At 39.2% G+C, this 277923-nt stretch overlaps 37 protein-coding genes, 3 long non-coding RNA genes, 2 other non-coding genes and 1 pseudogene across 62 annotated transcripts; 23 read left to right on the forward strand and 20 right to left on the reverse strand.

Annotated features, from left to right (window-relative positions):
- The first annotated feature begins 2028 nt into the window (after positions 1-2028).
- On the forward strand, positions 2029-5580 carry LOC103998855 (probable lysophospholipase BODYGUARD 3). The gene is made up of 4 exons (XM_009420460.3): positions 2029-2898; positions 2983-3320; positions 3397-3596; positions 5023-5580. The coding sequence occupies exons 1-4, from the start codon at positions 2340-2342 to the stop codon at positions 5345-5347; spliced, it is 1422 nt and encodes a 473-aa protein (XP_009418735.2). The 5' UTR covers positions 2029-2339; the 3' UTR covers positions 5348-5580.
- Positions 5581-8506: 2926 nt separating this feature from the next.
- Positions 8507-12220, forward strand: LOC103998856 (magnesium protoporphyrin IX methyltransferase, chloroplastic). 4 transcript variants are annotated; one of them, XM_065126731.1, is made up of 2 exons: positions 8507-9644; positions 12082-12220. In XM_065126731.1, the coding sequence occupies exon 1, from the start codon at positions 8645-8647 to the stop codon at positions 9602-9604; it is 960 nt and encodes a 319-aa protein (XP_064982803.1). In that variant the 5' UTR covers positions 8507-8644; the 3' UTR covers positions 9605-9644; positions 12082-12220. The 4 variants fall into 4 exon arrangements, with proteins under 4 accessions (XP_064982803.1, XP_009418736.2, XP_009418737.2 ...); XM_009420461.3 differs by lacking the exon at positions 12082-12220 and adding an exon at positions 11276-11661; XM_009420462.3 differs by lacking the exon at positions 12082-12220 and adding an exon at positions 9834-10068.
- On the forward strand, positions 12169-13004 carry LOC135623587 (germin-like protein 11-1). Its single transcript, XM_065126732.1, has one exon. The coding sequence runs from the start codon at positions 12169-12171 to the stop codon at positions 12886-12888; it is 720 nt and encodes a 239-aa protein (XP_064982804.1). The 3' UTR covers positions 12889-13004.
- Positions 13005-13173: 169 nt separating this feature from the next.
- On the forward strand, positions 13174-19315 carry LOC135623588 (probable calcium-binding protein CML7). The gene is made up of 2 exons (XM_065126733.1): positions 13174-13735; positions 19126-19315. The coding sequence occupies exon 1, from the start codon at positions 13250-13252 to the stop codon at positions 13694-13696; it is 447 nt and encodes a 148-aa protein (XP_064982805.1). The 5' UTR covers positions 13174-13249; the 3' UTR covers positions 13697-13735; positions 19126-19315.
- A 593-nt stretch (positions 19316-19908) lies between these two features.
- On the forward strand, positions 19909-22138 carry LOC103998859 (NAC domain-containing protein 43). The gene is made up of 3 exons (XM_009420466.3): positions 19909-20729; positions 20862-21139; positions 21213-22138. Exons 1-3 carry the CDS (start codon positions 20558-20560, stop codon positions 21828-21830), a joined length of 1068 nt encoding a protein of 355 aa, XP_009418741.2. The 5' UTR covers positions 19909-20557; the 3' UTR covers positions 21831-22138.
- Positions 22139-22946: 808 nt separating this feature from the next.
- On the forward strand, positions 22947-44714 carry LOC135623589 (probable protein transport Sec1b). Its single transcript, XM_065126734.1, has 21 exons — positions 22947-23284; positions 25824-25882; positions 26964-27045; positions 28839-28917; positions 31173-31223; positions 31330-31426; positions 31566-31598; positions 31788-31913; positions 34038-34229; positions 34329-34412; positions 34511-34606; positions 34676-34752; positions 35213-35309; positions 36897-37022; positions 37114-37209; positions 41032-41148; positions 41308-41385; positions 43068-43264; positions 43418-43508; positions 43575-43664; positions 44417-44714. The coding sequence occupies exons 1-21, from the start codon at positions 23215-23217 to the stop codon at positions 44468-44470; spliced, it is 1992 nt and encodes a 663-aa protein (XP_064982806.1). The 5' UTR covers positions 22947-23214; the 3' UTR covers positions 44471-44714.
- A 6635-nt stretch (positions 44715-51349) lies between these two features.
- Positions 51350-57050, reverse strand: LOC135623590 (ATP-dependent Clp protease proteolytic subunit-related protein 4, chloroplastic-like). Its single transcript, XM_065126735.1, has 7 exons — positions 56738-57050; positions 55563-55766; positions 54833-54888; positions 53983-54109; positions 53723-53800; positions 51584-51697; positions 51350-51505 (listed from the first exon to the last, which is right to left on the reverse strand). The coding sequence occupies exons 1-7, from the start codon at positions 57029-57031 to the stop codon at positions 51434-51436; spliced, it is 945 nt and encodes a 314-aa protein (XP_064982807.1). The 5' UTR covers positions 57032-57050; the 3' UTR covers positions 51350-51433.
- A 192-nt stretch (positions 57051-57242) lies between these two features.
- LOC135621868 (exocyst complex component EXO84B-like) lies at positions 57243-60198 on the forward strand. Its single transcript, XM_065123474.1, has 3 exons — positions 57243-57497; positions 58127-58224; positions 59571-60198. The coding sequence occupies exons 1-3, from the start codon at positions 57390-57392 to the stop codon at positions 59815-59817; spliced, it is 453 nt and encodes a 150-aa protein (XP_064979546.1). The 5' UTR covers positions 57243-57389; the 3' UTR covers positions 59818-60198.
- Positions 60199-62198: 2000 nt separating this feature from the next.
- On the reverse strand, positions 62199-62885 carry LOC135622076 (probable 2' cyclic ADP-D-ribose synthase BdTIR). The gene is made up of 2 exons (XM_065123713.1): positions 62356-62885; positions 62199-62271 (listed from the first exon to the last, which is right to left on the reverse strand). The coding sequence occupies exons 1-2, from the start codon at positions 62883-62885 to the stop codon at positions 62199-62201; spliced, it is 603 nt and encodes a 200-aa protein (XP_064979785.1).
- Positions 62886-68591: 5706 nt separating this feature from the next.
- On the forward strand, positions 68592-74042 carry LOC103998863 (probable protein phosphatase 2C 64). The gene is made up of 5 exons (XM_009420470.3): positions 68592-68971; positions 69096-69440; positions 69557-69677; positions 69756-69979; positions 73064-74042. Exons 1-5 carry the CDS (start codon positions 68699-68701, stop codon positions 73526-73528), a joined length of 1428 nt encoding a protein of 475 aa, XP_009418745.2. The 5' UTR covers positions 68592-68698; the 3' UTR covers positions 73529-74042.
- A 5016-nt stretch (positions 74043-79058) lies between these two features.
- LOC135623592 (caffeoylshikimate esterase-like) lies at positions 79059-80210 on the forward strand. Its single transcript, XM_065126738.1, has one exon. It carries the CDS (start codon positions 79139-79141, stop codon positions 80147-80149), a length of 1011 nt encoding a protein of 336 aa, XP_064982810.1. The 5' UTR covers positions 79059-79138; the 3' UTR covers positions 80150-80210.
- A 376-nt stretch (positions 80211-80586) lies between these two features.
- LOC135623591 (peptidyl-prolyl cis-trans isomerase CYP37, chloroplastic-like) lies at positions 80587-86538 on the reverse strand. 2 transcript variants are annotated; one of them, XM_065126736.1, is made up of 12 exons: positions 86250-86538; positions 85589-85849; positions 85423-85512; positions 84744-84839; positions 84375-84482; positions 84209-84258; positions 83262-83364; positions 82308-82361; positions 81607-81762; positions 81391-81513; positions 80979-81028; positions 80587-80885 (listed from the first exon to the last, which is right to left on the reverse strand). In XM_065126736.1, the coding sequence occupies exons 1-12, from the start codon at positions 86427-86429 to the stop codon at positions 80774-80776; spliced, it is 1383 nt and encodes a 460-aa protein (XP_064982808.1). In that variant the 5' UTR covers positions 86430-86538; the 3' UTR covers positions 80587-80773. The 2 variants fall into 2 exon arrangements, with proteins under 2 accessions (XP_064982808.1, XP_064982809.1); XM_065126737.1 differs by lacking the exon at positions 84744-84839.
- Positions 86539-89035: 2497 nt separating this feature from the next.
- LOC135623593 (sugar transport protein MST3-like) lies at positions 89036-91846 on the forward strand. The gene is made up of 4 exons (XM_065126739.1): positions 89036-89264; positions 89343-89665; positions 90323-90952; positions 91144-91846. The coding sequence occupies exons 1-4, from the start codon at positions 89132-89134 to the stop codon at positions 91618-91620; spliced, it is 1563 nt and encodes a 520-aa protein (XP_064982811.1). The 5' UTR covers positions 89036-89131; the 3' UTR covers positions 91621-91846.
- Positions 91847-99336: 7490 nt separating this feature from the next.
- Positions 99337-100841, reverse strand: LOC135623594 (uncharacterized). Its single transcript, XR_010491442.1, has 2 exons — positions 100326-100841; positions 99337-100156 (listed from the first exon to the last, which is right to left on the reverse strand). It is a non-coding gene; the product is annotated as an uncharacterized LOC135623594 (long non-coding RNA).
- A 388-nt stretch (positions 100842-101229) lies between these two features.
- TRNAF-GAA (transfer RNA phenylalanine (anticodon GAA)) lies at positions 101230-101302 on the reverse strand. The gene has a single exon. It is a non-coding gene; the product is annotated as a tRNA-Phe (tRNA).
- Positions 101303-101818: 516 nt separating this feature from the next.
- Positions 101819-103009, forward strand: LOC103975165 (chlorophyll a-b binding protein CP29.2, chloroplastic-like). Its single transcript, XM_009390074.3, has 2 exons — positions 101819-102365; positions 102445-103009. The coding sequence occupies exons 1-2, from the start codon at positions 101865-101867 to the stop codon at positions 102814-102816; spliced, it is 873 nt and encodes a 290-aa protein (XP_009388349.2). The 5' UTR covers positions 101819-101864; the 3' UTR covers positions 102817-103009.
- Positions 103010-111490: 8481 nt separating this feature from the next.
- On the forward strand, positions 111491-112971 carry LOC135623597 (transcription factor MYB41-like). Its single transcript, XM_065126743.1, has 3 exons — positions 111491-111726; positions 111809-111938; positions 112029-112971. The coding sequence occupies exons 1-3, from the start codon at positions 111594-111596 to the stop codon at positions 112708-112710; spliced, it is 945 nt and encodes a 314-aa protein (XP_064982815.1). The 5' UTR covers positions 111491-111593; the 3' UTR covers positions 112711-112971.
- A 6190-nt stretch (positions 112972-119161) lies between these two features.
- Positions 119162-121078, forward strand: LOC103998869 (uncharacterized GPI-anchored protein At4g28100). Its single transcript, XM_009420476.3, has 2 exons — positions 119162-120385; positions 120536-121078. Exons 1-2 carry the CDS (start codon positions 119732-119734, stop codon positions 120929-120931), a joined length of 1050 nt encoding a protein of 349 aa, XP_009418751.2. The 5' UTR covers positions 119162-119731; the 3' UTR covers positions 120932-121078.
- A 68-nt stretch (positions 121079-121146) lies between these two features.
- LOC135623595 (E3 ubiquitin-protein ligase JMJ24-like) lies at positions 121147-128914 on the reverse strand. 3 transcript variants are annotated; one of them, XM_065126742.1, is made up of 7 exons: positions 128281-128914; positions 128045-128181; positions 124227-124335; positions 124017-124065; positions 123883-123943; positions 123070-123567; positions 121147-122536 (listed from the first exon to the last, which is right to left on the reverse strand). In XM_065126742.1, exons 1-7 carry the CDS (start codon positions 128800-128802, stop codon positions 122449-122451), a joined length of 1464 nt encoding a protein of 487 aa, XP_064982814.1. In that variant the 5' UTR covers positions 128803-128914; the 3' UTR covers positions 121147-122448. The 3 variants fall into 3 exon arrangements, with proteins under 3 accessions (XP_064982814.1, XP_064982812.1, XP_064982813.1); XM_065126740.1 differs by having other exon boundaries at positions 121152-122536; positions 124017-124149; positions 128281-128912; XM_065126741.1 differs by lacking the exon at positions 121147-122536 and having other exon boundaries at positions 122720-123567; positions 124017-124149; positions 128281-128911.
- A 590-nt stretch (positions 128915-129504) lies between these two features.
- Positions 129505-133612, reverse strand: LOC135623598 (cytochrome b6-f complex iron-sulfur subunit, chloroplastic-like). The gene is made up of 5 exons (XM_065126744.1): positions 133454-133612; positions 133140-133381; positions 132242-132359; positions 130359-130541; positions 129505-129780 (listed from the first exon to the last, which is right to left on the reverse strand). Exons 1-5 carry the CDS (start codon positions 133493-133495, stop codon positions 129679-129681), a joined length of 687 nt encoding a protein of 228 aa, XP_064982816.1. The 5' UTR covers positions 133496-133612; the 3' UTR covers positions 129505-129678.
- A 4184-nt stretch (positions 133613-137796) lies between these two features.
- On the forward strand, positions 137797-139503 carry LOC135585171 (cyclin-D6-1-like). Of its 2 annotated transcripts, none has more exons than XM_065123549.1 (6): positions 137797-138211; positions 138286-138372; positions 138476-138571; positions 138652-138853; positions 138938-139068; positions 139155-139503. In XM_065123549.1, the coding sequence occupies exons 1-6, from the start codon at positions 138047-138049 to the stop codon at positions 139374-139376; spliced, it is 903 nt and encodes a 300-aa protein (XP_064979621.1). In that variant the 5' UTR covers positions 137797-138046; the 3' UTR covers positions 139377-139503. The 2 variants fall into 2 exon arrangements, with proteins under 2 accessions (XP_064979621.1, XP_064979622.1); XM_065123550.1 differs by having other exon boundaries at positions 138292-138372.
- On the reverse strand, positions 138410-139101 carry LOC135623944 (uncharacterized). The gene is made up of 2 exons (XR_010491569.1): positions 138962-139101; positions 138410-138834 (listed from the first exon to the last, which is right to left on the reverse strand). It is a non-coding gene; the product is annotated as an uncharacterized LOC135623944 (long non-coding RNA).
- Positions 139504-139962: 459 nt separating the features above from the next.
- Positions 139963-141168, forward strand: LOC103998995 (F-box protein At3g56470-like). The gene has a single exon (XM_009420622.2). It carries the CDS (start codon positions 139963-139965, stop codon positions 141166-141168), a length of 1206 nt encoding a protein of 401 aa, XP_009418897.2.
- A 1755-nt stretch (positions 141169-142923) lies between these two features.
- Positions 142924-143954, forward strand: LOC135622077 (uncharacterized). Its single transcript, XM_065123714.1, has 3 exons — positions 142924-143496; positions 143585-143677; positions 143718-143954. The coding sequence occupies exons 1-3, from the start codon at positions 142924-142926 to the stop codon at positions 143952-143954; spliced, it is 903 nt and encodes a 300-aa protein (XP_064979786.1).
- Positions 143955-144949: 995 nt separating this feature from the next.
- TRNAS-AGA (transfer RNA serine (anticodon AGA)) lies at positions 144950-145031 on the reverse strand. The gene has a single exon. It is a non-coding gene; the product is annotated as a tRNA-Ser (tRNA).
- Positions 145032-147391: 2360 nt separating this feature from the next.
- Positions 147392-150411, forward strand: LOC135623599 (universal stress protein PHOS32-like). 2 transcript variants are annotated; one of them, XM_065126745.1, is made up of 3 exons: positions 147392-148288; positions 149845-149885; positions 150143-150411. In XM_065126745.1, exons 1-2 carry the CDS (start codon positions 147502-147504, stop codon positions 149850-149852), a joined length of 795 nt encoding a protein of 264 aa, XP_064982817.1. In that variant the 5' UTR covers positions 147392-147501; the 3' UTR covers positions 149853-149885; positions 150143-150411. The 2 variants fall into 2 exon arrangements, with proteins under 2 accessions (XP_064982817.1, XP_064982819.1); XM_065126747.1 differs by lacking the exon at positions 150143-150411 and adding an exon at positions 150012-150117.
- Positions 150412-151204: 793 nt separating this feature from the next.
- On the reverse strand, positions 151205-166667 carry LOC135623601 (uncharacterized). Of its 3 annotated transcripts, none has more exons than XM_065126750.1 (19): positions 166318-166666; positions 163895-164010; positions 163595-163753; positions 162262-162324; positions 162099-162188; positions 161646-161939; positions 161367-161464; positions 160395-160430; positions 159949-160069; positions 159617-159853; positions 157066-157161; positions 156908-156973; positions 156635-156673; positions 156398-156532; positions 155747-156108; positions 153372-153465; positions 152375-152566; positions 151782-151906; positions 151205-151654 (listed from the first exon to the last, which is right to left on the reverse strand). In XM_065126750.1, the coding sequence occupies exons 2-18, from the start codon at positions 163991-163993 to the stop codon at positions 151811-151813; spliced, it is 2277 nt and encodes a 758-aa protein (XP_064982822.1). In that variant the 5' UTR covers positions 163994-164010; positions 166318-166666; the 3' UTR covers positions 151205-151654; positions 151782-151810. The 3 variants fall into 3 exon arrangements, with proteins under 3 accessions (XP_064982822.1, XP_064982821.1, XP_064982823.1); XM_065126749.1 differs by having other exon boundaries at positions 151205-151685; positions 166318-166665; XM_065126751.1 differs by lacking the exons at positions 151205-151654; positions 151782-151906; positions 153372-153465 and having other exon boundaries at positions 152429-152566; positions 166318-166667.
- Positions 166668-166842: 175 nt separating this feature from the next.
- LOC135623600 (receptor-like serine/threonine-protein kinase SD1-8) lies at positions 166843-173075 on the forward strand. Its single transcript, XM_065126748.1, has 10 exons — positions 166843-167970; positions 168201-169355; positions 169648-169764; positions 169969-170046; positions 170828-170968; positions 171267-171385; positions 171463-171673; positions 172097-172337; positions 172420-172570; positions 172662-173075. The coding sequence occupies exons 1-10, from the start codon at positions 167895-167897 to the stop codon at positions 172935-172937; spliced, it is 2565 nt and encodes an 854-aa protein (XP_064982820.1). The 5' UTR covers positions 166843-167894; the 3' UTR covers positions 172938-173075.
- Positions 173076-173390: 315 nt separating this feature from the next.
- LOC103998874 (transcription factor bHLH112) lies at positions 173391-176052 on the reverse strand. Of its 2 annotated transcripts, none has more exons than XM_009420481.3 (7): positions 175637-176052; positions 175083-175551; positions 174884-175003; positions 174715-174780; positions 174511-174576; positions 174382-174432; positions 173391-174313 (listed from the first exon to the last, which is right to left on the reverse strand). In XM_009420481.3, exons 1-7 carry the CDS (start codon positions 175837-175839, stop codon positions 174164-174166), a joined length of 1125 nt encoding a protein of 374 aa, XP_009418756.2. In that variant the 5' UTR covers positions 175840-176052; the 3' UTR covers positions 173391-174163. The 2 variants fall into 2 exon arrangements, with proteins under 2 accessions (XP_009418756.2, XP_009418757.2); XM_009420482.3 differs by having other exon boundaries at positions 174884-175000; positions 175637-176050.
- An 11008-nt stretch (positions 176053-187060) lies between these two features.
- Positions 187061-188599, forward strand: LOC103998875 (uncharacterized). The gene is made up of 2 exons (XM_009420483.3): positions 187061-187623; positions 188199-188599. Exons 1-2 carry the CDS (start codon positions 187119-187121, stop codon positions 188234-188236), a joined length of 543 nt encoding a protein of 180 aa, XP_009418758.2. The 5' UTR covers positions 187061-187118; the 3' UTR covers positions 188237-188599.
- Positions 188600-194760: 6161 nt separating this feature from the next.
- On the forward strand, positions 194761-196930 carry LOC135623602 (uncharacterized). Its single transcript, XM_065126752.1, has 2 exons — positions 194761-195200; positions 196678-196930. The coding sequence occupies exons 1-2, from the start codon at positions 194854-194856 to the stop codon at positions 196724-196726; spliced, it is 396 nt and encodes a 131-aa protein (XP_064982824.1). The 5' UTR covers positions 194761-194853; the 3' UTR covers positions 196727-196930.
- Positions 196931-198392: 1462 nt separating this feature from the next.
- Positions 198393-199146, forward strand: LOC135621869 (dolichol-phosphate mannose synthase subunit 2-like). 2 transcript variants are annotated; one of them, XM_065123476.1, is made up of 3 exons: positions 198406-198430; positions 198514-198674; positions 198767-199146. In XM_065123476.1, the coding sequence occupies exons 2-3, from the start codon at positions 198585-198587 to the stop codon at positions 198923-198925; spliced, it is 249 nt and encodes an 82-aa protein (XP_064979548.1). In that variant the 5' UTR covers positions 198406-198430; positions 198514-198584; the 3' UTR covers positions 198926-199146. The 2 variants fall into 2 exon arrangements, with proteins under 2 accessions (XP_064979547.1, XP_064979548.1); XM_065123475.1 differs by having other exon boundaries at positions 198393-198674.
- Positions 199147-201773: 2627 nt separating this feature from the next.
- On the reverse strand, positions 201774-206863 carry LOC135623603 (chitin-inducible gibberellin-responsive protein 1-like). 2 transcript variants are annotated; one of them, XM_065126754.1, is made up of 2 exons: positions 206734-206863; positions 201774-203572 (listed from the first exon to the last, which is right to left on the reverse strand). In XM_065126754.1, the coding sequence occupies exon 2, from the start codon at positions 203298-203300 to the stop codon at positions 201906-201908; it is 1395 nt and encodes a 464-aa protein (XP_064982826.1). In that variant the 5' UTR covers positions 203301-203572; positions 206734-206863; the 3' UTR covers positions 201774-201905. The 2 variants fall into 2 exon arrangements, with proteins under 2 accessions (XP_064982826.1, XP_064982825.1); XM_065126753.1 differs by lacking the exon at positions 206734-206863 and adding an exon at positions 206442-206717.
- A 2475-nt stretch (positions 206864-209338) lies between these two features.
- On the reverse strand, positions 209339-211349 carry LOC135623605 (uncharacterized). The gene is made up of 2 exons (XM_065126755.1): positions 210217-211349; positions 209339-210080 (listed from the first exon to the last, which is right to left on the reverse strand). The coding sequence occupies exons 1-2, from the start codon at positions 210887-210889 to the stop codon at positions 209449-209451; spliced, it is 1305 nt and encodes a 434-aa protein (XP_064982827.1). The 5' UTR covers positions 210890-211349; the 3' UTR covers positions 209339-209448.
- Positions 209725-210418, forward strand: LOC135623606 (uncharacterized). 2 transcript variants are annotated; one of them, XR_010491446.1, is made up of 3 exons: positions 209725-209849; positions 210032-210166; positions 210288-210418. It is a non-coding gene; the product is annotated as an uncharacterized LOC135623606 (long non-coding RNA). The 2 variants fall into 2 exon arrangements; XR_010491445.1 differs by having other exon boundaries at positions 209827-209928.
- Positions 211350-211695: 346 nt separating the features above from the next.
- On the reverse strand, positions 211696-212740 carry LOC103998882 (protein VASCULATURE COMPLEXITY AND CONNECTIVITY). Of its 2 annotated transcripts, XM_009420489.3 has the most exons (3): positions 212465-212735; positions 212196-212401; positions 211764-212116 (listed from the first exon to the last, which is right to left on the reverse strand). In XM_009420489.3, the coding sequence occupies exons 1-3, from the start codon at positions 212561-212563 to the stop codon at positions 211894-211896; spliced, it is 528 nt and encodes a 175-aa protein (XP_009418764.2). In that variant the 5' UTR covers positions 212564-212735; the 3' UTR covers positions 211764-211893. The 2 variants fall into 2 exon arrangements, with proteins under 2 accessions (XP_064982828.1, XP_009418764.2); XM_065126756.1 differs by having other exon boundaries at positions 211696-212116; positions 212196-212740.
- A 14224-nt stretch (positions 212741-226964) lies between these two features.
- On the forward strand, positions 226965-227711 carry LOC135622078 (22.3 kDa class VI heat shock protein-like). Its single transcript, XM_065123715.1, has 2 exons — positions 226965-227271; positions 227446-227711. Exons 1-2 carry the CDS (start codon positions 226965-226967, stop codon positions 227709-227711), a joined length of 573 nt encoding a protein of 190 aa, XP_064979787.1.
- On the reverse strand, positions 227305-229534 carry LOC103998883 (oxygen-evolving enhancer protein 3-1, chloroplastic). 5 transcript variants are annotated; one of them, XM_065126759.1, is made up of 5 exons: positions 229189-229534; positions 228668-228963; positions 228484-228585; positions 227688-227703; positions 227305-227608 (listed from the first exon to the last, which is right to left on the reverse strand). In XM_065126759.1, exons 1-3 carry the CDS (start codon positions 229493-229495, stop codon positions 228487-228489), a joined length of 702 nt encoding a protein of 233 aa, XP_064982831.1. In that variant the 5' UTR covers positions 229496-229534; the 3' UTR covers positions 227305-227608; positions 227688-227703; positions 228484-228486. The 5 variants fall into 5 exon arrangements, with proteins under 5 accessions (XP_064982831.1, XP_064982830.1, XP_018673871.2 ...); XM_065126758.1 differs by having other exon boundaries at positions 227688-227727; XM_018818326.2 differs by having other exon boundaries at positions 227305-227703.
- A 1676-nt stretch (positions 229535-231210) lies between these two features.
- On the reverse strand, positions 231211-234676 carry LOC103998998 (cysteine-rich receptor-like protein kinase 10). Of its 2 annotated transcripts, none has more exons than XM_065126760.1 (7): positions 233718-234676; positions 232993-233139; positions 232791-232921; positions 232513-232723; positions 232048-232285; positions 231802-231952; positions 231211-231707 (listed from the first exon to the last, which is right to left on the reverse strand). In XM_065126760.1, exons 1-7 carry the CDS (start codon positions 234517-234519, stop codon positions 231345-231347), a joined length of 2043 nt encoding a protein of 680 aa, XP_064982832.1. In that variant the 5' UTR covers positions 234520-234676; the 3' UTR covers positions 231211-231344. The 2 variants fall into 2 exon arrangements, with proteins under 2 accessions (XP_064982832.1, XP_064982833.1); XM_065126761.1 differs by lacking the exon at positions 233718-234676 and adding an exon at positions 233310-233508.
- Positions 234677-242202: 7526 nt separating this feature from the next.
- On the reverse strand, positions 242203-245401 carry LOC135586133 (cysteine-rich receptor-like protein kinase 44). Its single transcript, XM_065123539.1, has 7 exons — positions 244592-245401; positions 243867-244013; positions 243665-243795; positions 243386-243596; positions 242916-243153; positions 242669-242819; positions 242203-242577 (listed from the first exon to the last, which is right to left on the reverse strand). The coding sequence occupies exons 1-7, from the start codon at positions 245391-245393 to the stop codon at positions 242293-242295; spliced, it is 1965 nt and encodes a 654-aa protein (XP_064979611.1). The 5' UTR covers positions 245394-245401; the 3' UTR covers positions 242203-242292.
- A 10960-nt stretch (positions 245402-256361) lies between these two features.
- LOC135623610 (cysteine-rich receptor-like protein kinase 10) lies at positions 256362-258294 on the reverse strand. The gene is made up of 6 exons (XM_065126764.1): positions 257977-258294; positions 257775-257905; positions 257497-257707; positions 257032-257269; positions 256786-256936; positions 256362-256691 (listed from the first exon to the last, which is right to left on the reverse strand). Exons 1-6 carry the CDS (start codon positions 258011-258013, stop codon positions 256362-256364), a joined length of 1098 nt encoding a protein of 365 aa, XP_064982836.1. The 5' UTR covers positions 258014-258294.
- Positions 258295-262332: 4038 nt separating this feature from the next.
- On the reverse strand, positions 262333-265538 carry LOC135623609 (cysteine-rich receptor-like protein kinase 44). Its single transcript, XM_065126763.1, has 7 exons — positions 264711-265538; positions 264001-264147; positions 263799-263929; positions 263521-263731; positions 263058-263295; positions 262812-262962; positions 262333-262717 (listed from the first exon to the last, which is right to left on the reverse strand). Exons 1-7 carry the CDS (start codon positions 265522-265524, stop codon positions 262433-262435), a joined length of 1977 nt encoding a protein of 658 aa, XP_064982835.1. The 5' UTR covers positions 265525-265538; the 3' UTR covers positions 262333-262432.
- A 4860-nt stretch (positions 265539-270398) lies between these two features.
- Positions 270399-276683, reverse strand: LOC135623608 (autophagy-related protein 18f-like; annotated as a pseudogene).
- Between the last annotated feature and the right edge of the window lie 1240 nt (positions 276684-277923).

Genomic DNA, 277923 nt, shown 5'->3' on the forward strand with positions numbered 1-277923 from the left:
TCTTTTTCGGACATGCATAAAGAGCAATAATCATTATTTGTAGTTATCGACGTGAGCGCGAGGGCTCGTTAGGAATAATTCATTTTGGGTGAGCTCATACGATTTTACGCGACTAGATTGTGACTTGTTAGCTTATAAGATTTTGATTTTTTTTATTTTCTAAATCGACATGAAAAAACTAAATGTACTTATCAATTTGTCTTGACTCATGAGATCTCGATAAAATAGTGAATCAAGTTCGGGAATCTATAGAATGAATATAAGTATCAGTTTATTATGATGCATTAAGTCTAATAATGAAGTTTACACCATTCATTAACAATGCGGCAACGAAGACCATTGGATTGAGGTAGGAGAGACAAAAGAGGAGGAGTGATTTTATTTGGTTGTCGTTCATGTCTCTCGAGTTAGCTTTTCATGTTAGGTGTTATCTTGGCATTTCTTATGTGCATTTGGTATGAGGTGTCACCCTCCTTGCAAGTTATTTCATGGAGGTGATTTCATCGTAGGTAAACCACACACGATCGAATATTGCTTTTTTTATGTGGTGCTCACTTTTCGGTGTGTATTTTGTTATTTTATGCTTTTAATTGCTATACTTTAGTGGTAGGTTGTTCAAAAGAAGATTAAAAAGATCATATATATGGTAAGTATTTTAATATAAAAAATTGATATATTTAATATCGATAATACGAATCTATAACATCTTTCACATAAAAAATAGTAAGATTAAGATTAACTCATAATGCTCTCTTTTTTTCGTTACTTAGACGTAAAAGCTTATCCGATAATTAAAATCTTAAACTCTAATATCCTTTTTTTTATACAAAATATAAATGATGAAGACATAATTCAAGCCTATTACTTTGCGATATATTGTTATTTACCAGCTAAGGATACCTTCTAAAAAATATATCAAATAAGGCAATATATCCAATATTTAAGATATAAAAATATATCGAATGAGTCTTCCAACCCTCAATCTTTGATAAATTAATCTAATACATCACCACTAAATTAATATTTAAAATATTATTTTTTGATAATTTATTCTATTATATATATATATATATATATGCAACTAAATGGAACTATAAAAAAAAGGCTATAATCTCATATTGGAAACACCTTAATTAGTATGTACGTGATCTAATTCCTACATTGATAATTTGCCTGCAAAAGTCGGTGTCAGACTTTTAATGACCCTCCAAAACCCGTTGGAATTGGCTCGACACTCGATAAACTCCACCTCACATATCATATAATTTGTACACGAAGATCAAATTATTGGGCATATATATATATATATATAGTGTTTAGTATATAGGAAAAAATGATACCTAATCAAACCATTAATTAAATGCCGAAGGAACAAAAATCGAAGACAAAATGGACGCTAACGTATCTTATTATTTTGGGGTGTCTAAAAAAAATAACTTCTAAATGCTTAATTATCGAAGAATACACATTCTTAATCAATAACAACAGTTCGACAGATTGATCGACACATTAAAAAGGGAGGACGTGTTTCTTTCCCTTCAATTAGCATGGCAAGGAGTGTGGGAGGTGGACACGTTGACTGTTGTTTCTTGTGGTTGGTTCATTAGTTGCGTTGGCGAGAGGTGCATCGACTTGTGTTTCGTGTGGCACATTATTAGCACGGCGGGGCAGAGCGTGGGAATCAATTACTACCCTTCTAACACGCACGATTAATCCCTACGCTATTAATATTACTTACTGTACAATGTAATGTATCTTAATTGTGATGGATCTCAGATTTGAATTCACGTGTGATCGTAATGTACTACTATACGTCTTCCGATTGTAGTATTGGCTATGTATTGATATGGGTAAGTAATAGTTGGGAAGGAAGAGAGAGGAGAGAGCCAAAGCACGCGGTACTCAACCACCACCCACCTTCTTTTCCTTGCTCAACAAACCCTTTAAATGATACCATCAATTCCACCTCGTCGTCGAGTTCTTCACCAAAACCTCTCCATGTTTTTGGAAGCATCCCAATTCACACACCCATTTGCTTCTGTTTCTTTCTTTTTTGTTTGTTTATTCTTTCTGGTTTTGCCTTTTTAATCCTGCGGTAGTTGATCGTGTTAGCTATAAAATCCCGGTGGCATTGGGATTGGGACTGCGGATAGCGAGCAGTAAGCTTCCACCTGCTGCTTGTGGGCTCGCTGGTGGTGGTTGCGAGCTCCCCGCGGTACAAGCCAACCGTCGCAGGGTAAGAAGACACCCGACCGACACCGACATTGTTGCATATAGAGGAGGGAGGGTGAGGCCGGGGAGGCCTGAGAGAGAGAGAGAGAGAGAGAGAGAGAGAGGAGATGGGTGGCAGGGGGGGGAATGATCAGTCTTTGCTGACGCTGGCTGGGGAGCTGCTAAATTCGACTGTTAGCTTCCTTGTCTTCTCCTTCCTTGACGTCCTCGACGTGGTCCTCTGCGTGGTGTATAAGCTGATTGATTACGCCATGGAGGCGGAGTGGAAGCCCTGCTACTGCTCATCCTCCAACAACATGATCACCAGCAGCGACAGCTTCATGGTGTCCGTGAACAGAGGGCCCAAGATCGTCCGCCTTTGCTCCACCAAGCTTCAGCTGGAGGACGTCTCCGACACGCTCTACTCCCGCCACTCCCGCGTGTCGGAGTTCTCCCGGAAGGCCGCCGTGGCCGTGGCGGCCAGCACCAGCATGTCGGTTCGGTCGCCGGCCACCACCTCCTTCGCCGTCGGCTCCAACATCATGGAGATGCTGAAGGGGAAGATCGAACGGCGGCTGCCGCAGCCGATCCCCCTCTGGTCCGACTGCGACTGCAAGATCTGCAACTCGTGGAGCCGATCCACCTCCAGCACCTCCCAGCTTTATGTCCATGCCGAGGGGCCTGCAGGCACGTTCTGGGTCGCCATGCATGCAGAATTCCCCGCTCCTGAATCGCCGAACGGGGTTTGACATGATGTGATTTGGTTGACAGATGGAAGAACGACGACGAATGAGGACGTCCTGTTCATCCACGGCTTCATATCATCCTCCACGTTCTGGACGGAGACCGTGTTCCAGGAATTCACCGCCGAGACGAGGTCGAGGCACCGGCTGTTCGCGGTGGACCTGCTGGGGTTCGGCCGGAGCCCCAAGCCGGCCGACTCGCTGTACACGCTGCGGGAGCACATCGACATGATCGAGAAGTCAGTGCTGGAGCGATACGACGTCCGCTCCTTCCACATCGTCGCCCACTCTCTCGGCTGCATCATTGCGCTGGCCATGGCCGTCAGGCACCCAAACGCGGTCAAGTCCCTCACCCTGCTGGCTCCGGTAAGGATCGCACGCGCCTCCCTCTCGCTAGATCTCGAAAGACGATGCAATCGTTGATGGTAGAGCGGCTGCGCAGCCATATTTTCCAGTGCCGAGGGGCGAGGAGCCGTCGCAGTTCATAATGCGGCAGGTGGCGCCGAGGAAGGTGTGGCCGGCCATCGCGTTCGGGGCCTCCATGGCTTGCTGGTACGAGCACGTCAGCCGGACCATTTGCCTCCTCATCTGCAAGAACCACCGCCTGTGGGACTGCCTCTTCAAATTCTTCTCCGGTAACAGGTACACTCCCCAAGTTCTCACTTTTACGTATGCACCACCACCACATACGCTCGCATCATCATCGTCCCAAATGGCAATTTACTGCAGCATTACACACTGTTCATGGCAGTAAGAGGAGGAAAGGAGGGGAGATTGAATTCCCCCCTCCAAAATCCAAACCCCAGCTGATTAAAGCGTGGGCTCCTCTCCTGTTCCACCATCGTGACGGGAGATAGCACTGTGTAAATGCTGGAAATGTTCGATCAAGATGATGAATTCCGCACCTGATCATTTAGTAGTCGGGGATAAGTGTGTCTGCTCATTTATGAGGTGCACAGTGTAAGGTCGTCCTGAATCCACCAACTTCTGCAGCTGCTAATTCACTAACAGTTGGGGCCACGCAGCTGTCTTCGCAACGAAGGGGTGAGGTGATTAATGCTGCAACATAGTGGCCCGCAGCAGTAGGTTTGGGGGAAGCCTCTCTGAGTCTTTCCTTAGCGTTCTTCTGAGTACAGTGCTGCCCGCCTTGTTTAGCCCGCATCAACATAACCTCCTCGATTTGAATGGAGTGCATGTTCTGTCCATCTCCATCTCATCAGCTCATATAGGATTCTATCCCTTTTCATTGATCGATCCTTATCTGAGATCATCTCATTGATTCCACAGACGAGTGGGTAGAATGATGGATTTAGTCTTCGTAATCGATTCTTGGTAATCCTTTAGCAGATTAGCAATGAACACAGATTTATGGGTGATATCATGCTCTTTGTGTTTCTGGAAGCACATGGGATCACATGATCCTTCCAACCCCTGCTATTTCTATCTCTGCTGTTCATGAGAGGTGTCAGAACATGAGGTGTCATTCAGATGACAGCTTTTAAGCCAATAAATATGCAATACATTGCATCTCTCAATTTGTGATGGAAAGACATGCCACCAAAGATGCTATGAAAACTTTGAACTGCTACTATCTCTCTCTCTCGAAAGGTCCTTTTCCTGAACACATTGATCTTAGCTTTTACAACTGTCCTCTTCCTTTGCATCTCACTAGCTGTCGATGTTTCTTTTCGAAAGAATCAGACAATCCATCAATGAATGGTCATAGAATTTACTTCCGAGCTTTTGCTCATGCATTTTTTCTGGAGCACATCCATTGGAGTCAAGAAAGGAATTAGGACTTCTCTCTTATGTGTGCTTGTTTGAGATCAAATAGTAGGTGGAAACAGAGTCGACTGAAAGAACAAGTTTGGTAGGTGAAGTGTGAGATGTTTCCATCCAATTTCATGCCATATTTCTCAAGATAGATCACCAAAGAGAACATGAATAATCTGACAAAGGGTCACTTCGTCTCTGCATTGCTGTTTGATAACACACGACTCAGTGCATGAGATCTCCAGCGGCTGCGATGCAGAGATGATGATGATGGTTAGAACATGTAACTGGGCAGGATGCGGACGTTCATGATCGAGGTGTTCATGTGCCACACGCACAACGCGGCATGGCACACCCTGCACAACGTCATCTGCGCCAGCGCGGAGAAGATGGAGAGCTACCTGGAGACGGTGCGGGAGAAGCTGAGGTGCGAGGTGCGGGTGTTCCACGGGGGCAACGACGAGCTCCTCCCCGTCGACTGCAGCTACGACCTGGCGGCCAGGATCCCCAGGGCTCGCGTCAAGGTGTTCGAGAAGAAGGACCACGTCACCATCATCGTCGGCCAGCAGCGCGCCTTCGCCCGGGAGCTGGAGGAGATATGGAGGGAAGCAGGGAAGTAGGGAGGAAGACATGCCGATGAGGAGGAGCGACCAAAGACGCTCTGCCTCTCATAGAAAGAGAAACAGTAAGAGATGTGTATTATTGTCCGCTTTCTTTTCTCTTCTCTCTTCAGAAGCCGTCGTCTGTTGATCGCTGTGATTTGGACCGAATCATGCATTGACGTTTAGGGGTTGGCCTACGTATGAAAATATAATCTGAGTCAATAAGCAAATCAATGTTATGTGTTTCCTGCGATGCCTGCCGTATCAGAACATTCCATTGGCAGAGTATTACGAGAGAACTCACCATTCCAAATATTATGCCCATATTAGTCATCACCTCTTGCAGTTTTTCTCTACCATCAATTGTCTGCTGCTCCACATTGAATTTTGTACTGTCTTTTACTGTTAACGTGACCCCCAAATTGATTCATTATTTTTCTTGATTAATAAGAGTAATAATAGGTACTAAATGTACCTATTAGTACATCGGATATAATATTGCTTTAGCTTTATTTGTATTCATAACAAAGATCGCGTTGCTATGAGTACTTACGTCGGCTCGTGAGAAATTATTTGATATGAATGACCCTCGTAACTTTGTCCCCTCGTAGCGGACTAGAAAATATATTTCCAAAGGAGTAGAGATGATTCTAACACTAATAAGATTTTGATTCTTTTGATTAATTTTTTATGTTTATATCGATCGTAATTAATCTTTATCTATAATAATGGATGAATGATTTTCAATTGAGTTAAATCAATTGATTTTTTTTCTTCCCATCTTGCTTTGTAAAAATGAAACTTAAATAATTAACATATGTAGCAAAATAACTAATAAAAAGCTTTTGATTGAATTTGGTAGGGGATGTAACATTAAGGAACCTCAGATAAATAAAATCAAAATAAATTAGGTTAAGGGTCCACTGATACTTCTTTGACGTAGGAAGATTGGTTCTTTTCTATTATTCACTTAATTTCTTCGTACACATGGTTTGAAATACTAAGAGTTATCACTTTTAAAGAAATTAATATATTTTTTATTACACATTAGAATAAAAGTAAAATATAATATATAAGCTTTAATTTAATCCTAATGGATAAAGACTTAGATTCGCTTATAAATGAATGAGTGTGTTATTATTAATTTAATTTAAATATTTTAAATTATTGATTCAGACTCAATAAAATTAATAAGTTAATTATTTATATGATCATGATTATAATATTGAAGCCACGTATGGATAAAACATAATAATGAGACTCAATAAAAGGGATACTATCGATTAATATTTTGAAAACATAATATATTATATTAAAATTGTTGCATGATTCTTAACACTATTGGTAAGACACCAAGATTGTTGATTGGTGAGTCGATTCGATTAGTATTCTGTCGAAAGTGCAAGTTCCTTCTAGTAACTACTCGTGACTGATGTAGAGAGCAAACATTGCGGGCATGATAAAGGAAGTCGTAAGAAGTGTCGATTCACTAAGAGCGGCTCAGTTTTTTAGCGATAAAGCTTGGTTAGGGGAATTGGGCGATCTCCTCTATTGGGTAGCCTTTTGACTGTGTCTCCGAGCTTCGTCAATGACCCTACACGACAAGCCTACACCGAGGGTGTTTCTACTCGACCTATTCGATGCTTAAGTCAGGAAAGCAAAAGGGGAGGAAAACAAAAGTATCATAATAAATTAAGAGAGTAAAGAGACTTTTTTTTCCTCTTGCCCTAGCTTGGCTCGGGGAATGGTTTTTATACCTAGGCGTTAGGTAGAGCAAACAGGCTTCCATCAAGGCCCCCCTTACCTAGCATGGTAGAAATATTTAAAGTGGGTAGCTTGTCGATGCATGCTCCTAAGGATAGCCTCTGGGAAACTATCGGGATGTCATCTTCGATCGGGCTTCCTTACTTCTTCTTCAAGTCAGGTAGGGCATGATCCCCTCGTCGTTTGTCTAGAAGGGAAGGCCAGTGAAGCCAGGCCATGCTATTAACCATTAATGTAGAGCAAGTTTATTTTCCTTATTATGGGATCGAATATAAACTAAATTCCAAAAAATGGTTTAGACATATTTAAAAAAGAGTCCATAGGGTGGTCCATGAAGCCCACTAAAATTTCCAATCAGCTCTCAAGTAGCTTGCGGTTTAGTGTGGTGGGGAACTGATTTTTTTTGTCATGTTCTCTTTGATCATAGAGTGGTGTTCTTCTTAATAAGATTTATCGTTACAACTTACGATTGGTTATTGTTGACGATGAATCAGGTGATGATTATGACAACATCATAGTTGGTAATATATTATCACGTACGTAGTTTGTTTTGTCTAAATTGTATGATATCCTTACATGTTTGTTTGCAAATGGTCAACATCCCCAAAATCTCTTATGGTTTTGTAAGCACATGTAAAAGAGAATATGAGTTAGAGGAAATGTTTAACTCAAGATCTATAAGTAGTTATTTCAGTAAATACTAGATAAGCAATGTAAGTTATATAGACTTACAAGCTTTAAACGATTGCACAATAAAAAAGTTCAAAGTGATATATCGTGACCAATAGTCCCCATAAGTGCCCACATAATACTATTGTAAAACGAAACAACGAACTAACCCTAAACACTATGCAAAGGCTCATCTAGTTATATGTCACTCGAGTAGCTCCTAGGTGCTATATTAACCAATATTTTACACGAGTTAGAAAACTCTTAAAATGATTGCTTGGATAGGTTATTTTTAAGTAATTTTACCTCTATGTGACGATCGTACATAACTTACATTTACAAACCTGAAATAACTATAAAAACTAATCAAAATGAGGCTGCTAAGCCTACTACAAACCTCTATAGGTTATGTAAAGTATAAAAAAAATTGAAAGATATGAACATACATAACTGTTACATCGAACATCATGTTTACAATTTTATCAATGACAATATGACGAAAGTAAACATGTTACAATATGAGACGACGGTTAATAGGTTAGAGAGGCACATGACGGTGATATCATGTGCAATGTTGTTCAAAATAAAATAAAATAAAATAATTTTTAATATATAAAAATTTTAATAATTTTTTAAAATATAAAAAGTAGGATGTAAAAGGTCAGGAGATAAAATATATAATTAGCTCATGCAGCCGACTTAAAAGTGGCGTTCTTCGTGTTACGACTTACACCCAAGAGATTGGTTACGAGCTCGCGGTATTATTTCCCTCATCCACGAAGCTCTGAATTGAAAGCACACCCCACCAACCTTATCGGAAATCTCGAGGAGGCTGTGAAGAAGAAGGGGAAGAGGAAAGACAGCTCAAGTTGGAACGCGCCGATGGCTTTTACGGGAGTCCTCTTCCCTGCCACCGCCACTGGCGCCCCGCACCGCCACCGCCACCTCCACCCGCTCTGTCCGAAGCTGCGCCGCCTCTCCTCTACCACCCGCACGCTCGCCCTGCCCTCGTCCGCCGACCTCCCCGTTCTCGATGCCCCGGTCGCCCTTGCCGCTGCCTCCTCCGTCGCCGCCCTCGCCGCCGCTCTCTCGCTCTCCGACCCCGAGCGCCGCCGACGGCAGCAGGCGGAGGACGTTGGCGGCGGCGACAAGGAGGTTGTCCGCGACTACTTCAACAACACCGGCTTCGAGCGCTGGAAGAAGATCTACGGCGAGGCTACCGAAGGCGTGAACCGCGTGCAGCTCGACATCCGCCTCGGCCACGCCCAGACCGTCGAGAACGCCCTCAGCATGCTCCGCGACGGCGGTCCGCTCGCCGGACTATCCGTTTGCGACGCCGGCTGCGGCACCGGCAGCCTCTCTATCCCCCTCGCTTCCGAGGGCGCCCTCGTCTCCGCCAGCGACATCTCCGCCGCCATGGTGACCGAGGCTGAGCGCCAGGCCCGCGAAGCCCTTGCCGACCGACCCGACCTCCAAATGCCCAAATTCGAGGTAAAGGATCTCGAGAGCCTAGACGGAAAATTCGACATCGTGGTGTGCTTGGACGTGCTGATTCACTACCCTCAAGGGAAGGCCGAGGCCATGATCGCGCACTTGGCATCGCTGGCTGAGTCAAGGCTGGTTCTCAGTTTCGCGCCCAAGACGTTGTACTATGACCTGCTGAAGAGGGTGGGCGAACTGTTCCCTGGGCCGAGCAAGGCGACGAGGGCGTATCTGCACGCAGAGAGGGATGTGGAGCGGGCTCTGGAGAAGGTCGGGTGGAGGGTGAGGAAGAGGGGCTTCATCCGTACGCAGTTCTACTTTGCCAAGCTGGTCGAGGCGGTGCCAGTGGGCTTGGCATGAGATGATGATAACCAAAGGCACAAGGCTTTCGCCGGGAGAGGTATGTGTTCTTGTGTCTTCTTGTTCAGCTGGAATTCCTCATTTTGTATATTTCATCTAATTGTTGAAGGGTATTTAGATGAGTAGAATTCTCGGTATCTCCATGGAACTTCTATGTGTAGAGAAGCTATGTTTTGCAATTCCATTTGAAACCTTAGGAGTCTACAAGACATTACCTTCAGAATTGCAGGACTCGAGCAATACAGAGTTATACTTGATGTGGATTGATCAGGCAACACTACATATAAATCTCCGATTGCCGCTAAGCCTAGTGTGATTATTTATGCTATCTTAATTCGTGGGCAATGTTACTCGAGCTATATGAGCTAATTCAAATATGCTTTTTGGTTGATTCATTGCCAATTAATTAAAGAGAGATACTGATGGAATATTAGTTCTTGATGCGCTATGAATTCTCTTAGCAATGACTGGTGCCTCCTTTCAGGAGTATGTTGTCTTGAGAAATTCATGAAATGCAACTTTAAAAAAATTATAACAAATGTGTGATTTGCTATAGATGGCCGGTCACCAATTTTGAATTCTTTTGGAGGTAATTTAGTAATTAGTTTAGATCTTTTATAGATGAAAAACTATTGGTCATGACCCTGCAAATGTATTTTGGTGATTAGCCTTTATTACAGGGTAGGTTGGAAAACCTGGAGCTCTATGTCATTCGTCGCTTGATTATTGGCCAAAATTGTTTCTCCAAAGTCGAGTCATCGATAGTGAATTATCAAACTATTTAATAACAAAAGAAAAGAGGTTATCATGCTAAGAGATCATGGGGTGCATATTACTACATTGACAATTTATTTGTTACATTCCATTTTTGACTTAATATATATGTCCAGCATGAAAAGAAGTGTTAAATAGAAAATCTAGTCGATAATCAAATGCTACATGAAAGAAACAAAAATTTCTCCATCATGTATCCCTGACCGTATGGGGAGACAGATGAATTCAAGAGTTAGATCAGGTCTAATAGGTCTATAGTGGTTCATACTTTTTTAGATGAAAACCAGGAGCAACATGTTTACCATTTAGATATTTGAAATCTGACAATACAATTTTATTTTCACCTTTATATGTTGTGGTTTTGTTTCACCAGGATTAAAAGTTTGAATTAGTTTCTTGATTATCTTGATTAATACCATAGTAGCATGCTATAGTTTGTCCTTTGCATTGTTAAACAGATTAATCCTCAATTTTTCCCAAGTATAATTCACTGCATTCTTTTATTTATATTCATCTTATATCTGGTGCCTTCATTCTGAAAAATTGAACTGATACTAAGATTGCCAGTATCCATCCGACAAATCAAACATTGCGAAGAATCTTCATCTTTGTTTAAGTTGATAATCGTCCTATATGAATTTAGTTCCAGATCACATGTTTGCTACTGTATGTGAATCTTAAAATGTTAAGCTATAATATGACACAATGCCAAGTAGGACATCCTTCTATCTTTGTCAACCACTTGAAAAATAACCCCAAAACCTATTTTCCTCTAGAATTCTAGCTTGCTACTCATGCCCTTCAGAAGTACTTGTTGTCGATATCGTAGTCAAATTTCAGCATGTTGCATTTTGCAGGTAGAATGACTAATATTTTGTTGTTGCCCATAAATTATAGGTACCTGCTGATCTTGAAATCTAGTCTTTGTTAGCTTGGTATTCAGGATGAAATGTCTCGGTATGTCATTGCCCTGTTTTCCTCACAGGCTAACTTGCTCTTTCATTTTGGTAAACTTTTTCATCCTAATATAATGGAGAAGATGGTCAACAATTTTTCTTTTTTCTCTTAATCCTTGGCAGAATATCCCAGAGGGATTCTCTTCTTCTTCTTCTTCTTCTTCTTTAATTTTTGTTCCCGGTTCTGGTCTTGGTTCTAAAGCTAATATGTATTCCTTAATGGTACACTGTCTAGAGCAGGAAGTTTGATATTACAGATACATGTAGTGAGCTGTTGATCATTGATTTTATAAGCAGTGAAGTTAGATAATATTTTCTTCTTCCCAACTTCCAGTATCTCAAAATTCCCCTTTTATATAGACTAATCACTCTAGTGTTGCAATATTAGCTTGTTTTTAGTGTGAGCATGAGGTGAGGTTTCTTCGCCTCATGTATCTTCTACCAGACATAGATGGATTTCAGTGTATAGATTGATCTTATTCTGTTCTGCTGGTAAGAAAGGTTTTCTGCTAATACGTTTATAACCTTTGGAAATTCTGCACTCTTGGAGAATTCAGAGACAATGGTCAAAGGTGGACCAATTGTCATTGCCAAGGATAATAGCTCAGTGTCTTTCAAGAACTGTGCCATGATAGTTCACTCTTTCATAATTATATTTTTATTTTATCTTTGTTTTACCGTAAAAATAATATTTCATATCGAAAGTAATTGATCGTTGCTGACCCTTAAAACATGTTTCCTTGGAAGCATTATCTACTTGAGAAACAATCCGAAACGGTACTGCAGTGAACTCCAAGTCACGTCCGTCCTCATGCTTCGCCTTGCTATATATGTATGTTGCCTAAGCTCAAATCCCTACCCCATCGATCGGGTGGAAGAGGCCAGATGGAGAAGCTCTCTGATTCCGGACTCGCCGCCTCCCTCCTCCTCCTCTTCGCCCTTCTCTGTTCCTCGACGCCTTCCGCTGCAGACGATGGCCCGCTTCAAGATCTGTGCCCCGCGGCCCCGCAAGGAGAAGCAAAGCTCTTCATGAATGGCTTCCTCTGCAAGAGCCCCAGCAGCGTCATGGCCTCCGACTTCAAGACCTCGCGGCTCAACCACGCGGGCGACACCGACAACTTCCTCCGGTCGTCCATGAACGTGGTGACGGCCGCCGACTTCCCCGGCCTCAACACACAGGGCCTCTCCATGGCCCGCACCGACCTGGCCATGGACGGTATGGTCCTGCCCCACTCCCACCCCCGGGCGTCCGAGATGATGTTCGTCTCCCACGGCACGGTGGTGGCGGGGTTCGTGGACAGCGGGAACCGTCTGTTCCAGCGGACGCTACGGGACGGCGACGTGTTCGTGTTCCCCCGCGGCCTGCTCCACTTCTGCGTGAACGCCGGGTATGGGCTGGCGACCACCTTCTCGGTGCTCAACAGCCAGAACCCGGGCGTGATGAGCATCGCGGGCGCCATGTTCGCGCCCGGATCCGACGTGATGGAGAAGCTCGTGTCGAGGATCTTAAGCTTCAAAGCTGGGAACGCCACAGCCACCGTGAGCTCTGTTTGATGGTGATGATCACGTTGTATTTATTATCGTCTCATGTTGAGGATGATAAATGGATGATCTTTTTCTTACCAACACACAATCAATATGCAAATTGAATTGGGCTGATTGCAGATTTACGTTCTGACTCGGATTTAGGTTGTTCTTTTGAACCCAACCACAATTTTGTTGCCGTGGACCTGACTGAATCAATTTTGACTGGTTGGCCCGAAGACGTGTGGGGTCAATTTGGCCCTCCGCTACCATTCACTCTCCTTAATCTCCGGTCCATTTGCGTAAGAAACTCCTTTCTCGCCTCGTGCTCGCTAGAAAGCGATCGAGATTGGAGGAGAAGAGAGGAGAAAGGGGAGAGGAGGGGAGAGCGATGGGGAAGGAGGAGCTGACAGAGGAGCAGGTGGCGTCGATGCGGGAGGCGTTCACCCTGTTTGACACGGACGGGGACGGGCGGATCGCGTCGTCGGAACTGGGGATCCTGATGCGATCTCTGGGCGGCAACCCCACGCAGGCCCAGTTGAAGGAGATCGCCGCCTCGGAGGGCCTCACCGCCCCCTTCGACTTCCCCCGCTTCCTCGACCTCATGCGCAAGCACCTCCGCCCCGAGCCCTTCGATCGCCAGCTTCGCGACGCCTTCCGCGTCCTCGACAAGGACGGCACCGGCACCGTCGCCGTCGCCGACCTCCGCCACGTCCTCACCAGCATCGGCGAGAAGCTCGAGCCCAACGAGTTTGACGAGTGGATCCGCGAGGTCGAGGTCGCCCCTGACGGCACCATCCGCTACGAGGACTTCATCCTTCGCATGGTCGCCAAGTGATCCGTCCGATCTCATCCCCTCTTACGATTCTTGGCCTAGGTATGGTGGTGGATCTACGCTTGTGTTCCTTTCCTTCAATTTCCTCCCATATTTAATTCTTTTTAAGATCTGTTGGTCTTGGTTGGGATCTTGTTAGCTTGTGGACATTCCTTTCAAAGTTCTTATGTTTGTAGGATGCATACACTTTAATTATGTCTGTGGTTGGAATTTTGCTCATAATAAAAATTGAATATGAGATGTACGGTGATCTTATAATTTCTCTAATTAAATTCTGATTTCGATCTAAGCTTTTAAGGTATCGACTGATGCAAAATACTTATGATTAAGCCACAGAGATCTATTAAAAGTCTGTTACAAAAACTCCCTTCAGTATCAGAGGATACAACTATATAGAAACTTAACAACTCTTCTTGCCAAGCTAATTTCAGATTATCTTATGTAGTTAGACCTTTTTAATATTTCGATCCCTAGACTTAAAAAATTTATATTAAAATTTCTATAGTTATGAACGTAAAACATCTAACTTCATTTACCCTAACACCGTTGGTTCTACCGATGGTAACATTAAATTATGGGCAAAAAAGTAATTTCAATATTCTAATTACATTTTCAGTGATGGCATATGACGGCGCCGCTGGGTGCCGCGGGTAACTATTGTGGATGAGGAGGGGGATCAACGACGATAGGTGAGACAAAGAGAGAGGAGGAAGAGGACGACGCAGATGCTGACGCTTTCCATCTGTGTCGGGATCGATGCAGATGCATATGCAGAGCAACAAAAGTGCTACTCGGCATTTGAATCGACGTCGACATAGATGTAAATATAGATGCAGAGTATCACTTGGCATCTGCATTGGTGCCGACGCACATGCAGATGCAAAGCGCGTCGCTAGGCATTTGCGTTGGTGCTAACAATGATGCGGGGAAGGGCGGTGCTGCTCTACATCTACGTCGACGCCAATGCAAATGCAGAGTGTCAGTTTTTGCGTTGTCCTCTTCCTCTTCTCCCTTTCCCTCACCTCTCTTCGTTGCTGTTTGTCATAACCGAAAATGTAACTGGGACGTTAAAATTACTTTTTTGCCCATCATTTTCGTGCTTCCGTCAATAAAATTGACGACGTTAGGGTTAATAGAGCTAGATGTTTCACTCTCATAATCATAGGGATTCCAATGTAAATTTTGAAATCTAGGGACCAGAATGCTAAAAAGGTCTAATTACAGGGGATAATATGTAATTAGCCTCTTCTTGCTACTAAAATGGTGGACCTAGAAGTCCTAGCAAAACTAACTACCCAGTTGGCAACCTTGTTTGCCTCTCTAGAAGCACGGTTAATAGTAATGCCATCAAACATTCTCATCGAGACAAAGATGTCACCGTACGTGCTGAGTTGCTGCCAAGGAGGTGGTTTCTTCTTGTTAAAAATTTCTGCCAGGTTTCACAGCATCACTCTTCACCGGCAGCCATGAAATTCTCTCGTTGATTGCTATCTGCATGCCTTCCCTTGCAACAATAACTTCACCCCTTCCCTCCGGGGCTTTCTTGTACATACCTACCACCTGAAACCAAGCAATTGCCATTAGAATCTCTGAGGATAAAGCCTATTCCCCCTATATATTTTTTGGAGATCACACTCCACCAGTGTTCAATTTTAACCATCTATAGTGAGGTTTCCCCATCCCACAGTGACCTTATGTATCCTGCCAGACCCTTCAGATATTTTGGCCTCAGCATAGCGCAATGAAGCCTTGATTACTATCATTCCCCTTGTAATTCGTCTTCTCCTTTGGTTTTTTGTAAATCATGGAGAGCTAAGTGAAATGGAGTTCACAGGTTGAAGGCTTCAAGTTATTTCAATATAAAATTATCAGCTACTAAGTTTTTATGACTTCTAGGTTTGCTTTTGGTAAGTGTAAGGTGAATGATTAGTGTATGTTTATTGCCAATTGTCATGTTTATCTGTTTTGGTTTAGCTTCTGGTCTGTTTGGTCTGGGAAAATGAATGGGTAGCTTTTATTCGGTGGTTTTATATCTCTGTTCGTATTGCCAAAAGGAAATTCAATACTTTCTTTAGAAATGGACTTTAGCTGCAATTTTGTTACAAAGTTATGTATTGCCCGATTCCCAATCCACCTGGGTATTCCTTAAGAATTGCAGTGTGCTATTTGATGAACAGTTCAACTTACTGATGAGAGTAGAAGAAAGATAGTGAGTTAAATTATGAAATATATCAAGGAAATAAAAAATAAGGAGGATTTCTTTATCTTCTTTGGTGTCCACCTGAGAAAAGGAGATCTAACAAGTTTAAATACATTATTATAAGAACAAAATAACCACTCTCATTACCATGTCTCAAGGTTTATATTCATGTCTAGCATCTACAACATATAAAAAAGCATCATGGAAGAAACCTTCCTTCATTAATAATTTCATCAGCTTCCAGAATTTCATTAAATAAGACCTTTAGAAGTTTTCAAATATTCTTGAGACAGCTAAACAATTTGCCTAAGTTGTTCAATGTAACCATACAAAGATTCTTAGACATCTTAATCCAAAAAAAATGTTGGAAAGTTTACTTCAGAAGTTGACATCATTGGACTTGAGATATTGGTGAATTTCTTTCTCATCCTTGTGACAAATTCTGCAGTGACATCTTTATCTGGATGTTTCTCTTGCTCTTGGTCTTTATTGGTGTTCTAATTTGTACTTGCATTATTTTTCTAGTAGACATAGATTGTTCTACTGATCAATCATGACCTATATCACCTGATCTAGATTGTTATCAACCAAGCCCGATCCAAGATTTTCTGATTTCTTGGCCTTTTTTCAGAATTGGTCACAAATGATTATTTATTAGGCTCTAAGTGGGTAAAATTTGGCCAATTTCAGATGGCTTGTCAAACTCATTAGTATAGAAAAAAGAATGATATTGGTGGTTGCTTTATGAGGGAGAAGAGGAAGAGAATCAAGTGAGGGAAGGAAGGTAAAGTAAAAGTTTCAAATATGGGTCAGTTGGTGCATACTAACTAATGTTTACCGGTTTGACAAAGGACCGATATCAGACCATATGGTCTGTTAGTAGTCGGCATTACTTTTTTTATTATTTATTTAGACTGACACCAGACAATATCAGTAGTATATAGCTTGGTATATTGGTAACACTTGGGTCCAATTGCTGAAATCGGTACAAGATTGAGATTCAGAGCCTTGATTATGACTAAGGACTTGCACAGACGGATATTGCAGTAATCATGTTCACAAATCACAAACCTTTTTGTTGACAAACTCATTGCTTGCCACTGTTGTTGTAATGTTTTGCATTTGCGATCATTTGTGACCACAAGGAGCATGTAGAGAGACAGAGTTTAAGTAGAGACTAGATCTTAGCTCTTTAAGAAAACATTTTTACCAGGTAGAGAATAAAGATGTCATGAGCTTTGGGTTAATCTTAAATTGGTGGGTGTCATTTTCAAAGGTCTTTCATTTGCCTCTTTTTTTTTGTATTATACAGAGCTTCACCCGTAACAAATGTTCGGGCCACAAGAGGCACACAACGCCATCCTTAAAGCTACAGTTGTATCATATACACCTCTTTGTATTACTTAGAAGCATGGTTTTGCATTTTTGGCACCGAACCCCTGTCGGTCCTGATTGGTCCAGTGCATGCCAAGCATACTGACAAAATATGCTGGCATGGGCCAGGTACCCTTTTCTAAATGGTTTGACTATCAGAAACCCTAACAAAATTCTATTTTCTGGATGTTTCCTACTTGATAGAATCAATATTATATAATTTACGTGGTTCAAGTCTACATAACAACATATATTGCACTGAAATATGTAATGGAAAAGAAATACTGATGGGATCGAAAAAATATATTGTAACGCACAAATAAGGGTTGATGAGGGAACAGAGATAGAGCAAGGTAGGAAGAACTTAAGGGGTCATGGCTAGTTTCAAAGAGAGAAAGAAAGTGAAAAAGGGACTTGTCTGCTCTCTTTTAAACCGACCCCAGTGGGTCTCTTTGAAGTCCAAACACCAACCGATAGGCTTACTGCTTGACCCGCCAGCATACTGCTTGGTTTGTAGAAGCATCATTTTTGTATGTCCATCATTGGAGAATAGTGTGGATCTATTGACTTACCTTCAAAATGTACTTTTTTTTATTGATTAGTATCATTTTGTATGTCAATTGTTCGAACATAGTGCGCTCTGATTTATCTTTCAGATATACATACTTTTTTGTACTTTATTTTATCCATTAAAAAGATTAATATGGTACCTTGATTACTTGCTATCTATGTCTTTGTAAAAAGATTCATTAGCTTTTTAAAACATAGTGTGCTTTGTATGTTCTATAGTTGCAAAAGGATCTTATATATCAAGAGGTCATACCATCTCTGACTATTTGCCTCGTCTTATGAGTGTATTACTGCACTGCAAGGTGATATGATACATTATCATTTTTATTAAATTTATATCTTGGTATTATATTATTATTTGTTTTCTAAATAAACATATAATAATTAACTTTAATGCAGCATTTTATAATTTATTATTTGTATGACATTTAATCTTTTATATTCTGATTTCTTTTTTTTAGAGATATATCAGAAATATTAAGATAAAAACATCTTCTTGCCTGATCTTTTTTCAAATTTCATACAATGTTTTTGGTAATTTTCTATTTTCTATGATTTTTCTTCTTTGCAAGACTTTTAAATTGTTTTGCAGCCAACAATGGTCCTGCCAACCCGATTTGGTGAATCCCAATCTTTTCATTCCTATCTGATCTACATTCTGATATGAATATTTCAGACTATGGTTAAGATATTTTTTGGTAACAACAAGGCTCATAAATAATGGCAATACTTTTAACAATTATTCCATGATCTCCTAGTCTAGTTAGGCAGCTCGTGATGTTAATCTCGTTTGTTCTTCTACTTGATTTCTCACATAATGTTCTTGCCATTTGTTTTATTCTCTACTTTGATTGTCTCATTAGCCGGAGCCATAGAAATTTTCATTTTCTCTGATACAATTCATATGTTTTTTACTTTTTCCAAGACAAAATGTTGGACATAAGAAATATAGTTTTTTGGTCTTTATAGACCTGAAGCTGTGTAATTTTGTTTGATTTTTTTAGGTGTTAAACAAAAATTATAGTTGTTTGTATATTGTAAATATCTGCTTAACAAAAATGATTTAATTTGTCTGCTAAGTGTACTTGGTTGGAGTAAGTATATAGACTAAAAAATATTTGATTTCAGAATGTTTAGCAAAGGTTTCACCTTTGTGGGTTCAGTCTTATAGATGTAAGTTTCACATCTTTATCAGAAATTGTTCTTGGATTTGCCTTTATCTTTTATAATTCATGTACTGTGAAATTGACTAGCATTCTTACATTGTATCTCTTTTTGATTGCTGCAGAGTTTCTTTTCCAAGCACAAAACTGTTTGACGAATTGTGGTATGGATGATGAGTCGGATGTAGTAAGTGGTTGATATTTTCTCTAGCAGTATGTCAAACTTGGTTGTTTTGATGATTGTTTGATTAACATTTTGGTTTCTTAGCTGGCTGACTCTTTTGATGATATAATGTCTATAACAATTATGTTTAATCTTCTTTGTGTTGCTTTACTGATTTCTTTTTTTAATTTTATTTTGTTTCCGATGAATCTGAGTTTGCACGTAGTGACAAATAATTATGGTAATTTATTTGCATAATCGTCCTCATGCAAACTCGTTGGCGCCTTATGTCTCATGTGCTTTTGGGCATTTTTATCATTTATATACTCCCCGAATCATATGGCAATTTTATCACAAGTGAATCCTCTGATTCATACAATCAGATCAAACGTCCTGGATATGTTGGTGGACTAGAACTTGTAGGTACAAGTGCATAGGCTTTATCCAGTCACTTTGAGATATCACAGAACACTCTTTTCACTGGTGAAGTTTTGAGTGTTTTTTTTCCTTTTGTTTCGAGAAATGAAAGATATTGCTCAAATAGAGAGATCACAGAGCACTCCTTTCAAAGCTTTGATGAATATGTCGGCTGGTCTGGCTGGTGAGGTATCCTGGATCAAATCGTCTTCACCAGTTATCCTTAGAAGGAAGAGAAAAAAATATTACTAACAGTCGGTAAATCCTTAAGAATTGACGTCATTAACCATCATCCCTTGCGCCTCGCGTACGTCAAAAAAAAAACCCGTACAAGCCATATTATGGTCAACAAGCCATCCTTCGCATACTTATAGCAATCACCAGGATAAAGAGAAGGCAATGTTTGTTATAACTTGATGTTGCCCCACCACCACATAGTGGCTGTGGTTTCCAAGCGTGGCGGGCTCCACGAAAACGCTACGCCTCCGACCCATCCATCATCATCCACCCCCCCTTCCCTACGACCCCTTCCTCACCGCCCCTCCCTCTCTCTGTGCCTGTTCTTTTCGGTGTTGTTGCCGTTGTAGTTGGTCGCCTTTGCTGTTATTGTTGTAGTTGTTGCGGTGGTTACACAGTAAGAGGAAGATGAGAAGGAGAGGTGCAGTCTGATGGGATAAAAGTGAGATTCTCTACAAGTGATGGCGGTAGTTTCGCTTGAGCTTTTCTTGGAGATCTTTAAGGTCGGGTGTCGTGGTTTCAGACGCTGCCCTCCTCCTCTCTCGTCTTCTCTCCTCTAATCCCCTCGCACGCACACGCGTATCGGGTGGGTGGCCCCTCTCTGTTCCTGCAAAACTAACCCCACCAACGACAAGTACGCAGAAACGCATGGAATGCTCCCTCTTCCTCTGATCACTATATAACCTTGCTTGCCTACTGCTACTCTTATCAAACTTGCTCTTGAATCTTACCGGATAAAGATGAGCATCCCAGTGAATGGCCACTCGGGCGTGCCGCCGGGCTTCCGCTTCCACCCAACCGAGGAGGAGCTCCTAAACTTCTACCTGAGAAAGAAGGTGGCGTGTGAGAAGATCGACCTCGACGTCATCCGCGACGTCGACCTCAACAAGCTCGAGCCATGGGACATCCAAGGTGTCGCCGACGCCCAGCTCTCTCTGATACTTTAGCTTGCTCTCTCTTGTGAACCAGAGAAGTGCACTTTCTGATACTTTCGCTTGCTCTCCTACACGCTTATTGAAGTTGCTATCGAATCTTGTGAAGCAGAGAAGTGCAGGATTGGGTCGACGCCGCAGAACGACTGGTACTTCTTCAGCCACAAGGACAAGAAGTACCCCACGGGCACTCGCACCAACCGTGCGACGGCGGTCGGGTTCTGGAAGGCCACTGGCCGGGACAAGGTCATCTGTTCCAGCATCAAGCGGATTGGGATGAGGAAGACGCTGGTGTTCTACAAAGGCCGCGCCCCTCACGGCCAGAAGTCAGATTGGATCATGCATGAGTACAGGCTCGACGATCGCTCCGACATGAGCTACCCACCCAACGTATGCAGTAGGGTTTTAGAGCTTGTCGATATAGTCTGCTTGCTTGTGTTCTGATTTCTTCTTGATGATCCAGCCTGCTTGCTTGATGGAAGAAGCTACAAACCAAGAAGATGGTTGGGTGATCTGCCGAGTGTTCAAGAAGAAGAACCATCATCATCAAAAGAGCGTGGAAAGCGCCACCAACTGCTCTTCTTCTTCTCTCTCCGCCGATGCCAAGACAGAGTGGCTGCACCCAAACAGCGACGGCATGTTGGGCCAAATCCTCCAATACATGGGAAGATCTTGCAAGGAAGAGAGACAAGATCTCAACAGTGAGAAGTTGATGAGGCTTCCACCACTCCATAGCCCGACCCTTCCATGGTTTCCGGAGAACTACACCAACCAACAACTCGATCATCCATCCGGGTATCAGACGAGCTACGTACCGGACGCGATCCATGCCCTCGCGGGCACCGAGTCAAGCATCAACAGCTGGGCCGCGCTCGATGGGCTTCTCGCGTCGGAGCTGGACGGCCAGGCGGAGGCGCTGAAGCCACTCCCCTGCTTCGATGACCCAAGCTTGGGTGTCTGCTCGCCTGCAACACTGTTCACCCCGGACATCCATCGCAATCGCGACAGGGACGACGGCGACGACGATCTGTGGAGCTTGGCGAGGCCAGCAACGAAGCACATCAGCCACGTTCCATACTAACGCGAAACCTTCGTTTTCTTCACGGTCTGAGGAAAACGAGTTTTGTCGCCCCAAATAGTATGCATAAATAAGGTGACTGAGTGGTGGTAGACGGCTCCTCCTGTAATATTTTACGGAGAGGTGGATGTTAGGAGAAGATGGAACTTTAGTTAGTGTAGTTTGGTGTGGCTTCGTTTCATCTCTGGCCGAGGAATTCCACGGCGATGGCGATCCATCGTTCTGTCTTGTCAAAGTTGGCGTCAGTCTGCTTTAAGAGAGGAGAAGTGACATGAGAAGGGATCGCATGTGAAACACACACAGAGAAAGCGTGCTTAGTGCTGCGTTAATTTAATTAGCTTTTACATGTTTCAGAATTTAACATGGTCTTAGAGTAACATGTGGAGCATCGAAGTCATTCCAACGTCACATCATCGTGATAGTGTGTTGTTGTCCCGTAAAAGAATCCCCAAACCAAACCAAAGTCAAATACCTTTTAGTATTAATTTGATATTCCTATAAACATCTATCTTAATATCTTCGGTCTTATCCACGTAAATATGAAATAAAAGATAAAAATATAATTTTACTATTCTAGTTAATGATGACGAACGATAATATTGTTGGGAGCCGTAGGTGACTATTATGGATGAAGAAAGTGATAGCAAGATGTAAGGATCGCTGTGTATTTACGTCGACATTGATGTAATTACTAATGACAAAAGGATTATCGATACAAATGCCGAGTAGCGACGTGGATGTAATTGCTAAGCGACGAAAGGGCCATCGATACAAATGTTAAGCAGCGTTGCTCGACAATTGCATCGATGCCGACGCAAATGTAAAATGACTCTTACCTCTCGTCGCTATTCTTCTCATCCATAATAGTCATCCATGGGCCCCCAGCGATGTTGTCGTCAGCCACCACTAATGTCGTACGTTATTACCAATTAAAATATTAAAATTATTATTTTATTATTTATTTTCGTATTTTCGTTGATAGAATCGATAACATTAGGATAAATGAATTTAGATGTTTTATTTTTATAACTACGTAAATATTAATATAATTTTTTAAAATATAAAAAAAATAAAAATAAAAAGAATAATATACAATTAGCCCCAATTGTCGACATGCATGAGTCTACTAAGAAATGAACGGTATTCTATTTTATCTCTCTTCCGAGGGGGGCAAATAAACTCTGCAAGTGGATCCAAACATATAGGAGGTAGCAGTCGTTCCAATGCTCGACAATCCCGCTGCGCCAATTCCGTCTCCCATAAACATCGTTCGCCCCATCTTCCCCTTCTCCTTTCCCATCCCGCATGAACGGTCTCCTCGTCCCCGTCCCCGTCCCCGTCCTTCCACATCAGAGGCCATCAAGAGGAGTAAGCGAAGACACCAGCCATGTCGATGTCGGAATGGGACTTCGCACGCGCTTCCGATTACAAGACCTTTCGCCAGACTAGCCGTGACCGTGAGTGCATCCTGCTTCCCGTTTTCCTTCCTGTAGACCTTTTTAGTTCTGGAAACTTGTCTATATATTGCTTGCTTCTTTCAATCATGTGGTCACGAGAGGAGAATTGATGTTCATGGCGTATGGGATGAAGCTTGATGGCAATGAAATGGTTATTGATTCGAGCTAATGATATCACTTGTTTGCTAGTGTACGAATACATTTTAATTGTTACCTTTATTCTTTCCATCCTATGTTGCCTGTTGGTCATTAGCATTTCGGAAACATGTTATTTATAACATTTTTTCAATTATGAGCTAACGATTGAATTGATGTTCATGATATGCGGGCTGAAGTTTGAAGGAAATGAGATGATTTGTGATACATGCGAATGGGATCAATAATTAAGTCTTGTGATGGTAGATTTATTTGCTGATATAGGAAGACATGACATGCTAACGTAATATAGATTCAAGACTAGATGCAAACCTATGGAGGTGTAAGATCATTAGGAAGATGTTAGTAGCTGAAAGAAAGTGTCACAAAGAAAAGAAATAAAATCAAGAATTGCCATGTCAATCAGTATGTGCCGTTTAGTGTTAAATTGGTATGCTAGGACAATTTTTGGTCCATTTCAGACTTGCAGTTGCTAAAGGGGTGTGTTAATTGGATTAATATGGCTGGTCCATGCTGGTAAGCTATTAACACACTTGCCATGAAATGACAAACACTTGTGTAAAATAAGGCCTGTTGGCAAGCAAAAGTAGACTTTTCATTAGAAGTGTATCATTGGGAACATGTCTTGATATGAAACTAGACCAATAAAAAGCACATACTTCATGTCTGATATATGATCATGCATATCATGTGAGCCGTAATAATGTAATATATACATTGTATCTTATTAAAAGGCAATATATGATAATAAGTCAAGTACTTTGTCAAGTCTAGCTTATTTCCTACATCTTAACTCAATTGAAAAATACATATTAGCTTCAGTAATTTCAAAAAGAATATATCGAGTTTCAAAAGCAATGTGGACCCACTAAATAAATGTAAAAGCATATCAAGGATGCTCTACTTGTTGTGACCATGTATGATGAGATAACTGATTCATTTACTTGATAAGCCTACACCATTGATTCAAAAGGTTTAAGTCTTCAATGGTAGTAGGCTTATCTAGCCTTATAAATCAATTCAAATTTTCTCTTATATTCATTATGGAACTAAACCTGGATGTTAGAGTCTTCCCCACTTATGCTTAATGTCTTTGTCAAGGTTTAAACACATCTCAGAATCAAATCATAGTATGACGCAATCATAGTACGACGCACGTGAGGCCCAGTTCAGTGATGGTTTTAAGCCATAATATGCCTCTAGTCCTATCTATGGATAATCTTTTGCCACTTGGATCCATCATCATATCTTTTGTCATGATCTGACCTGATGGAACAACTAAATTCTTAACTTGATACATCTGAACCACTGGTCCAATGTGCTTAACCTCAAGTTAAAAGTTTCCCTATAAATAAACTCAAATCTCCTCGTATATCCGTTGTGGCACTAAATAGGGGGTGATTCCAGATATTGCTGGCACTAAATTTAGGTAATTGCATAATCAATTTCATATATTACTAACATGTCATTATATGCTACAGACCTTGTATAGTTTTAGTTAAGCATGTTGGGTTAGATTCATCAGCTGGTGTATATTATATTATGTGGATAAACCTAGGTGCCACACCTAACCAATGAGCTAGCTCTGAGACTGGTTGGCCAAAACAAGAGTGAACTTGCACTGGCTTGTAACTGACCTCTATCGAGCTATACCATATCTTGGATAAATAACAGCCAGTACCCCCCTTCACTGGTTAATATACTGTGGTCCACCATTGGCTTGGCATTGGCTTGGGAATACCATCTATAGGTTGTGATCTGTGTCTCAATACTTTATTGAACAAGTACTCATTTCCCATGCTGAGCAGTACATACAGATACGACTATTTTTTGCTTCAACAAGCAAATTACATATCTGCAAGAACTTTTCAGGATAGATCTTCACGAAGTTATTTGCTAATAGAACAACATTGTTGTTTCCTTTATTTGAAGAAATAGTTCTCGCAAGTCTCAGTTATGTTGATTAAGAATTTCGAAGAAGGAAATGAGCTCAAACTTTAATGTGAAAAATCACTAGTTATTTGACACCTTAGTTTAATGATGAGTTGTTTTGAGAGGATATGCATATATGGAAAGAAAATGTAACTAGTAGAGACATAAGTTTTAAACTTTTAATGAATATGATAGTTGCTATGAATGTGTTGTTGTCTCTCCATGTTCTTCCACAGATAATCAATCTCTATGTTTCTTTTCTTTGTGTACAATAACAATCCTTTGACATCATTGTTTCTTCACTAACTTGTTTCTACTTAATATTTTTGGTGCAAGATTTGCATTCTTGGTACTACTTATTTTCTGCTATTGAGATTGTTCACTTTAATGTGTGAGCGCCATTTTACTTTATTCTATTCAAACATCTTACGTCTTGTTCTACTGCTCTCAGGGTTGTTATATGAAATGCTTCGATCAACAGACACAAGCAACTCAAAATCATCATGGAAGGTTTTATTAATTTCATCTTTTGTCATCAGTGGTTGTTCCTTCTATGTGCTCATGTTCTTGTGGTTCTTATACTGCTTAGTACTTGTATTAATTAAATTTGAATTATTATTCTCTAAATCACAATATTATCATAATGCATTGAAATTATCAACTAAAGGACTCAACCTATATACACTAGGGTTACTTATGTTTTTCACTAAGATCCAAGAACTTTCTATTGCTTGCTTAAACTAAAATTCAAATTAATTTGGAGTCTCGTTCATGCTTTAACATTTAGGGGGAGAGAGGTGAACTCTTGTAAAGTTGTGTTTTATTTGAAAATTTCCAAGTGCTCTCATTTCATGATCTGAGAAGTGAGAAATTAGTAGAATATTCAATTAAATTATCTTGTTTATTTAAATTTATTGTATTTTAATTCCTGCAAATTGAGAAATTAGTAAAACATTTTTATCCAACTAGTTCACCTTGATTTAGTTTATGTTGCACTATATAGTATTTTCTCATGTTGTATTTCCATCATGATGATTAAGCTATTTTTGATGCTTGGGTGCATAGCATCAACTATGCACATTGTTTTGGTGAAATAGCTTGCTGATAATGTCATTGCACCGAAAGATCAAAGCCAAATCATTGCATATATGCATTTTTCTGCCTTCAGCTCTCAGTTAGCTTACCTAAACCAAAATCTCTAGGTATAATTTCTACTAACTAGAAATCCAGTGTTGACAGTATGCAAGATTTTCTAATTAGAAGATGTATATTACTAGGTATGCATGTCTTTGAACATAACATCATAATATGTAGCATCTCTATTGACCTCCAATGCCTTCTACTGAAACAGTAAATTAAAAATTCCATATTTGATGCTTGGAGCACCTTTTCTGGTTTTAAGCTTTGAAGAATATTCTTGAAGATCATTATCTTCATCAACACTTGTGCTATTCCTTCTAGTCATTCTTACTTGTTGCTTGTGTGCTTCACTCTTCTATGACTACATGATATCTTCATCTTGAAGCACTTAACATGATTTCACCCCTTTTATGTCATTGTTTATAACCCGAAGAAGTTGGTTGTTTTGCAGATACTCATCATGGACAAATTCACCCTGAAAGTCATGTCTTTTTCTTGTAAGATGGCCGACATCACAGATGAAGGAATTTCATGTGGGTTATTAGTTGCTTATGAAAATATTGGGAACTTATCTTACACTTCTTTTGTTGTTTCAGCTCGAACATACTCTTTTTTTATAATACGTTGGTGCTTTTCTTGCAATTATTGGTAGAATTATGTATCATGAATTTCACAAGCTGTGATAGATGGGCTAAATACAGATTACCTCCTGTAGTTAGCTACATTTATCGTCCCGATCCCTAAACTTTAAAAAGTTGCATTAATATCCCTATAGTTACGAAAGTGAAATATCTAGGTCTATTTACCCTAACGACGCTAGTTTTACTAACGAAAACATGAAAATAGAGGGCAAAAAGATAGTTTTAACGTTCGATGGCAGATGACGTCGGTGGTGGTAGATGACGAAGCCGCTGGCGTCGACATTGACGCAATTGCCTAGCCGCCTCCAATGATTATAAGGTCCGCTCTTACTGCGACGCCACCCGCCTCCACGAGGAGCGCACCATTGACCGTATCGCTGCCCGTCCTACGCCACTTTGCACCTGCATCTGCATCAACGTCGACGTAGATGGTGGTGGTCGCCATGACATCTATGGCGAAGATGGTGGTTGCCTCGCCGCTGACCCGTTGGGCAGATCCTAGCCTCGACTTGAAGTTAGGGTTGTCGGAGCTCCTACCACTCTCCTCGTTGTTGCGTCAGTTCCAGCACCACCTCTTGGCGAACGACTCTTTCGTTGCTTTGCATCTGCATCAGCGTCAATGCAGTTGCCGAGCAGTAAAAGGGCCACTCGACATTTGCATTAGCATTGACGCAGATGTAGAGCGGCGTTGCTCGGCAACTGCGTTAGCGCGAACGCATATGCAATGCCGACGCAGATGTAGAGCGATGAAAGGGCTGTCGACGAGAGGTGGTGTCGGAACTAACACAACAACGGGGAGAGTGGTAGGAGCTCCGACGACCCCAGCTTCGGATCGAGGTTGGGATCTGCCCAACGAGTCAGTGGCGAGGCAGCCACCACCATCTATGCCGACGCAAATGCAAAGTGGCGCGGGGCGGGCAGTGATGAGGTCAGCGGTGCACTCCTCGTCGAGGCGGGTGGTGTCGCGGTGAGAGCTGACCTTATCATCGCTGGAGGCGACCAAGCAATTGCGTCGGTGTCAACGCCAATGACGTCGCCATCTGCCACCATCGACATCATCTACCATCGAATGTCAAAACTATCTTTTTGCTCTTTATTTTCGTGTTTTCGTCAGTAAAACTGACGTTATTAGGGTAAATGGACCTACATGTTTCACTTTCGTGAATGCCAATACAACTTTTTAAAGTGTAGGGACCAGGATGCCAAAGGTAGCTACAGAGGGTAATATGTATTTAGCCCATCTAGATGGCTCATACCATGATGTCTTGGTATCTGCAGAGACCTTTGTGTTGTACCTAGGTTGTGTTGTATATCTCGTTTTCTATTCTGTGATTGGTTTGTGCTGACTGGCATGGACTGTTGTATACTATGCTAGTGTCTTAACTCTTATCAATAGAGGTTGTGGAAGCCAAAAATAAACTCCTATTCAGTTATTATCTAGCTAATTATTGCTACAAAGTCTGCAAACTAAGTGTTTCCTAATTTAGAACTATTTGTGCTTTGTTATATCTAAATGCTATTTAAAACTCATCATTTGGTATTTTTACAAGTGAATCTTGGTGGCCTTTGACATGCTATTGCACTTTTGTGGCTAACACATACCAGAGTTCAATTATATTTGAGTTTCTAACAATAAAAAATATGCATTGTTTAAATAATTGGATGATCTACACTTTTATTTGCAGTGGTGGAGGATATTTACAAGAGAAGGGAGCCTTTACCTTCAATGGATGCTATATATTTCATTCAACCATTAAAAGAAAAGTAAAGGCTCTTTATGGCTATTTGTTTTTATTAATGTCAGTTAATTCTACAAGTACACCTTACCACATTTGTAGTTATTTATGCATACCTTAATTTACACACCATTTTTCCATTTTATTCATAACTCTTGCACTCATTATATATATATCATCCAATTAGAAGGAACTGAATTATTATTTCTTTAGCTAGGTTCCCTTTTTCCTTTTGGGTCGTTATTGTTTCCTTTTTAAATGTTGTACACTCCCTTGATCAACAACTATTAAGGTACTCATTTTTGTCTTCAGATGTGAAATGCTATTTATTCTGTTTGATCATCTTAGCGTATTTTTCATTTATTAATAACCATTTTGGCCAAAAATCATTCTTTATATCAACTGCAACATGATTTTTAAATACCTGTGCATGGTGTTGGCAACCATTCGGATTGGTATGGTACCAGTTAACTAGATGGTACACCAACCTTAATGTGCCACATTATCAGAATAAAGAGTAAAAAATAATTACCCACTGGTATCATCCTATACGGGCTGTTACGGGACTGATCGACAAATACTAGTTGGTATTTACTGTTCTGACCAGTGTTTAAAACCAGTTGCCAAGTTTATTATGCTCTTCATATGAAGCTTAGGAGATAGGCCCACCTTTTTCACTTTCCTTAAGTCAGTGTTATTACAAACTAACCAGATTTTGGCCAAAGAATGTCCTTTAATCTGTGCCTGTATGTGTAGATCAACAGCAAGTTTTATCAATTCTTTTAAAGGCAAAACCAGTACAGCTGCAAAGTTATTTCATCTAAATTATGTAATAAGTTCATGATAAAGACAATAAGTGAGAAAAAGAATGGAGAAAAGGAAAAAAGCAGGGAGAAAAAAATAAAAGACACAGAATATGAGAGAGAATGAATTCTCTTAAACTCTTAATCTAGATACATTTTTTTTTTGTCATAGCTCTGATAAATCTTGTTCCTAGAAGTTTGAACCAGGGATTCAAATCTCAAATCATACCGCTTGGTACGGGCGGTATGTACTAGTCCGCCAATTGACCAGTACACGGACCGCCCGCTACCGGGTGGTATCAACTAGCGGACAGGACAAGGAGCACGATGACGAGGAAGACGAGGCTGCGTCGCTCGTTGGACGTGGCAGGACATGAAGAAGCGCTCCGTCAGGCGGAATGTGGTAGGGGGCGTAGGGATCGTGGCCACCGTGGTTGGGGAGGTTGCGATTGATGGCGAAGGAAGGGATCTTGGCCTAGGTTGGACTACTGCTTCCCTTTCTCGCTCTCGCCGTCATCTTGGTCTTCTTCCTCGCAGGAGCGGGAGATGAGCCCACCCTGGGTTGGATGCCTGCCGGATCCGGCTGTCACAAGAGCACTGCAGAGTGCCTCGCGAGGGATGAGTTCGAGCTAGGGATGGAGGCGACCCGTCGCATCCTCGCATGCTTCGCCATCACCCCCTTTCTATCTCTCGAGATGGAAAGTGGGTGATAATTTTTTATATATGTTACTCATATATGTTTAAACATATACTTGGGGGATATTTTTATAAATAATTTTTATAGTAATTATTAATCATAAACATATGTATATAAAATACATATGTTTATGAGTAAACATATGTATATAAACATATTTTTGTATACATATGTATATAAACATATGTATATACAAATACATATATCGAGCGGTATGCTAGGGCGTACCGCTCGATATGCCATACCATACCAAGTAAAGCTCGGTACATCGGTACGGTATAAAATTAAAAGCCTTGGTTTGAACTATAAGCCAGCTGGGATTTTGTAGGTGTCGTATTTGGTGAACAACAAAGTAAGAAAGAGCTAGTTCAGCCAAAGTGTTACAGTGAAAGGTTCGTGCTTGAGTAAACCATATCCCTGTCATACTTATGGGTACTGGCCCAGGTCCCAGCCTCAATTGAAGATTTTGAACTGTAAGACAGTGCTAATGGGAATGATGCATGGAAGATGATTAGCATCATATCCTCAATTGGAGGCTAAAATAACCATTCTACCTTTTTCTTTGCTTCTGTTGTGCTCTTTACAAATGGTTAATCATGTCTGTTTCTAATATTCTTTCTATGGGGATTGATACTGTAACTGAAATATGCTACCATTATACTTTGCCCTTGTAATTTTAATTTGCATGGATGCTATTAATTTTATAATCCTGTTATGGTCAGCCATCTGTTTCCATATTATAATAAAAATATGCTTCTAAATATTTATAATTGAATCTTGCAGTGTTATCATGTTCCTGTCCGACATGTCTGGAAGATGTCCATTGTATAAAAAGTATGTTTTTTGTTACCTAACACTTTTATAGTTTTTGACTGCTACTATTACCTTCATTTATTTTAAGATTTCTGTTACTTTAAACTTATCTGATTCACTGTTTCAGGGCATATGTTTTCTTCAGTTCACCTATACCTAAGGAATTAATAGCTTACGTCAAAAATGATACAAGTGTCTTACCCCGCATAGGTGCTCTTAGAGAGGTTATCATTCTCAATTGTCAATCTGCACTGCTAATATATCATGCTTGACTGGTTTTTGGTTTTTAATTGAAGTTAAAATATGTTTTTTTGCTCTTACTGATTTTTTTATGCTTCATTGTGGTCACTTCAACATTTGCAGATGAACTTAGAATATTTTGCGATTGATAGTCAGGTAATTGTTTGTTGTTACCATTTTCTAGTAGTTCCCATTTCTATCATAAAACCTAGTATGAATGTCATAATGGTCCTTATCTTGTGAGAAAATTTTCTAGGAAGCTTTGGTTACTTTCTTGTATTAAGTTGTGTGTGAAATGCACCTTCACATTTTTATTTATTAATCTTCTTATGCTACATTGTGTAGGCCTTTTTGACTGACCAAGATATGGCTTTAGAAGAGTTATTTGGAGAGAAAGCTGAAAATTCTCGTTATAATGATAGTTTGAATACAATGGCTGTACGGGTTGCTACCGCATTTGCTTCTTCAAAGGTATGACAGTTGAACTGCTCATTGCTGCTTTTCTTTTATATGTTCTCATTCGTTGTAACCATGGTCAGTTGTTAACTTATGACAATAGATACATATGGGGTCCTTTGCCTATTTGACAAGCACTCAAACAGCCATGACAACTGTGATTTGAGGGTGGTTTAGTCCTTGGAACTTTTTTTATCCTAGTAAGGTTTGGGAATACTTGCCTACAGAAATATTGCTTTAAAAGCATTCAGGCATGCTTCCAATGCTATTATTATTTTCAACAATAAAATAGTTTCTATTCACCAAATTCTCTCGATAGAGCTCTCCTTCCCCTCAAAGACAAGTGGTTCCTTCTAGAAGTATTTCCTTTCATTGAGATACACTTCACTAGTGTTCAAAAAAACCTGATAGATTGGTATATACCAACTGGTATTATTTGACCAGGTTGTGGCACTTGGATTGGCAAAATCTCCAAACTGAACTTCACTCAAATTGGAGGCCAATCTCAAGCAATTAAAGGCTTATTTTTGGGAAACTTTTTTTTTTCAGGAAACATTAAGTTTGAAGCTCAAAGTTGAAACTATTTACCTATAGTTTATAACAAGTTCAATTCTTATGTCTTCTTGTCTTATATGCTCAATATTTCATAAATGTAGGGTTATATTTTAGACATTTTGGTTAATGGATCCAACCAAGTTCCATATATTACGGTTTGGACTTTGGATAAGTAAGAATCTAGAGGTCTAGGCTAAATCTTTGCAGATGTAATCTAGATTGCTACCACATAGACTATATCATACCCAAGTGGATTGCTACCACATAGGCCAATTCTTTGACTGGATCTCAGCCAGATTTATATAAATCTTGGCAGGATCTGAGTGGATTCAATCATTCAATCATACTTGAGTAGATCTATTCTAGATTTTTATAGACTGTATCATACGAGTATAATCTTTGGTTCTTTTGCATGATCCTATCAAACATATATTAGTTAGTCATAACAATTTTCTCTATGTTTGATATATTCTCTTTGTTGTTTTTCTTATATATATATATATATATATCAGTTTCTTTTTTTTTTAAATATGTATTATTAAAATGAAGGTAAAACAATTTTCTAGCATAGAATATCTTTTGTTTCATTAAATTTTATCTGTTCTTCAAATTTTATATTTTCTTTATAGTATACAAAATCTTGAATTATGTTCTTAGCCAATTGCCTCATCTTGAGCCTGACACCAATATCAATTTTGTGAACTATGACAACTACTCATCAGAAAACCAAACATAAACCAAAGACTAAAGTGACATCTAGAGATTTTGGGGCTACTGACTTTAAGGTCAATGTTGTGTCTCATACATATTGGTGATATTGGTTTCTCTTCATATACTTCCAATTGTTCACCTAATATGGATAAAAAAGCTCAGCAAATTAGATGATGTCTCATGGTTATTTTTGGTGGATTGTTTCCCTATTATATGTCTCTACATTGTGCCAGCAAGGCAGTTAAGTAACCTTTACCTTTTTTAATACCGAGACAAGTTCTTAACCTTGGCTATTTGTCAATTCTAGTGACCTTTGATTTTCTATGAATATTATCTCATTAGCCTCATAGATTATTGCATATGATAGAATTTGCTTTTTGCTATTTCAACATTTCATTGCTACAAGCTTTCCTTAGTTGTTAGGTGGTACTTGATTCTTTGGGGATGATTTTCAACATGTCAATTGAGTCAGTGTGATCGACCTAAATAAATCCAATCTTTTTACTTTTCAGATGCTATTTGTCAGATGTTTTTCTCCTCGATCATGTGCCATATCATTTGCTATCCTCTCACATGTGATGCTACATTGAATCCATACCATTTTCTATGTTGAAACATGCATTCTGTAGTATTCTTATGAAAATTTTTGAAGTTATGCAAGCCACAATACCACATCCTTTTTCATCAGAAATTCTGCTAATATTGCTTCTGTTAATGCTTTGTTTTCTTCCAGAAGCTAACATAAAATCTTTTAGCACAAGCTGTTCCAATATGGATAGCCTGGAAACACATGATAATAGTTAATTTATATTTGCTTTTGATAATAATAATGTTCATTTTGCTATCATCTTATCATATTTACATGTTTCTCAGGAGTTTCCTCATGTGCGCTACCGAGCTGCCAAGTGCACTGATGAGTCTGACATGACAAAGATGCGTGATTTAGTACCCACAAAGCTTGCTACTGCCATCTGGAACTGTTTGTCCAAGTACAAATCTACAGTCCCTGAATTTCCCCAAAAGGAGACATGCGAGTTACTTATCGTGGATCGAACAATAGACCAGGTACAAGCAAGATGAAATTAGATTACCTAGATGTTTGGTTGCTTAAAAGACTTCTGGTCTTGATATGAGATGTTTTGCTATTTTGCCTAATGGTGAAAGATTGCACCTGTTATACATGAATGGACTTATGATGCCATATGCCACGATTTGCTTGAAATGGATGGAAACAAATACGTATATGAGGTAAATAAATTGTAGGGAGTATATACTTTTGAACGATCTTGTTCTTCTTTGTTTAGAAATTTATCTTAATTACTCATGTATTATATATTTATTAACAGGCACAAACAAAGGCAGGAACAGTAGAAAAGAAGGAAGTTGTCTTAGAAGATCATGATCCCGTATGGCTTGAGCTTCGTCATGCTCATATAGCTGATGTAAGTGGCAACATTTCTTTTAGCAGATATTGCTAATTTATGCTGCTTGCTAACAAATAAGAATACTAGGCAAGTGAAAGGTTACATGAGAAGATGTCCAACTTCACATCAAAGAACAAAGCTGCACAACTTCACCAAAGTTCAAGGTGAATGGGAAGACTTTATCCTGAGGTTTTCTTTTATATCTATTGTTATGTAAGATTATATTCACATCAATCACTTACTAGTACAGCATTTTGAATAAGTATTGTACCATAGTGCAAGTGATTAGGAAAAAACATGTTTATTGTGTTCTATGGCGAATTCCATGGGTCACATTAAGCATTGAGAATAAGTAGTTCTCATGGTAAGAAATGAAGTGAGATTCCATATTAATGATATTTTTGCTAGTTGAAAATGGATCTTTAAGGAAGTTCTATTATGATATTCTCGGAGCCACAAATGAAGACATGGTAACCTTTAGTTTGGTTGTCCTTGAGATATTAAAGCTCTTTGGTTATGGCTGCACCTTAAATTTTTAGTTATCATATGGTGGTCTAGGAAGCTTAACTTTATGCATCTTTTGTTTTACATTATACATTAATAACCATTTTGTTTGTTACACAGAGATGGTGGTGAGATTTCAACTAGGGATCTACAGAAAATGGTTCAAGCTTTGCCACAATACAATGAGCAAATGGAAAAGCTTTCTATTCATGTCGAGGTAAATATACTGTGTTATTTTTGCTTACTAACATCTAAATTGAAATATTTATTACACCCATTTAGGTTTTATGGGACTTAATAATCCTTCCCTGTTGGCAATTCAGTTAATCATCATGGTATTGAGTGTTTGATGGTTATAAAACAGTGGGATAAAAAATCTAGCTTTATCAATATAAAGATCTTTGGGATTAATGAGTAGTGTTACAAGATTTATTCACAAAGAATGAGTGCCTACATGGGAAGATTGAGCAGAAACATTTAAAGGATAAGGCCAGAATCAAATAAGATAGTTTTGAGTTTTGACAAATTTAAAGAAGACCTAGCATGCACCAATATAGAAAGGCTAACTAAGTGCGTGGCTAGGAACAATGAAAAAGTATGTAGTAGCTACAAAACCAAAGTGATTCTTATCCACAATGTAGCTAAATGGTGATAATATCACCTTTGAGCTGGACCCAAGTAATGACATTATGGTCTTCTTGTTATTCCATTTAGTTGTATAGATCTTGTAAAATAGTCCCACAAGTGACATCTTAGGTTGAACCTTACTGTTTCCATACAGAATATGCAGAAATTGATGAGTACTTTTGGCCAGTCTTTTTGGTAACATGATCTTATATAGGTGATGAATGATACTTAAAAACGTAATTATCCTTGAATGCAAGATACAATTTAGAAGCTTCAACAGCAAATGGATCACTATTCCATCAGTCTGGGTTTTTCTTTTTTGTACTAAGTCGGAATAGGTTTTTTTATAACTTTAAGATTCAGATAATCTCTTCATTAATTGATAGGGCTCTGTTATCTTCAATAATAATCTAGTTGAACACCAATCTTCACATACAATAATGGAGCAGTTGCATATAATTGTGCCATAAAAAACTGCAAAATTAGTGGAGATAGAATAGAAGGTAGTAAGTAGATAAAACACCTTAAATCTCAATAACTATCTATTTCTGTGACCTGAGCAATTATGCATGGAACTTTGCAATTCGAAAGGAAGTTAGTAAGGTGAGCATCAAATGTTGATGAAAAAAAACCAGGATACAACTGAAATATGCTAAAAATTAAGGGTTTAAAAATTGCTTACTTTTGTTTGCAAAAATTCAAAGCTATGATTTTTGTTTCTGTATCATTTATTTGCATGTGACTGAAGTTATAATTTTGCTTCTGCATTTTTCAATTTAGCAATAAAGGTTTAGTTGTTCTGGAGTGCTTTTTAGAAAGGATGTGGGGTTTCTGCACAAAATTGATTAACTTTCTCCTTTGCAGAAGAGATCGGTGTATTTGTGCATATCTATTTAAATAAACAATTAGATATCTCTTAAGACAAATGGGTTAGGATGCACAAAAAAGTAAGTCTGTTCTCTGTGTGTCTCTTCCTAGTCATGACCATAGTATTTGTTCTTTCTATTTCGTGCGCAATTACTTTCCATTTCCAAAGAGAGAAATTACCATGAAGTAATTAATTCCCTTTGAATGGGAAGTCACATGTCAAGTGTTATGCTGAAAGAATCTGACTGAGTGAAACATGCATGTATGTGATGACCAATCTGTCTCTATCTAATTAGCTAAATTTGTCCAGATTGCGGGAAAAATTAATACGATGATTAGAGAAGCAGGTCTTCGAGAAATTGGACAGTTAGAACAAGATCTTGTCTTTGGAGATGCAGGGGCAAAGGAAGTAATTAGTTTCCTGAGGACAAAGCAGGTTGTGTGGAGGATTAGGATGACAAAACATATCTGTTACTGATATGATCAAACAGTATAGTATAATTCAATGCTTTACTCACTTTTTGCAGGATGCCAGTCCTGAAAATAAGCTAAGGTTATTGATGATTTATGCAGCCACTTACCCGGAGAAGTTTGAAGGTGACAAGGGGATGAAGCTGATGCAGGTTAGTAATATTTCATGCTATTTTTGCTCAAAATATATTTATTAATCGAAAGATATTTCACTCAACACTTATATCAGTTAGTATGCTGCGATTCCGACTAATTTGATTAAACATGACCCTAGGCCCATCATAATCTTTTATGTGACTTTGTAATTTTTGTTTACTCAAAACATACTTCAGCCACGACTTTAATCAGTTGAAAGTGTGCTATGTTTCTTACTGATCATATTGTTTTATTAAACGTGACCACAGGCCTAAATACTTGCTAGTTATTGGTCCTGGGTATTATCATTTTCCTGAAATTGAATAAGTTCTTAACATGTTTTATATGTTCTTACCTAATTCTTTTTAGATCTGATTATATGTTCTTGCTGTAAGAATTGATGTATATGTTTTCTGGTTTATGTATGTATTGAACAATTTTTATATGAACATGATATATAGATGTGTACCTTGAGTTTTGTACCATCCACATTGTGTCAGTCTGTCAGACATCAAACTCTAAAACATCATTCTGTATACAAATATTTTTGTCTTAGAAAAATATTCTACTCTGATGCTTGGTCAGAAGTTTTCAAGAACTAAATTATCTTTTATTAATTGTGCTAATCGGTCAGTTGGTAACTCGACACGTATTAGTATGGAAGCTTAATTATCTCTTTCAGGAAATTTGCTACTGAGAGTTGGCACATTGAAATATGTTACAATCTTTAAAGTTTTCTTGAAACCATATTTATATTTCTTATCCTAGTTTTCAAAAATGTTGCAAATGGATAGGCATCATTTTTCTGATAAATAGTGGTAATATATATTATTCATACATATCCTTGAGTAGGGTTGAACTAAATCCATCCATGCATAGCTGTAATTCATTTGCCATAGAGACACATGCTATATGCCTATCCTTGCAAATGGCGACACAGTTATAGTCAACAGAATATGAATAGTTGCAAAGTCACATTGAAGTATGAGCCTTAGCACTAAGATAAGATTTCTTCTTTGCAACTTGGGTCACTATGCCTCGAGTCATGGAAACAGCCTCTAACTTGCTACGATAAGGGTCTGTATGTTGACCCCTCCACAGATCCCTCCTGGTGGGAGCCTCATCCATTGGGCTTCCATCTCTATGTTTATCCTTTTAAACTCAGAATACAACTATGATCAACATGAAGAACAGTAACCTCTCATGATGTAGGACAACCCTAAAGGGGATGCTTAATGTAAGGAAAGAGATGGTTGGGCGGGCAATAAATAGAAAAAAGAGCTAGCTAGAGAGAGAGAGAGAGAGAGAGAGAGAGGCAAGAAACATCCAATTTGCAGAAATATTAATGTAAGCAATAAAGAACAAAGCTAGAGTTCAATCACATACCAAGATCATCAAGGAGGAGTGCTTTAACACCCTTCTAGTTGACTTTGGATTTTGAGAGATTGGTTTATGGGTCTCTGTTGCAAAATTACTGAGGATAGGAAAGGAGATGAATGTAGGAGATAATCTTAGACTCGCTCCAAGTCCTTCGACTCACATTGGGTGGGGGGATTGTGGCCTTGCACTGCTCACACAACTTATGGGATCTAAGCTATTATTTATTCAAAGACTGATGATCCTATTTCAATGCTTTGCCTCTTTATATAGGCCACAAATACTAGAGGAAAATGAAGTAACAAATAAGGAAAAAAATAAAGATCACATTAAAATGATTCAGTACATTGTATTTGGTCATGTTTTGAGAAGATAGGATTCCAAAATATTCTTGTAAAATAATCTTCCTTCTTTGTGCATGATGTTCTTCCTTTCTTGTAAGATGATGATTCTGTAGAATTATCTTCCTTCTTTGTGCATAATGTTCTTCCTTTCTTGCAAGATGATGATTCTTACAATATTCTCTTTTTTATTTTTTTGTTCTACTTTATTGTCAATCTAGAAAATAAGATACTAATTGTGTAGGATGTTGTCACATGATAACCCTCAAATGTCAATTGAACCCGAACAAGAGTTCACCATCTATCCAAAGTGATTTGATTCGACCCTGTTTCTTTCCATGACTTTGAAATATAGCTTGATTTCCATCGTCTCAGGGTACACAAGTATCAAAGAAAATGCAGCATTTGCAGCTTGGACAGTTTTGATGCAATCTCACTTGTGCATCTAGGCTAGATCCACAAGGATCGAAATTAGATCATAGCATGGTTTCGAGTATTTTGGTTGGATCCAAATGGATCGACAAAAATTTTGGTTGTAATTATTTATAAAATCATGTAGCATTCATCTATAAACTTCAGAAACCAACATATAATTTCCATGAAATCATGACCTTGAGGAGAAAGAATCAAAAGAATATAACATCATTCAAAAGAAATTAAATGATTAATTTTAAATCTGATGTTTGTTTTTATCTTTTTGGTTGATCAATGATGTAATTTTCTTGAAGTGAACCTTCAACTCCTTGAGATTAGCCCTGGATCTGAGACAAATGAAGTTTGGATAGTGAAATTGAGAATATTTGGTGAAGAAGTGGGGAAAGATTGAGTTGAAATTGAAGGGTGAGGAAAGAGCCTAACAGATTCTTTTTTAGATATGTTACTTCCAGTTTTGAACTTTTGTCCCGTCTGCATATCTGTCCCTTGTTGGATCACTAATAACTGAACCGTATCTCAAGGACCACTAGTAATTGAAGTGCTTAAGTTCCTTTTTAGCTTTTAGGATCTCAAGAAAGCTTGTGACTATATGACATATGCATGATACTGCTTTATAGCAAATCAATTACATTCACAAATCTCAACATTATCAAAGCATGATGCCATATTTTCATTTTTGAGTTGAATATGGGTTGTGTAAGCAAACATGTTGAACATATGTTGCTCTAATTAGCACTTCAATTGTTGATGGGTACTAACTACGTGTTAATCACTACAGTTAATATGTTGATCACTCTACTAAGCATGATAATCATGAAAACTTTACTGGATGTTGCTGAATGTTACAGTGAGCATATTGATCATGATTATTCTTAATTTTGTGGTTTCCTTAGTGGAAGAGGTTGGCATCGTTACTTTATGCCTTATGAGGGCAAACAATGGCCTGCTGGAGGAATGTAATGGTCATGTGAGTAACTTGGTTTCCTTACCATAACCCTATCAAGCAAATGGCCTTGGTTACATTTAACAAATATATAACAGGCATCTGTGGCAGAGACATATAAGTTAGATTTCTAAGAATTTTAGGGATGCATAGGATATTTGCATTTTTGAATTGTATATAGGATAGAGCAGTTCTTAGGGGTGCAGCAGACATTTCCTCATATGAGAACTCATTATAATGAAGTAGTCTTGGAGACGTGCCTAATTTCATCATTTTATGTGCAGCAAATAATCATCCTCAACACAATATTGAAAATTTTCCATTGGTGGACTTCCTAATTTAGAATGGTTACAACAATGTGTACTATAAAATTATTTACTTGATCCTCAAATATATTAACAAAGGAACAGTTTCACTATATTTTATTTGAAATTTATATATTTAGGTTGGCTTCTGAGTTTTCTTGAATACTGTAAATGAAACTTCTTGATATATATCCTGGAAGATCCATAGATTTGGATAAGTAACATCATACTCGAGGGACACCTAGCCGTCTTATTTTACTTGTATCTCTTTTTCTTTTGACTTGGCTACCAACCTTTTTCCCTATTCTTTAGTATGTGACATGTTTGGTGAGTATTCTGTTTGTGCAATATATTATAAGAACTTCAGCTAAAATAGTTGTGAAGGTTGATGAGTTTCCAAGGTAAAATTTTTTCGCTCTTCTTGTCTTCTTATTTCAGCTGGCAAAATTATCACATGACGATATGAAAGCTGTAAATAACTTGATGTACTTGGGACAAATAGATTCCAAAAAGGCATCAGGGGCAGGTTTCTCTCTTAAATTCGATGTTCAGAAGGTAAAGTTCTTGGAGACTAGAAAAAACATGCTACAATTTTTTTTCTGGGTTATTTCTTACAGGAAAACGAGTAAGATTGCTCCAAAGTGTTATTAGTAGTATGTAGTTTCTTTTTTAATTTGTAACTGATTGCTTAAATCTGTACTTTACATCAATCAGAAGAAACAAGCAGCAAGAAAGGAAAAGAATGATGAAGAGGAAACATGGGCACTGTCACGATTTTATCCCGTGATAGAGGTACACTTAGAATCTATAGAGGAAACCAATTTATTCTATTCTGATGTCATATATGGTCAGCATTCATTTGAATTTATTAGATGATTAGCTGTATGCTGTTGTAGTGACAATATCAGCTAGAGAGTTAAAACGTTGAGGTGAAAAGTCCAATAGTGTGATGATATATAACATAGTTAAATTAAAGAAAGTAGAATGAGGTGTCTTTTATTTTTATTTTTATTTTTGTACAATGCTTAACCCTTTTGTGGATGCTTCATTTATGACAAGCTAGTGGACAACTATCTAATCTCTGAGAAAAAATGTTAATTTGCTAACTCTCCATCGAAGGAATTGTTCTTCTATACTTACAAGTTACAACTAAGCTTCATTTCTTCTATAACTTCTTTCAACTTGGAAAGTGGAAACTGGAAACCACATTCTTTTTTGTATTACCATTCAAACTTCCATTTGGCATGGTAGTGTTCAGCATAACACACAACATAGTTTCCCATATCCTTTGGAATCAAGTCAGCTACGAATGATATAGTTGGAAACAAGATCGATTGGACCGGACTAAAAGGCTTGGGACTAGTCATGTAAATAATTTTAAAATTTAAAATATAGAATATGACAGAAACACCAAAACATTAAAAAAAATTAATAATGAAAAATTAAAGTTGCTATATGATGAAAAATACTTCTACTTTCATTATTTATATAAAATAACTTTTAATAAAATGAAAATGACCTGTACAAAATATAACAAAAATTATTGAAATAAATTCATTAAAAGTAAACAAACAGCTATTTCTTAAAAGTTAAATATCAATTATGATGGACAAAAATATTACTGTAGCAACAAGTACTATATTGGATAACATACGTAATACCAGAAGATCCACCACCTAGAAATTTGAATAAAAGTAATGGACTCCACTATATACTTGATATATCTGTAATGATTATTAAGGTTAGGGATTAGCTGATACAAAGACAAACAAAGAATAAAAATAATGATGAAAGTATTCACGGCATTTTAATTATTCATGAATCCCAGGTGATTATTATTATTATTTTTTATGACACATCTCTAATTATATAAGATGTTCAGGGCTACTCTCTAACCTCTTTTTTTTCTCTAAATATGTATTCTTTATTTTATGAGACATGGACTATAACTATTATGACAATTGTGACAAATGGCAACTGTGATGGTTGCAACAAATAGCAAACATTATAGTGGTAGCATCTACTTCATTTTATAATCTCAATCATAGGTTTCTTTTTCTTTTTCCTTTTTCCTTTTTTATTATCTCATATTTTCTCTTCTCCTTCCCCTCCTTCCACTTCTCCCTTCTTTCCTTCTTTTGAGATTGTTGAATCAACTAACATGTGTGAAAACTGGCCAATTCCAATTAAATTTGATCAATTCTAGTCAACTTCAACCTTTATATGCCCAAAATATCTCCCAAAATTAAATTGGTCTTGGAAATCATGTTACGGATTGAGCATGTCATGTTGCAATCAGAAAATACTGCAAGCTAAGACAATCCACCTTACAAGTATAGCAGCAACTACTGCCCTGATAAAAAACTAGTAAAATGGACCGACAAATTGGCCTAAAACAAATCAATTTTTTTTAAGTTGTACACTGGAGCTTTTCCTATTGTACTGTAAGAATTTCCTTTTCCTTTTTCTTTCAGGAGCTAATTGAGAAACTAAGCAAAGGTGAACTATCTAAGGATGAGTATCCATACATAAATAATCCAAGTGCTACTGCTCCTGCTGCATCAAATAATGCATTAGCCCGGGCATCTACAGCTCAGCCTGCCCACTCCATGAGATCCAGAAGGACTGCCACATGGGCTAAGACTCGGAACTCTGATGATGGGTATTCAAGGTATGGATGGAAATGTTTTAGCCTCCAAAATGGCATCTTTGTTTACAAGGAACAAAACAAGTTTATGATTTGAAATATTTCTGAAGTGATTTTATGCTTTATTCTTAAATTTACTTTTTCTTCTTTTAGTTTCTGATCATTCAGCTTCTGCAGTGATTCTATACTGCGCAATGCATCTAGTGATTTCAAAAAAATGGGGCAACGAATTTTTATATTCATTATTGGTGGAGCAACACGATCTGAGGTAAAATTCCACCTACGTATGCATTCTTTGTCATAACTATCTAAACTTTTTGTCTGCTTTGATCAGTTACGTGTGGCTCACAAGCTTACATTAAAACTGAAAAGGGAAGTTATCCTTGGATCTTCTAGTGTGGATGATCCTCCCATGTTTATTACGGTGAGCTTTTGGTGCTTATGTCTTGTTTAAATAGTAAGCTTCAAAAGACATTTTAGCTGTAACTGTTGTTCAAGAAAACACAGTATTTCACTTTTTCGTACTACAGGTAATATCCTTCCCTTTTCTATCTTAACCATACTCCTATATCTTTTCGCCTAGTGGTCAGCTTTCAGATTTTGTCAAAATATACCTATAGTTGGTTTCTGCAATTCAATAGTTGAGAGTTCCTCATTGACTAGGAATTAATCAGCAATTTTTTTGTCTTTATCGGTAAGGAGCTTTTAGAAAATTAAGGTGTGATTAAATCTACAAAATAGGATTCATACGCTATGATGATCTCTAAAATTCCATGTACCGCCATACTGTGAATTGCTATATACTATGATGATCTCTAAAATTCAAAGATTGGTAAGCCAGGTACATGAGCAGCAAGCAATACACATACAACAATCTTGGATAGGGTGGATGATCCTGATAACACTTCAAATTCTACGAATGCATAGAGCCAACACTTAATAATGTTGCTTCTGCTTATGTACTTCAGCCTACCAAGTACATTAGTCATGTTATGTAGTTTAAGTTGGACTTCAGAAGACGTATGAAAGTAATCACGAGCCCTTTTAACCGATACATATTTTTCTATGTTTGTGAACTGATTTTGCTATAATAGGCGTGCATATTTATCATGGACTATATCTGAATTCACTGTGAAGAACAAGTCTAATATTTTTCATCTACGGCATCAAATGCAGAAACTGAAGATGCTTACCAGACAACAACCTTCACTGGAGAAGCTTCATATCTAGATTTTTCAACTACTGCAGCTTCTTGGTTCCAAATGCATATGGTCTTTTTTCACATTGTGATCATAACTCCAACTTCCATGGCTTATCGTCTTGTCAAAAGCACACTCTCTTCGCTGCCATATCCCATCCAGTGTTTCTGTTGATGTTAGACAGGATGAATATTTCTCTTACCTGCTGCTCAATATAATTTTTGTAATACATTTGACACCACAACTGAAAAAAAATAAGTACCTTTTTGTCTGAATTTTTCGATATTCCGTGAGTATTAATTGTTCTAATGTGGCTCCATCACAATGTAGTCTAGTCTCAGTTTGTTCAATATATTCTTGTTTTGGTCACGAATGAGAGTATGTATACTGTATCACCATTGCAACACCCCGATTAGTCAGACATTAGAAGTGGATAAGACTAAGATTGATTTATATAGATCTAATGAGTGAACTAATATTAATTTTAATTTAAATATTTTGATCAATAATTTGGGTGAAATAAAGTTGATAGATCAGTTAACCTAGTCATTACATTTTGATCAATAATTTGGGTATACTCTTCGACACGTAAACTTATGATCACTTAACCACTAAAAATAAGTGTTTATTGGTAAAGAGATTATGTCATGACCCGGGCCTGATGAGCTAATTGGCCTATCAACTTCATTTGGTCTAAACCACTGACCAAAATGCTTAAGTTGAAGTTGATAATAATATACTCACTCAGGCCCTAGTTCTCACCATGCCCAAATGTTAGATCGGTTCTGATACCAAATATTAGGACCTGAGCCCATCACAAAAATGTTAAGCTAAAATTTATAGTAGTACACTCATCAGATTCTTATAAGTCAATCTTAATTTTGCTCACTTTCGATGTGGGACTAATTAGGGGTGTTACAATCAGACCCTAACATAGTATATATGAGGTATAGCCTCTTATAAGTCAATCTTAATCTTGCTCACTTTCGATGTGGGACTAATCAGGGGGTGTTACAATCAGACCCTAGCATAGTGCATATGAGGTATAGCCCAGTGGTGGCTCCAAGTCGTGACGAGTCCTCTGACTCCGTCTATAGGTAGTCATTTCCTACTCGAGCCCCCTCACCATGCCCAAATGTTAGGTCAACTCTGATACCAAATATTAGGACCCGAGCCTAATAGGCTAACTAGCCTATTAACACTGACCAAAATGCTTAAGCTAAAGTTTATAGTAGTACACTCATCAAACCCTTATAAGTCAATCTTAATCTTGATCACTTTCGATGTGGGACTAATCATGGGTGTTACAGATTAGGTATTCCCCTCGAAGAGATACTTGAGCAAGTTAGTTCTCTTGAGGGGGTGCACCGTGTCCTTATATTATCTGATGCAATCTTATAATGTAACATCGGTATTTTATAGAAGATACTGAAATTAAGAAGAGCCAAATTTATTTATATAAGATAGGAGTTCCTCAAAATTTAGAAGAATTCAACAACCTACTTTAACCTTTGTAAAGGCTACTACTCAACAACAAGCCTTTTGGTGATAGTAACCTCTAATAAGGTATAACACTAACATTAAACTTCCAATGCTTTTAACCATCTGGTTTTTCTCACTTTGTATACAACAAACTTTGTTTTCCTCTTGAATTACTAAATATGGATACCTAAAACTAGGATTTACTATACCGACACGTATTGCCCTATACCGGATGGTATAGTTATATGACCTAGTATCGCTCGATACAAGATTTGTACCGATCGATAACGATCAAAATATGATTGTTACTAACCGATACAGGTCAGTAATGATCAAATTTTGATTGTTACTAACTAAGGATTAAGATTGTCTTATTTCAAATGATTAATTTGACTATTTGAACCATTGGAAAGAATTTTTAAATCCTTTCCTTTCCTTTTTTTTTATAGCTTATTTCATTTTCTCAATCTCTTCAATTATCTCAAACTCTTTCTCACTCACATATCTTTCTCATTTTTCATATTTTCATTCTCCTAAACTCAACAAAATTATATTTTATAGATTTGATCAAATTTGAGAGATTAATTTGAGAGGATTAAGAGGAAGAACACTCTAATCAAGATGTATGTGTTCTTTTTCTATATCTTTACTGATTTATAAGATGATTAAGCCTATTCTATATAGTTAATGATTTAATATTTAATATATTATTTGATATATTTTTTTATGATAAACTAGTATTAATTAAAGAGTAATTAAAATATTTAATATTATGATTATTATATTTAATACTAATTTTTTTTCAAAATTAAACACTTAGCGGGTCAAATCTTTATATGTCATGTCTATTAAGGTGAATTATATGTTTGTGATGGTATAATAGATGTAATTAGGTTTTAATTAAGATTTTTATATTATAATTAGTGGATTTAATGATGATTTAATCAAAATTGGATCAATTCAATGTTTTAATACATATTTATAGTGGTGAAAGAGGATTAATTAACTATATTAATACTATAATTAGTTTATTTAATTATGATGATATCAAAATTTGACACATATTGGATTAATTAAATATCTTTGATGCATATTAAAGTATTTGACATGTTTATAATGATGAAGAAAAAATAATTAAAAGGTAATTAAATATGTTAATAGTGTAATTAATATATTTAATTATGATTTCATCATAATTTACTTACTTTGGGTTAAATATACATATTTAATAATTTTTAGCATGTTTGATATTTTTATAATGGTAAAATAGAGATAATTATGGTTTATTTAAGTTTTTTTATTACTATAATTAGTGTATTTACTGAAAATTTTTGTTATATTAAGTTAATTCTACATATTTAATGCCGGTTGATTGACATGTTTCTAATGATAAAGTTGGTTCATTACGTATATTTGCACTTTGTTATTTGATTCAATTTTAGTAGAAACATGGTACTAAGGGAACATGCATATGAGGATGCTTCATATCATGCTCGAAAGATAGACTGAAACTATCATCATTAGTAATGCATTTATTATGACTACATCAATAAGGGTAGAGGAATCACCCAGGTGAAGATGTAATTGGCTAACAGATATCTCGATATTGCAAAATGTAAGAAGGTTCTAACGGAGGTTCATAAATCCTTTTAAGATAAGTTACAATAGGTAAGGGAAGATGCAATGAAAAAGAAGATAAGAGCTGGAGGAAGAAACCTGTAAGGGTACGCAAGAGCTGGCTATGATGAATGTGATGGTCGTGGCGATGAAATTGAACATGATCTCATAGTTAGTATTTTTATATCATTGGAGCATCAGTACATCTACGAGGAAGCAATGGGACATTGACAACTTGACTCACAATGAAAGCATGACTGTAATAGTGGGCCTGTGCCACAAGGAATCCAAAGGTCGACCAGCATAAGATAACCAACTGCCCCTCCTAAATTAAGTTAAATTGGTAGCATAAGGTAAGATGGAATCCGTGATTTTATGAGACGACTTGTAAAATGGTTAACTTCCATAAGATTCAAACAAATACAATCCAAGGTCTATATTATCAAAGTAATGTATCCTCTATTCAAAAATCTAGCATAGGATCAAACCATAACCAAAGGAGATCCACGGTGTATATTTAGATGAGGAGGCGACATAACTAAATGATTAAATCAAATCCTTCGAGAGGGAGTGGGATGAATATGGGGTGACACTGATGTGTGATAGTTGGATAGGGTCAACAAGAATGAGTATCATCAATCTTCTTATTTATTGCAATAAACAGATAGATTTTCATAAGCCAGTTATTGCTTTCGACGAGATTCAAGATGCAAACAATATTGAAAACTTAATGGAAACCGTAAGTAGAGGAGATCAAATCATAATACACTATCTAGATAGTCATGGAGCCATTTTCAAGAATGCTAATTTTAATTTACAATTGATGAAAAAGAGGAAAACATTATTTTGGACTCCATGTGTAGCTCATTACATTGCATGGATCTAATATTGAAGGATACTGTGAGCTACCATCAGTTAGCATAGCTCGAGTATAATCGATCACAAAGTTTATATATAATCATTATTGATCCATTCTTTAATACAAAAATATATAAATAGTGAGATACTCGGACCTAGAGTCATTCGATTTGCTATAAGTTTTATTGTTTTAAAGTCAATACCACAAAAGAGGTAGGACCTCAAGGCAATGGTCATCTTACAAGAATGGTCTGATTCTAGATATTCGACATTGAGCGATGGAAAAAAGATAAAAAAAATACTATTCTTTCTTCTAGATTTTAGGAAATTATGAAAAAAATCATAACATGAGTGGAACCACTTTATGTTGTCCTCCATAAAATCGATATGGATAAGCATCTTCAAATGCCTTATCTTAGATATATGCCAATTACAACAAAAGAGATAGTTAAGAAAGCATTTAAAGATGATTATAAGGTCGAGCAATATTTATAGATCATCAATGACTAAAGTTCATATGGATTAAGATATCCATAATATAGGTAAATTCATATTTGATATAATTTAATTCATAATATTTTAATATTTAAAAGGTTTTACTATTATCTAATTTTTAAATTACTATTGTAATTTAACTTAATTTTTTAATATTTATCTTGTAGCGAATTATCTAAATTTGGTCATTCAATTTCGGAATAATTTTGGAACGCGATTAGATTTGTTGTTGGCACTACGGAATGTTATATATCGACTCTTGTAAAATACTATCGATGTAATTGATATTATTATGGAGAGTCAATTATTTTGGAAAATAATTGATTCATTTTCTAACATTATACTTATATCATGTCATTATAATATAGATTATAGTGAGAAAAAGTTAACATATATTGATTATAAATTATATTTTATATTAATTATTTATTATGTTAATAAAGTCCTATTTATATCTTTTTCAGTAGTGGTTACAATTTGAAGGGAATACACGGAAGGTTGTTATCCATGTAATTTCTTAGACGACAACATCTAGTGGTTATGAATGTAATTGGTCAATGTTTACATTGATTTACATAAAGATCCACAACAGACTATTGTATAAACGGTTAGAGAAAATGATATATGTCCACTATAACATGTCATTAAGGTTGTCGATGTTAGAGTGGGTCGAAGCAATAGAGAACCATGAGGATCCTCTACTTGATGAGGTGGGAGATCCTCAACGTCCATGTTTTATCATCGAGGCAATAAAAAGAAGATTGAAGCACATCCCCGGCAGGAGAAATATTCCCCTCAATCATAACGTGGTGGAAGGGGTGGGAGAACATCAAGTTAGACTACTTGAGTAACTAGATACACCCAACCGTCATAGTCGTCTGCTCAGCATGCAAAGGAAAAGGCAAAGAGGAATACAGTGGCATTAGTGGCACTATTGGGAAAAGTTGAGTTAAATAATGAAACGCCTTCTCAATAGCATTGAACAACCTGAATAGTTTATAGACATGGTAGCGACATGGACAATAGTACCTCAACCAATGATGATGATCACGCCGAGGAGTCAATGGTCTCATTTACACAATTTAAGAGTGGTGCATGGATCAAAGAACAATATTTTACATATAGCATCCAAGATTTGGATCATAGAACTCAAAAGGTATTAGTTAAGTTTATATACGGAAGAGAAAGGTAGTGGATTATTCTGAGCAGATACAACAAAACCTACACGATGTAAACATAGAGCAAAGCTCATCGTGTTCATAATCATCATATTATGGATAATCTTATGCCAACAATAATACGATGATAGTTGGCCAAACTTTTCCAAGCAACAGTATGGTGATCATTCTTATGATACAAAATAGCATATCAGTAGTGAAAGTAGAAGTTCTGACATTATTCTCTATGCTTCGTACTAATATATGCCACAATTGTACTTACCTCATGAACTGCCTCGAACACGTGTGATCCATAACGATCAGACTACGACTATCATAATATTGATGCACCAATGACATACAATGTATCAGTATACTATGTTATGGAATCAATTTGGTTCGATAAACAAATCAAATTAATATACAAATTTATAAGATCGAGGACTTCGATTTACCGCCCATGAAGTCCAATCATTCTTTCTTATGGTAAACCAAGTATATCGATTGATTGATTACTTAATTCATTTGAACTAAAAATGTAAATTAATAAAATAAAATTTGATAATTCAAATCATTTCTTTGTACATAATTAATTCAATATTAATGAAAAGATGATCCAAAACATATTATAAGATTACTCCTGAAAATCCAAAAAAGATATATACCATTATTCTTTCATAATTTAGATTATTTTACTAAATTTATATCTATTTTTAACTTTAGAACCCTATTCTAAATTTTTATTTTATAAATATTTTTGGAGTTATTTTTATAATTTTTAATATACCATTAATATATCCCAACATACCATACCAACACATATGATCGATACATTGGTAGGGACCAATTCAGCAATCCTTGCCTAAAACTACTGCTTACAGAAGTTTCTTGCTTATTTTTCTCATAATATTGCTAAAAGTATGTTCAACATATTCAATATTAACTTCACTAGTTATAAAACCTTTCGTTTCTGCGATCACGGGTAAAAAAATAGCTGACTTTTTCCTGCAATATGTTGCAAGTCATATAGAACAGATATAGAGCAAAAACAAAAATTATTACTCATTGAGGCCTAAAAATCAACAAAAAAATGAAAGGATGAGGCCGTTGTTCCTGCTGATCAAACGAGGGGCACATGTGAGGACCATTACTTGCTCTCCGATTGCTGCTGATTGCCACCACCACCACATCGGACTTATACCGACATTAAACTATGAAATCACCACACGATTAAAAAGGAACTTCAACCAATTTGGGCAGCAAACTACACTAATGTTTGAAAAAGACTGCTCTTTGAAGACTGACCAAAATGCAGCTTGCATCTGTAAATATAATCACATAATACATTCTTAAAATTCTTTGTCGCAAGTCTTAGATTCAGCAGTCTATATAAGTTGAGCTTTTTTAAGATCTGAAACAACACTCCGATCTTCGCGTCCTCTTTCATTGTACAATACCTGCCATAAACGGTGAGTTCAGCCACAGCTTGTGTTAAAAATTAGGCAACAAAAAGTGTTTCTCTAGCTAAATACTACCTTATCAATGATACCATATTCAACTGCTTCACTAGGACTGAAATATTTCGGACGTCTGATATCTTCCTCGATTTGCTCACGAGATTTTCCTATATGCTTCGAGTATAAGCCAACCTGAACATGTTTGACATCACTTTCAATAATAACAATCAGAAGCATAGTTTCAAAAGCTGTCTTGGAAAGCCTAGGAAACTAAAAATGCTATTTCAGTATGATGTTGCTTCTCATTCATCCTAGTTGTTACCAGTTTTGCAGAAGTCCATCATATGATCCCACCAGAATGAAACCCATTCTCATATGAGCAAACAATCCACTATAATGTTATCAGTTAACGGTGTCATATTGATCGCATTCATGTTTGTATGAACCACTATATACATCACCATATTGGCCAGGAAAAGGAGATGTAACAAAGCAAAAAAGAAAATAAAAAAAATAAGCAGAATACTTTCCTTTGCAATTTTCATAAAAAAGAATGGTTTCTTTTGGACATGTCAAATGCACTTAGAAAAAAGAAAGTCATGCCTGTGGTGACAAGCATAGATCTTGTTGCAGAAATTGGTTGAGGCAATTTGTTGCATGATTATGAATAGAATAAAGGTAGTCATCTATTTCCATACATGAAAAGCTGTGTTTTGAGAAAATTTTTGTGAGGCCACGAGAAAGTCACTGTTCTAAGCACCCTGACCATAATTTTAGAGAATGGATTTACTTTCTGATTACTGGTGTCACACCGAGCACCAAATGGACTTGAATGGGGAAAAAAAGTGAGAGAACCAGGAAAGCGAGCATGCCTCCCCGGAGGAAAGAAGAATGCAGATAAAGGAGAAGCGGATAAAGTTGAGTAGTCCTCCTAAGAACAAGACAAATCCAAGTTACATTTTCTTTCCATCCCTCTCAGACCTGCTACATCAAACAGAATAGTAAGGCTGGTACTTAAACAGCCTCAAGAGCAATCTGGGTCTAAGATTCAACCTTCACTTAAATGTATCCAAATTGGCATTAGAACCAGTCTAGGCTCGGACCAGTAGACATGCACAATTAGGAATGTTCTTAGGAGAAGCTCACTAAAGGAATCTCCAGGTGAAATATTTGGAAGCAGAACCATCTACCATGATGGATATGCAGTTTCAAATAGTAAAATAGTAACAAGCAAGCATCTGAAGCATTAATTTGGATTATTTTCACATTAAATCCAAGAACAAATTTTCAACTGTATAGGAGTAGATTGACTAAATTGGCTATTATATATTTGCAAAAGGACTTCTTACGAACATTGATATATGACTTGTACCACTAAATGGAGTAAGGATGTGAACCCCATCATTTTCAGTATAGCTTTCTAAGAATGTTTTAGTGCTGTTATCATTGAAGTGAAGGCACGGTCAGGCACTAACTTCTCTTGGAGCCTAGAGAGAAGTACAAAGCCAAACATATCCGTTTGAAGTAATGCATTGAATATGAATAACAATGATCCATATTTTCCAAACTGAAGTACTACTAGAATTGAGATGTAATCAATCAAAAAAAAAATTGGCTAACTAGTTCAAAGGACGTTAAATACTTTGAAAAGACAAAGGTGGAGAACAAGAAGGAAGCAACAGAAAATCAATACATCAATAATAGAGGAAAAAAGAGAGAGGAGAAGAAGAACACAACAACAGATGGATATGTTAAATCCAAATTGTTCAGTTTTAGCTTCCTTTTCAATGAAGAAAATTCTCCATATATATCAGGTTCTTTTCCTTGACGAAAAATAAAATTTTATACCTCATGGAAACAAATTCAATGTCATTTCTAGTCAGGCACTTACTGGCTTCATTGTAATGGCTTAAAGAAGTTTGGTTAAGTAATAACTTAAGACATCTACCAACTCAAGAAGAAAATCTCTAACAAATGCCAAGATGTATAAAACAAAGATAAATAACAACATATATAAAATGATAAAGCACTTAATACAGTGCATGAGAAATGATAATATCAAGTAATCAACCAAAACCACAATTTTATAAATCCAGGTTTCCAAAGAATAACTTTTAAATGACCTAAACAAACTTATTGCACATCATCTGGAAGATTCTTTAAAATCGGAAATGAATGGTGTTATACAGTTTCATTAGCAAAAGAGCGAACCCATACCAATTCAGCCTTCACATTTCTTATTTCTTTTCTTGCAAGTTCAACATCTGTAGCTTGACCTTGAAATCTTGCAATAGGCTGTTTCGATAGGAGCATAATTTAGATAATATCAGTAAGAATTTATAGATCTAATCAACAAATAAATCAAAGAAAGAAAAGGCAACTACTTTGGTCTAAAAAGAAAATATACAATATAAAAGCCAAATATACCACAGTTCACTGAAATGTAGTGACATAAAATTACAGAATGGTGAATTTACCTGCTTTATCATTATTGTTGATGACGGTAGAGCAGCACGGTTTCCTTTAGAACCAGCAGCCAAGAGTAGTGCAGCTTCTCCCCAAGCATTGCCAACACACAGTGTGAAGATTGGTGGTTTGACATAACTATATTTTGAGGGAAGAAATACATTGAATTATATTAAGCATATTACAACTGATATCATTCTGCCTGATTTGCAAATTTTCATTTATCCCCATATGAACATGAAAAGGACTGCAGTATAATCATGATAATCATAAAGTTATAAAGTAGAGAAGAAACAAGTAGAGGTAACAAAACAATTCTTTCAAAATTTCATTGCAGCAAGAAATTAAATCTTGATCTGTTACCAATTTCATCAACTGGTATATCAGACTATACCGCCTCGTATTCGCAAACAAAAAAATAAACCTATATGCTCTACCCTTGGATGGAGCCGACAGATCCATGCCAGTCCATAACTGGATTTGCATGTCAACAAGACTATGGTGACTTTCAGAAATTTGAACTACTTTGAGGTAATAGAATAATTCCGATTTGCAACATTGCTCTCATCAATAAGTTATATTAGTTGTACAGTGATAAGAGTATTACTGCAGCAGTCTTGAATCAATCACAGATATTCAAACACACATCTACCATGATATTAGGGTCTATCACCTTTTTAGTTATAAGCCCTTACTTTCATAAAGCATTAAAGACATCTTCCCTCATCAAAGAATTTGTAAGAAAAAGCAACTATTTAACTCTTGGGTAATATGCACTTAATCACATAAAGTCAGCAGACTCAAAAGTAACATGAACAGATAAGTCAACATAGTTCAAATAACATGAGTGAAGGCAGTAACCTCATGACATCGTAAATTGCAAAAGCCTCTGTCTCATAGCCCAATTTCTCCCCACCCTAGAGAATTGACATAAAAATAGGGTAAGTTATAGGAAGATTGTTTTTTATCATAAGTCAGCTTGTATCTTGTGTCACAATACTAAATGTGGTGCAAACAAATAAAGCACAGATACCAACTGGAGTCACCCTAGAGAAACACAAAGTCTTGAAAGAAATTCTGCAACAATATGCTTCCATTTTCCACATGCTTCTGCTACATAGCAACTTGTGTTAAGTTAAAAGTGACAGAAATTTTATTCAGTCTTGATGATGGAACATCTTAGCTAAACTGGAAACTTCATTTACACATGTGGCTCAAACAGATAACTGCTGCATATGTTATTACTGATATGGAGATAACATGACTGCAGGTTTTAAAATCCACTGACACACATGTAGCTCAAACAGATAACTGCAGCATCCATATGTGAATCCAATAATTAAGTTTCACAGGCCATAATATTGGAGTATCAATGTAATCAATGTCATGTATCCCTCAATTATAATGGTTAAATCTAGTATACAGCTAACAAATAAACAAAGAAATACACATATTACATAACTTTTCTAATATTCAATCTACCAAATACCATGTATCAGAAATTCAGGGATTATAACGTGTAAAATGTTATCCTCACAAATAAAAAAGGTAAATAAAGATGTAACCATTAAGAGGGGAAAGAACAACTAGCCTTTGTTGTTCCAGTGGAATTTATGTATAGGTAAATCGGCTTTTCTACATCTTCATATTGAAGGTAAAGAAATTCTGCCATCATCAACTCTGTCACTGATGGAACAAGAGACATGCCCAAATATACAATTCGATTTTTGTACAAGTAAGAAGCGAGATCAGGAGGTGGTTGCTCCCAAGCATTTCCTCTCAAGAAAGGAATAACCTGTCGATAAGTAAAAACAAAATGAAGGGTTATGAACATTTCAAAATGATAATTATTCATCAAACAGCAAAAAGAATACAATCAAATATCAATCATGGACATTATAGCATTCAAAAGCAAGCGATGATATGACAGCAATATCCAACAGTTTGAAAAAGAAAATAGGAATGCAATACCTGAAAAAAGGACAGCCTAGTGCATGAAGGTAAAGTCAATGCGAGGTGTCAAGGAGATCAGTCTATACAGTCTTACCCTTGCGACAAAGATATCTACTAACTGTTGATGTGATTAAAAAAATCTGCATGATAAAATAATTACTAATACTAAGACCATAGGGAGTGTGTCCAGTGAATTTCACATAACTATAAAACTCCTTAAAGGATCAATCTAAAGCTCTTTTCTTATTGATAATGAATGAACATGCTAATATAAAGTGTTTAAAGTGGAGAGGGGTGTCGATGGTTTGGTGTAACAATCGTGTATCCCTTAGACCAAACAAAAATTTTATATGACTATTATAATTGACTTTGTTTTTCTCCTACAGATATCTCAACATGTGGTTACCCTCTTAGAATTCTTTTGCAAATTGTCATTCTCAGATAGTTCAGTCACAAAATGCAAATTGACAAAGAAACATTCCAATTCACTCGTTGATAAAGTGGTTGACTTCCAATATAAAATTACAATATCTGAGCTAATGATCTTTTAGAACAAATAATCTCGGTAGCAAACACCAGATTCTGTGGACAGGCAGATAAAATCCATTTTTGTTAGAAAGTTTCAGATATCGGCTTCGCTTCAAGTTCACCAGATGAAGGGGACCATAACATCACTCAGAACTGGCAAAATAAATCAACATAAAGAAATAAGGAACATTTTCAACTAAACAAATGCAAAAAAAAATATACTGAATAAGAAGAGAAACGAAACAATAAGGGAAAAGATGCCATTTTTCTTCTTCTATTGGTTACCATGGTAACGACACCCCTTGTGGGTCGGCGGCCAGTGGATACGACCGGCAGCTTCAGCGACGGAAGCCTAATCTGAAGCCCATTGAAGTCGCCGTGAACGCTACCGCAGACAAAAGGAGAGGAAACGAGGCTGCTGCCGAGGGAACAAGACCTCGAGGAGGAGGCCACCGGGGGCCGGCCGAAAGCCGCTCTCTTCGGTGCCCACCTGCCGCTGCCCTGCGATCTGGGAGAGATGGAGAGCATTTGGGGAGAGTCGGCGGAGACCAATCGTTGCGAGGACAAGGCAACTTCCATGGCCCCTATCTTGCTTGTTCTCTCCCTGCAGGGGACGGATAAAGGGCAGAAGCGACGAGCGTGGGCCTCTTCTTTCTCGTGGGCCTCTTCTTTCGCGTGGGCTCGTCGCTGGCCCTATGGATACCCAATCTTAAAGTTTGGTGACCTAATGGCTAATGACAAAATTGCGAACACAAACTATATATAATTACGTGTTTGATATTTTGCTTTGTAGAAATCAACATTTGGGCGTCGCGTGCGGCGGAGGAAACGAGGGCGAGCGTCCGTCCGTGGCGAAAGCCGACAGCCAATTCGCCCAACCCCTCAAAGTTTAATCGTGCTTCCCCCTCGTCCCTCGTCCTCTCCCTCTAGAGTTCCGATGGCCGACGAGGACGTCTCGGGGAGCCACACCGACGGCTCCTCCATCACTTCGAGCTCCGATGGCGATCACGAGGATCGGATGGAGCTAAAGCCAATGACCGCAGTGGTACCTTCTTCTCTTACGATAAGTTATCATGTAATTGGAATGCAGTCTTCCCAGGTCATAGTATCCAGGAAACCTGTTTCCCACTCGACTCCATCGTAAGACGAATCAGTTCTATTCTCTCAACTTATATCAGGACTCTGTCAATTATTAGAGAATCCATAGTTGACATTTACACCAAATTCATGCCTTTATACATATATATAATTGCTCCAACTATTGATTGATGAAGGTGAAATAAATCATCACAGGAGAAGTAGCTATAGTTTTCAGCTTCTTTCTTCTGGGTTGTTTCTCAAATTGCTTCTCCCAACCTGGTAACAGTGGTCTGTAATATATTACTAAAGGACGAGAGAAGGGAGGAGATTGCTGAAAACACCTGGAGCAGTTCTTCAATATGCTCATTTATGTTGATGGTGATTTATAGTCATTCATATTGACAACACTCACCCTGAGTGTAAATCTGTAAATCCACTGTTTCACTCGAGAGAAGTGACATGATGGATCGCTTAAACAAGCTGTTCTACACCTGCCTGTTAGTTCAATTTAATATGAGTTCATCTCTTATCGGGTACTACAGCAGAGTTGTTGGACCATGATTGCAGCACTAACTCCTTAACTATTTATTATAGGGTGTAAAGCGTTTATGTTCAGAGCTCCTTGCGATAAAGATGGCATCGGATGAGGACTTGAATAGAAATGTCTACTCATGTTATTCAGCCTTTGTTAGGTAAATGTCCCTGCTTAATTAATTCATGGATCAATCGGTTTATCTTGTTTTGTTTAAGTATTTTCTCATGTGCTCCGACTTCGTAGGAACAAAATTTGGTTGGCTTCTGGCATTCAAAAATTGGTCAATTTATATTTTATAATAAACCTAACAAAAGTTTTCAGTTCTAATGTAGTTTGCTGCTTTGTAGTACTAAGTTAAGGTATGTCTGGCATTTACCCAACAGGAAAATTAGAGACCTTTTCTTGTTAAATGTTGGATTTGAGGAATTAATTCATGCTCCCAGTTGTCCTAACATTTTGCTTTTGATGTTCATATGGAAGAATCTGACCTCGAAAAGAAAGAGAATGTAGCCAACTTGTCCTAATTCTGAATGAAAAATAAAGGGCATTCCAATATATGAATCCAGTCACATTCAGGTGGACTCCAAATGATTTGGTAGAAGAAAAGCGGGGTGTGAGCCCATTGATTTGCCACCTCGCAATTTTCAAAGCAATCTTTATCTACTTTGACCATTGTAATTAGCTTTCGATGAACATTGGCTTAATTGTAAGAGGTGATAACACTTGATGGTTTCTGAATTTTATGGAGGGATCAACAGTTTCTTTCAGCCCATGTGGTAGATTGTTGCTATCAAGAAGAGGATTCTAATCACAACCAATATGTTCTGATGTTGAGAGACCATCCAAGTTGAGTATATGAAATTTGACATTTAAGTAGTTGAGGTGATAACACTTGATGGTTTCTGAATTTTATGGAGGGATCAACAGTTTCTTTCAGCCCATGTGGTAGATTGTTGCTATCAAGTAGAGGATTCTAATCACAACCAACATGTTCTGATGTCGAGAGACCATCCAAATTGAGTATATGAAATTTGTCATTTAAGTAGTTGAGGTGATAACACTTGATGGTTTCTGAATTTTATGGAGGGATCAACAGTTTCTTTCAGCCCATGTGGTAGATTGTTGCTATCAAGAAAAGGATTCTAATCACAACCAGCATGTTCTGATGTTGAGAGACCATCCAAATTGAATATATGAAATTTGGCATTTAAAGTAGTTACATACTCCAAATTTTAGTCGAATTGTATTAAAAGAATAGGCTTTGGATAATCTCTTCTTGAGAGTAACAAAGAAATCATACATTATTATTAATGGTTTCCTGATGTAAAATTTATGAAGTGTGGACAATTTGTCAATAAACAAAGTGGAATCTAATTTTAGATAAATGTTCATTTTCTTTCTGGTACTCAACAATTTCAGATAAATGGTGTGGCTGCATCTAATTAACAGGTAAAATTTGATATGTTGTTTTTCCTGTAAGCTGAGGTTCCTGCTCTCCTGCAGGATGCTTGAAGAAGTACCACGAGTGAAGTGTGATCTTGAGGAGCTGAAACAACATGTTTTAAACCAAAGAATGCTCGTTCAAGATCTTATCAACAGTCTCTATCTGGAGAAACCATCATCCAATAATTCAACAGAAACCAAAGCGCAAGGCATAGACGATCTTGATCTGCATTCTGATGGAGAGCTTGGATCCGACCTTTGTGACGCTTTGGACACATTGGACATTTCTCTCTACTCAAGTAAATAATGATATTGAGTCTTCTACAGATGATGAGCTAAACTTTACAACAGATGCAAACCGAAGAACATTCCTCACCGATGAGTATGTCATACTTTTGTGCAATATCAGATTGGCGTGCCAGCATAGCTAAGCGGTTCCATTCTTGATCGAGCACCCAAGAGTGGCTCAGCCAAAATTACAGATGGTACTATTTGGAGTTTGTAGGCTCCTAAAAGAAGTAATGTTCCAAAAAGCGAAGTGTCTTCTCAGTTATTTTCTGTAGCAACAAAAATGTGTTACTATTTTATAAGATGAAGCACGACTATGTATTGTCCACTCAGAAGCAGTGGAAAAACAATTGGCACATTACAAATTACTGGAAAATAGTGGAAGTTTTGATGATGGGTATCTGTGCATGTGTGTTTAACATCTGCCTTGTGAATGATCATGTGGTTTGATGTGCCCAAGTAAATTACACTACCATTAAATGCAGAACAATACCTCAAAAGACTGGTCCACTTTGAGATACAACAAGCCCTTTGAACACCTCTTGTAAATGGGTGGACAGTAGCAGATGTTTCTCCTCAATCAAAACATCATTATTTAAATTAAGAGTAGATGTAGGTCTTAATTCTAAGAATTAAATAGTCACTGAGAAAGAACATTGCCAAGAAGTCATATGTGGGAAACCTGAAGAGATTCCACGTCAAAATCATGAGAGAACTGATGGAGAAGAGTTGGAAGTCGGAAAAATCAAGACAGTGTCTGTGGATCATCTTGCATCAATTCTAATGGAAGAAAAATAAGGCTTGTTGGTCAAATGGGAGACCACCGAAGCTGCATTCTTCCGATACTGGCTGAAGTCTATATGTGGGCAACAAATGGAAATTTGCCGCTGACCTTTCTCCTCCCTATTACATCTTCTCTGCACTTAATATTTTCTTCTCTCTTTCCTCTACTATTCTGTATTGTTCTAAATTTCCTTTGTGCATTATTCCTCCTCCTTTCACATTATGTATTAACCATAGGGGTGATCATGATTCCCAAACCACAATTTCAGTAAAATTGGAAATCGGTATCAGGTGGATCGAATCAAAATCATCGATTCATTTTCGATTTTGATTCGATCTATCGGATTCGATTAACAAAAAACTAAATTATTTTATCAGAACCCATATCATCATTTTTAGAACTAAAAGTACTTATCATTACACCATACCAACTATTTATTTTATATATATATATATATATATTTAAATGGTTTAAAACAATCAATCTCAATTCTGATTTTAATTTCTAGAAACCAAAACCATAATTATGATTCTGATTTGGTTTAGAATTATTAAACCATTGATCCGATTTTATTATAATTTCGAATCAGTTTCTAGAAACCAAACCATACCTGTTTCTTCTGCTTCTTGAGGCTATCCCTCATATATTTGCTGACTAAACCGAATTAAAATCATCCACTTATATATTTCCTGACTATAATATTTTACATTTTGACAAACTTAAATTTGTTTCTTATGTTTTCTTTTTATTTTGGGAAAGCCTTACATTTTCTAGCTCTTGTTTGAATCAAGCTTCCTATTTTCCAATTACTTGTAGAAAAGCTCCACCTTTTAAAGGACTCCTTTCTTTTTCTTTTCTTTTTTCTTTTTGGTTAACATTTGATAGCAAGGTCTGTCGTACCGGATCGTACCGTCCGATACGGGCGGTACATACTGATCCGACAGACTAACAATACGCGAACATGTGCTATAGTGCTTGGTACACCTGAGTGTACCACTTAGTACACTGGGTGTACCGAGCAGTATACCGTACCGTACCGGTACCGAGCCCGGATCGAAATGCCAGTACGGTACGGTACGTCAGACATTATTTGATAGTCAATAATGCTTTTTTTTTTTTAACCTAAATAGTTCGAATCAGTTTTTCAGTCAAATCTACTGATTATCATATCGAATCGGTTATAGTTTTCTTAATAAAAGTATAATATTTTGATCCAATAATCAAAAAGATAATAATTGGATAATGTCTCACCCTATTTTATTATCATTCTTACAATGATAATATTACAATATATATATATATATATATATATATATATATATATATATATATACTGAATTAAGTATTTTTGGTTTGTAAAAGAAAAAAATCAAACCAGTCAAAGAAATGGGAGAAAGAAAAGTATTTATTATTTACGAATAATTACTGAATTGAATTCCCTTGTCAAAAACAATGAAGGAAGAGACAACAATATGCCGCGAGCAAATGGATCGCTCATTGTGTTACCGTTATTAGAAATGAGGAGATCAGTTAACATCCGTTATTACAAATCAAAGAATCAGTCAAAATTATTTTCTTGACTCATTGCATTGGTCAAACGATTTTGCTCGTCTTCCTCAGCGGCCTTTTCCCTCCTTCATCGACTTCATCACGATGTTCGCAGTCCTCGACACCAGCTCCGACCAGTTCCTGATAACCATCAAAGAATCCAAACAATTAAGCGGAGGAAGGAATGATGGGAGTCCACAGAGGAAGAGAACTCGAGGGCCTTACCCTGTCTTGGAGTCGAAGGTCAGCCCCACCGTGTACTTGGCCTCCTGAAGCGCCTTGCTGTACCTCTTCAGGTTCTCCGGCGAATGCGACTCGGCGTCCAACACCGAGAGTTGGGAGGGCTTCACGTCGCAGAAGACGGGAATCAGCTTCTTCTTGGCCTCCACCATCATCGCCAGCTCATGGAGGCAGAAGAAGGAGTCGCAGTACCTGGGCGAGAAGATAACGACGCCGACCTTGCACTGCAGGATGCCGGCATCGATGCACTCGTACAGCTTGTCCCCCGGCTCCATCGTCCGGTTATCCAGGAACGGGCGGACGTTGTGATGGACGAGGCGGTCGTAGAGCAGCCCGGCCAACGTCATCTTGGTGTCGGTACCCCTGTGGCTTATGAACACGTCGTAGGAGCGGGCGACGTCGACCCTGTCCGCCACACTCCCTTTCCTCGTGGCCGCCGCAGCGGCCTGCTCCTTGTATGCCGTCACCACCCTCGAGACGAGACGAGTGGGAAGAACTCTGCGCACGGACGCCATGTGGTTATCTACAGAACGATTGTATACTAGGGGATGTCGGAATATGGGATAGGGAGTGCACCCTCTCTCTTTATATACCGGCGATGGAAAGAAGTGGTTTGAATGTACTACGTCAAGGTTTGATTTTGATTTCCAAGACATGGGAATGACGGGAGATAAAAATTTCATCCGAAGAGACTATTTCAAAGGAGCAGAAGAGGAGGGGGAGGGAAGAGGAGAGAAGCGGAGGGGGAGGGGAGACGACCACATCGAGACTGTTCCGTTGAATGTTGATTCCTGGCTTATCTTACGCAGCTATAAACGAAGGTGATCAGCGATCCGGTTCGTTTCCCCCTTCAAAGACGCGGCGCGAGTTTCGTCACGTGCAGTACGATTTGTAAAGCGATCAGACGACGGACGGACCACGTGGACGAACACTAACGTTTACACACGGAGGATTTGCTTGCGGGAGGCGTATGGGGAGAATCCTCGGAAATGTCTATGTTCGCTTGAAAGTTGACACGAACTTTCAATTGTACCTGCGGAATTGAGGACCGATTGGACATGCGACTTAGTCAGATTGGATGAAACCCGAGGAGGACGACAAGACGGAGAACAAGATTATCCTGCACCATCTATCTATCTATCTATCTATCTATCACATCACAATCTTGTCACTTCCAGATGTGGTCGGACAAATCGCAAACTCCTAACCCAAGTATATTTTTACTTCCGATGTCGGACTGTGAATAGTATGAAAAGCTACAGATTATGATGTGAAAAATCCTCATCGATTTTACGTAAGCAATCTTGGAAAAATCTAAAACGTGAAAGATGTAGGTTTTTTTCCCTAAATTCACATCAACATTTGCAACATATTCATGTGTATATAATATATATTAAGCATACAAAGCTTTCATTCGTATGAGATGAGAGATAGAGGAGAAGATCAAAAAAAAAAAACATGATTGATGAATAACATGCAAGTAGTAACATTGTTCTCAGTGAGCTGCTGCTGTTGGCATTAAGACGAGTAACCCCTTGCAGTAATGGAAAACAGAAGAATGGCCGGAGGAGGAGGAGGAGGAGCAATCTTACTAATAACAGCTGCTGCTATGACATTAACAGTATTTTGAACCCAGTTTTGATGTTCTTTATTCTCGTTACGGCTGATAACCTGAGATTGCTCCTCCGTAAGGGGAGATTGCAAATAAATGACTAGTCGCCTTTGACGAGCTGACCAGTATCCATTTGTTTGGTCAGCATGTGTGATGAAGATAGGAGCAAATGTGTATGACTATCATATTTGTAATGTGTATGAACGTAAGTTTTAAGTTTTCAAGAAGGAAAGAATTTATTATGAAAGAGATATATCATTCATGATATAATTAAATAAACTTTTAAGTTAGTGTGTGTGATAAAGACGGGAGAAAAGCTGCTTGATGAATATAAATTATAAATGATTGAAGAATTTATTGTGAAAGGAACGTGTTAAAGGTATGAAAACTGATAAAGAGTTAGTGGCATGCATATGATCAGACTAATGCACTTCGGTGTTACTTGACCGAGAAAAATATAAATATATCATTTGTGATGTCGAGGGTATTGCTTCATCGTATATTGTAGAGTGAGAAGTTATGGAAGGGGTGAGATGCTGATAAACTAGATAATAAGGGAGTACATGTCCAGAAAGATCTACCAGTTGATATCGTGAGAGGTGTACTTGTGAGAGTTTGAGGTATACTCGTATGAACTCGGTGATTAATTATTATTATAATGGCTCACATTGCTAAAGAAGCAAGATTTTAGAATGAAAAAGTTACTTAACAAAAAATAATATGACGCGGAGATCTTTTGACTTTTAAAATCATAATATTAAATAATATTATATTTAAGATAGTACCCAAGCGTTGGATCTTTGTGTTAACATATATGAAGCATAGAAACATACCTAGGGATAATATAAATAATTGAATATTTTGAGTTTTTAAATATTTGAGATTTTATGAAATAATTTTTTAAATAGTGACTAGTGTTGTAGGAGATATCTTGTTTAATTTTTTATTGAAGTTTTTATTATTTTGATTATCCATTCTTTTGGATTTTTGATTGAATTAGACTATAATAGTTGATTTTATTTTCCTCTCTTCTCTTTTTAGATATGTTTTATGATCAATCAATTTATCATATAATTCTTTAAATTACATTAGTAAGTCATGTGCTTAAATTACTATCATTGGTTTCTTATGTTCACCTCGTTGGTCATTAAAAGTATAAACAATGACTTCATCATCACTTAGAGGATGACCTATTAAACTCAAATAATTTATAATAGATTTTAAATTTTACATATAATTATTAATAATATTTTTCTTTTGTATTGTTTTCATCAGAATAGATAAAAGACTTAACATACAAGTGCAAGAGTGATTGACAATGGTGGCTTATAACTCAAACCATACTTCTATTGTAATACTGCATAAATAGATTAATAGCACTATAGAGCCAACAATTGAGGTTTGAATGAATTATAGAATAAGATAATATTATCATAGCCATAATTTGTGATCAAGATTTGCTATTTGGATGGGGTTCATTTGTTATTTGAATATTTTCTAGTGGATAACTAAGAGAGATATCAACGTAGCCTAATAAATTAAATTCAAAGAGAAGATTAATGAATTATACTTGCTAAGATGTATAATTGTCATCTTTCAAGAGCTTGAATAAGATTAGAGTTTCTGCATATAAGTCCTGTAAGTTAAGATAAACTATTGTTTTATGATGAAACTATAATTAAAGCATTAGATACGAAGGAGGAAGATATGTTAAGAAGATATCATGATCTAATAGAGAAATCCATAACCAATTGATAATATGATTTGGAAGCATAGATGATGGAGATCTAATCTATTAAAGAAGATCAAATCTAGGAAGTGTACAAGGGAGGATCTGCTTTGATAGAAGAGATCATATACCAGAAGTGCATAAGGATCTAATATCAGATGTGTAGAAGAGGGCGATCTCTTCGTTTATCTTCTAAGTCCTCTTAATCGTGAGTATTGATGGCACAATCCAGAGGATGATAAAAGGTAGTGGACTATTATTGAGAGATCGACCATGGATCCGAGGCGCTAGTAAGTCTGATGATTGATGAGAAAGGGACGAGAATGTCAATAAAGATGCTATATAGTAGACACCAGTGTAGGAGCAGAGAGAACATTCATCAAGCAAAACTAAATAGCAACAGAGGATCACTAAAGAAACAAGTCGATCGCCAGAGAAGATTAATTACAAGATCAGTAGAGAAGAGTCATGTATCTTCGTCACAACATAGCAATAGAGTTGTAAAGCTACAAATTATGTATTCAAATTTATGATTGATCCTGGATTGATTAACGATTAAAACATATAAAGAATAAAAAAATTGATATTTTATAATTATTTTTATCATAATCTGTCATCGATAGAGGCAGCAGCCGGTGAGGTCCCACTAACATCAAAACATAATGCAGCTATAGAACTCTGATACGCCCTAAATTGAACTATGACTAATTCCAAAACAATATCTTACCATTTTAAAGCTATATATTTAAAAATAAAATAAAAAAATTATAGAATACAGTAATGCCTACCTCTGAAACTCGAGAAACCGTAACAAGTAAAGGACAGCAGCTAACAAAGAGAACAGCTGAAGAGAAGTCCAAGGCATTCTCATATTGATGGCTCCGTAGGGAATAAAAGTTCATACAAATAGACAAAATAATTTCCACTTCCTGTCTCTGACCAGTCTCTTACTCTTTTCTTTTCCACCACCATCAACATCACCATCACCACCTTCACATCTAGAAGCCTATCTGCCAGACTTTTTTTTTTTTTTTATGCAATTGGTTTTGTTTTCCTTTTTTTCTTATACTCGGAGAAAAAGAAAAGGAACAATAATACCAATTCCTGTCCTATAAGACAACAAAAAGAACTCACCTTCTCCTTCTTTCAAATCCTGCCCAAAACACCTATGAAATATTTAACTTCGTTATATTTAACTTGAGATGAAGCAAGCTAATATTTCACTTAATAATTATTTGAAACTGTATTTAGAAGGATCAATTATAAATTATTTCTCGTAATTAGTTACCTTTAGTATTTCGATCCTTATATTTTTAAAATTTATATTGAGATATGTACAGTTACTAAAATAAAATATTTAACTTCATTTTTTCTCATGCCGTCGAGTTTATTAACAAAAATATCATATATGTTAAGAGTAATAAATCAAAGTAAGATAAAGCCAACATATACGGAGTGGTAAGCCCTATAATATTTCTGTCAACAAAATCAGTGTGAGGAGAAATTAGATTAAATATTTTTCTTTCATAAATATAGGGATCCAGTATAACTTTTAAAAATATAAGAATCAAAATACTAAAAATAACTAATTATAAGAGATAATTTATAATTAATTCTGAAGTTAAGGAGCATCAACAGCTTCACTATTCTGCTTAATAGCATGATAAGAGGGAGAAAAAGTATTAAAAAATAATTTCTATATATATAGATAGATAGATAGATAGATAAATAGGAATATCAACTTCATCTAATAATAATTTCTATCATGTTATTGTTACAATATTTTCCTTTTAATACATGTGATGTTATAAGAGGATATTTATCTTTTTCATAAATATCTTCTAAAATAGTTCATGTTTGTATATGGTGTTTATTGTTTAGAAAATCCTTCACAAGTAAATTATTCAAGTTCTTTTTTTTCTTTTTTTAACTCAAATTACAAGGTTATTTGCTAATTTTTTTTTAAAATATTAAATCCAAATATTTTCTATCTATAAAACTGTAATTCATTTGTCCATCATGATGTAATTTATTATATTAGGATTAATACATATTAAATTTGATACCGATTCAATATAAAAGCTTGAGGTTTTTAAGTCATGAGTGAAATCGAATATATATATAGTAAAATCATAACATTAATGATTCAAATGTTTTAAAGAAAATTTTAAGATAAGATTGAAACAAACATCAAAATATGCTCCCTATGCTTATGAAATGTTTACGCCATTATTACGTTTTGAAATATTTCATATACCGTTTCGAAATATTCTATTTATCATTCATATGCTTCGAAACATTTCATATGTCATTGATAAGCTTCGAAAAGTTTCATTTTTGTTATTGATATGCTTCGAAATATTTCATTTGTTATTGATATACTTTGAAATGTTTCATATACTATTGATATAATTAATTTATAGTGAACATTTTTTCAACAAAATAAAAGACCGGAGTCGGTAAGATAAGCCAACTTAAAGCCCGAAAGAGCTGAGAGATGTATCCCTACTTGTATCTAAGCAGCTTGTAAGCTGATCCAGTGGAAGCCATGTGAACCTCCAAACCATTCAAGCCATGACATTGGTTGACTATGGGACCAAACTATCCATCAATAAATGATTTCTCCCAATTCCATTCAAGGATTAAGTGTGCAATTATGAAGCATCATTGCCCACACAAAAGTAGACTCTACTTATGAGGAGAGCCTAAGTTGAAGTCAAAGCTTGAATCATTTGTGCTCCACTCAACAAACTTACTAAACACAGTTATCTCTCATGTATGTGTCTCACAGTCAACTAATGCTAACTCTCAAGTGGTATTATTGCCTTTCCCACTTCTTTCCTTCACTCCTCCTTTGGCTTATTTATATATATGGAAGGAAAGAGAGAGGAAGACGGTATTCCCCCTTTTCCCATTGCCGCTGATTCTTCTTTCTCGCCTCTTCATTCCTCCGGACCTTCGACGACAGTTGCAGCTTTGGGCTCCGAATGGGGAACTGCCTGACCGCAATTGCCGCCGCCGCAGCTGCCACCCCAGCGAGGACTCTCCCTCGTACTCGTAGTAGTAGAAGAGAAGGCAGTCAGGCGAGAAGGACCGACGATGGAGGAGCAGGAAGGAGGAGAGATGCGGTGATGCGGGAGGATGCGCTGCATGTGTTTCCCGGCCGGATCTTCTCGAACGAGGGCACGAGCAGCGTCGCCTCCATCTACACGCAGCAGGGCTGCAAGGGCATCAACCAGGACGCCATGATCCTGTGGGAGGTAAGCCAAAGCAAAATTCGAATCGCATCTTGTTATCACCGATCAATAACGATTCCGCCCATCGTTATCTCATCACGGGGTTTGGTTGGTTTGGGCTTGATTTATGTGTATGTCTTCGATCCAGGACTTCGGTGGTCAAGGCGTCGTCCTCTGCGGTGTGTTCGACGGCCACGGCCCCCACGGCCACTTGGTGGCCCGCAAGGTCCGGGACGCCCTCCCCCTCAAGCTCCTCTCTCTTCTCCCCTTTCCTGGCGGTGGCCGCAGCCTTATGGACCGGTCCTGTTTCTGTTTCGGGAGGAGAGACGGCGTCCCGGTACTAGATCCCGCATCCTCCGTGGAGGAGCCATCCCTGTCGGTTTGGAGGGAGGCCTTCGTGAGGTCGTCCAAGGCCATGGACAAGGAGCTTCGTTCCCATCCGTCACTCGATTGTTTCTGCAGTGGCAGCACCGCCGTGATCTTGCTCAAGCTGGTCTGCTCTTCCTCCTCCGATCTATTGTCATCCATTATCTCACGCCGTACACAATCTTATTTTCTTTCTTTCTTCTGATCCCTCACTCTGTGTTCTGTTTCTGCTCACAAGCTCAGGGTTTTAATCTTTTCATTGCAAACATCGGTGATTCCCGTGCTGTCTTGGGGTGCACCGACGACAATAACAGTTCCATGCTTCCAGTGCAGTTGACTGTCGATCTAAAGCCTGATCTTCCAAGTATGCAGTCATTCTAGCGTCCAACTTGTTTCATTTTAGGGTCTATGCTGTATAAACTGTTGACTGGATTTGCTGCAGAAGAAGCTGAACGAATCAAGAGGTGTAGGGGGAGGGTATTTGCTCTGCAGGATGAGCCAGAGGTGTCAAGGGTGTGGCTGCCTTACGATGATGCTCCTGGGCTGGCGATGGCTAGAGCTTTTGGTGACTTCTGTTTGAAGGATTATGGGGTAATCTCTGTGCCAGAATTCTTCCATTGGAACCTGACAGAGAAGGACCAGTTTGTCGTACTTGCATCTGATGGTGTAAGTGGTCTATAACTTCCAGCTGCTAAAAATTATTGGACCTTGCAATTCATAATTATCTTGTTACACTCTTTGTGAATTACCATGTTTTCGACAATGCACAATGGTTGTCAGGCCATCTTAGGTGATATGTGAGCATACAGTATCCAACCGAATAAGTTGGAACTTAAAATTGTCAATTTCCAATAAGTATATTCAGTATTTGATGCCATGAATTGTATATATTAACTGTTCTTTTTTTTTAATATACTGGTTTCGCAACAACCCAGTGCTAAACCAGAATTATTCCTTTTATTTGTATATCATCCCTAAATTCAACTTTTAAACAGACTCAAAAACTTCCTGATAACTTAATGAATATATCAAAAATTTCTTTTGATATTATCCCTCATAGTTGCTGCTCAGCCAAAGAACAATGCTAAAATAAATGTTTAGTTCCTTTATTTCCATGATTCACTGTAACTTTTGTGCTTAAGAACAGTAGACTTTTTTAGACTTTTTTATTGTCAAGGTTAATTTGTTTTTGTTTGTCACTGAGTTGTCTATGAATGATAAAACTATCATATTGGAAACACTGTGGTGCTATGAAACCTAGCATTAATAATGATGGTCTTAAGAACTAGCATATCTAATTGAGATTGTATTCTAGCCCTGACAGTTGATTCAGCATAGGACTTATGCTAAAAATATGTGGCTTTTGCTTCACCAATGTTTCCTTTTTCATTGCTAGTGTGACAACAAAGAAACTCAATAAATGAGTATAGGGATTGGGTTGCCTATCTCTGTGGCTAAATAAATTGTTTTGTACCTGGATTTTTGGTTTAAATAAATTTGGAACTTCACAAAACAATAGTGCCAACTCCAGAAAATACAACAAGCCCAAGAATTTTACTTCCTTACTAATATCCTTGGAAGCCAGCATCACTATGCAATAAAATAGTAGCCTTCTTTGTTGTTAGTTTTCAGATCTTGATTTTGCCCCATAGCGAATGTTTGATTTAATTTTGTGAATAGTTCATGATTCTACTTCTCATGAAATTCCATTTGATAATTCTAAGTTACATAGAGATTAATTCCTCATGTTGCATAGAATTATAAGTTGATGCCAAAACATCCAGAAGGAACTAGGTTAATGCATCCCTGACTCTGGATACAACTAGAAAATGACCTAGATGATCAATAGTCTCCGTTATTGGTTAAGAATTCGCATGTTACTTATAAATGTTTAGAGCAACACCTATGGCTTCATGAAACAACACTGAGATATTCTAAACATTTGAATGATACGGTTGGAAAATTTTGAAATAATATACTGTATGATTTCAGTTGGGTACTAATTGGCTTCATTCAGAGATCAATATTTTAAATGCTAACATGGTTTCTGATAGTTTTGGACTCACAGTGATTTATGTAAAATGTGATATTTCAATTCATTTGCTAAGACGGAAGGGAAAGCCTTCATTCTTAAGATTTTAAGACAAAATAGGTGTCCGTTGAGAGACAGTCTAAAAGAAACTCCAGGCTTGTTTCAGACACTCACAATTGGGTTCTTTCCAGACAGTCTTAAAATATCTTAAAAGGTATTGATCTTGTAAAAGTACTTAATATACTACTGTTCTTACCCTATGTAACATTAATATTGCAACATAACTTATTCCAACATAATAACAAAGCTCAGATAACATCTTTCTTTATGGCTGTTTCAATCATGGCAGCAAGAAAAGTGATTCTCTGCCCAGTGCCCACTGCATTTGTTGGCGCTGAACCATCGAAGTTTCTTGCATAGTATCTGGTATTTCATGGAACAGTATAGATTGTTGGTTGCCACCATTTTTTTTAACCCAACCATTTCAAAGAGCACCACATAATTGAAAATAATAATATCAATCTATTTTCTAGCTAAATTTAAAGGATACTTGCATACAAAGAGATTAGGAGGCTATCATATGTAAATTTGTGAGACATGATGCACTTAATGGTACTTTTATCCAAGGTTTGACTTATCGGTCCAAGCCAGTGTGCCAGTCGGCCAGTGGCACGACACATGTCGCTTCGTACCAATGTACCAACATACGTTACGTCTGTGCGAACCGGTGTTTTGACTAGGAAGAAAATTGAAGAGGAAGGTTCGGTGGAGGAACAAACGAGCAAAAAGGAGAAAGGAAGAAGGAAAAAGAAGAAGAAAGAAAAGGAGGAAAAGTGCAACGATACCTGGGAAGCAGTGACAGCAACGGCTGCATCGAAGGGAAGCAGTAGTATTGCAGCGGCGAAGAGGCAGTGTCACGGCTTTGTATGCTAGAAGAGCCCTAATCTGCCTTTTTTATAACGCTGAAATGGACTAGGGCCCATCATTTTTTGAATTTTTATTATTTTAATTCGGATGGCCCGAAATAGGATGGTCCCTGTATCGGTTGATGCTCGGACTGGTACATCCCACCCAAATCGTACCATTTTGGGCAGTACAGCAATCCTTGCTTCTATCTATTCTTTTGGCTTTGGGTTTTTTGATGCCGAAGTTTGACTAATTTATTGACATTTGTCAGTCTTTGTGGTGTTACTTGCATTTGATGCATTTGGTTGGGTTCTTGTGGCAGCTTGCTCATTTAAAAAGATGCCTTTTTTTTGCAGAGCTAATATTAACTAAAAACAAACTTATCATGTGAGACCTAAGAAAAAATTTAGTAGAAAAAAGAATATGGAAGTTGCTTAGTTTTGTAGAGGCTTCAAATGGTAACTTCGTTCTTCCTCATTCTAATTGTTAACATGCTTCTTCAAGTATAAAAATTCTGTACTTATTAAGTAGTGTTCCAGCATTTTCATTACATGGCATCTATGCAAGTCACAAGTAAAATAGAATGGACATATTGACGTGGCTGAATTCTACTAGAGCAATGATACTGACAAATTTTAGCTGATCAGACACCTGATGTCAGAGAGATAATTGAGTAATTGTGTAACCATTTTCTGTAACTTTTTTGCACTGACAGCATCCACTTTGTAACTGATATTTCAGATATTGATTGTGTATAATAATACACATCTGATTGCAGTATTGTTGAACAGTATTTCTATTGAATCCTGCAGGTCTGGGACGTACTCACAAACAAAGATGTTGTCGACATCATCTCTTCATCTCCAACCCGATCATCGGCCGCAAAGGTTCTAGTTGAAACTGCTGCTCGTGAATGGAAACTCAAATACCCTACATCAAGGATGGATGACTGTGCTGTGGTTTGCTTGTATTTGGACGGACAGACGAATACTGTGTCCGAGTCCCTCGTGAACTGTTCATCTTCTTTTGTTTACAGCTATGAAGATTCCAAAATTGAATCAGATGAAGCACAAAATCACGAACCCACATTAGATCGGAATTTCACAGTAAGACCAACAGGAAACACCAGGATATCAGTTGCTCTGGAGGAACATGGAACAGATTGTGCTACCGAGGATGGGAGCTGGTCAGGCCTGGAAGGAGTGACACGAGTTAACTCAATTGTTCAACTTCCAAGATTTTCCGATGAGAAGATGCACGGTGATGCATGTTTATGATCCTTTTTCGGGAATTATAGGTCATTTTCATTCATCTGATTCAAGGCGCAATTCTTACCTCCGAAGGACTTGTAAAAATTCCGCCATCTCTTAGCTTTTTAAAGGCTTGCTGTCCAACTTTTGTTGGAATGTACGGAACGTAAGACGATGATACATATCCTGATGTTCCTTCCTTTTTTTTTTCTTTTTCTTTTTCTTAGCAAGCGGTCAGTCGTATGTCTGTGAGATGTCTGTGAGATATGTAAGTAGTTCTTGAGAGATTGCCTACTGTTTTGGACAATTAGTGGTCTTTGATTAGTGTCGGTAAGAATATGATAGATCTGCTGAGGTTCCTTTTCTTTGCTGTGGCGAGAGGGAGAGGTCAGCCGTTTGTTTGTGAGAAATGCCAGTAGTTATTGGAGTACTGTCCACTGTTTTGAACAATTAGCGGTCTTCAGTGCCGCTGGATGTTACTATAGTGTAGTAGTTTTCATTGTTGCCATCGAAGAAAATGTTGTTCTTCATAGTTACCGAATTGTCGCCATGTCTATCGTCGACCAGTATATGCATACTGAATGCTTTCAAAAGAAAACAAAGGAAATAAGACGTCAGGTAACACTTTCTTTCGTAATGTAATCATGTAATGATTCTAATGATATGCATTGTTAATGATAATTTTGATTCTGGGTGGATGTCACTGTCCCAATTGGACCCTTCAAAGTCGCTACAGCTTTTTCTCGACGGAGGAAGGGAGAGACGCAGACAGCGAAGAATAGTCGTCATTCTCCACAGGGAAACTGGTCATACATCGCATGTGGCCTATTCCACAGTCAAAGCTTTCAGACTGCGCCCGTCCTAAAGCAGCAGCGTTGAAGCGGCAATCGTCAAAAGAGTTGAATCTGAACGGAAACAGCGGGATGGCTTCTGTACTGCGCAACTCCAACTGATATATAAACGCCACCGGAGATGGGAGGTCGCAGAATTCGATAGGAAATCATCAATCACAGGATGCAGCTCGGCCACTCGGATGAGCACCGTCGCGGTGCCAGCGGAGCAGGGCAGGCGAGAGGAGGAGGAGGAGGAGTACCGGGCGGCGCTCCGTCCAGGCCGCCCAGACGGCCATGCAACCAGCTGGCACAGTCTCCCGGTGCGAGGCGGCGGCCGGGCCGGCAGTCCTGTGTATCCGACACAGCGGCCAGGGTTCCTTGTTACCGGCGGTCGGGGAACCGGGAGGTGCTCCGGCGGGCGCTCTACCCTCCGACGCATCGGAGAAACCCGGCGCTGTGCCTGAGGAGGTGGACCTTCCGCCCCTCGCCGAGCCCGCTCTCGAAAATGTCGTTGGAGTAGTCCATGATTGCGGCTTCTGTACCTAAAGCAGCTATTCGTTTATTGATTACAGTGTTGTTGACGATGATGTGAAGAACAACTCTTCCTCTCTCCAATCACAACAGTCTTCCTGTACATTTGTATGTATCGCTTCCAATTGTTCCAAACGAACTGTTTAGATCTTTGAACGATGGTATTTTATTCCTTGTCATATATATATATATATATATATATATATATATATATACCATCGTTCAAAGATCTAAATATTCCTTTCGAATAATTATAATGCGCATGTCATAATTAGGGGAAGAATAAAAAAAAAGAATCATTAATTATCATTTATGCATAATTCTAAATGAGTTTTTTAATAGAGTATCGATACTATGATATTGGGACTTGGAGTAAAAAAAAACAGATGCTAATGTGTCAATTGGATGTGTCTAATAACTAAATGGGAATATTTTTTCGAACAATTATAATGCGCATGTCATAATTAGAGGAAAATTTAAAAAAAAAAGAATCATTAATTATCATTTATGTATAATTCTAAATGAGTTTTTTAATAGAGTATCGATACTATGAGATTGGGACTCGATGTGTGGAGTTAAAAAAAAGATGCTAATATGTCAATTGGATGTGTCTAATAGCTAAATGGGAATATTTTCTCGAACAATTATAATACGTATGTCATAATTAGGGAAAGAATAAAAAAAATTATTAATTATCATTTATGTACAATTCTAAATGAGTTTTTTAATAGAGTAAAATTATTAATAGATTGGGACTCGATGTGTGGAGTCAAAAAAAAAAAAGGTACTAATGTGTTGATTGGATGTGTCTAATAGCTAAATGGGAATATTTTCTCGTTAATATAATATATATAGTAATTTATTATTGATGGTAATTAAAATAGCTTTGGTCAAGCGATCTATTGTGTTCGCGTCGAGTTAAGTTGTCCTACTCGCTCGACCCGTTGACCTAGCTAGGCTAAGCCAAGCCACCCGTTTTAACTCAGGACACTTGGCATTATCTAGGATAAGCATCTCCACGTAGGTCACTATCTTTGTTGGTATGCTTATCTCTCGAACTCCATTGAAAGGATAAAAATGAAGGGATACCTATTGATATAACAATGAAATGATCAAACTTCTTCCCCAATTTTGAAATGATTCCAACAAACAAAATGTATGTTTGCTATCTATTAATTCAATCAAAATCCCCTAAATATACTCTTACAAATGCCAATGAGCCGTACATCCGATGGGTGGCTTGGAATGTTATCTTGGAATTAGGCACCTAATCCTCTTATTTTAACTATTTATTTGATGAAAAGAGAGTGAAAAATAAGTCCATCATGATCATTAAATACTATTGGATTCTCTCGCTTGAAACCATATGTTTTGTATTGTTGATCAAAGCGGATGAGCATAAGAAAGGACATTAATTTTGATGCTTCGTCGCTCCATTCAAGAAGCCATGAGAGAGAATCTTATTTTAGTGGGAGTTCCGGAAATAGGAATCGGTCGATTTAAAATTTTTCATTCGAAATAAGACTTAAAACCTTCTCTATTTTAATAAATATAAGGATGATCCGAACTTCTTAGATTTCATGATTCAAGAAAATAAATATATAATAATTCAATAATTAAATTTTATATGAATTTTTATGATTTTTAAATGTTTGATGAGATATTTATATATATATATATTTAATTAATTATAGACCAAATCTATCATATGTCATCCAATCGAGATTTTATATATATTAATTTTTCAATCGAAGCACCCGTCGTTACATTATTTTTTTACTTTTTTTTAAGATGAGATTACTTTATTTGCTTTACTTTATTCTCTTTGTTTTATTCTCGTTCAATTATCGTCGCTTTTTCTTTTAGGTGGGCGTTATCGATCGTCGCCTTCCACCCTATCATGATCACCTTTACCCCGCGAGGCCCTATCATCCCTCCTTTCATCGTAGTTGCATTTCACCCCATCATGGTTGCCTTCACCCTACAATGCTCTACCCTCTACCCTATGAGGCATGTACAGAGGTCGACATAAGGTATTGTCATTATAGGCGGTCAATGATAACACAAAGGAAGGTCTCTAGTTTCTCGTTCTTAGTAAATGAAGTTGAAATCGGTAGAATCGGGGATGATTGTGATAAGTAGGAAAGGAGGTTGGCATAACAATAGTAAATAAGGGGGAGGCCACACTCTAGGATATTAGTTGCCTTCATGATGATACGATAAAGGAGATGAAAGTGATCAACCGACATGGTCGAAGAGATAGAAGTTGGCAAAGCTAATTCTGAAGGTGACAATATAATGAAGGAGACTGGTGCTACAATAGCGATGAATGAGGGTGAGGACACACTCGAGTGCCTTAGCAACCTTTGTGGGGACACGAGGGAGGGGGCGGAAGAGACCAGCATGTTGGAAGGTAGTGGGCCTTGCGACGAGGTGGAGGTGGCAAGGTGAACAGGGACAAGTTAAGGGAGGGAGGTCTCGAGGATCTTGAGTATCATCACTATAGGGATCATCATCATAGAGGTCATTACCATGGAGGCTATTGCCATGGTGAATCGAAGGCCAATACAATTATAGTGTCGCTATGAAGATAAATTCTAAAAGATAATTAAGACAGTTATGGTGGCTCATAGCACCACAAGATAGGGGCTATCACGATGAGACAGATGTGATATCGAACAGAAACAAAATAAAAAAATACTACTCGAAAGGATTCTAACAAATTAGCATTATAAGGAAAGATAAAATAGAGAAGACATTTACAATACTTGAAGATATTGTTTCTTGGTGATTCTATAGGCTTAGAGGGGACCTTTATTAATATTAATTTTAGGTTTTTAAAATTAGTTAGCTAGCAATATGGGATAAAATGCAAGGTGTACGATGTTAGAGAATTAGTAACGTTAAAGGAGGAGATTCTAAACAGACGTTCTGAACAATGCAAGGTATACGATGGACTAGATATATTAAACGAACTCATACAAGATGAACTAAATATGTCACTAGGTTAATAATGGTTGAAGAGATATGTGCTCGATACGTCGGATGAACTAGACATCACATTTCAAACCTCTTTAATAAGAGCCCCGAAGCACGCATTCGAGAGTGACAAATGATACGAATTATGTCATTAGCCAATTATCATTTAACACACAACAATCATGTGGTATCTAGGGTGGAAAGAGAAGACAAGTTCACCCTATACTCGTTTGCCCACTTGGGCAAGGGTTTGAAGACAAATAGGTTGTCACTCATTATCTCCTATATAAACAAGAGGTTAATGGGAGGCTATTGGAGGCAATCAAAGGCTATCTCTCTGTAAAATATTTCATAAAATATTATACTCCTTTATAATCAGGTATAAAAGCTTGTTTCCAACATAATGAAAAAGGGAATGACTTTTTTTTACTACTCACGTTCGCACTCATACACCTAGGGTTACTAGCTTGGGTATTGGAGGGACCAAGTCAGGAAACATCTCTCGACCTCATGTAGGTGGCATCTTTGGAGCTCGCTGTTTCCATTTTGGAGATACCTCAAATAATCCTGTACATATAAATCCAGACCACATCGAACTGACCAAGACATCAACATCTTCCCTCATCACTCAAAGTGTTTTGGTAAATAATAATGACTATATTTTATATGTATATTTATCCAAGGGTAAAATTATATTTCAAAAGTCCATTAAATATTATGTCATAAATTTATCACTCTGACATATTTTTTATATTTATCCAAAAAATAAATACATATTTTTATTTAAATTAATAAGTAAATAAATATGTATATATATGTAATCTTATAAAAAAAAATTTATATGATTTAGATCTATAATAAATCAATAATCATCATCATATAAATAAATATAAAATATTTTTAAGAAATAAATAAATAAAATTTTTACTTACAGAAGACATAAATCATATTGATACTCTTGTAAATTTAAATAATATTATAAATTAATTTAAATTTTTAAAAATTATAATGCTAAAATAATAATACTACTTTGATAGTATCATCATCAATATTTAATTCAAATATAATTTAAAGACTTTACCAAACATAAATTAATATTTAAAATATGCATTATTCCCCACTCCACAATTCAATCCCAACCGTCTTTCTACGTATCTGACGGCAGAAATGCATCTTAATTTCGTGGAAGCGAGGCAGCAAGTATTTGGAGTCAAACGCTTGTCATCACCACCACCACCACCAACACCAACACCAACAACCCAGCGGGAGCAGCGGCCAGAGATATCATCTCATCATGGCGGCGGCGGAGGCGCCGGGGGGGAGGAGCCACTTCTGGGGAGACGACCCGGCGGAGGAAGACGACTACTACGCCGCCCAAGGCATCCACGGCAGCAGTTCCTTCTACACCTCGCGGCGAGGCGTCACCCTTTTCGCCCGCTCCTGGCTGCCGCAGATTACGCCGACGAGTTCCCCACCCGGCCGTCCCCGAGCCCTGATCTGTATGATCCACGGCTACGGCAACGACATCAGCTGGACCTTCCAGGCCACCCCCATCTTCCTCGCCCAGCACGGGTTCGCCTGCTTCGCCCTCGACCTCCCGGGCCACGGCCGCTCCCAGGGCCTCCGCGCCTTCGTTTCCAACGTCGACGCCGTCGCCTGCGACTGCCTCGCCTACTTCCGCTCCGTCAGGCAGTCCCCCGGGCTGCAGGGCCTCCCGTGCTTCCTCTTCGGCGAATCGATGGGCGGCGCCCTCTGCCTTCTGATCCACCTCCTCGAGCAGGAGGGGGAGCAGGGGTGGGACGGCGCCGTCCTCGTCGCGCCCATGTGCAAGATCTCCGACAGCATACGGCCGAGGTGGCCCGTCCCCGAGATCTTGACCTTCGTCGCGAAGTTCGCCCCCACGCTGCCCGTCGTCCCCACGGCCGATCTGTTGGCGAAGTCGGTGAAGGTGGAGGAGAAGCGGGTCGTGGCGGCGAGCAACCCGTTAAGGTACGCGGGGAGGCCTCGGCTGGGGACCGTGGCGGAGCTGATGAGGGTGACAGATCGCCTCAACTCCAGGCTGTCGGAGGTCACCATCCCCTTCATCGTGCTGCACGGGAGCGCCGACGTGGTGACCGACCCGAGCGTCAGCCGAGCGCTCTACGACACGGCGAGGAGCAAGGACAAGACCATCAAGATCTACGATGGGATGCTGCACTCGCTGCTGTTCGGGGAGCCCGACGAGAATATCGCCATGGTTCGGAACGATATCCTCGCATGGTTGAATGAGCGGACCGGAGGAGCCGCCGACCGCCGCAATTGCTAACAGCGCGACGAGGAACTAAATATGTGCAAAAAATAAAGAGGAACTAAATATGTGCTGCATACATCTGTGCCTGATGAGTGTCAGATGTGATGATCCAACGAGAGGGAGGGACACAAAAATGATCTGATTTAGAATTGAGTTCGTCGATCTCTCAATTAGGTCCACTTATCGTCCCCAACGTAGACTTGGCTATATGCAGCCTTGTCATGTTGGTTGCCGATACAAAGCACTAATATCCAAAGAAAAATCTGCTCATTATAACTTGGTGAAGCTGTAAAATGCCTCTCTGTAACCATGGCAACACGATGCCAATAATATATCATAAATGTGCTGGTAAATAACAATCCGAGTTTACAATGAATTGGAGCTGCAAGACTGAGATAGGTGTGGTATGTAAGTGTTGGTACCAGTAGTCATCACAGCAGATTCAATGTGCATCAAGAAGAACAAAATGAATCATGTAGCACACACTAACTCAAACTCTACAGGCTCATGGTTCCATGTCCTAGCAATGAAACACAATAGGTTACAGCTTAACAGCACAGCCTTTGACAAGAAAAGTCGATGCCTTCTTAAGAGCAAACCACAAAGGAATGGAAGAATTATGTTCTGTGGATAAGCAGATTAACTTCCGTCGGGGAGTATGAGGCGGTCTTGACCTCGCACCAATTTAGCTGATCGAATAATATCTCCTGTTTTTATTTGTGGCAGTACTTCTCTTCCACCAACTGTATATCTGCAAATTGCAAAATGCAAGCATCCATGTGACTTTAATTTAGATGGATTTACATTGCATCATGTGAAAGGAATTGCAGTCCTGAGAATTTACCCGAAAACGGAAAATTGGCCTTCATCAAAGGACAAACCTCCTAAGCCAGACTGCAAAGACAAGATAAGAAATGGGCAGTTCCATTCAGATGAGCATATTCGATAACCACATGTAGATAGCAGACTAGCATAGTGCAAATGCATGCTAAAGTGGGTAATGATAACTGTGACATGGGCAAGGAGCATTAGCAAAGTGTCATGAATTGGTATCCATGTATTCAATGCTCACTAGCCAAAGGTGTCACAGATTGTGCCATTAAGTCTTGTATATTTTCTGGCATTTTTCAAACCTCACATAAGGAGGTTTTAGTGTCTTAGCTATTTTGCCCTTTTTAGAATAAATTCTATTGAGGTGCATCCAAAAAATGTGACTCTAACCAAAACATGGTTATTGACTATAGTAATTTACTCACATTTCTCTTGTCATAGAGATAGAAAAAAAATTGAGATGGTGAGGAGTATTCTTCGGAGTCTATATTATGTGCCATGGCAACAGCTCCATATACAGATAAGGGAAGCACAGGCAGCTCTCCATCCTATCAAGATCGAATGAGAAAAGTCAACTCCCAGTATAGATAAGACCAACATGCTCTAATCAACCATCAGTAAAGCATGAAGACCAAAAGGACCTGAACACTGAGAGTCGTCTTGTATAATGGTTCAAATTGTCCAGATGGAATCATTTCTAATGGAACACTATACCCATAATTCTCAAGTTCATTATCCGATAAAATAGCTTGGCTTGCACATTTCAGCTTGACTCCATCATATGCTCCATCGATCACCTGTAACTCAAAATTTAAGTTCCTGATTTCCAACTAGTCATGATAATAATCAAGTCGATGACTTATCTGCAGAGAACTCAGAGACAAAGGTTCTTGCAGCCATTTTGTCATAAACATAGTGAACAATAGTTTAGCAGGGATGATAGCTGGTCAGATTGTTCAGGTAATCAGCTTAATCTTAGTTCAGATATCGTTCAGGTTCAGGACAGATTTGGATATGCGTAGTTATCCAAGGAAGGTTTGAGTTTCGGGTATGTCGGTAGGTAGTCAGATTCAGTGCAGGTAGCAGGTACCCAACTCATTTTTTCATTCCCAATGTAAGCTAAGGATGACAGTGGATCAGCTCTTTTCTGTATCCAAGTTTACATGATTAACTTAAACTGAGTTCAAGTACCCTTTAATCAAGTTTTGGATAGGTTCAAGTAGGAAGTATGGTATATGGGTCATCTCCAGATTGAGTTGAAAATCACCATGCCTGATCCATTGCCATCCCCATGTTTGAGTGCTATAAATGAACAGGACCAAGTTACATTTAGCTACCTTACCAATTTCGCAAAGTTCCCAGAAGTTAGTGGGGCAGAATATCCATCAAGGACAACCTGTAGATGTGGAGAACAAACAAGAAAGTCAGTCTTTAAGAACAACATAATATTAGCTAGTTGAAAAAGGCTTTTTGATATGTAAAGAAGATGGAATATAATGAAAAGATTATCAGGTAATGTACATCTGCTGATTGCATCAAGCTTCTGTCATAATAAACTAATACTCTAGTCAAAACTGAAGGGAGTCAAATAAAATATCTTTATTCTGTAAATTAATAATTTAGTTGAGGTTTTTCATGTTTCTATCGGCTACACTTTGCAAACTTCAGAAATTCTTCTCATGTGTTTTAGTTCCCCAAGTTTAACTTTTAATGTTATACTAAGCTTAGAGAGAAATTCTTTTGCAATTAAGTCAAGAATAAACTTTCTCTTGACCCATGGATGTGTGTCTTGATATTAATGCACTTTAATCGAACCAACGGCAATCATTTGTTCCTTCATCAATTTCTCACATGAGTTCTGATTTGCCATCTTGTCTAGTGACCTTAGAGTCTGTCTTCAGAGTAGGAAAAAAAAGGCCAAAAATATTATGATGTGCAGCTTTCACTTTAATAACTATAAAAATTTTAAAAAAAACTGAGAAAATGAGAACCTGTTACTAAATAGAAGCAACAGATATCAGGTCTCGTCAGAAGCTCTTCATATCGGCCTCAATAAATTAGAAACAATAAAAATACTATATAGTACTGTACCTAGCAAAATAATTATAAATAATTATTGTTTGTCTTTTAAGCACATTATATCATCATATTGTGATATATCCGTGCAGGTATACCTGTCTTAGCAGTTAGCATTGCTATAATTCGCTGCAGTGCTGTAAATTCTGCATTTCAAAATATATGTTTTATCATAATCTACTGAGACAACATGCCATGAGTTATCCCAAATGAAGCAAACCTGGATGGTAGTTGTCGTTTTTGGTTCACCACCAGCACTTGGAAAGAATGTGGAGCCATCCACTTTCTCAATGGTAAATTCAACTGTTCCTCTACCTGTTAGCCTACCAATAGCATGAAGATGTTTAATGTGAATTCTATAATCACCAATAGGTCAAATATAAAGCACTAGCCTTGGCATAAGCTTTTTCTATAGTGGTCTCTAGATTTCCTTCTTTTTTTTTTTTTTGAAGGAACATCGAGGGAAAAACAAAGCCCCGCCAGCAGTAGTCTCCAAGTTCCATCAAACATCAAATACAATTTATGCAATTCATAATTTCCATTCGTGTTACTGAAATCAAAACTGTAAAGTATGATGTACAGAAACATCTAATTAGATTAGGACAAAGTTTGAAGTTCAACACAAATTATTTTCATTCTCCTTTTTCATTAGGTAAAATAAATATAAGCCTACCAAGTCCAGATATGTCCAATAATGTCTTAGATTATTAAGACAATTAAAAAAAAAGGCTGTTTGGTGTCTCGGTTCGCATTGTAAAGATGGTTTGAGAATATTCATTATCTTTACCACAAAATTGTACTTCCCATGTAACAATTATTATGATAAATAATTTGTAAGTATTTTTTGGTGTCAATAAAGACTAAAAATTCAATCTTTAAAAGCTGTCATAGATGCTAGATAGTAACATCAGAAATAGTATATCGTGGACATATTTGGCACAACCATCTGCATGAAAATTAGAGTGAGTTTTATGTGTTTGCAATAAGGTATGAACAGACTAAGCGGCACAAACATCAAGGAGCAGAAGGACCAAAAAATCTGATTGTTCATGCTGTTCCAATTAATTAAACAAATATAGGTAATATAGCAACAAAATGCAAAATCCAGAAAACACTGTCTAATAAATATGTCAGAGATGGGAGCTCGAAGAGAGCTGCAGAGGTGACCTTGGGTACTTCATGTATTGTTCAGGCAACAGAAAAGACAAGCCCGGAGCCTGTTAAAGAAATTACTCTTTCAGAAATAAACGAGATACATAGATGTGATGGTAGAAATCTTTGCTCTTGAACAAACATTTGCTTGTACGAATGCTATCATAGTAACTGATAGTACCTGCAACAGTTCCAGTTCTGCTACTGTGTCAAGAGATGAAGCAAGACCTACAGATACCTTATCTGGGTCCTTTACCTTTATGAACTCAATAAGGTTTTGCAATCCCCCCTGAAAAGCATACAGAAAGTTAATGTAGTTTAGCCCTTGACTTAACTTGTCTTCATGGTCAATTACTTCTACTATTTAGATGATACTATAGCTGTGACACTCTAATTAGTCCCGCATCGAAAGTTTGAGGGATCCCATAGTGTTATATAAGGCCATATTGTTTTCATGGTTTCAACTAAGTTGTCTCAGTTCTAGAATGCAATCATTAGTTATTAAGATTGAATATCTCATCAAGCCTACTGAATATCTCATCAAGTGCACCTTTCCATCAAGTAAAGTAGTATATAGCACAGAGCCTTTTTCCTTGAGTTCTATCGGTATGTTACCCAAGATTGCATCCTTCTCCTCAGTTGCAATCTGAAAGAAGAGAACTTCAATGTAGTAGCTTGACAGTCAAAGCAAATTAAAGCAATGTTCCCAGAAACATAATCAAAACAGTCCAAGCAAAGAAAATAAGATGAATTGGCTCAGTTTACCATAATTAAAGAAAGCTATTTGATATCAACAAGTATAAAGTCTCCTGTTTGTTGAATAAAATTCAGATATTCTATTTTTAGCCATATTTAATTATAATTTCAAATCACAAGAATCATACAGAGTGCATATACAATAAAGGTTGTCTTTGTAACTATTACAATAACTGTGGTAATGGAAGCATGAACTCATCACCAAAGTCCATTTGTTCAAATTCTACAATGCCAGAAAAGTCCCAACGCAACAAGAAAGCAAATAAGATAAAGAAATTTAATCTTCTAAAAATGAATAAGAAAGCAACCAAAGGGCCACACTTGTTCAGGTCAGAAACATTCAAGCACTTTAACAGTTACCATATGCTTTCAGGTCATGAGAGCATAACATATCACAAAGTAGTTTCCTTCTGCTACAAATAGATGTTTTAGATATTGATTGCCAGGATAAAATGAGAAAATAAGAAATGCACCTTCAGAGCCTTCTTCACATCACTTTCCATTGTACCATAGGGCTTTCTTTGGGGTATTCTTAACAAGTATGAGATATCCTCCAAAGAATCCTATATTGCAAAGAGAAAATAGATAGCTTATGAGATTCAATATATGAAAAGGGAGATTTGTAGCAACATGTTTCACCTGAATTGCTTTCATGTTTGAATTGGCAGGAATTGCCTTCCTCAAAGCAAGTTCTCCAGTTCTAGGGACCTTAGTGTCAGGTGAATAAAGCACTGCATTTGCAGAAAATAGAAACCAGGGCACCCAATTGCTCAAATGTAGAGGAAATGATATTTGAGAAAATATGAGAATCACAGCCATTGCTCTTGCAAACTTTTTCCTTCCATCATAGAACATTGATAAATTTGGGCACAACAGAATCTTTTGGAGACCTGAAAACACCTGGGTATCCAGAGTTAAAGAAAAAGCCTCTATAAGCAACACACCTGGGATGAGAATGAATTCCAGTAATGCAGCCAACAATTCCAATAATTATAGCGCACATTGACTGATATCGAAATTGCATAAAAATGGTATTGACAAGATCACTGATTTTGAGAATGAACCTAACCCCCAAGCATTACATGAATTCGATGCTCGAATGCATTACATTTACAACAAGAAAGCACGAAGCTCCCAACTCGATCCCTACCAACCAAATCACCATTCAATTACGAAGAGGAGGAGAAATTAAAGACGAATCATATTTCCGTCAGATGGAAACGAATGTGTCTAAATTTGGAGGCAGTCATAAGCCAGGCAAGCGTATATATCGGAGCCAAGAACGGGCAATCGCACTCACCAAAGACTGCTTCGAATTCTTGGCCGAGACGGCGCAGTTCTCAATGCGAGCTTTGCCTCTGCGGTTTCTCGGGAGCCCCTTTCGCCGTCCGACAAGTCGAGGAAGGAGGAGCGATGATCGGCTCCAGCGAGCTCTTACGAATGGGAAGCGGGCGGCAGACACCACCAGCATCGACGACATGGAATAATAGGATGAGTACCGGAGACGAAGAAGGGAAGGAAGAGCTGCTGCTGTCTGCCCTTCTTATTCCTCTGCTTTATCCACTGCCAATATGACCTCAAATCCCGCGACTGACTCCACATCAGAACTTGGGGAGTTGCGGTGGTCTAAATCCAGAACCGTGAACACGGTCCGATTCGACCCAGAATCGAATCGGTTAAGAACCGAAATCAGACCGGCGGTTCAGTTTCGATTCTCGAACCATTCGGTTCAATTTCAAACCGGTTCAAAATGAAAAATAATGTATCGATTAGCATTTCGAACTTAAAAGTGGAAGATTTATGTTTGTCTCTTATGAAATTTTTTTTTATTAATCGAAATTGATGAAACTCGAAACAAAGATAGGAAACTATCACTTTGGTTCCTTAGAGACTCTGTATTAATCAATCAGAACGAAAGATTTTAAAATTGATGTTTTTATCGTTGTACTAATTTACTTCCCTCTTAGTATTAATTCGTTCCTAACAAATTAATAATTATAAAATAAAATTTATTTAAAAATAATTTAATTTATTTATTTATCGAACTAAAACTGTCGATTTGATAATCATGATATGTAGCTTTGAGATTCACAAAACTAATACTAAAGTAGAAGGAGTACCAAAGACCTAAAAGGTGATTCATAATCATGTAGGTGGATCTTCCCTCTCGCATCCCTTCCGAAGACCTAAAAGGTGATGCAAACTTCCACCATCAACCAAAGAGGTGGCTGTCCCTTTGGGGAGAAACCTTTAGACCATACCGTGTTGATAGAACCAGACCGAGATCTGTCTCGATAGCCATACAAGACAAGAGGTGATGATAGATAGCACAAGGGAGATCCATTAATAGTTGACCATTTTTCTTTTTCTTTATTCAGAATAATATCATATCCTCATCCTCATCATCTCTTTTTCTCTAGTTAATTTTATTTTCCTCGAGTTTGGTTCCTTCTTGGGCCTCTCCTCCTTGAATCAGGTGTTTATCATGAATCACGCTATACTATTATTTTAATTTGCGACTCATATCACACCCATTAAAGTGTACAACATATAATAACACTATTCAAATATACAAATCATGTCGCTATATATATATATATATATATATCTGTCGGGAAAGGTGTGTCTGCTTTAAGATCTGATGGATTGATCATGGACGGATGCACGCGTGTTCAGATAAGAGTCTGCTAAGGCAGGCATGATGGGCATATGGAGGCGAGCGTGGCGAGGGAGAGGGAGAGGTCGTCGAGTCGTCGACTTCCGCGCTATTGGCATCAGAATCTACTGCACATGATCTTTGGCTGCCTACCAAAGCGTTGACTACGAGGTCGGGTCAAGCCAACCCAGCTTGAATGATGGGTTGACCAGTCGATTCTGCGGCACCGTGGCTGCTTCCGGCTCGTCTGACACATGACTGCATGGGTCGGCCTCACAAGACAGTGGTCATCGCCGCAACAGAGGAGGAGCAGGTAAAGTGCTCCGGTGGTCCTCGGTGGTGGCGCCCAACTGAGACCATCGAGTGGCGTAAGGAGACTGCGCAAGTCAAACAGTATCCCACACAGTGGGATTTCCTGCCATGATGTGTCAGATCGATGTCACCTCGACGGCTCTCATCAGCTGGACTTCGATGTACTTCCATATCCGACTCGTGTACGCAGCCACCGTATCCCCCCACAAAGACGTGTATTTATCGCATCCAACAACACCCCACGTTTAACCACACGTGGATTAATGAATTACAGGGTCGAGTCAGCATCACTGAACGACGCCTTATTGTATATTAGCTGTCCTATAAACGTGTCAATTTATATTATACGATCGAATGGACGTGACGAATACGTTTCCACGCGGCAAAGATGGCAAAGTTATAGCAGCGTCGGATCCCACCATCAAATGTTTGATTCCATAGGAACAAACTCCACTACTGTCACGGAAAATTAGTGAATTCATGGAAAAAAAAAAAAAATTTAGATAGTATCCCTTATTTTTAGAATTCTTTGAGTTCTTAAATACCTTCAATCACATAAAAGGAACTTTTTTATATTATATTATAATATTTTTAATGTTATAATTTTTTTTGTATTACATTGCAGTGTTTTTTTTTCTTCTGATTTTGTTATAAACACTATAACACAATGTAAAAATATTATAAATATTATTTTTTTATATAAAAAATACTATATTATAATATTTTTAGTATTATTAAAAATAATACAATATAATATAAAAATAATGGATCGATCCATAAAAAAAAAAAATATTTTAGATATTAAAAAATATATTATTATTTTCGATAAATCCTTGGACAATGTGAGCGTATAATTGCAAGAGGATAACGTTGAACCCAAGTTTTGGTCTCAACACAGCAACCGCACCGTTAATTGCCACGACACAGTGCCAAGTCCCCTCCTCCTCGTATCGTAGCCGCGAGTCTCCCCACCAACGGTCAGGATTCGACGGCACATGTCGGCACGCGGATGAGTGAAGGCCCGAAACGCTGCCGTCGTGACCCGATTGCTTCTCGCCCACTTCCTCACCCTCACCCCGCCTATTTAAATCCGCCCTCCTCCCTCTGCTCTTGCATCCAACTCTCCTCCTCTGCTTCGTTTCCTGCGTTCTGCGTCGTTCTCTATATCCGAGCTCTTAGGTCTTTGTTCGAGTCAGCCGGAAGTCGGTGGTACAATGGCGGGCGGCGCGATTGTCAACACCGGGGGCGGGAAGGAGTACCCCGGGAAGCTCACCCTCTTCGTCTTCCTCACCTGCGTCGTCGCCGCCACCGGCGGCCTCATCTTCGGCTACGACATCGGCATATCCGGTGTGATTTCGATCTACTCTTTGTTGGATCTTCTTTTTCTTTCTGCGGTTGGATCTGATGTGGGTTGGGGATCGGTAGGTGGTGTGACGTCGATGGATTCTTTCCTGGAGAAGTTCTTCCCGGAGGTCTACCGGAAGGAGAAGAAGGACACGAGCACTAACCAGTACTGCAAGTTCGACAGCCAGCTGTTGACCACCTTCACGTCGTCGCTGTACCTGGCGGCGCTGATCGCCTCCTTCCTCGCGTCCGCCGTCACGAGGATGTTCGGGCGCAAGTGGTCCATGTTCGGCGGTGGGCTCGTCTTCCTCGTCGGCGCCGCCCTCAATGGCGCTGCCAGGAACATCCTCATGCTCATCCTCGGCCGCATCCTCCTCGGCATCGGCGTCGGCTTCGCCAACCAGGTAGGTCTCCTTGATCTTATCCTTCAAGTTCAACAAAGATTAGTGTTCCCCTTCCTCTTCTTCATCGGGAAGAATCCTATCATAGGTCGAATACTTTAAACCCAATCTTCGTCCATTTCTTCCTCCAACAATTTAGGGTTACAGTAGAAGCTTCCTCTATTAGATGAATTAGAAGACCTCTGTTGGATCTATCGGCCCTAAAAATTGGACTGAAGCAAAGAGCTGTATACACTTAGACCACCGACGGTTCATCTCAGAAAGGGGATGAATCGATGATGTCGATATAATCGCCAGTCCGTGTGATTTACCAACATCTTTATATGTTACTATAAATTTGGGAATCAAAACAACATTGTTAGTCCTTTTATCGACATTATCAATATTTTGTCCTACAGGTGATTAGAATGCCAATTCTCATTTGGTCTCTTTTTGTCACACGTCTTAGGCGTATTAGCAGTGCGCTCCTCCGAAATCTTTTGGCATGATCCTGTTTGTCTCATTCGAGGACAGTTTGCTCTGCAGTCTTGTAGTTCAAATGACCCTCCACCTGCCGCAAAGATTCCCACGTTTCTCCTGTAGAAAAAGAATATATTTTTTAGCTATAGATGTGTAGGCGATCAAAAAGTTCCAATCTTTTTCGGTATTGCAATCTCGCAGTCTGTGCCGGTCTACCTCTCGGAGATGGCCCCGGCGCAGCTACGCGGGATGCTCAACATCGGGTTCCAGCTCATGATCACGGTGGGAATCCTCGCCGCCAATCTGATCAACTACGGCACCGCCAAGATCAAGGGCGGCTGGGGGTGGCGCATCAGCCTCGCCCTCGCCGCTGTCCCCGCCGGTATCATCACCCTCGGCGCCTTATTCCTCCCCGACACGCCAAACTCCCTCATCGAGCGTGGTCACCCCCAGGAGGCCAAGGAGATGCTTCGTCGCATTCGCGGCACCGACGACATCCACGAGGAGTACAACGACCTCGTCGCGGCCAGCGAGGAGTCCAAGCTGGTGAAGCACCCTTGGGCCAATATCATCCAGCGCAAGTACCGCCCGCAGCTCACCATGGCCATCCTCATCCCCTTCTTCCAGCAGCTCACCGGTATCAATGTGATCATGTTCTACGCACCCGTGCTCTTCAAGACCATCGGTTTCGGCGACAACGCTTCGCTCATGTCCGCCGTGATTACCGGGCTGGTCAACGTGTTCTCTACGCTCGTGTCCGTCTTCACCGTCGACAAGCTCGGCCGAAGAAAGCTGTTCTTGCAGGGCGGGTTTCAAATGATCCTCTGCCAGGTATTATAAGAACATACGTTTCCAGAAATCTCATTATTCGATTGCTTAAAATCCCGAATTCTCCTCTATTCTTCATGCGATTTCATCTCCTGTTCCTTAGTTCATATCGGTCGCTACTTTCCATCGCTTTGAACCTTTGAGTGCAACTTAGATTTTGATTCTTTCTTTTGCTTTGATTCTTTCGAGTGCAGATTATAGTCGGAACCTTAATCGCAATCAAACTCGGCACCAGCGGAGAGGGGCACTTCTCCAAGACCTATGCAGCTTTCATGGTGTTCTTCATCTGTTGCTACGTTGCTGGATTTGCATGGTCTTGGGGTCCCCTGGGATGGTTGGTTCCCAGCGAGATCTTTCCTCTGGAGATCAGGTCAGCAGGACAGAGCATCAACGTGTCGGTCAACATGCTCTTCACCTTCATCATCGCTCAAGCATTTCTCGCCATGCTCTGCCACATGAAGTTTGGCCTCTTCTACTTCTTCGCCGGATGGGTGGTCATCATGACCACCTTCATCGCCCTTTTCCTTCCCGAGACCAAAAACGTGCCGATCGAGGAGATGATCCTCGTGTGGAAGGCCCATTGGTTCTGGAGCAAGTTCATCTCGGATGATGACGTCCATGTAGGCAACGTTGAGATGAGCAATGGCAGCAAGTCCAAGTCAGTCGTATGACTGCAGACCGGTCCTTCATCCTCCTTCAATAAACCAAGAAGGGTTCTAAACGGACCACGAACCAATCTTTTCTAGCATTCATCCTCCTTTTTGGTGTTGTCATGGCTGCGCTGTTCTTCTCTACAGATATCAATGATGAAACATCTATGAGATTCTGTAAAGCTTTTGATTCATATGTAATCGAGGCAGCCTAAAACTTTGGGAAGAAGGATCCATGTTCATCTAATCCTTATACTGTGTTTTATTGTACGTGGATGAACAACAAATGATATTTACTACCCCATCATCATCATTATCGAGAATAAATAGGTTTCGGTTTCTCAATCCTCAAATCTGGAGGGAGATGGCAATCTGTGGTACAGACGAAGAAGGAAGGCTGTTCCCATGTTTCACATGTCAGGACGGAAAGCCAAGGGCATGACGATCGTGAAAAGGTTCTGATGGGTGAGTTGTTCGTCACGCGTTCTCGATGAGAAGAGAGGTGGAAAAGGTTGCAGGAGAGACGATAAAGGCTCTCCGTCGGGTCCTCGATGCCCGGTGACATGTTGGGTTCGGATAACACTGTGGATAAAGGCTGGTGACGTGGAGATGTGTGTGTAGAGAGAGCCTTAAAGACGTAGTGGATGGGTCGAACGCCACCCGATGCATTCATGGCCACAGCTAGCGAATTGATTGCCACCGCTGATTGCTTTCAGTTCATTCATTATCGACTGCCGCAAACGCATCGTAGCAGATCGACTCTTCGACTATCTTTTATGCTGAGAAATTTGGTAGACATTTCTTATTGGATTGGCAAAAGATGACTGTGCTTTCATTTAAGATTGCACCCAAATGTGAAGAGATATAGAAGATGGGAGTCTTTGTGGTGATTGCCTTTGCGCATAAGGAATCAAAGATTTTAGTGGTAAATGCAGTCACGTAAGTGCTATAATTGGATCTCTGACCCACTCGAGTTTATAAGTTAATGGATGTTATCCTATTCACATTGAATCGCGACAAATATTATGAAACAGAGGTTTCAATTGGAGATTATAAGTTTATGGATTTATTATGTTAAATATTGCGACACACAGACAGCATTTCCCGAAGGAGAAGACTCGGCAACGAAAGGGACAACAAGACTATGCGTTCTACCTCCGTACTTGCATCCCTGTGTCTGTCGCATCAAGTACTGGAACGGTCGAAGGTGTCTTCCAACATGTAGTCGTGGGCACAGGCAAAGAGAGAGGATGTGCATCGCTCCCTCCGTGGAGAAGAAGACCACATCAACCGGAATCGATGAGGAGAAATAGCTTGCATGTTTCCCTACTCGGCTGCTCCTCGTTGGCTGAAGCCGCCCACATCGCAAGCCTTCCCGTGAGGAACAGATAAGTAAAAGGTGGGGAAGGGTCGGCTGCATCGCCTTGGAACCCCGTGATTCATTTCTCTGCCTTCCTAACGGCTTCACTCCCATCTCGTTTCGGTTCAAATCAGAATTATCGAAATTGAATCGATTAAACGATTTGTTGGTTCCAAATTAAAAAATATTATAGAAAAATATCGTTAATGTCTTAGTCAACGATGCGATTCAAACCCGTGTGTATAGAATTTTTCAAAGTATCTTTAAGATGGAAATATCGTGTTCCCAACGTGCTACTTGTATGAATACTTAGATCAAGAGAGGTTTCCTGATTCAATCCCTCTGATCCTTAAGTTGGTAATCTAATGTCTTCAAATGTGGTTCCAGTAGTTCAAAAGAGAATTTATCTCATGTTCAAAATATATTTTTATTTTTTAAAAGACGGGAAAAAAATTTGAGATTATCTTTCTCGTCATAATAAATGAGAAGAAAGTTTATGTTTCCTTACTTTAAATCTTCATTCATATATATAGATGGATGGAGAGTGACTTTGGATATCATGTGGCAACTACGTGTCAGCTGACGTTAGATTTCCTATCATTTATCCCCTCCGAAGACGTGCTTTGGAGCTTTTACGAAAGGGGTTCGAAACACGTTGTTTAATTCATCTAGCATCAGAGCATTTGAGATTGTCTTACGGGTTGGGTTTTCTCATTTCATATGTCTCGGGCATGTCAGGCCTGTAATTCTACCATAGCGAATTCATCTTAGGGCGAGTCAATTTTTTTTTATTTATGTCTTGAGCACATTTTGCCCTGCGTCTTTGTTGTGGCAGATTTCTTTTGGCGTTGGTCAGGTTTCCCGACTTATATGTCTCGAGCGCATTTGGCCTTTTGCATTTACCATGGCCTTGCATCTCCGTCTTGGTGGATATACCATAGCACGCGTTGGGTTTCCCAACTCACATGTGCTTCCATCATGACGGATTTAACTTGGTACCGATTGGGTTTCTCAATTGGCATCTTAGGTGCATTTGGCCTTTTGTTTCTATCGTAATAGATTTCTCTTTACGGGAGTCGAGATATTTTGACTCATATCTTAGGCTCATTTGGGCTCGTGCCTCTGCCAGCTTAAAATTCACTGAGGAGGTTGGAATAGCTATTGAGGAGGACTGCAAGCTAAAAAAAGCATTGGAGGGCGAATGGAGCCGCATACTAGAGTATCGAGAGGAAGATGTCGCTGATTATGAGATGTCCATCAAATTCTAGAAGGGTTTGGAGAGGATAAGATAAATTTTGGTTACCATATCGCCTTGGCCCACTTTAAGGTGAGGTACCTTGAGCTAAAGCTCAAGGAGGATCCGTTCACGGATTATCCTAAGGACCAAGATGATGATAGCACCGACTCACCTCCTCACCCTATTGCCTGAATTACTTTCTCCAATTGTTGATCTCTCCCTTTTTATTTTAGTCGTTGAGTTGGTCTATCCGACTCATTCCTTTTGTTAGCCTTCTCAACTCTTTATTTTGATAGGTCGAGGCTTAGTCTTGAATGTAAATATCTAATCTGATAGGTGTAAGTGCTTTTGGGAGCAACGAAACTCATTTATTTTACTTCATAACTAATACTTTAAAGATGCATCTTTCGATCGAGACTCTAGGCTTGGTAGGCCAACATCTGGTGCTAGGAGTTAGCTTTTTCAGGATTACAACATTTAAGACCTTAAAGATAAAACATTTCAATTTAGTAATATGTCACATTCTTGGTAACATCACACCCTCTATTGTTCTCAGGTGATATGTCTTATCTCGGATAACTTCACCGACTCTATAGGGTCCTTTCCAATTTGGTGTCAGCTTCCCCTATGGTCTGAGTAGGTTATTGAACTCAACCTTTTAAAGCATTAGATCTCGTAGTCCAACCTCCCGAGAGTGAACTCGTCGGTCATAGAGCTTGACCATTGATCTTTTGTATCTTAGCACCCAAATATATGATTCGACTCTAACTTTATTGATCAGGTCAAGTTTGACTCAAAATTCCTATTATGAAGTAATCCCCTACACTGGGAAAACTATTTTGGGTGGCAAAACAACCTTCGTGTCAAATGCCAAGTTGAATGACAATTCTCTCGAGTCAACCTTGGGTGTCGAGAGTCCCACAAGATGCATAGTAGCTCATCCACTCACGTGTCTTTCACTTCGACCCTATTCTGTAATCATTTGATAATGACCCGATTAGTAACTTCAATGAAACTATTGGTTTGAGGATAAGCTACTAAGCTGAACCTCAACTAAATTCCTTTTGACTAATAGAACTTTTTTGAATATCATATTATTGAATTGAGCCCCTTTGTCAGTAATAAGAGCCCTTGAGATCCTATAGCTATCCTTCAAACATGCTTTGTTAAAATCGATGTAATTAACACACATTTTTAAAAATTTTATTAAATTTTTAATCAATACAATGATAGAAAACCATTAGGAGTACCATACTTCGGCAATATACCTTGCCCCTAGTAGCTTGTCTACCTCATCACTAATCACATGTTGGCGTTTCGAAGCAAACTTACGATGCTTTTACTTTTTAGGTCGGTCCTTTAGGGAAATGTTCAAGTGGTGTTGGGCTATGTCAGAGTCTATTCCTGGCATGTCTCTCAATAACCATGTGAACATCTCGATGTTTTCCTTGAGAAAGTTGATGAGCTGCACTTGCTTCTCCTTAGGGAGTGTCGCCTAAACCTTGATGACCCGATCAGAATGGGCCTTGCCTAGAAATTCCTTGACTAGTGGCTCCATTGGCTCTGGATGTTGAAGGGGCCTAGCAAAATCTCGATGGTCCAATGATGGTGCTTTAGGTCGGGTCTACTTCAATAAGGAGAATGTCATCAGATAACACTAGCGAGATTCCTTCGAATCACTCCTCAGCTCCCAAATGACAGTTCTTGTAGGGAACTTTATCGTCATGTGATAGGTCGACACCACAACCCTTAGCCTATTGAGTGTGGGTCAACCTATGATCACGTTGTATACCAAGTGGATGTCAACCATCATAAAATTAGTCATCACCGTTTTGGAGCAAGATTGATTGTCGAACATAATGTGTAAGCTCATGATCTCAAGAGGGGAGATGGAGTTTCTCATGAACCCTAATGATGAAGAAGTCATAGAAGTGATATCATTAGCCAAGAACCTAAGTTTCTGAAAAGTGTCTAAGTAGATGATGTCGACAGAGCTACCTATATCGATCATGACTCTCTTTACTCAGGCATTAATCATTCTTACGAAGGCCATCAAGACATCATCATAGTTTGAGTCGAGATACTCCGTCTCCTCATCCTTAAATGATATTTTTTAATCGTTTTCTAACATCGAGCGCTTCTCGATAGTGGCTCGGGTATAGGCTGTGCAGCCCGATGTGTTGTTCTCTCTTGAGGTAGGTTCTCCGATGATGACATTGATTTGCCTCTTCACTAGACCTTAAGGTTAGCGCGAAAGCCCCCAAGGTCTTCGAACGAATCTCCCAATTTGCCACCGATGAATGAGCTCCTCGATTTGCTCCTTCAAATCACGATAATCTTTTGTGTCATGGCCAAAGTCACAATGGAAGCAACAATACTTGGATTCGTCCCTCCTTTCCCAAGGTGTCTTCATCAGTTGAGAGTCCTTCGAGAACAGTTTTTTCTTTTATTTGTAAGAAGACATTGGTTTTTGTCATGTTAAGGGGGGTTAACTTGGGTCTCAAGCAAGGAAGCTCGGGTCGATCTTGTTTGCTTCATCAAGGTGACATCGACGTTGGAACCAATGATGGTCTCCCTTGTCATAGTCTTTTGCACATCACCTTGCACTTATTTGAGACTATCGCCTCGACAACTATGAATTGGTTGGCCTTCTAGAGGACCTCGAGTATGATCACAAATAACCTCTCTACCTAAATAACCAAATAAGGCAAGAGGATCTGAGCCCCATTATAAAAGCTTGAATCATGAGTGATGGATGAGTTTCTTTTATTCATTAAATCTCGTTAGTGAACTGAGCGATAAAGTTAGAAAATGTCTCTTCCACTCTTTGCTTGAGTCCAAGCAACGTTATTGTCAATAGCTTTTGACATACATTCCCAAGGAAGTAGAGTTCAAATTTCATTGTGAGTTAAGAAGCTGACTAAGAGTGGCTTCAGACAAGTGTAGCACTCCCACGCTGGGCCTCTTAGTGTCGTTGGGAATGTGTGACACATTAGAGTGTCCAAGGTGTTGCAAAGACACTTATGGGTGCGGAAGGCGATAGTACGTTCAACTGAGTTGGTATTGTCGTCAAAGGCGAAGTAGTGATGGAAGGCAGAAGTTGGTACAGATTGGTTTCTCTTCGATGTTCTGAGTGAATAAGAATCGACCCGAGGTGGGGTCGATTAGGTTCTTACCCCCGAATTATTGGAACTCTCATTGTATCTCGTCTCAACGTTGGTTCATTTGCCTCAATTGGACCCTTATGAAGTCATCCATTGAATTCACTTATTTGAGCGGAGCATAGTAGTGGTGCGACAGTGCATTGAACTCTACCATTGGAGAGCAAGGTACTCTTTCGAGTGCTAGTGCCAGTGGTAATTAAGGTGTCAACCATGGTTGAGATAGTGGCACCACTTACTATGCTAGTTGAGGTAGGAGTAGGGCGATATCCTATAATATGCACATGAGCGTTTGCACATAATGGATGAGATTTAGGAACACTTAAGCGGGGATGAGCAAGTGGGTCGAGTTCATCCCTAGGGTGAGGGGCCTAGGTCAATGAACATACGTCAACACCTCGTCGGCATCGACATCGAGTTGGACGCATCCATATGTGAAAATGATGACAATTGTCCCCCGAGTAAATGTGCTTTGGGTTGGAGGTTAGGCTTCATCTCTCGAGCATTCATTTAGAAGATTGAGAGGTAGATGTTCTTGCAACATCAAACCCTCATAGCACCAAAATGTTAGAGAAAAATATCATTGATGTCTTAGTTAACCCGATGTTGTCAGGACCCCGTGTGCGTAAAATTGTCTAAAGTGTCTCCGAGGTGGAAATATCATGCTCCCGAGGTATCACCTGCACGAAGGCTTAGGTCGAGAGAGGTTTCTTGGTCTGATCCCTCCAACGTTCAAGTTAGTAATCCGAAGTTTCTAAATGTGGGTTCGAGTAGTTCAAAAGAAGAGAGTTCTCCCCATTTAGAAATATATTTCTATAACTTAAAGGATGAGAAAGAAACTTAGGATTGACTTTCTTGTCATAAAGGATGAGAAGAAAGTTTGTGATTATCTTTCTTATCATAATGAATCTCATATTGTCTTTGAAAATCATAGGAGTCTGATGGGATCAGACACGTATATGATTGACTTTATGTTAAGTAGAAGATTTCTAGTCAAAGGTGCCCTGCACACTAATCACATGAGTGATAGCATGTATGATATGATGATACACACTCTTTTTACTTATTATTTATTTAATATTTTTCTCATTTTATATTATCTATTACATATTTTATAATATCCATGGATCTATACAATGAGAATCGGATCGTGATAAAATCATAATAATGAGACTGATTCACTTTTAAACACAAATCCTAAATAATCTCAATCATAGGTCACTCGAGAGAGACATCGAGATGACCAAATAGACTGGTGTACTATATACTAATTCATATGATGAAGACGGTTGATCTCACAATTGCTCGTGTGGGGAGAAAAAAAAATATTGTGTTTCCTACTTTGAATATTTGTCTACATAGACAGGGTGAAGGGTGACTTTGATCTGAAGTGGTAACCACGTATCCACTGATAATAGATTCTCTATCAAATAAGAATTATTCTAAATAAGTTTATTTTAATTTTAGATTTTAAAAATAAAAATCAATGATTTTAATTTTAAATCAATTAAATACGATAAAAACAAAAATAAAAAACAAATAAAACATATAATATAATCATTGAATTTAAAATCAATTAAATTTAAATTTAAATCTTAATAGAATCATTTACTTTAATTAAAAAATTTATAATTTTATTTTTATATTATTTTTAATTATCACACTCATTATAATTCTACATCTACTTTTATAAATTTTTTAAAATAAAATTATAATTTTTAATGTTTTAAATTGTTTTTAATTAAAACATTAATTGACTATTCGAACCTGAACCACCGATCCTTCCATTCTGGAGAGGTTCAATTCAAGAACGGATCCGAATCGAATCTCTTTCTCTCTCTACTATCTTATTTATGCTCTTTTGTCGCTCTTTTCAGGATCCTATCAAAGCGCCGCTTACTAAGAGTTACGACGCTTCCTTCAATCATCCAACACGAAATATTGGACGAAGTCGCAATTCCCGAAACAAACATCATTCGTCACTGCGCAAGCCTTCGCTTCCTCATTGATTCTTTCTCTCTCTCTCTCATCATCACATATACGAATATACAACGATTACAGGTCTAGTTACATCATTTACAGTCTCACGCTCTCACTCCCCTCGCATCAGTACCGCCGGCGTACGTCGATCGGGGAGTGGCGTTCTTCCGCTAGTTGGGTCCCCAGCAGCTGAGGTACATGGCCTTCCGGAACGAGTCTTCCGCCAGCTTCCGCCGCTCCTCGTTGCCCCCTCCGCCAAGATCGCGAACCACCCCGAGCCCCGCGGCGGCGGCAGCGGCGGCGACAGCTGCGGTGGCGACGGTGGCGAGGTGGCCGCTGGACTTGATGCCCTGGTCGGCTTGACCCTGCACCGCCGCCACGCTCGCTGCCATCCATACACTGTTCAGATACCTCATCCCTTCTACCACAACTTTGGGCCTCGATTGTCGCCCTTTACGTCTGTGCTGCTGCCAACTTTCTGTGGCCGAGCTCCAAAGATGAATTGAAGGAAGGTGAGCTACGGCCGGAAGAAGTGAAGGGCCTGAAGATGGATTCCATTTATAGACGGGATCTTTGGCGGTTTTCTGAAAAACCATGGGCTATGGTGGTTTCCGGTATTTGGATATATTCCCAGATGGGAGCCACGTGTTCAGATCACGTGTCCAATTTGCTCATCTTATCCACATCAAATCCCACCGTCTATCGTCCAACCCGCACCTGGAACCCATGCTTGGCTGGTGGGGGCCGCACAATTCTGGGCGGGAGTGTAAGAGTCGAGTGATTGGTGACGACACAGGTACATACGCGACAGTAGCTTTCCTAATTACACATTAAATTCCTTGCATTTGACTTCCAAAAAATAAAGGAAAGAAGAACAAAACAGATTAAGTACACGTCATCGTCTTCTTCATGCACAAAGCTACATGTAGTATACTACGATCAGTCTGCAAACATCACTCGGTCGCATGTATGTACACAAAACGGAGACCTTATTACTGAGTCTTTGAAGCTTCGTCACGCTGCTGTGCTGCTTCTCTGTGATCTTGTGCTCATACCCTCCGTGGCGGGGTGTGTGTGACTGTGTTGCAAGGAAAGCATCCAGAGATCAAACGTTGACGAAGCATTCATATCAGTTCGGCCCCCAGCAGCTCAAATACATGACCAACCTCAATGACTCCTCTTTAGATGAGGAATCCTCCTCGCGCCGCCTGAATTCGCTCTGCCGGATCACTTTGGCTGCAGACGACCCAATCGCCGACAGGTTCCTCTTGATGGTCGACGAGTAGGGTTTGGCGACTTGGTCTTTCAGCTCGAGTGCAGCCCCTAAAGTGACGGCCATGCATGCCGTGTTGCCGAGCTTCATCCTTGACGATAGAAACTAGTAGATGAATGAACACGAAAAGAGAGAGAGAGAGAGAGCTGCATATATGCAGCGAGAAGCAAGAAGCCGGTGGTTTTAGGGTGGGATGGAAACAACAGGCATGCACAGTGGACCATTGGTTCCCTGAAACGGGGGCTCGAGTGGCCGACATCTCTCGTTTCGCCGGTGGGTAACCTTTGTGACCCACCGTGGGGGTGTGAATGTGACGAGAGATCGATCATGGGATTGCAACTTGATGAGCTCTATCCATCGTCCTTTGGTGGCACAAATGGCCGTCGTAGGTTTCGGTCACAGCCTCATTTTGGCCCTACTTGTTGTCCGGCAGAAACAATTTGGTATCTGTGGGCATATCTAAACCGAGGTAAGGTGTTGTTGGCCCGTGTTTTCCATCTGGGTGCTGAGAGTATAGTATTGCTGCAGTAGATCATCGTGTTAGCCAAGACCAAGTCAACACTTCGTGGGACCCATTTGGTGTTTCAATCAAAAAAATAAAATAAACCGGTGGATAAAATGCGGTGAGCGTGGATCGAACACGCGACCTTCAGATCTTCAGTCTGACGCTCTCCCAACTGAGCTATCCCCGCTTGATATTATAATGTATTTTCCTATCAATATTAGCCAATTCTTTCGAACACAATTTGTGCTCAAACACCGAACTGGTGGTGCCAGAGACAGATGATGGGGAAAATATCTGCACCTGCTTGAGATGCATATCACACCATGGCAAGCCTCGGCATCCTGCGCAACATATCTGCTGTAACTTCACGAATCAGCCAATGTTAGAGAGCAAACATACATACTCCAATGTCCTTCCTACAGCCATAATCTCCTTTGATTCTTTCGGTGCGAGCTATTGAAGACCACACATCCTTGCAATCTCCTGCCAGCCAACAACCACACGAACCTTGCCTGTATCGCCCAATGACCTGTTTCCACGCGTCCAACTCGAGCGGGCCAAATCTCCCCACATACCCCTGCAGATAAGGAGAGGATAAGGCCGCAACCCACACCACCGTCAGATCGATCTCGGTCCACACATCCACCGTCCATTCTGGCACCCCGAGATAACCTTCACCGATCCTATAACCCGCCCCACCCCGGCCTCGACGCACGCTCGTGGTAGAGTCCGGGAAGACAGCGCGAGCGATGGCCTCCACAGCAGCAGCCACCTCCCCGTTCCTGGGCACCCGCCTGCCCGAGCGCAGCGTCGCCATGGCGGCCGGCCGGTTCCAGGCCCTGTTCGGTTTCGGCACCAAGAAACGCCCCCAGTCCAAGAAGACCAAGGCGCCAACGTCGGACCGGCCGCTGTGGTTCCCGGGCGCCAAGGCGCCCGAGTGGCTTGACGGCTCGCTCGTCGGCGACTACGGCTTCGACCCCCTCGGCCTGGGCAAGCCGGCGGAGTACCTCCAGTACGAACTCGACTCGCTGGACCAGAACCTGGCAAAGAACTCCGCCGGGGAGGTCATCGGCACCCGAACAGAGAACGCCGACGTGAAGTCCACCCCCTTCCAGCCCTACGCCGAGGTGTTTGGTCTGCAGCGGTTCCGCGAGTGCGAGCTCATCCACGGGCGGTGGGCCATGCTCGCCACCCTCGGCGCCCTCACCGTGGAGTGGCTCACCGGCGTCACCTGGCAGGACGCTGGCAAGGTACCGACCTCCCACTCTGTCATGTGCACATGAAGCTTAGCGCATTGCAGTCAAGCACTGGTTGGATGTGTGGGTGCAGGTAGAGCTGGTGGACGGCTCCTCCTACCTGGGCCAACCCCTCCCCTTCAACATCACCACGCTGATATGGATCGAGGTGCTGGTGATCGGCTACATCGAGTTCCAGAGGAACTCGGAGCTCGACCCGGAGAAACGCCTGTACCCCGGAGGCAAGTACTTCGACCCCCTCGGCCTGGCGTCCGACCCTGAGAAGAAGGCCACCCTGCAGTTGGCGGAGATCAAGCACGCCCGCCTCGCCATGGTCGCCTTCCTGGGCTTCGCCGTCCAGGCCGCCGCCACCGGCAAGGGCCCCCTCAACAACTGGGCCACCCACCTGAGCGACCCACTCCACACCACCATCATCGACAACGTCTTCTTCGCCTCCTCCTCCTAAGTGCGACAAGGCATCGATCGGCTTCACCTTTCCCCTCCCTCCCATGGCGATCTCCTTGTGTGGGATTCCTGTGGTGGGGGTTAATTTCCTGTGTACATCACAAGTCACTCGACTTCTGCGTGCGTAATTTCTACAATATATGGTGGTTTCTACAATATATATATATATATATATATATATAGGAGTTAATTTCCATATGGCCTCTGACTGTGATGTTGTATTATATGTAACCAAATGAGAAACATTGGCCATTAAATAACTACTTTCTGATAATAAAAGAACATATAAAATCAATGAGTGGAAGAAGAACTCGGGATTTGAGATATACTGTCATGAAAAAGCAAACTTAAATATATGATAATACTGCCTGCCATAAATATACAGAATCACAAATAATCTCTGATGATATCGATGCCCATTTTCTTTTCCTCTTGAGAATATAGTTTGTCAACTCTATGTTCATCACTAAAAGATGAACTATAATGGGTTGCCTCACCCTTTAATTTACCAAGATTATGCACCCTATTTTTGGCGGTTTCAACTGCATACTAATTTGTTTCGTTTAGAAAAGATTTATTTCTTTATTTTGCTGGATCCACAAGAGAGAGTTGTCTCTTCAATAGCAAGTTAGCCATCCTCGGTTTATCCGGCAATTCCACACGAGATAGAGCACAATTCAGAAACATGCCCTCTAACAACAGCTCACAGCCACATCGGTGTCAACCATAGCATCAAAGTCAACATGACGGATCACGTCGACACCATGCCCCTCGGGTACGACAGTACCGATCGAGTACGATATCGCCCCGCAAAGATCGAGACAACACCAACCGAGTACAACGCCACCCCGTCGGATCGGGATGGCGCCGAACAAATACAACGTCGCCCCGTCGGATCGAGACAACGCAGGTCGAGTGCGACATCGCTGTTCGACGCCGAGGCACAAAGGACGATCGATGTCTGCACAAGAAGTGAGTTCACCGCTTAAAGGGTCGGCGGCCATAAATGTGTTAGGTACGATTGGTCTCCATGCACAAGGTATAAAAATCCATCATCGTGTCACGGACTTAGCTGGTTTTGCCTAAGTCGTGTGGCACCCTTGCGTGTCTGTCCGCAAAGGTCAGCATCCCCGAAGTCTCCCATGGTCCCTTAGGACCCACAAAAGAGAAAACGGGTGAGAGAAAATGCCTCGCTCAGGATCCACAAGCAAACATTCCAAGAAACACTTCATAGACAATGCAAATTAGTCCATTACAAACAGACTTTACAAGCTCTAAACAGTTGCACAACAAAGGGTCAAAATAGTCTATTACAAACCGAAAATCTCTCACACGTGTCCACATGACACAACCTTTATTTACAAGCCTAAAGCGGCCACCAACCTAACTAAAAGGGGACTATTAAGCCTTTGGTCGTCCCTCTACATGCTGTGCAGAGTATGAACATACCAAAAGACACGGACATACGTAAGCATTACATCAAACATCATGTTTAGAAGTTTGTCCGTGACATTCTCCCCCACTTATTCCTTCGACATCCTCGTCGACGCCTTTGTCGACACTGCAACTCCTCGCCTTTGCTGAGTCTTCAATCTTCTGCTCCAACTGCAATGCGCCTCTTGGCTCCCAACTGCTGTTTTTGAGTAGTCAAACCTTTGATCTGCCATGCTGCTTCAACTCGCTAATGACTCTAACTCTAGTGTGGGGTTGGCTGAGTTGTGTTGATCCCTGTTGGTTCCTGTGGATCCTACAGATGAAGGAAAAGACCATCCTTACTATGCACTAGTCTCTCAAATGCTCATGCTGCTTGAACTGGGTGGATGCTTGTTGGAGCTTTAACGAGCATCGTCTAGCAAACTTCTGAAGTTTTGGATCCTTCCTCCACAAAATTTGCCCATTGACTCTTTTTTTACTTAGTTGTCACTTCCAAGTAGGTTCGCATCACTTCCGCTTTCGATTAGCTGTTCGTTGGGAAATGAAGCGGACAATATACTCTCAGTAGCACTGATCACCGTTGGTGAGGATTTGACAACTATTGTCTTCCATTATCTTCAAATGGTCTTTGAACATGTGTAGAGCTCCTTTGTTGGATAGATAAGAGAATTGAGGTACTCGGTTTTGCCCATTCTCTTAAGAGTTGAGAAGACAAAGTTTACTTGACTTCGCTCGCCTCCTCAAGGTTATACTCCATGCATCGAGCTGGTTACTAGCCTTCGCCTGCTCTTTGCTTACACTTCTGAAGCACTTGAAGTGTTTGCACTCCTTGCGTTGAGTTAGTTACTGTGATTCACCTTCTCAATGCCATCGAACTTCTGGAATGCAAGAAGTTTTCACCCCAACTTGGAGTGATTCTCTTATAGGTTTGGTCGCCTCTGCGATTGTACCGTCTTCTCCATCAATCCTGTGTTGGGAATCTTGGGGGGCGACATCAGATGCGCAGCGGAAGAACAAGAAAAAACAAAATCCCCGATTCCCAAAGAGATGTTCGTCGTCGTGCGAAAATTGGTGCGCAAAATCTGCGAAACTTAAAATTGTGTATAGAGTAGATTGTGTTACCTAGGGAGATCGTATATCCCTGTTTCCTTACAGATTTTTCGACGCTCCTCAAAACTCCAAGCCTGCTCTTAGGCGGAGAGGGGGAGGAGAATAGGAGAGGCAAGCAAAGGCTCTAACCTATGAGGCTCTGAATCCCTTCTATTTATAAAGATCCCATGTCAACCTCTAATGAGTCCTCCCCTAGTGGGTATTGGATCTACATCCAATAAGACAAGGGCTCCGTCGGATATCTCATATCCGAACCTCTACTCATCGCAATGCCTACCATATGTGTGTGACCCTCTAGGCCCAATATCGAGCTGGCCGTGAGTTATACCTGTTAGAACTTCTTCTAACTCAGTGAATTATTATCTCTGTAATAATTCACTCGACTCATCGACTACGGACGTACTAGGCCACTACGCCGTAGTCCCCAGACAATACAGGGAAATCCAATCCATTGGACCTGTCTATCCTCAGTTACTGTGTACCTATAGTCCCTCATCCATCTAATATCCCAGAGACTGTATATCAAGTATGGTGTTGTCAGACTCATACGGTTTCTACTCGAGTCTCGCTCTAATGGATTCTCCCGGAAAACCCTTTCTCTCTCAACTTGAATGACCCTGGTCAAGGATTTTTCTGAGCAAGAACACGAGATATTCCTCTCATGACGCCGAGAGTGGATGATCCTTTATCGACAGTCAATAGCCCTCGTAAGGTTGACTACCACTCCCAATGACCAGCTGTACTAGATCTGGGACAACCAAATCTATAAATCTGATATCAAAGAGTGGAGCACTTATACAAGACATCCTTGGTGTCTCAAGTCTAAGGACCAGATATACCACTAGGACTACGGAATCGCTGTTTGACAATAAGGCATCATCAATCATCCAGCATTCCGTAAGCGGATCAATCAGTGAACTCATTCTCCAATGAGCACCTGTACTATATCTCTAGTGTCCCTACACGAGCAACTATGAAACCAGCTGCATCCATCATATGGACGGGTATACAACACACCAATTTGTCCGGTTATCACGATATCCCTCTCGAGTAACCTATGACCGGGATTATTTAGGATATGTGTTTAAAGGTGAATCGATCTCATTATCGTGATCTCATCACGATCCGATTCTCATTGCACAAATCCAAGGACATCACAATATATATATGCATATATGTAATAGTTATAAAGTGATATACGCCAAAATATAATAAGCAAAAAGATTTTGTATCAAGTCACATGTGCCATCACTCACGTGATTGGCTTGCTGGGCACCTATGACTAGCACCCTGCCACCTACTCCACTGAGTAGTAAAGGTACAACACCGCGTACTGCTTGCTTCGTTCCTTGGTCATGCACTCTTGCCTGATCCGAAGTCCTTCACTTTCGGCTATCTTGATGAGAAGCTCGTTGACACCGGTATTATGAAGTTCCTTGGTCTCTGCCCTTCAGCCTTGTCTCGATACTTAGAGTTTGTCTCTGCATGCTCCACCTCCTCGGCCCCTTTCACGACCAAGCGCTCTCCCTCCATGAGAGCAAGGGATCAATGACTTTTACGGAAGTCCCTCCTCTACGGTACCATGGCGCTACCATGCCCATGGCACTACTATCCGTCGCCTCGCATCTGTATCCCTTTTCTTCATAATCAATAGATATGCCTCTGTGGCACTCCTCTGAGTCCACCTTCATTCTAACTGATGCTAGATTTTGGATAGCTAAGTCCCTCTGGACTCGTCATCGCTTTCTCGCCCCTTTCGACATCCTACTTTAACACCTCTGTGTTCTCCAAGTAGCTCCCTTTGGTCAATGAAAGACAGACTACAACTCTCAAGCATTGCCTCTATCACCACGTTGTAGGGTTTGCACCGATTCTGTTCTCCTTAGCTTCCTTGGTAGCAACGTTCGCTTACTCGACCTTGTCCTCTAACTTGTCGGGCTCCCTTAAGTGAATATGGGCTCTAGAGCAGTCCAACTCTCCAGTTGCTTCGATCATACCTCTGCATGATCAAGTCCCTCCCATGAGACTTACTAGTACTTGCATTCGAACTTTTTTCCATTGGTGGAACACAGCCCCCATATGTTGATGACCAAAGTTTTCATCCAATGCAAAATTCGATGCACGCACGAAAGACCCGCCTCTGCGGTACCATGGCCTTCACTCCTTGAATCTATAGCCCTTCTTACCATTGTGTTGTTCACCGAAGTTAAGCTTCCAATAGCTCCCGATCATACCTCCATATGATCTAGTCCCTCATGGGACTATGTTGTGTGTATCGCATTACCACGAATTGTTCCACCACGATCTGCTGCACTATGTCGCCTCCTAGCGACATCTCTATTGCATTCTGATCCTTGTGGGATGAACTCGAATTGTGAACCCTCCATGTGTGGCCTCTATCAATACATTGCAAGGTCTCTTCCATCTTCAATTTTGTTCGCTCTTTTGGCAATCGACCTTCATCCACCCACTCTTGGGTCACACCTAGATGAAGCATCGCTCTAGGATAGTTCGTCACATAGTAGCTCCTTAAGTCCACCAACTTCGCTGAAAATGGTGCACCATTGTCTGGATCCTGGGCTTCTGCCCCTACCAGCACAATCTCCACTGTGCATCGCTTCCTGCCTAGTAACTTGACTGGCAACACGGTGACATATTCTTCAAGAGTACCCGCCTTCATGTCCTCTTGCCCCGTGCCAAGGCTTTCTGAACCCAGTTTCACCTCCGCAAGTTGAGTTGCCTTAGTTCCTCCATCAAATGTTTCTATGAGATAAAGTGCATGCACCCAGAAGCTCCCTTCGTCTTTGGCACCATGCAAGATGAGTTTGCTCCGTCAGAATGAAGGACCCATGGAACAACATGATCTTGCTCTTACCTTTGCAAGAGTTCATGTCCTTGACCTCTGCCCCAAGGAAAGCACTATGCCTCCACTCCATGTTCCATCTTTTATGCTGGCTCCCTTTATGCGGCTTGGGTATTTCGCCAAGTTACACCCAAATTGCTCCGCTCCTCATTTTTCATTGAGTTGATGGTGGCCCTCGCGTCCACCATTCCACGGGTTAGCCTTCCCTTGAGTCTGATCTCCATATCGACTCCAAGTGTGCCTTTATTTGTGTTGCTTTGGGTCGCTCCCCCACTTGATCTCGCAATGCATCCACCAATGCATTCTCTCAAGTGAGATCATGCGACAACTCCTCGCCGCTTGCTCGGTCCATTGAGCTTCGTGAAGTTGTTGTTTGTTGAGGTACTCCTCCTCAACATGTGCGGTTTGTCCCACATGATTCTCCCTCTAGAGAGCCGGGACTTATCCCTCCTGGATAACTGTCCCGTTGGACCAACATCTCTCTTCATTTCAGAGACCACCATCCCCTTCGGACTACTCCGATTTGTTGAACAAACTGTGCATTGTTCTGTCTCCTGCAAACGCACTTGCTAGATTGCGACTCCACGTCAATACAGCCCTCGCTGCACCACTCAAGGCCTAGCAACATGCTGAACTTGTTGCACACTTCAGCCTCCTACGGATGTATCCTTCACATGTAGAAGAGAAAGTTTCAATGCTCCGCGGTGCCGAGTTTCGGTCGCCTTGGGATGGCTGCGAATATTCCATTGTCCGCATACAAGCCTATGCATGAGTATCGAATTCTTTGAGTTAGCAATTCCCCTCACCTCTGTGAGCTTCGCACAACTCTTTCGATCGCTGAGCAACTCATTCCACTTTGTATACTTTGCATGGTCTCATCCTTTATCAAGCGCCTCGCTTACCTTGAGCATCATCAAGTATAGTTATCAACGTTGAGCCGTAGCTCAAACTTAGCCATCCTAACCTTTGTGCGCTCCACATTCTTCCAAGCTTGCCTGTTGTCGTGGTGGCTCTTATGCGAAAGGTTAGCCATTTCTCTGAATGACAATCTCAGATGCCCGCTCCTCCGAGCGACTCTTTTTCCCTACATCTCTATGCCCGTTTTACCCCAAACAGTCGCACGTATGCTGACTACCCTCAATGCAGCCCCGCTATATCCCCCACGTTTGTATGCTAAGTGTTTCTATGAGTGCTTGTCCGGCTCTGAAACCATCTGTCACGGACTTAGTTGATTTTGCCTAAGTCGTGCGACACCCTTGTGTGTCCGTCCGCAAAGGTCAGCCTCCCCGAAGCCTCCTATGATCCCTTATGACCCACAAAAGAGAAAACATGTGAGAGAAAATGCCTCACTCGGGATCCATAAACAAACATTCTAGGAAACACTTCATAGACAATACAAATTATAAACAGACTTTACAAGCTCTGAACAGTTACACAACAAATGGTCAAAATGATCCATTACAGATCGAAAATCTCTCACACGTGTCCACATGACACAACCTTTATTTACAAGCTTAAAGTGACCACCAACATAACTAAAATGAGACTATTAAGCCTTCGGTCGTCCCTCTATATGCTGTGTAGAGCATGAACATACCAAAAGACACGGACATATATTACATCAAACATTATGTTTAGAAGTTTTTCCGTGACAATCGGGCCAACGCTCAAGGGGGATTTTCTCGTTTTCACTAAGCTCTAACTAAATCTCTAAGGGATCGAGTTGGGAAATCCCTTTCCCATTCTCAACCTATGTGTATAAGAGTCAAACTATAAAGAAGGAGATGACTAATCAAAGGGGAACCCTCGTATTCCGGAAGCTTGGTTCTGGGAGATGACCAACCGAAGTATCAATACAGGCGATCTTGCGCATCAGGATAGGACAGGACCGAACTGCGCTGATACGCCAGTGTAAAAAGGTCCACTAATGACACGTGCTTGCATAGAGCCGTAGTAGTAATTTAAATTCTTTTATCTGAGCCTATCAGTCGCTTCGGTCAGCTGTGCAGTAAAATGATGCACCTGAGATTGAATATTATATCAATTAATCACTGCTTCTCATGCATGATTCGTTCCGTATGATGCAGTGCAGAAGCAAAGTTGATGCTCGTATCACTCTTTGAATCCGAGCCTACCTCCACTGTGTCTGTAATAGATGATGATGATGATGATACATAGTACCTTTCATGGTCACATGGATGAGCAGAGTAAAAGGCTTTGTTAGATCTTCCAAAATCACAGTAAACATATTTTATTGTGGGATTAGGACAGCCATTCGCCATTATTGTGCTGGACATGAGCGTTTCTTTGATGATCTGCTCATCTAAAATATGGCCTGCTCCCATTGCGCGAGGCACGGAAGCAACCAACTGGAAGATTACGGTGCATTAATCTATTAGATTCTGCGTTGCTACATGCGGTATCACATTCGCAAGCAAACCATCTCTTTCGTTGCCTATAGTGGTAACAGTATCTTGTGTTCCCAATCTGCTTACACAATGGGAAAGAAAGGAAGGGGCTGAAAGAAGATTTACACCTGTGAGCAGATCTCAGTTATGATTATACTATGAGATCGTATTCCGATAAAGAAATATTTCAACGAGACTGATGTCATCAAGAGGTAAAAGGCTGAGAAGGCGACACGTTCCCAGGTGTCTGCCACGTCATCCTCCAATGCTTGTCAACGAGGACGACGGCTTCGGTTTGCTGCCATCTCTTTTGTGCTGTGCAGGCAGCAAATGATTGGCTTGAAGATGAGGACAGTCAATGTTTTTTGGCCGTTTCTTTTCCCGTCGAAGTTAGATCTCATGCACGCAGAGGGCGATGATCAAGAGGAAGCACCTCACGAGGTGTAACACATTGGACGCAGTAGTGGAAGCTGGAGAGAGAGAGAGAGAGAACTGTGGACCGAGGGCTCCAATCTAGTTTGGATTGAGACTTAACTTCCATTCCGAGTGTAGTCTTCCTCTGAATCACCGAGTCGATGGTCTCATCATCCTTCTCCGAATCACACAGGTGCGCCATCCATCACTTCTCCTCCATGGCATCACCCAGTTGCGTGTCACTACTACCCGGTGTGAGCTAGCACCAATGGGAAAGGGATAAGGGTCCCCTTCCTCTCTCTTTATGGCTGTCGCCCTTTTACCCCTCGGTCGAGACACCGAAAGCTTTGGAGAAATCAGGAGGTAGAGGAAGAGGGGGAGACACGTCGCCATTGAGATAAACAATGGCCGGTACCGAATCCATTTGACTTTCGTCCTTCGTCTCAGCCTTTCCTTGTCGTTTCACTCTATTTAAGCCATATGCCCACAGTTCATCTCCTATTCCTTTGTGATTCATCTTCACCTTGACCTCTTCTTCTTCTCTTCTCCATGGGGAGAGCATCTTGTTGCGACAAAGTTGGAGTGAAGAAGGGGCCGTGGACGCCTGAAGAGGACCGCAAACTCATCGACTACATACAGAAGCATGGACAAGGGAGCTGGAGAACTCTTCCCAAGAAAGCTGGTATGGGAGTCGAGATCAAACGTCGCCCTAGTTAATCGTGTCTGGCACCTTAATGTGCTCATTTGATGTCATGCATGAACAGGCCTTGCAAGGTGTGGCAAGAGTTGCCGGCTTCGGTGGACGAACTACCTGCGGCCGGACATTAAGAGAGGGAGGTTCTCATTTGAAGAGGAAGAAGCAATCATTCAACTTCATAGCGTTCTGGGGAACAAGTAAGTGGTGGTGAATTGTCTCTAAGCTTAGGCGACGAGTTCAGAGAAATGTCTCTGCTTACGTACTTCGTCTTCTCCTTTGGGTTTCAGATGGTCGAAGATTGCTGCTTGCTTGCCGGGAAGAACAGACAACGAGATCAAGAACTACTGGAATACGTGCATCAGGAAGAGGCTCCTCAGGATGGGAATTGACCCTGTGACTCACACCCCTCGCCTCGATCTCCTTGACCTCTCTTCGCTTCTTGCCTCCTCCTTGTGCAACCCAGAGTCGCAGTTCGACTTTTCTAGGTTATTAATAGGCACCGAAACCCTCGCCAACAGCCATCAGCTCAAGATGGCGACAGACCTCCTATCGTCTCAACGCCAAAGCTCAAACATCCTTTGTCAAGGACTCCAAGAACAACCATACCTGTTGGCTTCCTTGCAGGAACAGCAGCTACGGCTTTCATCTCAACAGCTATCTACTTGCACCCTTCCAAACGAGCCATTCATTGATGAGGCACTGCTGATGCAAGCCAGTGCGGACCAGTTCCAACCAACTGCTGATTCCAATCGCTGGACGAGCGTCGGCTATCAAAGTTTGGACCCATCCTTCACCCAACTGGTCACCGAAACCTCCAATCTGATCTCCACAGACGGGCAGGGCTACAACCTGACTTCTCTTTTGTCGACACCTGCGTCAAGCTCCCTGAACTCCTCATCGACATACACCAACGGCAACCGGCTGAAGTACCAGATTCCCGATCTCTTGGGCGTGAGTATGTGCATGTGAAGAATAGGAGAGATCGGGAGACGGAATACAGAAGGCAAAGAGGAGAAAGAAGAAGGAGGAGCTAAGAAACAAGAAGAGACACCAAGTTCTGTACCCAAATGCCGATGCATGCATGAAGCACAAGTCTTTTTCTCTGTTTGTTTTTTCCCTTTCTTTTCCATGTTCTTCTCTGATCGAAGAGAAAACAAGGAATCCTCCCAGGTTTCCTACTGTGTTTGTACTGTGGATTAACGATTTCAAGGTGATTAAGGGGTTCTTTTATCTAAAGAGGCCTATTTAGCAGACATGCATGAGACCTTGTCCGTACGACGTTGACTAATCACACACTCAGTACTGTCTAATCCAACTGGCAAACTGGACTTAATGAAGTGTAGAGAAATCAATCACTCAACAACAGTAACGATCATTACTCGGCAAAACAAAGATGAGGAGAAAAGCTACAATGATAGATGAACTGGGTGTTGACCTCGTGAACAAATGTATGAGATCCACGTGAACCCGTCCACGTGCGTACCTACTGACCGGAAAGGTGGTGGTCCCTTCACAAATTGATGTAGCACGTGAGAGACAGCGATGCAAATGACAACGCCCGATCTAAGCCGTCCGTCACCGACGCGTGGTATGCAACCTGTCCGGCTCTGATTCCTTTAGCGTGCCAGTGACACAGTAGATGGGAGCTCGACACGTTTCGACGTGCTATTATTTTATTTATATCACATATATTTTTGGGGGAATTAAAAAAATCCCTCTTTTTTGATTTCCACTTGAGATATCTTTCTGAATGAAATTTTTTTAATACCTTAAATATCTTTGTTAACTATAATGTAATATATCGTTCGATACGAACGATATATCTCAATCCAAGATTGATCTGAATGATATAATTTGGCACGCATCAGCCACGCATCATGTGAACGTCAAAGCGGCCGACCGTTTTGGGGTGTCGAACTGTCGTCAACTTGCCAAGTCTACGCTATTCGATCCGGCGTTTGACCACCCAAGGTTGTAATGAACCGGACCGGCCGGCCCAAAATGACATCGTTCCCACCTTCCGCTGACCACCGGAACTCGGGAAAAAGTCGCCGCTGTCCCATGTGCACGTCTCTGTTGCACATTGCCTGGCCAACAATGATGTTTGTTTGGGACACATGACCGACTTGCATCGAGTATAGAAGACACGTGTGTAATACTTCGAGTTCAAAGTTGTCGGGTCATGCCGACCACTTCGGCTTATCACCACGGATTTCACGTGGCGGACGAGACGGGCTCTTCTGTAGTGAAATGAATTGCTCTACTTTGACTCAGGGAGTTGACTTTGTTCCCCATCGAACGAAGGCAAAATTATTAGGTGGTATGCGGCGCTGTGATCTCTTTTGATCGGGCCTAATCCCGACCCGGTTTGGCTCGAACCGATCACACTGAACCGGAATCTACGGTCACTGCTCAACTTAGGCGGGAAAGGGACCAAGGGGGTTCTTCTTGAACCCCATCCCTCTCGATCGATCGCGTCGGTTCACCTTCTCTGATGGCATCGCTTTCTCAAGGCTCCGATCGCTTCTTCTTCTGGGGCTGGTCGATCATGAGCCGTCCTGGTGTTCCGCATCCTGGCGATCCATGGAAGGTATTCCTTCGCTCAAGATTTTGCTTCTTCGTTCCGTGTCTGTCGATTTTGGGGACTTGGGGTTTTGTTCTTCTTCCTATCGAGTAATATTGATGTGTCGAGTGCTTGACGATTTGTAGCAGCGATTCTTATCGGAAATGTGTTGGGATTGGTCGAGAATTTCGAGCGCAAATCTTTCTTGAACAGACGTGCCCTGGGTTTTCTTGTTCCTAACAACTTCTTGAGCGAAACCGATCCTGGACGAAACCCTTTCTTGTACTCGATTGCTGTCTAGATCTCGACGATTCCTAGCATCGATTCTTATCGGAAACGTGTTGAGATCGATCGTTTCCATTCTCTGTCCGATTACTCAAAACGCAAACCGTCGTTGATCATACATGTTCTTGGCTTGCTTGTTCCTAACAAGTTCTTGAGAAAAACTCAATCCCTTTTTAGGTAAATTTGGCGGACCCTTTCTTGTACTTGATTGCTGTCGAGGGTTCAAGAATTTGTAACAGCGATCTTGATCGGAAATGTGTCGAAACCGATCGATAATTTGTAGTATTTATTATGGCGTGATTAATTTGACTGAAAACAAACTTTCATTGATCATGCAGGATGTTGGCATTTCAAGGGCTGGGTTTCTTTTTCCCGATCCAAGCAGAGTACGCCATCAAGGAGTTCGTCTCTCGCTAATAAGGTTTACTTTCCCCTTTGTTCTCGATCTTAATATATACTGCAATTGCAAACCTAGTTGTTATTGTAAATACTTTGGTGCCATTCTATTTACATGATTATGTTCATATACTTAGCCATCAAATTATAAGGAACTTTCATTGAACTGTACTCCAACATTTCCACATTTCCGTACTGCATTAGATTTCATTATATGATATCATAAGAAGCTTAAAATGCTTAGTCTAATAAACTCGCTCAAAAACTTGTTGATTATATATTTGTCAAGCTAATTATATATTAGCCCTTTAGTTAGACCTCTTTAGCATTCTTATTTCTAAACTTTAAGATTCATATAATTATCAAAATAAAATATTAAATCTCATTTAACATAACATCGTCGGTTTTATTGACGGAAGATATAACACATGACAATATATTTATGAATGATACGAAAACAATGAAAAAATAATAATTTCAATTGCGATGATGGATGATGACGATGACGATGATGTTGTGGAAGATAATTTTAACTCGATCTATTTATTTTGTCGGTAAAGTTGATGATGTTAAGGTAAGTGGGGTTAAATATTTTTGTTTCATAACTATAAAAATTTCAACATAAATTTTTAAAGTATAGGATCAAAATACTAAAAAGGTCTAACTACAAGAAAGGGATAATATGTAATTAGCACCGATTGTCATTCACTTGCTCTTGCTCGTAGCTTTGATATAAAAGTTGCTCCTTACATCAATTGCTTAAAATTTCCCCTTGTTTCATGTTATTTGATTTTTCGTTGATAGTAATCTTGTAGTTCTCTACATAACGTTGGAGTTAGTTCAAGAACATTGTCATAGAAATTGGTTCTGGACCCTACCCATATGGCCTAAGGATGAAGTTCATGAACTATATATATAATTGAGAACTATAACACATTAATAATCAAATGGAAGCTTGTTGAGCCCCTATACAAAAAATTAAGTAAATTTATGAAGGATTAAGTTCAGGAACTATGTAGGAACATATTGGTGAAAACATGGAAGAAAAGTAGAATATCATGAGAAAATTTAATAGGAAAATGCCACAAAGATTGCATGTTTATAGTTTAGTTGGAAATATAGATAAACCATTTTTGTGATGTTATAAAAGGTTACATCTTCTATCAAGCTATAGGGTGGGTTGGGTTGGGTTCTGTTCCAGTTCTGATGTTAGATCCAGACCAGGATCTTAATTTCTTAGTGGATCCGATGTGAGGTCCGTTACCAACTTGGTTGATAGCCACTTAAGAGGGACTTGACATCTTCTCTCCTGAAGAGATCTCAGTAAGTGCTAAGAAGATTAAGATGAAGAATTTGTAGGGGTAGCTCGATCTCATACCACCTTTTTTGCTTGATGGATATTTTGATCACTAGTGTCAGCTTGATCTCTTATTGCGGTGTCATGTGCCCAATTGTTGTGTCCTTATTTTGGTGGTATTTTCTTATGCACTCATTTTGGAGTTGATGGGGTTGTGAGTAGATAAGAGTTAAGTGGATTTCAATCCTTATGGCTCATCATGATTTCTTCATCGTGTTCATGTTGCCGATGCCCAATGAATACATAGACCTTTTAGTTTTAAGCTGTTCTTCTTAAACTCGGGATGGTCAAAAGGAGGAAGGAATTCACCATCCCTTCAACCAGTCCCTTGCTCTGCGGTGGGAATGCCGGGGTGGGTGGGGTGGGGGGAGGGGAGTTTAGGAATTACTTTTGGAGCTCAAAAGAGCATGTTGTGCACGGTATTTGATCAGGTGGTTCATGATTGGCGTGGGACTGGGCATTGCGACTTACCTAATGGATGGTTCAGACCGAAACACCGCAACGACCGGACAAAATGATTGAGTGGATGAATGGCTTGTAAAGTTGCACCCTGCCAGTGAGCTGCTTTGTACATAGCTCGGCCTTCTTTCTTGGACTTAATGCACCGCTGCGTTATGGAACCGTGTGCTTCGCCACCACACCCCCTTACCAGGCTCCCACTAACCCAAGGCTGCTGCTGCCGCTGCTGCTGCTACCCACCAGAAAAAGAAAGAGGCCTTGGATGCAACCTAAAAGTTTATAGCCGAGACCACCCTCCAGCTCAGCACAAGCATGACTTGTATGTCATCTTCCTTTCCCTTGCCCCACTAATGCATGATTGAAACTTTTCTCAAACTTTTTCTTGTGTTAATCTTGTTTCCTTTTTCTTTTTTTTACTATAATCTAGGTCCAGTTTTTCTACTAGACGCACCCACCCCACCCACAGCTACCTTTTTCACTTTCTGATCACCCCCTCTCCCTCTCCCTTTCCCTTTGAAAAGCTTGGCTCGGCTCGGAAATGGAAACCACCACCACCACCACATCCCCCAACATCTCCTCATAAGATAATGATATGAGCCAGTCTCACAAAGAGAGAATCAAATAAAAAAGCAAAGCTAAAATCCTCATGGGACTTGAGAGTGGCTTTTCAGCATACTTGATTATAGGATTCGAGCTTTTCGACAGGGATGATTGTGTAGTGGGCTTTGACACAAGATTAGCAACAGATACTGGTGGTTTGTCACTTGTGAGTTGTTTGAAATTTCTACTAGTCCCTGCCAACACACTCCAGTCTCTTGTCCTTACGGCCGGGAGCTGATTACAACAAATGAATACGAAAAAAGTATCGGTATCGGTTCTGACACAAGGTGGTGGTGGTGGTGGCTTCAAGGTGAGAGCTTATCTGGGGGGGGGGGGGGAGGGTGCGCGGGGACGACATCAACATCCGCCATGTGAAGCGGTCAGTGGAAGCCCGCCCTTGTTTCTTTTTCAGAGCGTCCTGCTTTATGTCATGTTGTTTCCTTGTAGGACTAGTCTCTCGTACCATCCGTCCTATTCATCCAGGGGAAGGTTGGGTCTGTATAGGATGGCTCCAAAATCCTAATGCCCGACTGTGCCATACCATCACCTGGTCATCGCTTTGGAAGGAGATGACTGGAGGTTGAGTGAGTGATTCTTCCTGAGGACATCGGGATGAGAAGTGGGCCGGGGGTTGCTTTGGTCCATCGCTGCAGGATTCATCATGTAGGTTTGATTTGATGTGGTCGTCTTTTCATGCTGCTACCGCTTGGTCTGACCTGAACCCCCTAAGGCCTAGGTAGAAAAGCACGAAAGGTTTTGTCATGATCGGTTGCACTGGCGGGGGGGTAAAATCTGTCGGTCAAGACACCCTCGTTTAAGTTGGAGTTTCAAGTCTGGTTAGATCTAAAATTCTAACTACGATCGATTAGTCTCTTAATTATCTCTTAAGTTCTTATCGTGCTCTGACTGTAAGTAAATTAATTACTTCGGAGACCAATTGTATTGAGGACCTTCCTTTTTCCTATATTATTAAACTGGCATGTTTGTTCTAGGGCTCCCACGGTTTTAGACATTGACTATAAATGAAAAAGAAAATAAAGGATCTGGTTGTAAACCAACAACCGACTAAAGAAAAACCAAGAATAATTATTATTATTATTTTAGTCAAGAAAAGGAGGATGTCAAGTTTGTGGTCTCGATGATAAAGAATGCCTTGGGGACGAGAAAGGGAGCCTAGGAATATATATATATATATATATATTTGAAATGAATTCATTTCTCCTCGTTGGCATTGCGATGCCATCCTGCCGTTGCTGCTGGTGGTGGTGGTGGTGGTGCTGGTGCTGGTTGGTTTACGCCCGCCCATGTACTCGACCGTCCTCTACTCACCTGCCACTCACTGTATCCGCACTCACCGTCCTTTTCGCAAGCCCCGTCCCCCAATCCAGGCTTTGGGTAGGGCATGCTCATGGCTCAGCGCCTCAACCTTCTCTCATTCCCTTACCTCTTATCTTCGCCTATGAAGACTTCGATTCTTAATTTAGAGATGCTTTTTTGATGTTAAGTAACCTGGTGCGCATGACATTCGATGCTATGCCATGTTTTGCGAGTGTGTTGGGGAAAGCTAATTTCTATGATTTTTTTTTTTTGGAGTGCAACAAGAGGAATTCTTTTAATTAAAAAAATTGACTTATTTTGTCAATTCTTAACTAAGCAAAGATGAAAAAAAAGTTTCAAGGTAGGAACATTTTGTAGCAACGAAAGCAATATTATCTGCCCAAGCACCGGTTTTTGCTGAAACTTGCGATATGTTGGCAGGTAGGAGCTATAAGAAGATCCTTCGTTTCCTGGTTGACGGAAAGGTCAATTGCCGGTGTTCCATTACCCTTACTACATTCAGCTCTGCCTTGTATACTAAAGAAAGAGGAAAAAGACAACGGAAATCCAATAGGAAAAGCGAGAAAAGTTAATGCCTCGGCCGTCCGACCAAGGAAAGAGCAACAAGGGCAGGTTTGGCTACACATCTCTCTCTCGCTCTCTCTCTCTCCTCCTCTTTTCCCACGCCTCATCACAAGGGTTCCAGCTCAAAATATGGTGGGGTGGGGCTTTCTTCCGTCACACATGCACGTCCGTTGCACCCATGTCTCTCCCCTTCCCCAAGTCGAGCTAAGCCCACAGAGGCAACAAAAGAGTAGAACCAAAGTTACACACCTTTCCCTCCCTAACCTCACCGCTTACTCTCCCTTCCCCTACTCCCCCCAACTTATAATGCCTTCCTTCTTCCTCTACGCCACCTTCTGCTGTGGGAATCTCTCTCTCTCTCTCCCTCAGAATCTTCTTCTCCTGCTTCTCACACAAGAAGCATAGGAACTCGAACAGGAAGAGCCAGAATGAGACCGCCCGCTGTCTCATTGCTGCTCGCTATCTTCCTTCTGTCCGCCGCCGCAGCCTTGGCCGCCGGAGTCTCGCCGCACATCTACTCCGACGAGCAGCAGCCACCCGATGCCGGCGGTGTCGCCTCCACGACGGTCCCGGCGTTCCCCGTGGCCGGCGCGGACAACCAGAGCGCGTGCCACCTCGACCTCTCCGACGAGCTCTTCGGCGGGGTCGGCGAGGCTTGCGTCCGCGGTGGCCTCGACCAAGGCCGCTGTTGCCCGGTGCTCGCGGCCTGGCTCTTCGCCGCGCACGCCCGCTCCGCCATCGAGGTCCGGCCGCCGCCCGCTGCCGAAGACGGGATGGACGGCGCGGACCGGCCGGTGATGCCGGACGACAACCAGAAGTGCGTGGACTCGTTGCAGAGCGCCATGGAGCGGCGCGGCATCCGCCTGCCGCGGCCCAACGCCACGTGCGACACCGTGCTCTGCTTCTGCGGTATCCGACTCCACCAGATCGGATCGCTCCGGTGCCCGGCCGCCTTCAACGTCAGCGGCGTGGGGGTGGCGGCTCGGAACGCCACCCCCACGGCGGCACTGCAGCAGCTGGAGCACGACTGCGGGAATGCGTCCTACGCTGGATGCACGCGCTGTCTCCACTCCCTCGAGAAGGTCTGCCCTCTTATTCTACCCCTCAGGGTCTTCTTAAATGTGACACCTTCCCTTCTTCCCATGCAAACTTCATCTGATATGCAATCATCATCACCAATGAGTCGGAGTCCTAACTAAACCTACTGATTGCAATCATTAATGGTGGCGCAGCTTAAGGGGAACGGCAGCGGGGAGCGGGCGACGAGGATGTTCGACCGCGACTGCCAGCTGATGGGGCTGACTTGGCTGCTGGCGAGGAACAGGACGGCCTTCATCCCCACCGCATCCGCCGTCCTGCGTGCACTTCTCTACGGTGCCGCCGCCCCCCTTGCGCAGGAGGAGGAGGAGGAGTCCCATTGCAGATGCAGCCGGGACCAGGACGACATGCCCCTCGCCGTCGACTCCCTCCAATTCCAGCACCTCAGCCAGCAGCAGCAGCAGCAGCAGGAGGAGGAAGACGACTCCTCTTCCTCTCGTTCCCCTTCTCCTTTCCCCTTTCCACTTCCCCTTTCCTCCTTCGTCCTGCTTATTGTCCTGCTCGCTACACTTCCCTTCCCCTTACTCTAACCAATAACACCTCCGTGTCCCCTTTTTATTTTCTTCTGTAATTTTGTTTTGTTTTTGGTTAACCCCCTCGCTCGCTGTATATGCATGCATGCTCCTCCGGCCTTGTTAGGTTGGTTCCTTTTCCTTCTCCCTATTGCTATTTTCTCACTATCGTTTCTCCTCCTCCTCCTTTTCTGCCGCTTGCAAATGGTGAGACACATATCGTAGGGCAAAAAGTAGCCCATGTCACAGGGGAAGGAGGGAAAAAGGACAAAGACAAAAACAAAAAGAAAAATACATTACTTACCATGTAGCAGCTTCAAATCGTCAGGTGGCAGCGACACATGCTGAACTTCTCTCATTCGTCAAGCCGGTGGGGAGCATGGCAGTCACTCAATCAGTCAAAACCTGTTGTTCTCAATCAAGATGAAAGATTAATATGTGCCACAGGCTTTGTTATAACCTGTTGTTCTCAGTCAAGATGAAAGATTATAATCAAAGTGGAAGGCATCCATATAATCAAACTGCATGTCATTTCTTATCATACCAGAAGACATGAAACACAATTATAATATATCTTAGCAACTTAATTTTAGGGACTCAAAAGATCAATTAGTTGACTACCAATCAAGAAATATGCCCAGTTGATGCTATATATAAAATGAACAATCAAGAAATTTCCTTTTAGAATGGTTCAAAATTTTGTGCATTTAAATATTACTTTGTAAAACAAATAAACTACATAGGACTTCATGATATCTTCCCTACATAGCAAAGAATTAATTTCTGATATGCACAAGCAGGAGACTACCAAGAAACTTTTGTTCCTTGCATTATGTAATAATGGGTGGAACAAGAATCCAATATTCCCAAAAAATAAAAATAAAAATCATTAAGTAAAAAATCCAAAAAAACAATCAAGAAATTTCCCCCCCAAAAAAAATCAAGCATCTAGAAATATACCATTAAGTAAAAAAAGAAAAAAATGGAACATGCGATGTATCCAGGCAGGCAGGAAATGCAAAGAGCTCCAAACTGTTAGTTCCCTTAAGAGGCAGCAGCTGAAGCATCAACACTAATAATAACCATGCAGTTAACATGAAATGGATTAAAAATGGCACCCAATGAATGTCTAATGAGCATAAGGATGTCTAAAGAATACTCAAGCTTTTAGAATACAGAAGAAAGACAGTACGCGCACCATAAGATTTGTGCTTGCAACAGATGCTAATGATACACAAACAATGCAAAAGAGCCAGAATTTCTTTCCTAAATCTGTCTGAAACAGACCAATGTAAAGGATCAAGTGGTGTTATCAAAAGTAGACGTTTAAAGTCAGCACCAAACACAAAAGCCAACAATGAACATTTGTTCCAACTCCCCAAAAACTGGAGCTAACTTAGAACAATATATATACTTCAGTATCTCCAAGAACATATTTGCACGTCCCTGTAGATTTCTAGTTAAAACTTTTAAACTTGATTGCGTTATTAAAAAATAGACAAAATGATGAGTTACACTTGTAGTATTAGAGATCATCAATGGCGATAACATACCTCATATATGTTGATTCTGGGTCGACGTAAGTGTGGGCATAAATAAAACAGTTCTCGAACTATATTTTTCCTGAATGAAAGAAAAGTCTGGATGGAGAACACAGTAATAGCATACGCATACTACTTACCTAAAGAAAAAATGTCCCTACAATGAAACTAAATATGGATATATGAAATTGAAAATTCAGGTAGTCAAGATGAATAATGCATGAGGAATACCAAAATGGCAACTGTCATGGCAAATGAAGCTAAATTAAGAAATCATATATCTATATGATGTTTGACTACCCAATCCAGAGAAGCTACACTTTGCTCAAAAGGCTAAAAGAAGAGGTTAGGTAAAATTACTTTAAAATGCTCATCTATTACAAGGACCTCAAGACTCGATAACTTATCTAATGCCAATCCGAGGTTTGCAGCTTCGTAGCATCACTGGAACTAAATTATACTAGGAAACCATTATAAGTTGGTCTCTCGGTCATCTTAAATACATTCAATAAATAGGATAACTAAGAAATTTTTTTTTTTGTTCTCATAGAAATGCTTGAGGCATTCCTCCGTACAGATTGGACAGAAACCCATAATCATCATAAAATCTCTTACCTATCCATGGCTTCTTGCAAACTTATACTGAATTGCCCAATCTTCTGGTTTTCAGGGACTGAAGATGTACGATGAGGATAAGCATGTAAACTGTGAGAACCAAAGTTACTAAAAGCAACTTCTTCTGCAGATCTACCCAGATCATTAGACCAATTAAATGGCACGGTGAAAACTAGATTTAGAAGACCATCACCACATCCACCAAACTCCTTGGGTGGGCACAAAATGCTGCTCTCACTGTTCTCTTTGCTTTCAGGTACCATGGATAAATATGAGTTGTCAGGTCGCATACCAGTGGAGAGTATCCGCTTCATCCCATTAAGTTCCTTAGCAACACGCTTATGTGCTTTATTACTCTCACCATAGTTGAAGGCATCAGTTGAAGTCGTCTGAGGAAAGCTTCCTTTCGGTATCTTTCTACAACAACTTAAGCAAAGTCTATAAGAACATTTTGAGCAGCTTCTGTGAAAATCAACAAGTGAAGTCCTGCAGCAATTGCTGGTACCAAAAAAAAGCAGAGACTGCATGAGACACATTCAGGTGTAATTTGACCACAATTTAAGTCCATCCCCCAGCAAAATTTTAGGCATGTTTATCTAATTGCAACACGAACTATATTAACAAAAAATATCCTAAAAGAAAAATGACAAAAACCAATGAAATGTCCATCTAAGATTTTGGATGGTAATCAGCCTTTAGCCTAAAAAAATTTTGTGGCCAAAATAACAGTAATCATTTACTATGTATATTGTCGGTGACATATAAATGGAAATGGAATATCTATCGATCTATGCTTTCAGAATATACACATACCATTTAACAAGCTCGTTCTGAGCCTGATTGACTTGAAGTTGAATGCCAGAAAATCTTCTCCCTAGGAAAGAAGTAATACATCAAAAGTAGCCAACTCAGGAAGGATGAAACACAGATACTGATTCCTTACTAACCTTGGTCTGGAACCTCAAATTCCAGCTCATTTAACTGCTTTTGATAGATCTGCTTCAGCAATGGGAGAAGGTGAGAAATCAAGTTATAAGCATGCTCGATTTCATTAAACTTCTTGTGATCATGTGCAAGTTCCTGAAGATAAAAAAACCCAAAACTGCTCATAAAATTTTCCCCCATGAGAATGTAAAAAAATTAGAGAAGAGACCAACCTTACATCCACCATCTTTAGCTCCGATATGAGAACATGTCTTACAATCACAACACCCACGACAAACAGGACAGGCGATCTTGACCTCCACTTCAGACATCTCAGAGTACCTAAACAGCATCAGATGCCTTGATATATTAAATAGCAAATAGTAGTCTTAAAAATCTGATAGGTATAGAATCCAAAATTCCTGGACCTCTAGATGTTTGAGTTGGATTAGTATACCAAAATGATAGGTGACTTGCATCAACTATTCTGTTGAGATGGTGGATGAAACACAACTACCACAACAGCTAGAAATTACACTACATGTGTGCTTCAGAGATGTGTCCTAATACCAGAATCTTTGCAACCACATTAGCTGAAACAATCAACAGCCTTGGTCAAGTAAAACCAAGGCAAACTTAAAAATTTATGGTGTGCATATGTTTGACATCCTTCAGAGTTCAGATCACTTCAAAGGGCATTGACAACACCGGCCCTACAACAAAAAAAAAAAAAATTGCTACCATGCAGATGTATTGGAATAAGCAAAGATAAAAATAGCTAAGCATAATGGCATTTAAATGTATAATAAGCCTTGGCACATTTAAGTTATAATTAGTGAGAGTGCAAATTAAGAAAAAATTATTTGATGGAAAAGGAAGAATCCTTTAATTCAAAAGCACAAAATCTACAACATTATATCTACTACAACTTGCTTTAATTTCCATCTCATTCACCACATTTAACTCTACCTATGACAGCTGTAATCGCTACTTAAAAGAGGTTTCACCTGTTACGGATTTTAAAACACGAGAATATAACCAGAACAGTCTTGTCTTTCAGTTATAGCTGTAGATTCAACCACAGGATAGCAAACATATATATTAGAGAAAAAAAAGACGTTTTAAGGGGCCATAAAAGAACAACAAATAAGAAAGAGGAGAGAGAGAGAACAATAATGAGGGCCTACAGCCTCTTTCTGTCAGATTTAAATCAAATATCAGAATTCACCTTTAATCCATACGATCCCCACAAATTAAGGACTTGATTTCAAGTACCCTTAATCTATTAAAGCACTAAATATAGAAAACAAAATAAAACCAATAAAGCATATAAGCAGACGTGAAAGGGTATGGACACATGGGCCCAGAAACTATTATGAAATTAGGACAAAAACAAATACATGCATATTATTATACAAGAATAACAAGCTGCAATGTATATTTCTTTTATATGTTTCTAGAATTTTTAGTTTGTATAATTTATACAATCAATAATGATCATATGATGAATCTAGAAGAACTATAACAACCATTCGTACGAGTGGCAAAAGTTTACAGAAAAACATGAAACATAATACAAAAGTCATGAACAAAGATTGTCTCATAGAGCATGTAGATTCCATTTTGAACTGGCAAAATTCTATGCTGTATTGATCACCATAGGCCAAAAAAAGGGTCTACTCATATTCAGCATTGCATATACCGTGTGCCACCTCCATCATGGTAGATTTTCAACCATGATAATACATGCCAATATTGGCATTACCAATCCTTGGTCATATATCCAAGTAAATGCAAAACTTTCCATGTCCTGAAGTCTTATATAGATAAAATACGTGTTACATATTTAGTATAAATAAACATAGAATGTACAAGAGTGCAATATATTTCTAAGTACCCTATATGAATCGACAAGTATTCATTAAGCATTGGTGTTTGACAAAGATACAACAGATATTTTTTAGGTGCCCTTGCTTCATAGCAATGAACATGAACCAGTGAAAAAAATATTCCCTATGTTGTTGTAACATACATCCAAACCCTTGAATCTGAATTCTTAAAGGAGAACAATAAATGGATAATATTAGTTATTTAAGATATTCAATTTCGTTCACATATATTTGTAAAGCTGTTTTCTTTCTAAATAATGCATCCTAAAACACCAACCATGTCTCTTGGTTGGACCTGCTAATCAAATTATAGAGGATCCAAGGTCTAGCTCAATTGACACCAAAAATGTAACTGAAATGACCAAGTAATTTGACAAAATCAAACCTAATCAATTCATTGTTCTAGAACATGAACTGAATCAAGTTAACCCTAAATCTATGGTAAAACTTGATGTGTGTTCCTTCCAGAAAACAAATTTCATCGAAGAACTTCAGATGGAAGTAGTAAGCCAAGTGCATCCTTCCATGAAACTTGCAGTGCCTTAATAGAAGTCTTCCTTTCAAACTAAAACTTCACATTGACTTCATCAATAAATCTAAAAGAACCATCTCCAAACTGCAAAGCTTTTATCTCTTGAAACAAATCTTCTTTTGCAAGCACATCATCACAAATTTAAAAGTACAACTAGGTAAAAAAAGGATAGCCAAGGGGGGAGTCAACGTATGCAACCTTACCCTATAAACAAATAGTGTTCTCTTGACACAAGCCTTGATCACTCGGTTTGCAAATAATACAAATAAGTGGTGAATTTTATCTTCGAATTCTCACAATTGGAAAAAATTTGAGTTTGGTAGTAAACTTGCGAAAATGTTTTGGCCAGTTCACAGTATTATAAAGAATCAATTATCTTGATAGATTAGTAATGCATAAGCAAAGAGGGTGGGCATTAACATCACAATAATGTTGCTCTTTTGTAATCTAAGTGACCAAAGTTTCAAGTCATGAAATTAGCCTCACTGGGCTAAGTTTGCAAAAAACCTATAAAGTCAAGCCCACCTCTGAAAAAAAAGAAAGAAAAAAAAAAACAAAAAGATGGATATAAGACAAGTATGCTACAGCATTTTTGTTATCGAATGGTTCAATGTATGACAAATATGTTGCTGAAGACAGATACCAATATCAGAAGAAAGAAGTCTTTTGAAGTTTGAAAAAGATTATTAGTTATCATGCAATAAAATTTACTTTAAGAACTCCCTAGTATTCCTGCATGATCCCTCAAAAGCTTATTTATGCTCCAGAATATAAGAGATGACTAATATCTCTCACTATTAATACATAAAAATCTATTTTAATCATTTCTGGTATGATCATAACATATGGGCGAAACACACAGAAGCCAAGAAACAACTTTTGAGGAGAGAGAGGGGATCATTTTGTCAAATTTTCCTTTGACCACAAGACATTTACACTCGTCGTCATTAACCAAATAAGAATGCAACAGAATTGATAATCACAGTGATCAATCTCACAAACTATTATAGATTACCTATTTTTCAAAATAAAAGCAAAAAAAGACTGACAAATGATTACCGAAGCTTCTTTGCATGAATCTTCATAATGATGCACTTACTAAGTGAAACACACAGCATTTCTTGTCTCTTCGGCAACAAAAATTCTATCATGGATCTACCTTCTAGCCATGATCCTATTCCCGGAGGAAATAACATTGATCTTGATAAATCAGCTTTGGTCCCTAAATGATATTACTTGAGATTTCTAGAGCCTAAATAAATTTAAGTTCTTACCATTAAATTGGTGAGTATTACATTGTGGAAGTCAAGATAAACAAGTTTAAATGATTAACATTGTGTTGGAAGGTATCGCTCAGAGGAAGTCATCATAATATCATATAAAATTAAAGCAACCTTTGTTATATACTTTGCTTCGATTTTTTTTAACTTATCGAATGAGAACAAGATCTCTTCATATATCTGGAAAATTTCAACTTATACAGAGATCACAGTTATCCCCAAAAGACTTGCATCTTCGATTTAATAAAGAAAACTAGACAAATGAAAAAGGCATTTGACGAACATTAGCTACAAAATAAATTAATCTTGCTTTCAAGAATCTTTAAAAAGAAGAGCAAAAGGAAGTTAACTGTTTCTTTATGCAGCGAGAGCAGAAGAACCTCTTCCTGCAACTTAAACATCGAACCATCCTTGCCACCTTCTTCTCCCCACATCTGTGGCATATCCACTTTCTCCCCCTCCCCAAACCCTTTCCACAAGTTAATTTCTACAACCAATAGAAGTGTACTGGAGTTACCATCAGAAAATGGATCGCAAGAAAGGTTCAAGAATCAAAAGAAATGGCACGGAACCAAAATCGTTATACCTTTAATGGGCCCACGGGAATCGGCTCCGCGTTCTTGGATCGAATGCACCGCCTGGTGAGCGAGCAGTCCTCATCAAACCCTAGCTTCCGATCCAAAGGGGAGCCCTCATTGCCGGGACCACCCACCGGAGACGACGCGATGGTCATCAACCCATTAGGAAGAACCCTCGTCGTCCGGGCCTCCCCCCTCCGCCTCTCTTCCCTCTCCCCCTTCCGATCCATCCGCCGCTTCAGCGCGGCCGTGATCGTCTCCTCGGTCGGGGAAGCCCCCTTCCTGGTGCGCTTCCTCGCCGGAGCATCGGGCGGCTCCGGCGACTCCCAATCGGATTCTTGCGCGGCGGTGGGCCCGCCCTTGTGCTTGGCCAAGTTACGGCGGGTCAAGTTGTAGTGGTGCTCGCAGAAGGTGACGCCGTCCATGGCGCGCATGGAGCAGCGCCATTTGCGGCCGTCCGTCCTCCGGCATCGGAGGCCCTCACCGGGGATTGCGTCGGAGTCGTCGTGGAGCCGCCGCGGCCTCGGCATTGTGGCGGAATCCAAAACCCCTGCGAAGTCCGAGCGGCGTTTCTAGAAACGAGTGCCGTAGAGAAAGAGAGAGAGCGAGCGAGACGACCGCATCGGAAGCTGTTCATATTTCTCTCTTTTTCTTTCTTTCTTTCTTTCTTTCTTTCCTTCTTGAAAACAAAGAGCACAATTACATCTATATCCCTACAAACTATAGCGGACATAATATAATTATTTTTTCTGTATTTTTCTTTTTTTCCCCTCCAATATCTCAAATATATTAACTACTGGCTTTATCATCTTCTTGCCAATACGTATTTGTAGCTTATTAATGGTTCTAATACGCATATAAAAAGCTTAATAGAATTAAAGCCGAGTTAAAACCGGAGGGGTTTTTATTTAAAGGGACATCTAATACAAAGGGTATATATGTCATAAACGAAGTCTACAGGGCTTTTCCCAGGATTTTGTGGTACCCGACACGGACACACCCACCCTCGACTCCGTGACAGTTACGACTCGGAAACAAGCCTTTGGTAATGCCTTCCCGCTGGCCCCACCGAAGTCGTATTCACAATCACGTGTATTTGACGGTCCGTCTTGCTCAGTATCAGAATGTATTATTCTGTACTCCAAGCTACTATAAATGGATACAACCTCAAGAACACAATAAGAAGAAGAAGAAGAAGAAGAAGAAGAACAAAAATTACTGACATACATCCATCCAAGAAGAAAACAAGGCTGTTTGCAATGATGAACGGAACATGGCCATTCTCCATAGGAGTTCTTATAGCATTTTGGGATGTTCATAGTACAAGATCAGATGAAGGTGGGATGAAGAAGCCTTGAGATATGGTATAAGAAGCTGTGTTCGAAGTGTTGCTCAAGGAAAGCATCTTAAGCCCACCATGGATCTTCCCCAGTTCTGAAATCTGTTTCCACCCAGGGTACAAATACAACCTTCCCATCATCGATGTCGACATGGGCCAAAGCCAATGACTGCCATTTTTGCGATCGTGTCAGTATATAATTGATGCATCTTAAAAGAAAGTGGCAAAAGGCAAACTATGATTTAAAGAAACAGCAGAGAACTAATCAATGCAAGTCAAACAGTAGTCATCTTTATCTCTGGAAGGAGTAAGACTACAAATAATAACTAACTGAATCTAAACAAAAACAAGTTAGTTTACTGCAAGCTTATCTAGGCATGATGGAACCTCTTTCTAATTCCTCCTTTTCTTATCTAATTTGCTTTGAAGCTTCTCTATTCAAGAATTAGTATGTTGATGGCATTGGCTCAGTGCCTTCAACATTTCTCATATATCAGATTATATATGCAATGTATATCTAGTATTCAACATGAATTTTCCTATTCATATAAGAACATTACATAACAAAGAAAAACTAGGTTATTAGTTTTAGTATCTCTTCACTGTCCATCTCTGTGATCCTTTTCTTCAAGCGAAAAATATGTATATAAGGGATATGCCAATATCTGATCAGTGTCCAATTCAATTTTCAGCCCAACACAAATCGATGGAAATTTAACGAAACAATAGAGAGGAAAAGAGGCTCACCAAAGGTGCAGGTCCCCTCACAACTCTCCCTTGGTTGTTGTACTGGGATCCATGACATGGGCAGATAAATTTTTTCTCAGCAGCATTCCATGGGACAACACAACCCAGGTGGGTGCAGACAGCATTAATGCCATAGGTTGCAAGAGTTTTGTCATTCTCCACAACAAGATACGTAGGGTCTCCCTGAAAAAATTGAGGCACCATAACTTATTTGCAGAACTATAAATTTATCTCGCAAAAGCTATCCATAGATGCTCAATTTATAACTTGATTATCATAACTATCAATGTATCTTTACCTCACAGCATATAGAAATCCTGGATGCTTGTAACTAAAACAATGACAAAAGTCTAGAAGCAGATGAACCATGTGATACACATGATGAGTGATATCAAGGAGCCATACGCAAGATGATAGAAAGGAACTCGAAAACAACCTAAAATCCATAATAGAAGGCGCCAAGAAAAACATGGCCAAAAAGGAATTTTGTCTTGAACTAAGTTTTGAAGCTAATGGAAACAAAAGAAACATTCCCAAAAATGTTGTCATCACAAAGATAACCAAGATTGAACTAAAGTTGCTTGAACTAAGTTTGTTGCCAAGTATTACGTTTGCCTTCAAGTTTCATATATGTGATTCATTTATCTTTCCAGGGAACTCTCTTTGTTTGCAACCACTTGCACTGTCTCATGACGAGAGGATGAATTTTGTTTACGGGACCTTGCATGACAAACAGCTTCTTCGCTAGCTAAGTATTTGATCATTAATCACTTCTGGCTTGCAACAGTTTTATGTAAGCACTTTTAAGAAAATGAGCTTGTAAGGCAGCAGTTCAGAGACAAAAACAAATCATTATATTCCCAAGTCCATCATAAAGTTTAACATGATCTCTTTGTTGCATAATCAAGCTGATCATAAACATGTCTTTTACATACATGTTCCACTCTATCCATATAAATCAATAATACACAAAAGATACGCAAGTGCTAATATCTTAACACTAGAAAACTCAACCAAGAACATTAAATTCTAATACGTTATCATAGCTGCTGCCATGTCGAAAGACTAACAAGGTGATTGAAATCATTACAAATGCAAAAACATGGGACCTGCTCTTGAAAAAAAGTCATTCTTATTTCATGCTGAAGAATGTTATGCATTCATATCATGAGGTCACAAGCAGCATGCATATACAAAGTTCACGGAAGCTCCTGTCATCTATTGTTTGAGATTGGTTCTCAAATATTTGTATATGTGATGCTGTGCCCACCCAAACAAAATACACTTCTGATACTATTTATACTTTATTTTCTAATTACAACATAAAACAAATTCTCCATATTCTACAAGAAAACATGACCAACTTATGATTGAAAGCGTAGCACTGGGGACTAACCAAGATGCAGAGAATAACAATGAAAAATCATAGACACATGAAAGTTGTCAACCACCAATTTTAACATGTAAATTTGTCATTTATTTTTTGACTGACACATAGAAACAATCCAGATGATCATAGGGCAGCTATGATCTTAACAAATAGATACTTCTAATCATTCTGGCTATTTTTATAGATTTCCAGGGAATCTACTTTATTTTTCAAGTAAGCCACAGAGAACAGAAAAGAGTTTCAGCCATGTCTAGTGCTGCAACGTGGAACATCTTTGTCTATCCAACAGGTCCCAAGTTTAATTATATCTCCAAACTATAAGCAAGATTAGGAATTTGAAAAATTCTTCACAGATGTGTCAAGTTTGACTCATCTAGATTTAATTATCCTTCATATCCAACCACACTAATGTCAGAGACATGAATCAACTACAGAAAATGATAGATATCTCAAAGAGCACTTTTAATTTAGCATTGCAAATAGAAAAATGTACCTTTAAACCCTGGGTAAGTGTTCTATCACCAGGACCATGAGTCTTAAGCCATCCATCTAGAGTAACATCATTTCCAAGTGCATCTTTTGCAACGGTTCCACCTCCAGCACCACCTGAACTGTAACATGTTCCACAAAACATAAGTATCCACGACAAAATAACAAAAATAGAATAAGTGAGCTACGAAACTGAATGATTACTTATTTTTGAGCAGTGAAATATGACACAACATTTCCTTTCTCAACTTATAGACGCTTAGCTCTCTCAGTTTCCATATGCGGCTAGTTACATGCTGGACAAGATCTAACTTATAAACAAAGGAACATTAAGCAAAATGATAATAAAAGTAAACAAAATTTATCCAATCTCTTCTCGGAAAATCACTCAAAGCATTTGAAACTTGAAGCTTCCGAGAAAATAAAATCCAACTCTTTGCATTATCTTCCTTTGGTAAGACTTACTCTAAATAATTTTCAATTTACTTTCATGCTTATTTGCATACACCGTCCATACAGACAAAAAATCAACCCGGACAAAGAAAAGAAATGGTTTCGAGAGAATTAGACACGATCTGCAGGCTCCAGGATAAACAAGTTTATAACAGTGAAAGTTGATAGGAATGTGCACTTACAGGGAAATATGCTGCAGAATTTTCAATGGTCGAACGAATGCATCTCGAGTGATGATGCAGAGCAATTTTTAACACCTTTCACATTCAGTAACTCAAATTACACGAAAATATCTGGGCTAATTTCAATCAATTTTCAATCATCAACGCAAACAATGGAAGTAAGCAGGGTCCGTAAACAGTACTAACCATGCCAAGAACAGAAATGAGAAAATGAACTATGCTGCTGCTAATTTCCAAGCGAAAGCAAACAAGGTGTACAATGTTTACCCGGGTGGCACAAAGAAGTACGTATAGGGAATCAGCATGCCCGCGGTGGGCAGCGACAAGGTTCCAAGAAGAAGAAGGTTCAACAGCTGCCTCTTTCCCATGTCCGGCACCCTGTCGGCGGGGATGCTCGTCGCCTGACAGGTGATCTTCCCGCTCCTCTCCTTCCCCAAGCCCAGCCCTCTGGCGGGCCTGCTCAGAAGAGCTCGGGATGGCGAAAAGATGCCATTTTTACCGGAAGAGAGCTGCAATAATAACGCGACAACAACTTGATCTTAGACTTCTGGACCAGCGCTCGAGAACAAACAATTGCTCACCTGAGATGGGGCGGCAGCGGTTGAGAGAGTGGTAGAGGCCATGGGGGCAGGAGTGCAGCTTCTTCCCTCCAAGGGCGCCTGGAAACAGGTCGATTCACATCCTTCTTATCTGCAAGCAAGAGGAAGACGATAGGGTTGGGTGATTTGGTTGATGGGAAGCCATTGGTCTCACTCAGCCACATGTTTGGATTGCACTTGGAGACCCGCCTAAACCACATTCTATTGTGTATGATATCGATCCAACACTGGTACGACTGACCGCGGTTCGTGAACCGGCTTAAGCAAACAGAAACCGGACTCGAATCGACCCGATTTTGAGCCGAACCGGAACCGCCGATTCCGGTTCCGGTTCGGACCGTTTCAGTTCCGATTCGAACCATTAATTATTAATAAAAATAAATAAATTAAAATATAAAAATAATCTAACTAAATATCACTTTAAAAAATAAAGATTAAATCTTTAATCAAACTTACTAATAGGAATGGCCTCCATGTCATCATGATTCACTCATCTATACTTCAAAAAATTAATTACTTTTAATATTTTTTAAGTTTTATATTTTTTAAAAATTATAAATTATATTAATATTTTATAATTATGAAAGTAAAACATCTAAATCCATCTATTAGAAATTTAAAAAGTAAATTATATTAGTGTCCCTATAACAATATCGATTTTATTAATAAAAATATATAAATAAAAAGTAAAAAGATAATTTTAATGATGTTATTGATGGTTGTAGGTGATTAATGTAGCTGAGAAGAGCGATGACGAGAGGTGATACCGCTATGCATCTACATCATTGGCTCTTTTACCGTTCTTTATTTGTATCAACATTGATACAGCTGTCAAGAGACGAAATAGCTGCTGATGTAGATGCTAAGTAGCGTCACTTGATAATTGTATTGACACTAATGTAGATACAGGACGATGCCACTAGACATCTACATCGATGGCCTTTTTCATCACTCGGAAACTACATCGACGTAGATGTAGAGTGATCCTTATCTCTCGCTACCATTGTCCTTCTCCACGACATCGATTGTCGTTTTTCACTATTAGTTAGAACGTATTGATAAAACCAATGTCGTTAGAATAAATAGACCTAGATATTTCACTTTTATAATTATAAAGATATCAATATAATTTTTTAAAGTATAATGATCAAAATATTTAAGATAATTAACTATAAGAGATAATTTTTAATTAGCCCCCATCGTTCCAACCTTAAGCTTTGCCATCTTATCTGCCACAATTTGCCATGAGAAACCTCTAATGAATTCGAAGGCCCACATAAAAAAAAAAAACTACATAGACACATAATTAAAGCAAAAAAGACATATAATATATTATTAAGTCGCTGCATCTTCCACACTAATTTTGTTAGGGTTGATGATTTTTTTTTAATAAACTAAATTATAGATTATTAAAAAAAAGAAACTCGAATGTAAATAAATAGTATAAATTGAAATCGATGTTACATAAATATCTCATGTATCTAAGGGTCTTGATATGTATAGTAAAAAAATATTATAAGTACTCACGAATATTTTTTTAATTAATTCAAAGAGATTAATAAAAAAATTTAAAATTTGTTAGATTTGAGTTTTGATTAACTCAAAAGATAGATAACTATATTTTTTTATATTTTAACACTCTTGATTTGAAATCTTTTCGAAACACATGAAGAAAATATGGAATCACGTAAATATTATATTATATTATATTATATTATATATATTGATTCGGTCAATTATTTATTTGTCATTAAAATTTTCTCTCCTCTACAAATATTACCTTAATTTTTTTTTATAAGCTTATATCTACATGTTTTATTGTTTTATATTCCTAACAAAATTCACATCTTTCATTCTTAAAATCCTCATAACACTGCTCATTCAGGTTTAAGTTATTGATATTGCTTTCGGTACATTAAACAATCTCTATCGACCTGCTTCTAACGTCCGTATCAAATCATGCCACAATGCCAAGAAGAAGAAAGAAGCTCATTTGCTAATGGTAGTAGATTTTATTTCTGGAGGTAATTATAGACAACATTTGTCGCACTATTTAGTTGACTATGATTATTTACACCTTTAATTTGGGCTAATTATAGATTATGTCATATAGTTAACTATTTTTAATATTCTTATCCTTATAATTTAAAAAATTATATTAATATCCCTATAGTATGAAACTGAAATATCTACGTTCATTTATCTTAACATTATCAAATTTTCTAATAAAAATATAAAAATAAAGAACAAAATGATAATCTTAATATTCTAATTAGTGATAATGGATAAAGGCATTGTTAGAGGCACGGGTGACTATTTTGGATGAGGAGAGCTACTATGCATCTACATTGACGTCGATATAATTGTTGAGTGATTATTTCATCACTTTGCATTTGCATCAATATCGATGCAATTATCGAGTAATGACTCGATATCTATGTTGGCGTCGACGTAATTAACAAGTGATGCCACTCTGTATTTACATCAATATCGACGTAATTAACAAGTGACGAAAGGACCACCGAAGTAGATGTTAAGCGACGTCTATCGACAACTACGTTAATACCGACATAGATACAAGTAACATCGCACAATATTTGTGTTGACCTCTATGTAGTTGCTCTCGTCCATAATAGCTACTGCGGCCCCCTAATGACATCGTTGTCTGTCACCGTCCACGTCATCAATACCGATTGAAAAAATTAAAATTATCTTTGTTCTTTATTTTTATCTTTTCATCGGTAAAATTGATGAAATTAAGATAAATAACCTTAGATATTTTATTTTTATAATTATAAAAATATCAATATAAATTTTTAAAATATAGAATTTGAAACGTAAAAAGTAGCTACGTGTACTCTGTAATTAGCCCCCTTTAATTTCACAACGATCACCATTAAATGATAGGATCATAGGATCTGCTATCATATCTGGAACCAAGAAAGCAACATGACATATACATAAATGCATCTTCTTTAACATCCCAAAAGCTTGTGTGACCTGTAGAGAGAGAGAGAAAGAGAGAGAGTGAGAGAGAGCGAGAGAGAGATGGGCAGAGTCAAGTCCTTGGCATGAAACGAAATGGTTTCTGGCTTTGGTGGCCTCCGAGGGACCAAGCAGCATTCAAATCTGACAGTTCTTCATCCCCCACAATCATCTCGACATGTTCCTCTGTGCAGGATTCCGAGCCCCTCACATGGGCTTCCCACCAGCCTCGCCATGGAAAAGGGTACATGCCAAGCTATATCTATCTGGTTGCTGCTTCAGTCGCTCAGTTCTTCAAGAAGGAAGAAGAAGACATTACTTTCCCTGGGATTTCGTAGACTGGAATGAACAGTGCAACCCATGTTTGGGACCTTTCTTCTTTTCGATACAGGCCAAGTGGTGGAGGGCCTATTAAAGGAGGACTCGACGCACTCCTTCCTTGTGTTCTGCCTCAAAGGACATGGCGAGATAGCTGGCAAATGCTGCTTTGTGGCAGCACAGGAGACGCAAACGTTTCCTTCTCCGTTCATGGGGCACTCTCACATGGGATGGCTGGCCATCAGAGCTCTGTGAGCGAAACAGCAGGCAGTGGCTTGCCTGAATGAGGAAGAGGACGCATCCATGAGGCCTCCTCTGTCCTTCCTCTGTTCTCAGCTACTGTCCATTTAATCCAATACAAGCAATCATATACTCGAATTGATTAGAGGAGCAATTAGCTTCAGCTCAACTACAGGCGACTTGCGTTAGATGAGCATAAACTCCTAGGTAGATTTGGTTGGGCATTAGCTTAATCTATGTTGCAGGGCTCTCGGGGAGAACGAAGCTTAGCGTTCAGGGATGGTTTACACTGTCCAAAAATGAAATAAGAGGTTGCTCTCATGCGAGAGGATCTCTTTGCCTGTTGAGCACCTCCGCGTCCAACATCCTGCAGTGATTTGCTTGCAGTTGAGCACCTCCGCGTCCAACTATAGAGAGAGAGAGAGAAGAGCGATCAAAGTCGAACAATACAGGCGTCAGACCGAATACTCTGTTCTGTTTCTTCTGCGGCTGCAGCTGCTCTGCGCCGCTGCTGCCACTGCGCCTGCGGCCCCCGCCGTCCCCACTTCTTCGCCCCCGTAAGGCAGCGACACCTGTTCGCCTGTCACAGCAGCTCTCGCTGGTTCCTCTCCCCTGCCACCACCTTCTCTCTCTCTCTCTCTCTCTCTTGGTTCTTCTGAAACTTTAATCCAAGGAAAGATGCTTATGGCAATGGCAAAGCCTCCTCCTCCTCTCTCTCTCTCTCTCTAATCCCCATATAACGAAAGAGGGAAATCAGGCATAATAGTAGTAGGAAGCACCTATCGACAGGAGAACTTGGAGAGACAGCGCAACAGAGGATCTTTCTCACACCTGTTCTGTTGTAGCATTGGTAGAAGCGTGAAGGAGAAGTCTATCCGTTCATTCTCTCACCTTCTCTTTCTCTTTCTGTCGTGGTGGTTTCACCTATAAAGCTCGCTTCAGTCGTCTCTCGTTCTAAAGGTTTCATCTTTACCTTTCACTTCTCCCTTTGAGATCGACAGGGTAGCAGAGACGACGACTTAAGGAGCAGGAATGGAGTTCGATCTCGAGAACCAGATGTCGATCTCTGACGACGAGCAGCAACCTCGGTGGGGCTCCATCTCGGCGCTCTTCGCCGCCGAGGCCGACCACATCATCTCTACCGTCGGCGCTATTGATCCCTCCGCCCGGCGAAACGCCGTCTCTCTGGTCCTTCAGGTAATGCTATACCTCGACGCTCAGACTAACGAAAGATCCGATCTTTTCCATGGCGGTGATGTTTTCGTGGGCAGGCGCAGTTCGATTGCAATCTGGACCCCTTCGTCGCTTGCCTTGGAATCAACTACATTGATCGGTACCTTTCCAAGCGCGAAATCCCGGTATCAGTCACTGTAAATGAGTAGTAGTTGAAGAAGATGACCAATCGAATCGGTTAATTCCAGATTGTCGATCTAATACAGAAGCAGCGATCTCCTGTTGCAGATAGAGAAGCCGTGGATCGTTCGTCTCCTCTCCATCTCCTGCCTATCCCTCGCGTCCAAGATGAAGAAAACCTGCAAACCTCTAGCGGATTTCCTGGTAAACAGAGGTTCCTCTTTCTCAAAAAAATCGAGGTCACATGGATCGATTTCACTGTTTCATTTGGATCGAATTTGCAGAGAGAGGAAGATTTTGTGTTCGACGCCCAAACGATCCGGAGAATGGAGCTTCTGGTGCTCGAAGCACTGGATTGGCGGATGCGATCGATCACCCCCTTCTCCTTTCTCCGGTTCTTCACTTCCTTCTTCTCACCCGCCCAACCCCCTCTCCTCCAAGCACTCCAAGCCCACGCGACCGAGATCCTTCTCAAAACCCAAAACGGTAACCCAATCAATCGATCAAATTAAACTTAAAAAACGAATTTTCCTGGATCCATCATCAAGTTTTCACCGGGAAATCATGCAGAGATGAAGGTGCTGGAGTTCAAACCTTCAGTGGTGGCCGCCTCCGCTCTCCTCTCCGCCGCCTTCGAGTTCTTCCCCGTCCAATTTCCAGCCTTCCGTTCCGCCCTCGCCTCCTGCGAATTCGTAAACGAAGTAATCCCTGCCACAAATAATCCTCTTTTTTTTTTTGTTATTCTTGTTTGGATCTTATCATCGGTAAATAATTAAATGAAAACAAGGAGGAGCTGCGGGAATGCAGCAGCGCTATGGGAATCGCGACGGACGGCTGCGGTGGTTCGGCAGCGATGGCGCTGGTGTCGAGTTCCAACACGCCGCCGACCGTCCTCGGCCGCCTCTGCTCGAGCTCGGTGATCGAGCCTTTCACCATCGGATCCGCATCGGACGACCGCGAGCTCACGCAGCGCCGGATCGCCTACCACGACGGACAAATAGACAAGTAACGAGGCCTCCTCCAAAAAGGAAACAAATAATGATTGTTTTTGAGCGAATTCTTTTGTGGAGTCGATGCCGTGAATTGAAGAAGGACGCACAGATCTTTTTGAGTCGGTGTTAGATCGATATATTTGAGAGAAACATAAAAAAGCTGTTGTTTTCCTAATATAAATAATTTATACGTAGATTTTCTAGAATAATATAAATAATTCAAAAAATCTTACGTTGCCGACGTGTCAATGCGGTCGAGCTTTGTCTTCACGTGTATATATACATATTGCGTGCATGCATGAACGGGCCGTTTTGCGTCACGTACATGGTTAGACGCACCACCAACGGTCGAGATCGACGACGGTGCGAATCTAAAGGAAACTTATGTTTGTTCATCTTTTGCGCCTGATACTTCTAGTTTAGATGAACTAGGAGTTCTATCTAGATGTGTGTGATGGGTGGATCCTCAACCAGTTAGGACTTCAAGTCCTGCTAGGATTGAATCAATGGTGTAGCTTATAAATAGAGGTGCAATCTCCCCTTGTGGGTGCTACCTGCATATTTGATAGGATATATACATTGTGGGGAAAGGGTAACGAAGACATGGCTCCACCACCAACAGGCGTAGGAGAAGAAGAGAGCTGCTGGTCTCAACTTCCGATAGATGAGATGGAGAAGATCCTGAAGCGCCTCACCGTAGTCGATCGGATCCGTGTCGCCGCTGTATGCAAATCTTGGCAGGCAGCTGTTGGTTTCCTCCATGCTCCGTCTCCTCCTCCGTGGTTGTTGGTCTACCCCGGCCTACCCCATCCTCGAAGATGGGGTCTCTGCACTGCCTTTGCCGGACGACGAAGCTTAGGCTTAGAGATCCCAAAGGAGCTCCAAACACAGTGGTGTTGCGGGTCATCCAAGGGCTGGTTACTGTTCTTACGCACTACTGCGGAAATCTTCGCCGGTTATCGGGCTAGTCTTCTAAATCCAATCACCAGAGTTATGGTCCACTTTGGTCCATGCGTCAACCATGTCGTCAAGGGCGTCATATCGGCGTCTCCACTCACAACAGGGTTTCTCCTTGCGACGATGGGTTATAATTTGGTGTACTCATACAGATGCGTGACCGTGTACAGAGTTTGGCAGCTCACGTACGGGGAATTGGACGTAGATGATCCCATGGACATTTTGTTTCACCATGGAAGGCTGTATATTCTGACCGACTCGGCAGAAATCGTGGTCTACATGTTCAAACCCCATCCTGTGGTGTCGTCGATCATCCCAATTCCATCTTTGGTTTGGGAGGACGAGCGTCGTCGTCGCTCACGCAAGGGTAGGCTGGTGGGGTCAAACGACGATGTCTTCATCGTGTTCTATACTACGAAGCTGCGCTCAGAGCTGCAACAGTTGAAGGTTTTCAAGGTGAAGGAGGGACTACGTCACCGTGTGGTGGAGGTGAATAGCTTGGGCGGTCGCACCTTCTTCATCGGTGGATTCTCGGAGGGGTTGTCAGTATCCATGACCAAATCATCATCAAATTCAGAGTCGATAAAGCCGGAGTGTATCTATTATCGAAAGCGCGTTGAAGATAACTTGAAGGGGTATTGCATGCAAACTGGACGTTCGTTTCAAGTCGCGGGGTTGGATGTGGCAGGTGATCTACTCTCCTGGTTCACTCCCGATTTGGAGGACCGATCGAGTTTGATGGAAGTGACTCCAACCAATGGCTTCTCGCGTTCTCGCCCATTGCTCCTCACCATCATCGTCATGTCAGTCTGCATCATGTTAGGTTACATATCTGGTCGGGTCATCATATAAGCTTTTTTAAGCTGGTTAATTGATTACCAGTATATGTGAGGCACTATTTTAGTTTGGGTGTCTTCAAAAGTTAGAATTCTTTTCCTCTCTCTCTCTCTCTCTCTCTTCTTGTTTGTTTTACCTATTCTGTCGTCCTTGGATTTGCCAAGGTGAACGATTGATGCAGTATGATTTGATGAGAATGGAAGGGGGGGTAGCAGGTGAGGGAAAAATCTGATAAGGGCCACAGCATGAGTTATGGACTGACTCGTCCTCGTCCTGCAGCCTTACTATATTCCTGAAACATTATTGTGTATGTTTGGTGGCGGATCTCCGTTGGGATACGGTCAATCTGCTGCTACTGTTTCCCTGCCTGCGTTGCTGTTTTTGCTGAACTCTCAAAAGCCATGCGTCCCCCCTTCTTCTTTCAGCACTACTAGCGTAGCCGACCTGCTTTTCTCCCTCTCTCTCTCTCTCTCTCTCCTATGTATATGGTCCTCTTCCAGCATGTTTCTTTGGGGACTTTTATCGAACAAGTGGCAGATCAAAATCATAAGTCACAGTTCGCAGCCGACAACCATGCTGGATTCTATGTTTTATTTACGATCCTGCCCAATCAACGCTCAAGAAAAGCTTCAAACGCTGTTAGGACGGGAACCTGCGTTCTTAGCGTGGATTAGGGCGTCGTGTTTGATCCGCCTACTAATTAATGATTGTGGAGTTGGGACGCAGGTGACAAGCTCACACTAGGAAGGCTAGTTTGGGTATATCAAGATTCGGCGGCACTGCGTCTTCCGGCGACGGCGACAGTCCGCACAATGTCGCGAACCGAAAGGCTGCCTCCCGCTGCTCCACCCCAGTAAACTGTAGGCCGCAGTCTGTGTCACACACTCTCTCTCTCTCTCTCTCTCTCTCTCTGCGTGTCTGTCCCGAATCCTAATCATATATCACTATCCATCCTTAATTACCTGCCAAATACTAATAATAATAATAATGCCTCTTACTTGACTCGTGTCGTTGGGCAGCCGCCGCCTCTCGCTCTTCCAAGGACACCTGTGGGACCACCATCGTGGTGACATTTCATTGGCTCGCACTATGACTACAGTGGGTCCGGGGATCTCTTAGACTAGGGCGCGAATCTAATCCTATTATTCCAATGGGTGTCCAAAACCCGATCAGAGACACTTCATCATCGCAACGTGTCCGCAGCAAAACAAAAAAGAATAAATTGATTGATCTTCCCGTCCACGACAGCAGGTCCTTCTCCCATTAACTGATCTACTACTACGCTGAGTCGGGCTCACCCCAACCCACCTTTCCTCCATGACCCTACTACTGGCCCTACGCGATCTGCCCCGCTCGCCTCCCCTATGAGATCGACCCTACACCCAAACCACCGTCTGTTACTTCCACTCACAGTGAACGGCCACTCGTAGCCCCCGAAATCCTACCCACGTCAAACAGGCAAGGAGAATGTGAGAGCAGGGTCCCACACGTTGGTGCCTGGGGACATGAGGCCCCTCGCCACCGGAATCACCTTGCGCCACGTGTCGGCCAGTCTGTTGGGACCACCGACCCTTCCTCGAACTCGGTTGTTATTATGCTACCTCTATGCTATCACGGTAGACACATTTTGTTGATCTTGTTTTTGGATCCATCTCTACCCCTTCGTCCCATAAATATATACCCCACCTACTCCTCACACGCACTTCCTCTCTCTCCCTCTCTCCCCCTCTTACATACACACACATCTCCTGCTCGCCTTTAGGTGCAACAATGGCGACGTCCTTCTTCCTCTGGTCCTCAGCGCGGCACAAGGCCGACGAAAGCGGAGAAGGCAGCGCCGCGGAGACCAACACTTCCTCTGGGGAAGCTCCGGCGGGGAAGGCCAAGGGTCGGAAGGGCGGAGCGGGGGCCAAGGCGGCAGCGCCGAAGCGCCCGCCTCAGAGGGGCCTCGGCGTCGCCCAGCTCGAGAGGCTCCGCCTCCAGGAGCGCTGGAAGAAGATGACGGAGCTCGAACCCGCTCGCGACGGCATTCTTCCGCTCCACCTTCACCAACTCACCCCCGTCGCCGGGGCTGTGTATGGCGCCCCCATCGTCTACTCGGCCGGGCAGCCCCTCGACGGATACCTCACCCGTTACCGCCAGATTGTCCATGGGCCGGTAGCTTACGGCGGAGCGGCTGCCGGAACCGTCGCCCGGTCCGTGCTGGACGATCATCACGGGCTGGATCGGTACCGGAAGGCGACGGCCGGGGACGCCAGATTCCACGTCGGGAGTCCGTTTCCAGAGCCCCCTTCAAGCCAAAATCCGCAATGCCTCTCCGACCCGTGCGAGTTCTGCGCCAGAGTAAGCCCCGGAAATCCTCCATTAGGGTTTCCGCCACTCTCTAGTTTCTTCCACTGACTCCGCTCTCTTTGATGAAACTACCCTTCAGAAGAAGCGCCTCTTCGGCAACAAACTATCTGACAACCTGGCCACCGGTGCGGATTACTTCGAGATGGACCTCGCTGCCGCCATGGCGGTCGATCTGGTGATCCCAGTCCCCTTCACCCCCAATCCTCCTCGCATCCTTCTCCTCCATTTTGATTGGATGCCTTCTCTTTGGACTTCAGGGAAAGCCGGCGGGCGAGAAGGAGAGGGAGGTGATCAAGGAGTTCGAGTTCTTCCCGCCGAGCAGCGTAAGCGTATCCAACGGCGACGGTTCCCCCGAGCTCGCTGATCGCACGGCTGGTGACGCTTCCTCTTCCTCCGCCGCTGCAGCTTCTTCTACTCTCCTCGATCTCTCGCTCAAGCTTTCCATATAATCAAAGCAAGTGTGACTCTTCTTTTCCTTTTAATTACTGTTCGTTAGAATCATTGGAAGACGTTCATGTTACTTTTGTTGAGCAAGTAGCTAGTTAGTTTTTTGGTAGCTGATGTGGCATGCTAAGCATTGTATTATGTCTCATTATGTGCTTCTTGCTGAGCTCAATCTTCTTGCAAGAAGTTGTCACGGTTGTAGCAATAGAATCAAGAACACAGGTTGACATGATAGGCGATGCACGTCGCACTGGGTTTGGCTCGATATGGGAAGTCTACATTCTATAAAGAAGAAGGGTGCAGTAATAGAAGGGAGTCGACAATAAATTAAAGTAGTTTGGGTTTCTTGCACTTAACTTCCAGTGGAAGGGGCAGGTGATGGTTTCCGTGAAAAGGGAAGGGCTGTGAGTCTGAGAGAGGAGAAAGAGCCGGCGCAGAGCCTTACCACTTTGCGGTCTCTTATAGGAGAGGCTGTATGGTAACGCTCTTAGTACGAGTCCGTGGGCCATTAATGCATGTTTCCGATATCACTGATATCTTGGTCATTATATGCTACCGATGGTGGCATTCTCTGGGCTCGCCTGTTACGGCGCTAAGAGGAAGTGTACGACCCAAGAAAACGAAGAAATATAAAAGAAGCGTGGGATTTCGGGATAATATTGCATGACAGAACCAGAAAGAAAGGTTAGGGATCATTTGCATGTTATGTATATGAGAGAGAGAGAGAGGCAGTACTTCATCGAGTGTGTAAGTGGTTGCAGGGTGGGACAGGTCGTTCGTTGTGGGTTCAGCAGCTTATTTGATGAAAAGCGAAACACACAATAACATAACTCGCCACACTATCTTCGTTCGTTGTGTAGATGTCTGTGTAGAGGAGAAGAGCTTATTTGGTAATAGGCGCAATAAAAAATAACTAATATGCGTTTCTATGAACCGTTGCTCGTGTAGATAGCATAATAACAGTGACAGAAAACATTGAAAATTTAAAAGAAACAAAGGTCGTGATCGGCAGGATTCGAACCTGCGCGGGCAAAGCCCACATGATTTCTAATCATGCCCGATAACCGCTCCGGCACGACCACTTCACTTTAATCACTTTGTTCTTCGTACTTATAGAAAATATCACATCCTAGTAATAGCCTTTGAAAATATAAGAAAAATGAATGAACAATCGAGATTGACATTCAAAGGAATGATTAATCCTTCGTATAAGAGACATCACGAGGACAACTAAATTTGAAAGAACGCATAACGCACAAAGATTAATGGTACTCAAGGTAAGCGAGACGTTTGATAAAAGATGAGAATTGCAAAGTTGAATGAGTTATTCAGTGATAAAAAAAGTTGTGCAAAGTTCACAGAAATAAAGAGAATTACTAACTCATGTCGGGCATGCGACTGAGAGGTTAATTATAATTTATAATCACACTTAAAATTACTCAAACAAATTACTAGAAAAAAGATTAGAACAATTATGTTTGAAGCTAAGGAAGAAGAAATATCATTCGTTGGCTATAATTCTACTAACAAATTAGTTTGATTCATAGGTTGCTATACATCATTGGCTTCTGTAATCAATGCATCATGATTTACGTATAGAGACTTTTGCCTTTTTGTACCGTTAACGCATTGCTTATCTTTCCAATTATCATCTTTACTTTTATAGGACTTTTGCATTCATCAAAAGTCTGTTTTTTAGACTTCCTAATGATTTCTGAGGGAGGGAAGCATGAATTCTTTATGCTTAGAGCTTTTGAAATATGGAACAATAGGTCTTCTTTCCCAAGAGTGTCAATCCCAATTATGATGGCATGGTTAGTATAGGATGTAAAAGAATTATACTGACTACCGACCTGTAAATTCTAACATCCAAATAACTATAAATTCTGTAGCATTCGAGATAAAAAAAATAAATATAAGCATGGCATCAAAAGGCATCCATTAGGTAGAAGCATAAATGTGTAGTTGGTCCCCTCTTTTAACATAGATAAAAGAGGGAAAGGACACGACCCGTATTCCTATATACAACAGCAGCAGTAATAGTAACAATATTAACTGATCTTGTTCACTCGATATGACACCATAGTCATATGGTCTTTTCTTTCTATATTAATGTGCTAATGATAAAGCACAGATGACATGCTAACATGTATCTAATGCATCAAATCGATTCAGGTAACTTTTAATTGGTTATTATTGATTGATATATAGGTTATTATTAATACATTTCACTTGTATTAGTTTTAATACAAGTGATTAAGTGAAAGAAAGAAATTATTTCATAAATTGTCATATTCTAATCTGTTTTGGCCCATAAATTGTTCGGTCGGGGATGGATCAACAGCCAGATTAGAATCTGACTGTATATGAAAAATTCTTTCCTTTTTACATATAGAATTTCTTGTCACAGTATCACTTAATCACTTGTATTAAAACAAATAACACAAATATATGTAAGATCTAATTGCATCATGTCACCTGACATAAGATCGTTTCTTTTACAAATGATGATGTGCTTGCTCAAGAAAAAAATAAATATCCAGAGCACTTGACACGACCAAAGCTTCCTCTTTCCTTTATGATGTATATGTCGAAAATACAAAACCATCTAAAGCACAAATACAATCAAAGCATCATTTTTCTGTGCGTGATGCATCGACTAAGAATAAAAAATAAATATGATATGCCTAATGTAATAATGAGATGTGTCCATTAAGATGCATTCACTAAGAGTATCCTCTTCTTTAGATGTGATAGTGTCCATCCAAAGCAAAAAAATTTGGAAGTGTTCGATGTGATCAAATCGTGATGCATCCATCCCAAAAAAATATCTAAAGCATATAATATAATTAATATATCTTATCGACGAATGATGTATCCATTGAGCATAAAAAACTTAAAATGTCTACCATAACTAAAGTACTCTATTTATAATAAATATATATATAAATTATCGGATACGATAAGATCCTCTTCTTTACATGTGATACATTCATTCGGAATAAAAAAAAAATTATATATATATTCATAGTGTTCAATGCAACTAATATATTAAAGCATCCAAAAATATTTGATATAATTAAAGCATTGAAAAATGTTTGATATAATTATGTAAATATTTATTATATATATAATATAAAAAAACAATCCAATCAACTAAACCTACCGCTATAGCATATAGGTTTAGGAAAAATATATTTTTTTAATATAAGAAATATTATCTTAATTATTTATTTTTTTTATAAAAAATAAATAATTTTAAAAGTAGGAAAAAAACTTTAAAAAAGATATATTTTTTTTCCAACAATTCGTACATAAATAATCTTATCATATTTGTAATTTATATATTTTTCTAAAAATCATCAAGGAAAATAATAAATATAAGGGCATTTACGTTATTAAAAAAGAGGATATTCGCCGGCCATTATATTCCCCCATCGAATCCAACCTTAGCGGCTCCTCTCTCTCTCTCTCTCTATCTCAGACGCCAAAGGACTGATCTTTGTCCCGCAAAAGGTCTACAAACCATAAAAATCGTAGCTTCTCGCCGGAATGATCCCTAAACAGACCACGCCGGAGTCAGACAGCCAGGCCGCTCCGCCACTGGCCCGTGTGGCGGCGGCCGCGGCCGCGCAGGATGGGATCCAGCCGTCCTCCCCGAACTTCTTCTTTTCCTCCGCTGCCGCCGCGAACCCTTCCTTCGGCTCCCACCGCCGGATCGCCATCGCTGTCGACCTCAGCGACGAGAGCGCCTACGCCGTGAAGTGGGCCGTCCAGAACTACCTTCGTCCCGGGGACGCCGTCATACTCCTCCACGTCCGCCCCACGTCCGTCCTCTACGGCGCTGACTGGGGTTCCGTCGACCTCTCCGTCTCCGAAGAGGCTGCGGAGGAGGGCGCCGGCTCGGACGTGTCGCAGCAGAAGCTGGAGGAGGATTTCGACGCTTTCACCGCCACCAAGGCGCAGGACCTTGCGCGGCCGCTTGTGGAGGCTCAGATCCCTTTCAAGATCCACATCGTCAAGGACCACGACATGAAGGAGCGGCTCTGCCTGGAGGTGGAGCGGCTCAGTCTCAGCGCCGTGATCATGGGCAGCAGGGGCTTCGGGGCCTCGAGGAGGACTGGCAAAGGGAGGCTCGGCAGCGTCAGCGACTACTGCGTCCACCACTGCGTGTGCCCCGTGGTGGTCGTCCGCGACGAGGGGGCCGCAGCTGGAGCTGATGCTGGTGTTGTTGCAAAGGGCGCTTGCCCGTCGATGGCAAAGGGGTCGGCAGAGGGCGGAGAGCTTCACCCTGTCCCTGAAGAAGATGAGTACCATGATGCCTACATGGAGCATAAAGGTCAACTCTTACTCCGTAGAACTATTACCCTTTTCCCATATGAATGTGATCGATATTGTGCATGTTAGAAGAGTAGATAAATGATTAAAAATGATGAATTGATATCTGTTTTATGAACTTGAACTTTGACTTGTATCTCTGAAGGCTAGAGATAGAAAATCATATGACATGATATTTGCTATATGAATGTGATGCTTTCCAGAAGATCAGATGTTGGAAATTGGGACATGTTATTTGCTACATGAGAGCATGGTGTTTGATGTGCATTCCCGGAGTCTAGATACAAGTCTGTTCATTGTGGTATCTTGATCGGTTTCGGGAGTCCTTTAGGGCCAAAAAATAATAGTTAGCCCAGAAACAAATAGTTCAAGGCTGCATAATCTGACTTGTATGCGAATTTTTCTGGGAAATAATTGTTTTATTAAATCAGATGCCTCTTTCCAGGTTAACTTCAGTTTTCATTTACTGCTCTCTTTCACTTCTGATCTTTATTATTGAACAGCATCTACCTTTAGTAACTTGCTCCAAGGTCCTGTTTGATGCCATTTGACGATGCAATAGTTTGAACTTTGAAAAGTGCCCTAACGTAGCAGTGCTGCCTTAGGACTAAAAGAGTGCACTAAAAAACTTCTGAAATAACTTGTCACCGATGGATTCTAGCTACACCGTCAAATTGAGACATTGAAATCCATTGAACCCACTTTATTCAAAGGGCTTCACCTTTATAGTTGTGGATTTTATTGCTTGGAAGTTCTTGAGCTCCAAAAGATCATTTAAGACATATTTTAACAGAGTAAACATGTTATGTTTGCTTCTTCTTAGTTACATCTCTTAAAGTTTTAAATAGTTGGCAAGAGGTCTAAAATTGTACAGGTTTCTATGTAAATTAATATTGAAGCTTAGTGATCTGTTGCCACACTATACCCGTTATATGGTGCACTTTTAGGGGATGGGTTGTGCTTTGCTGTGACTCTGATTCTTACGATGAATAATTGTATAGTTGGGAGACAGAATTGGTGATAAGTGACATATTTGATCTTGTGCAGATAACTGTAGGTCAGCCATGATTTATGAGCAATTGTTGCATGGCGACCATGATCTGCACTATTGTCTTTAATTTAAGCAGTTTATCATGGTATTTTCCAATCTTGGTGGCCTTTCAACATTATTTTCACTCACTGACATCTTGCAGTGTAGATTGTTTGTTGTTATGGCGTTTTAGCATTTTAAATCTACATATTTTTGATATTATATTTGTTGTATATCCTATTGTCCTTTTATTTTAGTTGATTTTAGAGTGTCTACCTTTAATTGGATAAGTTGCAACATATTAGGTCAGAACTTATTCTTTTCGTTGCACAATTGGTCATTCTCGAACATAATTTTCTTACCGAGTTAGTGCATTTACTATGAATCGACTTTCTTTCCTTTTGGATAATGAAACATGAAAGGCCTGTCAATATTTCATCTCTCTTTCACGTTAATCGGCATTATTAACGTTGTCCAACCATTATAACCAAAATATTTAAAAGTTGAAATATTTTTTTTACTTGCAGACACTTGACAAGTATTTGCTCTCGGGTCATCTTGAATCCAGGTTTGGGATTATTTCGTTGTATTTAATAAGTTTGTGCACTTTCACTTTTAGCATGTATTATCTAGTGTTTTGAGCTCATCTTTCTAATTTTGAAGAAACAATCACTATTTTGGTTCTGTCACACAGGCCATATGTTATTTCTTTGGGTGCACCGGTCTCACTGCGATGATACATAGCCTTTTATGTGCTTGCTACATTTAACGACACTCAATTTGCTTTTTGTCCGTCTCATGTGCTATCACTATGCCATTTGTTAGGCCGTGTCGGACGGAGGCATGGAACTGAGATGGAGGGTGACTCCAGCACTTGAACCAAATGCTGTTCTTTGTTGCACTTGTCAACTGCCTTGTAAGCTGGTAGATTCTGAGCATCCTTGAGTTCCTTGGTCAAAGTAGATGTTCATTTGACTTATCTGTAAAAAGTAAAAAAAAGTTGATGTTGTTGGGATATTGTCCTCCTTTTGGGGATGCCTGTATGATCTGCATGTTGTTATGGTGTTTTCAGAAAATAAATGGTAGTTAGATCATGACTTTGTTTTGTGGCTACAATTGTCAAACTGTGGACTGATAAGATGAATAGCACAAAGTTAAGTAGTATGTTCCAATGTAGTAGGTTTTTTCCTTTATGATGTTGTAGGATGACTTCTTGGGATCTATTTCATCATTAAGAACTATTAGGCAGATTACAAATTTGGGTGGATCAGTCCCACCAGTCCATCAGTAGGAATGCTTGATAACACTGACCTGTTAAGCATATGATGAGATCTTCAAGACTTTGGTCTCTATCCCTAATGCAAAGACATCACTGTACAGATTCCACAGTTGCAATAGAATATGGGGGGAAGAAGTGCATGATCTCATTTCTATTTTTGTGGAGGAATTATAGAGCTATATCAGCCATGACCCATTGCCCCAATCCTCAAAAAATTGAAAGTACACATTGAGGTTATCTTTGATTATAGAACAAAGTTCCAAGGCAAACTCACATTCCCAAAAAATAAAAGAGAGAGAGAGAGAGAGAGAGAGAGAGAGAGAGAGAGAGAGAGAGAGATTTCCTAATTTGCTAACAAGACAAGGATTGAGATAAGAAGAGTACATAACTTTGGGTGACCACTTGATTTTAGGTGAGGAATTGGTAGAAACTTTTGGAAGAAGCCTTACACACATGGGATGGATAGTCCAAATCCACTTTTGGGATAACCCTTTTTTGGAAGAAGCCTCACCCACTTGGATTACTTGCATGACACAAGAATAAATGACAACATTTCCAATACTGTGGAATCTGCAACAGCTCAAAGGAACCACAACACAGTTTCATCAGATCTCCAACTCCAATTCATGTATGCTGTGTAATAAAGAGATACATGTGCCATATTTTTCTTACAATATTTGAGTTAAGACTCTTCACATCAAGGATGCTCCCTTCTATCATTTTCTGATTACAATATGATATGCTTCAACAAGCAAAATCAACCATCAATCCACATTAGTCCCAATGTCCCACAACCATTGACTTGTTTGCTTGAAAATTTTGCAAGTTTTTTACAATCAAGCTTACAGCTAAAACATAGCATCTGCACAGGATTATTAAGGCTCAAGGAGTTATGGATTTAGTGCAATATGAGTTTCACATAGCAGACTTCCAAATTTACAATGCTGCAGCAGTATCAGCTCGGCCGCAAACCCATAGGTGCATTGAGGAATCGGTGCACCATGTATCACGCATCCAGCAGCAGGATCCTCCACTCCAACCCAACATTCCACGCTTTACTAAGTGACGAAAACGCAGGAGACTTAAAAGCTGAATGAAAAAGGAAAAACAAAGTCATTTAATACATTACATAACAGCTATGTCATGCACATCAGTCAACAACCAGCATAGCTGTGGTGTTCTGACCTTTTATTTATGGTAGAGTTCATGCTCATTTATTTTGGCACCAGTCTGTAATTCAGCACCAAGTCTTCTGGCTTCTTCCAGATGTATGTTCGAACCGTGGCCAAACTCATTTCAGGTGATAGGACCTGCACTCATGTCCATATACAATTGCTATATTAGTTGTTTAGGTTCCAGAAGAGACCATAGGTATCATGAAATCAAACAATCTAAGTACATTAGAGGTTCTTCACTGGTCAAAAACAAAGAATACTCATGATATTCCAGATACTGATTTCCTTATTATTTCACTCTCTTTTATTCAACTAAGAAAAGTCCCATAGTAGTGACACCAATATATGACAAGAACATAACCATGATACGTGATACAATCACATCTAAACAACTAGACAGCAGTTGAAAGTATTCAAAGATGAGACCAAACAGTGAACTAAATGTAAACATAAGAAGTGAAGGTGTGTAATGCTTGTTGCCAGCGACCTCATTAAATTCTGATGAAGGAAGCCAACATGCACAATGTTTAGATATGATGAAGATATAACTACAGAATGAAAACAAAAGCCTGAAAATCCAATGTAGATTTCCTTGGAACTTGCCTGATTATTACACACAATTTCTATTGATGGCTTCATCTTTTGCCATGGCTTCATCCCTGGCCGTAGAGAAACGTCTCCAAGGGTTGAAAGCTGGGATGGTCCTGTACTTAATCCCAAACCAGATGCTCCATCAGAGCTTCCACCATCCAATGGTTTGTCAAGAACCATCTTTTCAATGACATAATTAATCACCTGAAAAGGTAAGATAATAGAAAAAACCTATCAATGATGAATTAAAGAATATCATGGGTGTTCATATAATACACTTCCCTTACAAAGTTATTCAGAAGAAAAGCAAATGAAAAGGTCATTGTATATAAGAAAGAAAACTAAACGATACGACAAGACTTAGTCCAAGTTGCACTTCACATCCAACAATAGAGAATGAAGTCATAATCATCAAACTGAACAGGCAAAGAGTTTTCAAGGCCCAATACAGATCATTAAGCAATAGACTATCACTCGAATTAAGAAAATTCATCATCCAAAATTTTCCAAGAAATTTGAAAGTCATGACCCAATATATATGTAGTGTATTACATTCTAGTTTTATTGATAATGATAGAACGTCAGTGGGCCATGAAGCCATCGTAAGTATATAATTTCTATTGACTACCTCAGATCCAATTGCAAATTAAATGAGTGAAAATATGACTTCCTCATTTGTCATATGTACACTGAACATATGTAATTGTTATAAAGCTGCTTCACACCACAAAACATGAACAGAAAATTTATTATCAACATGTTGAAGATATTGAAATGCATTCCTTGTATATCACCATTCTCTTATAAATAGAATATGCCACTCAAGTTTTGTTTCAATAGCCACACTAGGACACTTCAGAGGCCATAACAACTCGAGTATGTTACGATATTTTGGCAAACAAAAAGCAAAAAAAAACTGCACATCTTAAGTCATATTACAGTAACCTAACTTAGTGCCAAATACTTAGTGCTTGGTGTCAAATGCTCAGTGCTTAAAACAGATACTTACTTTGTTAATCCTCAATATCCGTGGAGCACTCAATTTACCTTGTGTTAGTATTTGGACACTTGAACCTTCACAAGCTTGCAAATGAAAGCTACATCTACACAGAATAAAGCAACTGAAAGGTGACAAGATTTCCAAGATAAACAACACAAAAATTAAATATTGTCCCATAACAAATAAATACGGTGACAAAATTTCCAAGATAAACAACACAAAAATTAAGCATTGTCCCATAACAAATAAATATAACCTGAATTCTCATTCTTGAGCACATAATACTTCTAATATAGTAGCATCTCAATCAAATATAGGACAACAGTGAAATTCAACAAGATAATGGAAACCAAATATAGCTACATTAAGAAACAAATCTGGAGGCTAAAACAATACAAACCTATTCCACCACTAATACCAATCTAAGAGTGTGGAGTATTTCAGCTAAATGTGGGGAATATATTAATCTTGATTCACTACTAAACACAGGTCAACAGGTTCTTAAAAAAAGAAATTTTCTTTTTTTATAACTGTGTTAGCCACTTTGAATTTTATAACTGTGTTATGTTCTTCTACCACGAGAAATGCATCTAAATTTGCAGGAAAATTGGTGGGAGATTTGCAAACTTAAGAAAAAGTGAAGTAGATAGACATACTAACGTATTCACATAAGACATCAAAACAACCAGAAGCAAGAACTATATGACAAAAACACATGATAGATAGTCGCTGTTCAGCTTCTATATCCAACATATTTATTAAGTTTTCCAATATTTGGAGTATCTAGACATCACATGTTCTTTTGCTACAAATCCATGATGTCCTTGTTAGGATACCATATACCTCAGGTACTCCTCCAGGCCTCGTGTGCAACTAAACTGGAATCACCTCCCACTAATTTATCACAACATCCTCACCACTGACTTAAAAGTCAAATCACATTTTGGTTGTCAACTGAATCTACAGTGCTCCTTAATCCATATGGAGTGGCCCAATGAATTGAATTGGTGCTAAATGGACAGTAAGCATATAAAGATTTCCTGTAAAAATTAATAATTGGTGATATATTTTATTAAATGACAGTTGGTTATATGGTTATCTACATCTTGATTTTTTTTCAATTTTCTTCTCAAAAGGAGAGAAGAAGAAGATGGTGCACAGAGAGGCTGTTTGAACAGTGGAGTTAATCAAGATTTTCATCGGTATGAAATGGACATTTCAATGGAAAATTATATACTTAACAAGCCTCAATGCCCCACCTACATCAAGGTCTACACTTACGTAGTTTGGTGGGTATACCACATTCACTTTACATTAATGATTTCACATTTTAACATACTAAGGAAACAAAGGCTCAATCCACGGACAAAATCAGGGTATCCATCTCACCTTATTAAATTCTATCAGTTAATAAACTGGATTATGGACTGACTACTTGCACTAACTCTGATGCATTGAACATGAAAGGAGCTGACCAATTTCCAACATAACTTATCATGACCGCTCTTGTGGCTCTTGAGAGAGCCAACAGTCACCCATCAGTAGTCGACAGCAGAAAAATAGAAAGATTGAAGCAAACCACAAAACTAGAAGGGAGTAAATCCTGATTTCGATGTTACAACCATTTTCCTTTTTTTTCCTCCAAGTTACTTGACCTTGATGACAAAGGTAACAGGCAACCAGGAGCACCTTGTTAAAAGACCACTGTTTCTAGTATATTGCTGTTAAAAGAAACAATACAAAATCAAATAAATAAAAAAATGTCTTTGAAGTTAACCCAAACTATTCCTGTCGTTTTATTTGATCCCCCACTATAGTATACACATCATAAAATTATGCCTCCCAATTTCGCAAACTTGTTCAATTCAGACTACAATGGTCGAAAGGGTGCTTTATCTTATGCTTATAGCAAATTTTGTTAATTATATAGGTATACAGAATAACACATGTTATATGCTAACCCAAAAAATGAAAATTATAGGAAACAACAGAATCATGAAATACCAAACTTGACAAGAAAGTTTCAATCATGCTTGACAAACACAACCCTATAAGCATCCAACTCTCATATTATTAACTCATCTAACATGCTAGAAAAACATTAAAAAAATAGTATAAAAATAATTTGAAACACCATTAGGAATTCCTTGTGTTTTCTCTCCTGATTAATTTTCTTAAAGTTACCACAATTTATCCAACAAGTTCAGGACATAAAGTTATACTTTGGCTCTTGAAATACAGAAACAGAACAAGAAATAGTATACTTAATTTAAAATATCATAATGCACAAACACACATTTAAGTATTAAGGTACATGCAAATAAAAATGAAATCAAAATAGGAATTATTTTTTTTACAGCAGAATGAAAGAAAATATATCTTACTTTGTATTTTCCCTTGGAGGTAATCGTCCATTTAAAACACAATCCATACACCACCATGGAAGATCCTTCTCATCTTCTGTGCCATCTAAATCTGTTATCTTCTTTCTCCAAGGACCTCCATGCGAACCCTCCGTAACTATGGATGGAGGTGAATCGGTAGCAAATTCAAAAGAAGGAAGCACAACGAATGTGTTGTTTTCTGTCCCATCATCCACCTCAATTTTTGAATGTGGAAGATTTCTAGTGACATCATTTGAAGATGCGACATTTCCATTTGACGAAGCTTGTGATCCAGATCTCTGCCTTCTTTTAGCTGCCCAATGGACCAACAAACCACGAAGTGTCTCCTGTGCTAAGTTAACCTGCAGGATTCACAGATCTTACATTGTTAAACTTATTAGTTATTACTACTGAAGATCAATTTTCTTTCCCAACATGTTTAACATTCCACAAAATAGCTAAAAATATTTAATTATCGCAAACTTATATCTCTGTCCATCCATAGAGCACATATATTTGAGGTTAATATGTGTTATCAAGTCACCTTATATTTTTAGAATATTAACCAAAGGTTATTATAAACTGTTTGCTTCTAAGAAGCCAAGTCAGAATTTTTAAAAAGGTTAACAAAACACTGGATGAATGATTTACCTTCAGATCTTCTGGTGCTCCTGATATATTCAAGTCAACAGCATACATCTCAGCAGAAAAGCATTGAGGGGTATCCAAATGAATAGACAAGCTTCCAAGTCGAGTGTCCATTGCAAACCATGCAGGTATGCTCACCTTGAAAAACAAATAGCAAAATAATTTTTTAAGGATGTAGCAGAAAGATACCACTAGAATATGTAATGTAACATCAGGTATTATCATTTCATGATAAAGTACCATTTCAAATAACTCCTCCTTTTTTTCATCAAATGAAACCTGCAGAGTGAAAAAAATTGACGCATAAATACTTATTGAAAGAACAATGCCTCTAGATTAAGATGGGCCCACTGTCAATGTATTATAGGCCACAAGATACACTAAAAGTCATTAAATCAAAATGGACAAATTAAAAAAGTCTACACATCCACTCCTTTTTCCTCTTAAAATTGTAAGAATAAATTCAAGTTATTATTTAACAACAACGCATTTCCAAGAGGTATAGAAGAGAACCTTCCCATAATCTTCAATCACAATGCCCCTGGTAATCTCCCACAGCTTGACTGAACCTGATGTATCCTGTAAAGAACATGTCGAAATCATCACCTTTGAGCTATTAAAGCTAACTTCACTTTCAGGACTGAGAGCAGTATCTAAAGGATACAAGGTACCTTTGTCAAAACATGTCTCCTGTTATTCAAGATTTCATACTGTACAATTCCTGGGATTCCAGGAATAGTGAAAGATGGTTCTTTGTACACAGGAACCTGTAAAAAGAAGTATTTACTTAAATAATTGATGAAGATAATTATGATATATTAAGGTCATATTTACTCTCCAACAGAGATAGGAAATTGAAAACAACTATTCATAATTCCTAGAGAACTCTCAATTTGCAAAGTTTCCTTATAATTTGTCCGGTTATTTGTACTGGAACATATTGGACTGGTGCGTACAGAGATAACTATTGTGCTGATGAAAATTGCATTCAGGTTCCTCAAATAATATTGCAAGTACCATATTAAAAAATTACTCAAAGGGCAACAACTAATCAAGATTCAATTTATAGCAGAAGCAAAAATTAGAAAAGCACAAACACCATATTCATAAGTTATCCTAAGAATAACAATTTTAATCAAGATTCAATTAATTTGTAGCAAAAGGGAAAACTCTTGATTGGCAATGAAGCCTCGCTGAACAAGCTTACTATAGAATGAATCAAATACTTCATTCAAGAGTTTGAAGCAGTGATTTAAAAAGCGTTAGGCGTCAAGATCCCAAAACGCCCGAGGCGTTAAGCGCTCGCCCGAGCGAAGCGATGTGCTCTGAAATATTAAAATATAAAAAATAATAAATTGATAAATAGAGATTAACAATATTAAAATCTAAATATGGACAATTATATGATAAGAGTAGTTAACAATATTTAATCTATTGTTAGCAGTAGTTAGAGGGGAGAAAAAAGTCATCGACGGTGGAACGTGGGGAAGGAGAGGATAGCGGTGACGGAGAAACTTTCGAAAGTTCCAAAAGGCGGCAATGACAGGAAGTTGCGAACGACAGCAGCAACAACAAAGGAAGCTTCGGATGATAGCAGTGAGGAAGCTTAGGATGACAATAGCGGCGATGGAGGAAACTGCGGACGGTAGTAGCAGCAACGAAGAAAGCTTCGGACAGCAATAGTGGCGACGTCCGAAGCTATGGACGACGACGTCGTGGGCAAAGGAAGTTTCATATGTATCCATTGATGGCGGAGGAAGATACGATCCTCTCCCTCAATAGTGGAAGGAGTTGCACAAGAAAGAAACAATGGTGGAGGGAACTACGCATGAAAGCTACACCTTCGGACTCGTCCATTGGCGGCAGAGGAAGCACAGTCCTATGCGTTGACGGGGAAGGCGGCAAAGGTAGCGACAGAGGAAGTGTCAATGGCGGAGGCAACGACTACGCTAGGGTTGCTCGTGGTCACGCGGGGGGGGGGGGGGGGGGGGGTGGGGGGGCAAGGGGTGGGTTTTGCTAATAAAGTAACTTTATGTAGTTTAGTTGGTTCAATCGAACCAACTAGCTACTGTTCACCCGAACCGGATTTAATAGTCTGGTTCGATTGCATGGTTTCTATCGAGTGCTCGCCCAAAGCGCCCGATGCTTGGGTTCAGGGGAGCGCCCAAGCGGTGCTTCATTGAAGTCCATCGCCTAGTGAATCTATGAGGCGCTCAGGTGAGGCGAGGCGAGACCTGAGCGCCTAGGCGAGCGCCCGGGAACCTATTTAGACCCCTAGTATGAAGAACTTCAAGCCACAAGTGCTGAGGCCAAAACTTTACATTATAGTTCTTCCATTCAGTTAGTTTGACCATCTCTAGTAAAACACATGACAGATTTATCAGTTCAAACAATCCTAGACAACTGATATTATCTTCAAAAGGAATCAAGACCTGGGACTTCATCAAAAGTTTCATTGCACACACACCACTAATTATTTTCACCCTTGAACATTTCTGTTAAAGATGTCAACCAAATTTGGCTCAATTATCTCTAATGAATTTGGCCTGGTGTGCAATGAGAATTGTCAGATTTTACATGTTACAAAGCCAGAACGAAGATAAAAAATTAGGATCAATGTTCATAGAGAATAATAAAAAAAGTTCGACTAAATTCCAGGAAAGTGCAACAACTACTGAGCAGCAAATACATGGATGTGCAGTTATAAAAAATCTGTATAGTCCAATTCACATTTCATCAAATTGTAGACTTGAAAGGAAAAAAGATTTGCCCAATCAAAAAGTAGGTGAATGGCTAGATCAGATCCTAGATACAGCATTGAACATTAATGATGCCTAATTAAAGAAAAATAATCAAGATAACCAGATGTAACAAAAAACAAACTAGTCAGGAAAAATTGATTTGCCCAATCAAAAAGTAGGTGAATGGCTAGATCAGATCCTAGATACAGCATTGAACATTAATAATGCCTAATTAAAGAAAAATAATCAAGATAACCAAATATAACAAAAAACAAACTAGTCAGGGAAAAATGATTTGCTCAATCAAAAAGTAGGTGAATGGCTAGATCAGATCCTAGATACAGCATTGAACATTAATAATGCCTAATCAAAGAAAAATAATCAAGATAACCAAATATAACAAAAAATAAACTAGTCAGGGGAGACTATCTTGAAATAATATCCTATCACAATATATCATGCATTGCAATGTGTGGCTTACAGGAGCAGATCCTTCTAAAGAAGCTCTTGCCCTTGTAAATGACAAATTTCCAGCTAAAAATGAACCACCTCTTTGAAAAACCTTCTGAGGGTTACATCCTTCTGCTGGCAACCTATGTACAGAAGAATCTGTCGTTGCAACCCATATACTATCATCCTGCAAGGCCATTTGTAGAATTGGGTGTTCTTTTGTGTAAAGCAAAAGGCTTTCCCTCGTTGACAAGTCTGTCAGGTACAACTAACATATACAGAATCATATGGAAAAGAACAGATTAGAGAATGCAGAACAGTTGATCTTTATAAAAGAAAGGTATGGGGAATTCCTATACTTACAGATAGGTCCCTCCCACCACTATAAACATGTGTGAATGTTGAATTGCTGGCAAGTGCCCAGACTGAGTCTGTATGGACAGCATAAGAATGGACACATCGTTGTTGACCAAGATCCCACAGACTACAAAAAATAACATGTGATAGACTAAACAACTACCCAACCACAAAAAGGAAAGGACTTGCAGGATTGCTATTAGTTAAACAACATTAACTAATTCCATGTGGAGAACTGGCATAGGGACAGAAATCAACGTCGAAAGAAACCAAACACAAAATCAACATTAAAAATTATACATAAAGAGAAAAGTTATCTCCAAATCACATGTTGCCTAAGCTATTAAAATCAAACACAAAATCAATATTAAAAGATAGATAGTGCATAAATCAATAAGAAATGAGAGAGAGAATGTGAGGGGCAGAGAGAGAGAGAGAGAGGCATTGGTTACCGGATCATTGAATCGGACGACCCTGATAAACAAAACCTGCAAAACAGATTAACAAACCAAGTCTTTACTAGCACCAAGCACACTATAAATTATGACAATGACCCACAACAAAAAAATTCATTATAGACAAGTCCTGATAAATACAAGTGTGGTATTAACTATTAAGTATATCGAAGTCAAAGCACATAGTATGCAAGTAATTGGAAAATTATACTAATGTTTAATAAATCAAAATATGACTACGATGCAGTCTAGAAGTCGCCAAAATTGAAAACGTATGGAAAGGTAAACAGGGGGCATGACAAAGGCCCATACTGTAGTGGCATTTGTAATGCTACCTAAAGCTAAACTTTATTTATCTAGGATCCAAATGTGGATCAACATGAAATAGATTCCACAGCTGGTTTACTGTGATTTACTTTTCCAATTTATATTACCAGGAAAAACTGAGATGTATATAAACTTCAGATAAGAGTTTCCTCATCTCGTCATAGCCCTGTGCTGGTTCTAGACCAGCCAAGCACATGCCTCTCTCACTGAAACATGCCAGCCACATGCCTATTCATGTGCTGAAAATCATATGACAATCACATACCGACTACAATGATGAAGTATTGATAAACCAAAATGAAAATGAACAGAAAGGTAAACAAGTGACATGACCAACACCCATACTGAACGTCATTCAACTACGATCCAAGTGTCAAACAACATGGACCAAATTTCGTAGCTGGTTTACTGTGATTTCTTTTTCAATTTATATTTCCAAGAAACCATGAGATGCATATAAACTTCTGAGAAGGGTTTCCTCGCCTCAGCATAGCACTGTGCTGGTACTAGACCAGCCAGGCACATGCCTATCTCACTGAAACATGCCAATGCATGTGCAAAAAATCATGTATGAGTAAAAACACAATAGAGTAGATAAGAAATTTTACATTATACTGAATTCAAAACATGAAACCTACACACCTGCCCGTGGAGTCAAGAAGCAAGGCCCTAATATTGTCAGTATGCCCTCTAAGCTTCAGATTTTTTGAACCAGTTCTTGGATCCCAAACCCGTATAACCTACAGAAAGCCAGTATGTACATTAAAGATTTCATATACAAACATCAAAAGTAAAATCAAACATCATACATGATATCTAGCTGTATAGCCATAAAAAATCCTCATAAGAAACATCTGCACATTATTGGCAATCTGAATGTCATGGAAACCAGTATATTCAGTACAAAGAATCTATCAGTACCTTTTCAGTTCCACCTGAAACTAGTAAGGTCCCACTATCGTTCATTGCCAATGCATAAACTGACTCCTTGTGGCCTTTGGCAACAATAGGACTATATCCACGGGATTGGTTGTTATGAAAAGACATGTTGTTGCCAGTATTCATACCACGTAAACTTGACAAAGGAAGTCCCAAATTTCCATTGGGAAGTTCTTCTTCTTTTGGATCAACAGTCTTAGCAAGTGGTAGAAGTGCTGCATCAATGTCCCATATGAAAACCTCCGCACCAAGCCCCCCAGAGGCAACTATATTGCTCTAACACGAGCGATGTTAGAAAAACAATCAGAAACTTTGACATATAAAGTGTATCTCAACATGAAAAATAAAAAACTAAAATAAATACCAGCATATTGTTCAAACAGAAAACAAAAAGTAATCTATTTGTTACATGAACTCGAGAACATAAATAATTACATTTTTCTCAGCAGCAGCCAGACAAGTAACATAGTCAGAATGCTGTCGAAGAGTTCTACTGCAAACACCATCAGACAAGGGATTCCATATCTGATAAAAAAAGATGGAGTTAACAAAAAGTCATTTCTTCAAAGATTAAAACAATCTTTTTGAAGTGTAGAACCTTCAGAGTGGTGTCAGAGGAACAGGAAACAAGATTATTTCCAGCCAGAACTGCATCATTGACCTGCATAACAAGTGCATTAACTAAGATAACCAAAGTTGCCCGAAAATAACTTCCAGCATGAAGCTGCCATGTATTATTTAGCAAATTACTAAGTTTTAGTGAAAAAAAAGGCATGATTAAGCCGACAATCACTCATTATAATAAAGGCAGCAATTGACTGCCATGTCTATATGGGCAGTGATAATGGATCTATTGGCATGGATCATGATATTAGGTCCTTGGTTTGTGTCACCACCATAGTTACTGAAACCAAATTGGGAAACAGCCCAACTGAGCCTTAGGTTTCACTGACTGGATTAGTGGATCAGCTGATCGGATTACATGTTTAATTAAAAAAATATTAAAAATTAATACTAATTCAAATGTATATGTACTACTAAGAAATATTTTTAAACATTAAAACATATTAACATTTATAGAAAAATGACAATCTTAATATAAAGGTTTAGCCGGAGGATGGAGGGCCATCGAAGGAAGAGGAGCGATGAGCCTATTGGCTCAGCTGCAACTTCTAATATGCAATGAACAAGCTCATCATATGACTGGATGACAAGCAAACTGCAAATATTATTTCTGATATACATTGGTTGTGCATGAAATAGTTTCTGTTACTTGGCCAATATAGACTTCAACTTCATCTAGGTGATAGAAAAACAAAAGAAATCATGCATGCTCATCCATGATATAGGAAAATAAATTGAAAGAGGACTCTCAAGGCAGCAACTATTGGAGACTCTCTTCAAATCGAATGCTCTTATAGTTCTACAACCTTTTGTAGATCTGTCGCATTCTCTTCAAATTCTGATGTTGTAGAGCATGACATATCTTACATATCTCCAATTTATATTTTTTATTATGACAATTTATTTAGTTTACGTTTGTATTGTATAATTGCTTATGTAGTTTCTATAATCAAACACTACTAAGGTGTAAATCTCTACATAACTAAAATTACTTTTTTTCAGCTTATTGTGGTCAGGTTTTTAACATCTGTTGCACATTTCACTTGCTTGTGCAAATTTTTAATGCTACACAATTGTTCTATTTCGAACCAGAATAAGCAGCAGAACTTTATGAGGCTAAGATTGGCTAATCAATTGAAAACAGATAATATGCCCTCTCGAATCCTAGGCTTCCACTAAAAGTCTCCTGTTACCTGAACACTCTTCAGCATGTTAGAAATTCCAGGGGGTTACAGGGAAAACAAGAGAAGAGAAGAAAGATCCAATTGAACTATAAAATAGAAATAAATTCTGGCATTGAAAAATACCCAATCGACATGTGATTCAAATGTTGCCGAACAGGTAGCATCATTATCACTCAGAGCCCATCTTTTCAGTGTCCCATCTCTGCTCCCAGTAAAGAGATGATCACAACCATTGGGAGTTGCAGAGTTTAGAATGGCCAAACAGTTAATGCCTGCACAATGCTGCATCCAAGGACAAAAATTGAAATAAAATGTAATATGTCTGGTGACAAACTTACAAAAATAATCTTGAAACACAAAGGCACCATCATCATATACAAAGGCACTGGTCAGAAATATATCAAGAATCAGAAATGTAATTACCTTTGTGTCATCTGCATCATTCAGAACATATGTTAGGCGCTTCTCCTTTCTAGGACGTGTTGAATTGGAAGTGTTACCAGCACTGGCCACACGGTGCATTGCAGCTTGAAGCTTTCCTGTAACATGCACAACTTTTAAGTTAGATCAAATAGATAGTATGATAATTTAAGACTAAACAGCAACTGACTTATTAAAGATGTAAGAAACAAACAATCAATTAAACACATCACATGAAATAAAACCACAAACAAGAAATTGCATGCACTTAAATCCAGTAAATTGTGTTCAATAAATCATGATATCACATAAGACATGAAGGCACAGGATGTCATCCCTGATCTACACAAGCATGCAGTTAAATCAAGTGACCACATCGCATGCAATATAACCACAAACAAGAAATTAGATGCACTTGCACCAACTAAATTGTGTTCAAGAAGACATAATATTATGTAAGACACGAAGGCTTACGCCATCTTTGGATTAGCACACCATCATCCCTGATATACACAAGCATGCAGTTAAAATAGGATGTGTCCCAAAAATAATGCTCCCCACTGGTGCATGGATTTAGTTTAGCGTTTTAATTTGGAAAAAAAAGCCATAATTTCAATATTCTATAGATTATAGCACTAAGATTTAGTTCATTACCGGTGATGCACTCAACAAAGGATGATAGCACACATGGCATTTAATTTAAATAATGGATAAGTAATTCAGATGCTTCATAGGAAAATTCCATGCTGATGGAGGCATAACCTCTAAAGAACAAACTATTATAATTGCTACAAAAGTTGGACCCTTATCCATGATTTTGTAAACTTGATATATTATATAATAGGGTTTTCTTGCTAATGTGCTCAAACTCCCTAATATTCTGTGGTTTTCTAAAGAGTCAATCACAAACATGCACCCAACTGACCAACCATCTGGAAGGTAAACAATGGTTAAATATGCCCTACATGTACATTAACTTTTCTGAATATACTAACCCATCCTTCTTGACAATGTGCAATTCAATTCTCTTAGTGTTATCGCTTCACATGTAAATTATGAAGTTTCCAAAGTTGTATTATGTTCGACCACAAGTTAACACAAACATCAAAAGAAACACAATGCCACTTCAGAGTTTCACTACATTGTAGCTCAAAAATAGTGCAAATAACAAAAGAAACAAAGTACCGCTTGAAAGTCGCATTACATTGTACCACAAAAATAGAGCAAACAAAAAAAGTAATAAAAAGTTGCATAATAAATAAGTGAAGAATAGCTCTAGGTTCCATCATATACATATATCATCATAAAACAGATCAATACCAGAACTAGGTATGTAGATTGCATAAAACTTCATATTGTTTTTAGTCCTCTAAAGATTACAAAAAATAAAAACATAAAAAATGTGACACAAACGATGTCCTCAAACAAGTTGAGGCACATAATTTAGGGATTTTGACACTAATGAAACCAAGCAAAAGAACAACACTGAAACCAATTAAGATAACAGGTCTTACTTTCTGAAATCTGTCTAAACTAGGCATCAAAACTACAACATATGGCCATTCGTTATTTTGATTCAGCAAGCTGAATTTCAGCTTTCAGTTTCAGGAAATGGAAGTTCATTAATCAGCTGATCAGCATTCATTTCAAAGACAAATTTCCTCTTTTAAATCCAATTAACTTGCTAGATAAGATTATCAGTAATCCTTCAAGGAGTGAAAATGAAAAGGATGTGATCAAGTTTTTATTTAATGCTACAATTTGACTACTGTGTCCTTAAAAATTTTTTGAAAAAGAAGAAACTGCTTTTCATGCAGGATAGCATTCATTTTGCTATGTGGTATATCCTTGAATAAACACTAAAAAGGAACACGATTGACTCAACCAGCAAACCTCATTTAATGGTCTGATGTTCCTCACTATGCCTACACATGGTTAGGAGCCAGATCAGATTGGGTCAACCCAGACCCAATCCAATGCTACGGAAATCCAACCTAAAGTACCTTTTACATCCGATTGTTTCCACAGCTCGTTTTGGAAAAAAAGAAAAACAATTCCATCCTGCAATTGGTAGGGCCTGTTTCTGAATGTAATCCACAATAGACTCTAATTTTAAACTTAACGGAGTAGCAATATAAGTCTTAGCATAATTCTTAGGGCAACTTTGACAAGGCAAACACAGGGAATCATCCATAATCCAATCCAGCAGGAAAATGAAAATCTTTCTATTGATACGGTAATTCATGTTGCACATGAGATATACATTAGCTCTCATTCCTTCATCTTACACATTCATAAATCCATATTCTTTAAGATGAGGAGAATAACAACACATTCAAGATAATTAAAGAAAAATGGTATTTTTCGGTAAATAATATGTGGAAAGAAAAGCAAGCAAAAAATTCAGGGAAAGAAAGGGAGCAAACCTTGACGATGATAAGATTGAAAGAGAAAACCCCTCTACCAAAAGCAAATCCGGAGAACGTCGCCGACCGCCAGCGGAATATATCCTTGGTCACGCGCCCGTTACCTGCTATTTGGAGGGATGTGGCGCCACGACGGCCGAGGGTGACGGGTGGACTTGCTGCAATCAATTCCCAAGGGAGATGTAAAGGGCAGCGAAACCCGCCGATCGAGTGAAAAGAGGGTTCTTCTCCGGCCGCAGGTTAGGGATGACGAAAGAGCGATGTGTGAGTGAATTCGAGGTGCAACGGTGGGGGAAAAGAGGAGAGCGCTCCGGCGATGGGTCTCCGAAAAGTGCCGATTCTACAAACCTTGATCTGAGATTTAGGGCTTTCGTGTGGCACCGTTGAAACGAGATCTTAGTAGGAACCTCGATTGGTTTCGGCCCATAAAAGTTCACGCTTGTAGCTCTCTCTAAGTGGGCTGGTCATCGGACAAGGATCAGCCCATTTCATCATCACAAGGCTTAGCCCATGACAGGCTTTGCCCCATTTGGAAAGACGACAGTAGCATAGTACTCGGATGTCTTTACGAGATTAACTGGACAATTGAACGATTGACTGCAGCAATCATCGTTGACTATGGTTTCATGTTATGGCTGTCGCTGTCAGCAAACCTCATCAATATCTTGGCAGTACTTGTGTCAGAACACTGCAACAAATCCACCATTGTTAGGGTAAAGAGAAGAAGAAGAAGAAGAAGAAGAAGAAGAAGAAGACAATTCAAAGTAGGTTCTCCGATTCAGAATCGTGGCTATGATTAACCAAAAGAATCGCCATGAATGTCCACAACGCCCAAGTTAGCTGCCAACCACCACCATGATCACTACTGACTCTTCCATTTGATCCCCAACACCACCAGGAATCCTTTCTTCCTGTTTTGTTTGTGTGCTACGGAGAGAGAGAATTGAATTGAAGTAGATTGGCGTGCCTCAGTGACTATATTGGCCAAACATTGACCATAGAAGGGAGTCCCCTTCGACTAATTATGGCCAACCATTGCCTTTCCTGGAGTCTTCTTCTTCCTCCTTTCAGATTTGTCTCCTTGAAGTCTCCATCTTCAAACATAATGATATCAGGACAAGTTCTTTAAAGTATATGCTACGTTATCATACTCATGCTCTAATATTTTTCCTTCTACAAGCTAACATAGAAGAATCATTCCAAACATTTCATTGGTCACAGCTCAGTTGAATTCTCTTCACGCGTCTTTGCCAGCTTCTCATATGTTTATTGGCACGATCAAACACAACTGACCTCGGACTGTCGACTGAGTTGGGAACTCAGATTGACGATTGATGCAAGCATAAGTTAGGCATGGATTGTTTGACCAAGTATGCATGCATCACTTCATCAGGCGACCATTCTTCTCGGTGGAGACGACGCCGTTGACTAGCGTCCCACCGTGGTTCGACTTGGTCATATATATGTGACGAATAAATGAGAGTTTCCACAGCATTAGATGTGATCTATGAGCCAAGATATCAACAGCAGTGCAGCTCCCTGTAAACTTGACTGCTGCTGCATGAAGATAGACATCCATGGCGAAATTGCAGCTCTTTCTGTTAGTAGAAGCACTTGCAGCAGCAGCAGCAGCTGTTCTTGGTCAGTCAACTGGTACGTACGGAAACTTCCTCTAGAATTCAGCCCTAATAATCCATGATTGTAATGAGGACTTGTGCATCAGCACGGGGATCATGCTCTGTTCAGTTTGATTCATGTTCATAAATCAAATGAGTCTTTCTTTCATCTGTGTAGCCAGGGGATCCTCACGATCATGAGAGAGGAAAGGAGAAGGATTACTCTGACTGACGTACAGCTGAATAATAGATTGAATTCTTTTGCAGGAGATAGATTGGCTGCAAACGGCACAATTGCCAGCAACCAGACCTTGATCTCCGCAGGAGGGGTGTTTCAGCTTGGCTTCTTCAACTCCTCTGGTTCAGGGAATGGATACCTAGGAATCCGGTACTACAACCCCGCAGATCCCAGTGTAGTATGGGTTGCCAACAGGAACAAGCCTCTCAACCTCTCCACTGCAACGATGAATCTGACTGCTGATGGAACTTTAAGCCTGTTCGACAACGGGATCATCATATGGTCCACAGGCACCTCGAGAGCAATTAATCCTGTCTTGCAGCTTTTGGACTCTGGAAATCTTGTGATGATCGCAGGCAATTCAAACAGTCCACTATGGCAGAGCTTCGATCATCCGTGCGACACTCTTCTACCAGGCATGAAGCTTGGAGTGGATTACAAAGCCAACATTTCTAGGCAGCTCGTGTCATGGAAGAGTCCCACCGACCCTTCTCCAGGTGACTACGCCTTCAAAATGGAGACTCGTGGTGTTCCTGAGATCTCTATATGGAGTTCATCCAAGAAAACCTATCGCACTGGGCCGTGGACGAACCAAGGATTCAGCGGAAATCCTAAAATGAAAGACAGTAATATATCGAACAAGTTGAACTTCTCATTCGTCTCAAACCAGAACGGGGTCTACTACACGACCGAATACAAGAACAATTCTCTTCTGTCACGAGCAGTGATGAATGCCACCGGGCGTTTTGAGCGATGGAATTGGGATGGAGGAAGCTGGAGCAATTTCTGGTATGTGCCGGAAGACGAATGCGATCACTATGCTAGATGTGGATCCAATAGCATTTGCACCAAAGAATACTACAGCTATTCTTGCAATTGCATCGAAGGATTTGAAGACAAAGGCAGTCTTGGATGTGAGAGGACGATACCTTTAAGCTGTTCATCGGACAGGTTTTGGAAGGTGCAAAGCATCAAGCTGCCTGACACCGAGAACGCCACTACGGACAGCTCTAAGAGCACTCTGGCCGCGTGCGAAGACTGGTGTTCCAAGAACTGTTCTTGCTTGGCATATGCTATGGCTGGCCTTAATGGCTGTGTGACTTGGAGTGGCGACTTGGTGGATCTCAGGAACTTCACTAGTGGAGGGGATGATCTATATGTTCGACTTGCTGCTTCTGAGTCTGGTAAGTGCATTGAGTCTCTCTCTGAGGTAGTATTGGATCCATGAATCAGTGGCAAAACACAGCCCCATGCCTTGTGATCTTAACAATCAGTGAGCTTAAGCTACAGTTGTTTTTTCTTCTGAAAAATCCTTTGGATTAATCATATTTATATGGTGGCTAACTTTCTTTTGTAAAGGAAATAGACCTAAAGAAATGAAATTTTCATTACTTCTGGATGGCTAGTAAAGTGATCCTGTTTCATTCATTATAATCATATACAACCCTAGATTTCTCATGTCAGAAATATCTGTAGAGTCTTCAAGGAGCAATGAGCGTGAATTGGCCATAGGTCTTCCTCTATTGCTGGGCTTTCTTCTACTGTGTTGTCTAGGTCTGCTCTTATGGTGGAGGAAGAGAGGAAAGAAACAAGGTACTGTCTTCTTCATCTGTTCTGCTAACATCTGATGGAGCATGTAGTCACTTGTACAAACTTCTACTAAAATTACATGGTTTTCTTTTCTGCATACACTAGAATATTAGGGATTGTACTGCAATTTCAGTAGAACTATGCATCACTCAAAATGTTAGCTTTTAGAATCTTTTTTTTTGAATGAGGTGTCATCATGGTTCTCAGGCATTCTTGGAACTGATACTGAGTCCTCGGTGAAGGAAACCGGCTTACTGTTGGACTTACCGAAGGTGATGGACAAAGGTACTTGGCTTTTGGTTGATGTTTCATGTTGAGAAAAATTTTGAGTCGATAATACTCTAGAAGTCAATTATCAATTTTACATCCTAAATTTGTTTAAACAAATGATGCCAATTTGCTAATTTACAGATAGCAGATTTGAGAGGCTATCATAATACAAACATATTAAGCTTCTGAAAAGCCTAGATTTTGAAAGATCACAGCAGGATTACGCTTAATCATTTCTAATGATGTTGCAGTTGATTGTAAACTGTTAGCTTAGCTGAAAGATCTTTTAAAGATTAGCATCTTCTAATCTTGAGGATTACGAAGATGACGCAGAGGACAGATAGCTTCATTATTCTGGAAAAATTGAATATAATGATAAAGAAAGCAGAAGAAGAAAACCTTTGTTTCACACTCTGTTCCTTAAGAGATCAGATTCACAAAAGCTAATTTTTGTTCAGTACCTAACAAGATTTTGTTTGAAAAGCTCAAGTCATGCAAGAATTGCAAACAACTGGCAACAAAATTCTAAATCTTAGATGTTTTGCAATTCTGATAGGCTATAGTCTATACCGATATGTAATGCCAATCTTTCTAAAGACAAACAGCATAGGATATGAGCCAGAAACCGATCATTGAACATTCAGGTGATCACAGTTCACAGTTCAATGTTTTGCTGCTTGAGAAGCGGGATCACTGTCTACAATTACATCTTCTACTCATGAATCTCTAAGACATTGAATTGCAATATGGTTATTAAAACATTTTTACTGATCTCTTTGATCATGGTGTTTCGCAGATGACCTTTTTGGTCAAAGTAACTCATCAGGTTGTGAGAGTCTACAGCAGTTACCGAGGACAGATTTTGATACATCAGAGCAGCATTGGAGATCAATCATGATCAACTCCGAGAATGCTAATCTAAATAATGAGAGAGCAGGTGGGCATCATTCACTCCGCAACACTTGCCTTACTGATGCATGAGAGATATCAAACCATCACATACAAAATCTGAGATTTCTAATACAATTGGCACATAATACCGATAAGAATTGTAGATCTAGTAGCAATAGAATTCTACTTCACATTGTGCCAATGTCGAGCTTCCGTATCCATATCAATAGATCCAAGAAACAAAGTTTGGTTCTCAGTTGACTTTCTTTTCTTTGTCAACTAAGGTTGCAATAGGTTAGGTCTTTCTTGTTTCAGGCTCCTAATCTGTAAATAATTTGTGCCAGCTTCAGTAAATCTATTGGGGACATTGTCTTCCTATGATTTGGCTACAATAAAAGCTGCAACAAATGATTTCTCAGCTGCTAACAAACTTGGGGAAGGTGGATTTGGTGCTGTTTACAAGGTAACCTTTTAGCATTACAGCAATGCAATCTTTCATCCAAAATCTATAAAGCAAACACTGCATGGAACACTCTGCAGGATCAGTTGCAAGATGGACAAACGATTGCTGTCAAGAAATTGTCAAGGCACTCATCACAGGGCCCGGATGAGTTCAAGAATGAGCTCACACTGATTGCCAACTTACAGCACAGAAACCTCGTGCGCCTTCTTGGCTCTTGCATTGAAGGAGATGAGCGACTTCTGGTCTTAGAATACATGGAAAACGGGAGTTTAGATGCCTTCATATATGGTCAGTATCTATGCCTCATTTTCTTGGTGTTCATAATTGGTTGGACAGTATATGAAATTAATCCTTTCTTTCTGCATAGATTAGGAAAATCTATTTTATTTTTTTCAGATCTTTGTGCAATGTCACAACTCTAATGAACATGGGCATATCATCTTCCTGTAATAATTGAATTGGCTCAGACAAAACTTCATGAAATCTTTAGTATCATATTCATTTACTCTTAGACTCTCAAAATGTTTCTGTATCACTTCTCTGTTTGTATTGCTGAGTAAAGAGTAGAAATTTGTGATATAGAATATAGAAAATTATCCTTTCTTCCTTTTACGGAAAATCTGGACCGGGTAGATTTCATTTATGCATACATGCGTAGAGCAAAATAATTAAAACTTTTCATCACTCTGATCATATCAAAATTGTTGCTAGATAAAACAAAAAGTGTGCTGCTAAATTGGCAAAAGCGGCTCGACATTATTGTTGGGATTGCTCGAGGACTTCTGTACCTGCATCAAGACTCTAACTTGAGGGTAATTCATCGAGATCTCAAGCCGAGCAACATCCTCCTTGACAAGGACATGAATCCAAAAATATCAGACTTTGGCATAGCAAGAATATTTGAAAGAGACGAAGGACATGAGAATGCAACCACAAGACCAGTTGGAACATTGTAAGTTTTACAGTTAAAAGAACTGTACTAAATGGATTGCTATCATAGAACATCCTAATTCTTGTTGATTTCTTACATGCAGTGGATACATGGCGCCCGAGTATTTATCGAGTGGAATCTTTTCATTCAAATCCGATGTATTCAGCTTCGGTGTTATAGTACTGGAAATCTTGAGTGGTAAGAGGAACAGGGTGTTCAATCAGGCAAACGTCCGTTTGAATCTTTTAGGACATGTAAGTACCTCAGTGAATGCTTTTACCTTCAGTGTTCCTAAATGTTGCTTCCAATTCAGTGTTTGATTTCCTCATGAACATGGCTCTGCAGGCATACAAACTGTGGAAGGAAGGTAGATCCTTGGAGATTCTTAATGATGCACTCGATTGCTCGTATCCTGCAACGGAGATTCTTCGTTGCATCCGAATGGGTCTTTTGTGTGTGCAAGAACACAGTGAAGACAGGCCAACAATGGCAGAGGTGGTCATGATGTTGGCTAGTGAAGACCAACAGTTGACTCCACTGAAACAGCCCACCATCACATTGGCAAGCAGTGATGGAGACCTCTCTTCCAAGGAAATTAGTGTGACAATTGCAGGTCGATGAAACATATTCTCTTCTACTGTAAATTAGGTTGTTTCTGATTGAGATGCCAAAATGCAACTCATATGCTACAGAACTTGTCATACTCCAAAGACAAACAAAGCAATATGCTATCAAGCAAACTCAATTGCTTTACCTTCACATTTAGCCAATCTCAGAAATCTTCATGCTTTCCTACATGCCTTCAGTCAGCTTCCTCTGGTTCAGATCTCATATCAAAGCCACTAATAACAGAGCACCACAAAAGAAAAAGCTACAATCTGAACATGAATCCTTTCTGTAACCTTAAGATCAATGATCATACTGCTGGTTTGTATCAGGAAAGAGCATAATAAAGAAAAGGACACACTGCCTGGTAGACAAATGGCAAACCAACATCCATGGCACCCAGCCCTTCCATGAGTGCAAGATAGAGAGAATCATCATGATATCACATCTCACAAAATGTTGAGCAAATACCAAAAGCTTGTATTGTTTGTTTCATTACAAAAGTTTCATCATTGCCTTCTCAACATGTTTTTGAGGTCAGGAAGCAGCAGTAAGTTTTTCATGTCAACACATGTATATCTACAGAATATAAAATACATGCAACTGCGTGCTTCTGCCAAAGAATAAAATGGTTTTCCAACCCTTAAAATCCAGCATGATCATAGTCAAAAGGAAGAGTGAGATTGGAAGGGGGGCCATCATCACCTCTCCCCTCCATGAGAGCATTCAAATCAATCAAAAGTTAGGATCCCCAGAACAAAAAAAGGAACACACATGCCCCTATATATCCCTCATCTCAATTATTCCTTAATGCTGTTCAATTTCTTTTCTATAAGAAAAGAAAACTGTGAACACCTCAAACAGGAACAAAACCCACCATCCTTTTCCCATCCACCCCTCCTCATTCCCTTCTGCTAAATTCAGCAAGCACCTGTTCCTATTTCTTGTCCACCCTCTCATAAAATACTATATTGTTATGATCACACACACACACACACACACACACTCTCTCTCTTTTTGATGGTCAGCTTCTCACTCTGTTCTCCATGTAGCTGGGCCAATAAGGTCACTTCTTGCTGTATCTTCTCTTAATGGAGTTGTTTCTCTTTCCATACTGCTATAGAGGTCCTAATTAAGAGCACACTGCAGTTCTTATCTTTCCTTGCATGCAAGTGCGAGACGTTGTTGCTCAGAGAGAGGCTTCATCCTCCTATCTCTCTTCAGAACCCTGTAGCTGTTCTCTATCTGAAGGTTCCTCCGAGCGTAGGGTGCCAGAAGTCAGTTGTGGTCTCGCTTGCCACCGGGTACGTACTCGTGACAGGAACCAGACACAGTCCTCGGCTTCTAAGGTCTTGCTTCGGTTCATCACAATCCTTGGATTCCTCAGGTATCTGCATTAACACATTGCGTTTGTGTTGTATGATCCCTCACTGACACAGTAGCAAAGACAAGATAGTACCTGTTTTGGCTTCATGGGCTGCCCATTTTTAAAGTAGGGACTGCTTAGAACCTACAATCAGTGATAGATATTTAATCGCTGCAAATGGGTGTTGGAATAGATCTCATGAGAAACACTCGATGGACTTACACCGACTTGGTCATGAAGGAACTTAATGTATTCAATGGCTTCTTGGAGAACCGAGGCAGTATCAGTCTGTCACAAAGAAAGAGAAAGCAGTTCGATCATGAAAAGTGAGGGAGAGATTCGATCATCTGAAAGGAAGACTGTAGCGAGCAATGCTCGTAAAGAAGCATTGTAAGGAAAAGAAGATCAAAAGAAAAGAGACCTCACCTTTCCAAAAGGTGAAACTAGTTGCTGGAGAGCAGTGATTCTGTCCCCTAGTTTCTCTTTCCTCACCTGTAAGCATGCAATCCAAAAGCTATCATACATGTAAAAAGACAAGCTACCAAAGCAAAAGATCATGTATCATCGATCCAAGTCCCCATGACTCTAACCACACCTTAAAAGTCGGTAATGGCGAATGCGTCTCTATCCGGGGCTTTTTGGTTGCAGCCTCGCTTCCAGTTTTCTTGGTCGAGGAAGAACATGAGTCTCGATCTCCTCCTGATGACTCCATCTGCTTTGAGAAAGATGGCATAATCCACTGAGGCTCCAAAACCCTAATGATCAGAACAAAAGAACATGATGATGATGTATACCTTAGCTGTGAGCGTGCTACCGCAAACAATTTTGGGCTCCGATGGCTGCATGACATACTTGGAAGGCGTCGGAGAACGGAAAACTGGCCTCATATCACTGGCGGAGGCATTCCATAAGGGTGTGTTGTTGGACAGCGAGGATTTTAGCAGGTGGGAAAGCCATGAAGGCTGCCATAGCTCATCTGAGCTTCCCCCATCGGCGGACATTGGAGACTGGTACTGATTCCTCACTCGACCGTCATAGATGAACTGCTGCTGCTTCGTCTCGGATTCAAGTAGATCTTGCAACATCATCGACGAGCTTGCATAGGAGGCGGGAGTGATGATCTGATAGCCGCCACCAACATCGCTCAAATGATGTTGCTGCTGCAACAACAAGTTCTGGCTCATGTCACCGTATGGATTCGATGTAGAGCTCTCACCGCCTGTAGGTCTCGAACCGAGATCCTCTTGCGGCGTGGCACCGTTCCTATTTCATCAAATCACATACGATCAACAACAACAACAAACAAACCTAGGAGAATCCAGAGATGAAGCATGCGCCAGAGACATACAGCAAAGCTTGAGTCCAAGTCATGGAAGAAGGCGAGAGTCCACCGTCGGGGTGTTGCATCTTATGAGTCTCTTGGAAAGTGATTGAGCTGCCACAGGCCGACCCTGCGGACTCGTCGAAGGACCGAGCTTTAGCTTCGACCAACTCAGCTGCCGTCCACCAGCTTCCTCCGCTGCATGTTCCTGGCCGGAACTCTTCTGCCATCTCTCTCTCTCTCTCTCTCTGGTGAGGCTCCTCTCTCGGCTTGGGTTGATGACAAGGATGGAGGATGGCGTTGAGGACTTGCTATATAGTGCAACTGTTGGGGGTTCGACTAATATGGCTGTGGAAGTCACGGTCATCAACATCTGACCTCAAGGGGAAGATGGAGAGGTGAAAAGAATTGGCAACCTTCAATTCCCTTACACAAAATGCTTGTCTTTGGACTTGTAATAGCCTTTCATTCATGTTTTTGGATTTATGTTGGCTTGGGTACAAAGGAATATGATGCAGCTTCCTTTACTTTAATCGATTCAAAGCAGACTCAGTCAGTCTCTCAGTAGTAACCTTACTTTCCCAAAACCAAAAAGAAAGATAAAAAATGGTTACTATATATGAATCAAATAAGGTGCATATATTAGCCTTTTTCCTATTTTCCTTTCCTATTTGTTTGTGCATATATTGGCATTCTAATTAGAGTCTCATAAAAGCTCTTTTAATAGGATATTATATGAGAATATGTAACATCGGATTAAGATTAAGATCGACTTATAAAGATATAATATATTTATTATTATTATTCTTAATTTAAAGTATTTTAAACAGATGATTTAGATTCAACTATCATAATATAAGAATATGACTGATATGGGCATATCTAAGCATATTTACATATTGAGATAATGTGGAGGTAATAAGTGTAATTCATTTAACATTTCTATGATTAAGAAGTATAGACAAGTCACTAATATGATTTGTATCACATTAATTTTACTATGATTTGAAACTAGTGTTCTTATGGGAGTTGACTACTTTATAAACCAATGAAAACTTTGGATTTCATAATAGATAAATAATTATATATATATATATATATTTGGTTTTATATGGATTAATGAATAAATTCTACATAAATCAAATGTAATAATACACAACTTAAAAAAAATCATAGTTTCTCTAAAATTTATGAATATTTATAACTAACAAGAAAATTCATGACTCACATTTGCTTAAATTTAAATAGAGATGAATATTTTTGAAGATCTTAATTAGCTTAGGTGGTAAAAAAATTGATTTGGGATTTATAAGAACCCAACTAAAATATTTATCATCATATCATAGAAACAAGTTTTTTTAGGTCTTTTTCTACTGATCTATTTTTTTTAGAATTTATAGTAACTCAATCAAAATATTTATCAAATAAAATGAGACATTGACTCATCTTTTTATGATTTTTTACCTCTCTTTTTTTGGAGATCTCTCAAAACTTTCTTGTGAAATTATATAGGAATTACTGTGACAACGAGAGGGAGATGTTGATGGAAGTCCACTCAAAATAGTAGCGTAATTTAATGCCTCAAAACTTATTTAGTTGCTTGCTCTAGAAAATGTCATAAAATGATATCATAGGGTTAAAGTTGCAGAGGTGCTAACATATCCAAGTCTTACAACTATTCAGAGTTCTTGACCCACTAAATTCGTTTCATTGACTCATCTACTCCCTAAGTTAGGTTAGTATACTATGAATTGCATCAAGTGAACATTAATTTTTGTATTCAGTAACTACTATAATACGGCTTCACGTATACTCTTTACATATTGATATCTTATGTCTCTATGAATATTTTCTTTATGTAAATTGAGAGTGTTGTCACGAAGAAATAGATAAGAATTTTAGGTGAAAAATTACTTGTAAAGTAGATTAATAATAATATTTTTAACACCTAACATTGTTCAGATATTATCGTATTTTACTTTATAAATTTAAAAGTTTAATCCTATCTTTATCATTGTGCAAATTTCTAAAAAAATAAGTAACTTTTCCTTTTAGGTTATTCCCATGAGAAAAAAAATTCTTATTTTTAGAATTATTGAACACCATTATTTTTTTAGTATGTAGAATAAATAATATAAGCCATCTATCACTTTTTCTCTTTTTTTTTAAGGTATGAATCGATTAACCTATATATTTACAGTATTTTTATGCTATGTTACAGTGCTTCCAGTAACATTAGAAAAATATTAAACATAATATAAAATTAATATAACATTTTTTTTATTATTTTATAATATATTTTTAGTATTATTAAAAAGATTGTAATGTAATATAAAATTACTAAACATAGCGTTTTCTACTACCAAAATAAGAATATTTTTAGAGAAAATCAAAATGAGATTTTATTTTTTAAAAATCATCTTTTGTCATTTATATTTATATAATAATAATAATAATAATCATCATCATCATCATAATAAGCATCATCATCAAGAAGCTAAATAGCTGTTAGAATTCAAATTCAAGAGAGAGAGAGAGCGAGAGAGAGACAAGGGCGACGTCATGCTGATGACGGGGCTGTCGTAGGTCAACGTGGGTCCCACTAGGCGTGCTCCTGCGACTGACCCACCGGGACCCACCACCCTTCCCCTTCCACTAACCAGTCAAAAAAGCCTGAAGCTTTTTGCACTCGCCCTCCCGTCTTCTCCTCCCTCTCTTCTTCTTCTTCGTCGTCGTCTTCTTCTTCTTCTTCTTCTTCTTCTTCTGCATGCCTTGACCTTTTCTTTCCCGTGTTACAACACAACCTTCCCTTCGTTGTTCTCGCACATCGAAAGGAATAGATACTTCACCATCCTCGTCTCTCGTAGATCGACTTCCCGGTGAGCTACGCTTCATCCTCCGGGAGACATCTCACGTTTTAGATCACGTATACTGCGAAAAGTGCTTCACGATGAGATGAATATATATATTTATATTCCGGTGCTTGCAGTCATCTGTGTTCATCCATTTTGTCACTTAGCTTTCGCCTAATATGAATCATGTCTCATACACAAGCTTAAACTTTTAATAGAATAACATGATAAACAAAATAAGATAGTACCAAAAGGTATATTACTATGTTCAAAATAAGTCACCTTTTCCACACACAAAAAGATAAATATCATAATAAAAATCATGTCATTCGAGTTACAACGTATTATACGTATCGATCTTAACAAGAATATTAGGAATTTAAACTAGGGAGATATATATGATATCCCAATTTGACTATATCATATTTATATAAAAATATTGTGCCATGTACTTTTTCTGAAATCAAATTATAATTTTTGTAGCTAAAGGAAGCACAAAGCTAAGAAGAAATAAGTCAGTATTAGAGTCATGTCATATGTAATGTAATCTTCTAAATTACATACTTCTTTTTTTGTATATAATTAAATATGGCACAGAGCTAAACATCAAATTCAGTAAACAGCCTTTTTCTGCAAGGACTGAAAGAAGTGATCAAAAGGCTAATTTGTATATTCAAAAGGCACTACTTTAATTTTATGATTGACAAAAAGAAAATTTTGGTGCCAACATGCCATAATTATAATAAATAAGTCAATTATTGACTTTTGGGGTGCCAACAACCCAATTAGTAAAGCATTGACTTCAGCCACATCTTGGTCATTTCTGGTCTTCCTCAAAAGCAGTTAGGTCATAGCCATCCACCTCTTTGGATTTGCCCTTTGTCCTCTTTCACCTCTCCATATTCTCCTCATTCTCTTGCACTCATATTATGTTAGAAGGCAATTGCAGCAACACCTCCTTTCACAAAACTCATGTGTTAGAACAAAGGCAGGCTATGGTGTGTCATCACCCACTTCAAACCACAGCAAAGTGATAGGTGTTCCCCCTCACACAAATAGGAAGTTTGGTATCTAATCATCCAACATGAAACATGAGGACTGGTTTACATGTACTCAAGAAGGGAGTGAATGAGAGGATGCAGCATCACTTGAATGATTGCTTGATTAGAAGATATGTCTTTGACTACTACACATGCCATTCCTCCATAGAGACTTGGTTCTACTGAAACTATTTATGATGTGTGGCTGCTTGTAATGGGAAGCAGTACAGGGTGAGAAAGATGTGGACTTTCATGTGAAAACAGTGGCGGCTTCAACTGTGGGGAAAAATTTTCTATGCTGCAACTCTTTTGGTCCATAAGATTTGTCAAATGAGACCTGTCAACTCCACTAAGTCAAATGCCATCATGGTCACATTTGGTGTAATCTTGTACCAACATCAACCATAGGACAAAACCCAACCTGTTCACCTCATGAAGTTGCATCATCCCCTGTTAGAGTCATTCCAGGAGTGGCCAAAGATTAGTCATGTCACTGTGGATGATGACCTGAATGATAACAACTTCATAGTCTTGAGTTATATTGAGTGCTAGAGTGGAGAGATGAACAAACACAATAAACACAAAATTAACATTAGATAAGTTCTCTTATACAGGTAGAATTATAGTTTTGATGTTGAAATATGCACCCTTTTTATTTTCAGTATGTATCATTATCAGAGCAACTACATATATCAGAAAAGATCCATCTAATTGTTTCAACATTAAATATGTACTCATCTAAACAGTGAGGAATTGTGATTTGGCAGTTTGATTCTGAGAGCAGTAGGTAGGAGTGGCATTATGGCTCCACAACCACAAGGACTTGAAGGCAGAAAACATACATTATTCTTAGTGGACTCTATTAAGAGAAAACTGGCCTATGATGCCACACTAATTTTTTAAGATAGAGATCACTTTAGATTATTAAACCCACAATGATAGAGACCACAAATTCCAAACAATTTAAAGGTTTCTTCCATGGCATGTGTGGAAAGTGGACAAGAAGAGCAGGAAAGATGGTAGCATTCTTCTTATCAGAAGTCTTTTTGTTAGAGTCCTCCAAAAGGAGTTTGATTCACATAAGACTCTCATTCTCTATCCACATGTGGTTTTCACTTCAATTTTTATCATCACTCCTGAAAGCACTGGTTCTAGGTTCATCCTATGGACAATGCTTCCTTCCAAATCTACTCTTCCAAAGATTGACCTACTGCTTCCAAATCCTTGGAGTTGAAATATTGTTCCTGAGTCCAGCTAAAAAGGAGCTTTAGTTTCTGCTCTCAGGAATGATAAATGCTTTAATCATTGGAATAAATTTATAGTGCAACTTGGCAAGTGGTGTTCCATTGACTTCTTTGATTCCTGGTGTACCTCTAAGGTCATAAGTGGGGCCCTAAATGTGGACATGAGATATAAGATGGTGCACTCTTCTCGTCCTCTGTCTAGCTAGGCATCAAATATTCTTTTACATAGATAAAGTTAATTTAGTTAAAGAACACACACTGATCTTTCAGCTTCTTCTTACAGATGAACCATATACAGTCATATTTATGATAAGAGGATGCTACTTTGTCCATATGATTCTTCCCTTAATTGCCATGTACACACATCATAGCCTTATCTCTCTCTTTACTGAGATGTTCTCTTGAGAAGCTAATAATGCTAGAGAGTTCGAGGGGGAAAAAAAAGAAAGGATTGAAAGATCCATATCTCAGTAGGTTGACTTGGTTGCATGTAAAGGGAAGCTTGTAAGTTGATGTTTGTTGTATTCCTAATGCAGTATATTGTTAGACTAGAGGCCAAAAGATTGAAACTGCAATCTAAGCATCGAGTCTGCTGTTCTGAGCCAACACAGAAGATAGAGTGTCCATAGTTCAATTTCAGACTAGGTAGAAGTGAGGAATGATTTGAAGGAGAAAATTTAGAAGCACTGAAGAATGATTTGAGGGATTTTATTTTATTTTTTCTTCTCATGATGGTGAGAAGAGAGACTGCAGGATGCATTGGATCTAATCCTCATAACTCATTTTTCCTTGGTCATAATTAATTCTCAGAACCTTTCATTTTTCTTTTCTTAAGCAAAATGCATCTTTGGAGTGCCATATAAGTTCTTCAATGTAAAATGACAATCATAGAACCTTTGCAGATAGATAAGCAAAAATTGGATGCCTCATGATGGGTAGGTACAGAACCAGAGCTTAAAGTCCTAACTTTTTGTTATTATTTTAGGATTGTTTTGGTTAGAAGACACCCAGGAATTCTAGCTGATCCTACCATTTGGAGTTGCACAAAGTTTAGAAAAGGAACCATTAGAATTACAGTTGCAAGGTGTTTGAGAATGTTCATGATGAAATCCATCCAAACAGAAGAGTTCAAGGATAAATTGCCCCTACATTAAAAATCCCAAAGAAGATAAGGTACAGCTTTTTCTTCTGAGGGACACAAATTAAAGGATTTAAGCTACTTGTGGGTTTATGATTGGCCTCATAGTTTATTTTATTTAGGATTGTAGCCTTGAGTATAAACAAATAATAACTGCAACTTTGATAAAGTCAGAAGAATGCCACTTTGAGCTAACCAAAGGAGGAACAGAAGTTCCACTAGAGTAAGAAAGAAACTTTAAGAGAATCCTTTGCTCTCTCTCTCTCTCTCTCTCTCTAGCTTAAAAGCAATCTTCTTCTTAATCTGGCCTCATGATTACGATTGTTCACAAGATAGAAGATGCAATTTGCATGCTTCAGCAATATTTAGTCCTTGGAATGAGATAGCTGAGACAACTTGGGGTCACATATCACTGGACTAAATATGCAATCCACCAACTACCAAACAAAAATATTTGATGCAGACTTCCAATCCTCTCTTCATTAATTTGATCTTTAGTAGCTTGGTTTTTAGCATGAAAACATCATTATCATCACTTTAAGAGAGTAAAGCACACCTATGAGCCAGTATCAGTTCGATCATCTCATCAATTCATGAAAGCCAAGACTGCTCTCTTATCTAGAGAATTGCCTTTGTTCTATAATCTTTTAGATTAGTCCATGATGATTGAAATGAAGCAAGCTGCTGTTTTTTAGGTTGCCAAATTAGGATAAACTTTTCCTCATGGCTTATACAACTCTTCCAGCCCAAAACTCTCCAAACAGTCAATTCAGTGTGTGGCAGACAATTTCCATATACAAAGATCGTAAACCAAGGTTGCCAAGCAGTCATCTTCTTCAATGTCATCTTCAGAACGTTGACTTTAGGTGCCTGGGGGATGCTTTAAGAAGATTAATTCATCAGGAATACATGCTTCATGCGTTCTCTGATATGATTTCCACCTAACCCTTTGCTTGGGACAAGTTAGACACAAGGAGTCAATAGCATGTCAAAGTCAAGGGAGACTTGAGCCACAGTTGGCATCACCAAGGTCATCTTTTTGGCACATGCTGCAAACCAGCAATTGAGAGGTGTGATCTGGGGTGGGCCTAAAAAGATTTGGATGTCAATTAGCTCAGAAACAGAGGTATGAAACATACTTGCCAATTATGTTTTTAGTTCTGTGACTCACAAAAGAATCTGCACAACTGACAAAGGTTGACACCTTGAATGATATAGTCTGAGAGAGATTGAAGATGGCTGTGTGTCTGTGTGTGTGTGTGTGAGAGAGAGAGAGAGAGAGAGAGAGAGAGAGAGAGAGAGAATATCCAAGGCATCATGGAAATGAGATCCACCTAATGAGGACCATGGGCTTTTTGTGTTGTGCAGGCATTAGAGTCAGATGATAGCAGTGTTGGTTGATCAATACAGAAGAGAAGGCAATATTTAGACATCACTAACTTGCATTCAAACATGAGCACGAAAATTAGCGCACACCCAGAAAATGCCTCATGCATTTTCATAAGCTCAGAGGAATGTGAAAGAACTGCTGATAGCTTTTTATTCTGGAAATCTGTTGCTGGCATTCATTAATCTGAAATCATCAGTCAAATAATTTGAGTTTGATTTCATTGAGACAAGGAATTTCATCTAATCCGATAGGATAATTGACTCGTTAACTTATTAGGTTTGAATCATTGGACTAAGATGGTTGATCCAAGTTAATAATAATATATGCATTAATATATAGTTAAAGTACAATTAATGCTTAGGTTAATTCTTTTTGTGTTTTGCATTTTTTTGGATTTATTATTATTATTTAAAATTTCTTTCAGTTTATTCTAAGGTGTATATATATGTGTGAAACAACACTTGATTTGTTCAACCAATTATGATGGAGAAATTTCATTTTTAGTTTTGAGAAGAAAGCTTAATTCCACAAAATCATGTGTCACATAACATACATTCAGATACCAAAGAATAATTCCAGTTGCATCTGTCACTGAAATTATGGATCAGATCACCCCCTTTAAAAGATTGGCAGGTAATCTTGATGAGGATTTAAATCTTGAGAGTCATGCAGGTGATGCTGATGAACTCCTGTGTCTGAACTTGATTTTTCTTCTAGCAGGATGGAAGACAAATGCTTATTTATGGACTGAAGGGTTTTGCCTTAGAGATCCTCAGCAGGGGGAATAATGTCTTATCATCATCAGTATCATCAATGTCACTGATTCTTCATCAAACCTGCCCCCACTCATGGGATTGCCTTTATGCTTCTCTTCTGTTGTGCAGATCATTCATATGCCTTCTCTCCTACAGCAGCCCCACTCTGATGCCATTTATACTTCTTGTCCATGCCATCAGTGCACAGCTTGACCCTTCCTTCCAAACCAGTCAAATCTACCTTCCTGCCTTTACATTTGTTTCATCTGATGTTTTAGGTTGCTCAGTTCCAGTCCCCCCTCCAAGGACCAAATGCTTAACCTGAGCATGTGCTGGTCTCCAACTGAAGCAATGAATTGAAATCTCTGTTGAGCTTCTTCCCTGTCATTGAAGGTTTTGTCTAGTAGGTAATGTTTGGTGGAAGCTCACATCAGAATCCAGCTACCATTTCTTGAGTTACAATCCCTTCTCTTCCATGTGAGTGCTTGTGGATGTGTTGGACCTGTTTCACAATCCCTTCTTGCACTTTTAGTCTGAAGATATATGATAGTGAATTATAGAGGAGGGGTTTTTCATATGAAATAATATGCATCAAGTTTATATTGTATTTACTATAGAGAATTCATCTTGTTAGGTACCTACCTATGAACTCACAAAGTTGTATTTACTTTAATATGTTCTTTGGGCATCCTTATTTTATCCAGTCTAGCATTGAAGATATGTTTTCATTTGTTGTCTCAAGAGGAGATAGGCACATACATGATGATCACATTAAAAGGAGGGAACAAGGAGAAGAACAACATCACTTTCTCACCCTAGAAACAAATCAATTAAAGCTAAGCCATGAAGGGGACTCAATGATTGATGTCTAAGGCAGTATCATTGAGTAAGCTTTTGATTAATGTGGCTGCACCTAAAAGAATCCCCTCCTCTGTTGCTTGTAGCTCTGAAACAAAAGAGTAAACAAATGAGATGGTGTTGGTTGGCTTGCTTGAGGGCTCCTTGTCCAAAATGAACTTTCTTCCCATTAGATAATTCCCTGATGAAGGTTCATGGATTAAACAACATCATATTAGCATTGCCATTTGGATGTTTCTTGATTTATGCCCATATAAGCCAACATTAGCAAAAGAAGATCAGCTAAGGGCACTCTTTGTGACATTGAAGGACAGTGCACAAACAGTTCATGAAATCTATTCTTGATAACCAATATTATCCTTCTCTCTTTAAACTTTTCTTGGTGACTGCACTTAAATTACTTCTGAGGCATATTTCTGTGTGGTGAATTCATGAACATAATATTTGGGTTCTTTTTCTTTATTCTGATTCAGCTAGATAATGTTGTCATATGTAATACAGAATTGTTCTTTCTGATCAAAAGTAGCATATTTTTCCATCTCAATACTACTAATTACAAATCTATTATAAGTGTATGACAAGCACAGATTGAATCAACCTTTTCTTAAAGAAGATTAACCTGGGAGATCAACATAAAAATGAAACAAATTTGATAGAAACATACAAATGAGAGATGTTCCATGCTCAAGCCTTCCATACTATTTTTGGCCATTATAGTGCATGAGTGTCATGTGCTGTTAAGGGGGGAGAGAGAGAGAGAGAGAGAGAGAGAGAGAAAGAGAGAGAGAGAGAGAGAGAGAGAGCAACATATCAACTTGAGCATAGCTCTGCCAGTCAATCTGATTCAAGCATAATTACTGGTCTCTTCTTCTATGCACCCCCTGCATCAAAGCAGTTCATTTACAGGATGTTTATGAAAGATTTTATATTCTCTGCACATGAAAGTCTATTCTTGGTGTATTAAATCATAGCTTTGCTGAATCCACACTGTATGAGAATAATAGTACTCCTTACAGCTCCTCCAGATTCTCTTCAGAGGGAGACAATGGAAGGTCAAAGCTGTAATGGTCTTTAAAACCTGAATCCTCAGCTGTCTTCCTCTTCCTGCCTAATATAAAAAACTTCCAAGCTTCCTCCATTTGTTTCCTCTCTCTCTCTCTCTCTCTCTCTCTTTCTACCACTGCCACTCTGTCTTGCCATGACAGAATTCTCCTTCCAAACTTTCCCCACCAATGCCAAACCATCCAAATCAGAACTCCCTACACTCCATGATGCTGCACAATTAACTAGAATTGATCTAATTTTGAAGGTATTCATATCACACAAACTCATATGACTAATCTCAGGCTCTGTATGTAACCCATTTCAAGACCTTTTTCTTCTTCTTTAACTTATATGATTGATAGATAGATAGATAGGGCAATGGGCAGTGGGCAGTGGCATTCCTTAAGCTAGAAGGCTGGTCATGTGTTTCTCTAGAAACAGCCTACACCACTGTTCATCTAAAATTTATTTTTCTTGCTAATAATTTGTTGGTTAAGACATCAAAATTAGTAATTTGTTGAAATATTTTCACTTTCCTTCCTTAAAAAATTAACTAATATAAAACAGAGAATGAATCAGTAAATTTTTTTTCTTTGAAATTTCAACTTTAAATATTAAAAATCTGAAATAACTAAATTCTGAATTCGAGAAGGAATATGAGATATTACAGTATTAACAAGATTATTAATTGATATGAGCCCAACCAATTATATTATCATCTAATAATTTTTAATATAAAGATTATTAGAAAAATTTAAATAAATGAGCTACGGATATCATAATGAGATTAGTGTTTTAGATATACAAATAACATGATTTTTGAATTTGATATAATCGAAGAAATTATAACTAATTTGGATTATGGATAAGAACATATCCATATTTATTGATGTGCATAAATTGATTAAAAAATATGTCATCTCAATGCCGCCTCATCAATTCATGCACCCAAAATCCTACATCCAACCATCCGTCCATCTTCAGGTAGGTCCCACCAAGATGTCAGTTTGGCGTCCGTAGGTGTCGGGGCCCACAAAATGTACCCATCCAACCCATCTCGGTCTGTCGTCTTCCCTCCCTCTTGCCTTCGATCGCATTCCTCCGCCATCCTCTCTCTCTCTCTTACTATTTAGCCACCTAAACCCCTTCTTGAACCCCAACTTCTCTCTCTCTCTCTCTCCACCTCCAATGGCCAAGATGTCACCTGTCGCCGCCCTCATGCCTTGTATAGCCCGCTTATCCTTTCTCTCCCTCGTCTTCTTCGTTTTCTTTTCCTCCTCCTTAGCGGATTCATCCGGCGGTGACGTCGCCTCCATCCAGGAACTCCTCCGCGGCCACGGCCTCCCTGCGGGGCTCCTCCCCAAGTCCGTGGAGTCCTTCGTCCACGACTCCTCCTCCGGCCTCCTCGAGGTCCGGATCGACCGCCCCTGTTACGCCCGTTACGACGACGGGCTCGCCTACTTCGATCGCGAGGTGCGCGGCAACCTCAGCTACGGGGCGCTCCGCGGAGTGGTCGGCTGGTCGCAGGAGGAGCTCTTCCTGTGGCTCCCCGTCAAGGGGATCGTAGTCACCGACCCGGCGTCGGGCGTCATCCTCTTCGACATCGGCCTCGCCCGCAAGCGACTCGCCCTCTCGACCTTCGAGGACCCGCCCGACTGCTTGCCGGAAGGAGAAGAAGCGTTGGCCGGTTTAGGTGAGTGAGGGAGCTCAAAACAACAATCGATCATGGCCGTCCGGCTTTTCTCGTTTGGAAGTTCCGATTTCTGCCCTCGTTTCGGATGGAAATGATCTGATTACGTTTACTCTTGTTTGGGAAATCCGGATCTTGGCTCATAAAAATCGAATCTTTATCGACAACTTTTCCTTCTCTCTGCAAAATTGTGATTTTGAATTCTTTTCGAAGTTTTTTACCTTCAAATCTAAACAGATCTGATTGCTTGGTTATAAATCAGTAGTAAGTTCTTAAAATGACTTGGTTGCGTATGCAAGCAAACCTTTTGTCTTTCCAACTCTTAGAATCTATCACTCTGTTCTGCATATCTGATTTCTTAGTATGTCTGTGGTCTTTATTATCTCATAGGTGGTGTAGTTTTGTTATTTCTATGCTTGCTTTTGCTCGAGTATGGGGTGCAGTCATTTCCCAAAGTTATGTTCACTCTCCTCTGCAGCTCATTCTCCATATGTGCATGACTTATTGTTCTGTTCCTTCGTAGCAATTCTCCACAGCAATCACTAATCGGCTGCTGCACATTCTTGCTTGTTTTGCAGGGTTGTTTGGCAGAAGAGGATACCAGCAGCAGAGATAATTATCAGAGAACCATATTGAAGATATATTCTAAATTTTTCCTCCTTTTTCCTAATCCTGTCTCCCCCTTCCTGAAACTTCTGGTGTGTTGTAAATGGAAAATGGAATTTTATGTTCTTAATACAATATCATTATCTCTCTCCATCTCTCTCATCAGACACCTCCCATCAAACAGTGAAATACTTATCTATGTGCAATAGGAAGTTCTGAGGTGAATTGTAAGTTGTGCCAGGCTGCCAGCTCAAGAGTCTGTGGTGAGGGCCATGTACAATAGGATTTGAACATGCTTCTTGGCTGGCATCAGCTGTCAATTCTTTGGAAATGGTCCATATCTTATAATAATGGCACTTTGTCATGTTGTTCATTCATGTAACCAATGGCAGCAGCTGGTCCAAGTTATGTCATGTGATTCAACAGTTATTGCATTCAATCATGCATATTATTAATGTTATGGTGGCTGCATTTTTTAATGCTAAAGTGATTGATAATCATGGAAAACTGCTCTGAGAATGTCATTTATAATCTGTGTTTGTTAAGAGTAACATTTGGTATGTCATCCCAATTTGAAGTATCATGGCAATGATTTTTTTTTTACTTGTTCTTTGAAAGAAAGTTTCAACTGGTCAACTGCATAAGATGGTTTGACTAAACATGTCAAGCAGACCTTTTCTTCAGTTATTCACATCTAAATCCATAACTGATCTGCTTGAAAGCAAATTAGTTTGATAAATAAGATATATACTTCTGACCTTGAGTATTGCAAAGGAATTATAACATTTGTTCAAAGAGTGACAAGAGCATTCATTCTCAAGGTTGATTGAAATTAGTTCTTTTGTCATAGAATTGATGTTTGAAGTGATATGATTAATATTGGGTTAAGAATAATGGAGTGGATGAAGACAGGCTGATTCCAGGCTTTTTCACTAGAAGCAATGCAATTATGCACTGCTACCAGTATGCTGGCAGCAAGCAGACACACCTAAGACATCCTTCAAAGCTTCAAATTTGTGATAACAATGGGACAAACCAGGTATTCTTTCATGACTGGTCCAACCATCAAACTTACAGGTGATCATCAATTATTAGCATGGCTAAATCACCATCATAATTGTTCTTTCTTAACATAAATCTAATAGAAAAGTAATCGAGGAAGAAGTCCATTTAGCTGACTTCAAATAGTTGGTACAATAATACTTTGGTCAGTGGATGGAGCAGTGGATGCATGTAATCTCAACTCTCACCTTTTTTCTGATCAAGCTGCAGGACTTGAACACAATGGATTCAACTTCACACTGGGGGCTAACTCAGCTTTTGCCAAAGGAAGATGGACACTGCAAAAAGAAACCCATGACCTACTTGCGCAGATCTTCCAAGGCAAGGAAAGATTAACCATAGAAACCATTACTTGTTGTTCAAAGTGGTTTCAGTATGTCTGCAGTTCAACATCATCCTCTCCAACATGAAATTTCATTGAGGTAATGAATTCTTTAACCATGATTTCACCAACAAAAACAATGACAAATTATGCTATGCAATCAGCAAACTGAAGGAGATAAAAGGAATGGTGTGCACTGGTCAGCATATCTGCTGGTTTATGTGGTCTATGTAGACTCACAGATGCAGAAGAAAGGAAAGGACACAGTTTATTGTTTGGATGCTAACATTATATACGTTCTGTTCTCAGAGTTCACAAGATTTAGACATGCCAAGTGATGTTTGGTGGAATGTCAAACGTTCATTTTCATCAAATATCTGTTCCTGTAGCTGAAAAACCATTTGTGGAAGGCTAAATAGTGATCACTATTAAGGTTGTTTGGTTGTCTTTGGATAGCAACATCATTCTTCTGGCATCTTATTGACATGTAAATATCAGTGGATGACATATTTGATTCATGATCATAAATCTTTTATTAGCATCCAAACTATGCACTCCGCTAATCACTTCAATGTTATGTTCATTTCAAGACTCCACTCATTCATATCAGCTAGTGCAAACAGTATTTAGAAGTTCTATGTGGTTTAGCTAGCATCCCAATATCTGCTGCAAGTTCACATTTTCTCCTGTGGGCACAAACTCAGCTTCTTTCCAAGTATGAGTTCTATAGTAGGAATCGAATTCCATTCTGGTTTATGATGATATGCATTGAAGACATGAGATAACATAACTCCTGTTCCAGCTGCAATCTGCATTTGCATGGTACTGTTCTTTCTTTCTCAAAGACATTTGTAATGGAATTGCAAGGCTGGTCACCAAAATCTTTTGGATATAAATTATTAGCCTTCTTGTATTTGGTCAAATAGCAATGAAATGAAAGATCTGAAATTGAATTATGATAATAGAGTGGAAGGTATCAGATAAAAAAAGCAGAGGAGAAAAGCAAGAAAAAACTAAAATCATGAAAAACCAATGTTCTACCAAAAATTTGTCTCTGTATACATCAACTTCAAATATTTTTGGGCCTCCGCTTCATACTTTGTTACTTCATCTTCCTCCAGCCTAAGCAGTCTTATCTTCTTCACTGATTTCCTTGCAGATGATCACTTCCAAGTCTCGACCGATAGCATAAAACTCCCAAGGCATGTCAGGCCATCTTCAGATTTTGATGAGCACCGAGCAAACATTAAGTTTATGTACATAGAATTAGTTCCATTAAGCTGATTCTTTAGCACGTAATTCGTAGCTCCACAGATCTTTCCTTTATTTCAGCATTGTTCAAAGTCATATTTGCAGAAGAAGCTTACAAAGACTATAACATATTTGTGGTAGATGTGAATGCGATCCATCTCTCTCAAACGATTGCAATATACAGGAGGAACAGAAAAAACAAGTGACCGAGTTCAGGATTTGCTGCCCTCAACTCTTTTCCTGGTGACACGAATGTAGCAAATCACAGCGATGATTATGGTGGCAGCGAGCCCGCCGAGCATCACTTCTCCTATGGCAATGGACTTATCGATCCGGTGGTTTCTGTGATGCCTTCGATTTGCGGGTGCACTTGCAATTCCCATCTTGGTTTCACTTAAAGGAAAGCTAGAGGTTGGTGAGCTTGCCAATACGAGCTTGTCTGCTTCTACCACTGGAACAGGTCTAGCCATAACGATGGCTGCAAGGCCATCAGCAGCTACCAAGATAAAGAGGAGCAACCGAACCATGGATGGAGTTTCTGTTGGAAAGACCTTCACAGAGAAGCTTGAAGCGTAAAGGAAGAAGATGGGAACCTTTAGTGGACTACCTGCAAGATCTGGAACTCCTGGTTTGATGGACAATGGAGCTCATGGACGAAGAAAGAAGATTGTGGCCTTTTATAAGGTTTGAGTTACTGAGTAATGCATCTTTTAGCTGATTTCTCTAAGGTTTCTGTCCACCAAAGATGAAGACAGGGCAGCACTTTCCCACAGGTGGTGGGCAGTGTGGCAGTACTTGCTCCTAGTATTTTTTGCTTCTTGGAAGCTTTGTGTTCCCTTGAATTGTTTGTTTAGAGAGAGACAAGCAGATACAGCTAGATCTGCTTGAGATTAGGAGATAAATGTGTTTGTGGTCCATCAAATGACAGAAGGTCACTGCTTTAGATGACAAGACTCTCTTGCATCCTTGCTTACTTGAGGTCTTATAGCTCAATTCTCGAAACATTGCCAATGAACATAGAAGATCCAATCAGACTTGTATCTGCTTCAGTATCACTTCTGTACTTCTCAGTGGCAATCAAAGAAATCAGGCTGGAGAAACAATATCTTCCCTCATCCATGTCATTCAGACAAGGAGAACATGATTTCATTTTGATGGAAGATTCCATGTCTCGGCATCACAAGCACAAAAATCATTTCCAGTTCACAGATCCAAAATATTCTTGCCATCGTTGGCATTGTCAGTATCTTATCAAGTCGAAGTTTCGACGTCCATGGCATCATGTTTCCTAGCATTTTGACAACAGCAACCTCCTCGTGCACCTAAATTATCTAAGTTTGGTCCCCTTGCATGCTTTCTCTTTTCTAGGAATCTTCCATTCAGTGAATAGCAAAGGAAGTCTGTTCTTTATTTGGTTACATGAGAAGGTATCTTCAACCACTCTTACAATATTTACTCTTCTTCTTCATACTTTAATCTGGTGCTGCTCATTATGGATCATTCTCACAATGGCTCTACCTCTTATTTAATTGTTGTGAGTACCTTTGATCTCAGGTTTTTTGTTTCAGGCAAATGTGCAGCCTTTGGAATCTTCTTGTTTCCTGTGCTTTTCTTGGATCTCATGCAGACCTATATTTAATCAGACTAGATCAATGATGGTTTGATTTTGAAGTGCTCACTAGTTTTGTGATGTAGTTATCATTTCATATTAGATCTGTCATAAGTTATTCTGCACAGTAGATTGTACAAGTGAAAGTTATGTTGTTGTGCAGAGTAGAATTTGCACAATAGCAAATTCTGATGCTTCATTGCTGATATTAAGTGCATAATATGGATAACATCAGAGCCAATTCCATCTAAGCATGTTACAGTTCCTTGATATGAATACTTTATGGCATTAATATTGGTGTATTTTTTGCCCTGGATTTGCAGTAACCATGCAAGAAACATAGGAGAAATAATTTAGCATTGTTCATCTTTATTTGGTGTCTGTGGCAAGGAAAAAGATCACCTATCTGCTGGGAACTACAGACTACTTCTCAATTAATTCATGCTTGCAGTAAGGATGATTGGCCACAACAGTTGAATGACATCTTTGGCAACTAGACATTTCAAGACAGATGTGGGCTTGCTGTTCATGGTGATCATATGTGATATTTGAGTTAGGCTTTGAATAGTTATGATACAAGTCACAGTCACAAATTGGTTTATCTTCCAGTTTTGGAAGATGCGTATGAACATAGCAACTCTCTGAGATTGCTTCATGGCCTCTCAAGTTCTGAGAAGTATCCAAATCTGATCTCTGGTTGTGATGTATATGTTTACCTAATGAGGAGACTATTCCTGAGAAAGATCAATACTTCACACATATTCTCTACAAAATGACAAGAACTCTCATCTCAGTTCTTGTTACGTGAGCAACACAATCTCTGAATTCGATAGGCGCGACAAAAGAGCATCTCAAAGTGAATTTTGCTAGAGAGATGCAGAGATTTGGTCTCACAGCCTCTCTTTGACACCCACCCTCTGTGTGCAACAATTCAATTATGTACTTCCAATGCATCATTTTTCTGTTGCCATAGCCACCCAATAGTTGGAACACAAAGGATTACTCCTAGATTTAGATTGAGGTGTCTGTCCTTGACACATCTTGAATCCGAAACACAGCATTCTTTAGATCAGATTGGTCGGAAGAAGTTGTTCCTTGTCCATTAGATCAGTAACTCTGATGTTGTCTCGGAATCTATAATGCCTAAGAGCAGGAGAATGAGAAACTTGCTTCTCTAATCATTGCTTTCATAGCTGTCACTCTCTGAGCTACATAACATGGCAATATGAAGTGATGAGGAAACACTGTATGGCCCAATATGTTCTTATTCAGATAGCCAGCAGAGTGAGAAAGATGTGTGAGGGAGTTCATGAGAAATATTGGATCAGGTCAATTTTCATTTAAAGCTCACAACAGATCTGTCCCAAGTGACATATTGGTAGGAAATGTATCTTTGTCAATCCAGTTGAGACATCTGACATTAAAATGGCAAGACAATGGCACAAGTTGTATCAAGTGGTTCATCTTCCCACCTGCTTCATGACGACTCCTCAACTAGTGCACAAAAGCAAGCAGTGATGGCTGGCTTTTGGGCAGCCAAACATAGCCTGCTACATAAAGCAGTCCCTTCTTTTTAGTTCAGATAGACTCGATGAGTTTGGCATCACCCCATGAGCAACCTAAAAGTTCCTTGAAAGAGACCTTCAGCTCTTTCGTCTCCACTCTCAGTTGAGTTCCATGGGAAGAAAAAGGAGATCAGAATGTAAAAATAGCATCTCTGCAATGAATCGAAACAGGCTGATGCAGGTAGATTGAGCACTGTAGCTGAAACAAACATCAATCTTTTAGATGGACATGGCAGCCTACTCCTTTCAGTACCATCAAACCAATTGCTTGGATGGAAAGTGTAGCCAATTGGATGCATCGAATGAATGACGAATGGAGGAGAACCTAACAGATCGAAGGATAATATTACAATAAATAGTTTTCGGATCAGTCAAAAAGAGAGAGAAAGCGTGCATAAGCTTTCCTTCTACAAAGTCTCCTTCACGGATTGGCATTAACAGTGGTTGATTCCAAAGCGTTCGAAAGAGACGCCTAATTGCCACTTGATCGCCTCCACAAAGGCCTATCGGTATCAGTGACTGATATATAGATCGGAGGCCCTACGATCAGGATCCGACGGTTGACGATTTCCTGGAATCACATACGGCTATTATCCACGCCATACGAGATCAAGTTGAGCCCACTAGATTTACTGAAACACCCCTGGAGGTCTCGCCAGAACGGAGGGTATTATGGTCAAAGATCAAGTCAACGAGACCGAGGCTGTATAGATCCAACTCGCCGGGACTTTCGTTGGCGCACACAGTCTTCTCTTCCAACGTCAGCGATGCCTGCGGTGGCAAGCTCGTGATTGCTGGGACGCGAGAGGAGGAGAGGGATGAGGTTGCTGGAGTTCCCTTGCGGCTGGCGATCCGGTTGGCTGGAGAAGGCGACGCCGAAGTCGAAGCCGACGGTGGAAATGGAGGAGACGCGGCCGGCAGAGGCGGCGGTGTGCGCGTCTCCGGAGAAGCGGCGTCGGAGGGCGTCGCGCAGGGAGGATTCTCAGTGGCAGCCCTCGTTGGTGGCGATCTCGGAGGACGGGATACCTGTGGCAGCGCCGCCGCCGGCGCTGGCTGCGGCTGTGGTGTCGAAGGGCAGAGGGTCGGGGAAGCCGAAGGCGAAGCCAAAGCCAAAGCCGAAGCCGACCACAAGGGTAGCGTCTCGCGTCGCCAAGGACGACTACCGGTAAGTAGTACACATTTAGCTCATCTGTTCCTCACTGCTATTACCAATCTATTACCAAAGATTTATTTCAAGTATTATTATTATTATTATTATTATTATTATTGTTATGCTAAGGATTAATTTTTAGAATATAAAGTTTTAATTGCTGAACACGAAGAATAAAAAAAGAAATTTTAGCTAATTATTTTGCATTGAGATAATTAAAATCATATATTAGATCCCATCTTAATAACGTAAGCTTTATAGGATTTATGATCATAAAATTTAGATTTTTAGATGGTATAGGAGTTCAAATCTTGTTTTTCTTTCTCAGTATTTAATAAAAAAATATTCATGTGATATTTGTTCTTCATTCGACTTGATTTTTTCAAAAAGAAAAATAAATTCATTCAAATTTCAAACTGCTCAGAGAGAAAAGAAAACACATACCTATCAAAATTGTCTTCCCAAAAGACTCCGCAATTAGTCGATCTTCCTCAGTAGTTAGTCATTTGACTTGATTTTACATGAAAGTATTGTGCATACATTAAGCCTAAACCAGTTTTCTTGTGAGAGGAGAAGTGAAGAGAATATAAGGAGATGATAGCTTAAGTCAAATGATTCAAGAGAGATGATTGACATCCATGCATGATCGGTAGATGCTGCAACGCAAGCTGTGTTGGATTGATCAAACAAAATTTTGAGGTGAATTCGACTGATCAAATATAGACTGCAGTATGTGCAGGGGTTGAGCAAAAACATGTCAACAGAAACTAAATAATAATAGTAATAATAATAATGCATGAACTTACTAAAATCTATTATAATTTTATTGTTAAAATACCTTAGTGATATTTAAGATTTTTGCTTGATTGAATGATCTTCGGCTAAGTATTAATGATTTGTTTATGAATCATTTTGAACTCATCTACAAATAAAGTCCCTTCTGGGCCTTCTGTTTTTATCCTTCAATATTGCTTCTTCCATGTTTATTCTGTCAAAACCATTTGACTTAATACAATCAAAGGAGAAGAGCTGAAGAAGAGAAAAAAAAAAAGAGGAATAATCAATGGATTCTAAAAGTCGGAACCTCTTATGATTTCTATGATGTTGAAATCCAATCAAAGGAGAAGAGCTGAAGAAGAGAAAAACAAAAGAGGAATAATAAATGGATGCTAAAATTCAGAATCTCTTATGATTCCTATGATGTTGAAATCCAATCAAAGGAGAAGAGCTGAAGAAGAGGGAAAAAAAAAAGAGGAATAATAAATGGATGCTAAAAGTCGGAACCTCTTATGATTTCTATGATGTTGGAATCATTACCATGGGATGTACAAATAAATGTTTACACAAGGAACCATTCATGTGTTAGAATTGACATGGTCATCCAAACTCTCTCTGAAATGTCAATATGCTATCTCTTTGTATGTAAATGCTGTGTTTGGTCATTCTCTCTGGATAAGAAGTTAATTTGGGTCTGTTGGTTTGATTCTTTCAGGCACTATGGAGTTGTGCCCACATTTGCTCCAGCAGCCTTCTTCTTCTGAAGCTTGGTTCTAATCAGCACACTTGAAGATTATCTTCAGAATCAAAATGTTGACCATGAAGTTGCTACTGCTGATTGATTGAATGATTGATGATGTTGATAATTTGCTAGCTGTTTTTTGTTGTTCTCTCTTGTTATCTTGAATCAAAATAGGCATCAAGACACTTTTTCCTGTCATTTAATTGAATGGAGTAGTCTTATCCTACCTTGAGGATTCAAAAGAAAGAAGGATCAAGAAAACAAGATCCAAATGCAACCAAAGCAAAGATTGTAATCACAAAGCAAGCAAGCTTTGGATCCAAATGCAGATCCAAAGGAACAAGACCAAGCTATGTGGTCTTTTCCATATGAATCCAGCTATGTATGTATGTATGTATGCATGCATGAATGAATGTTATATTCAATGTATAATGCTTGATTGGCTTTTATACAATGTATAATGCTTTATTTTCTTGAAATTGATCAATAATTACAAATATATTTCGAACATAGTTTGTCTTAGCAAAATCTTTAGTAGTTTTACATCATCCTTCTGGATTTCAAGCTTCTGAATTGAAATGAGTTTCTTTCTCTCACTTGACCTGACTCTTGAATGATGCCTGTGCCTATCTGCTCATATTTTTTGAATGATACAGCAACAAGAAAACTTCAGGATCTTAAGAAATGAAAAAAAAGGAAATGCTAATCTTTCAGAGTTTGAGAGAAGAATCATGTCAGCATACAGAGGAAAGGATGCTCTAACTTTCAGATAATGTAAATGACAAGAGAACTATGGGTGGAGGACTCTTGTGGCAACATCAACACCTGATTCTACTTCAATATATTATTGCTTTGAAGTATTATGATATGTTATTTAATATAAATGAAGATTTTATGTTTATAATGTTAAAAGGTGTGGTGGGCCTTTTTACCTTATTCAATTCAAGCTTACTATTCACAATCCATTCTTTGACAATCCTTTTAAAAATAATAAAGTATTATTTTATTATTTATCATCTTAGTATTATCGATTTTATCTCTTTTTTTTCATAATTTCTTATTTCATCCTTGTCGATGTCGCTTGATATTGTTCGATCTCGCTCGTTGCTCTCCTTTATGTCGAGGAAAAAGGAGAGGAGGATGAGGAGGAAAATGACGTTACCGTTTATTTGTAAAAGGATGATTTAAAAATAATTAAAAATAGGATTATAAAATAGTAAAAAATTACAAATAGTAATCTCACATTCAATATAAATATTTTTTATTTTAAAATTATTTATTTTTAATATTTTGAAATTTTTTTTGAAAACTTATATATTTAAAAGACTAGTTGATCCATCGGCTCGACCAATGAGGTAATTATCCGAAAGTATCATTTTCTAATTCAGTTCTAATAATTATGATTTTGGATACTATGAGAAAAATTTTCTTTTCTATTTAATTATTCTCATGATGAAATAATTAAATAGAAGACCACTCTAAATGGGCTTAATACGGCCCACATACGAGCCCAACTTGCTAAACCCAAATCTATAGAAGACCACTCTAAATGGGCTTAATACGGCCCACATACGACCCCAACTTGCTATACCCCAAATCTACAGAAGACCACTCTAAATGGGCTTAATACGGCCCACGTACGACCCCAACTTGCTATACCCCAAATCTACCCCTCTTGTACCTCTTAACTCCGGACGCCTCCGCCGATATCTTCGGGCACTCGAGGGTATCTCCTCTCCCAGCGATTCTTGTTGTTCTGTTTCGATCTTGTTCGGACTTACGCTGTTGGAGTTTCTCGAGATCACGCAGTTTTCGATCCAAAATCCGACCTTTTCGCATCGAAGGTTGGGGGTCGAAGCGGGGAATTGACGGAAGCAACGATGGAATTGGCGGACAAGGCGGTCGGATTCTTGCTGTCGGGCGTCAGCCTCTCTATCTTCAGCTATTACACTTTCTGGGTCATCATTCTGGTTGGTCAATTCACTCCCCTCTGTTTTGGTTCTCATGTGGGAACCCTTGATTCGTTTAACTTGTGGATCTTTTGATTGAGACTATTGTGCAGCCATTTGTGGAGAAGGATCACTTTGTGCATGGGTATTTCCTTCCCCAGGAGTATGCCATCTTGATACCCGTGTTTGCTGGTGTTGCGCTCCTCAGTTTCTTGTGTGTGTTTGTTGGGTTTGTGACGATCAAGTCTAACAAGAAGAAGAAATCCGCTTGATAGCAGAACATCGTTTCGGATCCGTGATATCACGAACAAAATTCTGACTTGAAGCCGGAAGATTGATTAGTGGGGGATGTCCTTTCTTTGGTGGTCATTTTTCTCATCCTTTTCACCATCTTTTTCTATCTTTTATTTGTGTTTGTTTCAGTTAGACACCTTTATGTTATCTTTTGATCTCTAACTGCAAATGATTATAATATATACATTTGTGTTGTTTCTTCTTGGGCAACTGATGAATTGATCAATTGTTTGCTAAGTACTTCTCTGTTGTTTGGTCTGAAGTGCAACAAGAGGATGCAAAATGAATCGTGTCCCTACAATAGAGGGCCTGGTACATTTTAACTATCCATGCGATATACTTGATTCATGGTTTGGCAGTGCCAAAAAATATATATATTTTTATGGAATATCATTTGATGGTTCAAAATTTATGATTCTAAATCTATCCTTTTAATAGCATCAGCTCAGTCCATGTGCTTAGAATTGCAAGATCTATTCATGGTGAGTCTCTGATATATATCATATTAGGAGAAAATGATTCTCAAAACTTATTTGACTAAGCTTAGACTGTGTATACTGTGACACCTCTCACAATAATCTGGATAGGGCCTTAAAAGGCCATTAGTTCTGCACAAAAAAATTTGCAGAAATTTGGAACTTTTGATTTGGGCTGTTTAAATTTGATATTTGTTGCTGGTCATAATTATGTGATGGTTGTTCTTTACCTATGATTTCAAATTGTTCTGCATAAGTTGTCATTTGTTTCATTCACTTTGAGATAGACATTATGAAATAAGAATGAGAATGATTAAAGTAAAGTTTTGTGCATCCAATAGTTAAAAAACTGGCATTGAGAAACATATAAAATTAAGTGTTTCTGTCATGCATACTAAGGTAGACTAGCTTTATAACTACTTAAAACAAAAAAGTGGGTTTTCAATATGGATGGACTTATTGTTTGACACCAGACATTTTCTCTATAGATAATTCATGGAAGTAATCGTACATGATATAATTGTCCTGTGACATATTACTAGCACTTTATTCCTAACATATACGACAATAATTAATTATACTGTAATGCAGTCACTTGGACAAGGTAATGAGGAGATGGTTCAGATGTCAAGCTCGTGAACCATGAGTTAGGCAGCAGCGACCATTTTTATCTTATCACATACTTAAGAAGTTTGCAAAGGGATGGAAGTACTTGAGCCAATCCATTTGTGGCATTATTAAAATATGCTAAAAAAGGTAAAGGTACTTGAAGCAGAAATAGAAGTGGGACTTAATAGCAAGGTAACAGAAAAGATGTCAGGATAATCACCATGTAGTTGGCAAAATTATTGATATTGGTTATAGTAAACTCCAATATGTTGTTGTCACTGGCAAAATATGTATTTTACATGTTACTTCAACCCATCCCCATATTATCTGTTTCTTGCTAGTTAATTTTTATTATCTTACATTATATATTAATTTGAATTACGATGAACCTTGACATTTTTAACTTGGAATATGTATTTGTTATTTACCATGCATTCCGTGATCTATTCCTCCAGTGTAATATGCTTACCAGGCCTTCAAATTAAATTGTTTAAAGATAATAAAAGCATGAACGCATCGTAGTTGTTTGCAACTTCTTGTTCTATATCATGTTTCCATCTGAACCATTTTACACACAATTCTAGAGGCGAAAAAGTTTATCTAGTACATATATATTTAGTGCTACAATATTTTTTGTCCTAAATCAATAAAGAGACATGGAAATAAGTTGTTCAGGTCCATGATCACAATAGTTTACTTGTTTAATTTCTTCCTCTAACTTCAAACCTTTGAGACATTGTTGAGAGCTGTCTCATTAAAAGAAACCAGCAAATTAAACATACAAGGACCTGAGTAGCATGCAACATTTTACTTTTAGATAATACTCTTCCAACATAAAGTTTAATAAAAATTGATTGCCAATATCATCAAGCTTGAATTCTGGAGGATACAGTAAGAACTTTGTTTGGCCTGTAATTTAGAGATACAAGTGTTTCTGGATGCTCTCTTACATGCAGTTATTCTTGATATATACGATAACTACAATTTTAATGCATGAAAATAATCAATTTGCATCTGTAGTTAAATAATCTGTTTTTTAGTTGCTATTCCAATGCTGTTGCGTGAAAATTTTACTGCATTCCATTCTGAAAGGATTCTGCTTGATCAATGACACAGATTGTACCACTTCTGTTGCTACTTGTATCTCATACAAATTGTTTAATCGATAAATATCCAATAAGATTTTCAGATTTGTGGTTGATAGACTTGTGATACTTAAGAAATGAGGCTTGAGATATCGATAGTTGCAGAATAAATGTTGTCGCTTTAGTGAAAATAAGCTTTTAAATTAATATTTTCCAGATAGCAGCCAAGAAATTTGAATCTTTGATCAACACATATTAGTTGAATCAATCTGTGCTCTCATCTACAGTTTTTTCTCCTTTTTCTCGTTCTGTGGATTTTGAGATTGTATGTTGCAAATGAGCTCTGTGTTTGACATTGTTCTCTTAAATTGAGATATCATCACAGGACACTTCTACTTCAATTTATTTTAATCTCAATTCATTTCTTAGCACTCTAAATCTAATGTGGTATTGGGTCTATTATACTTTCTCTCCATTCATCAACAGGCCAACCTATCAACCATTCATTCAACCTCGGTCCATGAGACAACAAACAGATAAAAGAAACTGGCCAGGATTCTACATCTCCTGTTTGTTTGCTTGAAGTAGGTAATGCACAGAAACAACGAACATTTCATAGACATTCTCAAGCTACAAAAAGATGCAGCATCCAAAGATATCGCACAAGGAATTAACTGAATTATACATCGTATAAATACGTAACATTATTCGTATCCACATTAGCCGGTGGTTCAGTACTCAGACAATCTCATCTAATCTGTCTTATATGGTTCTCTGATGCACAATGATCAGTGCCACGCAGAAGCTGAGATTAGGTTTCTGGTCTTCCAACCCAGAAGCAACGCGCCATCTTTCTCCACTGCCGTATACTTATTGGAGTAATAGCTCAGCAGAGTCTTTATCACGGAGTTCACATACGAGCTAAGCGGGTAAGGCTTAAAGCCTGCCATGCTGAGCCTCGATCTCCACTTACCGAGCAGCTCATGCCTCTCCACCCTATCCTTCTCTTCACATGCGATAATGTTAACTATGTCCTTTGCCAGACAGTGCTGCTCCACATCGATCCTCTCCTTGCTATCCCTCTTCAGCGTCGCATCGATTGATTCGAACATTGCAGAGTAGTAATCTAGTGTCTCAATGAAACGTGTCAGGAACGGTGTTGTGTTGGTGTTGGACTCCTGCTCCACCAAAGTTGTCACTTTCGGCGACAATCCCTTAACCAGCCTCAGCAATCCATCGCGAGGGTTGTTCACGTCGACACTCTCATCGGGTGTGTGGTGGAGCTGAAGAGTGAAGTTCACCGCAAGTGCCTCCCCGGTTCTTATGTCCAACATTTCTCTTGTGACCTCAGGCCCACAGACGGAGAGACCTTTGAACTCAAGCGGAATAGAGAACTTCTTGGACATTCCCAACAACATCTTCTCGACCAGCTGCAAGCCATCTCCTTGGGTGTACTCTGCCACTGGATCATTGATCCCCGTGATACGGACATGTGGTGGACCGCCAGGTCTTGCTGCTAATGCCTGTATTAGAGTGACCCATTGAGTCCCTTGAGCAATCTGAAAGTCTATAATGTGGATCCTGTCCTCGTTCTTTAGTGCATCAGCAATTGCTCCATTTGCTGCCATATATCCAAACTTGAAGTAGGGGCAAATGTCATACAAGATCCCCATGTAAGAAAGAAGCTCCTTGCTCTCTGGCTTGCGGGACCTCAGGCCATGATAGATGTTGGTGCCAGAAGATTCGTGTCTTGCCACCAGGCCTTCTAGCATATAAGCACCAAGACGCTGAAGAGGCTCTCCACTGATTGAAACAGCTCTGTGGGCTTTTCCAACTAATAATTCAAATTCCTCAATCTTATTCTCGGATAAAGCTTTAGCACATTCGATTAGAAGCTGTTTCACATCAGGCTGTTTCACATCAGTACCCGATTGTTTCCTCACTTCCCTAACTCGTTTCCCCGGACGGGCTTCATGACTGATATTCATGTGTCCACCAGAGGTATACCGAGGCTGGGGGATAGTAGGAGACTCCAATTGGGTTTTGTGGGTCCATGTCCTTGACCGCTGCTTTGTAAGCTGGGGCTGTTTGTTTTCATTCAACTCAGGATCAGTACTAGTTGTTGGCTTGACAGTATCAGGTGCCATGAGAACAATCCCAAGCTCTTGTAAAGTGTGCTTCATGCTCTGACTGGAAACCACATAAGTTAATCTGATTGTCCTCGGATCTCTGGAAGATGAACTTGGGACTGCTTGAATGCTGTCAAGCCCAGACTTGCTAACCCGAGATGGTTTTGTGAAGCTGTTCTGTTCCTGACTATTGCTTAGCAGAGGGAAAAACTCAAACCGACTTGAAGTAGGGGAGTTGAGTGAGTTGCCAAGAGCTGATTTGATGGAATCAAATGTCCATTCAGTGTAAGAACGATTTTGCAGAGAATAGGATTCACGGTAGATGTCTGCATCAGTAAACCCTCAAAACTGATCAGAATCCATGCTAAACGATGGGCATCAATAATGAATGAGAAAGAGCAAGAACAAACCCTAAAGAAAATGTCACTAAATTCATGTTGGTCAATGAAAATGAAAGAATCATAACTCCAAGATACACACAAATAAAAATGAAGGCAATAACATTAGTTTAATAATAAATAACTTTGGTAATCAGACAAAGGTTAATGTATGGAGGAACCCACTGTTGGGACAAGACTTGGGAGACGACATCGATCCATGCCTTGTGATACGTACAAAGTGCTCATAATGTTAGATTTCAGACAGCACAAATACCTACATATTTCAACTGTTGCACAATTGGTTTTGGGGATATGGCACTCCCCACACATTTTAGCAAAAATGGAAGCTTTGATTCTTCAATTCTCCTTTTCAATTGTAAGTTATACACAGAATGACACAAGATAAGTCTTGCTAGCATATACTCTCTTAACATTTGTGCTATTGCACAGTTTAAGTGCTCCTAAGAAGGCCTAGAAGACATGCTTGCTATAAGGTCATGATATATTATTGGTAACAACAATGGGACTACTGTAATTTGCTTGTCCATAAAATACCAATTTATGAACATGCATCATATGCATCTGCAAACTTGTTTCTAAATGCAAAATTGCACTAGTATGAAAGCACACAATGCACATTACAGCATAAAAGTAGAGAACACACACAAAAAAATGTGGGAAAAATCTAGCATATAAAGCTACCAAGAAAATGTGAAAATGAATTTAATTGTTAATATGCAAAAGGAGACATCTATATATCTACTTTTTATTATTTCACATGTGAAAAATGCAAGATACGAAAGTGGAACATATAACTGACCAGCATATACAATTGTTGTAAAGCAAATTCCAAAGAGAAAACATAGCAACCAAGCATATCATCATGAGAATTTCATACTACAACAAAAAATGCACATGATTCCTTAATAGAAATAAGATAAATGTACCTGTGGATCATAATTGTTCTTCACTACTAACTTCCTTTCAATCTTCTTTGAGAGAGATTTTTTACCTGAACTTGGATAGACTAGGCACTACAACAGAATTGTAGCATAACAATATCATAAAGCATCCATCCTACCATCCTATGTTCTTCTTGAAGCCCAAACCAATCTCCCATACGCTATGTCCTACCTCTTTACTATTACCAAATATCCATCATAAAACATATGCTAAAGGATGGTCTATCAACAGATTGTGTAAGTAAACCAATAAAAATTTCATCCTTCAGAAAACTGATATTGCCTCTGACTCCAGTTATGGGAAATACAAGTTTTTGCATGAAACATGTTTAACATTTAACTTCTTGTGTTGTCTTCCAGTTTCCTCAGTATCTTTTTCCTCTATCTACAATTAGAATGTCTTCATCTTGTGTCTAATAATCATATAGGGATATCTATTCTTTGCTCCTATTCCAACTCTGACAATTGTTTTATGCATACGTTGATTTATGTGAATCCATGCAGTGAAATCAAATGCCTTAACTAAGAGTAAACTTGATAAATGCCTATATGCAGTAGGCCGTCAACAAATATGAAGTATAAGATATTGAGAACTAGATATCCACCTAAGCTAGTAATTAGCTAGTCAAGCCCTCCAACTTTTCTTGTTCATATTTACTGATCTTATACACTGATCTTTTGCCACAAATAAGGAAAATGACTTTCCAGCTACCTGAAGTAGAAAGTCCTTTTCAATTTTGCAAAGATGACCCATTCACGAAATGTTTTTTCATGCTAACCATCATGCAGCAAAGGCTAAAATTACTACATTGGTAGTGATTTGACTAGCATTATAGAACAGAAATTACAACAAGAAGGATGCATGCACAATAACATTTTGAAGAAATTTATTTAACTCTACATCCGTTGTTCTCGCACTTAGGAAGCCTTGGTTGGTGCATTAGTATTGGGGAAAGAGAGGAAAACTCAAAAAACCAAAAGAACACCCAGAGATTAATAATAAAAAACATACTAAAAGGCTGATGCAAGATTAATGTGGTTCGACAAATCATGCCTACATCCACAGAGAAAATCAAATTCTTAGATTAATTACAAGACCCTTAAGTTATCCTCATTCAAGCATAAATTTCCTTACACATCCTCTTACATAAACCCCGAAAAATTTATGCCTTGTCTCTCACCCTTCCTAGAAACCCCATAGAGCACCCTCTCTAGACATCTTAGAGAGAAACGAACACCAAAAGTATTTTTCACATCTTGCTCTCCTCCATTCAAAACCCAAAGATAATAACCAAACCCTAATTATCATGATTTTCTTTCTTCACGAGAACTCCTTGTACTACGATTCCTTATCCCATTGACTCCGGTAATCCCAAAATACTTACCAATCCTAATAATTAGAGTAACATCTCTATGAAAAACCATAAGTGGCTATCCATACAGGTGTTGTTTCTTTGTTGTCCCTTACATTTTGAATGAACCTACATAGGAATGATAATATCTAAAAAAAAGCAACATGCCAAGAGGTCCATTTTTAACTTACATGTTACAAAAAATACGAGCTAGGAAAAAAGGGCAAAATTTGAACAAGTGCATGCAACTCAACAATCGATCTCTAGCACATAGCTCCTCGTCTTCTCCTTTGCTTTGTCCCCTCCCAAGATTTTATTTCAACTATAAGTGATGACTAAAAACTCAGTAGAAACACACTCAAATTGACAACAAGAAAACAAGGAAGAACTCAGTACACGTCAAATTATCCTCTTTCTCCCTCACACAAAACCCAAGTATCTATACAGTAACAAAGATGCAACTCCAAAAGGCAAAATAAAAGACGAAAAGATAACCTTTACCCTTTATCTTCAGCCCGAACTTGAAATGTTTTCCTACCCAAACAAGAATCCCACCACCTACAGCCATCTCCAACCCATTACCCTTGGTCTTCCTTATCAACAAGTCTCAATCGCCAAAAAGATGAAGTGAAATTCGTCGAGAGATCAAACAAGATACACCAACACCGTCAAAAACTTACGCTCAAATGAAGGGGTAAAGATAAGCAATCAAAAACCAAACTTGAGGACGAAATTGTCACACGAATCCAAAAGCAAACCGCTAAGAAAAAACAATTGAGGTCGCCGATTTTACCTTCTGATTCCCCTCAAATCGCTTCAGAATCCAAACTTGGACTCGCCTCTGTTCCTTCTCTCTCAATCTCGCTCCCTCCCTCTTCCACGTTACTTTCTCTTACGGCTTCATATGCCAGCGCACGGCCGACCGTGCGACTTAACGGCGTCTTCAGTGCTCAGGTCAACGTTCCCAAGTCCTAACGCAGCAGCGACGATCACTCGCCGTCCGATCCAAATCGCGCGGCTCTCGGCTCTCGAACCACGAAATCCGCGTGACTGGGCGCGCCTCGTCACGTGACCCCGTGTGGGGACCCCTCCGGACACGCGGGAGGCGTCAAGAGGTGACCTGACGTGTCGCGTGCCACCGAGCTGGCCACCGTGGGATGGACATTCGACGGCGGTGGATCACTCTCTCGAATATTTCTTCTCTTTTGACCGCTTTGACTCCATCCCAACCGTCCGTCCTCACGCGTCCGAGTCAGACAAGGACTGACGTGGTCGTGAGCCCCTTCCTTGGGTGGAACGCGACACGTCAGGTTTGCGTATTCGACGGGTGTAATAATTATCCCCTTAACGGCCACCCGCATCCTACCTGGAGACGAATGCACGCTCGTGGTGGGTCCCACAGCGACCGAGGCAGTAGTAGCGTAAGACAGGTAGACCACGTATGCGATGCTACGTGTGTACACCGTCACACATGCCCAAAAATGATGGCTTTGTTATCATGTAATATATTTTTGATGGGCGAAGAGTTGGAATGTGAATATAAATCAATTAAGGAGGCAAAGTGCATGTATAAAGGGAACTTGAGGTTGACTTTTGTTGTTTGTAGGACCTTTGACCGAGTTAGGCATTGACAAAGTTGCGGCATTTTTGCGTAGGTCCAATGGATAGGTCAGATTGGTCTAAGATGATTAGCTCTGGAGTTGAATACTTTGTTGTTATTATTTTTCCTTACAACGACAGCTTAATAAGATTTTCAAACCCATTTACTGAAAATTCAAAACTACTTCCAAAATTTTTTCCCTCACCGAATATTCCCATAAAATTTTCACACATTTACTAAATTTTGATTTATCAGCAGCATGTATTTTCGCAACATAAATCATGATTTAGGAATTAATTATAAAGGGAATAATTATGTGATAAAAATCTTTACGTCTGTATCTCATAACATAACATATAGTACATATCAGATAAAAACATAGAAAAAGATTGAATGTGACAGCAAAATTAGTGACCACAAATTGAAGCAATCATCAATCAAAACTCGGAGAATATGGACATAAAAGAGTAGGAAAATCGTTAGATACAACTAGTTGACTTGGAAGAGCTAATTATGATGAAAAAGATGTCCACTCAATGTGGCCAGAGTGAGGGAATATGGGCATCAAGTTGACTTGGAAGTAGGGCAAAAGTAGGACCCCTCAAACCAAATATGAGCAAAAAATAATAAATATAATTGATATTTTTTATTTCGAATCAATACTAGTCTTATTTTTGAAGTATGTGTCAAACCAAACCTTTCGATGCTTAAATTAATAGACTTGGAAGTAGGGCAAAAGTAGAACCCCTCAAACCAAATATGAGCAAAAAATAATAAATATATTCGATATTTTTTAGTTCGAATCAATACTAGTTTTATTTTTGAAGTATGTGTCAAACTAAACCCTTCGATGCTCAAGTTAATAAACTTGGAAGTAGGACAAAAGTAGGACCCCTCAAACCAAATATGAGCAAAAAATAATAAATATATTCGATATTTTTTAGTTCGAATCAATACTAGTCTTATTTTTGAAGTATGTGTCAAACTAAACCCTTCGATGCTCAAGTTAATAGACTTGGAAGTAGGGCAAAAGTAGGACCTCTCAAACCAAATATAAGCAAAAAAAATAAATATATTCGATATTTTTTAGTTTGAATCAATACTAGTTTTATTTTTGAAGTATGTGTCAAACTAAACCTTTCGATGCTCAAGTTAATAGACTTGGAAGTACGACAAAAGTAGGACCCCTCAAACCAAATATGAGCAAAAAATAATAAATATATTCGATATTTTTTAGTTCGAATCAATACTAGTCTTATTTTTGAAGTATGTGTCAAACTAAACCCTTCGATGCTCAAGTTAATAGACTTGGAAGTAGAGCAAAAGTAGGACCCCTCAAACCAAATATGAGCAAAAAATAATAAATATATTCGATATTTTTTAGTTCGAATCAATACTAGTCTTACTTTTGAAGTATGTGTCAAACTAAACCCTTGGATGCTCAAGTTAATAGAGATTCGAATATTTTTTTTTTACGAGAAACTCGAGTAATCATTAAAATTGAAGTGACAGTTAATTTACGAGACGATAAGAACCATCAGACAATATAGTTATATCAATCGACATCGATTTTGAAACGGCATCATTGAGCAGCGATGATCACCCTGTGAAAGCAATGCATCGATGTCTTCTTATGACAAAGCATCAAAAGTTTCTTTAGGTGCAATGTGAATCCATATACTCCCAAGAAACAGATTCACGGGTCGCTCGGTCTGTTCTTGACATTGCAGGCATGAAGACATGCCACTGAAAGGTTGATGTGGATGGAGAGCAGAAACAGCTCTGCCTGTCCTGCTAATTGGCTGTGATTGATACGAGGACTGAAAGTTTCAGACAAATTTGCTTGTGATCAGATAACAATTTGGAACAATAAATGAGAATTAAACTCATTGTTTGTTCCAAGTAACTTCATGGCTTACATATTACCACAAAACATGGCAGTAGAGCACTGGGATTGAGCAGATAGAGCTCCTCAATGCTTCCATAGATCCCGATCTTCCCCGCCATCGAATCGAAAGCAGACCGACCTACGAGCTCTTGGTAGGTGTCCAAAGGCTTGTGAACTCTACCTGCAATGACTCTGCAAACCAGCAGTGCTTTCTTCACCGAAGGATCATCTTCGCAAGTCTCGATGGATTCGAGTGCTCTGCCACAAGTGGAAGTCGTAAACACGCCTATCCTTCCCTTGGATTCCTTCTTTGAGGAGAATCCATGTCGAATGATCTGACAAACACTGCACTTCTCTGATGTGCAAAGGCTGGAAGAGCCATTCGAGCCAAGAGAGCAGGCAATTGCGGTGCCATGGAACCGTAAGTGTTCGTTGCCATCGGCCAGGCATCTGGGGTGCTTCTTTGGGAGCTTACTGGCTTTCAGTTTGATCGTCTCCCTGTACTCCTCGAACTGAGCAAGATTTCTTTGCATGTTATGGATCTTTAGGACCCTCTCAATTTGCCTGCAACTGCTCCCTGTGTTTAACCAGCTTGTTCTGCAGATCATTTCTACTATCTTCCTAGAGGTGTCTCCCTCCACAAGTTCGCTCACTGCAGAGATAATATGATCACAGTCCATCAGGATAGATGTGAAGAAAGGAAATATGAGAAATGATTAAACCTATCAGTTCTATGAGGTAAGACGAACATGGGAAATCTATCTGAAAGCATTTACGAGTGTTGATACCTGCATGCTTGGATAGATGGTGTGCCTCCAAGATCTGCCACTTCACAAACATCTTCCCACATTTATGGCAGGCAACAGCTGCAGAGGATACCTGCACATCTGTTTCATGGGAGAACCTTGGTGCTGGAACAGCATGATGAACTGCAGCAACACCATTGCCAGGCAAAGCAGGAGAGAGAGATGAAACCCCAGAAAAGCTAGGAGATCTTCTTGGAGTGCATGAAGGGTTATGTCGGAGAGGATGGTGGACTCCTGGCCATGGTGTCCCAGACCAAACGGTGCCAACATAGGTAGAGTCATGACAGGCTCCGGATCCAGTGATCCTTCTTAGCTCACAGCTTGGATTGCTAAGAACAACCTCATGGGTGATGGGATTCAGAAGCTTACTGCTCCCGGTGGACCTCGGACTGCAACTTGGTGGCTTCAGAAGGTGTCTCTTGCTCCCATGGATCACATCTTTGAGGTTGGCCATGGATCTAGAGCACCCAGACCTTCCTGCCGTCCGTGTCAAGATGGTTTCAAGATGCCCCCTGGCCTTTGAATCATGAACCTCTGATGGCTCAGACTTGCAGTGGAGAGATCTCCTCAAGGCAAACCAAAAAGTTGGCATCTTCTCCTCCTCCACCTCCTTCTCCCTCTTATTCCTTCTCTCTCTTCTGCTTTGGTGCTTCATGGACTCTCTGCATACCTCCCTGACTCTGGAAACTGATAGATTCAATGGCAATCGATCTCAATTGCTTATTTCCTGCTTTCTTTGCCTGAGCTCAATTGGCACCATCAAAGCTGTATCTGTGGTTCCCTTCCTTTTCCATGTGAAGCAAAATATAGTCTCCTCTACACTTGCTGCTCTCTTGGAAACCCAACAGCCATTACAAATCTACTCAAAACACCATTAAACTTAGCACAGACAACGCTTATGGAAGAGTCCACATAGAAACTCAAATTTCTTGCAGATTTTAAGGCCTTAAACTTGTTGAGAAAAGCGACTAACATAGTGGACACTGGCACACGATGAAATCATTTTAGATAATCTACCAAGGAAATGGCTGCTAGCATTTCATTTCACCTCTCACCACAAAAGCTTTAAAGGTCATTGTTCTGTTATGGATGTGTTGTGCCCTGGCGTGTAGGATAACACCAGTATGTGGTACAGCGCTTGAAACAGCAGCCAATATTGTTGCTTGTTTGCAAGTGGCTGGCTGCACACAAAATCTCACCAAGACCTGACCTGATAGAGATGACAAAGGAGCCAGGTCTGGCTCATGATCCATGTCTAACCCAGTCTTATGCACTGTTCATAATTGTACTCTTGTCAAGCTGCAAATCCTGTTTCTGTAAGGAAGCATCATATGTAGAAGCAAAATACTGTGCTTGTTAATTGGTACCGGAGCTAAACAGAGGAAAGAATTCATATACCCATTTAAGAATTATTTTGATGATGGAATCATTATTCAGACAGTATGAAAACTATGTGTGATCTAAGAAAACAGGATGTTTCCTTTGTATCTAACTTTCTCACAAATCAGTTTACATCTCATTAAGTGCTTAGAAAACTCAACCCAGAAAAGAAAAAGGAAATTAAATTGGATTATATCTCTTTGAACTCGAGCTAAAATCATGCAGAACCAGCAGTCATTGGGGACCTCAGCTTCCTTCGGTAGCTGTTCTTGGAAGTACTCAAGCGTGGCCCTCTTGAGATCTGGTGTCCCTGTGAGCCTTCCCTTCTTTCCAGCTCGCAATGGCTGAAACATAGTAGACGATGCAGAACAGCGAATGCACGAAGCACATGATTCCACCAATAAACAGGAAACGAGGATGAGCAAGCCCACAAGTCGGCCTTGACTCCGAATTAGATATTGCTCCTATAATCAACATCGTCAATCCAACGATGACCACAATCCTGACCAATTTGATGAACATGAGACTCGTGCAAGTTCTTTCAGCTTTCCAGCGTAAGATGAGTGGTTTTGGATAAATACCATGAAAGGAGTAGAGTGGCTGCGGCCATTAGCTTGTTAGGCGAAGACCTCCGGAACCCATCCCCGGAGCACGCACAGGGGCACCCACCGAGCACATTCACGATGACATGCGACAGCGCGAGGAGCGCAGTTGCTGCCAGCCCCAACTTGTAGGCCTGGTGAACATGCTCCTTGCACTCGAGGAAGAAGAGCCTCAGGTGCTTCCCCTGCGACAACGAGACTCGATGCTCAAAAGTATACATGACCAAGTATTTGAATCCCTGGAGTACCTTGCTTTGAGCCTCCTCGGCTTTTATTCCGAGCACACCGGCAACTACATCCATGACAACAATCAGCAGGCAGATGATTGCTCCTTCCATTCTGGCCATGGGCGGCAGGCTCGAGCCCTCAAAGATGAGAAGAATGCAATGACTGATTAGATATGGGATTGCTCATGGTGAAAAGTAAAGAGAACTTAGCTGTGTAAAGATGCTTTCTTTCTCTGCCATGGTTCAACCTTTGCTTTGCTGTCTTTGGATTCGTTTCCATGGGGCATAAGGAAAGCTTGGTATCAACGCTCCCATCAATAAAAGCTAGCGTGCCGCAGACAACCTTCGAGGATTCGAGCAAATATAGCGGTCACTAAGCTATCTACTGACATCTACAGTAAAAGAGCTTTTTGCGCTATTCGACGATGGTTTGGTCGTTAATGTCAGACAGCCTTTCTTTAAGATTCTTGTAAGACTAATTATATATATTTACAAAACTAAATTTTTTATATTTATAAAAATAAAATATTTAATTTTATCGATTCCATTATAAAAAATATCGTAGGATTTATCACTGAACACGTGTTGACTTTACCTCACTTCGATTTACCATTAGTAAAATCGACGACGTAAGCAAAAATTATAGAAATTGTAGTGTAACATTTATAAGGATCCAGATACTAAGGATACCTAATTACAAAAAGTAATCTATAATTAACCCATTCTTTTTTTACCTAATTCAGCTCGATGGAAAATTCATTAATTCTTATTCGTTAATGTTTAATAAACGACTGATCGGACGGATATTTAAAAAAAATTAAAATATAGTTCGACTTTGATTTCAAATTCAGTAAAATCAAAACTATCTAACTTGCATTATCAAACACAACCCAGTTTTGATGTCATACGATACAACAATAGTTTTGAGATCGGATCACAGTTGAGAGAACGAGTCATACGACGATGTAGCAACTCTTAAAGAGGAGCACTGCGATGCTCAAGCATTAGATCGGCTGTGCTCGCAGTGGCCTAAATGTGGCCGATTACGCTAAGGGCTGCATGCACGAAGCAGAAGATTCCACCGTAGTACAGGACCTGATGTTTAGTGAACCCACAGGTAACTTTGGAACTTGCATTAGACATCGCTCCGGCGACCAGCAATCCGACTCCGATGATGAATGCGATCCTAATCAAGTTGATCAACATGAGGATTGGGTGCAAAATTCTTTCAAAGTGGAAAACAATAATGAAAATACATATAGAATTAGGATAAATCTAAGATTTTAATATGATTCATAAAATTAGATACATATGGTGAAAGAAAGACAAAAAAAAAAAAAAAATCGAGCAATTTTCTCGAAAAGTATTCATATTTTGAGTATTTTTTTTGGTCGATACTCCATTTTATTTATTACTAATTTTTTTTTGTCAATAGTAAACTGTTATAATGTTTTTTAATAACGTTGCAATGTTTTTATTGAGATACTAAAATCATTATTAAAAAAAATTATTATAATTGACATTATATTATGTTTCCTCCGTTGTCATTACTCATAAACCGTCGTCACGATACTATATTTCTAAGCTTATAGTTGGTTTGATTAAGGTTAAAGCGTTCATTTGAATTATTTATAATGTTTTCAAGTAGATTTTATAGTGTTTTCACTATAGAAAGGAAGAAGACACTGATGAGGTAGAGCAATGCATTGGCTATAAACAACAAGAATTAATGATAGAGAAATGAACCTAGAAAACCTCTGATATATAATTAGCATATATATAATAAACAAACTTTATTTTTCAAGTTTTTATATATTTGAATTCCTTATCTTACAAGAATATTGGATCTGAAATTCAACAATACTTGTCAACCCCATTATTTTACATTATGGCGAGTATTTTTCTTTGTTTTATGCTTCATATAGAAGATAAACATTGGCACAAGCTTCTTTTGATCTTCCTCATGTTTTTTTTCATGTTCATTTGTTCAAGTAGTTTTGCCTTATTGAACAAGATTATCCTTTTTTATAAACATAAGTGATGAAGGCGAAATTTGATTCTGATAAAGTTTTTACTATCTAAGCTAGCAAACACCTTCTTTGTCGTAGAACGAAATTAGTGTAATTTATTCCATCAAAGATTTTGATAGTAAATTATGAAAATAGTAAATGTAAATTGTTTGATAATCTTTACCTAAATCTAAGGAGAAAAACCATAAAATTATTCATCATGTCAAAATAAATAACAAAGTTTGTTTTGGGTTTAATCTCCACTCAAGCACAAATCTTTTTTGTATATTTTTTATATAAATATTTAAAATATTATTTCATCTTATTAGTACTCAAAATGATTTATCAAGTCCTTCTAACAAGATTTAGGGATATACTAACTATTCATAGATTCTTAATTTATATGTTTCTTTTTTTTTTTACAAAATTCTTTTCATACTTCGAATTTATTAGCCATAAGAAATTTCTTCTATATATCCACTATAGTCATTAACAATTTATATTTAAGTGATGTTATCTCTAAAATTATTATAAATACCAATTTGAATTATCAAATAGTTTTTAGTATATTTTGATTTCATTTAACTCATTTACAGTGTTCTCAAGTAGGTTTTACAATACTTTTATTATGATAGCCAAAAAATTATAACAAGCCAAAAAAACTCTTAAGGGATAATTTGGATTTTTTGAAAATTAAAGGTATTATTTAGAAAAAAAAAATCAAAAGAAGATACCGATTGAAAGATATCCAAAATATGAGTATTTTTAAAGTAGATCACAAAAAAAAATATAATCATTGTATTTATTTCAAAGAAACAAAATTCAAGTGTCTATCAATATCAAAAATAAATTTAAAATTATGTTAAGAATTATAATAGTTCAAAAAAATTCTAAACAAAAAAAATATTAAAACAAATCTGAGTTTATATTCTCTACTTATCTTTCCTTTTTGTTATTCATGTCCATCATTAGACACTTTTATATTTGAACATTCACTTTGGACTAAACATTATAATTGCATCATAAGAAGGTTGGATTTAAATACCATGAAATGATTAGAGCAGCTTTAGACAATCCTCGCTGACAACACGAAGACCTGTATGAGCAGAAACATGGGTGTATATGGGCGAGGGCATGAGCCAAAACGAGGAGTGCAGTTGCTGCGAGCCCCAGTAAGTAAGCCTTACGAACAGGCTTCTTGCACTCCACGAATATGATTCTTACGTGCTTCGCCTGTGATAATAATACTCAATATTACTCGAGCATACAAGTCTAGAAACATGATCAAGTATTTGAAGTACTCTTGAGTTGCTCTCAAGCAACATCATTACCTTGCTTTGAGCGTCCTCGGCTTGCATTCCGAGTATACCAGCACCTACATCCAGGGCAATGATCAACAAGCATATGATTATTCCTTGCCATCTTGACGACGACATGGCGACGGGCTGAAGAATACCAAGTGAGGAGGTGAGGAGGTGAAGAGAAGATGAGAAATGCAATGATAATTAGGGTTAATTATAGATAATTCTTTATAATTAGTTATCTTTAGTATCTTGGTTCCTATACTATCAAATATTATATTAAGATTTAACCTCATTACTTCAACAAAATTCTTCATTTTTAATCCTATGAAATTATCTTTTTAATCCTGTATATGGATCTCAATGTCTCACTTTCATAAATATAAAGATCTCAATATAACTTTTGAAAGTGTAAAGACTAGGATCGTAAAAATAACGGGATAATATATAATTAGTCCGTTTGTCCCCGTTTACCCTTTTTAAATGAAATAAAAAAAAATACTTACATTGGAACCTTATTCTTATTGTATTGTTAAATTATTATTAATATTATTATTTTTCTTCCATATATGGATTTTCTCTTGAAGTGCGAAATATATTAATGCGAGACCATTGTTCCAAAAACCTGATACCCTAATTTTTCTCTATAACTATGTTGTACTAAAAATCAAACAATTTAATTTAGCAATCATGTCGAGTGGATATCTTTGAAAAATCTTAAAATCATACGAATAACCTCTATAATGAAAATTTTACAATGAAATTTCATATAGAATGAATATTCATAAAATAACTCAAGTTAGTTAGCTCTTCATGAAATCATGTATGAAATAAAAACTCATGAATGGATAGAAACTATTTCATGATAACAATTCATATGCAGTAAATATATCATGAATCAGTCTAAAAAAACAAAGCTTAGACATGCAAAACCATAAGTTGGCATTCATATATAACATAGACAAAAGTTGAACATCCAACAGCGAGTGAAACTTACCGTCGGATGTGGAGAAACTTACCGTCTCTTACAGACGATGATGACCTGTGTCTACAACCCTCTTGTAATCAAATCCTTCTCGACAAATAATAAGAAGCAAATGGAGGTGTTTGTTGTTCAGATTAATATAGAGGATGAAGGAGAATCATAATTAATGTGAGGAGATTTATTCCATATTAGTTTTTTTCTTAAATAGAAATATATTACGTTATTTTTTACTATAATATTTAAAAATAAAAAAATAAATAATGACTTATGAGATGTGTTCCATATCAATATATGAAAAAAAATAAGAAGTAAATAATGATTGATGAGATGAGTTCTATATCTAGATTTTTAAATAAGAAAAAAATTACATAGGTTATTGAGTAGATTCATCGCACAGATCCTACTGATGAGAATATCTTTCCGCATTAGTATGTGTAAAAATAAAGAATTTCATAATAATTATTCTTTTAATTGATCTGATATTACTATATTTCATAATCAATCCGAACTTCAAACATGCCTAGTTAGCTTGAAATCCAATGCATGCGATGATATGGCATCACTGATACATGCCTAGTTAGCTTGAAATCCAAAAAATATGTTTCACCATTGTCTTAGCTTACGACCTTTAAAAGGAGAGCAATAAAAAGAGAGCATATGTAGTTCTACACTCACCCAACTCTTTAAACTAGACTCATTTCTTTGAGTTATCGACTGACTCAAACATCCGAACTCTTTAAACTAGACTTGTTTCTTTGAGTTATCTACTTGACTTAAACATTTGAGGGGTCATCCTATACACATAATCAATATAGTTTTGTAAGATCACTCAACTCAAAAGGAATATCCTATCACTAGAGGGAAGCAATTAGTTTAGCCGTTGTAAAAGAGAATTCTAGTATCAAATATATATAATTTAGAAAACAGATAAGGTTATGTCAACTTAGCAACACTAAACTAGATCGAGTATTATTGTCCAAAAAAATAAAAAAAGAATATTAGTGATGTAGGACAACTAACACTCAATCTTTTTTATAATAGAGGAAGGGAACAAGTGAGGAAGGAAAATTTTACTAAGGTGAGCGATAAATGAGAAAATGTACTCTAAAGTGCAAATTCTTATGATAAGGATCTCACACCTTCATATGTCTTACATGTGAATGATAAAATTATACTATTTAAAAACGAAATGTACATGCACACTTTTATAATGTGAGAAAAGAACTATTCATTTCATTGTTCTATATTCACTGTACTTTATTACAATATTCTTCTCTTCTCATGTACAAGAAAAGAAAAAAAAATACATAAATAAGAAAGAAGTAACTATTTCAAATCAAATAAATCAAATTTTATTTCCTTTTTATAGAAGATAACATTTTGAATTGGACCTGAAATAATGTTTTCTTTTAATGACAACCTTCCATCTTCATAAAGATAAATATTCACAATATCTTTAATCAAGTTTTATAATTTATAATGACAATCATAGCTTATCATATTTGCTTTTTTTTTTATTCCTTGAGCAATATAGGAAACTAGATTAAAATTATTTTGTATGTTGTCATTTGACAACTTATGATATATGTGAATTAACCTCTAAGCTAATTAAATTTATTCAAACAAAAGATGAATATAATCTATTATATATTGTATATGAAGTGAGTTTTTATATAATTAAAATATGGATCGACCTTAATGATATAAAATTTTAACTAAACCAAAATATCTGATATAAAATGTGAAATCCTTTTATAGTTGAAAAAAAAAAAAACAAAGAGATAATAAGAAAATAAAGTCCTTAATTGGTTCACTATTCTAAGCCCTTTGAATCGAACAAAATCAATTTTAATTTAATAAATATTAGTCTAATTGAATTCACTATCCTAAGCCCTTTCAATGGAACTAAATTAATTTTAATTTTAATTTAAAAACTATCAATCCAATAGAGTTCACTATCTGGTTGAAACAGATTAACTAAACAAACTCAAAAGCCTAATTTTACAAATAATGTGAGTTTAATTTCATAATTATTATCATATCACCTAATTAGACCAAGATTCTAATTTGGTTCAATTGAATTATATCGATTTATTTGATAAATATATATATTTTAAAAGTATAAACTAATTAACTAAACCAAATTAATCGATTTTGAATAGGTTCGATTAGATAGATTCCAATCGGTTACGATTCAGACTAACTTCTTTAATCAAATAAAAAAAAAAGATTCAATTTGAGTTTTAACGATTCCGAATTGGTTTGAACACTCAGCCTTACACGACAAAAGACATACCGAATTGCTAGACATTATTTTTCAACATAGATAAATATTTTTCTCCAATGATAATTAATTTGAGAGTAAACGAACATTTACGTGTCATTTAATTGACGGTAAAAGCCTAGTTGGTATGATAATGATATGGTGCCACCTAGGCCTATCCCGTCAATACGATTATGATATCACTTAAAATGTGTCTAATTAATATGACATCGAAAATGAAAGATTCTCTATTGATTGATAGCATAAAAATATATAATATGCTATACCTTTTGATATTATCTGTTCAGATATTTCTGTTTGATCTACAAGGCACCGTATTTAATCCAAGATCGTTGTCAATCTGCAAGGAGGAACTAGATCATTTCTCTTCTCTTTCTATCATTTCATAGGACAACTAGATGAATGGTTTTGGAAAAGAGTTGAGGAGAAAACTATAATCCCTCAACGCCGAGACAGAGACTGCATCTATGCATGCACTCACTCCCTAGAGTCCCTAGAGGTCCTATCTATTTATAGGCGAGAGCAGAGGGTCTACGATAAGATATTAGGAGATTTTCTCTCATTAAGTTATCTCCTAAAGAATCGTACTTTAAGTTGACTTCTATTTTATTGGCTAAAATATTATATATTTTATCCAATTATAAATGGTCACAAAATCTAACATTCTCCCATTTGGCCCATTAATTGATAAGATATAAAAGAGATATTCAAAATTAAAATAAATAAAATAAAATTTATTTAAAAAATAATTTTACCTAATTGGATTCCAAAGAATTTTGAAAAGTATTTTATACATGACAATGAATTTTAAAACAAGTCAATAAGTCCAATAAACACAATAATACTATATTAAGTCCAACTTCCGATGCGAGTCATAGCGGTTATATTTCATCAATGTAATACTCTCTTTTATGTACCACAACATTATTAGTCTTTCCTAATATAGTCCATAATGACCCCTATAATTTTTCTTGTCAAGATAATCCTATTATTATATTCAACCATAATATGTATAAACATAAATGTAAACAGAAACAAATAACTTTAATAAAGTAAGAAAAATGTCAGTATCCACATAAACATGTATCACCATATTTTTTATGACTTGCTCACAAGCCCCATTCTAAGAATATATTTTTTGAATATTTTACACTATAAGGCTTTTGTCAATGGATCATCAATCATCATAGTGGTGCTCAGGTTCTCAATTGACACTTGTTGTTTATAGACTCTTTCTCTAACCACCAAGTACTTTATCTCAATGTGCTTGGAACCACTAGAGTACTTGCCTTTCTTAGAGAAGAAAACTGCTGCGGTGTTATCACAAAATATCTTCAGCGGCCTGGCAATAGAGTCGATTACACCAAGTTCTGAGATGAAATTTTGTTGCCATAAAGCTTGATTTGTGGCCTCAAAGCATGTCACAAATTTGTTGAATCTCGTATTTTGATGATAAAACCAATTGATATGTGTTTATATTTTTATATGTGTTTTGAGTGACGCAAGATGCTTCGATCAGAAATAGACAATTAAAGCAGAAAAAATCATTTTGTGCTAGAGGAAAACATGTCAGAAGATTGAATGTCGAACCGGTGGATCGGTCGACGTATCGACAGAAGGCTTCGGGCTGTGGATTCGAGCATCGGGCCAAGAAGAGCGGATATTACACCAAGGATATCAGAGTTGCGGAGTCAACTGGCCGATTGGGCAATAGGCCGCAAGAGAGGACGATATGCCGAAGAATCGGACGAAACGTCAAGGGACCAATGACATGCCGGACAACTTGATTAATGCTTAGTATTAATTGTCTAGATCGAAGTATGTTTTACATGTACAGGATTAACTACAATAGCAAGACATGAAGTAAAATAAAGTATTGGAGTCAAGATCGAGATCACATTAGGAGTTCGAGAGTTCGTCGGAAGTCTTAACGTTTATCGGAAGTTCTGGAGGAACCAGTCGAGAAGTCTCAAAGCTTACCAGAGAAGCTCATCGAAACTCACCAAGAAGATCATCGTGAAGTCTAGGAGCTTGCGGGGAGTCCGTCGGAGCATCGCCAAGGGTTCATCGGATGTTTGTTGGAAGTTCGTCGGAAGCTCGCTAGAAGAATAGACATATGGACTTGTTTAGCTTAGCAAATATCTTAGGATTTCGTAGTTAGTATATAATTGGGCTTGGATTTGGGCTAACCCAATTAGGGGCCAGCTATGCCCATGTAAGAACTATGTTGGGCCCAATAAGAGGTCCAAACAATGCCCCAAGAAGTCTCACCGTTGTGGCACAGTCTTCGAGACTGTGTTACCGTCGGTTTGGGCAGTTGTACCGCCCTTGGCAAGGTGCCAAGCGGTGGTACTACCCAGCACTGCACCTCAGGCGATGGTATTGCCCAGGGCAATGTCAGTGTCAGATTGACACTGGGCGGTGGTACCGCCCGTGCCCGGGGAACTCGGGATGGGAAAGCTTTAAGCTCTAAGTTTGAATCAACTTGAAGCCTATAAATACCCCTCCCATCCCTAGTTAAAACACACAAGCACAGAGATATTAAAAGTGAGAAAACACTGTTGTGATCATAAGTGAATTCCCTCCTCTAGCTTATACTTAGATTTTTGTAAGAGTGCTTTTAAGGGTTATCTCCTAAACCCGGTAAAAGGAGAAAAGAGATATAAAAGGTGATTAGCCTTCGCCTATTGAAGGAAGGCCTCTAGTGGACACCGGTGATCTCGTCGAAGTAGGAAGCTAAAAGTGGATGTATGTCACATTGACCGAACCACTCTAAAACTTGATTTGCATTTACTTTGAGTAACTTTCTTTTATAGCAAACTGCCTCTCCTCCATACTGTGCTTTAAATACATCTACATTCACTTTAATGTAAAACATTTTCTAAGATCAGCTTTCTACGAAGACTTTATGAAATCTATATTTTTTATTTGTGTGATTTATATTGCTGCAAATCACCTTAGTCTTCTCTTGCATTTTCACTTAAGACTTCAAGCTCAAATTCCTTCCGAAACGAATTAAGTTGAAATCATTCCCATTGAATCAGCTTTAATCGAAACAAGGTTTTTGAAATAGTGAAAGTTTTCCGCTGCACTAATTCACCCCCCCCCCCCCCCCCTCTTAGTGCACTTTTGATCCTAATAAAATTTAGTTTCCATTGTTGATGATGCAATAAACGATTACTTTATACTTTTTCAAGAAATTGCTCCACCAACTAACAAGAATACAAATCCTGAAGTGGACTACCTACTGTCGAGGTAATTTACAAAATCAACATTTGAATATCCTATCGCTACAAGCTAATTTGATCTCTTGTATGTGAGCATATAATCTTTCGTACTTTGCAAATATCTCATTATTTTCTTTGCAGCTTTCCAATGTTCTATTCCTGTGTTGTTTTGGTATCTTTCCAGCATTGCAACTGCAAAACTGATATCTGGTCTTGTATAGGTTTGAGCATATAATAGACTTCCAACTACGCACCCATAAGGAATATTCTTCATTTGATTTTTTTTAAAGTCATTTCTCGAACATTGGTTTTGATTGAATTTTTCATCTCTAATAATAGGTATATCATTGGCTGAGCAAAGCTGCATATTCAATCTCTCCAAGATACGATTAATATATCTTTTCTGAGACAATCATAATAATCATTGAGATCTATCTCTGAATATCTCAATGCTAATAACATAGGCTGCTTCATTCATATCAACTATCTTAAAGTTCTTGTTGAGAAATATCTTGGTTTCGTGCAATAAACCAAGATCACTAGTAGCAAGTAAAATATCATCCACATATAAGACCAATATAATAAACTTGCTTCCACTTACCTTTAGATGTATATACTAATCAACAGTGTTTTCCTCAAATCCGAAGGAAGTAATGGTATTATGAAACTTTATATACCATTGTCTATAAGCTTGTTTAATGTCATAAATGGATTTCTTAAATGTACAAGCCCAACCTTCTTTTCTCTTTTCTATGAATCCTTCAGGTTGTTCCATATAGATTTTCTCATCCATATCACCGTTCAGAAATGTTGTTTTCACATCTATCTGATGCAACTCAAGATCATAATGAGCTACTAATACCATGACGATTATCAATGAGTCTTTTTTAGAAAATGGAGAAAATGTATCATTATACTCGATACCTTCCTTTTGAGAAAAATCTTTGGTCACAAGTCTAGCTTTATATCATTCGATATTGCCCGTTAAGTCACGTTTTGCCTTAAAGACCCATTTACAACTAACTCTTTTACAATTATTGGGCAATTCAACGAGATCCCAAATACCATTTTGGACCATTGATTTTAACTCATCTTTCATTACATTATACCATTTTTCATAATCGTTACTTTCTATGACTTGTGAAAATGATAAGGGGTCTTTTTTTATTCCTATATCATAATCTGATTCTTGTATATATACCACATAATCATTAGAAATGACATATTTCTTTTTCCTTTGAGATCTTCTTAAATCTGCCAATTGTGATTATTCTACAAGATCATCAACTGTGACATCAACATCATGTGAGAGTTTTTTTTATGTTATTTTGTTTTTCACCCTCATCAATACTCTCATTGATTTGAGGAATAACAATCTCTCGAATATGAGATGATATGAGAGAATTAACTTGAATCTCCTCAATATCAAAATTAATCCTTCGAGATTTTTCACTTCCACTTATTTTATCATTTTCTAGGAATTTTGCATTACCAGATTCTACTATCCTCATACTATGATTACGGCAATAAAATCTGTATCCCTTGGATTTTTTTGGATAACAAATAAAATATCATGAAATAGTTCTTGGATCCAATTTCTTTTCATGTGGATTAAATACTCTTATCTTTGTAGGACACTCCCAAATATGTAAATGTCTTAGACTAGGCTTCCTACCAGTCCATAATTGAAATGGAGTTGATGAAACTGACTTATTAGGAACCCTATTTAAGATATACATAGCTGTCCTAAGAGTTTCACTCCACATCGACTCAAGTACAGAGGAATAACTCATCATGCTCATAATCATATCCATAAGAGTACGATTTCGCCTTTCAACAACACTATTATGTTGTGGCACACCTGGTAATGCATATTGAACACAAATACCCTATTGTTCTAAGAATCCAGCAAAAGAACCAATATTCTGACTAGATCTATCATATCTGTCATAAAATTCACCATCTCTATCAGATCTGATAATTTCAATTTTTCTATCTAATTATATCTTGACCTCATTTATGTATACTTCAAGATTATCAATGACTTGAGACTTTTCATGTATTAGATAAACATAGTCATATCTGGACAGAGCATCTATAAATATGATGAAATACCTTTCTCCACTAAAATAAGGAATTTGAAGTGGTTTGCAAATATCAGTATGAATAATCTCAAGGAGTTCTTTACTTCTTATGGTATTTTTCTTTATATCTTTAGTTTGCTTTTCCTTAATACAATCTATACAAACATCAAAATCAATCAAGTCTAAATGTTCTAAAATATTATTCTTCACTAATCTTTCAATTCTTTCCTTGGCGATATGCCCCGATTGCCTATGCCATAATATAGAAGATATTTCATTATTGAAACTACGTTTCAATCCAACACTTGATTGTAAGGTCATTAATATCTTTGTAAACTCAAGATCTAAATTAATTTTGTATAAACTATTATATAAATTCCAGAGCCAACTTTTATTGAATCATAAAATATATTGAGTTTACTATTACCAAAAGAAAGACAATATCCTAACTCATCAATTCTAGAAAGAGAAACTAAATTTTTAAAAATTGTAAGAATATAACATGTGTCAATAAGATCCATAATGTGACCCGTCTCCAAGCGTAGACGATAAATTCTCACTAATATCACTTTCACTTTAAGACGATTTCCCATAATGATAAATCTTTCATGTTCTTTTGGTTTCCGAATTGAAAGAAATTCATGCATGTTATTGGTAACATGAGTTGAAGCATCAGAATCAATCCTACAATATAGTCCTTCTGTAATGTTTGATTTGAAACATACAAATGTTAAGTTAATACCTTTCTTTTCAAACTAACTTTTGCATTTAATGCAGTCCTTCTTAAAAAAAAAACACTTTACAGTACAAGCTTTCTTTTTATTAGTTTGTTTAATATTTCCAAACCTAGTAAATTTCTTTGATGGATAATGTTTCAATTTTCTTTTCTTATTATCATCTCCCTAAGCAGTAGTCATGATATTATATGAACTTTCCTACCTTAATTTCAATTCTTCCTGAATACACATGCTAGTTAACTCATTCAAGTCTCACTTATCCTTTTTTGTATTGTAGTGAATCTTGAATGAACCAAACTAAGAAGGAAAAAAATTGAAAATAAATTGCACGAGGAAAGACTCATCAACATTCATGCCTAATGTTTTAAGTTTTACAGCTTTATCAACTATATTGAGGATGTGATCCTGAATTCCTCGAGTACCATCATACTGAGCCGTAGTCGGTTCTTTCATTAATGTGTCAGCCAATGACTTATCAACAGATTTAAATCTATCTTCAATAACCTTTAAATATTCTTTTGCACTAGTATAGTGGCCTGAAATGTGATGTAAGATAACTTATAGTGAAATCCTTTTATAGATGAAAAAAAATAACAAAGAGATAATAAGAAAATAAAGTCCATAATTGGTTCACTATCCTAAGCATTTTGAATTGAACTATCAAATATGGATCAACCTTAATGATATAAATTTTTAACTAAACCAAAATATCTGATATCAAATGTGATGTAAGATATCTTATACTGAAATCCTTTTATAGATGAAAAAAAATAGCAAAGAAATAATAAGAAAATAAAGTCCTTAATTGGTTCACTATCCTAAGCCCTTTAAATAGAATGAAATCAATTTTAATTTAATAAATATCAATCCAATTGAATTCCCTATCCTAAGCCCTTTCAATCGAACTAAATCATTTAAAAAAAAAAAAAATAGATTCGATTCTTAACGGTTGTTCGAACTGGTTTGAACACTCGTAACCTTACGTGGCCAAGACATATGGAATTGCTAAGCTAATCATTATTTTTCAACATAGACAAACATTTTTCTTCGAGTATAATTTGAGAGTAAACGACACGATTAAATTTGACAACCAAACATAACTCAATGCATGACATCCAATTAAACCATAAGGGACAATCAAAGTTCAATACATGTCGCTTAGTTGGCGGTAAAAGCCTAGTTGGCATGATATGATAATATGATATCACTTAAAGTGTGTCGTCCAATTATTATGACATCCAAAATGAAAGATTCTCTATTGATACGGGGGAGGCTGCTGTACAGCGGCCTCTCTAGATATACACTCCCCCTGTAACTCTCCTAACTGTACTCGATATGGTTTTCTGAGCTTACTCCAACATTCTTTTACAGAATTCTGCTGGCAAGGAGTGAGATGCAGCTGAGCATAAGCTCCGGCATCTTAAAGGGGTATCAGCTTTCAAACATGATAACATTCGGAAAATGTACAAAGTCGAATCAACTTCGTCATGTTGATGATTATTCATGACACTAACATGACCTTTCATGGTAGCCGCTAATTCCCACTTCCTCTCTTTCAGATGGCATCCCGGAATCAAGCATCATAGATAGCCACCTCTGTCTGCCGGTCGTGTGCTACCACCAAAGAGCTCAAAGTCACCCATCCAAATGAGAAAGTGTACGTGAAAGCCTGCAGATTTGTCTCAGAATCTAACCTCTGCATTTGATGTATGACAACCAGAACCCCGTTTTGGTGCATGTGAAAGTTATGGTGGATAAGCATGGCACTGAAAGAAGCAGCAGCTTTCCCTGAAGCAATTCAGGAGGAATCTGACCTCTGCTTTCCTAAGAGGCAGCTTAATCTCTTATAAAAGGAGAGACAACGTCGTCATCTCCCCTAAACACAGCTTCGCAAATGCCAGCGCGAAGGGTGATAGAGATCGGACCAGCCGATCAGAACTCTCATAAATGGAGAGTCCCTTTCACTGAAGACGCCTTCCATTCTTTCATCGTCCACGGCGGGGTTGCTGCGCGAAATGTCTTCGGTGAAGGATCACTCTTCAGCCCGCTACTGTTCGGGAAGTTCTTTGATCCGGCTGATGCCTTCCCTCTATGGGAGTTCGAATCGGATGCGTTGCTCTCGGGACTTCGGAACGCCTCCAAGAGCACTGTTGACTGGTCCGCAACGAATGCAGACTACATGCTGAAAGCGGAGTTACCAGGTATTCTTCTCTCCTAGTTCATTTGTACATGTATGATGATAACCTTCTCCAAAAACTTCTCTACTTGAAGATTAACAGAGGACAAACCAAGCATTCAGATGCCTCCGATCCGTCTAAATGTTCATGAATCTGATTAAGCTATACAATATCTTAAGAGCTTCATGTTTGTTTCAGTTGGTGCAAGAAAATGTGATATAGATGTATGCAACCTGAAGGAAATGGTGGTCGAGATCAGTGGGCGGTGGAGAGGGCGAGAAACTGATCCAAAGGACTGGAAAAATGGCCGCTGGTGGGAGTATGGATTTGCTAGGCGTCTCGAGCTGCCCGAAGATGCAAACTGGACAAAGATGGAAGCTTACATCACTGATGATATCTTTCTTGAGATAAGAATTCCAAAGAATGGTTCAGACATCGACCTGCAGCAAATGCAGGCTGTGTAAGCCAAGGAATCAGAATCTGCATGAACAGCATCAGTTCCGACAAAAACAGAGAAGAAGACATGATATAAGAATCAGAAAAGGTGCAAAAGTTAGATATAAGATTAGATGCTTTCCTTTCTCTTGGATACAAGGCATGATGCTTGTGATAAATTTAGACAACAAGCATAAAGTAAAAGTAGGTTATTCTCTATTTTCCATGTAACACAATTTTGATTTATCACATAAATATGAAGTATGTCTAAAGCTTTGGACACAGATTTATAGATATCTTCAACATGAGCTCTGTCAAGTTTCATTCAGACAGTCTCATCAGCATGATGTTTATAGGGAAGCTGAATCAAAGGTGATCAGATAAGAAGGCTCTGAGTTTTTCAAGGACCACACTGTAATCAACTGGATGGAAGGATACAAACAATGTAAAGGTGTCAAAGGAGTACCTTAAAATAGAAAAAAATATATACAAAATCATCAGTTCAAACCGGAATCGATTTTGGTTCAGGAACCACCGATTTAATAACGGTAACCGAACCACGCAGGTCGGGTTCCAGTCTAGTTTGAAATCGATGAATCGTCGGACCAGTTCAATTTTCAAATGGAACTATGATCTACTTCGAAGTTAACAATGTTTGAAGGCAGTCATAAGTCTCATCGATAACTGCTGCCTCATCTGATTTGGTCTTACTGCAGTTTTCATCATTTGGAATCTCAATTTTCTCTAAGTTACACCCATCAGTAGTTTATAAAAAGGATTATAGCACAACCACATTCTTACCCTCTAGCCTATCTTTGCAAGAACATCATCGAGGAGAGATTTGGTTGTTGCATAGTACTTTTCAGCTTGTGGGGTGCTCTTGATCTTTGCAGCATGATCAAGCTGTCGACAGATTGAAGTGAGGACAATTTAGATAGGACTTAATATCGTGAATTGACATGATCATGAAAGCTGAAGCACTAACCTCATCAATTGCAGCAAACAGCTTTCCAGTGAGTTCCTTAAGTGTCTTCTTCTCCTCCTTTGGTTTAGCGGAGATGATGGTATTGAGGTCGAAACGGAGGTATCCTGCCTTGAGGCGGAGGTCATTCATAACATACGGCCATTCCTTCTTATCGATCAGCTGCTTCACATTTAGAATGTCCTTGGCTGACTCCTTCGCCCTCGCTGCAGCTTCCGATGGAGGTAGTGGTTGCAGATAGAATCTCTGTTTCAGTGGAAGCTGAAGATCTCTTGGCTGATCGGCATTTAAGGTCCCAGCTATCGGCGGTAGAAGGTCAATGCAACAAGCAATTTTAGTTCTACTCTTTCGGAAGAGATTTAAGATCATAATTTACCATGTATTCATTTAGGATATGTAAGAAGAATCAATATGAAGACGTAGCTGTGAAGTAAACACCCAATTCCAGAGTAAGTATTTCAAGGGAACAGTACCCACAGGGGTCCGAATACGGTAATGATGCGAGGAATGGGCGGAGAACTTACGGAGGCCGCCGGAGGGCGGGGGAGGCGGGCCGACCTTGATGGATTTGGCATCGGCGAGCACGGCCTTGACGAAGGATCCGCCGGCGAGCCCGGTGGCCACGATACCAAGCACAGCGCGGCGGCTGCTATGGGCGGCGGAGGAATCACCCTCGGTCGCAGCCTGCTGCTGGGCTCGGACGGCAAGCCTGGGCCGGGCGACGGCCACGCGGTTGCCGCGGGGAACGGCGAGCCTGCTTGAGCCGCTGAGCTGAAGGCTCCCTTCGAGCAATGCCTGGGACAAGCCGCGTAAGCCTGTCATGGAAGCCATCGCTTGTGCCGTCTCTCTCTCTCTCTCTTTCTCGAGTTGGAAAGGGGGCGTCGCGTTTATCTTCTCGTCGTCCAGGCTGTGGATAAGTTATTAGCCAGTAGTTGATTGACACGTGCGCTACTCGTCGTATTGTCTCTTCTTGCGCTGGATTTGGTGGCTGTAGGGAGAGACTAATTATATATTATTCTTAATAACTAATTATATTTAGTGTCTCTATATTTATATAGATATATTTTTTAAAATTATATTAAATTTTTATATTTATGAAAGTAAAATATTGAGTTTCAGATTAAAAAGATAGATTAATTATCAAGAGGAGTTTATCGGAGTAACGAGATTAAATATTTAAATTTGATAAATATAGATATCTTAATTTAATTTTTAAAAATATAACAATTGAAATATTAAGGATAACTAATTATATGAGATAATATATAATTAACTCTGAGAAGGTTTGCATGCAAATTTTACGGATATATTTTTTTTCTTTTTAATTAATTAATTAGTTAATGTTACAGCAACTCATCTATCTAGTGGAACTGCAATTAAGTACATACATGATCAAATTGATAGGATCAATTGATCTACTCCTCTATTGAATCCTCTTATATTCTTGCCACAAGTAGGCTTATTTCCTGACTTTTCCTTTCCTTCCATAAAATTCTTATTGATAGATTAATTAATATATCAATTTTATCAAGTTAAATAATTGACTATAATATTTATTTAACTTAAACAATAATAGGCTCATCTAATCTTCCTAAGTCAATTCAAGCTATCTTGTGCATGAAATATTACACCTATATTAAAATAAATTTATCCATATATTTGTGATATATATGGACATAAAAAGACTTTTTATTTATTTTATCTTCGTTTTATAAAATTTTATTATGTGATCATATGTCAGGCTAATTACAGATTATCCATTGTAATTAGCAATCGTCAGGATCTGAATCCCTACATTTTGAAAAATTATATTAGGATTCTTATATTTATAAAAGTAAAATATTTAATCATGTTTCATCTCTTGTCGTCACTCTATCGAAGAAAATATCGCACGTACTATCCACATGTAAAAAATAATAGTAAAATAAAATTAAAAAGATAATTTCATAGTGCTATTCTTATTATCCAGAAGAAAAAAAATCAAAAGTAAGAGTGGCTTTGTTGGGAAACGAAGTTTGATAGTGTTATTCAATTATTCCATATTTTCTCTTCGTGTTTTCAAAGGTTTAAATGAAAAGTGAAGTATTCGATAAAAAGGATCTCTCTTATAATCCTACCTCCTTCACATTCATCGACTTCTATAGAATTATTGGTTTTTCGATTGTTGCTTTCATAGAAATTACAGAAGGAGAATTAACATCGGTGAGAATAGCATTGTAAAATTATCTTTTTAATCTTATTTTAATATTTTTTTTGTATGTGATAGTATATACGATATTTTCATCAACAAAATTACTAATATGAGAAAAATTAGATTAAATATTTCACTTTCATAAGTATAAAGTTATTAATATAATTTTAAAAAAATATAAAAATCGAAATATTATGGCTAGCTAACTACGAGTTAATTTCATGTCATACTTCTCCTTCATAAATAATAAATAAAGCTGGGTGTTAAAGATACTAAGAGTGCAGAAGAACAGGAAAGGAAGAGAACAGAGACCAATACACGTTCACAAAACTAGTGTCCGATCAAGCTCGTTTTAGCAGCCATTTCCAATTTAAGATTTTGATCTTGAACTTTTTATTTCATGAATCATCCAAGACTGCAGCACATGAAACTGAAATTTAAGCCTTAATCCTTACAGAAACAAAACTTAAAACACACATCTTCTTATTACTATCTGGGATCCATTTCAGAGATAGAAACTTCATTTGTGGATTCTTTTGCTGAACTTGTCATTCTTCCTTTACTGTTCTCTCTCCTATGCAAACTGATTTCTGTGTGCCTTCCGTGAACACCAGATTCACCGACTGTGATACTATGAGTGACAAAAGCAGGTGCTGAAGGAGTAGGAAGACTAACAGAGTAGCTATTAAGCATAAGAGTTATGGATGCCATGCTGGGTCTTTGTGCAGGGTCTTCTTGGACACACAGCAACCCTATATGCATGCATCTCAACACTTCCTGAGGTCGACATTGATCGACCACACTTTGGTCAACCGCCTGCAATGCATCCCCTTGATTCCAATGCCTCCAGACCTTTTCGATTGACATGAAAAGGAGGAGATGAAGTTACAGGACTCGATCAAATCAAACCAAATCAAATGCTTATTCGAGAAAGATCGATGCTTACATAGCTTAGAAGGTCAATGGAATTCCCAGATCCTTGGTAGCCACTGTTCTTTCGACCAGTCAAGATCTCCAGAATTAGCACACCGTAGCTGTAAACATCTGAATTAGTCGAGAAGCGCCCCCGCAGAGCATACTCTGGTGCCATATATCCACTGCCATCAACATATGGAACAAGCATTGGATGAGATGAAATGTTAGAGTTTGCAGTCGATGAATGACAAGGAATAAAACTCAAGATTTTGCATACTATGTTCCGGCAATTCTGCTAGTGTTCCTCTGTGTCTCGTCCACATCAAAAAGCTTGGCGAGACCGAAGTCTGAAATCTTGGGGTTCATATCCCCATCCAACAAGATATTGCTGGCTTTTAGGTCCCGGTGAACGATCTTGAGCCTTGAATCTTCGTGGAGATAAAGAAGTCCTCGCCCGATGCCCTCGATGATCTTATACCTCCTTGCCCAGTCCAATTGCACTCTCCTCACAGGATCTGCTCCATTCAGCTTAAATGACTCAGGTTACGGAAATGTGAAGCAGTAGTGCCATGTGACAATAATGCTCATGTTTTAACATAATTCAAATATTTCAGCTTGACTGCAATATCATCATAAGAAGGTGTATAAGATTTGGTTCAGATATGAAACAATTCAGCATCTGATGTATTGTAGCACCATTAGGTGATGCATAATGGTGATGGATGCAAGTGGTGAAGCATACCAAATAAGACATTGTCAAGACTTGTATTAGGAAGGTACTCATAGACAAGTAATTTCTCCTCCTCTTGTAAGCAACAACCCAACAATCTCACAAGGTTTCTGTGCTGAAGTTTGGCCAACAAAACCACCTCATTCTTCAGCTCAACAAGCCCTTGCCCTGAGGTTCTTGAAAGCCTCTTCACAGCTATTTGCACTCCATCCTCTAGTGTTCCCTGTGGTGCAAGAACCATATGGATTACAGGTTACACAAAGATGAATTCTTCAGTCTCGAGGGCTTACCCTATAAACTGGTCCAAATCCTCCTTCTCCTAGCTTGTTTGCATCAGAAAAGTTGTTTGTGGCAGACTTGATCACCTCCAGATCAAGTAACAGAGATTCTGCACTCTTGATCTCTTGTTGGTCTTCATTGTCTGCTCAATAAAATTTTCACAGTAAGCACCTGCAAAGCTCATAAAAAAGCATGCTAATTCTGCTGCCTCACCAAGTACTCGTTTGTGCAGCTGCGTCCTCCTTGGCATTGCTGGTTTCCTTCTTCGACAGTAGATAAAAATGGCAAGGAGGAAGAACAGCGCTGCAGCAACAGGGATGACAACAAGTAGAACTGTTTTCACAGCATTGTTACTTTTTCCTACACAGAAATTGATAGTGTATCAATGGAACCTTCCGTTCCGATAAATGAAATCAGTGCAAGGTAACATGATGCAGATGCTAAGAGATTTCTATTAGGTAAACCTCCTTTTAGAAGTCATAAAAGCAGAGAGAGGTCAGAAGTTTCCTTCTGACCTAACGGGGACGTACACATATTGCGTCAATTCCCTGATAGACTTAAGGGGAATAATTGAGACTGGAAGGTCTATCAAGAACATGGAACTTCTATACTGGGGAAGAGAAGAAGACGCAGCGGATGGTCAGATATAGTTTCAGCGACATTGACCAGCAGCTGACGGGATTTCCTCGGACCAGTCAAACACGGCTGGCGTTTGGACTGAAGGGATCGTCGTTCTTATCTAACGCAGTGCTGTCATGTCGAAGAAGGTCGATTTAATTTTATGATACTTTTAGTGTCATTATGTGAAGCATTTTGTCCTCTTACTGGAAAAAGATGGAGCATTCTGCCTCTCTCTAGCACTGTAATAAATTCTACGTTGCGTAAAGTTCATGTCGATTCTATTAACAGAATGTTTATATGTTTATGTCTGTTCTTACCTCCACTGGCATCATTTGGCACGGTATCGCTGGGAATCTTGCTGCTCGGAGACGGCGGCGGTGGAGCCTCCACGGCGGAGAGGTTGTAGAAACGATACGACTCGAAGCGAAGGTAACAACTCTGGACGTACACCTTCCCTCCCTGCTTCCAACTGCAACACTTGGGAATGAAGTTCACCATGTCCTGGAGACACCGGTAGCAGTCGTCCGCCGACAGGTCCCTCGAGCACTGCACCAACCCGTACAGCTTATTGAAGCTGGTGACGTTGGCCGATCCAGCCGCGAACAGTTTGGGCGAGCTACTTGCTTTCTTGGTGAGACCGTCCATGAGATTCCCCAGCGTGGTGTCGAACTGTTGCTGGTCCGAGACGTTCTGGCTGTTCCACGCCCAGTACCTGAAGGAGGTGTCCGCCGTGGAGAAGAACGTCCGGTTGGAGTAGCGAAGCAGGCAGTCATCGTAGCATGTGGTGGATGTCATGCCGTTGGGGCACGACTGGATGATGTCTTGGACGGCGGCGTCGAGGCAGGTCTGGCACACGGAGGAGGAGACGTCGCCGCGGCATAACGCGAGGCCGTGGACTTGGTCCGAGGACCGACCTTCCGTGTCGTTGGAGTAGCCGGTGGCGGCGGCTGAGGAGGAGAGGGAGGCGAGGAGGAGGTTGAGGTTGGTCCGGAAGGTGCTGTTGGTGGTGTAGTTGGCATCATGAGGACAGTAGCTCCAGAGCTTGCTCGAGCTGGTTCCGTAACAGCGGAGCATGAGAACAAGGGAGAAGAAGAGGAGGACATGGTAGGAACGAGGCATATCTGCGTTCCTTCGTTGCGGATGGTGATCGGGGAGGAAGACGATCAGAGTAAGCTTTAAGCACAATGTATTCGATGTTTGACCTGGTCAGTCAACCTATCGATTACCAAAAGCACATGGAGCCCGCGTAGGAGACACGTCGCCATAACTTTTTTCCAAGGCGACCATAAGTCAACTGTGGCTCGTCCTGTTTTGTAGAAGTGGGGACGACAATTTAATAACTCCAAAAATAATAGTAATCCTAATATGGAAAGTTATATTTTTATCTTATTATTTGATTAGGATTCAATAGTCTGATGGTGATGCATTTGGCTTACTTGGCTTACTTTTGAATGTTTTAAGTCTTATGATAAGTTCACACCTAAAAATAGAAGGCTAATTATATTATTCATGTAGTTAACTACTTTTAATATTTTAATTTTTAGATTTTAAAAAGTTATACTAATATTTTATAATTACGAATGTGAAACATTTAGGTATATTTATCGTAACGTCGTTGATTTAATCAACAAAAATATAAAAATAAAAAGAAAAAAATTTTAACGCTTCAATTAATGGTGACGAACGACATTGATGGTGGCAGACAATGTCGGTGCTAGTTTATAACGACACCGCTAAAGGCCACAGGTGGTTGTCGTAGTTGAGGATAGTGATGACAAGAGATGATGATCACTTTGCATCTTCATCGACGTCAATTTCGTTGTCGAATGACTCTTTCACTGTTTTGTATCCGTATCAACATAATTGTCGAGTGGCGAAAGAGTCACTCAACATCTACATTCGTGTAGACACAAATGCATAGTACTACCTCTCGACAACAACATCGGCGTCAAAGCAAATACAGAGCAGTCCTTTCGTCGTTCGTCACCACTGACATCGTTCGTCACCATTAATTAAAATATTAAAATTATATTTTTATCCTTTATTTCGTATTATAGGAAAACTGATGACATTAAGATAAATTGATCAAGATGTTCAATTTTCATAATTATAGAGATGTAAATATAATTTTTAAAATATAAGAACCGAAATACTAAATGATGATTATGTAATTTATAATTTATAATTAATCCTAAAATAGATGATGATATATTTGACTTGCACATGATTAATAGTCTAATCGTGGTACATCTAACTTACGTAACGGTGGTGCACATGACTTACCACCCAAAATTTTATGGTACAAATTTACACCTAAAATAATAACTTGATGATGATATATTTGATATGCTGTTAGCACTGCATAGTTCATGAATCCACGTATATCCACCCAAAAGACAAGCAAGTGATCTCAATTCAACTTGGCTAAGAAGTTATACAAGTCTCACATACAAGGTATTAATTTTAGGCACCAATACACCCGCCGCCCATGGTGGTGCCACCTTCAGCGTTCCAGAGAGCTTTTGAAAGTTCTCATGGACTCAACTCATATCAGAATCTACCCCTGACAGATTTCTGAAACCAGGAAGATATGGACATGAATTAGATGAACACTATTCTTCTCATGGAAAAAAGTACTTGGTCAAAGATTTCCCTTGACAACCACCACCCATGGAGATGTTAACTGGGTAGCCTGAGTCCATCGTCCGGTCTTTCCATTCTATTATTCAGCTCTCTGCCACTGCTTTAGACTTGGGGCCAGAATTCGCGAGCAACAAAACCCCAGAAGAATTTGTGGCAGTCATCAACAGAATCCTACAGCTCAAGAGGCTTCGTTGTACTTTTGCTCGCTTGGCTTATTTCTTCCGGACATCAATAATTGGATAGCATTTTCGATCACGAAGGGAGTAGAAGCACTTGAGATGGACTTTTCCATGGGCTTTGATCTGGCACCTAATCATTTGTACTCGTGCAATTCACCCACATATGTGCATATTACTTAGGTCCATATATATGGATTAAAATAAATTTTTTAAAATTTAAATATAAGATTTGATGAGATAATCAGAACTTATGATTTTATTAAGTGATAAGGGTAATAATGGCGACAAGACGGGCTGACGTCACCTGTCCCATTACGACAAGACCCGGGCGACGTCGACTGCCCAGAACCACGCACCGCACCCAAGGTCAACGTGGACTGGGGACCGGCCAATGATCATTAACATCCCGCTAGAACACAATCCTTCACGTTAACGCCTTCAGCTCTCAGCCGACAACCTCAGCACTGGACTCCGTACACTCGACCAAGGCAAAGGAGCACGACAGCCGAGGCGCGCCCATGCCCTGCGGGAGCCTTGTCGCCCACGCGACCCCAGTGGCCATGTCAGACGCCACGCCCGGTACTGTCCTGCCCCCGCAGACAGCCACATCAGGTAACATCAAACTCACCTATAAATACCCAAGTCCTAAACGGATAAAAAAGAGGAGAGGAACTCACTCAGACACAAAACACTCAGAGACTCTTCTTCTGCCTCATCCACAATCCCCTCCACGTCTTTCTCTAACTTGATCGTCGGAGGGGTCGGGTCAAGCATCCCGACCTGACCTTTGTGCAGTTACAGAGCCCACAACTCCCACCGGGCTCATGAGGATCTTGCGACTCCGTAGGCCCCCCCGTCCAAGCGGAGCCAAGCTCGCCTCGACCGGATCCCCTCGACACCCAAGCCCGAACCAAGCCACGTCGGCCCCGAGGCCACGGCTGAAAAAAGTTATTTACAATAACATTAAGAACGAAAATATGCTTAGTGTGTATAGGAAGGTAAGCGTTATCACTTTCTTGGTATTATATATCAATGATATCTAGACACTTTTTCATGAAGGACTTAGGGAAAATATCCTACATATTTGGGATTCGGATCTATAGAGATAGATTCAAGATGATGCTAGGCTTATCCTAGTCTAGGTACATAAACAATATTATTAAAAGGTTTGGTATGAAAATTTTTAAGAGATGTCTCATGACAATGAGACATAGATATCATTTTCTAGGAATATGTCTTCAAAGACTCTTGGAAAAAAGATAGATATGGATAGTATACCCTATACCTTAGTAATTAGATCTATCATGTCTGTTATGCTATGTACGAGGCTTGATATAGCGTATGCTTTGAATGTCATAAGCAGGTATTAGGCAGATTTAGGCTTTGAGTATTGGAAAGTAGTAAAGTATATCATTAAATACTTGAAAAGGACTAAGAATATTTTACTAATATATTGAGGAAGTAGCCTCATGGTTGAGGGCTACATGGACTCGAGTTTCTAATATGATGTCGATGATAGCAAGTCTAATTTAGGATATGTATTCACTCTGAATGGAGGAGCAGTATACTAGAAGAATTCAAAACAAGATACTACTATTGACTCAACCACAGAGGCGAAGTACATTATTGCGGTAGAGATAGTAAAGGAGGGAGTTTGGATGAAGAAATTCATCACAGATCTAGGAGTCATGACGGGTAGCGAGGAGTCGATTCCTTTGTATTGTGATAACTATGAGGCGATTGCTCAAATGAGGGAACTCGGGTCTCATCAGAAGTGTTCTGAAGAGGTTATAACTTATTAGAGAAATCGAGGCCCGAGAAGATGTAGCAATGGAAAGAATTCTATTCGAAGATAATATCACAAATCCACTAACAAAGCCATTATCTCATATTATCTTTAAGTATCACAGACATCTGATGGGGATCGGACACATAGGTGATTGACTTTAGGTTAAGTGGGAGATTGTTAGTCATAGATGCCCTACAAGCCAATCACGTGAGCGATAGCACGTGTGACATGCCATGCTTATTGTTATTATGATATTTTCTCACTTTATATTACTTGATGCATAAATATATTATGATGTCGATGGATCTGTGCAATAAGAATCAGATTGTAATGAGATCATGATAATGAGACCGATTCACCTTTAAAAATAGACCATAAATAATCTTGATCATAGGTTACTCAAGAAGGATATCGAGATAACCGGATAGACTAATGTGCTATATATCCATCCATATGATGGAGGTGATTGGTCTCATTGCTGCTCATGTGGGGACACTAGGGCTACAATGCAGGTACTCATTTGAAAATGAGTTTACTAATTGATCCACTTATAGAATGCTAGATAGTTGATGATATCTTATTATAAGATAATGATTCTATTGTTTTAATGGTGTACTTGGTCCTTAGACTTGAGACACCAAGGATGTCTTGCATGAGTACTATATTCTTTGATATTGTATTTATAGGTTTGAAAGTTTCAAATCTAGTACAACCAATCATCAGGAGTGGTAACTAATCTTACGAGGGATATTAAGTGTCGATAAAGGATCATCCGCTCTCGGTATCATGAAAGAAATATCTTATGTATTCTTGCTCAGACAAATCCTTGGCCAAGGTCAATCCGATTGAGAGAAAACGAGTTCTCCGAGAAAATCCGATTAGAGTGAGACTCGAGGAGAAACCATATAGGCCTGACAACACCATGCCCAGTGTACAATCTCTAGGATATTAGATGGATAATGGACTATAGGTACACGATAACTAAGGATATATAGGTCCAAAGGATTAGATTCTCTTGTATCGTCTAGGGACTGTAGTGTAGTAGCATAGTATGTCCGTAGTCGATAAGTCGAGTGAGTTATTATGAAGCTAATAATTCACTGAGTCAGAAGGAGTTCTGACAGGTATAACTCACGGCCAATTCGATATCAAAACCCCTATCTTATTGGATATCCATTAAGCTTATAAATTATTGGATCATATATATGAGATCCAATAAGAGCTAATAAGAGATTATTAGGTAGAGACCCACTAATCTAAGAGGTTTGGATAATTGGATAGAGATTCAATACCCAATATGGTAGGATTCATTAGGGGTAAGTTGACAATGGACCTATATAAATATGAGAAAACCAAAAGGCCATGGGCTAGGCTTCTTGGCTGCCACCACCTATTCTCGTCTCCTCTTCTCCTCCTCAGCTAGCAAGGGCATGTGGAGATTTGGGTAGCAATTTGAGGAATGTCTTCACAGCCCTTGCCATATGGATCACCGCTAGAGAGGAGAACACTTGACCTCTTTCATCCTCTCCCATAGATCTATAGAAATTCTGGGATATACAATCTCCGTAAGTAACATAACTATCTAACATGTAGTTTTTAGTTTTACAGGTTTTTGCATACTAATCTTCGCACGACGAGGAACACCTTTTTAAAAATATGATATTTTTGTTTTATATTCTTCCACTACGTATGTGATGTTGCTCCTAGATTTCCTTACATGTATTTCATGCGTGAGTAGAACACTGAATTGATGCATAAGTAGGTAGCTCCAACATTATCACAATATATTGTAAAAGTATGGGTAGAGTTGACATTAAGTTCCTTGAATAGATTCATGACCCAATTGAGTTCTGCAGCAGTAGTGGCATGGATGGTTGATGTATAAGTGTGAGACTAATTTCAACTATATGTCGATATTTGTGTTCGATAATAATGACGAACATACGTAGGCTGCATATCTCTATCGAAATGCTTTGATTGGTGGAAGGAACAATAGTTAGTGATAGAAGCAAGGGCTATGATCATTGAGGAAGAGAATCAACTGCTCGTTCTCACCAAGGAGATGTCACTAGATAGTAAGGAAGGAAGGATAAATCTTGCTCTAAGGTAATATATGTTTTGTTACCATTATAAATTGAAATGTAATGACGAAACCCAATTGAATTAATTGAATACAATATCTATTTATATATGTTAGATGAGAGGATTTTTCTAAACCGATTAGTGAGATTTCCTCATGCAGTTACTTATCTGCTATCACTTATGAAGGCCGCTTGATGGACTTGGCATCAATGAGAATGGCCTTGACGAAGGATTTGCCAACGAGCCCCGTGGTCATGATACCAAGCACAGCGTGACGACTGCTATAGGCAATGAAGGAATCACCCTCGATCGTAGCTTGCTGCTAGGCTCAGACAACAAGCTTAGGCAGGGTGACGGTCACTTGGTTGCCATGGGGAACGATGAGCCTGCTTGAGCCGTTGAGCTAAAGACTCCCTTCGAGCAATGCTTGGGACAAGTTGCGTAAGCCTGCCATGGAATCCATTGCTTGTGCCGTCTCTCTCTCTCTCTCTCTCTTTTTCTTTGGTTAGAGAGGGAGCATTACGTTTACCTTATCTCGTCGTTCAAGATTTGAACGAGTTATTAGCTACCAGTTGATTGACATGTGCGCTATGCATCGTCTGGTCTGCTCTTTTGCAAGATTTGGTGGCGTGGACTAATTATATATTATCTTGGTAATTAGTTATCGTTAGTATCTCAATTTTTTTTAAAAAAAAATTATATTAAAATTTTTTATTTATAAAAATAAAATATTAATATCTCTATACATGATTAAGAAGATAATTTTATAAGATTAAAAATTAGAAGAAATTTATTGAAATAATAGGATTAAATATTTCACTTTCATAAGATAATTTTATAATATTAAAAATCAAGAAGGTTTACATACAAATTTTATAGATATGTTTTTTTTTCTTTTTTTAATTAATTAATATTATAGCAACTCATCTTTCTGATGGAACTACAATTAAGTGCATGCAGGATCAATTGATATGATTAATTGATGTCCTCCTATATTGAATCCTCTTATATTCTTGCCATAAGTAGGCTTATTTCCCTATTATGACTTTTCCTTTCCTTCCATAAAATTCTTATCGATGGATTAATTAATGTATCAATTTTATCATGTTAAATCATTGATTATAATATTTATTTAACTTAAAAAATAATACACTCATCTATTATTCATAAGTTAATTTAAGTTATCTTATGCTTGAAATATTACAACTATACTAAACTAAATTTGTCCATATATTTGTGATATATATAGATGGACTCTTTTTATTTATTTTACCTTCATTTTATTAAATTTTATTATGTGATCATATGTCGAGCCAATTACATATTATCTCATATAATTAATTATTATTAACATCTCGATTCCTACACTTTTATTACATCTTTATATTTACGAAAGTGAAATATTTAACTCTATTTCTTCTCACGCCATCATTCTTCTGATGACAATATTGTATGTGTTGTCACATATAAAAAATGATACTAAAATAGGATCAAAAAGATAATTTTGTAGTACTATTCTTATCGTCTAAAGAAAAATAATAGAGAGAGAGAGAAAGGCATTGTTCGGAAACTAAATGGGACAATGCTATTCAATTATTCTATCTTTTCTCTTTATGCCTTCGAGGTTTTGTTGGAAAGTGAAGTACTTTGTAGAAAGGATCTTTCTCTTGTGATCTTACCTTCTCATCTGTTGACTTTTGTGTTGATTTCTCGACTGTTGCTTTTACATAAGTTATGAAATGAAAAATTAATATCGATAAGAATAACATTATAAAATTACCTTTTAACCCTATTTTAACATCATTTTTTGTGTGACAACATGTAAATGCATTTCTGTTAATAGAGTCCACTACATGAGAATAAACTAGATTAAAGGCAGCTAACTAAAGGCCTAATACGTAATTAGCGCCCATATGTCACACTTCATAAATAAAGCTGGCTGTTAAGGATACAAGAGTGCATAAGAACGCAGAAGGAACAAAACAGAAACCTACACACGTTCACCAAACTAGTGTCCAATCAAGCTCATTTTAGAAGCCTTTTCCAATCCAAGATTTTGATCTTGAACTTTTTCTTTCATGAATCATATTTTCCGAAAGTTATGTCTGGACAAAATCATCCAAGACTGCAGCACATGAAACTGAAATTTAAGCCTCAAGTCTTACAGAAACAAAACTTAAAACACACATCTTCTTATTACTATCTGGGATCCATTTCAGAGATGGAAACATCATTTTTGGATTTTTTTGCGGAACTTGTGATACTAAGAGTGACAAAAGCAGGTGCTGAAGGAGTAGGAAGACCAACAGAGTAGCTATTAAGCATAAGAGTTATGGATGCCATGCTGGGTCTTTGTGCAGGGTCTTCTTGGACACACAGCAACCCTATATGCATGCATCTCAACACTTCCTGAAGTTGACATTGATCGACCACACTTTGGTCAACCACCTGCAATGCATCCCCTTGATTCCAATGCCTCCAGACCTTTTCGATTGCCATGAAAAGAAGGACATGAAGTTACACTCGATCAAATCAAACCAAATCAAATGCTTATTCGAGGAAGATCGATGCTTACATTGCTAAGAAGGTCGATGGAATTCCCAGATCCCACGTAGCCGCTGTTCCTTCGACCAGTCAAGATCTCCAGAATTAGCACACCATAGCTGTAAACATCTGAATTAGTCGAGAAGCGCCCACGCAGAGCATACTCTGGTGCCATATATCCACTTCCATCAACAAATGGAACAAGCATTAGATGAGATGAAATGTCAAGAGTTTGCAGTTGATGAATGACGAGGAAGAAAACTCAAGATTTTGCGTACTATGTTCCGGCAATTCTGCTAGTGTTCCTCTGTGTCTCATCCACATCAAAAAGCTTGGCGAGACCGAAGTCTGAAATCTTGGGGTTCATATCCCCATCCAACAAGATATTGCTGGCTTTTAGGTCCCGGTGAACGATCTTGAGCCTTGAATCTTCGTGGAGATAAAGAAGTCCTCGCCCGATGCCCTCGATGATCTTATACCTCCTTGCCCAGTCCAATTGCACTCTCCTCACAGGATCTGCTCCATTCAGCTTAAATGACTCAGGTTACGGAAATGTGAAGCAGTAGTGCCATGTGACAATAATGCTCATGTTTTAACATAATTCAAATATTTCAGCTAGAGTGCACTGCAATATCATCATAAGAAGGTGTATAGGATTTGGTTCAGATATGAAGCAATACAGCTTCCGATGTATTGTAGCACCATTAGGTGATGCACAATGGTGATGGATGCAAGTGGTGAAGCATACCAAATAAGACATTGTCAAGACTTGTATTAGGAAGGTACTCATAGACAAGTAATTTCTCCTCATCTTGTAAGCAACAACCCAACAATCTCACAAGGTTTCTGTGCTGAAGTTTTGCCAACAAAACCACCTCATTCTTCAGCTCAACAAGCCCTTGCACTGAGGTTCTTGAAAGCCTCTTCACAGCTATTTGCACTCCATCCTCTAGTGTTCCCTGTGGTGCAGGAACCATATGGATTACAGGTTACACAGAGAAGAATTCTTCAGTCTTTGAGGGCTTACCCTGTAAACTGGTCCAAATCCTCCTTCTCCTAGCTTGTTTGCATCAGAAAAGTTGTCTGTGGCAGACCTCATCACCTCCAGATCAATTAACAGCGATTCTGCACTCTTGATTTCTTGTTGGTCTTCATTGTCTGCTCAATAAAATTGTCACAGTAAGCACCTGCAAAGTTCATAAAAAAGCATGCTAATTCTGCTGCCTCACCAAATACTCGTTTGTGCAGCTGCATCCTCCTTGGCATTGCTGGTTTCCTTCTTCGACAGTACATAAAGATGGCAAGGAGGAACGACGGTGCTGCAGCAACAGGGATGACAGCAAGTAGAACTGTTTTCACAGCAATGTTACTTTTTCCTACACAGAAATTGATAGTGTATCAATGGAACCTTCCGTTCCAATAAATGAAATCAGTGTAAGGTAACATAATGCAGAGGCTGGGAGATTTTTTTTAGGTCAACCTACTTTTAGAAGTCATAAAAGCAGAGAGAGGTCAGAAGTTTCCTTATGATCTAACGGGGGCGTACACATATTGCGTCAATTCCGTGATAGACTCCGGGGGAATAATTGAGATTGGAAGGTCTTTTAAGAACATGGAACTTCTATACTGGGGAAGAGAAAAAGACGCAGCGGATGGTCAGATATCGTTTCAGCGCCGTTGACCTGCAGCTGACGGGATTTCCTCTGACCAGTCAAACATGGCTGGCGTTTGGACTGAAGGGATCGCCGTTCTTATCTAACGCAGTGCTGTCATGTCGAAGAAAGCTGATTTAATTTTATGATACTTTTAGTGTCATTATGTGAAGCATTTTGTCCTCTTACTGGAAAAAGATGGAGCATTCTGCCTCTCTCGAGCACTGTAATAAATTCTACGTTGCGTAAAGTTCATGTCGATTCTATTAACAGAATGTTTATATGTTTATGTCTGTTCTTACCTCCAGCGGCATCATTTGACACGGTATCGTTGGCCGTCTTGCTGCTCGGAGACACGGGCGGTGGAGCCTTCACGGCGTAGATGTAGTAGTAAGGATACAACTCGAAGCGAAGATAACAACTCTGGGTGTACACCTTCCCTCCCTGCTTCCAACTGGAATACTTGGGAATGAAGGTCACCGTGTCCCGGAGACACCGGTAGCAGTCGTCCGCCGACAGGTCCCTCGAGCACTGCATCAATCCGTACAGCTTATCGAAGCTGGTGACTTTGGCCGACCCATCCGCGAACAGTTTGGGCGAGCTACTTGCTTTGTCGGTGAGATCGTCCATGAGATTCCCCAGCGTGGTCTGGAACTGCTGCTGGTCCGAGACGTTCTGGCTGTTCCACGCCGCGTACATGAAGGAGGTGTCCGCCGTGGAGAAGAACGTCCGGTTGGAGTAGCGAAGCAGGCAGTCGTCGTAGCATGTGGTGGATGTCATGCCATTGGGGCACGACTGGATGATGTCTTGGACGGCGGCGTCGAGGCAGGTCTGGCACACGGAGGAGGAGACGTCGCCGCGGCATAACGCGAGGCCGTGGACTTGGTCAGAGGACTGACCTTCCGTGTCGTTGGAGTAGCCGGTGGCGGCGGTGGAGGAGGAGAGGGAGGCGAGGAGGAGGTTGAGGTTGGACTGGAAGGTGCTGTTGGTGGTGTAGTTGGCATCATTAGGACAGTAGCTCCAGAGCTTGCTCGAGCTGGTTCCGTAACAGCGGAGCATGAGAACAAGGGAGAAGAAGAGGAGGACATGGTAGGAACGAGGCATATCTGCGTTCCTTCGTTGCGGATGGTGATCGGGGAGGAAGACGATCAGAGCAAGCTTTAAGCATGAGGTGTTCGATGTTTGACCTGGTCAGTCAACCTATCGATTACACACGTCGCCATAACTTTTTTCCAAGGCGACCATAAGTCAACGGTGACTCGTCCTGTTTTGTAGAAGTGGGGACGACAATTTAATAACTCCAAAAATAATAGTAATCCTAATATGGAAAGTTATATTTTTTTATCTTATTATTTGATTAGGATTCAATAGTCTGGTGGTGCATTTGGCTTTCTTGGCTTACTTTTGAATGTTTGAAGTCTTATGATATAAAATAGAAGGCTAATTATATTATCCATGTCTTAACTATTTTTAATATTTTAATTTTTATACTTTAAAAAGTTATACTAATATTCTATAATTACGAAAGTGAAACATCTAGGTCGTTAATTTAATCAACCAAAATAAGCAAATGATAAGCATCAATTGGTTGCAACATAGGAGAGAAACCATGGAGATGTTAACTGGGTAGCCTGAGTCCATCCTCCGGTCTTTCCATTCTATTATTCAGCTCTCTGCCCCTGCTTTAGACTTCGAGCCAGAATTCGTGAGCAACAAAACCCTAGAAGAATTTGTGGCAGTCGACAACAGAATCCTACAGCTCAAGAGGCTTCGCTTGTTCTTTTGCTCGCTTGACTTATTTCTTCCCGACATCAATAATTGGATAGCAGTTTCAATCGCGAAGGGAGTTGAAGCACTTGATGGACTTTTCCATGTGCTTTGATCTGTCACCTAATCAATTCAGCAATGGAGCTCGATTTTTCAGATTACCTAATCATTTGTAGCTATGCAATTCACCCAAACAAATGCATATTACTTAGATTCATTTATTTGTTAAGAAAGAATCTTATGTGTATTGGAAGATAAGTACAAGCATTATTACCTTCTTGATATAATATATCGATAATATTATAATAATTAAGAATGATATAGGAATATTCTTCACAGTAAATACTTGATTCTCTAGATACTTTTTTATTAAGGACTTAAGAAAAATATCATACATATTTGAGATTCAGATCTATAGAGATAGATTTAAGAGGATGCTTGGCTTATCCTAGTCTCAATGAGATATGAGATATCACTTTTTAGAAGTATGTTCCCAAAGACTCCTAAAGAAAAGATATGCATTGATAGTATACTATATGCCTCAGCGATTGACTCTATTATGTATGATATGCTATGTACCAGGCTTGATATAGCGCATGCTCTGAGTATCATGAGCAGGTATTAGGCGGATCTAAGCTTTGAGTATTGGAAAGTAGTAAAGTTTATCCTTAAATACTTGAAAATGATTAAAGATATTTTACTAGTATATGAAGGAAGTAGCCTTATGGTTAAGGTCTATATAGACTCGAGCTTCTAGTATGATGTCGATGATAGCAAGTCTAATTTAGGGTATGTATTTATTTTGAATGGAGGAACAGTATGCCAGAAAAATTTAAAGCAAGATACTACTATTGACTCTACCACAGAGGTAGAATACATTACTACGGTAGAGACAACAAAGAAGAGAGTTTGGATGAAGAAGTTTATTATAGATCTAGGAGTTGTGACAAGCAATAAGGAGTCGATTCCTTTGTATTGTGATAACTATGAGGTGATTGCTCAAAGGAGGGAACTCAGGTCTGTGTTCTAAGGAGGTTCCAACTTATTAGAAAAATCATGGCCCGATAAGATGTACTAATGGAAAAAGTTTCATCCAAAAATAATATCACAGATCCATTAACAAAGTTATTATCTCATATTGTCTTTAAGCATCATATTTATCTGATGGAGATCAAACATATAGGTGATTGGCTTTAGGATAAGTGGGAGATTGCTAGTCATAGGTGTCATATAAGTCAATCACGTGAGTGATGACATGTGTGACATGACATATACTATTTTTTGCTTATTATTATTATGATATTTTCTCACTTTATATTGTTTGATGTATAAATATACTGTGAAGTCCATAAATATATGCAATGAGAATCGGATCTTGATGAGATCACGATAATGAGACCGATTCATATTTAAAAATAGACCCTAAATAATCCCGGTCATAGATTATTCAAGAAGGACATCGAGATAACCGGATAGACTGGTATGCTGTATATCCGTCTATATTATGGAGATAGCTAGTTTCATAGTTGCTTGTGTAGGGACAATAGGGCTACAATCTAGGTGCTCATTTGAGAATGAGTTCATTGATTGATTTGCTTACAGAATATGCTAGATAGTTGATGATATCTCATTATAAGACAATGATTCTATCATCTCAGTGGTGTACTTGGTCCTTAGACTTGAGACACTAAGGATGTCTTGTATTAGTACTATATTCTTTGATATTATACTTATATGTTTGAAAGTTCCAAATCTAGTATAATCGGTCATCGGGCTATTAAGTATCGAAAGAGGATCATATCTACTCTCGGTATCATGAGAAAAATATCTCATGTGTTCTTGCTCAGACAAATTCTTAGCCAAGGTCATTTGGATTGAGAGAGAAAGAGTTCTCCGGAAGAATCAATTAAAGTGAGACTCGAGGAGAAACCGTATGAGTCTAACAACACGCTCGATGTATGGTCTCTAGAATATTAGATGGATAAATAACTATAAATATACAATAATTGAAGACATATAGGTCCAAAGGATTAGATTCCCTTATATCATATGGGGACTGTAGCGTAGTGGCCTAGTACGTTCGTAGTCGATGAGTTGAGTGAATTATTATGAAGCTAATAATTCACTGAGTCAGAAGGAGTTTTGATAGGTATGACTCATGGCCAATTCAATATTGGGCCTAGAGGGTTACACACATATAGTAGGTATTGCGACAAGTAGAGGTTCATATATCAGATATCCGTCGGAGCCCCTATCTTATTGGATATCCATTAAGCCCATGAATTATTGGATCCTATATATGAGATTCAATAAGAGCTAATAAGAGATTATTGGGTAGAGAATCATTAATATAAGAGATTTGGATAATTGGATAGAGATTCAATACCCAATAGGGCAGAATTTATTTGAGATAAGTTGACAATGGACTTTTATAAATAGGAATAAACTAAAGGGTCATATGCTAGGCTTCTTTGCTACCACCTCTTATTCTCCTCTCCCCTTCTCCTCCTCAGCCAGCAAGGGCATGTGGAGATTTGGACAGCGATTTGAGGAGTATCTTCGCAGCCCTTGTCGTGTGGATCATCGCTAAAGAGGAGAATACTTGACCTCCTTCATCATCTCCCATAGATATATAGAAATTTAGGGATATACGAGCTCCTTAGGTAATATAACTATCTTGCATATGGTTTTTAGTTTTGCAAGGTTTTACACACCAATCTTCGCATGACGAGGAACATCTTTTGGAAAACATAAGATTTTTGTTTTATATTCTTCCATTACGCATGTGATATCGCCCATAGATTTCCCTATATGTGTTTTATGCATGAGTAGAATATTGGATTGACGCATAAGTAGGTAACTACAACATTATCATAATATATTATATGAGTAAGAGTATAGTTTACGTTAAGTTCCTTGAGTAGATTCGTGAATCAATTGAGTTCTGTAATAGTGGTGGCATGGATGCTTGATGTAGAAGTGTGAGACTAGTTTCAATTATATATCGATGTTTGTGTTCGGTAGTAATGATGAATGTACGCAGGCTGTAGATCTCCATCAAAATGCTTCGATTGGAGGAAAGAGCAATAGTTAGTGATAGAAGCAGGGGCTATGATTATTTAGGAGGAGAATTAGCTGCTCGTTGTCTCCAAGGAGGTGTCGCTAGACAGTGAGGAAGGAAAGATAAATCTTGCTCTAAGGCAATAGATGCTTTGTTACCATGATAAATTGAAATATAATGATAAAACTAATTGAATTAATTGAATACAATATCTATTTATATATGTTAGATAAGAGGATTTCCCTCAATCGATTAGCTAGACTTCCTAATGCAGTTGCTTATCTACTATCACTTATAGAGGCTGCTTGATGGACTTGGCATTGGTGAGAATGACCCTGACAAAGGATTCGTCGACAAGCCTCGTGGCCACGATACCAAGCACAACGTGATGGCTGCATCACCCTCGGTCATAGCCTGCTGCTAAGCTCAAACAGCAAGCCCGAGTAGGGTGACGGTCACTCGGTTGCCGTGTGGAATGATGAGCCTGCTTGATCCGTTGAGTTGAAGGCTCCCTTTGAGCAATGCTTGAGACAAGTTGCGTAAGCTCGCCACGGAAGCCATTGCTTGTGTCGTCTCTCTCTCTCTCTCTCTCTCTCTCTGGTTAGAGAGGGGGCATCGTGTTTAACTTGTCTCATCGTGAAGGATTTTGATGAGTTATTAGTCAGTAGTTGATTGACACATACGCTACGTATCGTTTGGTCTATTCTTTTGCTGGATTTGGTGGCGTGGACTAATTATATGTTATCTTGGTAATTAGTTATCATTAGTATCTCAATCTTTGTATTTTTATAAATTCTATTAAAAAATTTTATTTATAAAAATAAAATATTAATATATTTGTACATGATTAAGAAGATAATTTTATAAGATTAAAAATTAAGAGAAAATTATTAAAATAATAGGATTAAATATTTCACTTTAATAGGATAATTTTATAAGATTAAAATTCAAGAAGGTTTACATACAAATTTTATAGATATGTTTTTTTTCTTTTAATTAATTAATATTAAAGTAACTCATATGGAACTACAATTAAGTGCATGCAGGATCAATTGATATGATTAATTGATGTCCTCCTATATTGAATCCTCTTATATTCTTGCCATAATGACATGGACTTAGCTGGTTTTGCCTAAGTCGTGCGGCACCCTTGCGCGTCCGTCCGCAAATGTCAGCCTCCCCGAAGCCTCCCCTGGTCCCTTAGGACCCACAAAAGAGAGAACGAGACAGAGAAAATGCCTCACTCGGGATCCACAAGCAAACATGTCCGAAAAACACTTTATAGACAATGCAAATTACAAACAGACTTTACAAGCTTTGAACAGTGGCACAACAAAGGGTAAAATGGTCCATTATAGACCAAAAAGCTCTCGCACGTGTCCACATGGCACAACCTTTATTTACAAGCCTAAAGAGGCCACCAACCCAACTAAAGTGGGACTATTAAGCCTTCGGCTGCCCCTTTACATTCTGTACAAGGCAAGAACATGCCAACAGACACGGACAGATATAAGCATTACATCAAACACCTTGTTTAGAAGTTTGTCCATGACATTCTCCCCCACTTATCCCTTCGACGTCCTCGTCGAAGCCTTTGTGAACACTGCAACTCTTCACCTTTGCTGAATCTTCAATCTTCTGCTCCAGCTGCAATGCGCCTCCTAGCTCCCAGCTGCTCTTCGCTGCTGTTTTTGAGTAGTCGAACCTTTGATCCGCCATGCTGCTACAACTCACCAATGACTTTGACTCTGTTGTGGGGTTGGCTGAGTTGTGTTGATCCTTGTTGATTCCTGCGGATTCGCTAGATGAAGGAAAAGACCATCCTTACTGCGCTAGTCTCTCAGAAATTCCACATGCTGCTTGAACTGGGTGGATGCTTGTTGGAGCTTTAACGAGCATCATCTCGTAAACTTCTGAAGTTTCAGGTCCTTCCTCCACAAAATCTGCTCATTGACTCTTTTTTCTGTTAGTTGTCACCTCCAAGTAGGTTCGCATCACTTTCGCTTTCGATTGGCATTTCGTTGGGAAATGAGGCGGACAATCTACTCTCAGTAGCACCGATCACCGTTGGTGAGGATTTGACAACTGTTGTCTTTCATTATCTTCGAAGGGTTTTTGAACTTGTGCAGAGCTCCTCTGCTGGATAGATAAGAGAATTGGGGTACTCGGTTTCGCCCATTCTCTTAAGAGTTGAGAAGGCAAAGGTTACTTGACTTCGCCCGCCTCCTCGAGGTTGTACTTCATGCATCGAGCTGGTTACTGGCCTTCGCCTGCTCTTTGCTCCCACTTCTGAAGCACTTCGAAGTGTTTGCACTCCTTGCGTTGAGTTAGCTACTGTGATTCACCTTCTCAATGCCATTGAACTTCTGGAATGCAGGAAGTTTTCACCCCAACTTGGAGTAGTTCTCTGATGGATGAGGTCGCCTCTGGGATTGTATCGTCTTCTCCATCAACCCTGCCGCCTACTCCACTGAGTAGCAAAGGTACAGCACCGCGTACTGCCTGCTTTGTTCCTTGGTCGTGCACTCTTGCATGACCCGAAGTCCTTCACTTACGGCTATCTTGATGAGAAACTTGTTGACACTGGTCTTACGAAGTTTCTTGGCCTCTGCCCTTTAGCCTTGTCTCGGTACTTGGAGATTGCCTTTGCATGCTCCACCTCCTCGGCCCCTTTCACGACCAAACGCTCTCCCTCCGTGAGAGCAAGGGATCAATGCCTTTCACGGAAGTCCCGCCTCTGCGGTACCATGGCGCTGCCATGCCCATGGCACTACTATCCGCCGACTCGCATCTACATCCCTTTTCTTCACAATCAGTAGACATGCCTCTGTGGTACTCCTCCGAGTCCACCTCCATTCTAACTGATGCTGGATTTTGGGTAGCTAAGCCCCTCTGGACTCATCGTCGCTTCCTCGCCCCTTTCGACCCCCTACTTCAACACCTCTGTATTCTTCAAGCAGCTCCCTTTGGTCGATGGAAAGACAGACTGCAACTCCCATGCATGGCCTCTGCCATCACGTTGTAGGGTTTGCACTGATTCTATTCTCCTTAGCTTCCTTGGTAGCAACGTTCGCTTACTCGACCTTGTCCTCTGACTTATCGGGCTCCCTTAAGCGAATGTGAGCTCTGGAGCAGTCCAACTCTCCAGCTGCTCGATCATACCTCTGCAAGATCAAGTCCCTCCCATGGAACTCACTGGTACTTGCATTCGAACTTTTCCCTTGGTGGAACCCAGCCCCCATATGCTGATGACCAAGGTTTTCATCCGATGTAAAATTTGATGCACGCCCGGAAGACCCGCCTCTACGGTACCATGGCCTTCACTCCTTGAATCCATAGCCCTTCTTGCCGTCGTGTTGTTCACCGAAGTGGAGCTCCCAGTAGCTCCCGATCATACCTCCATATGATCTAGTCCCTCCCGGGACTAGTCGTGTGTATCGCATTGCCACGAACTGTTCCACCACGATCCGCTGCACTATGTCGCCTCCTGGTGACATCTCCATTGCATTCTGATCCTTGTGGAATAAACTCGAATTGTGAACCCTCCATGTGTGGCTTCTGCCAATACATCGCAGGGTCTCCTCCACCTTCGATTTTGTTCGCTCCTTTGGCAATCGACCTTCATCCACCCACTCTTGGGTCACACCTAGATGAAGCACCGCTCTAGGACAGTCCGTCGCCTAGTAGCTCCCGAAGTCCACCGACTTCGCTGCAATCAGTGCACCATTGTCTGGATCCTGGGCCTCTGCCCCTACCAGCACAATCTTCGCTGCGCACCGCCTCCTTCACAACAACTTGAATGACAACACTATGGCATATTCTTCAAGAGTACCCGCCTCTGCGTCCTCTTGCCCCGTGCTAAGGCCTTCTGAACTCAACTTCGCCTCCGCAAATTGAGTCGCCTTAGTTCTTCCATCAAATGCTCCTCCGAGGTGAAGTGCATGTGCCCCGAAGCTCCCTTCGTCTTTGGCACCATGCAAGATGAGTCCGCTCCGTCAGAATGAATGACCCATGGAACAACATGATCCTGCTCTTGCCTCTGCAAGAGTTCATGTCCTTGACCTCTGTCCAAGGAAAGCACTATGCCTATACTCCATGTTCCATCTTCTATGCTGGCTCCCTTCATGCGGCTTGGGTACTTCGCCAAGTTACACCCAAGTTGCTCCGCTCCTCGTTTTTGCATTGAGTTGATGGTGGCCCTCGCGCCCACTATTCCACGGGTCAACCGTCCCTTGAATCTGATCTCCATATCGACTCAGAGTGTGCCTTCATTTGTGTTGCTTTGGGTCGCTCCCCCACTCGATCTCGCAATGCATCCACCAATGCATTCTCTCAAGCGAGATCATGCGACGACTCCTCGCCGCTTGCTCAGTCCATCGAGCTTCATGGGGTTGTTGTTTGTTGAGGTACTCCTCCTCAACATGTGAGGTTCGTCTCACATGATTCTCCCTCTGGAGAGCCGGGACTTATCCCTCCTGGATAACTATCCCATTGGAGCAACATCTCTCTTCGTTTCGGAGACCACCATCCCCTTGGACTACTCCGATCTGCTGAACAAACTGTGCACTGTTTTGCCTCTTGCAAACGCACTTGCTAGATTGCGACTCCATGTCAATACAGCCCCCGCTGCACCCCTCAAGGACTAGCAACATGCTGAACTCGTTGCACCCTTCAGCCTCCTACGGACGTATCCTTCACATGCCGAAGAGAAAGGTTTCAATGCTCCATGGCACCGAGTTTCGGTCGCCTTGGGATGGCCACGAACATTCCATCGTTCGCATACAAGCCCCTGCATGAGTACCAAATTCTTCGAGCTAGCAATTCCCCTCACCTCTGTGAGCTTTGCATAACTCTTTTGGTCGTTGAGCAACTCATTCCACCTTGCATGGTCTCATCCTTTTGCCAAGCGCCTCGCTTGCCATGAGCACCATCAGGTATGGTTATCAACGTTGAGCCGTAGCTCAAACTCAGCCATCCCAACCTTTGTGCGCTCCAAATTCTTCCAAGCTTGCCTGTTCTCGTGGTGCCTCCTGCGCGAAGGGTTGGCCATTCCTCTGAATGCCACTCTCAGATGCCCGCTCCTCTAAGCGACTCTTTTCCCTACATCTCCATGCCCGTTTTCCCTCAAACGGTCGCGCGTGTGCTGACTGCCCTCAACGCAGCCCCGCTAGGTCCCCCACGTTTGCATGTCAAGTGTTTCTATGAGTGCTTGTCCCGCTCCGATACCATATGACACGGACTTAGCTGGTTTTGCCTAAGTCGTGCGACACCCTTGCGCGTCCGTCCGCAAAGGTCAGCCTCCCCTGGTCCCTTAGGACCCACAAAAGAGAGAACGAGACAGAGAAAATGCCTCACTCGGGATCCACAAGCAAACATGTCCGAAAAATACTTTATAGACAATGCAAATTACAAACAGACTTTACAAGCTTTGAACAGTGGCACAACAAAGGGTAAAATGGTCCATTACAGACCGAAAAGCTCTCACACGTGTCCACATGACACAACCTTTATTTACAAGCCTAAAGAGGCCACCAACCCAACTAAAGTGTGACTATTAAGCCTTCGACTGTCCCTTTACATTCTGTACAAGGCAAGAACATGCCAACAGACACGGACAGATATAAGCATTACATCAAACACCTTGTTTAGAAGTTTGTCCGTGACAATAAGTTGGCTTATTTGACTTTTCTTTTTCTTCCATAAAATTCTTATCAATGGATTAATTAATGTATCAATTTTATCGTGTTAAATTATTGATTATAATGTTTATTTAAGTTCAAAAATAATACACTCATCTATTATTCATAAGTCAATTTAAGTTATCTTGCGCTTGAAATATTACATCTATACTAAAATAAATGTCCATATATTTGTGATATATATGGACAGAAAAGGACTCTTTTTATTTATTTTATATTTATTTTATTAAATTTATTACGTGATCATATGTTGAGCTAATTATATATTATCTCATATAATTAACTATTATTAGTATCTCGATTCTTGCATTTTTAAAAGGTATATTAAGATTTCTATACTTATGAAAATAAAATATTTAACTCTATTTCTCCTTACTATCACGAACTTAGCTGGTTTTGCCTAAGTTATGCGGCACCCTTGCTAGTATGTCCGCAAAGGTCAACCTCTCCAAAACCTCCCATGATCTCATAGAACCTACAAAAGAGAAAACGAGTTAGAGATAGCGTCTCACTCGGGATCCACAAGTAATTATTCCAAAAAACACTTCATAGTCAATGCAAATTATAAACAAACTTTACAAGCTTTGAATGGTTGCACAATAAAATGTCCAAATAGTCCACTATAGACCGAAAATCTCTCACAAGTGTCCACATGACACAACCTTTATTTACAAGCTTAAAACAGCCACTAAACCCACTAAAATCAGGCTGTTAAACTTTCGACCGTCCCTCAATATGTTGTGCAAAGCATGAACATACCCAAAGATATGGACATACATAAGCATTATATCAAACATCCTGTTTAGAAATTTATCCGTCATATTACGTTATCACTCTACCGATGAAAATATCGTATGTGCTGTCACGTATAGAAAATGATACTAAAATAAGGTCAAAAAGATAATTATGTAGTATTATTCTTATCAAAAAAAAAAAAAAAAAAGAGAGAGAGAGAGACTTTGTTCTCTCTATGTCTAAAGAAAAAAGGGAGGAGGTTTTGTTAGAAAGTGAAATACAGGATGGAAAGGATCTTTCTCTCTTATGTTGACTTTTATGTTGGTTTCTCGATGGTTGCTTTTACATAAGTTACGAAATGAAAATTTAATATCGATAATAATAACATTATAAAATTACCTTTTAGCCCTATTTTAGCATCATTTTTTAAGTGTGACAACATGTAAATATATTTCTGTTAATAGAGTCAGAATAAACTAGACTAAAGGTAGCTAACTAAGGGCCTAATATGTAATTAGCGCCCATATGTCACACTACATAAATAAAGCTGGCTGTTATGGATACAAGAGTGCATAAGAACATAGAAGGAAGAGAACAGAAACCTACACACGTTCACCAAACTAGTGTCCAAACAAGCTCATTTTAGAAGCCTTTTCCAATCCAAGATTTTGATCTTGAACTTTTTCTTTCATGAATCATATTTTCCGAAAGTTATGTCAGGACAAAATCATACAAGACTGCGGCACATGAAACTGAAATTTAAGCCTTAAGTCTTGCAGAACAAAACTTAAAACACACATCTTCTTATTACTATCTGGGATCCATTTCAGAGATGGAAACTTCATTTGTGGATTCTTTTGCTGAACTTGTCGTGCTTCCTTTACTGTTCTCTCTCCCTTGCAAACTGACTTCTGTGATACTATGAGTGACAAAAGCAGGTGCTGAAGGAGTAGGAAGACTAACAGAGTAGCTATTAAGCATAAGAGTTATGGATGCCATGCTGGGTCTTTGTGCAGGGTCTTCTTGGACACACAGCAACCCTATATGCATGCATCTCAACACTTCCTGAGGTCGACATTGATCGACCACACTTTGGTCAACCGCCTGCAATGCATCCCCTTGATTCCAATGCCTCCAGACCTTTTCGATTGACATGAAAAGAAGGAGATGAAGTTACAGGACTCGATCAAATCAAACCATATCAAATGCTTATTCGAGGAAGATCGATGCTTACATAGCTTAGAAGGTCAATGGAATTCCCAGATCCTTGGTAGCCACTGTTCTTTCGACCAGTCAAGATCTCCAGAATTAGCACACCGTAGCTGTAAACATCTGAATTAGTCGAGAAGCGCCCCCGCAGAGCATACTCTGGTGCCATATATCCACTGCCATCAACATATGGAACAAGCATTGGATGAGATGAAATGTTAGAGTTTGCAGTCGATGAATGACAAGGAATAAAACTCAAGATTTTGCATACTATGTTCCGGCAATTCTGCTAGTGTTCCTCTGTGTCTCGTCCACATCAAAAAGCTTGGCGAGACCGAAGTCTGAAATCTTGGGGTTCATATCCCCATCCAACAAGATATTGCTGGCTTTTAGGTCCCGGTGAACGATCTTGAGCCTTGAATCTTCGTGGAGATAAAGAAGTCCTCGCCCGATGCCCTCGATGATCTTATACCTCCTTGCCCAGTCCAATTGCACTCTCCTCACAGGATCTGCTCCATTCAGCTTAAATGACTCAGGTTACGGAAATGTGAAGCAGTAGTGCCATGTGACAATAATGCTCATGTTTTAACATAATTCAAATATTTCAGCTTGACTGCAATATCATCATAAGAAGGTGTATAAGATTTGGTTCAGATATGAAACAATTCAGCATCTGATGTATTGTAGCACCATTAGGTGATGCATAATGGTGATGGATGCAAGTGGTGAAGCATACCAAATAAGACATTGTCAAGACTTGTATTAGGAAGGTACTCATAGACAAGTAATTTCTCCTCCTCTTGTAAGCAACAACCCAACAATCTCACAAGGTTTCTGTGCTGAAGTTTGGCCAACAAAACCACCTCATTCTTCAGCTCAACAAGCCCTTGCCCTGAGGTTCTTGAAAGCCTCTTCACAGCTATTTGCACTCCATCCTCTAGTGTTCCCTGTGGTGCAAGAACCATATGGATTACAGGTTACACAAAGATGAATTCTTCAGTCTCGAGGGCTTACCCTATAAACTGGTCCAAATCCTCCTTCTCCTAGCTTGTTTGCATCAGAAAAGTTGTTTGTGGCAGACTTGATCACCTCCAGATCAAGTAACAGAGATTCTGCACTCTTGATCTCTTGTTGGTCTTCATTGTCTGCTCAATAAAATTTTCACAGTAAGCACCTGCAAAGCTCATAAAAAAGCATGCTAATTCTGCTGCCTCACCAAGTACTCGTTTGTGCAGCTGCGTCCTCCTTGGCATTGCTGGTTTCCTTCTTCGACAGTAGATAAAAATGGCAAGGAGGAACAACAGCGCTGCAGCAACAGGGATGACAACAAGTAGAACTGTTTTCACAGCATTGTTACTTTTTCCTACACAGAAATTGATAGTGTATCAATGGAACCTTCCGTTCCGATAAATGAAATCAGTGCAAGGTAACATGATGCAGATGCTAAGAGATTTCTATTAGGTAAACCTCCTTTTAGAAGTCATAAAAGCAGAGAGAGGTCAGAAGTTTCCTTCTGACCTAACGGGGACGTACACATATTGCGTCAATTCCCCGATAGACTTTTGATGGAGATCAGACACAGGTGATTGACTTTAGGTTAAGTGGGAGATTGCTAGTCATAGATGCCCTATAAACCAATCACGTGAGCGATAGCACGTGTGACATAACATGCTTATTGTTATTATGATATTTTCTCACTTTATATTACTTGATGCATAAATATATTATGATGTCCATAGATCTGTGCAATGAGAATCAGATCGTGATGAGATCATGATAACGAGACCGATTCACCTTTAAAAATATACCATAAATAATCTTGGTCATATGTTACTTGAGAAGGATTTCGAGATAACCGGATAGACTAATGTGTTATATATCCATCCATATGATAGAGGCGATTGGTCTCATAGCTGCTCATGTGGGGACACTAGGGCTACAATGCAGGTACTCATTTGAAAATGAGTTTATTAATTGATCCACTTATATAATACTAGATGGTTGATGATATCTCATTATAAGATAACGATTCTATTGTTTTAATGGTGTACTTGGTCCTTAGACTTGAGATACCAAGGATGTCTTGTATAAGTACTATATTCTTTGATATTGTATTTATAGGTTTGAAAGTTTTAAATCTAGTACAACCGATCATCGGGAGAGGTAACTAACCTTACGAGGGATATTAAGTGTCGATAGAGGATTATTCGCTCTCGGTATTATGAAAGGAATATCTTATGTATTTTTGCTCAAACAAATCATTGGCCAAGGTCAATCGAATTGAGAGAAAATGAGTTATCTGGGAAAATCCTATTAGAGTGAGACTCGAGGAGAAACCATATAGGCTTGACAACACCATGCCTAGTGTACAATCTTTAGGATATTAGATGGATAATGGACTATAGGTACACGATAACTAATGATAGATAGGTCCAAAGGATTAGATTCTCTTATATCGTCTAGGGACTATAGTGTAGTGGCATAGTATATCCGTAGTCGATGAGTCGAGTGAGTTATTATGAAGCTAATAATTCAATGAGTCGAAAGGAGTTCTGACAAGTATAACTCATGGCCAATTCGATATTAGCCAATTCGATATCAGAGCTCCTATTTTATTTGATATCCATTAAACTCATGAATTATTGGATCATATAGATGAGATCAAATAAGAGCTAATAAGATATTATTGGGTAAAGACCCACTAATCTAAGAGGTTTGGATAATTGGATAGAGATTCAATACCCAATATGGTAGGATTCATTAGGGGTAAGTTGACAATGGACCTATATAAATATGAGAGAACCAAAGGGCCATGGGTTAGGCTTCTTGGCTGCCACCACCTATTCTTGTCTCCTCTTCTCCTCCTCAGCTAGCAAGGGCATGTGGAGATTTGGGCAGCAATTTGAGGAATGTCTTCACAGCCCTTGTTATGTGGATCACTACTAGAGAGGAAAACGCTTGACCTCTTTCATCCTCTCCCATAAATCTATAAAAATTCAGGGATATACGATCTCCCTAGATAACATAACTATCTAACATATAGTTTTTAGTTTTACAGGTTTTTACATACCAATCTTCACACGACGAGGAACACCTTTTAAAAAATATAATATTTTTATTTTATATTCTTCCACACATGTATGTGATGTTGCTCCTATATTTCCCTATATGTGTTTCAGGCGTGAGTAGAACATTGGATTGGTGCATAATTAGGTAGCTCCAACATTATCACAATATATTATAAAAGTATAGATAGAGTTGACATTAAGTTCCTTGAATAGATTCATGACCCAATTGAGTTCGTAGTGGCATGGATGCTTGATGTATAAGTATGAGACTAGTTTCAACTATATGTCGATGTTTGTGTTCGGTAGTAATAACGAACATACATAGGCTGCAGATCTCTATCAAAATGCTTTGATTGGTGGAAGGAGCAATAGTCAGTGATAGAAGCAAGGGCTATAATCATTAAGGAGGAGAATCAACTACTGTTGTCACTAACGAGATATCGTTAGAAAAGGAAGGATAAATCTTGCTCTAAGGTAATAGATACTTTGTTACCATTGTAAATTGAAATGTAATGATGAAACCCAATTGAATTAATTGAATATAATATATATTTATATATGTTAGATGAGAGGATTTTTCTCAATTGAGATTTTCTCATGCAGTTACTTATCTTACGAACGCTGCTTGATGGACTTGGCATCGACGAGAATGGCCTTGACGAAGGATCCGCCAACGAGCCCCATAGCCATGATACTAAGCACAACGTGACGACTGCTATAGGTAGTGAAGGAATCACCCTTGATCGTAGCTTGCTGCTAGGCTCAGACAGCAAGCTCAGGCAGGGCGACGGTCACTCGGTTGCCATGGGGAACGATGAGCCTGCTTGAGCCATTGAGCTGAAGACTCCCTTCGAGCAATACTTGGGACAAGTTGCCATGGAAGCTATTGCTTGTGTCGTCTCTCTCTCTCTCTCTCTCTCTCTCTCTCTCTCTCTTTCTTTGGTTAGAGAGGGAGCATTACGTTTACCTTATCTCGTCGTTCATGATTTGAACGAGTTATTAGCTAGTAGTTGATTGACATGTGCGCTACGCATCGTCTGGTCTTTTGCTAGATTTGGTGGCGTGGACTAATTATATATTATCTTGGTAATTAGTTATCGTTAGTATCTCAATCTTTTTATTTTTAAAAATTATATTAAAATTTTTTATTTATAAAAATAAAATATTAATATCTCTATACATGAATAAGAAGATAATTTTATAAGATTAAAAATTAGAAGAAATTTATTGAAATAATAGGATTAAATATTTCACTTTTATAAGATAACTTTATAATATTAAAAATCAAGAAGGTTTACATACAAATTTTATAGATATGTTTTTTTTTCTTCTTTTAATTAATTAATATTATAGCAACTCATCTTTATGATGGAACTACAATTAAGTGCATGCAGGATCAATTGATATGATTAATTGATGTCCTCCTATATTGAATCCTCTTATATTCTTGCCATAAGCAGGCTTATTTCCCTATTATGACTTTTCCTTTCCTTCCATAAAATTCTTATCGATGGATTAATTAATGTATCAATTTTATCATGTTAAATCATTGATTATAATATTTATTTAAGTTAAAAAATAATACACTCATCTATTATTCATAAGTTAATTTAAGTTATCTTATGCTTGAAATATTACATCTATACTAAAATAAAATTTTCCATATATTTGTGATATATATAGACATAAAAGGACTCTTTTTATTTATTTTATCTTCATTTTATTAAATTTTATTATGTGATCATATGTCGAGCTAATTACATATTATCTCATATAATTAATTATTATTAACATCTCGATTTCTATATTTTTAAAAGTTATATTACGAAAGTAAAACATTTAACTCTATTTCTCCTCACGTCATCGCTCACGAAAATATTGTATATGTTGTCACATATAAAAAATAATATTAAAATAGGATCAAAAAGATAATTTTGTAGTACTATTTTTATCGCAGAGAGAGAAGGGCATTATTGTGAAACGAAGTGGGACAATGCTATTCAATTATTCTATCTTTTCTCTTTATGTGTCTTCGGAGGTTTTGTTGGAAAGTGAAGAACTCGTAGAAATGATCTTTCTCTCTTATGATCCTACCTTCTCTTCATCCGTTGACTTTTGTATTGGTTTCTCGATTGTTGCTTTTACATAAGTTACAAAATGAAAAATTAATATCGATAAGAATAACATTACAAAATTACCTCTTAACCCTATTTTAGCATTTAAGTGTGACACCATGTAAATATATTTCTGTTAATAGAGTCAGAATAAACTAGATTAAAGGTAGCTAACTAAGGGCCTAATATATAATTAGCGCCCATATGTCACACTACATAAATAAAGCTGGCTGTTAAGGATACAAGAGTGCATAAGAACACACAAGGAAAAGAACAGAAACCTACACACGGTCACCAAACTAGTGTCCAATCAAGCTCATTTTAGAAGCCTTTTCCAATCCAAGATTTTGATCTTGAACTTTTTCTTTCATGAATCATATTTTTCGAAAGTTATGTCAGGACAAAATCGTCCAAGACTGCAGCACATGAAACTGAAATTTAAGCCTTAAGTCTTACAGAAACAAAACTTAAAACATACATCTTCTTATTACTATCTGGGATCCATTGAAGAGATGGAAACATCATTTTTGGATTCTTTTGCGGAACTTGTGATACTAAGAGTGACAAAAGCAGGTGCTGAAGGAGTAGGAAGACCAACAGAGTAGCTATTAAGCATAAGAGTTATGGATGCCATGCTGGGTCTTTGTGCAGGGTCTTCTTGGACACACAGCAACCCTATATGCATGCATCTCAACACTTCCTGAGGTTGACATTGATCGACCACACTTTGGTCAACCGCCTGCAATGCATCCCCTGGATTCCAATGCCTCCAGACCTTTTCGATTGACATGAAAAGAAGGAGATGAAGTTACAGGACTCGATCAAATCAAACCATATCAAATGCTTATTCGAGGAAGATCGATGCTTACATAGCTTAGAAGGTCAATGGAATTCCCAGATCCTTGGTAGCCACTGTTCTTTCGACCAGTCAAGATCTCCAGAATTAGCACACCGTAGCTGTAAACATCTGAATTAGTCGAGAAGCGCCCCCGCAGAGCATACTCTGGTGCCATATATCCACTGCCATCAACAAATGGAACAAGCATTGGATGAGATGAAATGTTACAGTTTGCAGTCGATGAATGACAAGGAAGAAAACTCAAGATTTTGCATACTATGTTCCGGCAATTCTGCTAGTGTTCCCCTGTGTCTCATCCACATCAAAAAGCTTGGCGAGACCGAAGTCTGAAATCTTGGGGTTCATATCCCCATCCAACAAGATATTGCTGGCTTTTAGGTCCCGGTGAACGATCTTGAGCCTTGAATCTTCGTGGAGATAAAGAAGTCCTCGCCCAATGCCCTCGATGATCTTATACCTCCTTGCCCAGTCCAATTGCACTCTCCTCACAGGATCTGCTCCATTCAGCTTAACTGACTCAGGTTACTGAAATGTGAAGCAGTAGTGCCATGCAACAATGCTCATGTTTTAACATAATTTAAATATTTCAGCTAGACTGCAATATCATCAATAAGAAGGTATATAGGATTTGGTTCAGATATGAAGCAATACAGCATCTGATGTATTGTAGCACCATTAGGTGATGCATAATGGTGATGGATGCAAGTGGTGAAGCATACCAAATAAGACTTTGTCGAGACTTGTATTAGGAAGGTACTCATAGACAAGTAATTTCTCCTCCTCTTGTAAGCAACAACCCAACAATCTCACAAGGTTTCTGTGCTGAAGTTTGGCCAACAAAACCACCTCATTCTTCAGCTCAACAAGCCCTTGCCCTGAGGTTCTTGAAAGCCTCTTCACAGCTATTTGCACTCCATCCTCTAGTGTTCCCTGTGGTGCAAGAACCATATGGATTACAGGTTACACAAAGATGAATTCTTCAGTCTCGAGGGCTTACCCTATAAACTGGTCCAAATCCTCCTTCTCCTAGCTTGTTTGCATCAGAAAAGTTGTTTGTGGCAGACTTGATCACCTCCAGATCAAGTAACAGAGATTCTGCACTCTTGATCTCTTGTTGGTCTTCATTGTCTGCTCAATAAAATTGTCACAGTAAGCACCTGCAAAGTTCATAAAAAAGCATGCTAATTCTGCTGCCTCACCAAATACTCGTTTGTGCAGCTTCATCCTCCTTGGCATTGCTGGTTTCCTTCTTCGACAGTACATAAAAATGGCAAGGAGGAACAACAGTGCTGCAGCAACAGGGATGACAACAAGTAGAACTGTTTTCACAGCATTGTTACTTTTTCCTACACAGAAATTGATATAGTGTATCAATGGAACCGTCCGTTCCAATAAATGAAATCAGTGTAAGGTAACTTAATGCAGATGCTGAGAGATTTTTAGTGGGTAAACCTCCTTTTAGAAGTCATAAAAGCAGAGAGAGGCCAGAAGTTTCCTTATGATCTAATGGGGACGAACACAAATTGCTTCGATTCCCTGATAGACTTACGGAGAATAATTGAGATTGGAAGGTCTTTCAAGAACATGGAACTTATATATTGGGGAAGAGAAGAAGACGTGGCGGATAGTGAGATATAGTTTCAGCAGCTGACGGGATTGCCTCTAACCAGTCAAGGCTGGCGCTTGGAATGAAGGGATCGTCGTTCGTATCTAACGCACTGCTGTCATGTCGAAGAAGGTCGATTAAATTATATGATACTTTTAGTGTCAGTATGTGTAGCATTTTGTCCTCTTACTGGAGAAAGATGGAGCATTCTGCCTCTCTCGAGCACTGTAATAAATTCTACGTTGCGTAAAGATCAGGTCAATTCTATTGACAGAATGTTTATATGTTTATGTCTATTCTTACCTCCACTGGCATCATTTGGCACGGTATCGTTGGCCGTCTTGCTGCTCGGAGACGGTGGAACAGACGGCGGCGGTGGAGCCTCCACGGCGGAGAGGTTGTAGAAAGGATACGACTCGAAGCGAAGGTAACAACTCTGGACGTACACCTTCCCTCCCTGCTTCCAACTGCAACACTTGGGAATGAAGTTCACCATGTCCAGGAGACACCGGTAGCAGTCGTCCGCCGACAAGTCCCTGGAGCACTGAACCAACCCGAACAGCTTATCGAAGCTGGTGACGTTTGTCGATCCAGCCGCGAACAGTTTGGGAGAGCTACTTGCTTTCTTGGTGAGACCGTCCATGAGATTCCCCAGCGTGGTGTCGAACTGCTGCTGGTTCGAGACGTTCTGGCTGTTCCACTCCCAGTACCTGAAGGTGGTGTCCACCGTGGAGAAGAACATCTGGTTGGAGTAGCGAAGCAGGCAGTCGTCGTAGCATGTGGTGGATGTCATGCCGTTGGGGCACGACTGGATGATGTCTTGGACGGCGGCGTCGAGGCAGGTCTGGCACACGGAGGAGGAGACGTCGCCGCGGCATAACGCGAGGCCGTGGACTTGGTCCGAGGACTGACCTTCCGTGTCGTTGGAGTAGCCGGTGGCGGCGGTGGAGGAGGAGAGGGAGGCGAGGAGGAGGTTGAGGTTGGTCTGGAAGGTGCTGTTGGTGGTGTAGTTGGCATCAGGAGGACAGTTAATCCAGAGAAAGTTTGATCTGGTTGCGTGACAGCGGAGCATGAGACCAAGGGAGAAGAAGAGGAGGACAGGGTAGGAACGAGGCATGTCTGCGTTCCTTCGTTGCGGATGGTGATCCGGGAGGAAGACGATCAGAGCAACCTTTAAGCACGAGGTGTTCGATGTTTTACCTGGTCAGTCGACGTATCGATTAACGAAAGCACATGCAGCCGTGTACGAGACACCTCGCCGTAACTTATTTCCAATGAGACGATAATTCAACGGTGACTCCGTCGTGTTTTCTAGAGGTGGCGACGACAATTTTTAATAACGACAAAAACAATAGTACGGTATATCGTAACATTGAAAGTTTTTTTAATCTTACCATTTGATTCACTTATTTTATATTACAAGTCGGGATGACAATTTAATAACGCCAGAAACAGTAGTACAAATATTGAAAGTTCAATTTTTTTTAGTACTATTTGATTCGGATTCAGTAGTCTGATGGTGACGCATCTGACAATTTTAAATGTTTGAAGTATTATGATAAGTTTACACTTAAAATAGAAGATTAATTATAGATTAGTCAGTATAATTAGTTACTTTTAATATCTCGATCATTATATTTAAAAAATTATATTAACATCCTATAATTATGAAAGTTTAACATTTAGATCCATTTATCTCATTGTCATCCGTTTTATGATGACGATGAGATCGCATGTGACTATTGTGAATGAAAAAAATGATAATAAAAAATGAGGACTATGTATCTATATTGGCACTGATATTAATGCAGAACGATGCCTATCGACACAAAATGTAGAACGATTGTCGCTACTCTTTTTAACTATGACCCATGATCCCCATCGATACAGTATATCATCATCAATTAAAATATTAAAATTATTTTTATATTTTATATTTTTATATTTTCGATGATAAAATCAACGATATTAGGATAAATAAATCTAGATATTTTATTTTCATAATAATAGGAATGTCAATATAATTGTTTAAAATATAAGAAACAAAATATTAAAGATAACTAACTATGAAAGATAATCTATAATTAAACTTAAAAATAGATAATAATATATTTGACTTGCATATGAATAATAGTCTAATCGTGGCATATCTGATTTATATAATTGTGGTGCATCTGATTTACCCTAAGTTAAGGGTTTGAAATTTTATGACATAAATTTACACCTAAAATAATAATTTGATGATGATATATTCACATTACTTGTAGCACTACACAGTTCATGAATCCATGTATATCCAACCAAAAGACAATCAACAAATAATCTCAATCCAACTTGTCGAAGAACTCTTACAAGTCTCACACACAAGGTATTAATTTTAGGCACCAGCACACCCGCCACCCATGGTGATGGCCACCTTCAGCGTTCCACACAGCTTTTGAAAGTTCTCATGGACTCATGTCAGAATCTTCCCCTGAAAGATTTCTGAAACCAGCAATATCTTGTGCAGGAAGATACGGACATGAATTAGATGAATAACTGGTCCATCACAGACACCATTCTTCTCATGGAAAAAAGTACTTGGTCAAAGATTTCCCTTGACAACCACCACCTACAGGATTATAAATAGAGGAACTACATTAGCAGCGGATAAGCATCAATTGGTTGCAATATAGGAGAGAAACCATGAAGATGGTAGCTGGGTTGCCTGAGTTCATCGTTCAGTCTTTCCATTTTATTATTCAGCTCTCTGCCACTGCTTTAGACTTCGGGCCAGAATTTGCGAGCAACAAAACCCCAGAAGAATTTGTGGCAGTCGTCAACAGAATCCTACAGCTTCACGGAGGTAACAAGCTCGAGAGGCTTCGCCTGTACTTTTGCCCGCTCGACTTATTTCTTCCCGACATCAATAATTGGATAGCATTTTCGATCGCGACGGGAGTCGAAGCACTTGAGATGGACTTTTCCATGGGCTTTGATCTGGCACCTAATCAATTCAGCAATGGAGCTCGGTTTTTCAGATTACCTGATCATTTGTACCCAAGCAATTCACTCACACATCTGAGTTTGAGCCACTGTGAAGTCCAACCACCTTTGCGATTTACCGGCTTCAGTGGCCTTCGATTTCTGTCTCTTGCCGATGTGGACATCACGAATGATGTGCTACAATTCATACTAGCCAACTGCCCAAACTTAGAGAGTTTGATCCTCAGGGAATGGCTGTCTCTTGAATCGATCGAACTGGTTGCTGAGAACCCCAGGCTTAGGAGGTTAGCTTTCGTAGAATGCTGGAATACATATCAAATAGAGATTTCTGCTACTCATCTCCAGTCTTTCACCTTCTATGGTGAATATGCCTTTGGAAGCGAATTCAACTTATCTGAAAGTTCAAATGTCATTGTCCCATCACTGGAGGATGCCTTCATCAGCTCCATAGACAAGGAACACACAGAACCCTATCATGACTATACAATGCTGCTGTCTGATATTGCACATGTCAAGATCCTAACAGTGTGCTCGGCAACTCTAATGGTAATACTATCTCGTGCTACTTACTAAGAGAAAACAATTATTCACCCTGGCTTGATGATTCTTAATCGACCATATTCAACAGCGTTTCACCATCTACGAAGAAACCGATGCTGCACTTTTGCCACTCGTGTTGCCGAATCTGCAAGAACTGCAGTTGCTAATGGACTCAATGAACAGTGAGTACCTCAAATACATCTATGGCTACCTCAGGCTCTGCCACACCCCACTCCTTGAGAAACTTTTTATTCAAGTAGGTCTTATCTCAATGTCTTAATCTTCATTTCACAGATCCTTTTTATCTAATGTAACTAAAATCTGTCTTCCCTTTCAGCTTCCATCAATTCCTGAAGATCTGACCTATATATATGATCCATCAGAAGAAGTTCAAGAACCATCTGGAGTGGTTTTTGGCCATCTGAGGAAGATTAAGCTGTGTAAGTTCAAAGGATGTAAGTGCGAAATGAGTTTGGTGAAATTTCTTCTCCAGAGGGCTGTTGTTTTAGAGATCATGGTGCTAGTCACTCCTCCAGGACACAACAAAGTAGAAAGGATTGGTGAAGGACAAGATAGTGGAGTAGAAGAGGTAGTGCCTGGATATAACATTGATTTGCTGAGTCTTCGACAGCAACTCTCAATGTTACCAAAGGCATCTCCGAGAGCCAATATAGTACTGTATAAGTTTGAGGAAGATGATCAGGCTTTGACTCCAACACATAAAGACTATTACTGTGAGTTTTAGTAAGAATCATATAGTTCATAATGCATTTAGTCCACTGTAGTACATGTCATCCAATAAGCTGCTTTCTTCTGCACACCAAGTCGGTTGTTTTTATTGAATCAGACTATAGTTAACAACAGAGATGTAAACTCTCGTATATGATTGAAGAAATGTTATGAAATTTCTCAAAGCAATTATGGAATTCCTCATCTTTCAGATTGTGTTGTAGCTTCAAATGTTTCCTCCAAAATTCCTTCATATTGGCTGGTCTTTCGAGCATCAAAAATATCTGTTGGCAACAAGGACAATAACAAAAAAGTCGTGAAGTCCCAAACTAAAGGCGTAAATTAAAACCAGTTTGCAAATGTGGTGTGAATTTCTTGAAAGATGTTTCCTTGACCTGAAATGGACAGCTGAACCCAATCAAATACCTACTGCCAAACTCACAAGCGGGATAGTGAGCAAATTGACAGCAATCTTCTGACCCCCCCTTAGGTTATTCGATTTGGGGACGGTGGATAACATGGATGGCACTGCTAACAAAATCTATCATCAACATCTCTATTCGATATAAGGAACATGCTCGAGATCTCATGAGTTATTTCTAACAAAGGTAAGCCCTTTGAAGCAGGAAACAGAGGGTCTTCGTCGCTATTCAACCAGAACCACTTCCGTGGAAATCAATTAGATTTCGAGTTCTGTACTAAAATTGTCACCACCTTTATGGTGCGTTTGACAGAGAAAAGTAGTCCATCCCGAGTATAACAATCAAATGAAGAAAATCTAATTATCGGATACCAAACTGCAGACGAAATTGCAAGGGATGGGGAAAACTGACCTTCTTGGAAGAACAAACAGGGGAATTGCTCAGGAACACCCATCTCAAGCTACATCAAGACGACGAAATCAACAACCCGTGTAAAGGGCCGGTCCACAGAGTGGAGAGGCCCCCGCCTCATAGATCTGGAACCGACCGGAATGCCAGAAACCGCGGAATTCGCACTAAATCCAGGGCGGCGACACCGAGGAGGAAGAAGAGAATTGGCTCCGAGACCAAACGGTGAGTGGGAGCGCTACTAAGTTATGAGAGATAAAGAGGGGACGAGAGAGGCTGGGCCATTAGAGCCTTCGACTACTGCTAAGAACATGAAAGCCTACCATGTGTGAGGCCCAGCTTAATAGGCCCACTAAGAGCCCATTTCCCAACCTCTCTCTCTCTCTCATTGATATATATGTAAGGTGAATATTCAAAGTGGTGTCAAGTAAAAGAAGAACAACATAGAAGCCAAATGGATACTGAAGAAAAATATATACTGAAGGACAACATAGAACAACAACAAAATATATATGAACACAAATCACATCAGTCTCCCTTCTTATGAAGTAGATACTGAGGAAGAAGCCTTGTCACTGGTTCATACACTACAGTCATTGGAATTGCAATCTTGGAATTTGCTTCATTCACAAATGTTCTGGAAAATAAAAGAAACTTTCCCTTCCAAAGTTCAACCCCACCTGGCTATACATTCCCAGTATATGTATGTGCCTCTATGAACAATGGCTAAACACCTACAGGGACCAAAAGAAAGAAAAGAAAGCTGCTAAACACCTGATACTTGACAAATTCCTACCTCTCGATAGTGCCATCTGCACAAAAAGAAAATTAAACTGCCAGTTACAAAGAAACTATCAACATCATCAATGCAGCTGTAGCAGTAAATGTGCTATAGGAGCAACAAGAATTAGGAAATAACCATATGATTAGCTGTGAAATACCACCTACGGTTTCATCGCAATAGCTGCTTGTGAAAAAGATATACATCATACAAGGCTAGGTATAGTTTGAGATATTTCAATAAGTATAATAGGGAAAACAATAGAATAAGCTCTATTTTTCTGCAAGGGTTCAATGAAAATTCATTATATGAACTGAGATCAGAATGTGCTTAAATAGTAGAAAGGTAGACCTTGGTGTCTGCCATTTTCGATGTCCTCAAGGTGTGTCTCCAGCTTCAGGTTCTGTGTTATTTACAAACTCGAGCGAGGCCTCAGTCTTCAGGCCCTCATTGTTATTTACAGACTCGAGATTACTTTCCATGTTTGGGCAATCTGTTTGATTACTTAGAAAGCCCTTGTCAGTATCTTGTGAAGAGCGGGTCCAACAACCGTTACTGTTACTATTGGGAAGCTCAGCTATCACAGCATTTTCAGGCACACTGTCAAGAGAACTACAGCTACTTCGGTGTGAATGCTCCCCGACTTCCGACAAGCCTATCTTCAGGCATGTAGGTGGGCCATGCGGGATGAGGTCAGAATCATCTGTCCTGAAAAATTAAAGATTGTTTAAATTAAATAGGCAAAGATAAATTTTATAGTGACAGACTGCGACACTCAACAAGATAGGCATCTATAACATCAAGTATTTCAATCCATGTGACAACGAAGAGCAACATTAAGATAAACCTGCAAAGTAGCTTTTGCAAATAGAATGTGCAACCAAATAACTTAGCTGAAGAAACAGTAAGTAAAAGGCCAAATTAGAGAGACATGTTGTAGAATTCACTAAGGCCAAATATGAGAGAAATACTGTAGTATTCATTTAGCAACTGATGTAGTAATCATTTATCAAAATGAACCATATGATCAACATTGAAGTCAGGGCATGTATGGACATCACAAGATGATCCAAAGAGAATCGGTTTGATGATCTTCTAATTGCTAACATTCATAAGAGGATTTTAAGATATTTTAGTTTCCACACTATATTGACATGTAAAAATGTAATGGCAAAAGAAAGCAACAAGGAGATGACATTGCAAAAGTATCTCTTCCAATGCATAAATATTAGCCAAAAAGATATCTGATGTTAAGACTAGGATGAACCTTGGTTGCTGGAATGTTGGTGATTGCAGATGATCGAAAACTGGAACAAGATCTTTCAGTTTAGCTTCAATTGTACGGCATGGGATTCTTTCAATCTCTATTTCTCCAACAGAATTACCACTGTAGGCTTCTTTGCTATTTTGGTCCATCAACACATTAAAGGAAATCTGTATAAGCAGAGGCAGTAAATAAATGGAGACAGAATGCAAGTAGGAAACATCAAGGAAGTAACCCAATTGATAATGCCTAAGTACCTTAGACTTTGACCATAGGGGAACCCAAGCTTCATGAACATGCAACTCGAACTCAGATATGTACAAGTGAGGAGTTTGTTTAGCAGCAAGCTTTGTTTTCAAGTCAACACCACTAGCAGAGTTATACACACTAATCTCTTTCCTCGTGTCTTTACATAAAAATTTAGTATTCTCTCCACTGCCATGATCACCATATATATCAACATTGTCGCATCCATCTTTTCTGTTCCGTTTATGACAAACATCCCATTTCTGAAGTGCCTCAACGTCTGACCTAGAATATGCTTCATGCGATAACTCGTGAGCAATGGAACTTAACCCTGATTGATCAGTGCCACAATACTCCCTGCTTGATTGATGAAGAACATACTGTATGATAGAGCCAGAAGAAAAGAATACAAGAAAGTAGTACATTTTTCTCAGTGAGCTGATATTGGCATTAAGACCAGTACCCTTGCAGTAATGGAAAACAGAAGCAATGGCCCCGGGCGAAGGACTGATCTTACCAGTACCAGCTGCTGCTAACCCATTAACGGTACTTTTAAACCCAGGTTTCCCGTTCTTTATTCTGCATACAGCTGATAATGTAACAGGACTACCAGACCCATAAAGGCTCTGCTCACTTATCTTTGAAGAGCAAGAATTCTGAGATAAATGAACTGACATTTTTGTTGTCAAAGCTGATCCATAGCAGATATTTGCAATATTACGCTCATTGAACTTAAGGTCTGCAGCTCCTCCAGAAGGGCAGATTGCAAATAAATGACTAGTACCCCTTGACGAGCTGATCACTATCCATTTACTGTCATCACTGAAGCTGATGTCTTGTATAACCTGATACAAAGAGCAATAATCTCATGCAATTAAAAGTTTGGAACTCAGCATGAGTGATGAAGATGGGTGCAAAGCGATGTGAGTGTATATCTACCGCATTTGTGATGCCCCGTTGTAACTTGAAAAGATGGATGCAAGTCCCCTTTGCACCTGATCCTTCTGGCTTTGAATGTGGAGAAGGCATTATGCGAAAAACATTGATGTTACGGCCATGGATAGAAGCAGTGACTAGCAAGGTCCCACTAGGATCAAAGCACAATGCGGAGATAGGACTCTTATGTGCCCTAAACTGAACTATCACTGATCTAGAGACAATATCTTCAACTATGACCTGTTGATGTTGAAAGAAAAACGCAATGTTTAACAAATTTGTTCAACACACACACATTATATTCCTTAAGAGAGAGTCAATGTTTAACATATTTGATACGTGTATTGCGGGCCACATAACCCATCAAATTATTTAAAGAAATAATAAAAACAAAAAAGAAACTGAAAATTCAAAAAGAATCATACCATTTCATCATTTTCCATGTTTGCAGGTTCCCTATGCATGATCTTGTTGCTATTTGAATTGGAATTCCCATGTACAGTAAAACCATTATTGTCACCTACAAATTCTGTGTAATACTTGGAGAATGTTGTCAACCCCTTATCTCCAAGTGTCACCAAACCTGCAGCAAGCGTCTTACTAGATTCTCTTGCAAAATGTGCCATCAGACTACCTCTTGAAGGAGTCACCGTAGCAGGACTTACATCTTGAGCACTAACAGGGAAATTACTTGAAACTGGAACTGGAATTCCACTGTACGCTAACCACCTGGTGCCAACTGCAAGTGGGCCATAGCCTATACTTCCAGAAACAACAGATGCCGAAGCTACAGGATTAGTAACAATTATATTTTCCCTCTCTAGGGTTGCAGCATTAAGACATTGTATCTGCATAATAATATCACGACAATTTGTTCATCAAAGCTCTGTCTTTGAAGACAAAATTATAAAAAAATACAGTATAGCCTACCTGTGAAGTTTGACAAACAGCAATAACTCGAGGACTGCACCTAACAGAGAGAATAGCTGAGTTGAACTTCAAGACATGCTCATACTCATGGGTCCTTAAGGAATAAAAATGGGCATAAGTAGGCAAAGAATTGTCACTTTCCATCTCCTGACAACCACCAACAGAACCGTTAGAAGAAAAACCAAACCCATCAAAATTGTTGAAATTTCCATGAACGTATCCATCCCCAACCACAATCAGCACTGGACGAACATCTGCAAACCTATCTACTAGACCCTTTAATGCAATTGGCTTCTTTTGCATTTGAAGAAAAGAAGCAGGGAAATCATGTCTACATGCTAACTGCCTTACATCATCTGCTTGCTCAACATCCCAAACCTGGAACCCTGACCCATAACCCAACAAGAGAACTTGTCGGTGGACATCACCTTCCATTTCCAGTTTGTCAAATCCTGCCCAAAGCACCTATTAACCACCAACAACAGTTAGGAGGCACATGAGCTATCATTGAGCATTTCAAGTGATTAAGATTCAATTTAGTATAGATATTATTATTTCAGCAAATTGACTTAGGTTGAAGCATGTTAATATTTCACTTCATATTACATAAATTGGTAATTAGAAATATTGATAAAAAGTTCAACCAAACTATATAAGATCATCTCAAGTTACTGGTATAACTGGTTAATAGTGCTTCAGAATATAATACTACAAGAATAATGAAGTTCAGGCGCACTGGCAGCTTGACTAAGCTGCTTAATAACACAATATAGAAAAACCATTAAGAAAAATCAACATCACAGAATTATATATGTCCAACTTTTAAAAGCATGGACAACAAATAGGTTCGATCATGATTAGAAGCAGCTTAAATATAAGTACAATTGTATAAACAAATAAAGCTATCAAAATAACATCCACTGTTTTGTAATCCTTGAGAATTTTGCTTCATATTTCAGAAAGTCGCTTCATCATGGATGGTGAACTTTGGCATGGTACTAAAGCTGCTACATTGCAACCAGGACACCAAGGGTTAGAATAGCAGAACAGCTCCGCATGTGAAAGTCTGAGCAAAGTCCCATGCCACCTGGTGGTTGTTCTTCTAAATTATTCAAGATCAATCAGATAATACATGGAATGACAGCAGTTCAGCATAAATTTTACTGCACTTATGATAGATAATCAAGTTAAAATTTGGCGGTGAACTACTGGTTTCAATCTTAAGGATTGGTGCCAAAATGTATCCGAATTTCAAGTTTCATCATTAGCCAGTATATTTGATCATAAAGCAGTTATTTAGTGGTTCAGGGCTAGGAGTCAGTGTGGTGAGGCCTGGATATACCAGACACAGTAGAGGCACAAAACTAGAGGGTAAGTCAAGATATGTCACAAAAATGGTGCATCAATTCATTATTTCTATCAGTTTTAATATCTCTGGTGAAAGGCTAAATGGATTTAGGGGTAAACTGAGATGGCCATCTTCTCAATAGAAACTAGCCTGACTTTGCAAATGACAATCTCCTCCTATGTGAAAAACAGTCTTGCATTGGAAAGTTTAACCAAATTAATGCTGTGACAAAACCCACATGTGACAACAGGAATATGTAGTAAATTATTTGACAGATGAAGTACAACAAATCCAGAATTATGAAATTGTGCACACAGGAGTTTTATTATTCACATAGTTCACTAGATATGGCAACCAGTCATAAGCTAATTATTTTTCAGTGCTACAATTAAAGAGTTAACTCCAAAATCATAAATCAACACCATTCATTTGAAATGAACAGTTATCATATGAGTGCATGCAGAATCATTTCTTTTCCGTAAGATCAATCAGCCAGGATAAAACGGGAGTAATCATGTTACCCATGATTCCTACTTCAATAGTCAAATGTACAAAAAGAACTCCAGTCAAATAGCAATGACTTAGAAATTAGTGTGAAAAGCATTAAAGATATGCATATCAAAAGCAATCTTTTACCCATCAGAGGTTCCAGAAAGGTAAAGAATAAAATTTTTAAGAAGCACAAATTATCATCAAGGAAGAAACAATTGATAACAAATGCATGCATTGCTACTCATTTTGGTATAACAATCAGAGCTAGTAAGAATCCGGGCCGTTACTTCATGACATTCATCATACTCCTTACTTCAAGAGTTCACGCAAGACAAAAACATGTAATCAAATCGAACGACACAGAAGAAAGTCGTTACCATTGACAAGAAACAAACTGATCTAATCCAAGTAAAGGTCAATTTTTTACAAAGGATAAGGGGAATCTGAATGCACTACCTGATCATGGCCCGCATCATCATGGCCGTTGGCGATTGAGGAGACAATAGACACCCCCGCCTTGCGAACAGTGGATGCAACATTGGACGCAGCGGAGGACACGATCTTCATGCAATTCGACAAAGACCGAACCGATAAGACCTCATTGCTACTGCCGTTGCAGTGATTCCTCGGCACACCGCCACCCTGAGGTTTCTGCACATCGTTCCTCATCACCCACCGCAAACCACTCAACGGATCCCCAAGAAAATGAAGCAAGATCCAAACTGTGAACGCCAGGCGCTCTAATCTCACAACAGCTTCCGATCATAAACCGAGTCTGTTCCTTTCTTCCTTTCTTTAGCACCAAGAAACAGCCCAAGATTCAGCTAGGTGCGAAACAACCCCAACTTTTCCCAGAAGAACTAATAAACTCAACTAAACCAGAATCAAAATCGAATCTTTTCTACAGAAACAAGCCCCCGGAGCCACAAAGACGAAACCTGCTTAAAGATCTCAGCTTTCTCGACGGATTCCTAGTCCGAATCAGCGAAAAAAGCAAGCGCTTTATCGACGGGCTCCCTTATTTCCGTAGCCAGAAGCAGTGTAAGGCGAGCTGAGGAGAAATGCGAATCTTCTTTAATAAGGCAGGCGATGAGGAAGACGGAGGAGAGAAGAAAGGATCGCTTCGTAATCAGAGAACCAAACATACTGAGCTCCCCGTTTACGTCTCTCTGATTTCTGCCCTTCTTTTACTTTCCATTCGGAGATTGTTACTGACAATCTCATTTTTCCTATTAACAACCGCTCTTATTGCGTACCATCATTTAAAAATAATAAAAATATAATCTTTAATTATCAATCATATTTTTATTTTCTATAATCTCTTAATTATCCTTACTTAAAATATATCCTATGATTAAGAGGAGAAGAATAATAATAAGAAGAGGAAAGAAGGTAAAGAAAAGGGTGCACACATATCATTGTAAAGGATAGTAGGGTTGTGGTAAAGAAAAAAAATAAAATAAAATCGGATAAATAGTAAAATAATACGTTATTATTTTAAAATATTATTAATGATAATAAGTTTTCAATAATAAAAATATTCTTTTTAAATAAAAATATAAATAATCAATAGAATTCTCCTTCTAATTTTCTCAATTAGTTCCTTATAATTAATTAGTATAGACATCATTGTAAACTTTGACATATATCAGAAACATATCAATAAAAACAAAATAAAAAACTTCAAAAATATTTTGAAAATGCAGCAGCACTACATTAATACATGCTGACTTGAAAGTAACAAATAATAGTAAGACAGATGCTATGATAAAAGTTTCTTCTAATAAGGATTTGCACACATATCAGAAACTAATTGATGAAAAAGGACAATAATTATGTGATTATATATATATATATATATATATATATATATATATATATATATATATATATATATATATATATATGTAGAGAGAGAGAGAGAGAGAGAGAGAGAGAGAGGTGTATTTGAACAAATAATAAGAGAAAATAAAAAAGAGGACAAGAGAGTGTATTTGTCATGTTGGGTTGGTGGCTGGGAGAAACTAAGAGGAATAGTTAGGGGGCAGATCTTGGTGGCTTCCTTCCTTTTGACCATGAGAGAGGAAGAAGGAAAGTAGTGTTAACCATCTTGTTTGATGAATCTTTAGGAGGGCGTTGGGAGGGTTGACCGAGAAGGATACCGACGCGAGACTTGAATGCTTTGGGGCGAAGGCGTCGCTTTAGAAGAGTCGTCCGAATGAAATGGTTACTTAACAACGAATATTTGGTAGAAATATTCTTCGAGAGTCGTGCTTGTTGACAAAGGACTTGATCATGATGGAGGAGAAGACCTCCTCTTACAAGCATCCAGCTTGTTGGTAGGCAACAGATTGATTGCCATAGTCCTTTTCCTTGGAAAAGATTAGGAAAAGGGTCAGTGTTTCTTTCTTTCCAAAGGGATGCATTTTCAACTC

This window comes from Musa acuminata, chromosome BXJ2-9, assembly GCF_036884655.1.
Source record: "Musa acuminata AAA Group cultivar baxijiao chromosome BXJ2-9, Cavendish_Baxijiao_AAA, whole genome shotgun sequence".
Classification (NCBI taxonomy): domain Eukaryota; kingdom Viridiplantae; phylum Streptophyta; class Magnoliopsida; order Zingiberales; family Musaceae; genus Musa; species Musa acuminata.

Excerpts from the sequence above, each read along its gene's own strand:
- LOC103998855 (XM_009420460.3), top strand. The coding sequence starts at position 2,340 with ATGGGTGGCAGGGGGGGGAATGATCAGTCTTTGCTGACGCTGGCTGGG. Across the intron at positions 2,899-2,982 it reads CCATGCCGAGGGGCCTGCAG|ATGGAAGAACGACGACGAAT; the intron begins GCACGTTCTGGG and ends TTTGGTTGACAG. Across the intron at positions 3,597-5,022 it reads AAATTCTTCTCCGGTAACAG|GATGCGGACGTTCATGATCG; the intron begins GTACACTCCCCA and ends GTAACTGGGCAG.
- LOC103998856 (XM_065126731.1), top strand. The coding sequence starts at position 8,645 with ATGGCTTTTACGGGAGTCCTCTTCCCTGCCACCGCCACTGGCGCCCCG.
- LOC135623587 (XM_065126732.1), top strand. The coding sequence starts at position 12,169 with ATGTTGCCTAAGCTCAAATCCCTACCCCATCGATCGGGTGGAAGAGGC.
- LOC135623588 (XM_065126733.1), top strand. The coding sequence starts at position 13,250 with ATGGGGAAGGAGGAGCTGACAGAGGAGCAGGTGGCGTCGATGCGGGAG.
- LOC103998859 (XM_009420466.3), top strand. The coding sequence starts at position 20,558 with ATGAGCATCCCAGTGAATGGCCACTCGGGCGTGCCGCCGGGCTTCCGC. Across the intron at positions 20,730-20,861 it reads CGAGCCATGGGACATCCAAG|AGAAGTGCAGGATTGGGTCG; the intron begins GTGTCGCCGACG and ends CTTGTGAAGCAG. Across the intron at positions 21,140-21,212 it reads ACATGAGCTACCCACCCAAC|CCTGCTTGCTTGATGGAAGA; the intron begins GTATGCAGTAGG and ends TTGATGATCCAG.
- LOC135623589 (XM_065126734.1), top strand. The coding sequence starts at position 23,215 with ATGTCGATGTCGGAATGGGACTTCGCACGCGCTTCCGATTACAAGACC. Across the intron at positions 31,914-34,037 it reads CCGCATTTGCTTCTTCAAAG|GAGTTTCCTCATGTGCGCTA; the intron begins GTATGACAGTTG and ends CATGTTTCTCAG. Across the intron at positions 37,023-37,113 it reads GTTTCCTGAGGACAAAGCAG|GATGCCAGTCCTGAAAATAA; the intron begins GTTGTGTGGAGG and ends CACTTTTTGCAG.
- LOC135623590 (XM_065126735.1), bottom strand. The coding sequence starts at position 57,031 with ATGGAAGTTGCCTTGTCCTCGCAACGATTGGTCTCCGCCGACTCTCCC. Across the intron at positions 54,889-55,562 it reads ATTCCACTGGAACAACAAAG|GGTGGGGAGAAATTGGGCTA; the intron begins GCTAGTTGTTCT and ends TCAATTCTCTAG. Across the intron at positions 51,698-53,722 it reads GAAATGTGAAGGCTGAATTG|GTTGGCTTATACTCGAAGCA; the intron begins GTATGGGTTCGC and ends AAACATGTTCAG.
- LOC135621868 (XM_065123474.1), top strand. The coding sequence starts at position 57,390 with ATGGCCGACGAGGACGTCTCGGGGAGCCACACCGACGGCTCCTCCATC. Across the intron at positions 57,498-58,126 it reads TAAAGCCAATGACCGCAGTG|GGTGTAAAGCGTTTATGTTC; the intron begins GTACCTTCTTCT and ends TATTTATTATAG. Across the intron at positions 58,225-59,570 it reads TGTTATTCAGCCTTTGTTAG|GATGCTTGAAGAAGTACCAC; the intron begins GTAAATGTCCCT and ends GCTCTCCTGCAG.
- LOC135622076 (XM_065123713.1), bottom strand. The coding sequence starts at position 62,885 with ATGGCGTCCGTGCGCAGAGTTCTTCCCACTCGTCTCGTCTCGAGGGTG. Across the intron at positions 62,272-62,355 it reads ACCTTCGACTCCAAGACAGG|GAACTGGTCGGAGCTGGTGT; the intron begins GTAAGGCCCTCG and ends GATGGTTATCAG.
- LOC103998863 (XM_009420470.3), top strand. The coding sequence starts at position 68,699 with ATGGGGAACTGCCTGACCGCAATTGCCGCCGCCGCAGCTGCCACCCCA. Across the intron at positions 68,972-69,095 it reads ACGCCATGATCCTGTGGGAG|GACTTCGGTGGTCAAGGCGT; the intron begins GTAAGCCAAAGC and ends TCTTCGATCCAG. Across the intron at positions 69,980-73,063 it reads TCGTACTTGCATCTGATGGT|GTCTGGGACGTACTCACAAA; the intron begins GTAAGTGGTCTA and ends TGAATCCTGCAG.
- LOC135623592 (XM_065126738.1), top strand. The coding sequence starts at position 79,139 with ATGGCGGCGGCGGAGGCGCCGGGGGGGAGGAGCCACTTCTGGGGAGAC.
- LOC135623591 (XM_065126736.1), bottom strand. The coding sequence starts at position 86,429 with ATGTCGTCGATGCTGGTGGTGTCTGCCGCCCGCTTCCCATTCGTAAGA. Across the intron at positions 84,840-85,422 it reads ATGTGAAGAAGGCTCTGAAG|ATTGCAACTGAGGAGAAGGA; the intron begins GTGCATTTCTTA and ends CTCTTCTTTCAG. Across the intron at positions 80,886-80,978 it reads GGCCAATTTTCCGTTTTCGG|ATATACAGTTGGTGGAAGAG; the intron begins GTAAATTCTCAG and ends TGCAATTTGCAG.
- LOC135623593 (XM_065126739.1), top strand. The coding sequence starts at position 89,132 with ATGGCGGGCGGCGCGATTGTCAACACCGGGGGCGGGAAGGAGTACCCC. Across the intron at positions 89,666-90,322 it reads GCGTCGGCTTCGCCAACCAG|TCTGTGCCGGTCTACCTCTC; the intron begins GTAGGTCTCCTT and ends GCAATCTCGCAG. Across the intron at positions 90,953-91,143 it reads TTCAAATGATCCTCTGCCAG|ATTATAGTCGGAACCTTAAT; the intron begins GTATTATAAGAA and ends TTTCGAGTGCAG.
- LOC103975165 (XM_009390074.3), top strand. The coding sequence starts at position 101,865 with ATGGCCTCCACAGCAGCAGCCACCTCCCCGTTCCTGGGCACCCGCCTG. Across the intron at positions 102,366-102,444 it reads CCTGGCAGGACGCTGGCAAG|GTAGAGCTGGTGGACGGCTC; the intron begins GTACCGACCTCC and ends GTGTGGGTGCAG.
- LOC135623597 (XM_065126743.1), top strand. The coding sequence starts at position 111,594 with ATGGGGAGAGCATCTTGTTGCGACAAAGTTGGAGTGAAGAAGGGGCCG. Across the intron at positions 111,727-111,808 it reads AACTCTTCCCAAGAAAGCTG|GCCTTGCAAGGTGTGGCAAG; the intron begins GTATGGGAGTCG and ends ATGCATGAACAG. Across the intron at positions 111,939-112,028 it reads CATAGCGTTCTGGGGAACAA|ATGGTCGAAGATTGCTGCTT; the intron begins GTAAGTGGTGGT and ends TTTGGGTTTCAG.
- LOC103998869 (XM_009420476.3), top strand. The coding sequence starts at position 119,732 with ATGAGACCGCCCGCTGTCTCATTGCTGCTCGCTATCTTCCTTCTGTCC. Across the intron at positions 120,386-120,535 it reads GTCTCCACTCCCTCGAGAAG|CTTAAGGGGAACGGCAGCGG; the intron begins GTCTGCCCTCTT and ends ATGGTGGCGCAG.
- LOC135623595 (XM_065126740.1), bottom strand. The coding sequence starts at position 128,802 with ATGCCGAGGCCGCGGCGGCTCCACGACGACTCCGACGCAATCCCCGGT. Across the intron at positions 128,182-128,280 it reads TTCCCGTGGGCCCATTAAAG|AAATTAACTTGTGGAAAGGG; the intron begins GTATAACGATTT and ends TATTGGTTGTAG. Across the intron at positions 124,150-124,226 it reads CTAAAGATGGTGGATGTAAG|GAACTTGCACATGATCACAA; the intron begins GTTGGTCTCTTC and ends TTTTATCTTCAG.
- LOC135623598 (XM_065126744.1), bottom strand. The coding sequence starts at position 133,495 with ATGGCCTCTACCACTCTCTCAACCGCTGCCGCCCCATCTCAG. Across the intron at positions 132,360-133,139 it reads TACTTCTTTGTGCCACCCGG|TTCAGGTGGTGCTGGAGGTG; the intron begins GTAAACATTGTA and ends AACATGTTACAG. Across the intron at positions 130,542-132,241 it reads CACTTACCCAGGGTTTAAAG|GGAGACCCTACGTATCTTGT; the intron begins GTACATTTTTCT and ends CAATTTTTTCAG.
- LOC135585171 (XM_065123549.1), top strand. The coding sequence starts at position 138,047 with ATGGAGTTCGATCTCGAGAACCAGATGTCGATCTCTGACGACGAGCAG. Across the intron at positions 138,212-138,285 it reads CCGTCTCTCTGGTCCTTCAG|GCGCAGTTCGATTGCAATCT; the intron begins GTAATGCTATAC and ends TTTCGTGGGCAG. Across the intron at positions 138,854-138,937 it reads CCTTCTCAAAACCCAAAACG|AGATGAAGGTGCTGGAGTTC; the intron begins GTAACCCAATCA and ends GAAATCATGCAG.
- LOC103998995 (XM_009420622.2), top strand. The coding sequence starts at position 139,963 with ATGGCTCCACCACCAACAGGCGTAGGAGAAGAAGAGAGCTGCTGGTCT.
- LOC135622077 (XM_065123714.1), top strand. The coding sequence starts at position 142,924 with ATGGCGACGTCCTTCTTCCTCTGGTCCTCAGCGCGGCACAAGGCCGAC. Across the intron at positions 143,497-143,584 it reads CGTGCGAGTTCTGCGCCAGA|AAGAAGCGCCTCTTCGGCAA; the intron begins GTAAGCCCCGGA and ends ACTACCCTTCAG. Across the intron at positions 143,678-143,717 it reads CTGCCGCCATGGCGGTCGAT|TCCTTCTCCTCCATTTTGAT; the intron begins CTGGTGATCCCA and ends ATCCTCCTCGCA.
- LOC135623599 (XM_065126745.1), top strand. The coding sequence starts at position 147,502 with ATGATCCCTAAACAGACCACGCCGGAGTCAGACAGCCAGGCCGCTCCG.
- LOC135623601 (XM_065126750.1), bottom strand. The coding sequence starts at position 163,993 with ATGCACCGTGTGGCCAGTGCTGGTAACACTTCCAATTCAACACGTCCT. Across the intron at positions 163,754-163,894 it reads ATGATGCAGATGACACAAAG|CATTGTGCAGGCATTAACTG; the intron begins GTAATTACATTT and ends CCTTGGATGCAG. Across the intron at positions 157,162-159,616 it reads CTTTAGAAGGATCTGCTCCT|GTTCCTGTGTACAAAGAACC; the intron begins GTAAGCCACACA and ends TTCTTTTTACAG.
- LOC135623600 (XM_065126748.1), top strand. The coding sequence starts at position 167,895 with ATGGCGAAATTGCAGCTCTTTCTGTTAGTAGAAGCACTTGCAGCAGCA. Across the intron at positions 169,765-169,968 it reads GAAGAGAGGAAAGAAACAAG|GCATTCTTGGAACTGATACT; the intron begins GTACTGTCTTCT and ends CATGGTTCTCAG. Across the intron at positions 170,047-170,827 it reads ACCGAAGGTGATGGACAAAG|ATGACCTTTTTGGTCAAAGT; the intron begins GTACTTGGCTTT and ends GGTGTTTCGCAG.
- LOC103998874 (XM_009420481.3), bottom strand. The coding sequence starts at position 175,839 with ATGGCAGAAGAGTTCCGGCCAGGAACATGCAGCGGAGGAAGCTGGTGG. Across the intron at positions 175,004-175,082 it reads GTAGCACGCTCACAGCTAAG|CAGATGGAGTCATCAGGAGG; the intron begins GTATACATCATC and ends TCTTTCTCAAAG. Across the intron at positions 174,433-174,510 it reads TCCTTCATGACCAAGTCGGT|GTTCTAAGCAGTCCCTACTT; the intron begins GTAAGTCCATCG and ends CACTGATTGTAG.
- LOC103998875 (XM_009420483.3), top strand. The coding sequence starts at position 187,119 with ATGGCCAAGATGTCACCTGTCGCCGCCCTCATGCCTTGTATAGCCCGC. Across the intron at positions 187,624-188,198 it reads AGAAGCGTTGGCCGGTTTAG|GGTTGTTTGGCAGAAGAGGA; the intron begins GTGAGTGAGGGA and ends CTTGTTTTGCAG.
- LOC135623602 (XM_065126752.1), top strand. The coding sequence starts at position 194,854 with ATGAGGTTGCTGGAGTTCCCTTGCGGCTGGCGATCCGGTTGGCTGGAG. Across the intron at positions 195,201-196,677 it reads GTCGCCAAGGACGACTACCG|GCACTATGGAGTTGTGCCCA; the intron begins GTAAGTAGTACA and ends TGATTCTTTCAG.
- LOC135621869 (XM_065123475.1), top strand. The coding sequence starts at position 198,585 with ATGGAATTGGCGGACAAGGCGGTCGGATTCTTGCTGTCGGGCGTCAGC. Across the intron at positions 198,675-198,766 it reads CTTTCTGGGTCATCATTCTG|CCATTTGTGGAGAAGGATCA; the intron begins GTTGGTCAATTC and ends ACTATTGTGCAG.
- LOC135623603 (XM_065126753.1), bottom strand. The coding sequence starts at position 206,508 with ATGGCTGTAGGTGGTGGGATTCTTGTTTGGGTAGGAAAACATTTCAAG. Across the intron at positions 203,573-206,441 it reads GTTCGGGCTGAAGATAAAGG|ACATCTACCGTGAATCCTAT; the intron begins GTAAAGGTTATC and ends TTACTGATGCAG.
- LOC135623605 (XM_065126755.1), bottom strand. The coding sequence starts at position 210,889 with ATGAAGCACCAAAGCAGAAGAGAGAGAAGGAATAAGAGGGAGAAGGAG. Across the intron at positions 210,081-210,216 it reads CCATCTATCCAAGCATGCAG|TGAGCGAACTTGTGGAGGGA; the intron begins GTATCAACACTC and ends TTATCTCTGCAG.
- LOC103998882 (XM_065126756.1), bottom strand. The coding sequence starts at position 212,563 with ATGGCCAGAATGGAAGGAGCAATCATCTGCCTGCTGATTGTTGTCATG. Across the intron at positions 212,117-212,195 it reads GCCACTCTACTCCTTTCATG|GATTGTGGTCATCGTTGGAT; the intron begins GTATTTATCCAA and ends CAAATTGGTCAG.
- LOC135622078 (XM_065123715.1), top strand. The coding sequence starts at position 226,965 with ATGCCAGCGCGAAGGGTGATAGAGATCGGACCAGCCGATCAGAACTCT. Across the intron at positions 227,272-227,445 it reads GCTGAAAGCGGAGTTACCAG|TTGGTGCAAGAAAATGTGAT; the intron begins GTATTCTTCTCT and ends TGTTTGTTTCAG.
- LOC103998883 (XM_065126759.1), bottom strand. The coding sequence starts at position 229,495 with ATGGCTTCCATGACAGGCTTACGCGGCTTGTCCCAGGCATTGCTCGAA. Across the intron at positions 228,964-229,188 it reads CCCGCCCTCCGGCGGCCTCC|CTGGGACCTTAAATGCCGAT; the intron begins GTAAGTTCTCCG and ends TACCGCCGATAG. Across the intron at positions 228,586-228,667 it reads TGTTTGCTGCAATTGATGAG|CTTGATCATGCTGCAAAGAT; the intron begins GTTAGTGCTTCA and ends ATCTGTCGACAG.
- LOC103998998 (XM_065126760.1), bottom strand. The coding sequence starts at position 234,519 with ATGCCTCGTTCCTACCATGTCCTCCTCTTCTTCTCCCTTGTTCTCATG. Across the intron at positions 232,724-232,790 it reads GATTTGGACCAGTTTATAGG|GGAACACTAGAGGATGGAGT; the intron begins GTAAGCCCTCGA and ends CTTGCACCACAG. Across the intron at positions 231,953-232,047 it reads AGCAGAATTGCCGGAACATA|TGGATATATGGCACCAGAGT; the intron begins GTATGCAAAATC and ends TGTTGATGGCAG.
- LOC135586133 (XM_065123539.1), bottom strand. The coding sequence starts at position 245,393 with ATGCCTCGTTCCTACCATGTCCTCCTCTTCTTCTCCCTTGTTCTCATG. Across the intron at positions 243,796-243,866 it reads GCTGCACAAACGAGTATTTG|ACAATGAAGACCAACAAGAA; the intron begins GTGAGGCAGCAG and ends TTTATTGAGCAG. Across the intron at positions 242,820-242,915 it reads AGCAGAATTGCCGGAACATA|TGGATATATGGCACCAGAGT; the intron begins GTACGCAAAATC and ends TGTTGATGGAAG.
- LOC135623610 (XM_065126764.1), bottom strand. The coding sequence starts at position 258,013 with ATGCCAAGGAGGACGCAGCTGCACAAACGAGTACTTG. Across the intron at positions 257,708-257,774 it reads GATTTGGACCAGTTTATAGG|GGAACACTAGAGGATGGAGT; the intron begins GTAAGCCCTCGA and ends CTTGCACCACAG. Across the intron at positions 256,937-257,031 it reads AGCAGAATTGCCGGAACATA|TGGATATATGGCACCAGAGT; the intron begins GTATGCAAAATC and ends TGTTGATGGCAG.
- LOC135623609 (XM_065126763.1), bottom strand. The coding sequence starts at position 265,524 with ATGCCTCGTTCCTACCCTGTCCTCCTCTTCTTCTCCCTTGGTCTCATG. Across the intron at positions 264,148-264,710 it reads GCCAAATGATGCCAGTGGAG|GAAAAAGTAACAATGCTGTG; the intron begins GTAAGAATAGAC and ends ATTTCTGTGTAG. Across the intron at positions 262,963-263,057 it reads AGCAGAATTGCCGGAACATA|TGGATATATGGCACCAGAGT; the intron begins GTATGCAAAATC and ends TGTTGATGGCAG.